This window comes from Cydia splendana, chromosome 27 (genome assembly GCF_910591565.1).
Source record: "Cydia splendana chromosome 27, ilCydSple1.2, whole genome shotgun sequence".
NCBI lineage: Eukaryota > Metazoa > Arthropoda > Insecta > Lepidoptera > Tortricidae > Cydia > Cydia splendana.
In genome coordinates this window covers 192,057-443,690 of record NC_085986.1, presented here as the reverse complement: position 1 = coordinate 443,690, position 251,634 = coordinate 192,057, and the positions used below count along the sequence as shown (strand labels likewise).

Below are 251,634 nucleotides of genomic sequence, written 5' to 3'. Positions count from 1 at the left end.
CGTACCAGTACACAATGTTGTATAGAAATTGGTACAAGGTATTCTAGATTATGAACGTAGCTTCAGGAGGTTGTTCAAAGGGATGTTCTCTTGGGGTGGAATATCGATAGGGAATATTACGCGAAACTCTGCGTAGGGGGCGCTACTACCACAGTCCATCACAATCTGGCTGTAGACCGCGGAACAAGAAAAGCTAAATTTCGTTAAGTATCTAACCTACCACTCTTGCATATTCGAGCGATATAAAGAGGCAGATAACTAAATTTCGATTTTCGCGTTTCCCGGTAGGCCCTTGTTACCAAACCGCCTTGATGCATCAATGGCATATTTTTTCATTTCTCATGTTCTGAAAGAGGGTCATTGTTGTTCTAAAAGGTGTGCAGAAAATGATACGTTTCTGCACTAGAGCATTTTAGGTTCCAAGTACGATTTTATTAATTATATTTACGATAATCAATTAAAATTTGGGTATAAATGGATTTGTTATATAATTTTCATTCTGATATTTGACTCCCCATTTTCCATAAATAACGATACTTTTGCCTAAATTGTTAATTGAAAGTACCTTCAAAAAATAGTATAAATATGTATAGGTACCTACTTAAGTCATGTTTTAAAAAAGACACATACTTTCCTCGTATTCGAAATGAAAACTAGAGTGTTTAACTCGGGTGAAAGGCATCATTTCAGCCTCGGACTATTGGCGCTCTTACTGCGTTCGAGCGCCAAACTACCTCGGCAGAAATGAGTGCCTTTCATCCCTTGGTTAACAATCTACTATATTGTCTGTGAAAACTAGTCAAAAAACAGTTTAAGGCACAGTATGTACAGTGTGTCACTCTATGGTTTACTAGCTAGCTTAGTGCTGCACTCTGGCGGCAGAACATTGCAGTAATACCCCCTATTCACTCTTCTCTCCCGTACCTGTTCTGTTGTAGTTGTGTGTTGTTATTCTGTCAATCGGAATCAGGTTAAATAAAAACAAATATCGTTATAATTAAATATATTTGATCACATATCACATCATTATTATGTACATAAAATGTAATAAAGTATGTATGTACACTACTTACTTAATATAACTGAGTGTTTTAGGAACTACCTTTGTGAAATCGTAAAAAAAATATTACATTTTCTGTATTCGAATCCCGGAAAGAGCATTTATTTAAAACGCTGGGTGTACCCTTCATGTACTCGTATATATACCCAGGTACAGTGCGACATAAAATAGTAGAAATTAAGTAAAATGGAACTAAAAAAACCATACTAAATTGTTCCCGTGTCAAGCATTTTACGTCAAAAATGTGACACATAGGGATAGAAATGTGATAGACGGTGCGAGAACTCGCATTTGAGCGTTTATTTGATCGGTCGGCTGATTTGATGTGACTTTTAGTCCGCAATGTAACTAAAATCGCATGCAAGTTCGCGCGCCGTCTAAATGAGCCGTTACGTAGAAAGTGGCGCCCTCATTTAATTTCTACTATTTTATGTCGCACTATATATTGCAATATCTTCGATAATATTTATATTTAATCTCCAAAATGTTCCATAACTAATTTCACGTTGACGATGGACAGATGATAATTAATTATGTACAAAGGTAGTTCTTAAACTGATTGTATTTACTATAAATAACAAAAACAACACTGAACAATAAACATTCCATATTGACAATGACAACCTGACAATTGACAAATGAGAGGGATGCAGAATGTGATTACTGATTACATACAGAGTGTTTATTTAGCCACCTGCAATAATTTACGGGGTGAATATTTTAGAGGAACGTGTGGCCGGGTGAGTAAAAGGTACCGTCACCGGGTATACTTAGACTGATTTATTCAAACAATCCTAGGCTACTTATAGCTAAATCATAACTGCTAACGAACGTCTAATCTAGCGTCCTAATCTGAATCAGTGCATTTGATATGTCACGAAGAACGCTGTCACTTTATCGGCACGATTCAGATAAGGTCCGGAATAGGGCTCCCCCTTTAAAAAAACCGCCTGTTGCCGACTGTCCAGGCGGCTTAGCACGGTCGCGTTTTTATCCCTTGTCACCATGCCTGTCACGTTCTAACAAGTATGTAAGTGCGAAAGGGACGCGCATAGTGATAGTCGATAAAAATGGAACCGTGCTGAGCCCGCAGTGTCCACCACAGCCTTAACTCTTCTATCCAGTAGCTTCAGGCCCATTATGATCAACACAGTGGCGGATTTGCAGTCCCTGTTGTAATCTCTTTCTCAGCACTCATCTATAGACTGCCGCCTTACTGCCGCCCCTAATATTTTGCTGCTCTAGGCCCGGGCCTACTGGGCTTTAGGGCAAATCCGCCACTGAATCAACAGTATAACAATTGTCAGTATGACTTGAAAGTGGACGAGCTGACGATTGGCTCGTAAATCCTCGAGTAGTAATTGATTAATCTCGTTCATCTCTTGTTGTTGTAACCCGTTGTCGTTGTTGTAGTTGAGCTGATCCTTTGAGCTGTGAATGCCCATCCTGTCGGCGTGTGGCGGCGGTCGAGCGGCTGTCGTGGCGAGAGTGAACGCCTGCTGCGGCGGGGTGAGCGCTGTTGGCGCGGCGGGGTGAGCGCTGTTGGCGCGGCGGGGTGAGCGCTGTTGGCGCGGCGGGGTGAGCGCTGTTGGCGCGGCGGGGTGAGCGCTGTTGGCGCGGCGGGGTGAGCGCTGTTGGCGCGGCGGGGTGAGCGCTGTTGGCGCGGCGGGGTGAGCGCTGTTGGCGCGGCGGGGTGAGCGCTGTTGGCACAGCGGTGAATGGCTATCACAATGGTGCTGGAGTGGCCAACGGCGACGGCGAGTGACGTTAAACGAGCAAATTCAGATAAGGTCCAAAATAATTATATAGGTAATACTGAGCAACTTTTATGGTACAGTCCCGAAATTGCGAAAAAAATTTACTCTCCAACAGAAAATGTCAAGTTCAGACAGCCAAAACTTATGAATCAGACAATTTTTTTTGTGATTTCGGGGTTTGTCCTATAGTAACAGTTGCTCAGTATGACCTACATATACATATATTCACCCCATTCATTATTACAAGTGACTAAATAAACACCCTGTACATATACCCTGTATGAGATCGTTTTGAGAATCATAGATACAGTTCATTTCGATTTTATATATTAAAAATAATTTAAAAATTATGATCTTGTCACGCATTGATTAGTAGTTATAAGGCCTGTTTTGTATAGGTAGGTAATAGGGAGTGTTTTGCGAAATTTCTTCTTAAAAAACTGTGTTGTCTCTTGGGTAACGGGACAGATTATCAAAAAGTATATGATTCACCCAACCGCATCCCTCTTGCTGTGACAATTTGTACGTATCTTAATCTCTCGCGTCGAATGATGGCCATATGACAGTTGCTTCATGTGTCTTTGGGCTTAATTAAAAAATAAATATAATGAGCTAAACTTTCAAAAAATGTCTACAAACTTTTTACGAAACACGCTCCATATAAAAATGAACTGTAACACTAACAGGGACCATCATTAGACGCGAGAGTTATATTGGAAATCGTATTTCAAAATACGCAACATGACAATACGTGGATAATTCGTAAATAACATCAAAACATGTACACTTTTTCATTACATACATTGCCTTAAGATGTATTGGAGCGACCAAGGTGTTACAATGCATGTTCAGATATTTTTGAGCACCGGGGCCGCTCCCATATATCAGATAGCGATTTATTTAACCAATAGACCTAGCACAGGAGCGGCGCGACAGGATCTTGCCCACGAGATAACTAACTGTGCCTCTCCAATTAATACAGTTAGAAAAAGACGGGTAGTTTAGGTATCTCACGGACGATGTACTGTCGCGCTACTCCTGTGCTAGGCCGGCAGGAGAGCTAAGTGTTTCTTCTCCGTTGGATTAAAAAAATAAAAAGTGTACTTATTGTAATAATTTAAAGGTGTATGTTTCAATAAATTTTCAACCTAAGCCTCATCTCATAACTTTGTTTCACGTCTATTACATTTAAAATCTACTCCAAAATGGCAGTTTGACATAAGAAATCCATCGATATTTTAACAGAGAATAAAGTTATAACAAAGTGCTAAAGTCGCAATAAAGGAAAAAAGCGTGCCATTAGGAAACCAAGATATTAATACGTGACTGAAAATTTTATTTATTTTTGCTGTCTCCTGGCTTACGTGATAGAACTCTTTAGCACTGTATTAAACTTTCTTCTGTCCTATTAAAAAGTATATTCGATTGGGTACTTTCTGGACAATCTCACATAATATTTATTACTTAAATTATTAATAAAGCTAAATGCGACTTAAATACGACTCCTATTTTCAACAAATTGAATGTTTTTCTTCAACGCTATAGTATTTATAGCTTTTGTTACAAATGCAAAAAAAAATTAAAAAAAACTTGTTTACTGCTCGTTGCTGTGATCATGTCTCCTGGGTAACTCTTAAATATATTTGTAAAACATCATATATAAAATTGTAACTGTAACAAATTCAAATGAAATCCTATAAGGACTGTATTTTCTAAGTTACATATCCCTAAATATTGTGGATAATTATCGGTATTATTGTTCCTTAAATCAGACCAAAAAAAAGTTGATTGAAATCTGCCAAATCTCAGGCAAATGATTTCATCAGTTCCTTGATCTGTTTTATACAGAAATATTTGTACAAAACAGAGCCCATTTATATAAAAAAACAGTATCTAATAATACCAAATAAGAATCTATTTCCGTTTTAAGTTGTAGAAATATTATACAAGGTACAAACATATACACTCTTAACTGTACACCGGTGGACCTTATGCATTTTGTAATAAGGTCCACGCAACAGTGTGGGCGTTGGTATTACATAGCCGATTGCTGTTTTGAATGAGATATGAACCTCTCCCGATATTTCGACGCAGTTATTATGCATCACGGGTAACTGATGATAGCGAGTGGGTGTCAAAGTTGTGTAGACCGCGCTGGTCTACCCTCATTCGTGCACGTCGGCTGCGTTCGCTTTCAACGTTACCACCGTCCGGTGTAAATATCGGGAGCTCGAAAACAATACAAAAGGTAATCACGGTTCATATCCCGATCGATGTAAGTCTAGTAAAGCCGATTGAGCTCTACGATCAAAAAGGGTGACCGAAAGAAAAGTCAAACTAGAGGATTACATCTCTTTTGATTACTGCATCAACGGCGTCATTTGAAAATAACGTCAACGTTACAAAAAGCTATATGTTCTAATAAATAATAAAAAATCTCTAATGATGTCGCTTCTTTGAGCCTCAATACGTGATAAAATCCTTTAGATTGTTTTCGATCACCCTGTTTATTACCTAATGAATGTATTTTATATACAGTCGTATTATAATTTTGCTGGAGCAAATGTTGAAGGCATCATTTTAAATACGCGCCAGGAATTGTTTCAGTTAATTAAAAATATGACTGTAATTATAATACCCAATTATCATTTTGTCTTTTCCATTTCTTCGCGCACGATAGAATATAATGTTTGCAATATACGTATAATTACATTACTTAGTAATTAATAAGACATACAATTTTGGTGTCACATTCAATATTTATTAGTCATAGTTTTGCCTAACAATTATAGTTTAATATCTATAGCTTTGTAAAATTTTGAGAATGTATTAATTATGATAGATATTCATATTACACTACTCGATGCAATAACATGTGTAGGTAATGTAATATCGACTAACATTTTTGGTTAGACAATTAAGTAAAACTTCATAGTCCAAGTTTACAGTAAGTTTCACTTTAAATTATAGACAAAGTAATGTAAAATACGCGTAATATAGTGCAAATTATTGCAGCTGAAGTAGATAGCGCTTTCATAACACCGGCTCAAGATCCACCCTAAATACGAATGTGCGCGTGTGACTTTTTTATAGTAGGGCTTTTGACTTTTGTCTATTGTTAAAACGTATTTAACTAAGAGGGACTCAGCTATGAGAGGAGATGGGATAATCACATCAGGGAACCTGACCTACTGCTCGCAGAAGTGCAAGATGCCATAAAAAGACTGAAGCACAAAGCTGTGGGTCCTGATGGCGTTTCCGCGGCTATTTTGCAGAATATGGGCAGCGAGGGTACGAAGATCATGTACCAAATCTGCAACAAGATCTGGAGAAGTGGTCAATGGTCAAAGGAATGGACACAATCGGCGGTGGTGCCCCTGCATAAAAAAGGATCCACAAGGAAATGCGAAAACTACCGAACACTGTCACTGATGTCGCATGCCAGCAAAGTACTCCTGCGCATTATCAACGCTAGACTCTCCCCCTTCGTGGATCACCAGATACCCAGTGAACAGGCGGGTTTCGTTGCTGGTAAGGGTACTCGCGAACAAATACTGAACGTCCGAATTCTTATCGAAAAGTGTCGCGAGTATAAGAAGCCAATGGCCTTATGCTTCATTGACTACGCTAAAGCGTTTGACTGTGTGCAATGGAGAATCATGTTTAATGTGCTGGTGGAGATGGGCGTGCCTGAACATCTCGCTTACCTAATACAGAATTTGTACCTGGAGGGTTCATGCTTCGTGAAGCTGGAGAATCACAAATCAAGTGATTTCCACACAGAACGGGGCGTCCGTCAGGGCTGCATTCTGTCACCCAAGCTTTTTAACCTGTACGGCGAATACATTATGAGGAAGGCACTTGACGGCTGGGAAGGAGGTGTTGCAGTTGGAGGTCGATTGGTCAGTAACCTCAGGTATGCAGATACAGTACAGCTACAGTAGTTGCGTCTAGTGAAGTAGAAATGGCGGCTCTTTTGAAGCGAATTGAGGATGTGAGCGCTAAGCTGGGCCTTAAGATAAACCATTCTAAAACTAATATAATGGTAGTGGATAGGGCAAATATACTTCCAGTTACCGACGTACTCCGCCAGTACGAAAAAGTCAGCGAGTTTGTGTATCTTGGGTCGTTAATAACCTGCGACGGTGGCAGCACTGACGAAATACGCCGTAGAGCTGGTATGGCTAAGAGTGCTATGGCTAACCTTGACAAGATCTAGAGGAACAGAGGTATTCGACGTACGACTAAGGTGCGATTGGTGCGAGCTCTTGTCTTCTCGATATTTATGTACGGTGCCGAAACTTGGAGCCTGAAAAGCTGTGATGTGGCTAAGATTGACGCTTTTGAAATGTGGTGTTGGCGAAGACTGCTGCGTATACCTTGGACAGCTAGAAGAACTAACATCTCTATTTTGGAAGAACTCAGTATTACCACACGGCTCTCCGAAGCATGCCATGAACGAATCCTTAGATTTTTCGGACACATTATGAGATCATCAATGCATGATATGGAGAAGTGTATCATCTTGGGGCGAATGAATGGTAAACGCGCTCAGGGTGGGGCTCGTAAGAGATGGTCTGACGCCATGAAGAAGGCGAGTGGCGGCAGCCTGCACCGTGCAGTTCACTTGGCTTATGACCGCAAACAGTGGGGACATGTTGCATGTGGTCGCGATCCTCAGCATTGAGGGAACGAGGAAAAAGATTTAACTAATTGGATGTCCCCTGAGTCACGATACTTAATTGAACTCAGGAAATGTTATATAAGCATATGCCACTAACAACCACTTTTTATTTGTTTTTTATAATAAGTGGGTCACTTTTCCCCTGGGTTACGGGGCAGAATTATACATTAAGTTGATTGAGTCACAGTTCACACACATTATTTCGTACACCATGAAAATATACTTAAAATGGAAGGCTAAATTTACGAGTCATAAGGAATTTTAGGTACCTAAATTAGATTGTATTAGGTTTTAGTTTTAAGATAATTAGAAAAGAGATGACCATAATTTAAGATATTTTGGGGCATTCCACGAGACTGTCGCTTACATAACGCAATTCTTCTAATACTTCTGGAAATGCTGAGTAAGCGATATTGGGTCAGGTAATATTTCATGACTTGGCTAACAAATTGGCAGTATATTCTCGAGATTCACGTATTTTATTGAGGTAGCTGCCATACAAGGCAAAAGCGTTATGTAAGCGACAGTCTCGTGGAATGCCCCTTTTACAGTACATCTGGTGCTCCATTACGACACCCTATGCTATAATAAGCACATTACGTAGTTACGTCCAAAATTTAAAGGGCCACATGTACTGTAAAATGTTGTACGATACACGTGCGAATAGGTGATACGCACGTGTATCGTAAATAACTATTATGATACTCGAGCAGCGTGAATAAAGGCCTTACTCGATGGGTTCCAATTCTAAAACCCCGCAGTGTTCGGCCAAGAAGTCCAGAAACAATGTAAACTTGCCGCTACAGTCGGTGTGCGAGAGGGACACCACTATACACGCGTATAGCGCTGTCTCGCTCACTCGATGGGTTCAAATTCTAAATCCCCGCAAAATTCAGCCAAGAAGTCCAGAAACAGGGTGAATTTTCCGCTGGAGCGCGTCCAACGAGACGATACTGACTTCATACACGTTGAGAGGCTCTCCAGAACGCTCTGAAAAAAATATGATTAGTTTAAAGATACAAATGTAAATGCAGTGTATTTTTCGTTAAAGTTGCTTCTGTAGATGTTATGGAGTGATTATTGAGAAAATTCCTAGTAGTGTTATTTACTCTAGAGTTTTTTTTATAGTTTTACAGCGGTGATAGTTATTGCAATATTTCGGCTGTAACAATTCAAAAACAGTACAGTAATGTTGTACTGTGACCTAGTAGTCAAGTAGTTCAAATTGGTCATTAAACTTTATGTTGTTTATTAATTTTATATTTTACTATACAACAATAAAAACTTTATATACAAGATCAGGACTTAATACTATCCGGCATTTTTGTTGTTGTGTTGTGACCCAGGAGACAAACAAAATGTAAACAAACGACTTATAATCGTGAAAAAACACGATTCCAGAAAATATATTATTTAAATGTGACCCTTTGGACATCAAATTTCTACGGCCTTAGCGGGAAAAAAGTTGAATATCCCAAATAGTAGAAAAATTCTGAATCCCTTCCAAAAACAGCTTTTCGTTATTACCAAAATATGCCTAAAAATAATTTACAAAGACATAAACATAAACAAACCTGGGGCCAATCCTGCCTGTAAACAGCCAAGCATTGCTCTGTCAGTGAATCCTCACTGAGGTAGTCAAACTTCAGCAAAAACACCAGCACAGTCGCCAGCGCTTCCCAAACCTCAGCACTCTTACACTTCGACGTATTTAACAACACTATGTTCCTCGGACACAATATTCTATCAAAAAATTCCAACATTTCTGTACTATCAGTATCAACTACGCTTAAAATTGAGCTATTATTTATTGATTTCACACTAGAATTTGCTCTCGGCTTCGGGCTTAAAGCTCTTGGACTCCGGACGTTTGGACTTTTTGGACTTTTTAAAGAATTTGGACTTTTTAAGTTCGGGCTAGTTGGACTTTTCAAGTTTGGACTTAGCGGACTCTTGAGACTCATAGGACTGATCGGGCTGAGAGTCGGGCTGGGGATTTTGATGCTTATGCTGTTGGTGTTTGGGGCAATTATGAGGTTTTTGACGTTACGACTGGCTTTGATTGGTGCGTCTTCTTCGTCGCTTGTGATGGGTGTTGGGGCTCTGTCGTCTTCAAAGTTCCTGTAAAGATAAGTTTGTTTTAAATTTTCATATTTTATACTAAGTTTTAGTACTTTAAGGTGTGGTGGATTCTCCAGATAGGGCAAATAGAAAGAAATATATAAATAATACATCACACGAGTGTTTTAATGCATTATTATGTACAGTTACATACACCGTTTTATCTACACAACACAGACAGTCAGAGACATTTTATCAAACATGAAAACCACCGCAAAGAAACTAGCTTTCACGTAAGAAAAACCGCATCAAATCGGTCCATTTAACAACCTTATGTAAGATGAAATACAGATGTAGTGCATAATTAATTATTTTCCATCGTATTTTCACGGAAACTTACGAACATGTCTTGCTACATTTTAGTCAGTCTCGGTACAAAAGTACTGAGGTTGATTGTCGTAGCATGACTAATACGAACGTTTCCGAGAAATTACGATGGAAAACAATTATGCACTACATTTGTAATAGCAATACCTTAGTTCTGGCGACAGGTCCCGTCTCTCAGGTAGATCTAGTTCTTGCGGCTCGTTCTTATTTATTTAATTATTTAAACTTTATTGCACAAAATATATACAACAATGTACAAATGGCGGACTTAATGCCAAATGGCATTCTCTACCAATCAACCATAGGGCCAAACAGAGATACCTACAATTGATCATTCTTCTTCCTGTTCAGCAGACGTTCCAGATCGAGTGTAAATGGTTCAGGATACCCTGATCAGATGGACCCGCGATCTAGTGAAGATTGCAAGGATGGGCCTGTCGCTGTGGAGATCCTGGGGAAGACATGATAGTGATACCTTAGTTCTGGAGACAGGTCCCGTCTCTCAGGTAGATCTAGTTCTTGATGGACCGGCGATCTAGTGAAGGTTGCAAGGATGGGTGACCTGTCGCCGTGGAGATCCTGGGGAAGACATGATAGCGATACCTTAGTTCTGGAGACAGGTCCCGTCTCTCAGGTAGATCTAGTTCTTGCGGCTCGTTTTTCTTCCTGTCGGGGCAGCATACGTTCCAGATCGAGTGCAGTTGGTTCAGGAACGCTTCGTTCACGTCTTTCGGTTTGCGGCTCACTGGGGACAAACGGGAATGGATTATTATCTTGATAATTATCACTACCGATTTGATAACCTTAGATATACATATATATGTAAAAATATCTGATACTATAGCACAGTACAAGAACAGTAGTGAATCTTCATAGAAATGAGCCGCTGCCGGCTTGAATGTGTGCGTGCGCGCCGGGCGCCCTGTACGCACGCGCTGCCACGCACACATTAGCATAATATACGGGGGAATACGGTGGCGGCAGTGTGGGCTGTACCGCGACTGTGATCGCGCGCATTCGAGTACGCTGCCCGCCCGCTCGCATTTGTCTGCTCTGACAGTAGGCCTTCATTTTTTTGATCATGACTTCGAACAGAGACAATAGTATAAGTAAGGTACGAGATTCAAAAGCTTGATTATATCACTATTGTATACAATACTTTTTCTACGAATCAACAAAAATAATACTTTAAACTAGTAGAATCATACAAACGAACCAAACCAAAAGTATACAGTTAATTGTAAGATACGCGAGCAACCGCGATACCTTCATACTGGTACGCGCCTCGGCCGCCGCGCCCGGCACGTTAGTCAACGACACCTTCTCGTAACTCATGAGCCCCTGGTACTTGCTCCGCGCTAAATTAAATTTTTAGACCGTTGTTTTCTCGATTTTTGCCACCGTAGCCTATGGAGACTAATAAGCAACACTAAGTGGTTTTCGTAGTCTATGGATGTTGCTATATTAAATATAATATAAATATAAATTCATTTATTTCAGATACATGATCCATAATTACACAAATAACACATAAAACACACTCAATATGTACATTAAAATTAAAATTAGAATCAATAAAAAATAATAACATAAAGGTGTCACATGCGCGTTTCTGACTTATGAACCAATTGTTTCTACTATACAAACTAAAATTAATAATTAATTTGAGCTATGGTTTTATTTCGTCCTCTTGACCACGGCGAGCTGTGATTGGTCAATTTCATTATAGTTGACTAAACTGTATCGAAATGAATATTATAGTTGAGTTGGGAGCTCATACATTAAAAATACCTATTTGCAGTTTGGTATAAGAAATGTTAATTCAAAATGGTTTTATTTCGTCCTCTTGACCGCGGCGAGCTGTGATTGGTCAATTTCATTATAGTTGACAAAACTGTATCGAAATGAATATTATAGTTGAGTTGGGAGCTCATACATTAAAAATACCCATTTGCAGTTTGGTATAAGAAATGTTAATTCAAAAATTACAGTCGACGAGTAGAAAAAAAATTGATAGTGTCTCAATAACGACTCCTCAAACCCGGACTTGTCATTTTTCATAATACCTACTTGCCCATGCTTCCCTAAAACCTTTTTACTAAAGTTATACGTAAGGATGAGAATTTACTTTACTTTAACCGCTAACAATAAAGCGTTCCGAACATGCAGAAACCGGAGGATTTTTTTTCTGTATTGAATTTATAATTTTTTTAATAAATGCCATTTCCTAATGTAAATATTTAAAAAGCGTTTTATTTATACTTAATTTATGAATTGATAGAACATTTCATTATATTATAATAAATAGAAACGTAGTGCTACTCATAATACGCAAATAATATTTAACTAAAAATAAAAGTGACAACCCTAAGCGCCAACGCAAGAGTAGGCAAATAACTTGCCGAGCGGCCTTAGATTCACTACTGTTCTTAGTGTACTGTGACTATAGTCTGTATTTTTAGGTATTTAAATAAAAGTATACAAACAATTTGTACATTTTCGGGTAGTTATAACATTTATTGGTTAACCATCCAAATAAAAAACCGCCGGGATATGTCACTGAACGACCTGACTTTAACCTACGTTATTTGATCGTGTAATGTTTTCATCTACCCTCAAATGGCTCCTTAACCTGTTGGTTACGTCCAATTCAAACGACCTATCAATAACCGCAATGTAATGAAACTCGCAAGCGATCGTCTAAATGAGCCCTAACTATGATGTTTTGCAAAAAAAGGGCAGAGCAAACGTACCATAGACAACGCACGCGTCCACACTGAGCTGCAGTATAGCTCGAGCGCCGCGCCCGAACAGGTTGCTCGGCGAACATGCTAGCGAGCATGTCGCGAGCGCCGCGCTCAAACCTGTAGGCTCTTCGTAGTCTAAGAGGAGACATACTTGCTCCTGAGGAAAAAAATGTTAAATCTCGTGAAAATTTACATAAGTTTACTAAATACACACAGACGCACGAGAGATCCTATAAGGGTTCCATTTTTCCTTTTGAGGTACGGAACCCTAACAAGGAGTATTAGTAAAAACCTGACAGATTCAAAATGTCCTTCAAAATGTTTAAGATATTAAAAAGACGGTTTACCTCTATTTTGCCGGCAATTTTTCTGCAGATTTTCGTTTCACAGAAAATTATTTCAAGTAATTTCAAATCGCAAAATAATCTTTACATAGAATATTTACTTCAAATAATTTTAGTTCGGATTAGTTATGTTTCACCAAATATTTAAAACATTAGTTTTGTTTCAAGAACAATTTGTTCATGTAATTTCATTTCACAGAATCATCGATCTGTAGAGAAGTCACTTCTTATAAATACGGTTCACCAAAATATACAGAATAGTCATTTAGTCGAATTTTATTTATTGAGTCGTTAATTTAACGCAATCTGCTTCTCTGGAAGGAATTCGGTTTTAGGGGTTGCCGTTCTAACCTAACCCACTTTTCTGGCAACAGTTCGTTTTCTTGGGGGTCGCAGTTCTAACCTAACCTAACCCACTTTTCTGGCAACAGTTCGTTTTCTTAGGGGTCGCCGTTCTAACCTAACCCACTTTTATGGAAAAAGTTCGTTTATTTGGGGGTCGCAGTTCTAACCTAACCCACTTTTCTGGCAACAGTTCGTTTTCTTGGGGGTCGCAGTTCTAACCTAACCTAACCCACTTTTTTGGCAACAGTTCGTTTTCTTGGGGGTCACAGTTCTAACCTAACCTAACCCACTTTTCCAGCAACGGTTCGTTTTATTAGGGGTTGCAGCTTTAAAGTAACCGAAACTCCTTTTTTTTAGCAATTTCAATGAATACTACGAGTATGTGAAAGGTAATTTAGTAAAATAATAATTGTTGAAATTAATATTCTGTGAACTGTAGTGTCGCACAAATAATATTCAATGAATAATAATTCTACAGTCAGTCTTTTATTTTATTTAAAAATCTTTGAATAAATATTCTGTATTTTAATCAAGTTTTACAAAATATGTTTCTTTGAAATGAATAATCGAAGAAATAGAATTAATTCTATTTGACGACCGGTCTGGCCTAGTGGGTAGTGACCCTGCCTATGAAGCCGATGGTCCCGGGTTCCAATCCTGGTAAGGGCATTTATTTGTATGATGATACAGATATTTGTTCCTGAGTCATGGTTGTTTTCTATGTATTTAAGTATTTATATATATCGTTGTCTGAGTACCCACAACACAAGCCTTCTTGAGCTTACCGTGGGGCTTAGTCAATTTGTGTAAGAAATGTCCTATAATATTTATTTATTTATTTATTCTAACAAAAATGTGCGATTCGATTATTCTATGAATAATTTTCTGTATAACAAAATTCTGCAAAAAATTTGACGGTAAAATAAGGGTACACCTAAAAAGACATACTCGTATATACCATCGCACACACTGGTAACTCCATCGGTGGACCTTATTACAAAAGGCATAAGGTCTACTGATAAATAGTTACAGAGTGTTGCTGTTTGTACCTTAAGATGAATAATAGCGGCCGCCACACTGACGGCCGTGGTGAAGTTCTCGAGTGCCTCGCTCGGCTTTGGTTCCGGTTTGTGCTCCGGCTTGACTGCGTCGCCGAGGGTGATGAGGTTGTGCATCTCCGCTTCTATGTCTTTACATAAGACGGCTGTGGGAGACACACATTCACGTTGGCAATGTTATGATAAACACATTTATATTCGTTAATATAACACCATATAATTACCTACATCACCTTTAGATGCCCACTTTTTTGCCTAACCTCTTTTAAATCTGCCCACTTTTGCCCACTTTTTCAATACAGTTACAACTAGTGCACATCATCTCTTAGTTGACCACTTTTTTCCCTAGACCATTTTAAATCTGCCCACTCACCCGTGCTAGTCCAATGGTCCCTCGCCCAGCGCAGCACAGCCGCCTTGCTTGCCCTAGCGGCCGCGTAATGTAAAGCTTTAGGCGCATGTGGCAGTAAAGACGTTAGGGCGCCGCTGACTCGGGATAATGTGTCTATGTTTTGAGCTGATTCTCGCAGTTGGGCGAGGTGGGAGGCGTAGATGGCTTGTAGGGTTTTGAGGAGAGCTTGCTGTGGACAAAGATTAGTTTTTGAACGAATGACAAACATTAACACTTTGTCTGGTGCCTGTGGTGTTGTCTGGTGGTGTGTGTATAAGATTCGAAATTTCTGTTATGTGTTGAGCAAACCAGGGTTTTATAAATATGTAATAACCCCACATTACATAAACAATCCTTCTATCTACAGTTAGACACCAAAAAATACTGCATTAATATTCATTCTGTATTAATCCCACTCTGCCCACTTTCATTAAGAACAGTCCCACTCATGTCCACAATCCAACCCTAAATCCCAAACACTCCTTGTATAGCTTCTTGGCACTCCCACACTTGCCCACTCTGCCCACTTCTGCCCACTCTTACCAGATCTTCTCCCCGCTCCGCCACAGCCTTCCTGGCACCGTCCCTCGCCGTAGTCCTGGCCGCGTTGACAGAAGCTGTCAAGTCTCGTACACAGGCCGCTGTCACCCGTTCTATGGTCAGTTCTAGGACTCGCCGGGTCGATGACGGCTGGGATTTGATGAGCTCTTCTTCTAGACGCATCTACAAGTAAAATACATCTATGAGACGAATAGAATATGGGTGTCATTTAATCGACCTGCAAAATATTCCTATTTTGATGAACAAAAATATGTATTTGGTCAGCCGACATTGATACTTGGTCAGCAACTTAAGGTTAGCAAGTATTTCTAAACCAGTTGGCAATTAACGTCATACCACAGAATAAATAATAGTACTAGGTACAGAAGACTCACTCTCTAACAAAACGCGTCTGTTACGATCAGGACAGATATGACCGCTAGGTGGCGACAGCACCACGCGCGGCTTATGGCTAGCCACCAAAATTGGTGTGGAACGGATGTACTTTTACCTACCTGTAGCAAAGCGACGAAATCGCGGAGTGAGCCACGCCTGGTCATACTGAGCTGCCCTAAATTGAATTGGTTGGCAAATTAATTATTTGAGCGGCGGTAATTGATCCACTATTAATCAAATTTTGTGAAGCAATCAGTGGGCAAGCGAATTATTTCATTATGGATTCCAATTTAACTGAACCGCAAAAATCAGTCGATCAGCAAATTTCTAACCAACCTAACTTACCCTTTGCTCTTCGGCTGATTTTTTAACTGACTGATGGTAACTTCAGGTTTGCCCGCAGAACCGATGGCCGTTGGGGCGGAAAGGTTCTCGAGTGGCGACCACGTACCGGAGGGCGCAACGTGGGTAGAGTAGACCCCACAAGGTGGACTGACGACCTGGTTAAGGTCGCAGGAGTCCGCTGGATGCGGGTGGCGCAAGACCGGTCATTGTGGCACTCTTTGGGGGAGGCCTATGTCCAGCAGTGGACATCCTCTGGCTGATATGATGAACTTCAGGTTTAACCGGTTAACCCTGGGTTAGTGAATGGTGCAAGAGGCCCTTATAAACGGCAAGTTAAATAAAAGCTCGTAAAATACCTGCAGTTCCTTTTCCTTGGTCCTCACACGGTCCTCGCTGTTCACGCTCAAGCTGACCGGCGTGATGTGCCGATAGGTCTCCCTTCTGTCAACCTTACACGTGGACAACAGGACGTTGACCTCGCGGAGGTAGGGACAGAGCTCAAACAGCATCGCGTCGGTGATGAGGTCGAGGGTGTCGACGCTGTCCGCGGCGGTGGGGGTTGGGGGGTCCGCGGTGGGGGGTGTGTCGTAGGCGACCGGGGGGAGGTGGGGCAGGTCGAAGAGCCAGCCTGGAACAAAATGTATGAAATAAGTAAAAAAAACGGCCAAGTGCGAGTCGGACTCGCGCAAGAAGGGTTCCGTACCATTACGCAAAAACCCGACAAGTGCGAGTCGGACTCGCCCATCGAGGGTTCTGTATTTTTTAGTATTTGTTGCTATAGCGGAGCGGCAACATAAATACAACATCTGTGAAAATTTAAACTGTCTATCACGGTTCATGAGATACAGCTTGGTGACAGACGGACATTGGAGTCTTAGTAGGTAATAGAGAGTCCCGTTTTTACCCTTTTGTACCCTAAAAATGGAGTATTCTCGCTATACAAGAGGAGGGGAGAAATGGGAATGTTTTATATGAAAACACCTATTCCCATCTGTACCCGACGGCACAAATGTTTCTTTTGTTATGTTACCTCAGAACTCCGTCATTTGTAAACCGATTTGGAAAATTATTTTTTTTTGTTCAAAGTTGGTCCCATTTTTGTCAAAATAGTTCTGATGATGGGATCCATACCATGAGGAATTGAGGGAACTTCTATAGATATTTTAGTATTTTGGCGAAATGGAACTGCTGATGAACACCAGAACTGAACCGACATGTAGTGCGCGAGCCAGGGCACGGTGACGGTGGTGTCTGGGGCCACTCACCCTTGACCGCGTCCAGGAGTATCCCCGGCCGCTTGCCGGTCGGCCGCCGCACGGCCGCCCCGGTGGCGAGCAGCCGCCGGTAGTACGGCAGGCGGCAGCTCACGGGGTCCAGCGTCGACATGTAGTGCGCGAGCCAGGGCACGGTGACGGTGGTGTCTGGGGCCACTCACCCTTGACCGCGTCCAGGAGTATCCCCGGCCGCTTGCCGGTCGGCCGCCGCACGGCCGCCACGGTGGCGAGCAGCCGCCGGTAGTACGGCAGGCGGCAGCTCACGGGGTCCAGCGTCGACATGTAGTGCGCGAGCCAGGGCACGGTGACGGTGGTGTCTGGGGCCACTCACCCTTGACCGCGTCCAGGAGTATCCCCGGCCGCTTGCCGGTCGGCCGCCGCACGGCCGCCACGGTGGCGAGCAGCCGCCGGTAGTACGGCAGGCGGCAGCTCACGGGGTCCAGCGTCGACATGTAGTGCGCGAGCCAGGGCACGGTGACGGTGGTGTCTGGGGCCACTCACCCTTGACCGCGTCCAGGAGTATCCCCGGCCGCTTGCCGGTCGGCCGCCGCACGGCCGCCACGGTGGCGAGCAGCCGCCGGTAGTACGGCAGGCGGCAGCTCACGGGGTCCAGCGTCGACATGTAGTGCGCGAGCCAGGGCACGGTGACGGTGGTGTCTGGGGCCACTCACCCTTGACCGCGTCCAGGAGTATCCCCGGCCGCTTGCCGGTCGGCCGCCGCACGGCCGCCACGGTGGCGAGCAGCCGCCGGTAGTACGGCAGGCGGCAGCTCACGGGGTCCAGCGTCGACATGTAGTGCGCGAGCCAGGGCACGGTGACGGTGGTGTCTGGGGCCACTCACCCTTGACCGCGTCCAGGAGTATCCCCGGCCGCTTGCCGGTCGGCCGCCGCACGGCCGCCACGGTGGCGAGCAGCCGCCGGTAGTACGGCAGGCGGCAGCTCACGGGGTCCAGCGTCGACATGTAGTGCGCGAGCCAGGGCACGGTGACGGTGGTGTCTGGGGCCACTCACCCTTGACCGCGTCCAGGAGTATCCCCGGCCGCTTGCCGGTCGGCCGCCGCACGGCCGCCACGGTGGCGAGCAGCCGCCGGTAGTACGGCAGGCGGCAGCTCACGGGGTCCAGCGTCGACATGTAGTGCGCGAGCCAGGGCACGGTGACGGTGGTGTCTGGGGCCACTCACCCTTGACCGCGTCCAGGAGTATCCCCGGCCGCTTGCCGGTCGGCCGCCGCACGGCCGCCACGGTGGCGAGCAGCCGCCGGTAGTACGGCAGGCGGCAGCTCACGGGGTCCAGCGTCGACATGTAGTGCGCGAGCCAGGGCACGGTGACGGTGGTGTCTGGGGCCACTCACCCTTGACCGCGTCCAGGAGTATCCCCGGCCGCTTGCCGGTCGGCCGCCGCACGGCCGCCACGGTGGCGAGCAGCCGCCGGTAGTACGGCAGGCGGCAGCTCACGGGGTCCAGCGTCGACATGTAGTGCGCGAGCCAGGGCACGGTGACGGTGGTGTCTGGGGCCACTCACCCTTGACCGCGTCCAGGAGTATCCCCGGCCGCTTGCCGGTCGGCCGCCGCACGGCCGCCACGGTGGCGAGCAGCCGCCGGTAGTACGGCAGGCGGCAGCTCACGGGGTCCAGCGTCGACATGTAGTGCGCGAGCCAGGGCACGGTGACGGTGGTGCGGCCGGCGGCCACGGCGGCCTCGAGGAGGCCCTGCAGGTCGAGCGCTGGTTGGCTCTGGAATAATGTTTCCAGTTATTTTTATTTTCAAAATAAAAGAAAATTGACTAGAAATACAAATACTCTTTATTGCACACCTCGCCACTAGACTAGTTTAGATACAGGCTTTTATTTGTTTGTGCATGCATGCGCGCGTGTGTGTATGTATGTGTGTGCGTAATGTGTACGCGGGTGCGTGTGTGTTCCGTGTGTATGTGCGAGCGTACGTGTGTGTATTGAGTGCGCGCCTCGCGCGCGCGCCAGTGTTTATTGCGTGCGTGTTTGTGCGCGTGTGTTGCTTGTGTGCATGGTTGTGAGTGTCGTGTGCGTGTGTGCATGCGTATATGTGTATTGTATATGCATGTGTGTTGTGTGTGCGTTTTTTTTTGTGTTTGTATTTATGAGAGCGATATAACAATTAAATGCCCAACTTACATAGCTCCTAGCTTTCAAGCTGCAGCAGCCGTTCCCTCGGCTCGCCCGGCGCGACCTGACTGACAGACTTACAGTCCACTGGCAGTGTTATGTACGGCAGCGACGCCAGGAAGCCGAGGAACTTGGCCAGGAGACCTAGCTTGCGCTGGAGCTGGAGGAACTCGCGCGCGCGCACACACACACACACACACACACACACACACACACACACACACACACACACACACACACACACACACACACACACACACACGCGTGTTTTGATACGTGCGTGTTTGTGTGCGTGTGTTGCTTGTGTGTATGTGTTTGTGAGTGTTGTGAGCGTGTGTATGTGTTATGTGTGCCTGTCCGTTTGTGTGTTTGCGTATGTGTAAGTGACTTTGTGTATGTGTGTGTTTGTATCTGTGAGATAGATATAACAATTAAATGCCCAACTCACATAGCTCCTAGCTTTCAAGCTGCTCTGCAGCACCCTTTCCCTCGGCTCGCCCGGCGCGACCTGACTGACAGACTTGCAGTCCGCCGGCAGTGTTACGTACGGCAGCGAGGCCAGGAAGCCGAGGAACTTGGCCAGGAGGCCTAGCTTGCGCTGGAGCTGGAGGAACTCGCGACATATGTCGCTGCTATTGGCTGAAATACAAAGAATAATTAATTTAAATACTTAAACCTCCTTTTTAATATTGATTATTTAATTAGTAGCATGTTTTGTATTATTTCTTAAAAGCTGTATTATGAAAGTATTCGTTATGTATTTGAGAGTTAAAGTATAGTCCGACATAAAACCACCATGATTATAAAGCTGCGTTTCCACCAGAGCTGTGCGAGGACGAGTGGCGAGGGATTTGTTTGTTAAGATCCAATAGAATCACTTCACGCTGAGCGAGGATAGGTAAATGGAGTGATTTTATTGGTTCTTAATAAACAAATCCCTGGCTACGCGTCCTCGCACAGCTCTGGTGGATATATAGCCTAAATGTAAGTATAAAACTAGAAATAATTACCGTTCTGTAAGGGCGTACTGTCAAGAGCGATAAGTTCGGACGCCAGCGCGTCTCTGACGTGAGCGCGGAACGACTCGCTACCCGCGTTTACGAGGACATCCCTGAAATATATTTATTAATAAATAAATAAACCGGACAAGTGCGAGTCAGACTCGCGCACGGAGGGTTCCCTACCATTATCAAAAAATCACGTTTGTTTGGCAAATCACGGCAGGTCAGGCGGCGCTGCAGCTTGCTCTAATACCCTATTATACTGACTTGTAGAAGGTCTCCTTCTCCGTGAAGTGTGGTAGCCGCGAGTCGCCGGCGGGGCAGGTCAGGCGGCGCTGCAGCTTGCTCAGCTTCGATTCCTGACAACACACATTATATACATTTTAATCGATTGATCAAACACTATGTATCAATACGCACGACATATACTCTACTTCCGTGCTCGACAACGCCACATTTAACCCCTTATTGCATGCAATAAAAAACCGGCTAGGTGCGGGTCGGACTCGCGCACAAAGGGTTCTGTACCATTACGCAAAAAACGGCAAAAAAATCACGTTTGTTGTATGGGAGCCCCACTTAAATATTTATTTTATCCTGGTTTTATTATTTGTTGTTATAGCGGCAACACAAATACATCATGTGTGAAAATTTCAACTGTCTAGCTATCACGTTTCATGAGATACAGCCTGACAGACAGACGGACAGCGGAGTCTTAGTAATAGGGTCCCGTTTTTACCCTTTGGGTACGGAACCCTAAAAAATTTTTGTTTAAATTGTCAGTAGAGTTGAATATCATATCCGCCATATATGGCATTGTATATTAAGTAGTGTTACCTGTTCAGTATGGAGACACTCCGCCAACATGTGTGCGACCAGCAGCGCGGCGAGGTGGTGGTGGTTGGCCGGGGAATGTCCGGCGCCCACTAGTAGTGTCACCTGTTCAGTATGGAGACACTCCGCCAACATGTGTGCGACCAGCAGCGCGGCGAGGTGGTGGTGGTTGGCCGGGGAGTGGCCAGCGCCCACTAGTAGTGTCACCTGTTCAGTATGGAGACACTCCGCCAACATGTGTGCGACCAGCAGCGCGGCGAGGTGGTGGTGGTTGGCCGGGGAGTGGCCAGCGCCCACTAGTAGTGTCACCTGTTCAGTATGGAGACACTCCGCCAACATGTGTGCGACCAGCAGCGCGGCGAGGTGGTGGTGGTTGGCCGGGGAGTGGCCAGCGCCCACTAGTAGTGTCACCTGTTCAGTATGGAGACACTCCGCCAACATGTGTGCGACCAGCAGCGCGGCGAGGTGGTGGTGGTTGGCCGGGGAGTGGCCAGCGCCCACTAGTAGTGTCACCTGTTCAGTATGGAGACACTCCGCCAACATGTGTGCGACCAGCAGCGCGGCGAGGTGGTGGTGGTTGGCCGGGGAGTGGCCAGCGCCCACTAGTAGTGTCACCTGTTCAGTATGGAGACACTCCGCCAACATGTGTGCGACCAGCAGCGCGGCGAGGTGGTGGTGGTTGGCCGGGGAGTGGCCAGCGCCCACTAGTAGTGTCACCTGTTCAGTATGGAGACACTCCGCCAACATGTGTGCGACCAGCAGCGCGGCGAGGTGGTGGTGGTTGGCCGGGGAGTGGCCAGCGCCCACTAGTAGTGTCACCTGTTCAGTATGGAGACACTCCGCCAACATGTGTGCGACCAGCAGCGCGGCGAGGTGGTGGTGGTTGGCCAGGGAGTGGCCAGCGCCCACTAGTAGTGTCACCTGTTCAGTATGGAGACACTCCGCCAACATGTGTGCGACCAGCAGCGCGGCGAGGTGGTGGTGGTTGGCCGGGGAGTGTCCGGCGCCCACTAGTAGTGTCACCTGTTCAGTATGGAGACACTCCGCCAACATGTGTGCGACCAGCAGCGCGGCGAGGTGGTGGTGGTTGGCCGGGGAGTGGCCAGCGCCCACTAGTAGTGTCACCTGTTCAGTATGGAGACACTCCGCCAACATGTGTGCGACCAGCAGCGCGGCGAGGTGGTGGTGGTTGGCCGGGGAGTGGCCAGCGCCCACTAGTAGTGTCACCTGTTCAGTATGGAGACACTCCGCCAACATGTGTGCGACCAGCAGCGCGGCGAGGTGGTGGTGGTTGGCCGGGGAGTGGCCAGCGCCCACTAGTAGTGTCACCTGTTCAGTATGGAGACACTCCGCCAACATGTGTGCGACCAGCAGCGCGGCGAGGTGGTGGTGGTTGGCCGGGGAGTGGCCAGCGCCCACTAGTAGTGTCACCTGTTCAGTATGGAGACACTCCGCCAACATGTGTGCGACCAGCAGCGCGGCGAGGTGGTGGTGGTTGGCCGGGGAGTGGCCAGCGCCCACTAGTAGTGTCACCTGTTCAGTATGGAGACACTCCGCCAACATGTGTGCGACCAGCAGCGCGGCGAGGTGGTGGTGGTTGGCCGGGGAGTGGCCAGCGCCCACTAGTAGTGTCACCTGTTCAGTATGGAGACACTCCGCCAACATGTGTGCGACCAGCAGCGCGGCGAGGTGGTGGTGGTTGGCCGGGGAGTGGCCAGCGCCCACTAGTAGTGTCACCTGTTCAGTATGGAGACACTCCGCCAACATGTGTGCGACCAGCAGCGCGGCGAGGTGGTGGTGGTTGGCCGGGGAGTGGCCAGCGCCCACTAGTAGTGTCACCTGTTCAGTATGGAGACACTCCGCCAACATGTGTGCGACCAGCAGCGCGGCGAGGTGGTGGTGGTTGGCCGGGGAGTGGCCAGCGCCCACTAGTAGTGTCACCTGTTCAGTATGGAGACACTCCGCCAACATGTGTGCGACCAGCAGCGCGGCGAGGTGGTGGTGGTTGGCCGGGGAGTGGCCAGCGCCGACCAACGTCTTGACGCGCGCGCGCAGCGTGGAGCGCGGGACGCCGGTAGCCGAGCTCTCCGTGTACCATCTGCAATGGCATATTTATTAGAATAATGGCTAGAGTTAGGCCAAGAAAAGTCTGCAGCTATTTTGATAGCCCACGCAGTGCAAGTCATTTTTCATTCATTTCATTTATTTATTTCTATAACAATATGATATTGTGTTAGAAAAATCTTACAAACTAATACATGCACATAATTAAAATTATACAATAACAGCGGGACCGGACATGTCAATAATTAAAATTCCAAAAACACACTTAAACCAACAAAAAAAAAAAAAGTACAGATAAAGTAATAAAAATGTCATTATTAAAAGTGTAAAGTTACATGCATGATAATTTTGTAAAAATCTGTTTAATTTGCAAAGATCTCGTCAATACTGTAAAAACACCCCCTCAATAAAAATATCTTCAAGTGCTTACTAAATATCTTATAATCTGTAATGGCTTTTAGATTTGTAGGTAGTTGGTTAAAAATCCGGATAGCTTGATACCTTACACAATGCCTTGCTACTTGTTGTTTAGGGCAGAAAGAGTGCTTTATGTTTTTTGTTCGTGATTGAAGGCGCAACTCCTGCTCCGCAGAAGACTCAAAGTTAGCGATATTTTTCACAAAGTCAGTTAATAAAACGAGCACGTATAACGAAGGAGCTGTCAGGATAACTAAACTTGAGAAGTGATCACGGCAAGATACCCATTGTGGTATGCGCATTATTGTTCGAATTGCTCTTTTTTGTACTACAATGGCTTTATTCATATTGTATTTGAAGCTGTTTCCCCAAAGTTTGATGCTGTACCTCAGCCTGGACTCCACTAGCGCATAGTACACTACTTTTAGCTGTTCAATCGAGAGTTCTTCCCTTAGACTTCTAAGCGCGTAGCAAGCTGATAGGATTGTGTTTTCTACAACCTCTAACTCCGGTTTCCAGTTTAGTTCAGCATCAATACGAATACCAAGAAATTTAACAACATCCACAATATCTACTGGTATTCCATCTATGATCACCTCTAGCTTGTCAGTTTTTTTTGTGTTGTTTTTGAACAGCATTACATTTGTTTTCCTAGTGTTAAGACTTAAATTATTTACATTGAACCAGTACTGGAATGCCGCAAACGTCTCATTTATTAATTCGCTAAGCTCATTCATACTATCGGAAGATATAACTCCACTAGTGTCATCGGCAAATAAAGTTAATTTGCAAGTATTATTTATAATTCATAATTTCATAGAAGTTGCACTGCGTGGGGTATCCAAATCGTTGCAGACTTTTCTTGGTCTAACTTTATACTCTGGCACAGCGACCTTGTCAATAGAAAAAGGCGACAAATTTAAAAAATGTAGGCGCAAAGAGTTGACTCCTCATGGAAAATTAGAATTTCACGCCTTATTCAAAAATTCAAAATATATTTATTTCATACCTTGATAAATTTTGAACTTTTTAGTATTAGACTCACTAATCTAACAACAACAACTAGGGGTCATCCATTAATTACGTCACACGAATTTCTAGGTTTTTTTACCCCTCCTTGTCACACTTAGTCACATTTGGCTAACCCCTCCCCCCTCGTGTGACGTCACATTTCTTCAACGAAATCAGCAAATATTTATTTAATATTTTATCAAAATATTTTTGACAAATGAAATATTAGTAATTTTATAACCCAAAACTGATTAAGAAATTAAATTAAACGAATGAAAACGATTATCGTTTCAAAACCTTGTTATTTAAATGATAATTAGCGTATAAAATAATTCAAATACATTTTCGGTCACTGATGAAGTTAAAGTGACGTCACAAAGTTTATGACTCCCCCCTCCCCCTTGTCACAGCATGTCACATTTTCTTTACCTCCTCCCTCCCCCTAACCGTATGATGTAATTAATGGATGACCCCCTAGTTGCAATAGAAGTTTTTGAACTTTCTACTCAACTGGTTGCATGCAAAGAATTGTTTTGCCGCCATGGCAACTGAGTATCACAACCTGTTGTGGAAAATTATTATTCTTGGTATGCATCTAGTAGGATCGTCATAGGCACGCAATTATATCTTTTCAACAAACCAGCTGATACTTTCTTGATTGTTCGAAAACTGATAAAAAAGTTGCATTTTATTCACATGTGAGGCAAAGTAATCAAATGCAAATTTTTTGTTGTTTTCTTATGTTTGCTGGTAGAATTGACTTTTAAATGATGATTTTGAATGATAAATATTTAATAACATTAATTTTGAATCGATTTGCTTTGATTTTTTACAGTTAGTCTTAGTGTTGGTGTGGTGAAAATTTTTGGGTTTCACTTGGAGGCAAAATATGTTTAGCACTGGTACCTTGAAACCCTCACAATGCTCAACATTGCATTTTCTTAACCACTTGCTACATTTGCCATTCAATTTTGACATCTTTCGCTTGCTCGGGTCTCAATATTAGCACAAGAGGTTAAACAACAACTGTGCCTCTTTGTAAAACAAATAACTATTGAGTATAGAATACAAAAAACACTTACCTCAATATCTCATAGAACATATCCCTTTGCTTTTTAAAATTCTGAAAGCTAAGTAACGACGGAAAGTTCTCCGCATTATCTGTCTCTAAATTAAAACACACAATCCCATTTGATGTCCTCTTGTCTATGGTACGTGGCTTCTCCAGACTCTCCGCTTCACACTTCAACCCATAACAGTTGAGTAGAAACTTGGCCAAGTCTGCGGAATAGCTGCGCACCTTCTTGTTCTCGCCAAGTATTTTCAACGAATTCTTGTCAAGAATCACTTCAAGTATCGACCGTAAGTTCCAGAGGGATTTTATTGCGAAATACATGCAATTATGTATAGATTGCAGCAAATAATTGGTTAGGTTTTTCTCTGTTAATTTTGTTTCAATCTCCAAATAATCTTCCTCAACTTGTTTTGACAGTAAAATTGATATTAGGAAATAGATTTCCGAATTTATACTTAAGATTAAGTTATTTTTTAATAGAACATCATATAATTCGATCAGTAAGTCGATTTTCTCCTTAAAAACAACCTTGGATGATTCAGCGTTGACGTAATTCGATGTTTGTTCGATACAGTCTTTTTTGATTATTTTTATTTGTGGTGTTACAGGGATAGACGTAGCTGATGTGTTTAAATTAAATTTCTCCATCAATTTTTGTCTCTCCAGTTTCAGGATATTGCGTTCTGCTTCGAACGTATTTGCTAATTCTTTCGGTTGTAACTTCTGGTTTTTAAATACATTGTTTTCTTCCAATGCTAGGGGAGACGGCTGCTGAAAGCACTCAGAATTAAAACTGTTCAATGAAAAGCTTTTTTGAGACATAGAACCGTCTAGATTTGTAGGTTTTATCCTCCGTTTCTCAGATCGTAGCGAGCTGGCTTTTCTAGAAATCTCCGGAAACACTTCAGTGTTACTGATATCTAAGTCTACTTTACTCTCATTCTCTTCTGATGCATTTCTACGTTTACGTTTCTTAATTTTTTGAGCAGACGTAATAAAATCTCCTAAGCTTACAGACTTATCCTTCCTATGGGCTAAGCGAGGAGTATCACAACGGTCATAAGTAAACCGCTGCGGGGTCACCGGGCTTGCAGTGGTCACAGGAGACTCGGACAGCCTTAAGCCGTTCTTCATAGGTGTACTCGACACTACCATTCGTTCAATACCTAAACTCAACCTGGATTCATCTGAAGACACAGATGCTTCCTTACGATCTTCATGAAACAGTTTAGTCTTGACTTTTCGCCCTCGTTTACGATCTTTACTTGGAGATTCATGGCTACGCCGGTCTGGTTTGACACTCAGTGAATCTGTCCTATCGTCACTCGTAGGGTCGCTTATCGACCTGCGATGCTTTCGTCTTGAGCTAAGCACCTTATCTGGCGTCCGCTGACGTATTTGCAAGGCACTGTTATTCGTCTGCAATATGCTGAAAGCAAAAATCTGGGTCAAAACTGATTATTCGAACGTTAAAGTTCCGCATGTTTACAACTCACCTGTCAGTTTGAATCCGTAAATAAGAAAGAAAACAAGCCACGAATTCGCTTCTACTGTTGCACAGTAACACACAGTCCTCAGGCACATCCTAAAACAACACGAAATCTTTTAAAAACAGTGAATTCGACCGAAAAATAAAGGTTTTAAAGCACGGTAGGTTAGTACCTCAAGTGATTCATTGTTTAACCACCGAACCACCAGTTGAGAATCCAATTTTCCGGTAAGTATGCTATCTATGATTGCTTCGGGCATTTTTACTTATTCTTAAAGTATTTTTTTGGCGATCGATTTGATGATTACTCGAGAAAAAGCTGCGCGGTAATATAGTTCGCCATCATTACATCTTGTTGCCATGTAAATAAATAATGATGCGATGACGTTTACATCGAGTGACGAGTTGTAAGTAATCGAAATCCAAATCGATTTTAAAGTGGTAAAGAAAATCTAAATAAATTATACAAGACCTCTGTTGAACTTGAACACATGTTAACTAAAACCATAGTATTTTTTTTAATATAGCAAAAATACGGATTCTAAATGTTTTCCAACAAAATCGAATGCAAGTAATCGAGCCTTTACTTTAAATTACTTTTACATTTGTCTATGGTTTTTCATAATCTGTGCCTTGATGTACTGTCAGTTGTCACATTAGTGACGTCTGTCAGTAGAGCCGAGCAAGTGTCGTACGACAGCCAAAATGGCTCAAATAATGAATGTTTTGTTGCGAAAATCAGCAAATTTAGGGCCAGCCAAGGCTCTATTGAATGCCGCACCGGCCCTTCTTAATGCAAAGTAAGTGTTTCAGTTATTACTATGTCTACAAGTGCTTGAACTTTCAATATTTTGGCTTCACAAAATTATGTAACATTGGGGTTAAGATTTTAGCATTTTATACGCGTATATTTCTATCGATAAGCGAGCATAATTGTGTTAATACCTGCACACAATTGAGTAGCTAGAGAGTAGAGAAGTCATGTATTTTTATTTTATTTTAGTTGAAATATTCAACTTACTATCTTGCAGATTTTGAAGTAAGTATCCCGTAGTTATCAAAAGAATCGATTCTTACGGTTCTTCATGAGGTTATTACTTGTTTATTATTTATAATAAAGTAAAAACAATTTTCATTGCTTGTAACTCGAATAGTGCCATTTACATTGAACCTAATTTCGGTGTGTAAACGTGGTGTAAAGTTGTAAACGTGGTGTAAAGTTGTAAACATCAATTAATTTATGTAAAAGCATAAGCAATGGTAACCTTCTATCAATGAATTAGTTATATTTTATGATTGTATATTTATGTTCCAAGATATCAGGGAACAAATTTCTGATATTAAACCACTTAGAATAATAAAATGATGGGTCTGGCCTAGTGGGTAGTGACCCTGCCTGTGACGCCGATGGTCCTGGCTTTGAATACCTGTAAAGCCATTTCTGTGATGAACACAAATATTTGTTCCTGAGTCATGGGTGTTCTGTAGAGATGCAACGGATAGTTGTTTGGCCGGATACCGGATACTGGATATCCGGCCTGCCCATCGGCAGAATATCCGGTATCCGGCCGCCGAATATTCGGCCGGCCGAACTATACCTACATTTCGGTATTTCAAGTGCGCATTGTGCAGGTTTTGATATTTAATTTTAATTTGACCTGATTCCTAGTGAACGTTCACACGACTCATTTCGATGTTCGAAATGAGTGCACGTGCAAGTCCGTGGAATGTTTAAATTGTTTAATAATATTAAACGAGTACGATTATGACCGTGACTGTGTCTTAAATCCAATTATGTTTACTCCGATATCAAGCAATATTACTATATATAAGGCTGGATATTAAAATAGCGGCCGGATAGGCCAGATACCGCATAGTAACCAAATATCCGGTGCATCTCTAGTGTTCTGTATGTTTAAAAGTATGTATTTATCTATATAAGTAATATAAGTATGGATATCGTCACCTAGCACCCATAGTACAAGCTTGGCTTAGTTTGGGGCTAGGTTGATTTCCTTTCATTATACATAAAGTTTGTTAAATATAATTTTGTTAATTTAATTTGTAGGAACCCGTTAGGTGAAGGCCTGTAAGTTGTCTTATAATATAAAAAATAAATAAATAATCATCCATTCTTTTTGTAGCCAAAACCGAGCAGCGCACAGATGGTTCCCTGATGAGGAGTATGTGAAGCAGTTCGAGGGAGCTGTCATGTACCCGGATGAGGTCACCTCGTTACTGAAGCACCCGCCCTACTCAGGTAAGATATGAATAGTTCAAAGCTATACCATAGATGAAAAAACTAAAGAAATAAACTAAAGTGGAAGTGGACCAGCCACATGCTCCAAGACAAAAGAGAAAAATGGTCAAAAGACATCACAACAAGGTACCCAAGAGACGGAAACAGGAATGATGGTGGACAAAAAATGAGATGGGAAGACAAGTTAAGACAGGTGGCTGGAGCCTTGTGAAGAAGACAGGCTCTGGACAGGGACACGTGGAGGAATATGGGTGAGGCCTAGGCCAAGCACAACTAGACAAAACGTCTGCAGAGAAAGGCTAGCAGTAAGTAAGAGTCCAGAGCTCTCTAAGGGCCACTTGTACCATTCACTAACCCGGGGTTAACCAGTTAAACCCTGAAATTACCATGGTTACCAGTACAATTTGTCACTGGATGAATGGTTTAACCAGTTAACCCCGGGTTAGTGGGTTTGTTGCACCATGCAAGTGGCGCTAATAGAGCTCTCTTGAGTTTGAGCTCAACATTGCCACTCGGGTCTCCACAACATGCCATGAGTGAGCCATAAGATTCTCCGGACGTAGGTATTATGCGGTCTCCAATGCATGATGTGAAGAAACATATGATTTTATTTATAGCGAAAGCGCTGGTGGCCTAACGGCGAGAGCGTACGACTTGCATCCGGAGGTCGCAGATTCAAACCCCGGCTCGTACCAATGAGTTTTTTGGAACTTATGTACGAAATATCATTTGATATTTACCAGTCGCTTTTCGGTGAAGGAAAACATCGTGAGGAAACCGGACTAATCCCATAAGGCCTAGTTTCCCCTCTGGGTTGGAAGATCAGATGGCAGTCGCTTTCGTAAAAACTAGTGCCTACGTCAATTCTTGGGATTAGTTGTCAAGCGGACCCCAGGCTCCCATGAGCCGTGGCAAAATGCCGGGATAACGCGAGGAAGAAGAAGAAGATAATTTTATTTATATAAAATTTGAGTCAGGCAACATGGCCCATATTACAAATACCTTACAGACTTATTTTTTTTTTTTTTTTTATAGTGCAGATAATAGTAGATTGTGGCATAAGGGAGCAAAATGACATATTTATAGCGAGGACATACATTGAATCCTGAACGAAGCGGGTTCTAAAATAGAATCCCGAGCGTAGTGACGGACTCAAGTGTTAACGCCCAAGGTGGAAATAATTTTGCTACCATGTACTGATTTTCACATCACCTATAAGGAAATCATTTTCTTTACGCAAAGAAAAAACAATAGTGTCCTAGAACAGAAAAGAGGCACTTTGATCCCTCCTACTAGGAAGAAAAGTGCCACTTTGATCCCTCCTAGCAGAGAAGAAAAAGCCCTTTTCGAATAGGTGATGTGAAATAGTTATTTGTTTTACAAGGGGGCAAAGTTGTTGTTTAACCGCTCGTGCTAATATTGATACCCGAGCAAGCGAAAGATTGCAAAATTGAACCACCAGCGTAGCGAGTGGTTCGTAAAATGGAATCTTGAGCGTTGCGAGGGTTTCAAAGCACGAGTGTTAAACAAAATTTGCCCCCGAGTGAAACACAAAATTTTTCACCACACCAACCCGAAGCAAATATTAAATGTAAAATATCAAACAAAATCAAATCCAAATGAATGTTATTAAATATTTATTATCCAAAATCATCATTTAAAAGTCAATTCTACCAGCAAACATAAGAAAACAACTCAAAATTTGCATTTGATTACTTTGCCTCACATGTGAATTACTGATAGCAAAGTGCAACTTTGCTATCAGTAATTCACAACAAAGTGCAACTTTGCTATCCGTTTTTGAAGTGCAAAGTAAGCCTTTCCGAGATGGTGTGGTGAAAAGAATATTTACTTACTGTGATCGTGCAGGTATCGTGGCGCCGGCGGAGAAGCAGGTCCGCAACATGGTGCTCAACTTCGGGCCGCAGCACCCCGCCGCCCACGGAGTACTGCGACTTGTACTTGAACTCGACGGCGAGGTGAGCTCATCGTCCCTACTATAATGTTCGGCATTTAAAAAAAAACTTCCCTGCTAGGAGGAATCAAAGTGCCACTTTTCTGTTCCAGGACACTTTTCTGCATAATGAATGATTTCCTCGTAGGTGATGTGAAAAGCAGTATTGTGTCGCATGGTAGCAAATTTATTTTCACCTTGGGCGTTAACACTTGCTCGCCGTAAATATATCATTTTGCTCTCTTGTGACACAATCTACTATTTTACAGACCGTCCGCGCCGCAGACCCACACATAGGGCTCCTGCACCGCGGCACAGAGAAGCTCATCGAATACAAGACGTACACGCAGGCGCTGCCCTACTTCGATCGCCTCGACTACGTCTCTATGATGTGCAACGAACAGTGCTACTCGCTGGCCGTTGAGAAACTTCTCAACATCGATATACCCATCCGGGCCAAGTATATTCGTAGTAAGTACCAAAAACAACTTACGAATGAATGAATGATTGTATGTGATGTATGAATGAATGACACAAATGGTTGAATGAATGGATGAATGTGATGTATGAATGCCATGAATGAATGGATGAATGTGATGTATGAATGAATGGATGAATGTGATGTGTCGAATGAAATAAAGAATGAATGAAAGCATGAAAGGAATGAATGAAATGAATAAATGATTGATTGAAATGGAGTGAACGAATGAATGAATGACTTACATTACTGGGGGTTAGGTCAACAACTTATGCAGGCAGAGCTGGTGATCGAATACAAGACGTACACGCAGGCGCTGCCCTATTTCGATCGTCTCGACTACGTCTCCATGATGTGCAACGAACAGTGCTACTCGCTGGCCGTTGAGAAACTTCTCAACATCGATATACCCATCCGCGCCAAGTATATTCGTATTAAGTACCAAAAACAAATTACGAATGAATGACCTGAATGGGTGAATGAAATGGATGAATGTGATGAATGGATGAATGTGATCTATGAATGATTATGATGAATGAAAGAAAGTGATGAATGAATGAAATAAATGAAAGGATTGAATGAAATGAGTAAATCATTGAACGAATGATTGAAATGAATCTTAGATCAACAACTGCTAAAACGGCTGAACGGATTTAGATGAATTTTCCACTTGAATTTTGGCACTTGGATAGTTTATAATCTAGAGTGGAACATGGAATACTTTTTATCTTATAATTTATCTGTTGAAGGGGTGAAATTGGGGTAGAAAGTTAGTATGCGAAGTAATACTTAGGACAATTTTCATCCCGATATTCATTCCCTAAAGAGTTGAAATTGGAGTAGTATCATTGCTGTCTCAGGCAAACGAAATTCATCCTAATTTACTATAAAAAAATAAAAAGCATTTATTTCAGACGAATAAGTGTCCATAGTTTGTTAGTAATTTCTTTAAATAACTACATTAGTACCTAAATACCACTATACAGATACTGCAAGGCTCTAATTTAAATAAGACAATTTTAATATGGTGAGATAAAATTCAACTTTATTTCTATCAAGTTCCAGAATACATTGAATACTTGTTCCAGCGCTCTTCGCCGAGATCACTCGTATCTTGAACCACATAATGGCGGTGGGCACGCACGCGCTCGACGTGGGCGCACTCACCCCCTTCTTCTGGCTGTTCGAGGAGAGAGAGAAGATGATGGAGTTCTACGAGAGAGCAAGCGGGGCGAGAATGCACGCGGCTTACATCAGGCCTGGCGGGGTTGCATTGGTAAGATAATATAATGGCGGTGGCGTACTCACCCCTCTATTTAATAAATCGGATAGAAATATAAAAAGTAGGTGAGTTGACTGATGTCACTATACTCAGGGGCGTATTTTGAAATTTGGCGCCCGGGGCCAATACGTTTCGCCTCCCCAGAAGTCAAGGAAGAAAAATAAAATGCAATCGGCCAGGGGCGGCATATGCCGCCCCTGGGGGTTGGCGCCCCGGGCCATGGCCAGGATGGCCCTAGGGTAAATACGCCCCTGACTATACTCGTTTTCATATAAATTCCATATTAACAAATCGTTTTGACAGTTCTTAAAAAGAAGCTGATTTGACTAGTAGGAGTAGTAGGAAAGTAGCCTATTATAACAATGAATTAACTTAATTTCAGGACATGCCCCTCGGCCTTATGGATGATATATATGAGTTCGCGAGCAAGTTCGCCGAGCGTATCGACGAGGTTGAAGACGTGCTCACCACCAACAGGATCTGGGTGCAGCGCACCAAGGACATTGGCATCGTGAGCGCTCAGGACGCGCTCAACTATGGATTCAGGTAACTAGGGTTTTACAGTTGGTGCCTATGACCAGGATACTTCATATGAGAGAGACAGACATGGACGACGTAGAAGGCGTCGTCACCACCAACAGGATCTGGGTGCAGCGCACCAAGGACATTGGCATCGTAAGCGCTCAGGACGTGCTCAACTATGGATTCAGGTAACTTTAGGGTGTTACAGTTGGTACCTATGACCAGGATACTTCATATGGAAGCAACATATATTTGTTAACAGTATGGGCGATGGTACAGTCGCTATCAGATATATCGGAGCGGTCAAGGCGCTTACAAATATCTGAACACGCCTTTATTGTCAAGGCGTTAGGGTGCGTGTTCAGATATTGTGAACACCTTGGCCGTTCCAATATCTGATGGTGGCTGTACGAGTACTTAACGGATCAAAACAGTTCGGTTTTATATTCGATTTCAACGTGATTGATAATAGTTCCTATTTATTCCAGCGGTGTAATGCTCCGTGGGTCCGGTATCAAATGGGATCTGCGCAAGTCTCAGCCTTACGACGCGTACCACCTTGTCGACTTCGATGTACCGCTTGGAACCAACGGTGACTGCTACGATCGGTGAGTTTATATAACTTTAGAGACCAACGGGTACAGTCAGAGGCTCCGGTATCAAATAGGATCTACTCACGGCTCAGCCTTACGACGCGTACCACCTTGTTGACTTCGATGTAGGTACCACTTGGCGATTGCTACGATCGGTAAGTATTTTAAATAGTAAACAAACATACGTTATGCTTGTGACTTTTATCACTTTATAACGTCGGTGTACAGTCACCCGCAATAATATGTTCCTCTTTGAAGGCGGCAAAAATATGTGACACGCTCTTATTGCTCTACAAATAAGATCGTGTCAGATATTTTTGCGGCCTTTGTTGTGTAACATATTATTGCAGGTGACTGTACGAGTATCATTTCCCATTATTCAACTGAGCTGAAACTTCACATTTACAAACATAATGTAAGTCGGGTGACAATGCAATATTATGGTACAAAAAGCAACACTCTTAACTGTACATTGGTGGACCTTATTACAAAAGGCATAAGCTCTACCGATGGACAGTTAACAGTGTGTGCGATGGTATCATCGAGCTGATCTGATGACGGAGACAGGAGGTGGCCATGGGAAGTCTGTGATAAAACGTGTTTGGTTTTTAGTATTGTCTCGATGAGCATTAGTTGCCTCTTGAAAGAAAGTACAGTCAGCGATATAAGCTTGTCTCAATAATGTAATTTTTGACAAAATGTCTTATTTAATACCGTTTTCAGTTACCTGTGCCGTGTGGAAGAGATGCGTCAGTCTCTCCGCATTATTGATCAGTGCTTGAACCAAATGCCGCCCGGCGAGATCAAAACTGATGACGCCAAACTTACACCTCCCTCTAGAGAAGAGATGAAGGTAATGCTGTCAATTATTATATTCATTATTATGTATAAATACATCATTACATCAATATTTATGCTCCCAAGTCCCAAGGTCCTACCTATAGTACATCTTTTGTTAGTTATAGCAAAAAGAATAGATAGTATAGAGGGGTCCTGTCATTGTAAATTTTGTAGTCACTGTAAATTTACTGCCATCTATCGACACACGACTAAAACTCAAAATGAAAACGTATAAAGTTATCAAAAAATTTATATATACTTATGGATAAATGATTTTATTATTTTTATATCATTTTGATCCATGTTCATTCACTGATATCTATGTGTTAAAATTGTTAAATATGAAACGGTGTCGTCACGCCATCTAGCCGAGGATAGGCTAAAGGTGTGTGCGCCATCTATTCGAGAATGACTTTTGCTTCAATTCCGAGGCAAGTTTCTTCCTTAGACTTTATTCGTCTTATACGAAGTTACATATGTCTTTGGTTATAGCAATAACAATAATAGCAACGGTCATGGTACAGTCAAAATGCCGCATTATAGGTGGGTCGTATCGGCCCGTTACAGTGGCCAGGATGGGGTTGGATCTATTTTAGTATATATTTATGTAGTATTAGTGTTTCTACTTGAAATACAGATGTAGTGCATAATTATTTTCCATCGTATTTTTACGAAACCGTATGAACGTGTCTTGCCATTCCAGTCAGTCTCGATACAAAAAGTACTGACGTAGCATGACAAATACGAACGTTTCCGAGAAAGTACGAAGGAAAACAATAACTTGTATGCACCACATCTGTAACACAAATTAAATTATTTTAGAAGTTTTTTTTCCGAGGTTTATATATGATATTATTATATGTATTTATATTCGCAGACCTCCATGGAAGCCCTGATCCACCACTTCAAGCTGTTCACGCAGGGCTACCAGGTGCCGCCCGGCGCCACCTACACCGCCATCGAGGCCCCCAAGGGCGAGTTCGGCGTCTACCTCGTGTCCGACGGCGGCTCCAAGCCTTACAGGTATTGTAGCCTTATAGGAACTCCAAGCCTTACAGGTATTGTAGCCTTACAGGTATTGTAGTCTTATAGGAACTCCGAGCCTTACAGGTATTGTAGCCTTATAGGAACTCCAAGCCTTACAGGTATTGTAGCCTTATAGGAACTCCAAGCCTTACAGGTATTGTAGCCTTATAGGAACTCGCAAGCCAGTATAATAAAGCCTATTAGGTAATATACAGCCTTATAGAAACCTCCAAGCCTTACACTTAATATTTATTTATTTATTTAAACTTTATTGCACAAATTTACATAAAAAGAGTACAAATGGCGGACTTAACGCCTTGAGGCATTCTCTACCAGTCAACCATTGGACATTGGTTAATATCTAATAGCTTATTAGAAATCTTCAAGCCTTACAGGTAATATATAATAAATTTGAGCCTTACAGGCTTACAGGAAATATATTGAGCGAGTGCAAATCTCCTTTTCAACTTGATCAAAAGTGTTTTTGTAACAATATTGCGAGTTCGCTATGATGATGATTCAACAAAGTAGTATTTTAGGGTTCCGTACTACTAAGACTCCACTGTCCGTCTGCCTGTCTGTCACCAGGCTGTATCGCAAGAACCGTGAAAGCTAGACAGTTGAAATTTTCAAGGGTTTTGAGTGATATGAATGTTATTTCCCCCCAGATGCAAGATAAAGGCGCCCGGGTTCGCGCACCTGGCGGCGCTGGAGAAGGTGGGCCGCAACTCCATGCTGGCCGACATCGTGGCCATCATCGGCACGCTCGACGTCGTCTTCGGCGAGATCGACCGGTAGAGGGCGCGCACCACGTCGACGAGGGATTAGGTGCCAACGTTGGCAAGTTTCTAATGTGGTCATTGGCATCTATTCTAGGGAAATGTGCTAAATTGGCAAGATTTTTAGGAACATTGGCAACTTTTTAAAGAAATAGTGCGAAATTGGCAACTTTTCAAAGAAATAGTGCGATATTGGCAACTTTTCAATGGAATGGTGCTAATTTAGCAATTTTTCTTCGGAAATGTGCTAAATTGGTAACTTTTGTTGAGGAAAGTGCGAAACTGGCAGTTTTGGGCGTCCATTAATTGTGCGGTGTTCACCCAAATATCACGTGGGGAGAGGGGTCTTACCAAATATTACGTAATCTTTTTCTAGTAAAAATACTGTAAAAATGCAAGTAAATAACATAAATATGTTTCTAGACTAACATGGCTAAACTGATATTTATACTCAAAATATATTTTTTTTGATCTAACGTGAGATTAGGGTAGGGGGGTCGAGGTAAACCTTACATCTCATAAGAGGGGGAGGGTGGGTCAAAAAATCCGCGCCTCGCGCAATTAATGGACCTTTAGAAACGAGACATGCTAATTTAGCAACTTTTCTAACAAAAATGCTACTTGGCAACCTTGCTGCGCTTGGCATCTTCTGAAATTTCGAGTTGGCAAAATGTACAATCGTAATATTTAGTGTTTTTACTATTTATTGAGAAAAATTTTAAAACCCCTCCCCATACAAAAAAGAACCCTGTTCAAGACTAATACGATTACGTTATAATTTATAAATTAAGACCTATTTTAGTTTTATCTACACTAATAAAAGTAAAACACTAATTATTGCATTAATAATACGTAAGAACTAGGGAGAATAAGTTGTAACTGCCCTCAATATAGAATGAAAATCAGTGAAAATGTAATAAATATGTCATCAATAAAATCTAAATAAGTAAGTATTTATATATTTTTCACTTGTTACTTTGTCTATTGACTTTATTTTTCCCAAAAAAATGGGCTAATATCCATAAATGTGGTTCGTGTATTAGCTCTTAAGAGATGCCTGTCTTGAAAATAGATCATTTTTACGTTTTAAGTAAATAAATTATTAGAAATAAACTGTTTTGTTTATTATAAATAAATGCAGAGATCACTAGGACTAGGTGTTTCCTTGTAAAAGTAACCTCACCTTTTATTGATCGAGCGAAACGAAGGTCTCCGTTCCAGCTTTCGAATGTTACCTTCTACAGGTCGCATTTCTTAACTGAGTCTCGCGAAAATTTTTGAGCAATTTGGATAAGTAATGCATCAAAATTAAAATTATAAAGTACAGTCAACTGTAAAAATATGGGTGTGGACAATTAACTTACTCAAAAATATGTCCCATAGTTCTTAATTCACTGACATAAGAGTTATGGGACATATTTTTGAGATGATTTGTACACCCATATTTTTACAGTTGACTGTACCTGTTCTACATCTTGTATTTGTCCTACAGAACCCGCAAGTATGTAGGTACAGTCATCATCCAATTTAGCGGATCAGACCACACGATAAGTAATTAAATATTTGTCTAACCAGTTTATGTAAATGTTTAAATAGCGAGTTTGCGAGATCTACAGCTCATAGTCACTAGTTGTCAAATGTTACTCCCTAATGGGCACAGAGGATATACTAAAGCTAACCTTTTATATTTATTTTGATATTTCCTCGTATTAGTATCGTAACATCTCTGGAGTTGCAGGCGTCCATATGCTACGGAGACTGCTTACCATCAGGCTGGTATGCTTGTTTGCCAGCGTCGTAGTATAAAAAATAATTACAGCAGGTTTCGCATGTATATGATTTCTCACCTCTATACTTCTGCTAGAGAGCGTATGTGGGGCACCCGGGAGGAACACGTCCGTCTGGCCGCCCCAGATACCGCTGGAGTGACGAAGCCCTGTCCCACAGACAAGACATCCTCCAGACTGAGCATAGTAGTTCTACCCCCTCTGCCACGCATACGGTAGTTTTACTCCATTTTGGAGTCAAAAGTGTCTTTGTGTGACGTCCGTGTCTTTGAACGGACCAATCACGGCACGGGACCTCGCTCACCTCGTCCCCCGCACCCCCGTATTTTTGGCAGCATCGGTTTCATGGACTAATTGCTCTAAACTCGGTCTAGAGGGTTCCTGGTCTATGACCTATCCGCCTCGGAATACCCAACTGGCGTGAAGTGGCGCCGAATAGGGCAGAGTGGCGCTCTCTTGTGTCAGAGGCCAAGATTCTCTGGGTCACTGAGCCAGTGATGTGTGTATACTTCTGATATTCATATCATACTACAGGCAAACCTTCAAAAATTAGTGACTGTCTATGGCTTTTCACCATCGTGTACAGTCGAGTGCATAAATATGTATACATTTCTTCACCTTAACCCGTTGCAAGAAGGTGGAAAAATTTATAAATATTTATCCAATCGACTGTACCTATTCCATCACTGACCGGGAGTTAGCGAAGGTCTCCGTTTCAGTTTGGGCATAGAAATATAAGTAAAGAAAGAGCGGTAACCCCATACATCAGTTTTCTTACCAATGTTTGGAATGTGGCAGTCTTTGTTAGAGTAAATAAGCTATTTTTGTATTATTATTATTATTTGTCGTTTTATGTGTACATACTAAGTAACATTAGCATATATTAAGATTAATTCTATTGTATTACTAACAAATGATATATGGGCTTATAATCGCTGCTTATAACACTTTAAACTCTCGCGTTTTGTACACATATTTAATTACACAAATGGGTCTACCGCGATATAATTTCATTGTAAAAACAATGCAATGGGCTTATGTCTGAAATAAATGATGATTGGTAAGAAATCTGATGTATGTAGTTACCACTCTTTTTTTACTTATATTTCTCTATGGTTTAGGCAAAAATGCTTTCGTATGTCCGGATGTTGTCCTCTACAGGTCGCAATTCTCAACCGATTATTGTAAAATTTTTTGGGACGGCATATTTTTTTTGTCGATTCAGGTTTTGGAATGTCTTCAAAAGACGGAGCCATACATTTATTTAGCTTTAAGCAATACTCGCGAGGTCTACAGTTCACAGAGCTACTAGACCGCGTGTATTTAAATCAGTTACATATGTATTTGCAAATGTCAGGTAATGAGTTTGACGGAATGCCTATTGGACGACACGTGTTGGACTATAATAAATACATGTTGGACGAAATACGTGCTGACTTCATCATCATCTCAGCCGAAAGTCGTCCACTGCTGGACAAAGGCCTCCCCCAAGGATCTCCACAGCGAACGGTCATTCGCTGCCCTCAACCAACGGTTTCCCGCGACTTTAACCAGATCGTCGGTCCATCTAGTCTGGGGCCTAGACTAGATGGACCGACTGATCTAATCACGCTGCGTCTTCCGGTACGTGGTCGCCACTCGAGAACCTTTCTGCCCCATCGGCCATCGGTTCTGCGAGCAATGTGGCCCGCCCACTGCCACTTAAGTCTGGCAATTCTCTGAGCTATGTCGACAACTTTGGTTCTCCTGCGGATCTCCTCATTTCTGATTCGATCACGCAGGGAAACTCCGAGCATAGCTCGCTCGTGTTGACATGATACTATAGATAGTATACGTGTTGGACGAAATACGAATTGAAATATCATATATGGACGAACTGCGTAGGTATTGGACGTACAGCTAACAAATCGTACTTATTCATTGCTGCACACTGTGCTGAAAAGAAAACAGGAAACGATTTAGGATGAAAAATGAAACTAAAATGTCTAATAACATTTACTTTTTTACACATTGTAAAAATATAATTACTTACACAAGATCGCTTTTCCAAATAAATAATCTTTTCGATTTTATTATAAAATTAACACTTTGAATGCGAATGAATTACTTTATCAATGAGTTCAGTGTGACAATTATTTACATGCATTTTTTGCCCTTGGCTTGTGATACTATTTAGATTAGACCAAAAATAGTAGATTGTGTCACAAGGGAGCAAAATGACATATTTACGGCGAGGGCGTATGAATCCTGAACGAAGAGAAGGATTATTTATATAATTGAATCCTGAGCGAAGTGAAGGATTCAAGTGTTAATGCCTAAAAATAATTTTGCTACCATGTGACACATTGCTTTTCACATCACATGTAAATTAATATGTTCCAACACATTTTATAAGCAAAAAAAAAAGTATGCCAAAAAGACAAAAATATCGTGTCCTAGAACAGAAAAGTTTCACTTTAATCCCTCCCAGCAGAGAAGAAAAGTGCCACTTTGATCCCTCCAAGCAGGGAATAAAAAGCCCTTTTCCGGATAGGTGAGGTGAAAAGTGTTAAGTATACTTAAAAAAATCGGAAATACAAGGCTTTGTGTAATACTAAAACAAAATTTATAAAAATACTTTGTTTACCGTTCATAATCTATAGAACTTTGGATAAACATTATAGAATTATTCCATTACAAACCAAATTAAGCGCCACATCATATTAGATTTAATAAGTTTTTTGTCAAAAATATCAATTTTAATACAAGTTTTTATGGCTGACTGTATTATTCTTTCAACAGGCAACTAATACTCGTCGAGACAAGTCTAGCAAACTCAAACACAATTAGCTGTTTTATCACAGAGTTCCTATTAGGCAATGCCGGGAGGTTTAGATATTGTCGAAGGTAAAACCAACCAACCATCGTTAGGTAGATACCTACACTTTCATACCCTAAATCGAATATTTTTTCGAAAATTTTCGGTTAAACGACTACAATCCGAAAAAAGTTTCACTTGCAATAATTTTTTCCACTCTTGTGAATAAAATGCAACTTTCTCATCAGTTTTTGAACAATTGTTACGAGCTGGTGCGGTGAAAATTAAAATTTGATTTGATATGGAACAACACTATTATGATTACATCTAAATTAACACATATTTACATTAAGTATTCATACATACTATTTCTTCATCTTTATTTGCAGTTTGTCAATTCACTGGAAATATATAATATTCATATATTCACATGATTTACAGATACCGTCAACCGGGGTGAGTAGGGATGGCTGGGGTGAATAGGGATAGTACTTTAAATGTGATTTACCTGACAATTTCGTAAAAAATACCCACAAAAATTATTTTTGATTGAAAATAATAGCAGATTTTGTATTGATACAATTTGTGAGGGTAGTTATTAAGAAATTGTCAGGTAAATCATATTTTATGTTTGGTCCGTTTTCACCCCAACTATCGCTATTAACCACCACGTATTTTTAAGGTTATTTACCAAAATGGTAAAGTAAACGGAATAGTAAACAAATAAATATTATGTAGTAAAATAATTATTCAATTATTTCTTACTGTTAGTGCAGAAATGGTCAGCAATTACATTTGTACTAAGTATATTACATATGATAACATTGAAAACATATATATTCCACAGGTTTTAATTCTACCCTTTGACCGCGACAACCAAACGACCAATATACATAAACAATATTCTTTAATAGGTACGTATATCCAATATTCGATTAAATATATTTTAAAAATTAATGCTTAAAATTGTAGGACGACCTTGACACATTGTGTAAAGAGTGGCGGAAGTGTGCATCGGATAGGACCAAATGGCGGGAAAGAGGGGAGGCCTCAGCCCAGCAGTGGGACACTCATATAAGCTAATAAATTTAAAAAAAAAATGCTTCAAATTGAAGTCATTATCTTATCTGTGCTCGTGCACGTAAATAGACGTCAAGTGGTGCCAACCCTAATAATTGCTCGGAGCAATGCTGAGCCGAACGGAGCCGAGAATGCCCGAAAGGAGGAGTGTCGCCACTGTTATTGGTTTAATGTGACTACCGTCAAAACATTACACAGAAACTTTACGATCGGTCGCCGACATATAGACATTTTTAGCGGTCAAAGGGTTGAACAAATTTGATCTCTTTGATTTCAAGTCTTTAAGACATTTTTTACAAAATTGATCTATCTTAATACAAAACATCAGTAACATTTGTTTTGATTAATTCTTAAAGGCTTATTTAAGGCTTCAAACTCCATAGGCCTAAGCCTCAAAATTATTGCTACCGCAACGCGATTTGAAATTGAGCCTTAAATGTCTTCAGATCAGAGCTTTAAGAACCTTAGAGCCGTAACCCTTAATTAGGCAATGTCCAAAATACTGTACACATCTTATACCCTCTTTTTGTATTTTATATCAATGATACCTTCCGTGATTTTTGCCAAATTAAGGGTTTAGCTTAACACATTCAGCGCCAAGAACCCGACTGTCGGGTACACTGTTCGTAGCGACTACGCGCTCAATGCGGCAAAGACGTGGCTACGCGCTACGAGCGTAACCCGTAGCACGGGCCCCACTGATTAACAGTCCGCCGGACAGTATCGGCGTTGTCAGTTAGACAAAATTTTGACAGTTCCGAACCGATACCGTGCGGCGGACTGTTAATCAGTGGGCCCCTTTAGTGGCAATGAATGTGTTAAGCCTTAACGGGACTCAATCATACTTTACGACCCAACACACCCTATTTTTCACTAACGCCATTACAATTCTCAGTCAACATTTTCCTCTCATACTTCAACGCGGCAGAAATAATCTCACTTTTCGCCAAATTTAAAAAAACGGGCGACAAACTTTTCAAAATAGGCGCCACCCCCGCCAGGAACGCGTCCACCGCGTGAGGCTCGGGGTTCTTCACTAAAACGTATTTCATCTTCTTATTACTCTTATTCTTTTTACGGTTTTTCCTCTTTTTGGAAGAGGGCGAGGATTTGGGGGAGGTGGGGGTTGAAGAGGGGGAGGAGATGGATATGGGGGTTGGGGAGGGGGGGAATATCACGTCGTCCTCGGACGTCGACGCGTTGCCTTTTACGTTGATCGGGGTTTCTGGAAATATTTTTTAAATTGAATCGTCTTCCTCGCGTTTGTCCCGGCTTGAGGGAGCCTGGGGTCCGCTTGGCTAATCCCAAGAATTGACGTAGGCACTTGTTTTTACGTAAGCGACTGCCACCTGACCTTCCAACCCAGAGGGTAAACTAGGCCTTATCGGGATTAGTCCGGTTTCCTCACGATGTTTTCCTTCACCGAAAAGCAACTGGTAAATATCAAATGATATATCGTACATAAGTTCTGAAAAACTCATTGGTACGAGCCGGGGTTTGAACAAGCGACCTCCGAATTTAAAGTCGCACGCTCTTACCGCTAGGCCACCAGCGCTTACGCGCCAAAGTATACGTAAGAGGGGTATTCCATCTATTCAATATCGTTGTCCAATGTGTATTGCGTCTCACATTTTGCTTATGAGAGAGTGAGACGCAATGACATTGGATAAAGATATTGGTCAAGTGAAATACCACCCTAAGGTCCACTAGAGTTGTTACCTGATCTCGAGGCCGGGTCCGTGCGTGTGGCCGCTCTAGGTGACAGCTGATCCGGATGTGTGGGGTCACTGTAATAATACGTCATATTCTTTGTTATTAAGATACATAAATTCCTATTATCATAATTTGACACATAATGTTGGTTAGACTTAGCCCCGACATCTTTAAAGCGCGTTTTTTTATTAGCGATAAAAATTACCAGGTACGCAAAATATGTACAAAACTTAAAAACTATCATGCTATCTATTATACTAAACCGATCTCGTCTGAGTTGACTGATCTGTCGCGTTCACTGCTACTCCTCAACCCCCCCACCCGCCGGGCGTCCAGCGCGTCCAGCTCGTCGGCGAGCACCATCCCGAACAGCGACCGCAGCGCCGCCACGGAGCGCCGCGTCAACGCGCGCGGCACGAGGGTTACTCTCTCCACACTGACCTGTCGCTTTCACTGCTACTCCTCAACCCCCCCACCCGCCGGGCGTCCAGCGCGTCCAGCTCGTCGGCGAGCACCATCCCGAACAGCGACCGCAGCGCCGCCACGGAGCGCCGCGTCAACGCGCGCGGCACGAGGGTTACTCTCTCCACACTGACCTGTCGCGTTCACTGCTACTCCTCAACCCCCCCAACCGCCGGGCGTCCAGCGCGTCCAGCTCGTCGAGGACCATCCCAAACAGCGACCGCAGCGCCGCCACGGAGCGCCGCGTCAACGCGCGCGGCACGAGGGTTACTCTCTCCACACTGACCTGTCGCGTTCACTGCTACTCCTCAACCCCCCCAACCGCCGGGCGTCCAGCGCGTCCAGCTCGTCGAGCACCATCCCGAACAGCGACCGCAGCGCCGCCACGGAGCGTCGCGTCAACGCGCGCGGCACGAGGGTTATTCTCTTGTGTTCGTCGATCGCTGACGATGGTTCGAAGTATGTGCCTGAAACATTTAGGATGTTAATTCATTTTTAACGAACACCTCCTATAATATTTTTCTAACTCGAAGGGTAGGATGACACCTGTCATTTCAATACAATTCTGCAAGATTTGGCGTTTTTAGGTTATAAATTATATGGCCGGCCGACCGTATCGAAATCGGTCCATCCCTTTGAAAGCTACGATGCCACGGTGCATGTCCAGCGCGCTCCTCACATACTCCCTGGTCTTGGCCTCAGTGTACAGCAGTATGGCGGGCCACTCCTCGGCCCTCGCCAGGACGTGTCGACGCTCTTCAGCGGGATATGGTAAGTAGCGCCATCTCTCGGTCGATTGGATAACCTACCTGACTCTAGGTGCATGTCCAGCGCGCTCCGCACATACTCCCCAGTCTTGGCCTCAGTGTACAGCAGTATGGCCGGCCGCTCCTCGGCCCTGGCCAGGACGTGTACGACGCTCTTCAGCGGGATGTGCAGTATGATGTCGTCGCTAGCGCGCCGTCTGAGCCCCGGGGCCACTATCGTCACGCCTTCCGATGATATGCGGACCTGATAATAAAATATTAACTATTATCATACGAACCATCTCAAACGTCAGACTATGGCAGATGACGGAACAGAAACCCATAAGAAGGGAAATCCTCGAAAGGAAATGGTGCTGGATCGGACACGTACTCCGTAGGCCGGACATCCATCTGGCCAAGCAGGGTCTCTGCTGGCATGCGGCCGGCAGTAGGCGGTCGGGGAGGCCTTGTACTACATGGAGGCGATCAGTTGAGAAAGAGGCTGGCTCAACTGGACTCGGCTGGAAAGAGCTGGAAGAAGCCGCTCAAGATCATGACAAATGGAGGATTCTTCTGCGAGCCCTATGTACCTAATGAGGGATAACAGGAATGCAGGAATTTATTAGTATTTATTTATTTATTTGTACTACACACATCAGTTTTCTTACCTAAACGCGAGATATTTCGTAGTCGACATCTGATGTATGAAGGAACCACTCTTTCTTTACTTATATTTCTCTATGCTATTATTGTCTATACCAGGGGTCTCCAAACCCCGGCCCGCAACGCGTTCCAATCCGGCCCGCCGACACCCAATCCGTTGGAGAGCTACAATGCCACAGACAGACAAGACATTGGCGTTCAAACATAAATATAACACCCCTCTATTTGCGTCAGGGGTTCAAAACTAGTAAAATTTGTAGTCGGGCTGCCCCACCATACCATGTCATCTGATCAATAATATCTCAACATACCTTGCTGTGTGGCTTGTACGAATAGGATCCAATGCAGATCGTCCGGCAGCTCAGCTTTATCTCGGTGTCACTGCCAGGCTGCTCCGCCATGTTATCATCTAAAAATCATGATAAATTAGTGATTTTAAATATCTGCCAACTCCTATAAAAGGATAGCAAATTTGCCATCCTTTGCAAAATCAGCCTGTGCAAAATTGCAGGGAGTAAAAGACACAGGGTATTTTGAAATTTTGCGCCCCGGGCATTGGCACGTTTCGCCGCCCCAGAAGTCAAGGAAGAAAACAAAATGCAATACGCCAGGGGCGGCATATGCCGCCCCCGGGGGTTGGCGCCCCGGGCCATGGCCCGGATGGCCCTAGGATAAATACGCCCCTGAAAAGACACAATATAAAAAAAGGATAGCAAAAGATTGAAAGGTTTTGCCAAAAAAGAGAAAAAACTGAAAATTTTAAAAATCAAACCTCAAACAGTCATTTAGCAAATAGGGCACAAGGGTAAATACTTTTAAAGGTCAAGATGCAATTTACATACAAACAGCAACACAAATAGTCTGTATTTTAGGTATTTAAGCAAAAGTACATTTTCGGGTAGTTATAACATTTATTGGTTAACCAACCAATTACAAAACTGCCTGGATCAGTCACTGAAAGACCTGACTTTCACCTACATTATTTGATTGTGTAATGTACAGTATGTACAGAGTATAACTGTTGTACATCAGTGGACCTTATTACCAAAGGCATAAGCTCCACCGATGGACAGTTAACAGTGTTGCTGTTTGTACTAATAGGACAAACAGGTTGATGTACAGCCTAACGACTTTTAGGCGGATGAAGTCGCGGGGATAAGCTACTTAACTAATAAGTTACATTCTAATGTCTTCTTAGAGTATTTTTTTCGTTTGTAAAAATCAACATTATAACAGTACATTTGTGCCATAAAACTACTAATTTCAATAACACATTAATACTATTGAGAGGCGCTAAAAATAAACCTAACAACAAACAGATATAGTTGCCGGAAATAACAAAATGTATTTACCAATTCCATCCATGTGTAGATCGAAATTAGATGAAAACATTCTAACATTGCCCGCCAGTTTGACGACAAATACATCAAATTGCTGCCGGAGAATATATATTAACACTGAAACTTCAAGTAAATGATCGATTAGGCACGTAACTGAGTGTATTTTATAGGGTTTTTAGTATATTTGCAAGCACAATCACAATACGCGATAGCGATAGGAAGTGATAGGCGGTAGAACTGTCAAATTGATGGACGCGTTTAGTTAATGCAGTATGTAAATACTGTCTTTAATAATACATTTTCATAAAACTATGTTTTCTCAAAATTGTTTGTTATTTTCATTAATCAAAATTACTTTCCAATTTTATTAATTATTTTTGTTTTAATTTAGACATGACTCATATTTAAAATATATAACAAGTAAAAAACATCCACGGTGCCCCAAGCGTGTAACATGCGTGTAACGGAGTACTATTCATGTGTCAATGTCATTTTAGCAATTGTCAATAGTGGCGTTATTGGGTTATTGAGCATCGTTTCGTGATCTTTCGTCGTTCGTTTTATTTTAATTGCGACGCCTAAAACTCCTAAATTCTGACAAAATTACCATAAAAACCATTCTAAATTCCAAACTACATCTTTTAATCTGTGTAACGTCATATTTACAATACCGCGCAAAGCAAGTTTCTACCTTTCTATGTCTGAATAAATCCATCGATGTCGCTATATCATATATCGGTAAAAGCAGAGCCTGATTGGGCAATACCCGCTGTAGGAAGTCATAATTTGGATCAAAATGAAAGCCGAAACAGTACAGATGATAGCGCCCATGATTCTGACCAAAGAATTAAAAAAGAGAGTGAAAACTCCAGCAATGTTGATATGAAGCTAGCTGCCGTAGAGTCCAGCTCAAATGGTTAGTAGATATGAGTAATAAGAGTCTAACATTGTTATAATTGAAGTAATTGCAGCATTCCATGTTTGTCCTGTTAAGCCCCGTCTCCATATCGCGCGGCAAACTATCGAACATTGGCTCGCGCGGCAGCTGCGCGCAATGGATACCGGGCTGGCTCGCGAGCCAACTCTATCATTGGCTCGCTCGAACGCGGCGTGCGACGAACCAATCATTGTCGGTGTTTCGACGCGCGGTAAAGGAATGTTCGCGCGCAGTTGGGACGGGTGTGAATATATTTCAGTTGGCTCGCGCGGCAGCATACATGGATAATGAAAAGTGTCGTACTTTAATTAAATTATACGGCACTAAACAGTTTCTATGGAACAGTAAATGTAGTGATTATCGCAACAGATCATTTTTCTATTTGGCTATATTTCGTTCTGAATAATTAATTTTTGTGATATAATGTGGTCAATCGTCGGATCGCCTGCCGTGCGCGGCCGCCGCGCGTAAGTTCAAGATGGTGCCGAAATGGGGTCGCGAGCCAAAATATAGGTTTGCCGCGGTCGAACATTGCTCGCGCGGCCGCCACGCGATATCGAGACGGGCCTTTACAATTGTTGTTTGGGTTTATTAATTTGCTTGTAAATGTGGCTTTCTTGGTACAGTCAAGTGAATAAATATGGGTGCACTACATAGGGTAATATGCCAGTAACTGGCCACTTTTAGTAACTGGCCCCCCGAAACTAAAAATGAATTCTATTCACCTATAAATAGAATTCATTTTAGTATAAGGTGTCCAGTTATTGAAACCTTATATTAAAATGAATTCTGTTTATAGGTGAATAGAATTCATTTATAGTTTAGGGCGGCCAGTCAGTTACTAACACCGGCCAGTTACTGGCAAATTACCCTACAACACTCTCATACTACTCATCATACTCAAAAAAATGCCCCATATTTGAGATCTTTTCGCTGATGGAGCTATGGGACATGTTATTGAGTATGACGCGTGCAGTCGTGCACCCATATTATTGAGTATGACGCGTGCACCCATATTATTGAGTATGACGCGTGCACCCATATTTTTACACTTGACTGTACAAACCTAATTAATTAGGCAGTAAGTAACTTTTTAAAAGAAGTTTTACCACTTGATGTAAAAGCTAACATTGTATATAGGTATATGCGTTTGCACCAGTCTTTTTATGAACATTTAAAAGGGTAAGGGTAAAGGTAGGGTGGGTAAGGGCAAAGTATAATTACATTACTGTCCTGCCGCTGATGCTGGCGGTCAACGCCACTGTGCGAGACAGCAATGTGCGATAGAGATAGGAAATGGGGGGTCAATGTAAGATATTCTTTGTACTTAGTGTACTTTTTGTACTTAGTGTACTTTAGTTAAATATGAAATATTCTGGTTTAGAATCAGTGGCAGCCGAAGTGCCCGGAGACCCTCTCCGAGTAGCCACACCCGGCTATCACCGCAGGTATGTAACATTCTATCTATTATTTGAGTCTCACAGATAATGGTGTCTATAACAATATTCTGGTTGGCTGCTGTTGTACCGATAATATTTGTTTGTATGGGTATGTGTAAGCATAATGTTTATTGTAGTGTGTGTGATGGCTAAAGCCTGCGCCCGGGCGCGCCCCCGCGCGGCCTGACTACGGGGACTGATATCGGATCGGACAATGTGAAAACGCTCTTAGATATCATAAAAAAATTAAAAAATTGACTTTTTAATAATATTTCATTATCCAAATAAGTGAAGAGGTGGTTTTGCAACCTAATTACAACACTGAAAAAAAAAGTTTAATACTTTTTTAACTAAAAATGATGCCGAGTGCTTGTCAGGAAACTTCATAGCAAGATAAGTGAAACAGCCATATATTTGTGATTTTAAATTTTTAATAATCAAATAATTTAATTTCACAATATCCTTACCACTCTTACTACTTTTTGATTGGAACCTACCACTTACAAATATGGTCACGGAATTTAAATTCAGTACCATTTTCTACCTTGTCACAAGTCACAATGCCAATATTAGTACCTTTTTTTTATTTATGTGATAGTCAGCAAACGAGCAGACGAGCCGCCTGATGGGAAGCGGTCATCGTCGCCCATGGACATGAGATGAGGATTGAGGTAACGTCGCACACACTGTTAACTGTACATCGGTGGACCTTATTTCAAAAGGCATTCGGTCCACAGAAGTACAGTTACCAGTGTGGGCGGTGTTACCTAGTGACTTTCATATTGATTGTCACTGTGACAAGGTAGGTACAGTCAACTGTAAAAATATGGGTGCACAAATCATCTCAAAAATATGTCCCATAGCTCTTATGTCAGCGAATTAAGAACTATGGGACATATTTTTGAATAAGTTGGCTACACCCATATTTTTACAGTTGACTGTACGAAACGGTACGGAAATTAAATTCTTTGACTGTACAGTACAGTCAGCAGCAGAAGTTGCTAAGCGGGCGAGGTGTTCAAAATTACCTTGACATGCTCTTATTCTCTTACAATAATAAATAAATAATAATAAAAAGCCTTTTATTTCCTGCTATTTGATAGGTACATGATTTGTTTGGTTAGTTAGATTTGGTTAGTATTTATTTGTTTTTTAGTTAAATTGATTTTTGTTAGTAATTTTACTCTTAGTCTAATAAGCAGGAACCCCTCCGGTGAAGGCCTCTTCCAAAGCTAGCCATTTTTCTCGGTCCTGAGCAGTTTTTTGCCAGTTCTGCCGGCAATTTTTTTAATGTCGTCATCCTAGCGTGCAGTTGGTTTTCCTTTTCGGCGTTTGCCATCAGGCCCTTTCCATGACGTGACTGTTTTTGTCCATCTGCGGTCCTTCAGACGCGCGACGTGTGCTCTTACAATAAAGTCGCGTCAAAATCATTTGAGCACCTCGCCCGCTTAGCAACTTCTGCTGCTGACTGTACATATGTTATTATTCTTTACAACATATGTACAGTCTTATTTATCTTTATTCTCTAATCTGTGTTGTGTTTACATCCCAGTTACCAAAATCACAACTCCTGACTAATGTTATCTAAGTACCCACAACACAAGCTTTCTTGAGCTTACCGTGGGACTTAGTCAAATTGTGTAAGAATGTCTCTATAATATTTATATATTTTATTTTATTATTGAAGGACCAACTGGTGCTCTAAAGAGCGATCAAGCAATTTCTCCAAACAAGAATGCCAGTTATTACACGGCATAATCGACAAATACAGTGAGATATTGTTCAACAAGAAGACAGATACAGCGACTAATTTGAAGAAAAAAGCGACTTGGGTTAACATTGAGACGGAGTTTAATGCGGCGTCGACGAATAAAAGGACATTGAGGCAGTTACAGGCGAAGCTGGATAATATGAAAAGGAATAGGAGAAAGGTTAGTTACTAGTTAGCGCTACTTGCACCATCCCGCTAACCCGGGGTTAACCGGTTAAAGCGTTAATCCACAAATTGTACTGGTAATAGTGGTAATAGACCAGTGGTTGAATAAAATTTGGTTTTGATTACATTATTTTTTTTCTTTTTGATATGTTGTTGGAGGCATGTTGAAAATACTTATGTAAAAAGTTAGAAAATTTTAGGTAGCGGTTTAGGCTATATTGAAATATTTAAATTTTTGCCAAGAACTATGTAAATATAGAACTAGAGTTACAAAAATAACTCCAGGTTTAACTGGTTAACCCCGGGTTAGTAAATGGTGCAAGTGGCCCTTAATAATTTTTACAAGCTTTTTTAAGAGGATAGTGGACACTGCTTCTCCGTACAAACATAGTCCCCATTTTCCTCCCTGGATAATGACATCTATAGTATATTCCCACTATTTGATGTACATTAACATTAGTTATGCCCTCTCCTATGTTTTTTTTTATTATTATAAGAATTAGGAGCGAAAAACAATTTCCATACAACTTTTTAATTATCTACCATCAACAATATGCCGCAGTAAAAAGGATTGCCAACGTATTTTTGGACCACCATAAAGTATAGTTGTCTCAGCCATTTGGTTAAATTAGCCAACTAATTGGACGCTTAGGCCGTTCATTAAGCGCCCGCATCAATTTGAATGGCAGAAGAACAACCAGCGAAGTTATCGGGTTATCTGGCATCCAGTTAGCTGGTTAATTTAACCAGCTGCGACATAGCTAACATCATATCATAATTCCAGAAAGAACGATCAGAAGCAAACAGCCTGACCAAAGTCGTCGTTATACCTCGCTTAGCGACGCCGACGACGAACAACGACAGCGAGAGCCGTGTCTCGCTTAACACGACGGCGAACGACTGTGTCTCGCTGAACACGACGGCGAACGACTGTGCCTCGCCAGATGGGTTCGCTGATGTAGACGAACAGGCTTTTAACGTGGTGAGTAGAGACTAGCGAGGAGGGCCTAATAGATATTCAAAGCCATGATACTATTATCGCCCAAGCTCGCTCGCTCGGTGTCGCCAGCGAATACCGGCTCTCGCGGAATGTATGAAACAGCCAAAATTTTTTTTGCGGCGTTGGTCCCATAATAAAACTATTCAGTATGACCTAAAATAGATTAATCGATTTTTATCTAAAACACAACACAAGCCTTATTGAGCCTACTGAGGGAGTAAAGTAAAATAAAATAAAATAAAAATTGTATGGGTAACCATGGCAACTCCAGGTTTAGCTGGTTAACCCCGGGTTAGAGGAATGGTGCAAGTGGGCCTAAGTCAATTTGTGTAATAATTAATAATGTCATATAATATTTATAATTTATTAACATTTCAGGAACCGCATTCAACAGCCACCGTGATTGATCCAATACCAGTGGAATGTTCAGAGGTAGTTATACACTTGAATACAATGAAAACGGGACTCTGTTTAAAAATAAATTATAAAATACTCGCATTTAACGTATTACAGTTAAATAAATTTATTTAAAAAAGCACCTCATAGAAATCTGTCAAGTTTATGAACTACATATAATTTTACTTCTAATTTTGTATACAATTTCATATTTTTAATTGTAGATATTATATTCAAGACCAAAAAAGTAACCCTCACATTTAGTTTAGTATTTGTACCAGTTACTGTAATACCTCTATACTAGGATATATCTATTATGTACTTAAATAAATGAAACTCTCACTCACTTAAGTTTCTTCACTTATTTGCGTAAATAAGTTACTTAAATTAGGTAAGTAATTTGTTTATAATCATCAGAAGATTTAAATACGAATAAATTAACCATCTCAAAATGGTTTTGTTTTTTTAACACATAAATACAGTAGGAAAATTAAGCGAGTCAAGTGGCTGAGGTTAGCATTTTAGATCTGAGTAAAAGCTGTATTCTATACTTTCTATAGTATGCATTTAGTGGTAAAATTTTTATACAATTGTGTGTGCCACGGGCGGTATCGGTACAGGAATTTCGAACTCGTGTTAAGTGATCCCTCCCCTTCGGCTTCGCGCTTCAATTCACACTCTAATATTTAAAAATTTCGCGTTTTGAACACATATTAACTCACATTTATAGACGGGTCGGGTGGTGAGTTAGCCGCGACCACGACCAGTGAAACCTGTGTCGAAACGTCGGTAAATAAAGGTAATAAATAAATAAATGTGAGTTAATATCAATTCACACTCGTTCATAAATTCTTGTTTACCGCCCTTAATACACAATGTACTATTTTGTGTCATCAGATCCATTCCGCCCCGAGTATCCCGCCGTCTCTGCCCAGGACTCGTGCCTCCCGAGCAGCACGGCACACCGCCTCACAGCCCCGTAAGTAGTAGTGTTAGCCCAGGCTAAGTTGGCATTTTGATAGCCCAGAGATGCAAGTGTTATTTTAAACGCCAAACACAATACATTCAGATCCTTTTATGTATATTTATTTCAGGTTTCCGAAAACGAGTCAAACCAGCAGACACGGAATATGAAAGAAATCAAAAATTACGACAAACAAAATTAGAAGCTATACACTGTACGAGAGAATACGATAGGATATTATTCGAAACTAAACTACAGCATTTAGAAGAGAAGAGGAGAGAAGATAGAAAAATTTATGAATTGAAGAAGAGAAAATTAGAATTAGAAATTAGCGTATTGGAAAACCAAAATAAAAATTAAATTAGTACAAAGTTCTCTGTTTTTTTTATTTGTGTATTCCAAGGATGAAAGCAGCATATTAACAGTTTAACTGTCATTTGTCATGTCGAAAATCACGCACACGCCAACGGCATTTATACGATTTAGCCACTCAATGGAAGCATCCAATATTGGATAGTGGTAAATCAGTCAATTCAACTGTTCCTAGCCTATTTGAATGTCCCACTGCTGGGCAAAGGCCTCTCCCCTTAATTTCCACGACTCCCGATTTGGTGCTTCCTCTGGCCAGTTGTTCAGGAAGCTGTCCAGGTCATCTCGCCATCTCCGTTTTGGCCTACCGCGGCCACGTCCCTCTACCGGCATCCACTTACATTACAAAATCAAATCACATACATACACATGTATGTATTACATTACATTAAAAAACAACGGGTTGCACTCCGGGAGTGCCGACAGAAGTGAAAATTCAATAACTAGTCCAAAATGTTTGCAGCACTATGTATAATTGACCCATAATCCTCCTTTCTATTGAAAAACTTTAGATCCGAAATTGCTGGCCAGTAAACTTAAATTTGTAGCGTTAATTGTTTAAAATTCGAATAGAAATTGTAAAGTTACCTTGCAGACCTCGCATCTAAATATATTTGGTCATGATATTTTGAGTTTTATTCACCAGTACTAGAGTTCACTTTTATTAGCGATTTCATCAAGATGAGACTTTATTGAATTATATTGGAGTGATATAAAGTTAGAATGTAACTGTGAGATCCTCGTATTTCAGCCCGTACAAGATTAGAACATTGAGCTTTATTGCTTAATATAAAAGTCCAGTTTTAAATAATTGACCTGATTATGATACGTTATGACTAAAGTTCTTTGGTGAATAACATTGTCCGTCACACATGACATAAGTCACGCAAGCGCCTGCGCCGCCTACATGAAACAGCCGGCTCAGGCATACATTTTCGCCGTGCGGTAGAAAGAAAGGAGAGACGCCTTCGCGTTACGCGTTACGCTGTCCCGAGTTTATCATTTTTTCCCCACCTCAAAAAGTGCTCAGCGCCGCTAAAGAAGTTTTCACTTCAAAAAATCTTTTTGACGGTAAATTAATTAAATTATCGATGAAAACAGTTATTAGTTATTATTGTTATTAATGTTTTGTTGCACATATACAATTCATTAGAATAATCTTATAATGTATAGATTGGTTTTGTCTCCGTCTCCTGCTGTATAATTTTTAGGGTTCCGTGTACCCAAAGGGTAACAACTGGACCCTATTACTAAAATTCCACTGTCCATCTGTCTGTCTGTTACCAGGCTGTATCTCATGAACCGTGGTATCTATTGTCAACTAGTAGTACTGATGTCGATGATGTCGACTACGAAATAATTCGCGTTTCTTAAGAAAACTGAGGTATGGAGTTACTACTCTTTCCCTACTTATATCTCTGTGGTTAGGAGTGTTGTCGAATAAGTTGACAAAGACCTTTACGAGTACCTATGTGTAGTGAAAACGATGGTTACCACAGATGGGCCTGCCCGGAATGCGGCAAAGTCTCCTGGTCGCCGGCCCACCTCCGCATCCACATGCGAGTCCACACCGGCGAGCGGCCCGCGTGCTGCCATATATGCGGCGCACAGTTCCGCACACACGGCAACTTGGCGCGCCATCTGAGAGCTCACAGCGGGGAGAAGCCGTTCGCCTGCGAGCACTGTAGCAGAAGGTAGGCTACTTTATACACATCTGCATGCTGCCACGTATGCGGCGCACGGTTACGTATACGCGGCGACTTAGCGCGCCATCTGATAGATCACAGTGGGGAGAAGCCGTTCGCCTGCCAGCGCTGTAACAGAAGGTAAATATCACAGATGTCACCAATTGTAACTGGAGGTGGGCTAGAATGCAGTTCCACAGTGAGAGACACATGTGTACTCCGTACTGTCAAAAATCTATCAAGCCACATACACACGCTTGCGTTACACAGAAACCATTCCTCTGCAAGCACTTTAATCGGAGGTAATAAATAAAACTAACCCAACTTTGAATCAGAGTAAGAAATGTAAGAATTACTTAACCGTCACAAATGGTACCTAGCTATAAAAGCCCGAAAATGTACACATAGCCTGGTCTGGTTAATAGTTTTGAACCGAAACACACAATCATTGATCAGACCATCTCTATGCTTTGTCATTCAAAGATTTCAAAGTTATTTTCCCTTTCAGGTTCACCCAAAAGTCTGTGCTAATCAAGCACGTTCGTATCCACACAGGAGAGACTCCATATTCCTGTAACATCTGCCACAAACAGTTCTCCCGTAGCTTCACACTTGCTTGCCATCGTCGCGTCCACGGAGACGTTAAAGAAGAGCCTCCTGTAGCACAAATACCACCACCTCCAGAAAAGTGGACATGTGATATGTGCCATAAAACGTTTAAAAACAAATCTTATAAACACGCACACATGCTAATACATACAAGGACTAAAGAATTTCAATGTCATGTTTGCGAGAAAAAGTTTACAAGTGAAAGTAGTTTAGAAAAACATCTGACAGTACATAACCAGGTTAAGTGTAGTGTTTGCGAGAAAGAATTGAAAAGTCAAGCTAATTTAGCGAGGCATATGTTAGTGCACACTGGTGAACGACCGTTTCCTTGTAGTTTTTGTAGTAAAAGATTTACGCAAAAGTCGGTATTGATTAAACATGAGAGGATACACACGGGTGAGATGCCATACGAATGTGAAATGTGTTCGAAGAAGTTTTCTAGAAGCTTTACTTTGGAGAATCATTTGAAGCGAATTCATAAGAAAGAAAAGGTTGAGAAGATTGAAAATGGAATTACCTCGTCTGAGAAAGAAACTGCTGAGCCTAAAAAAGAAAATACTGAAAGTGAAAAGAAAAAGTCTCAACCTGAGAAGTCGGAGTGCGATATGAAGCCATTTTGGTGTGTAAACTGTGATAATTGGTACAATAATAAAGAATTCTATATACATGAATGTGTACAAATAAACAAATTGGAAATGAGTGATGTATGTGAGGATAATGTGCCAGAAATCGATTATAACGATCACGAAGATAGTGAAAGCAGTCACAGTCCATATTTAGATGTAAAAGAAGAAGTCAGAATAGAACAGACAAAACCCAATAATACAAGTGATAAATTTAAACATGAAAATGGTTTTGACACTTTACCAACAAACACTGCAAATATAGAAGAAAACAATCCAACAATAAATACTGATACAGATATTTTGATAGAAAACGATAAGAAATACCAACCAATAGAAAGCAATGAAAAAATAGCAAAAGTTCGCAAAAAATGGACATGTAAGCTTTGTAAAACAACATTTAAGAAACAAACGCAGTACCGGAAGCATTTAAAAGCTCACAACACTAAAGGTTACTGCGAAATATGTAAAAAGCATTTTAATAGCAACGGCAATCTAATCAGACATATGGTGAAGCATTCTGGCGAGAAGCCTTTCCAATGCGAGTTCTGTAAGAAAAGATTTACTCAAAAGAGTGTTTTAATTAAGCACCAAAGAATACACACGGGAGAGATGCCTTATACCTGCGATATTTGTAACAAAAAATTCGCCAGAAGCTTCACTCTGCTTAACCATAAGAAAGTTCACAGCACAGTAAAACCGTATTCCTGCCAATATTGCCCTAAAACATTTACGCAGCGAAGCGCTATGATGATCCATGAACGAAATCACACAGGAGAAAAACCTTTCTCCTGTAAACTCTGTAACAAACAGTTTACAAGCAACAGCACTTTGACAAATCATAATAAAATTCATAATGGAATCAAACCGTTTTTGTGTGAGATTTGTAATAAGCAGTTTACTACTAGCAGTAATTTCTATAGCCACATGAGAATACATAGAGGCGATAAGAGGCATACCTGTGAAGTGTGTCAGAAGAAGTTTTACACTAATAGCAGTTTAACGAAGCATAAGCGGGTTCATACTAATAAGGTTAGTAGTTATATTAGGTCCTTACCTATGAAATTGGCGTTTTTGTTCATAGATATAAGTCTGATCCTAGTTTTTTTTTTTTACAAAAGTACATACACAATTACAATAAAACTACAGTGCACTCAATAAACAACGATTTTACATACAATTAATTGTTATTTTTTATTGTTAAGTGTTCAGAATTAAGCCTTGAAAATAGGTCTTTTCATGTGCTGTCGGTTCGAGTATTAAAATTACTTATATTTTTCTAATGGTACCAATTTTCAAGAAATGGAGATATTGAAAACATACCTTAAAGGTGTCAAAAATTACTGGAAAAATTTTGTTTGGTTTGAATTAGCCATCAAAAAAATATCCGCAAAATTAATTGTATGGAAATTCGTGTTTCGTTGAAATTCTCCGAACAAAACGCCAATTTCATAGGTAATGACCTAATATATGTGGCTTTTGCAACAAACGCAGGTCCTTTTCCAGAATCAATAAAATATACATTTTAACATTGATTTGATGATTAGGTACTTAATACCAGCGCTGCAAAGAGGATTAGGTTGCATTTTTCGCGGCAATTGACACTTTTACTGCAATATTCTTCTACATTTACTTACTTTTTTCTTAAAAGTGACCCCTATTTTAACTAAGCTATTATATTATCAGGTATGTAAAGTGGAAGTAATACCAGAAGACCCGAGTAAACCATACGCCTGCAATATATGTCGGCGGCGTTTCGCTAACGTGTACCTGTTGGAGCGACACGCACGCGGTCACAGCGGAGAGAAACCGTACGAGTGCGAAGAGTGTCATAAGAAGTATGTGTTTATTCTGTTTATTAAACTACAACAGAATAAAAATCGACCCATTTTGTTTGATCTCTTATGGTGTTATTCATAAACGCGTCACTGGTCTGAATTAGCTATGAATCGTTTGTCTTTATCTGTCATTTTGACTTATGTATTTGTAAGAAAGGGATAAAACATAATTTAACTGGATCAGGTCCGTAAAGTTTTATGAATAAGGGGGTTACAATGTACACTCAACTTTATTTTTCTTTTGATGTTTTTGTGTTATTTCTACTCCAAACTCAACAGCTCTTTTCATCATTATATTTTAGACAAAAGTCTAAACATATAACAACAAAAGTCAAATTAAAAGTTCAAAAGTCAAGTCAAAAGTTAAATTATGTTTTATCCCTTTCTTACAAATACAAAAAAAGCTACTGCTAATAACCAGCTGTATTAAGATGTCTTAAACATTAAATATTCCTGTATTAAGATGTCTTAAACATTAAATATTCCTGTTATACTCCTATAGGTTCGCTCTCAGCGGTGACCTGAACAGGCATCGGCGGTCGCACAGCGGGGAGAAACGCTACTCCTGCGATGTATGCAACAAGCAGTTCACTAGGAGTGGCACGCTGAAGCACCATTACAAGTTACATGAAACATCTATTAGACCCGAGTGAACCGCACTATAACCAAATTATTTTTTTATGTGTAATACTGTATTTTTAATTTTTAACAAGCAGAAACGTGTGCGAACGATGCTATTAACCTTAGAATAAATTTAAAAGTGGAAAAATTACTTTCTTGGGTGAGACTTGAACTCACGGCCTCTGGATCGATACTCCAGCGCTCTCTGCCATCTGAGCCACCAAGACCTCATCCATAGCCAGCAAATCTTTCCACCATATTACGGGTCAAGGGGACCCCAGCGACATCTACCTTAAGAGTGTTACACTTCTTAAACGGCTACCGGAGTTCCAAGTTACATTGGAAATTCACCAGTTACGATGTGCTACCCATACTAAATTTAATTTTTAACAAGCAGAAACGTCTGTACTGTATTTTGTTTCAAAATTCAATATTCTGTAAGTAGACCTCAACCTAGGCCTTCTGTAGGTGAAGGAAAACATCGTGAGGAAACCGGACTAAACCCAGTAACGCCTATAGTTTACCCTCTGGGTTGGAAGATCAGTTGGCAGTCGCTTTCGTAAAAACTAGTGCCTACGCCAATTCTCGCGATTACTTGCCAAGCGGACCCCAGGCTCCCGTGAGCCATGGCAAACAGGCCAACGCGAGGAAGATGAGGCCTCAGGGGCTCTTTCACAAGTCAATACAACCTCTACATCTCTCTACAGTGACGTCATAATTATATGGATCTGTAAATAAAATTTAAGGTACAAGGAAGAATAAGGATACCTAATCATTTACATTGTTTCATTGCCCGTGTTTTATTACCATTATCGTGTGTTTTTAGTTTTAAGATATATTTTATAATAATATATATATGTTCCGTAAAATCAGGTAACTTTAGTCCACAGCTTATAACTGTGGTCCAAATTCAAGTTCCAGTAAAACATGTATAACTTGTAGGTATAGGTAAGTATTATTCAAATTAAGCTCCCAAATACATGTAACGAGTACAAATCATAAAGGCTCGTTAAGAATCAACGTTAAAAACTGAACCATATACCATATAGTTACCATGGGCCAATAGCTCGGGCCAATAGTTGTCCGAAAATAAAGATTTTCATTCATTAATTACCTAGGTAAACAAAAAAAAAGTAATGTACGTAACTTATATTAGTGTTACTTCGCTCAATTATTTTTTAATTATTAAGGTAATTTCATCCTTTAGTTTAATATTAAATGATATTCTTTATTTATAAGGTAGATACAAACATTAAAAAGAAAAATAAACTAACTTATCTATAAAATAAAACTAAAAACTAATACTAAATAAAATAAAATTAAAACACGTCCAAGAAATTGGGCCCCTTTGGCATGGTGCCGAGGACGCTGGTAGCATTTCCCCGCTGTATTGCGAAGCTAATACGTTGAGCGAGAAAGCTGCCAGCTCTTCGGTCACCAGTGAAGTCGATAAGCCTTTTAGAAAGCTCTTTAAAAAATTGTAGGGCATTAGGACCTCACGGGCCAAGGGTCTCAACCCCAAATGGCATAAAAATATACTCGAGGCCGAGACCCCTGTACTTCTGGAATTTGAGCTTTTCGGCCGCTTTAGCCGCCGCACCTGCTTGGTTACTGGTTCCCGTGAGGTGGGAAGGGGCCAGAGTGTCTACGCAGGTAATTACAACAACAATATCTAAACTCAATTAAATTTGATGAAATATAAAATGAGCCGATCTTGTTCTAGATATCGGCTCACTTTATTATATTTCGTCAACTTTGTCTCTATTTTCCATCCCGCAGTACTCAAAGTAGATTGTACCAAAAGCCGCAACAGACTACCGCACCGGACCGCGACCTTGGTGTGGTCAAAATATCTCTTTCTCGCTCTATCTTATAGTTGTGTCCTTAACGCACGTACGGCGACCACCTAATGCCTCCTCTACACTATCGGCGATGATCGATGATAGTATCATCGTGCAAGCATCCACATCAAAGAATATAATACTCACTAATCCACATCAAAGAATATAATACTCACTAGGATCCACATGATCGCCTGTACAACGCAACCATCCGGCGATTCCCTTAATTCCCCTTGATGCGTGCCCAAAAAACCGATGACTCGCGGGTCGCAGGCGATGATAGACGATGACTGGCGGAGACTACCAAAAGTACCAAATGTCGTCCCCGCCAGTCATCATTATCATTGCGGATAGTGTAGCTAGTCATTAGGGTTGTTCTAGCTAATATTATAACCGCGTTACATTATGCTAGCCAGTATGCTAGTTTACCATTTGCATTAAAAAAATAAAAACATTTTGACAGTGACAGCTTGCTAAACAAAAGTGGAGTGGGCGATCGAAGTCACCGACTGGATTTTAATTTTTCCGAAAAATTATAATAGTTTCACTGGAAATACATTACTTATAACTAAATAAGCAAAGATTTTAGTGATATACACCTATAACGGCAATAGAGTATGTGAACTATTCTTGTTTTGAATGAATATTGCAATTTATTTTCATGAATTAAATCATGGAAGAATATATCCCTCTAAGTCAGGAGCCACTCGATGTTTGCGCCGTTTTTATGAAAGAGGAGCAAGACGAGGGTTTGGACACAGTAGACACCTTACATAAATATGACATCAAGATTGAAAGGGATTATTTTGTGGACAATGAAGATGGAGGACCAACTTCTCTTGGTGAGTATAGGGTCATTGCGCTAGTTTCCGTCCATGCTCTAGTTTTCATCTACTTGACAGATCAGATTCACTAATAATATATTTGATTTTTATTTTTTCTAAATGCGAAATATCATGTTTCTGTAGACAGATATATTGTTTTGACATTAAGGATTGCAATACGTACAAAGTTGTGCACTAATGTAGGTTTATATTCAAATTTCGTCAAGTGGACAATAGCTAGAGCAAAACTTAACACCTACCCTATATTTTATAAAATACTAGCTTAAGCCCGCAACTTTGTCTGCGTGGAATTAGTAACAGTAGCTAAAGTAGGTATGGCGCCTGGATAATGCTAATAGCAATCATTCAATTCGCGCATTGCTTACTTCAATTATTAGGCAATTCATTAATTCTTTCAATTACACCCCCCTTTGCACTCTCTTCAGGGATGATTTGCGACAAAAACTATCCTACATCCTTCCCCGGGACTCAAACTATCTCTATACTATACCAAATTTCAACAAAATCGGTTTAGCATGAAAGAGGTAACAGACAGACAGATAGACACACTTTCGCCTATATAATATTAGTATGGATGTTTAGCAAATAAATAGTTAGGAAGTTGGCATGTATCATGCAAAGGATTCATTGTTAAAGAGATATTTGTATAATCTGCTATTGTGCATCCAGGTAATTGCCAAATGTGAGGGACATCCACAAAATCATTTCATTTCATTTATTCATGCTAAATAACATAAGTATACAAAAATGTACACGTCATATTATTAAACCCCGGTGGGGCAATATTTCCATATAATGAAAAGATCTTCTAAATACCAATAGCCTAACATGTTAAAGGTCTAACATGTGTGCTGTGATTCTGCCGCGCTAAGCATAACAGCAGTCACTCATTTTGAAATGTCTTACAATTGTATACTTTGTACTTGTATGATATTGTCTACAATTGAAAGAGATTTCAAAATGAGTTACTGCTTTTATGCTTAGCTTAATGTCAAACCTAGTAACAAATGTAAAGCACAGTTAGCAGCAGAGGTAGCATAGCATGTCAGGTGGTTGACATTAAATAATTTTGAATACTTAGTACAGTCACCGGCAATAATATGTTACTCTTCGATGGCCGCAAAAATATGTGACATGCTCTTACAGCTCTACAAATAAGATTGTGTCAGATATGTTTGTGGCCTTTGTTGTGTAACATATTATTGCAGGTGATTGTACTCTACTGTTGACTGTACCTTAATCTCTAGTGTCCCATGGTACTAATACTATACTGCAAAACGTAATTCAAGACTAAAAAAAGTAAGAAAATGTTGCCACTTTTTACTAGCGCGTCTTGTATTTATTTTATTTATTTATTTATTTAAACTTTATTGCACGATAACAAAATGTACAAATGGCGGACTTAATGCCTTGAGGCATTCTCTACCAGTCAACCATTGAGTCAAACAGAAAACTTGTACTTAGTGCAGGATTGTAGACAACGAGAAGAATTATGAATCACAAATCAGGTTATTCTAAACAATATTCTAATTATAAACTACACATATAAAGATAATAGCAATAGAAACCTACATATATACAAACATGCATACATACATATATAAATAAATATGTTATATTATGTTATGTACCCAAGAATACAAGTAAAATGCGGATCATTTATCTTTAAGCGAGGTAGAGGTGTTTACGTAACTTGCTTTATTTATGTAAAAATAAGTAAATAAAAGTACTTTTTTAAATCGTAGGAGTAAATTTACTAATAAATAAATTATCTTAGCGTGATTATTTATCAAAAGGAATTTACTATTTTACAAACAAATTATTGCAGTGGCAACATAGTCTCACTTTTTTTGGTATTGAATTACGTTTTGCAGTTTAGTACAAATTCAATTGTAATTTCTAGTAACATTGTGGCACCAGTGTGAGCAGCTACTGGACAGTGTTGCCACATTAAGAAATCGGCTACCTGTCCTTATTACCTTGGATAAAAATTTAAGTGTCGTATTACTGGTTCCCTGTCGGTCACTGGCGCCACTCTGCCACTACATCCTTTGATTTAAATTTGACTGCCTATTATTTTTGTATCGTGGGCTGCTAGAGCTGTGATTATGAAGTGAAATTAAAAACTTTTTTCTCAACAGACTCAAACCCACCGCCTGACTATCCAAAAACATACACCTGCGAAATCTGCACCAAACAGTTCTCCCAGAAACGCTACATGACCGCGCACCGCCAACGACACCCGGAATATAAAGACCTAGCCCTCAAACTCCAACAAGAGAAGCTACGACTCGAGCGAGCCAAGAAAGAACAGCAATTCATCTGTCTATACTGTCAGAAGGAGTTCTGCAATCGTTCCACAGTCAACCGTCACATGAAAATACATACAAATGACAAACCAGTGTCAAAAGACTATATTTGTGACATTTGTCAAAAAGCATTTGCACATAAAAGAGATGTTAGAGTCCATTTACGTGTACACACGGGAGAGAAACCGTACGAGTGCAAAACATGCAATAAAAGGTTCTCCCAACTGGCCAGTTTGCAGTACCACGCCCAAGGTCATACGAAAATCAAACCATATCCATGCGAGATGTGCAATAAGCAGTTCTTAAGGCGCATCAGTTTAGAACGTCACACGAGAATTCATTCTGGAATAAGACCCTTCGAATGCCAGTTGTGTGAAAAAGCGTTTACGCAGAAGCGACATCTAGTGCAGCATAATCGGTTACACACAAAGTATAAGCACAGAAAAGGTTCTAAGTTCGGTCGACATAAGGGCGCTTTTGCTGTTAACCCTATTGCCACTTGAAGATTTGTTTTAGATAAAGTTTGTGAAATCGCTAGTTAGTATGAAGACGCTTACGCATCGGAACGCTAAAAGCATGCGTAGTAGAGATGCAATGGATAGTTGTTTGGCCAGATACCGAATATCCGGCCTGCCCATCGGCCGAATATCTGGTATCCGGCCGGCGGAACTATACCTACCTACATTTCGGTATTTCAGGTGCGCATTGTGCAGGTTTTGATATTTAATTTGACCTGTTACCTAGTGAACATTCGCGCGGACTCATTTCTAGATTCGAAATCACTGCGCACTGCGTGCAAGTCAGTGTCAATGTTTAAATTGTTTTATAATAATAAACGAGTACGATTATGACATTTATGACTGACTGTTTCTTGAATCCAATTTTGTTTACTCCGAAATTAAGCAATGTTACTATCCGGTATCCGGTCGGATAGTAGGTCATTATCCGTTCACAGGCCGGATATTAAATATTGGCCGGATACCGGATAGTAACCGAATATCCGGTGCATCTCTAACGCGCAGGCGCATCTTCATACTAACGAGCAATTTCTCATGTGTATAAAATGCAGCTCGATGCTGATAGCTGTGATTCCACCCTTAATTGGGGCATTATCTATGAAAAGGGACCTTATTGTCGATGGCGCTTACGCCGCACAGCGTCGCGCGGCATTGTTTATATCGGAGCATCGTTGACAATGGCGTAAGCGCCATCTACAATAAGGTCCCTTTTCATAGACAACGTCACAATTATAATCATAGCCAGAGGGCCTACCTATGGTCGTGTTTTAATCTATCGCCACTCATTGCCAATTTCCTACTTTCCGCACTTGTATCGTAAATAACTATTGAAATGTTTCTTTTGTATATACGTCATTGAGTAGATCAGGGGTCTCCAAACTTTTTTACCTGAGGGCCAAATTGCGCCTCAGAAACTTTCGCGCGGGCCACCGTTGGTTTTTGCGCCGGGAGGTGTCTGGTTGCTGCTGTTAGGAACAGTTCCACTCTCAATGAATGCTGAACCCCTGGAGCCTGGCTCCCGCGGGCCTGACAGTGGGCACTCGCTTTGGGTGTCGGCGGGCCGGATTGGAACGCGTCGCGGGCGGGATTTGGCCCGCGGGCCGGTGTTTGGAGACCTCTGGAGTAGATAGTTGTTGAGTGTGAAATAAATGATATAGTCAACTACATATCTAGCTTGTTTTATTGGATACAAATGATTATTATCTATTTACATCTCAAAAGCATGCTAATAAATAAAAATGAATATTTTTTTTATACTTAAATTAATTAATACCTAATTAATTGTGGCTACTTAATACTTAATATCAGCGTTTTCACACTGTCCGATCCGATATAAGTATAAAAATGTATAACAATGTTTTTCTGTATTTATTTATTCAGAGAACAGAGATCCGCATGGCATGGCATTAACCCAAAAACGGTGGCCATCGTGCTATAAGATACTCTCTAACATTATATCATATGTCTTTCTCATAGGGGCTATCCGATATCGGATTGGCACTTCCGATAATTTCAGACATATCGGATCCCCTGTCAGCTGTCGGACCGATATTTCTAGTTTGTATGGGCATAACGTTTGCTGTAGTGTGCGTGATCGCTGAAGCAGGCGCGGCGCCGACGATGCGAGGGCGCCCCCGGCCCGACTTTATTGACGTAGTGACTACATCCGACATCGGATCGGACAATATGAAAACGCTCTAAGCTCTCGCAAAACAGAATCGCCCTTTTCATGCTTAATATCTAAAATGGTGTTCAACATTTCATAAAATAACATTGGTTTAAAATAATACATTGTAATATTTTACACAGTTGCGCGCGGGCGCTAGTGAGCGACGGACGCGGCGAATTATTATTTCTCGAATTCGTACGGTTCAAGGTCACACGCGCGCAGTTTGTACACAAGCAATGATTTCAAGATTGTGCCTGTATTTAAATGGATAAGATGGATAAAGATAATCTTTCGGAAAGTGATCAGTGTGATGACAGGGAGAAGAATAACGACGTGGTTTGTGACGAAAGTGAGGTTATGGTGTTTGGCGGTGGTGAAAACATGGAAAGCGAGCATTACTTAGAGTTAGATCGGCCCTCTAAAAGAGGTAGGGAGATAAATGGAGAGGAGCAGTGGACTAGAGTGGGCCGAAGGGCAAAAAGATTCAACAGAAGGGGAGTTAATAATGTCGCGACGGGAACTGCGGAAGAAATAACTTTTATGACCGAAGTTTGTATTACGTGTACAGAAAAACTACCGAAGCAATTTGGATTAGCGAAACTATTAAAAGCCGAAGGGATACAGGGCATAACACGAATAAAATACGTTAATGAGTACAAAGTGTTGATCCACTGTAGTAGTGATACCAGTGCTGAGTCGCTAATTCAATCAAAGCGCTTTAACGAGGGTGGCTTTAAATGTCATAGAACGCTTGAAAAGAATCAGTCGTATGGTGTTATTTTTGATGTTGACCTTGAGATGACTGAGGAGGAGATATTACAAGTTCTTGTAAGTGAGACGGCGATTTTGGCAGTGAAACGTTTGAAACGCAGGAATACGGCTGACGGAAAGTGGGTAACAAGTGAAGCTGTTAGAATTACCTTTAAGGGTGCATCTCTGCCGACATATGTTTATATTTATGATACTAGAACCAAGGTCGCTCCATATAACTATCCTGTAACACAGTGTGCACGGTGCTGGCGGTATGGCCACACGGTTAAAATGTGCCCTTCTAGTAAAATTGTGTGCCCTAAATGCTCAGAGAATCATCCTAATTGCACGACGACAATCTTTCAGTGCAACAACTGCTCGGGTCGTCATATGGCAATGGCGAAAGTATGCCCAGTGTATGTGAAAGAACGGAAAATAAGAGACCTGATGACAAAATTTAATTGTTCATATAAAAGGGCGCTTGCTATGTACACTATTCATATTCCGTCCCCAATGTTTACACCTGAGATATTGCCACAAGAACCGTCTCAACCAGTTGAGTCACAAGCTCTATTTGAACAATCTCAGGATACTCGGGAACCTCCTACAGAGAAAGATGAGCTTGAGAAGTCTAGCTACGCTGGGTCGGTTAAAACAAGTAAAGTCAACTCTAATAGGATAGTGAATGCAAACAAGAAGAAAAGTGTGAAAAATAGGAAAGATCAAGCGGAGATTTTATTTGATGACAACATGTCGGTTAAGAGTGTCAGTGAAGGTGGTCCCAAGAGCCAAGAAGAACGATCGGAGCACAAAGAAAAAATTACCTGGCAGCTGTTGTTGGCTAAACTTAAGAGGAAACTGTTTGAAGAGGAAGGTGTTGCATGGAGAGATAAGATCAAAAGTTGTGTGAGTACCTTTTTAGAGGGGATAATATCAATAGTTTTACAGTATATGAAGGATCTGCCAGGCTTAAGCTTTATAAAAGAATTATGGACCGTAACAACTCACACATCACCCTAAATGTAATACAATGGAATGCCCAAAGCATTCGCCCTAAACGACTAGAATTTGAATCGCTATTACATCAAGAAAAGATACACCTTGCTTTAATAAGTGAGACATGGCTTGACCCGGCTAGCCAATTCAAGATAAGTGGTTACAACATATTCAGATCTGATCGTGGCGATGGATATGGGGGTGTGGCAGTGTTAGCCCACAAATCAGTTAAAGCACAACAATGTAATTCTCAACTAACCAACACACATATTGAATTGATCCATATGAAGATACTAAACTGTAGTTTCTTAGAAAATGTAATATCAATATATTGTCCACCGACGGCTTATACTACACAGAGGGACTGGGACCAGATATTTACACTAGCTGACGGGAAATGCCTTGTAGCAGGGGATTTAAATGGCCACCACACTAATTGGTCAATAAAAATGGATGTGAGAGGGGAACAGATTCATGATTCTAGTGTTGAAAAGGGTCTTGTTACCCTGAACAATGGTACTCACACGAGAATGAAATTGGTGAACGGCGCAGTACAGAAATCTTCCCCTGACGTTACTCTAGCTTCTGCAGATATAGCTTTAAAGTTCAATTGGTCAGTACTTAACGAAAATCTTGGCAGCGATCACTTAATGATTAAATTAAATACCGATATTAATAAGTCTGATAGACATAAAAACAGACGTAACTTTAGAAAAGCCGACTGGGCAAAGTATAGAGCCACTGCACAAGAAGAATTCACGGACTTCATCCTGCCAGAGAACCCACAAATGGCATATGACAAGTTCATTGATGCTATGGACAGAGCTGCGAATGCCTCAATTCCTATAATTAAAATATGTGAGAATCCTCTTCGTCACCAAAAATTTACTCCAAGACCCTACTGGAATCAAGATATATCTAAGGCCGTTGCAGAGAGACGTCGAGCGTTGGCAATCTTCAGACGGAACCCTACACCGGATAATTTATCTGTTTTACAAAATAAAGTTAGTGTTGCTCAGCGGCTGATTCGACAAGGAAGCGCTAAGGCGTGGCAAAAGTTTTGTGATAGTGTTGATAGTGCTACATCCTCTAGTGAAATGTGGAACAAAATGAAATGGCTGAAGGGCTACAAAGCACCTAGAACAACAATAAGCCGCGAGAAGGCTGAGCATCTGTTAGGCAGTTTAGCACCAGATTATGTAACACCCGCAGCCCCTACCTTTGCTAGCAATAGCATATGTTTGTCGTCGCCGATTTCGGTACATGAATTAAAGAACGCTATCAAACAATCTGATACAGCACCGGGCATGGATGATATATCCTTTTCTATGATTAGGCATCTTCCAGATGTAGCCAAACATGTACTGGTAAATATATTTAATATATTTTTATTTAGCAGCTTTGTCCCGATACAGTGGCGCAGCGTTCAAATAGTTCCTATACCGAAACTCGGTGCAGACACAAGGCAAGATGTGACCTTTAGACCAATTTCTCTGCTGTCCTGTCCATGCAAGATATTTCACACAATTCTTACACGTAGACTAGAATGGTATATCGAAAAGGGAAACCATTTTTCAGATGAGACTATAGGTTTTAGGAGATTCAGATCTTGCATGGACAATTTAACTAGGCTAGTTTCACGAATCCAGACTGGGTATACCAACGGGCTTGCCACGGTGGGCTGTTTCGTTGATATAGACAGTGCTTACAATAATGTTAGTTTAACTTGTCTCCTGAAAACACTAGACCACCTTGGTGTGGACAATGTTATCTGTAAATATCTTTGGCAGTTTTTACATTCACGACAACTGGCTATAGACTTGTCGGCAGGGGCGTATTTACCATAGGGCCAAGGGGGCCATGGCCCGGGGCGGCAGGCCGCAGGGGGGCGGCGAAGCCGCCCCCTTGCGGCTTTTTCTGGGCGCCTTTTATAATCAAACTTAGCTATATTTTTTATTATATTTTAATTGACATTTAAATTAATAAACAAACGAACGCTTCAAACCCCACCAATTGCTAAAAATATCTACCAACAAGTACCTAAATTAAGCAACATTTTCGTTCAAGAAGTATTAGTACGGCGCAGTGCCGGATTTACCACTAGGCTGAGTAGGCTGAAGCCTATGGCGGCAGATTTTAGGGGGCGGCAAATTTGGGTCAAAAAAATATTTTATTAGCTGTTCAGATAGGGTCGACCAGAATTTTGTCGCTCCCCTATTTATTTGTAAAATTTAAATAACAAGCCTTGTCGATTTTGCCGCCCTCTGTCATGTCAAGACCCTTTATATTGAGACAGACAGACGGCCGGACGGACAACAAAGTGATCTTATATGGGTTCCGTTTTTTTCCTTTTAAAGTACGAAACCCTAAAAATGTACCTACTATTTTCTCGAAAAAATTTCGCGCTCGCTACGCTCGCGTTTTCACGTACGTACCTAACATTATTTGTTACCCATCTGACTATATACATACGGGCGGTTCTTGTGTCTTCGTGGTATTGAATCTCACTAAATTGTTCCGATCCCATGCCGAAACTCAGTACAGATAGAGTGCTCTCGATATCAGGTACAAATACAATACTTTTCATGACTTTCCAGCACCACAGAATGAGGGATAATGGTACGGCCTGTGTAATACGCATCCCTACTACTGTCGTCTGCATAGCAATGATTATCATTGATATGCAGCAATGACAGCACAGAACCTAGTGCAACGCCAGCGGTAATGTCCACACTATCGGAGCAGCTTCCGTCTACTATACGGCTCATGTGAAAGCTAGCGATCCATTTGTATAACATATAGTCCCTCGAGCAGACTCGATGCCAGACCCGACCGAACTCCTTAGCTATATCCAGCCTGACTGCCATATCTCACCTTGATTCTCAATGGCCAAAACCCAGCAGTACCCACCGGTCACCGATCAGATCAGGCAAATATAACGAGGTCGCATCGTCATTGAGTGACAAAAACGGCCCATATAAATCTGTATCTAGAATAGTGACATTAGTGACGTCACCTTTCTGCACTCAAAAGAATAAAAAAATATCTACGTTCCACTATCAGCGGAGAGCGCCTGAATAGCTTAGCTCTTCTTAATATAGAAGCTGAGCTGACAAACGTTTTAAATTACGACAGCGTTATTGATGATTTTGTCAACCAATTTGTACATAGGAAAACAATGTAAATGCCTATGTGAGTAAATGGTAAATGTTTAGTTTTTTTTTATTTCACACCCCAAAGGTACTTGTTGCAGGTTTTTTTTGATGAAGGGGGGCGGCAAATCAAAATGGCCCGGGGCGCCAAATTTGTAAATACGCCTCTGCTTGTCGGGTCATGAATCCTTAGTTCGAGTTACGGGAATGGGTTTAGCACAGGGGGACCCCTTATCTCCTTTACTATTTAACATAGCGACTCTAGATATTTGTAAACAGCTGGGAGATATATTTGTATCACAATATGCAGATGATTTTGTACTTTATGCCAGCCGCAAACACCTCTCGGATGCAGTTAATGCAGTACAGGATTCCTTAAATATTCTTAATAGCACAGTAGAAGGAATGGGTCTTAATGTATCACATAAAAAAACTAAAGTCTGTGTATTTGAGGTCTGAGGTCATCCTAGGAATGTAAACAAATATAGAGTAAATTTACAGATAGGCAGCAATAAGGTGCAACAGGTGGATTGTGTGAAATATCTAGGTATGTGGTTAGATAGAAGCCTAAAATGGGGAAGACACATAAATGAAACCCGTGAGAAAACATTGAAATTTCTAAATGTATTTAAGGTTCTAGCTGGAGCAAAGTGGGGTGTCCATCCAACCCATCTTAGGCGCCTATATATCTCTATCCTACGTAGTAGACTGGATTATGGTTGTTTTTTGTACGATATTAGTGTTAAAAACCATTTATGCAAACTGGACAAAGTGCAAAACCAAGCTATGCGGGTTATTGGCGGATTTATAAGAAGTACCCCAATACATGTCATGGAAAGTGAGCTGTGCATACAGCCCCTCTTTGTAAGGAGGAAATACCTGGCGGCTAAGTTTTATTTAAGAGGCAAATGCTTGGAACATAATGCTACAATACATGTGTTAAAAGAACTAAATAGGGCATGTGAAAATAGGTATTGGAGGACAAAGAAAAAGCCGCTACTCATTGAAAATTATAACCAATTCTGTAACCTCCCAGTACAATCACATGAGCAATTACCTATGTACTCAATGAATAGTTGGATAAGTAGCTACGATTTATCAAATAATATATATGTTTTTATAGAGGGTTTAGAGACTGCCAAAAAACATGTGAACCAAATAGATTTATATAGGTTATGTAATGATCTCTTAGAAAGTAAGTATAGCTCATTTTATAAGCTGTTTACTGATGGGTCCAAGGAGAAACAAGGATGTGGGGCGGCTTTTTTTGACCCTCAGGTGGATTTCCGGGGAAAGTTTAACATACAAGCTGATATATCTATTATGCACTGTGAACTTATTGCCATAGCCGAAGCGTTGTCATATGTAGAGTCTATAGACCATAACAAATGTGTAATTTTGTCAGACGCAAGGAGTGCCCTTTCACATTTGGCTCGGTTACCCTCGAGCAGTCGAGGGCATCCGATAGCCTACACCATCCTTGAATCCATCAACAAACTTCGTACACTAAATAGGGAAGTGATTGTACAGTGGATACCTTCTCATGTTGGCATCATGAGTAACGAGGAGGCTGACCGAGCAGCAAAACTTGCAATAACCGACGGTATTCCATACCGTTGTATACCAGTACACAGCGAAGTACTAGGTAAAGTTAGGATTAGTTGCAGGCAGATGTGGAGGGAATACTTTGATAAGCGGTCTCTCACTAAAGGAATCTGGTACCGAACAGTTCAATGTCAGCCCCCTCAGGTCCCCTGGTTTGACAAAAAGCTTAGCAGGAAACAGGTAGTATCACTCCTCAGACTTCGTTCCGGGCACATTCCGTCAAACAAATTCAAGCACCTGATGAAACTAGCGGCTTCACCAAATTGCCAAGAGTGCGATAAAATAGAAGATGTTCACCATGTGTTGATGGAATGTGTCCGTAATGAGGCGCTGAGGAATGACATGACATTTATTAAATCTACCAACATAGGTAGTTGCAACATCGTCCTGGCTTCGCCACTATCAGACGAGGCCAGGTTGATGTGCAAACTATACTTATATGTGATGTAGTGGTGTAGGTAATACTTCACTAATACATCATTATTACTATTAGATCTCATTACGGGGGTGACATTGTCACTGCGTGACAAAACCCCTTAAAAAAAAAAAGGATAAAAAAAAAAAAAATATTTTACACCAGTGGTTCCACTGAGCTCCGACCCACCTGACAAAAACTGCCATTTCTGGAGCCCAACTCTTAGCCGCTTTAAAAGGCGGCATAAAATATTATTGGTAACCCTCAGGTTTCCTATTAATTTCAGGGCCCACCGTGGGTCGCGACCCATTGTTTGAAAAATGCTGTTTTACACTGTTTCTGCTTTTAGAGCTTTCTTAACATCATTATGAACATTACCCATATGAGTATTTAAATTAGATCTAGATTTAAAGCTTTTGTCGCAATACTGACAACCGTACGGTCGTTCCCCGGTGTGTGTTCTCATGTGCTTCACCAGGAGGTGCTTGATCAGGAACCCCTTGTCGCAGACACTGCACTTATGCGGCCTCTCGTCGGAATGTTGCATCATATGATACTTCCAAGCCTTTTTCGTTTTGAACTTGACGTTACAGCTGTCGCATGAGAATGGTGTCTCTGTACTGTGGACAGCCATATAATGGTTCTTGAGTTGAGTTTTTAAACCGAACGCCGATTCGCAATCCGGACATTTAAAAGGCCTCGGTTTATTCTTATCATGTATTTTCCTGTGAGACGTTAAATCTGAGTTAGTGTAGAAAGCTTTCTCGCATATATCACAAACGAAGTTTTTCATTCCTGTATGTAAACGCATGTGTACTTTTAAGTTGGATTCTCTCGAGAAACGCTTGTAGCAAACTTTGCACTCGAACGGTTTCTCACCAGTGTGCGTCTTTAGATGCATGTCGAGCTTGCTTTGAGAAATGAAATGTTTATCGCAGAACGTACAAGGCAAGCTGTCTCCGGTATGCAGTTTCATGTGTTCCGTCAACCTCCATTGCGCTGGGAAAAGCTTCCCGCAGACTTCACAAGAAAACGGTTGAACAGAGAGATGTTTAGCGCTCATATGAATTTTTAAACTGTACTTTGCTTTTAATTTCACTCCGCAGATTTCACATGGGATGCCTTCGCTGTTGTCTTTATGGGCATCTTTGTGTGCTTCTAGTAATTCTTGGCTCGGGAATTTCTCTTGACAGACATCGCAGTTGAATAACTGTTCCCCGAGTGTATGTATAAGCAGATGAGTGTCCAAGTCCGACTCATAGTTAAATATGCAGCTGCAGTGGTTGCATGGAAAGGTTCGCCGAACATGTTCGTTGAGGTGTCGGGTGACTTGGAAGAGCTGATCGAAGACTGCACCGCATATGTGGCATGGGAAGTGCCCAGGAGCTTCTGATACAGTACTTGTTGCTGAAAAATTAGAGACACTGAAAGTTTATAAAAGTGGTAACATAAACACATATTGGGATATCAATTCCGCACTATGCCGGCTTTAGATTTTGCAAACTTATTACTTGTCTCTTTCTCTCCATAAAGTCTCCTTATAATAGGCAAAATTACTTCTAAACTTAGTTGTGTCATGTGTTATTAAACAATAATCACGAAAGTTTAAAGCAGTGAGTAAAACCAAGGAGGAGTTTTGGCCGAAGGGTGTCAAGTTCCGGCGGTTCCGCGGCCGTCTCCCTGACACTGCGGGGTTGCGAACTGCATCGCAGCCATAATTGTGTTTTTAGTTTTAAGGATATATTTTGTAATAATATGTATGCTAGTTTTAAGGTATTTATCTATGGGCCAATAGTTGCCTGAAAATAAATGTTTTCATTCATTCATAACATAAACTTGCCAAGTCGCACTATTGAGTACAGTAGCCAACATAACAAATAATTTTAAGCAATTGAAGAATATTACACACAACAGAAGCAGAGTTAAGTATATTGCTATTGCTGTAAGGGTTACAGGGTTCATGTGGAACTGTACTAGATAGTTTTTTAAGAACGGTATACTAATATGAGTGCAATAAACAATTCTGATTCTGGAGCTGTGGACAGGTGGTGTGGTTTTTAACACATTCAGTGCCGAAAACCCGACTATCGGATATCTTATGATTTCGTTCCCAGGCCGGACGACCCAATAGTCGGGATCGTGGTACTACTACTTTATATGACGAAATTGTTGTGGCCTGGCGTGGACGTCTTGTTTGGCTAGGTGGCAATGAATGTGTTAAGTAACTTTATTTCCAATCAGATCTCTCTTCTATTTATATAAGCGAAACAGTAGTACTATTTGCTCTAAGCACGGGCATACCTAATAGATATTAATATTTAGATTTTTATTTATAGATATTATTATTTGTTTTTTTGTATTCTTATTTTGTAGTTTCACAGTGCCTTAGTTTTTAATGTAATGCTGTGTCACTTATTTGAGTAATAAATAAATAAATAATATTAGGAACCGCAGTCTATATGATGGGTGCTGAGACAAAGGGGTGGCTAGTGTTTACTACAGGGCTTGGGGTCTAGGGTGGCCAACACTGCAAATCCGCCACTGAGTACAGTCTCCTGCAATAATAATTATTACTCTTCAAAAGCCGCAATATGTGACACGCTCTTATAGCTCTACAAATAAGATCGTGTCAGATATTGCAGCCTTCATTGTGTAACATTGCAGGTGATTGAGCAGTCAATGTCAAATATATGTTTACATTATTCGCCTTATTACAAAGGGGCTGTCCATAAATTACGTCATCGATTTTTGACGATTTTGGACCCCCCCCCCCTATAATCATCCAAAAATCATGCTTCAAATGACCCCATTTCCTCCTACTTCATGCTACCGTCATCCGATGTCCAGACCCCCCCCCCCTAATTTGAAATGACGTAATTTATGAATAGCCCCAAAGGAGTAAGGTGCAAAAGTGGAGATGGGCCGGCCACATAGGAAATTGACAGATGACAGATGGACCAACAAAGTCACAAAGTGGCCAGGACCCCATGGCAAAAGGAAGGCGGGAAAACCCATAAGGTCCAGGGATATCATAGCCACAGCTGGAGAAAATTGGCTAATCAAGGCTAAAGACCGAGAAAGGTGGAGAGACATGGAGGAGGCCCATACCCGACAGGGGTCCTTAATATAGTAAAATGAACAACAATATTATTAGAAAACTTTTATTATGTAAAACTATTTAAGGAAAAATAAAGGCATAAAATAAAATAAACAAAATAAAAATAAAGGTGCAAAAGTGTAAACATATCTTTGATGTTGACTGTGCCTATGAAAATTATACATTAACATGATGATTAGTGATCCAAAAGACTCGAGCCCTGTTAGCTCTTTTTTTAGGGCTCGCCTCATCTCTTGCTATAAGGCTAAAAGCCTATTTTACTAATGAAATAAAAAAGGCTTTTAGCCTTTTAGGCATCAAGAAATGAGGCGAGCCGTAAAAAAAGGCTCACAGGGCTCGAGTCTTTTGGATCACTATAGATGATATATGATAACTGGCCTCAATGACAAATGGAAGCAATCTTGATGTTTAGTCCTCCAATTTAGGCTTGTGTCGGTCATGAACTAAGAACTGTTAAAAATGAAATCCCGCCAAGGACTGAAAGGAACTAAATCTTTTTGCACGCTCTTAATTGGTCTTTAGGTCCTTTAGTTCAGTGGGATTGATGAGCGCTTGACATGAGTGAAACAGAAAATAGACTGAACGAAATGGTTCACAATGACGTTGGCACGAGTGACAACGAGATAAAAGAGTTACAAACAGTCCTAAACCTGAAAAATATGATAAAAAAAATGAAATATTTTTTCTATTTTTTTATTTTATTTTATTGTGTCTAGCTTTTTGATGTTTAACCGTCATATAGTATCGTACAACTTGAATCGTAATTCAGTTGCCAAAAATTTAGAAAAAAAAACTAAGGTAAAATCGATTCATACATTCCCAGCCGGCCTAGCCAAGGTTACAATTGCTATCGCTTCGACAACGAAAAGCATTATGTCTCTCTATCACTCTTCCATATTAGTGCAACAGTGACAGTTGCGTTTCGATCGCTACGGAGCGTAAGCGATCGGCATCTTGGCTACGCGGCCTGCTCTCAAAGACCAAACTGAACTAAAGGAACTAAAAGACCAAACTAGTTCGTCTGACCGATTGACCGAGAGTGGAGCGCTCTCTGTATAGTGACCGAGCAGGCACAAGCCTAGTCCAATTGTTTTTCTCTAAACAAGATACCATTGGCCTAATGCATAGCTTAAAAAACCGAATAAGTGCGAGTTGGACTCGCCCACCGAGGGTTCCGTACTTTTTAGTATTTGTTGTTATAGCGGCATCAGAAATACATCATCATTTCAACTGTCTAGCTATCGCGCCTGGTGACAGACAGACGGACAGTGGAGTCTTAGTAATAGAGTCCCGTTTGTACCCTTTGGGTACGGAACCCTGAAAACGTATATATTATTTACCATTGCTGCTCGTTGTTTGTCCTTTATTGTAGTTATCGTAAACTTCTTTCAGTTTATTAATATTGTTGTCGCAAACATTCTCAATTCGTTCTTCTTTCACTTTCATATCGTCATTGCAGATGATTTCTTCATGTTGGCTTTCGGCGTACTGTACCTCGACTTCTGGATATACATCGTATTCTGTTTTTATAGTTGCTTGTTCCATTTCTGATATGATTTTAATTAAAACAATTGAAATAATTCTATTACATTTTTATTTTTTTGACATTTCGTTTCGCGTATGTGTTCCGTGCCACAGACTCAGTATTACTTTAAGGCCAGTCCAGACGGGACAATCAACCGGACCGATTTATTCATCACCAATTTTAGATTTATGGTGATATTTGAGCGCTCTAAGTAATTAAATACTTAATGCCCCAGAACATGCCCAGAACGCGAATACTAGCGTCACAAATTGATATTCTTTCGTCCGAACCTCTATGTTATCGGTAATATTGGTCATAATCGGTGTTGAAATCGGTAAGCCTATTTTTATTAGCGTTTGTGTCCGCACACCTGTTTTTATCAGACAAATTAATCAGATTTCCGAAAAATTGTTCCCGCCTGGACTGGCCTCTTACGTCAAACTCGTGTGTGAAACTTCCTTATAGTGTAAATAACATTATTTGCGGTATTTGACACATTATGACTGACGTATATAGAGATGTAACTAACGCAAATCGATTGTCACAGCAAGCGATTACGATTGGATGGCAAGTAGACTGAGGTATCGAATTGTGACGTATAATGAATTTTTATTTGAGATTTAAATAAAGCTAGAATTATATGGTTTTCCCGCAAGCTACCGGTCGCACCCATTGTCAAAATTGAAACTAACTGGGGATCTATTTTAAAGTTTATTTATGTTATTTCTGTGTCAAATTTGTTGTCTGTTAAGTGACGATAAATATATCCATATTTACAGTTAATTATCCACCTTTTCCTTATTTTTATTAAAAGAAAAATGAAAAATTCATATCGATTTACTTAGACGACTACCGATTCATAACGGTGGTGTCCGGCCAACCCTAAAATTTAAAAACAAAAGACGTAGAACGTAAACGTTCGCAGTGCAGTTGTTTTCCTTTGTGATTTCGATGTGCAAAACATTTTACGTAGTATTGCTGTTGTGAGTGACAGACGTCAAATACCGCAAATAATGTTATTTACACTATAGAGCATTTAGTACTGAACTGGAGATGTCATCGCTGTCATTTTCTTTACGAAAAAATAGTCTGTTTGCGGGGGAGGGGACGTCAAATGTATTGCTATTTCTACATGATTTGTACGTAACGTATAAACAGCCATATCAGTCCATACAAAAGTTTGCACAATTGTACAAGTTTTTCGGCAGAGGGGTAAGCTCTTAATGGCCACTCCAGTTATTAAATGCTCTAAGGAAACTTCGATAGGAATAATTATACCCGTAACAGACTACCGCACCGCACCGCGACCTTGGTGAGCCCAACCCATAAGTGAGAGCGAGAAAGAGGTATTTCTCCGTAACCTTGGTGCGGTGCAGTAGTCTGTTATGGTTATTTTTGGCCAACGTTGAAAACATTATAATCAATGTGTAAACAGACCCTACAGCAAAGAGTACAGTAAGATTAGATTAGTAAGTATCTCTACATCAGCAAAGAGTAGTATAATTTGGCACGAGGTTTCCACGTGCTTCTATATATCTATATCTATCTATCTAATACCTTTAAACGAGCAATTCTTCTTTATTTATATAATATACAATATACTAGCTTTTGCCCGCGATTTCGTCTGCGTGGAATTAGTGACAGCAGCTAAAGTAGGTATAGCGCCTGGATAATGCTAATAGCAATCATTCAATTCGCGCATTGCTTACTTCTATTATTAGGCAATTCATTAACTCTTTCAATTTCACCCCCTTCAGGGATGATTTGCGACATAAAAACTATCCAATGTCCTTCCCCGGGACTCAAATTATCTCTATACCAAATTTCAACTAAATCGGTTCAGCGGCTTAAGCGTGGAGAGGTAACAGACAGACAGTCAGTCACACTTTCTCCTTTATAATATTATATATATATATATATATAAATATAAATATAAGTATGGATTTTGGGGATCTCGGAAACGGCTCTAACGATTTCGATGAAATTTGCTATATGGGGGTTTTCGGGGGCAAAAAATCGATCTAGCTAGGTCTTATCTCTGTGAAAACGCGCATTTTTGAGTTTTTATATGTTTTCCGAGCATTTTTATTTCCGATCCTTGGATACAACACAACGGTTATTAAATTGAAGACCTGTCGTCATGTATGGATCAGAGTGTTGGGCCCTAAAGGTGACGGATGAAAAGAGATTGCAGGTAGCGGAGATGAGAATGTTAAGATGGATGCGTGGCGTAACAGAAAAAGTAAGGGCAAATCGCCTAGTGTGGTACGGGCATGTGATGCGGAGGGATGAAAGTCATGTGACGAGAAAGGTATTACGAATGAATGTGGAGGGAAGTACGAGGAAAGGAAAACCGAGGAAAAGGTGGATGGACTGTGTGAGAGATGATATGAAACGAACGCAAGTGAATGATGAAATGACGGGCGACAGAGAGGTGTGGAAGAGAAAGACGTGCTGCGCCGACCCCAACGTGTGCCTCTTGGCATACCTAGGCCTCCTCCAACCTTCTCCACTGCATGTACTCTGTCCTCTGCAACTCTGGACCAGTAAGGTGGTGGTACTAGTGTTCGACATGCTAATGCCCAGTAGATGACACCCTGCTGTCACCTCTATTGACAATGACTTAAGTTTCAAGATGTCATGTACTGGGACCGCTTCAAGCACCAGTACCTACCACCACCTTAAGTGCTTACATTTAATTAAAATGATCTCGTAAGCACGGTAAGAGCGTGCGTAAAAACTAGTGCCTTCGTCAATTCTTGGGATTAGTTTTTTTTTTTTTAATCTACGTTTTTAAAAGGAACCTTTGTCAAACGGGACATGTCGGCTCCGTTGGGCCTCTACATTATATGAGTTTCAATAAATGTTATACTAGTTATCAAAAAAATGGTACACTAATTTTGCAGTTTTAGACAGGGGTTCCGCCAAAATCGACTGAAAAACCCCAACATCAATTTCTTTATAGTCCCCAGCTTCAAATAATTGTGCCCTCTTGACTCGAGTCCGGACACATTCCATTAAGAAGTGCTGTACATCTTCGACGGAGCCGCAGATATCGCAGTTGGGCGACTCTGCTTTCCCCATCAGATGAGCAAACTTATTTAATGGAATGTGACCGGACCGAAGCCTGTGGGCACGTACAATATTCGCCCGGTTTAAGTCAGTTAGTTCCCACTAGGGCTTGCATTCCGGAATTCCGGAATTTCGAAATTCCGGAATCTCGGACAAATTTTCCGATATTACAATTCCGGAACTGAGACCACTGAATATCGAAACATCCGGAATTGGATTTAAGTACTTTTATTAGATTTTAATACGTATACTACTGAACATTTCCAAGAAAACTACACTATGCTCGTGTTATTAGCCGTCACTGATAAAAGTCTGAAGTCTAGCAGCATGCATTAACATGCCCCGTTAACGTAACCATATTTTTTTTACTTTTGATACTTGCTTAAGCAAAGCCATATATTTTATTTGCCCAGAATCCTACCAACGCGAAACTTTTGATTTAAAATTTATAAACATTTGGATATTTTATTCTCAATTCAGAAAGAAGTCTCCTCGATGGAAATTTCGGAACCTGCATGTAGAAGCTTATATTCTGAATTAGGAATTTAGGAACTAGTAAGGGAAAACAAAACTTAAAAAGCGTAATCTCAACAAGGCTTGCTAGTCGGCAATGCATAAAGGTAATATGTGACGTCCCACGGTCAAAGGTACCTTATGGCGGGTATGGAGTTATGCATACCCCAGTAATCTACAATAAATAAGCTATCGATAACACAAAAGATCAACCTTCTAGGTTGCGTAGTTACAGAGATATGATTTTTTGAAAATAATGTTGTGAAATGAGCAACTTTACGATAGAGAAGTTTTAAGTTTAGCCGCCTAAAAAACTATGTTCCTGAAGTAAGTTACATAGTTGACTACAAATAATAATACCGTATATATCTGAGATTAAAAAAATATTGCGACTTGTTCTGTAATGCAAATAGAAACTTTTGATATCGACTGATTTATGTGTATACTAACCAATCTCTTGAAAATAAAGTTTTATTTCATTTTCACGATTGATTGCAATGAGCTCTCAAGATTTAAATTTTATCTATTAGAAAACGACACTGACAGACAGTTTAAGCAAAAAACAATACCGATTTAGAGGTGAAAATGTATTTTCTGACTTTTTCATATAAAATCACAAAATTGAATATTTTTACTTTTAATGTGACACACAATCAATTTTTCTGAGCACATATGAAAGAAATTCTGTCATTCAAATGAAATAAATCCTAAAACCCCAACTAAATACTATATTTAACCCCTTATGCCACTTTAAACTTACATAACAATAACAGTATTTGCTCCATACATTTACGAAAAGGTACCTTATGGAAATAAATCTAATAATACATCACTACAAAATATCAATCATATTATAGTTTATCTTTTATGAATAGAAAATATTAATTTACATTAAACTGCCCCCAATTTAATTAATTCTTCGTCATAATAATCTTAAAAAAGACCAATAATTTGTATGTAATGAAAAGGTACCTTGTGGTCAAGTTACATGATGAGGCATGATGATGATGGAACAGTTAGGATAAACTAATAATATTTTGGGGTTAAGATGGTATAACTCGTCTATTTCTTATCAATAATATATTTCGGTTGCTATTGAAGATAAGCGGCATTGAGGTTCAATGACCTCAGATATTCCATAAGGTAATGCGTCGGGTATTGGCATTTTTCAGCAAACCAATGGCTGATTTACTGCATGCGACCAAACCAAATGAAGATTATTCTAGTTAAGAAAGACTTGACGAGAGTAACTTTGGTATAATAGCAGTCTACTTGGATTTGTGATGTCGGTCTATGTACGGTTATAATATTTGCGAGGCGCCCCAACCAGAACTGAAATTATCAAATTAGTTTTGCAGAATGCTAATACAGTTCTCTACCAAACTTCTTTTCCCGTATTGACTAGTTTTTTTGGGAATTTTCAATCTTTTTTCCATAAGGTACCTTTTCTACTAAACTCTGAGACGACATTACTAGGCTTATAACTAACTTATAACAAAAATAAAAACAGGTAAACAAACGTTAGGCATTAAGGTTTCAGATGACACAATAAAAAAAAATTGAGCATTTTTTCACCTCTTTACAAAACATTTAATATCTCCGAAACTAGAAACCCTCATAAGGTACCTTTTCCCGTGGAACGTCACATATGTACCTATAGCTGAATACCTACTTTAACGCATAGAAAACAAACTCTACTCAGAAACGAGTAATCGTCATAACACAATAAATGACCTTACCGAGATCGGAACCCCGGGACCTTCATCTTCATAAACAGGGCCACTTCCTACTAGGCTACGAAGCCGTTATATTTAGACATTATATAAAATTGGGCATGTAACCGATTTCTAGCATCCGTAGTTTCCCCAAATAAATACACCGTATCATTGAAGTGAATAAAAGTGACCATAGTAATAAGGTGCAAAGACGGCACTATACTCAATTTATTGATATTTTTTGATTAATAATAATTCAGATTAAATTTCTCTAAAACAATACTTTCTTTAATAAACGTAAAGTGTCAGTATTTCATATTTTTTGTTGTTTTTGATACAAAAATAACATAAACCCTAATTCCGGAACCAGTTCCGGAATTCCGGAATTGGGACCCAATATCGAAAACCAGTTCCGGAATTGGAAACCGTCCGATATTGCAAACCCTAGTTCCCACCAGGGTATCCGAGGAGGCTCACATTGAATGGTCTTGTACCAGATTCCTTTTTCTTTCGATCTTTCATCAAAGAACTCCTTCCAGTGACCATACATTTTACTTTTATACTTTGCGACTATTTCTGAGAAGTCTAGAGCGACATCAATCTCAGTTCCCCCAGAAGCAGCCGCTGCCGCCAACCGGTCAGCCTCCTCGTTTCCCACCAGGCCGATATGTGACGGAACCCACTGTATTTTCAAACACCTTCCGCAATTTCGGAGCTTAAAAATTTTCATTAGGATTTTGTACGCCAGTGAAAAGCACCGTTCGCCTGAGGCACACCGGCTCAAATGCTGAATGGAGCTTTTACTGTCCGTGAAAATTGCCACATTGGGATAATTTTGATTTTCAACAAACACTAAAGCCTGATAAATCGCACTGAGTTCCGCGGTCATTATAGAAACTCCAGTCGAAATTTTGTATTGTGCTCTTGTGGCACTAAAAGGATCAAAAAAGGCAGCCCCTATTTTTTTATCGCACTTCGACGCATCAGTGAATATTCTATAGAAATTGATATATTTTCTATTCAGTTCTTGAACCATATCAATCCGCAGAGCATCGGCGTTGTGTTTGTGTTTTGCACCAACAACAGATTCTAAACCGTTGTACAAGACTTCATGTAATTCAATTTTTGACACCCAAACATCTAATTGAAACATTGGTAATGGGAATGACGACTGAATATGCTCTTCAGAGATTTCCTCATTTACGACAGCTAGCAAAGGTCTTTTCCTTGTCTTAGTCCAGTACCCTCTTTGGCATGAGGCCCGCAACTCCAGAACGTCATCAACCGTGGCGCTATTTGACCAGGTAAGTGATTTCAAGCAAAACCTAGTGGCCAGGAACCATCTACGGAGATGCAGTGGCACAAGACATAGTTCACTTTGCATAACATGAATCGGTGTAGACCTAATAAACCCTCCGATTACCCTTAGACCTTGGTTTTGAATTTTTTCAAGCTTATAGATGTGTCTGTTGGCGCTATTGTGAAAAAGTGCACTCGCGTAATCCAGTCTACTTCTAATCAAGGAGATGTACAACCTTCGTAGGTGCTTAGGATGTATTCCCCAAGACGCGCCAGCTAAAGTTTTCAAAATGCTGAGGTATTTTTGGGTTTTTTCGACTACATAGTTAATATGCTCTCCCCATCGTAGGTGTTGGTCTAGCAATACACCTAAGTATTTAATAGATTTATCAGAGCAAAGCGGTTGTCCTCGAATTAATAGGTTTACTTGTTGTTTTTTATCACCTTTGCTGAAAATACAAAACTTTGACTTACTAGCTGAAACCTCAAGTCCTAAACTGTCCAAAATTTTTAACATTGAGTTTAAACTGTCTTGCATTAAGCAGACACTGTCATGTAAATTCTTTTGCCTGACATACAGCACGAAGTCATCAGCATATTGGGAAATTGAGACATTGACTATGTCGTTACAAATCTGGTATGTAGCAATGTTAAACAGAAGACGGGAGAGTGGATCCCCTAGAGCTAGGCCCTTGTCTGTCCTCCGCACCATAGACAAACCGACATCAGGGTCTTTTAGCAGAAGGTGCCTCTCACTCAAGAAGGCCCATAAATATCTACAAAAATGTCCCCCAACTCCTAAGGTATCTAGAATAGAAACGACTTTAGAGACCGAAACATTGTTATATGCACCTTCAATGTCTAAAAAACAAGCTAGAGTGCAAGTGTTTTTGGCAAAACCCACTTGTATGTGGGATATTAAGCGAGTTAGGCAGTCCATACAGGATAGACCTTTCCTAAAGCCCACGGTATTTCGAGATAGAATCTGGTTGTGTTCTATAAACCATTCCAGGGGTCTCGTAAGCATTGTGTGGAATATCTTAGATACACAGGACATCAAAGAAATCGGCCTTAGCTTCGAAGTGTTATCTTGACTTGACTTAGGAATAGGTACGACCTGGATAACTCTCCACTGCCTGGGCACCTCGCCTGACACAAAAATCAAGTTATACAGCTTTAGTAGAAATAACAATGCTTGTGATGGCAAATTGCATAATACAGCATACGTTATTCCGTCTACCCCTGGAGAAGATTTCTTATTTTTTAAACACCTTGTCAATTCTTCTAGTGAAAATTCTACCTCTAATTGTGGGTTCACAGATGTAAACGTCGGTGACTCCTGTCGCACGAAATCAGGCGTGAGAGAACGCAACAGTTCGACTTTTTTCTCTTCAGATGCAACAACCCTAGAACGCTTATGACCTTTTACCCACCTCATACGATTCCACATGTCAGACGCGGAAATAGTTTGATCTATACTTTGGCAGAACTCCCGCCAACTAGACGCCTTAGCATTACGAATGAGGCGTTGTGCTTCTGCAACCTTTTCTTGCAACAGTTTTAGATTAGAAGGGGTCGGATTCCGTCTGAATTTTGCTAGTGCTAGTCGCCTTTGAGCTACAGCCAAAGATAACGAGCCATTCCAATAGCTTTTGGGTTTGAAATTCCTTGTAGGATCAGTACACGTTTTAATTACAGGGATATTAATCGCTAAGGACTTATTGATACCAGTCTCAAAGATGTCATAAGTAACTTGAATATCGTTTTGCGTGGGGATTGGCTGTTTAGAGAAGTATTCTTTTAGGAAATCGCGAAAGCCGGGCCAAATGGCTTTTTTTTAATTTAATCTTTGCTCAAAATGCCTGATGTCTCGATAATCTAAACTAAACTTCACAATTAGATGATCACTCCCTAAATTTTCATTGGTGACCTGCCAGGTAAAATCAACAGCAATATCAGACGAGCAAAAGGAGATATCTGGAGCGCTTTCCTGGAGTGACCCATTTACGAGTTTAACCCTTGTCGCATTTCCATTATTAAGAGACACAAAACCATGCTCAAGTGCCGAATCAAACAGCTGATTATCCTCTACCGTCACATTTATATGACCAATTAGTATGATGGGCATTGAAGTCCCCTGCTACTAATGATTTACTCGAAAGAGCCGTGAAAATTGAATCCCAGTCGAGTTGAGTTGTTCGCACTGATGAAGGGCAGTACAGTGATATAATATTATTTAAAGAGGTACAGTTTAAAAGCTTAATAAAATTTCAATACCAGGGTTATTTAAGGCAATGTGAAACGACTGGGCCTTGATGGAGTTATGTATAATGACCGCGACACCCCCATACGAGTCGGATCTATCGTTACGAAATATAGTGTAAGAGTTTATGTTTAGTGTAGAATTGCCATCAAGCCATGTTTCACTAACTAAAGCAATGTGGACCTTTTCGCTATTCAATAGGGCTTCAAATTCAGTTAACTTAGGCCTAATACTTTGCGAATTCCATTGCATGAGATTCAATTTTGATTTTTTAAAGGAACTAGTCATTTACATTAGGAGAAAGCAACTTAAAGAAATCTACGGAGTTGAAAATCCCCATTAGCAGTACAACAAATTCCTTAATTAAAATATTAACTATGAGGCTTAGCTTATTGGTCAAGTTATCTTTAGACATAAGAATGTTTTCCACACTTTCAATCACTCGTGTAAAAACCGTAGAGCCCTCGTTGCTATCCCTAGCGGTAGAATCTTCGGTGTCAGGGGTGTTCAGAAAGTGTGATGAGGGTATCGTTTGTATTGGTTGTTCGGCCTCTTTGTGACTTTTTGCATTCTCGTTCTGTGTAATGTCTTGATCTCTCATCTCTTGTTGCAGTGGCGTATTATTCCTCAACTCTTGGGCCGCGCATGGTTTGATGACTTTAACGGTGTCGTTGGAATCTTTATTTACTTTTTGTGATAGGACGGCGTCTCTATATGATTTTCCCAAAATAACTGGTTTGGAAATAGGTGGTATTTCATAAGTCCTGGACTCTATAGCTGGCATTTTCTTGTTCTCATTATAGATCCATATTGCTTTTTTATAAGTACAGCCCTCGGATGCCATTATTAGTTCTCCGAATGTCTTTCTCTTTTAAGAAGACCGGACACAATTTGTTTAAGGCCATGTGGGGTCCTTTGCAGTTGATACATTTAAAGTTAGTTGTCATACAATTGGCGTGCCCGCCTCCACATTTCGGACAGATAATTTTGCTTGTGGGACAGGATTTGCTTAGATGATTGTACTTCCAACATCGAGAGCATTGGCTGACAGGGAAATTATATGGCCTCACCTGAAACCGGCATCCGTAAGCGTAGATGTATGGCGGTAGGGCAGCTCCTTTAAAACATAAACGTATGACTTCAGACTTCGTCCACTTACCATCAGTACCTAGTCGATTTAATCTTCGTACTGCTAAAATTTCCTGCTGACATTTAATATTTTTTGTAAAGTCTTCTTCATCAACTTCCAACTCAACTTGTTTCACAACTCCATAAGAACAGCTTGTTTCGTTTGTCCAATATGTGTGTTTATCGTTATTATTAAATTCTTTCAAGGTCAGGAGCTTTTCAGCCTCTTCTCTCGTATTTAGCTGTATTAGGACTTTATAAGAACTCAGATATTTGATCCTCAAAACTCCTTTGATATCATTATGTTGTAGTAATTTGGCTAAACTAAATTGTTTTGGGAGTCCCGACTTCGAAGCCACATACACTTCGAATTCTTTTTCAGATATCGAAATCCTCTCAGCCTCTATTTTACTACTTGTCCTCATGCGTAAACCCTTTGGTTTCTTCCCCACAGTGCAAAAACTAGCATCCGACGTACAGCTATCATCACTCAGGTCACCATCAGCCGATGACTTTTCCAAATATTGTAGCACATCCGACTTGGTATAGACGTCCAGCAGGGACTCCGCTTGGCTAAACCCACTTAAATTCAAAAAACTCCCACCACGGCTTCTCGTCGAAACCCACGACGGCAACTCTTTTGACCGCTGGCCACACTCGATGTTGGTGGAGTCGAGGGACTCCGCCCCTTGACTTTTTTCACTCATTCCCGTTCCCAAGTCACAAAAATTTACAATAAATGAAATTAAAATTAAATAAGTAAATATTTTCCTCCCGTCACACTTGACACACGTCAACTCCTATGTTGTACAGCGGACCCCAGGCTCCCATGAGCCGTGGCAAAATGCCGGGATAACGCGACGAAGAAGGAAGGATCTCGTATGCATTTTGCTCTAGTTAACATTATTCAAATAAGTTACACAGCATAACAGAATACACCAACGGCGCGATTCGGAAAATGAATTAGAGATTTACTAGATATGAAATAGTAAAGATATGTGACATTCCACGGCAAAAGGTATCTTATGGCGGTTGGCGCTTACGTCGCATAGCGCCGCAATAATATTGGAGTGGCGTTAATAGCGTAAGCGCCAACCATAAGGTACCCGTGGGACGTCACATATCTTTACTATTTCATATCTAGTGAATCTGTAATTCATTTCCCGAATCGCGCCGCAAGTCACTTCAAGTTGATTAAGTTATTAAATTTATAATTAAATTTTGAGTTTAATCATAATAAAAACGTTATTGTTGTAATAATTTCATACCATTCAAGATGCTGCTGGTGATCGTGTATATCTGCTCTGCGTGTAAGTATAAATATAATAAGCTAACAATTACAAATATTATACAGGATGGCCGCCGGAGGACGCTGGATGCGGGTCGCTTCCAACCGGTACGAATGTAGGTCCAAGGGGGAGGCCTATGTTCAGCAGTGGACGTCTTATGGCTGAGATGATGATGATGATGATGATGATGATGATACTGGATGGAAAAATGTATTTTATGGGCCCTGGAGAGAAAGAACCTTAAAACCAAAAGTTAGCTCATTTTACTTAAAGGAAACATTCTTTTGTTTTTAAACCTACCTTTACCTAATGGTCAAATCTAAGATCTGGCTACGGCATATTTACATGAGAAATCCCTTCAAACTCTATGCTGTCCCGCACGACATCCCGTTGGCTCCACGAAAATCCGGACAAGTGCGAGTCGGACTCGCCCACCGAGGGCTCCGTACTTTTTAGTAAGTGTTGTTATATCGGCAAAGAAATACATCATCTCTGAAAATTTCAACTGTCTTGCTATCACGGTTCATGAGATACAGCCTGGTGACAGACAGACGGACAAAGGAGTCTTATTATACGGTCCCGTTTTTACCCTTTGGGTACGGAACCCTAAAAACCAGCGCCATTAACCGCACTCGTCTTTTCTACTCCATCATGCTAAATATAAGGACATATGTGACGTCCCACGGGTAAAGGTACCTTATGGCGGTTGGCGCTTACGCTATTATTAACGTCGCTCCAATATTATTGAGGCGCTATGCGACGTAAGCGCCAGCCGCTATAATGCTGTGCAACGTCACATATAATATCGTATATATTGCAGACGGTCGAGCGCTACCGGGTGAGTTGACACGTGCACGCTTCGGAGCAACTACCGATACGATACCGGCTGGCCATAATGAAGCTACCTACCAGGGATGTTGCGAACATCCGCATCCGCATCCGCATCCGCGGATGTGAGGCTTTAGAGGCGGATGTCAAAAAATCTGCATCCGCAATATCCCTGCTTCGGAGCAACTACCGATACCGGCTGGCCATAAAGAAGCTACCTACCAGGGATGTTGCGAACATTCGCATCCGCATCCGCATCCGCGGATGTGAGGCTTTAGAGGCGGATGTCAAAAAATCTGCATCCGCAATATCCCTGCTTCGGAGCAACTACAGATACCGGCTGGCCATAAAGAAGCTACCTACCAGGGATGTTGCGAACATCCGCATCCGCATCCGCATCCGCGGATGTGAGGGTTTAGAGGCGGATGTCAAAAAATCTGCATCCGCAACATCCCTGCTTCGGAGCAACTACCGATACCGGCTGGCCATAAAGAAGCTACCTACCAGGGATGTTGCGAACATCCGCATCCGCAACCGCCACCGCGGATGTGAGGGTTTAGAGGCGGATGTCAAAAAACCTGCATCCGCAACATCCCTGCTTCGGAGCAACTACCGATACCGGCTGGCCATAAAGAAGCTACCTACCAGGGATGTTGCGAACATCCGCATCCGCATCCGCATCCGCGGATGTGAGGGTTTAGAGGCGGATGTCAAAAAATCTGCATCCGCAACATCCCTGCTTCGGAGCAACTACCGATACCGGCTGGCCATAAAGAAGCTACCTACAGTATGCGTCCGAACTCCGACAATTTTCAATTTGTCAGAGATCGCGCGCGAATTGATTAAGTATTGGAATAATTCATCGCATCGCATTATGCCTCCATAAACGATTTTTTATTGATTTTTTTATTTCCATGTGTGCATGAATTTACTGATATACAAATATTGTATTTTATAGATGTTTTCGCTTTCTATTCGAAATAATCACTGCCTTTAAAGATCGTAATTTTTGTATTTTTATAGATATTAATTACTTAGTTCCTATAATTATCAAAAATCTGTATGAATTCCTTTTTATTTATAATATGACATGTGAAATTATATACACACAAAATGGACAAAAGTCCCAATACAATTTACGTATGTACATATATTTTATCTATAATATTGGATAAATATGGCCAAACGGGGACTGCTCCGTAGCCCCTCAACTCAGTGTACCTGCGACACAGCAACGCAAACCATCCATGGCACATCTACTGGTGTGCCCCGCATGCCCGCATCACTGCTCGGAGCTGGATCTGAGGGACGCGACAGCCGGGGCTTTCTACACCGCTGCCTACTGACGGACGCGACAGCCAGGGCTGTCAACACCGCTGCCTACTGAGGGACGCGACAGCCAGGGCTGTCAACACCGCTGCCTACTGAGGGCCGCGACAGCCAGGGCTGTCAACACCGCTGCCTACTGAGGGCCGCGACAGCCAGGGCTGTCAACACCGCTGCCTACTGAGGGCCGCGACAGCCAGGGCTGTCAACACCGCTGCCTACTGAGGGCCGCGACAGCCAGGGCTGTCAACACCGCTGCCTACTGAGGGCCGCGACAGCCAGGGCTGTCAACACCGCTGCCTACTGAGGGACGCGACAGCCAGGGCTGTCAACACCGCTGCCTACTGAGGGACGCGACAGCCAGGGCTGTCAACACCGCTGCCTACTGAGGGACGCGACAGCCAGGGCTGTCAACACCGCTGCCTACTAAGGGACGCGACAGCCAGGGCTGTCAACACTGCTGCCTACTGGGCATCCATCGTATAAAAAAGGAACCTCGACACGAAAAACTTCTTTAAAAAAATCATTAGAAAATAATTAGAAATAATCAATTATCATAGCCTGTATTTGCGGCAGAAGATGCCGCTTTATTACCAGCACTGGAGCCTAACCAATATGATAACCATAGATCGATAAAAGCCAAACGAAAAATAAAAATGTGTCGGGATGACAAATGGTAGGAGAAGTCACGTGACTGAGTAAGGTAACGGGCCCCAAGTTCGTGTTAGTACGTTATTTCGTTAGTTTTGTTTCTGGCGCAAATAATAAGGAATTCAAATATTTTTTATTCAAATTATACATATGAAAAAAATCTGTATTATTTAATCTCTTCAATAAAATAATAACCAATATTTTAGTGATTAAACTGAGAGTAATACGACGGTCGAAACTGTCAGACGGCCGCGAACAGCTGTGTTGTATGCGTGCACTTTTTTTAGGCGTAAGGTGCGCGCTCTCACTTGTTAAGCTTATAGGAAGGAATAAAAGTTTTTGGGAGTGTTTCTGTAGGTTGCTTAGGAATTGATTTGATAAGAAAAAAGATTGAATATATGCATAGAAATACCTTAAAATTGCAATAAATCGACTCACGAAATAGCGGTCATATTATTTTACGTGTGTCTCCTATTTCGTGCCACTAACGAATCAAGGAGATAGATTTTCTAGATACATTTTGAGTGCTTGTTTTTAAATATAACAACGAAGATAATTAAAAAAATAAATTAGAAAATAATTAATGTATTTCATGTTTGCTTGTATGTAAATTCAATGTTGACGTTAAAAGTGCCCTTGTGGCCTATTTGCTGAATAAATGTTGATGTTTGATGTCATGAAGTTTCGTATGAGCGAAATTCGGTAGGTATATGTTTTTTTCACTAGAATTCTCATAAAACGAGTTTGAATCTGACCCGAGTTAAAATTTTAAAGGTATATTCCACGTATATTCTCATATTAAATACTAGCACAATTTTAAATATAATTCAATTTATTTGATTTATTTTTGTGTATGTTTATATTTAACGTATAAGATAGTTAAATTTCTTTTTGTAATTTTTTTTTTTTTTTTTATATAGTTCGTCTACTAATCAAGAATTAAAGTTGTAATTCTTGAACCCATATGGTTTACAAAGTCTTAATTCAACCATTAAAGTCGACGAGTACAAAAAACTTTAAGCTAGCTCTCAATTTAACATTTTTTAAAAATATTATTTTTAATTTGACCTTATAATTACTCGTAAGTAGGTAAGACCGTTAAATATTTAAAATGATTAAAAGCAAATTATCACCAATTACTCTAAGAAAATTTATTCCGAAACAGGGGACTCGAATTTACGAACTTAGGAACTGAGCTAAATTTGTATCACGAAATGGGAGCCAAATAAGAGGTTCATGAAAAAATTCATATAAATAAAAGTTTCAACTAAAACCCTGTAGTTTATACATTAAATTATTAACAAAGAACTTATATAACTTACTCAAAAGCTTTCAAGGTATTGATATGCTTAGTAATATTTAAAAAAATATATACAAACTCTCAAGAGCCTTAACCTGCCGAAACAGGGGCCCTTTACCTTATTTGCATACATTATTAAGTTTCAAAAATGACCTTTTTCTCGCAACCTGTATGATTTTTCCAAAATCTGTAAACGCCAATCATCATAAATTTTAAATTGAGGGAAGGTATTCTAAGACCATTTCCACGTAGCAGCACGGGATCTGGTAGCCCTCACTGACCCAAAAAGAAAATTCCATCCTGTATAGTGTTGGTATATGATTCCATAATTATATCAAATGGACATTATTGCGATTATTGTTGTAGCCAAAAAATTTTAGCTATCGTTACGCACACACATAAAACCAATCAATGAAATTATAGGCTACAAAAATACTTATTATATTTTAATATTTTAATTTGTTTTTATTTCACTACTATATAAATTATAAACTGAAATAAATGTCATATATTAAGAAAAAGTGGCCAAGGCCTCCAGTGCCCCAGGCTGGAATCGAACCAGCGTCCTCTGCTATCGCGGCAATTGCCTGTGCTAGGTCTATATGCGTGGCTATGAGGTTCAGGCTAATCGGCCACCGGGCCACAGCGGCATAAGTCGAATTTTTCCACGTATATGCCCCATACAACCATTTCCAGTCGCCGTTACGACGCGGTGTAGACACATCTTGTGTCGACACCGTCTGTTTCGGTCACAATTCCAGTCGCAGAGTCGTCGCCGTGTCGACACAGTTACCAGAAATGGGGAAGGGTCGACACATGACACAAAGTGACATAAAGTGTGGTCGCCGTGTGCACACATTGTTACGAGTTTGCGACTACTTTATGCCAAAATCATTCGTTCATTCGTTCATTTTGTTCCTGTCAAATGGAAACTGTCAGATGGAAAAATAGTTAAATAAAAATAAGTGACATTAATACGCCATCTCTAAAACGGATTACAAGACGTAATTATATATTGTTTGCATTTATATTACAATAGGACTTCAATTATTATGGGGAATTAAACTGCTGGAGTGATTTGATAAACTAAGTGTAATATAATTTAATCAACGCGCCACCACATTGTTTTAGTTTAGCCGGAAATGAAATTGTTTACTTCTCAGTGCCTGTGTTCATAATTATATTATTTGAAGCATTTTTAGTACTTCGATGCGTATACTATACTTAAATAACAGAAATAACGCTTTACATACTACGAAACTTGTTAATTATGATGTATAAATATGGTTTAAGGCTGAGAAATAATGCAGTCACAAAGTAGTCGCAATGTTTCGACTTTGTGTCGACTCTGTGTTGACACATGACATGCGATTTAGAAAATGATGACCATTTTGACATCCAAAATGGCGGCCATGCACTATGTCATAAACGTCGTCATGGGTGTCGTTTTATAGGTTTTGGGGGGCGCAGATTTAGAAAATGATGACCATTTTGGATTCCAAAATGGCGGCCATGCACTTTGGCATTAAAGTCGTCATGGGTGTCGTTTTATAGGTTTTAGGGGCGCAGATTTCGAAAATGATGACCATTTTGGATTCCAAGATGGCGGCCATGCAGTATGTCATAAAAGTCGTCATGGCTGTCGTTTTATAGGTTTTAGGGAGCGCAGATTTCGAAAATAATAACTATTTTGGAATGCAAGATGGCCGCCATGCACTATGTTAAAAGTCGTCATGGATGTCGTTTTATTGGTCATGGTCATCAATTTCGAAATCTGCACACCTGTTTCAAATAAGGTATCGGTAGATGCATCCTAGTAAGTCAACAACATCTATATCTACTATCGAAATGTACTTTTGATAGTACTTATGTAGTAGTACGAAATGTAATCTGAAAGGAATCAAGTAATATATATTCCTGTACCTAATGAATTGACATTGATTTCTATTACTAGTAATTGTAGTATTCGAAAAATTGATTCCTGATTCCTCAAATGGAATTGTACTTAGTAATTCGGTATTGTTAGATTACAAAGTAATCTAGGAATCGGTAATCAGATTACAAAGTAATTTCAAGTAATCGTGGAATCAGGAATCAATTACGAAATGCCCATCTCAGACTAAGTAGCACTGCATTCAATTGATCTGTTTGGCGAACCGCGAGTTCACAGTTCGGTGCGAACTACTATATGTATAGGTTTTAGGGTGTGCAGAATTCGAAAATGATGACCATTTTGGAAACCAAGATGTCTACCGTACACTTTGTCATAAAAGTCGTCATGGATCTCGATTTATAAGTATTAGGGAGTGGAGAATTCGAAAATTATGACCGTTTAGAATCTAAGATGTCTGCCGTGCACGTTGGTCATGGTCATCATTTTCGAATTCTACTCTTCTTAACACCTATAAATCAATATCCATGACGGCTCATATGACAAAGTGCACGGCAGACATCTTGGAATCCAAAATGGTCATCATTTTCGAATTCTGCACTCCCTTAAACCTATAAAACGATATCCATGACGACTTTTATGACAAAGTGCACGGCAGTTATCTTGGATTCCAAACTGGTCATCATTTTCGAAATCGGCACTTCCTAAAACCTATAAAACGATATTCATGACAACTTTTATGACAAAATACGTAGCCGCCATCTTGGATTATAAAATCATCATCGTTTTCGAATTCTGCACTCCCTAAAACCTATAAATCGACATCCGTGACGACGCAAGTTATCTTTATTTTCAGATCTAACAAATTGCTACAGAATACAAAGGACAAAAAAGAAGCGAGGAGGTAATGAAACAAGCAAAAATACAGATGATTCCTCGACGTAATTGGGTGATTCTTAAATTGTGTCCAGATTTTTTTGGTCATAAAAGTTTTTATTTTTCACATATTACTCTCACAAGTTCCGTGACATTTCGACCTTGTAATTTTTTAAGTAAATGTTTTTGTTTATCTATGAGGATCTCACTAGAATAATATAATCAAGGTATGTTTATATTTGATGATTGAAATAGTAACGCAAAAAAGAAATATATTTGTGTCTTATATTCCTGCCGAAGACTTTTATTTTACCTTTTCCTTCTACACAAGTTTGGCCAAGTAATAAGAATTTAGGGCTCTCAATTTTATTTTGACTTATACAACAGTAAAGCTACGAGGCCATGTTTGGTATCGTTTTCGTATAAATTCGCAGTACCAAATTTAGTTAAGGTATCACATTGACACCATTCCGAAGTAAAAACATATAAACTTATTAAAATACTTTCTTTTAAACTCCTCTTCACGCTTAAACTGCTGAACAGTTTTAATTTAAATTTGGTACACATATATTTTGAGTCCCGAGACAGGACATAATAAGTTATCTCAAAAATCATCCTTTAAAGGTGTGAAATGAGGTGTAGGGGGGAATTCAGAATTGACTTCTTGAAGTTAATACTGTTTAAGTTTAGGTTTGAAGTCATGTTTTTTTATCATTTTTAACTAAATCAAAGATGTAGACCATCCCAAATTTCATATAAATCGGTTCAGCGGTTATTGATTTCCCGTACAAATTTCCACGCCACTTTTCACACCTTCAAAAGATGATTTTGGTTATAAGATCTATCCTATGTCCTGTTCCGGGACGCAAACTATTTCTATACCAAATTTCAACGAAATCGGTTCAGCGGTTAAGCGTCAAGAGGAGTTTCAAAAAAACCGGCCAAGTGCGAGTCGGACTCGCGTATTAAGGGTTCCGTACATTAAGTCCGACTAGCGCTTGACTGCACATTTCTAATAGGTTTTCCTGTCATCTATAGGTAAAGAACTATTTTGTGTATTCAGACGGACATACATACAGACACACAGAAACTAAAAGATTTTTTTTTATTTTGTGGAATGTGATACCTAAAAAGGATTCATTCAGCACCCCAGATTTATACGAAAACGATACCAAACATGGCCTAGCACCTTCACTGATATAGATATATCAAGATAAAATTGAGAGCCCTAAATAAACTTTCAAGAGCGGATATCTCAAAAACTATTCAACATATCGAAAAAATTGACTGACTGAATAAACTTGTAACAAATTAAATTAACTTTCATTTTGTATAAGTGGCCATGTCGCTGAGATGCATAGTTTCCGAGATATAATCGAAAAACCGGAAAATGGGACCTTCAAAGCCCCCTCTCTCCCCCCCGCTCAAGGGCAACGGCCGGGGACTTTTGATATGTTCACCTCCTAACTTGTCAAACCGAGTTACGGAGTCAAAAATTGTGTTCCGAGCATTTCCCTCTACAACTTTTGGAGCATTCGTTGCCTGACCTAAGTAGCTTATTGCATTTCTTTAAAAACTTTTCTGTAAAAGGTTGACGGGTGTTGGGTGTTTATATGGTTTCGGTCGATTATTATCATTTGCATTGCCCATGATGACTTACTAGAATTACGAGCACACGAGACACTAATAGTAGTTTGACAAACCTTGGTTTTCAAGAGGTATTTTATATTGACATTTGCTGTCAGATTTAGTCGCAAACCGCACGCAAAGTGCACACAAATGTGTCGACACCTTGTTACGGAAAAGTGTAAACACGGCGACGACACTTTGTTCCGAAACAATTCTAGACACATTGTGTGGACTCTGTTACGACACATCTGACATTTAGTTACCACTTTGATGATTCTGCGACTGGAATGGTTGTATGGGGCACTTCTTACTGAAGGCTTAGGACGCTGATTCGATTCCAGCCTGGGGCACTGGATGCCTTGGTCACTTTTTCTTAGCATATGACATTTATTTCAGTTTATCTTGTTACGTTTTATATAAATTAAAATTTCATTAAAATTGTTTTTTTATTTATTTTGTGGTAGATATTACATAAAGCGGGTTCCCCGTAGAAAAATATAACTTCGACGAAATAAGGACCACCCTAAATACTTTGTTTAGCATTGAATAGCTCCTTTTAACTTTATTTTCGAGTATAAATAACACATACCTACATTTTTTTATAAGTATACGAGAACTAAGTGTTTTTATGATGTGTTACATACTTGTATTTTGTTAATAAAGTACCATTTACGGGTACGAAGGAAGTTGATATTTTCTTAGTTTGGGTTAACACTTAGTTTAGAATTTTGTTTAGACAAATCAATATATTAACCCATAAAAAGACGCTTTTGCTTATAAATTAAATAAATACCTACTTGGTAAAACAAAGTGACTTCTGGAACAAACCTAATTATTTGTGTTTATTGTACAAGGTCGTCCGCAACCGTATAAGAATGAAACGCTGCTGGAAGATACAAGTAGCGCAAACCATACGAACATGACGGGCTCTGTGTCCGTTGCAAAGATTGACGGGTAATTTTGTTATTCATGTCATGTTACACATATAAATAAAGCGGGGCATAGTAAATTAACACTGTGATTATTAGATACCTACCAGATGCTAGAAAACAATATGCAAAGTTACAGTTACTGCGCGCAATATGTCTGTGTGACGTGTCACGCTCGCGGTTTCCTCCAACACATGTAGCAAAACTCCACATCTGTATGTCCTACATTAAACTACACACTATGACTAAACGTGTGACAAAGACCAAATGACCAACCAGCGTTAAAATGAAGTATTGTTTGCAATAAATAATTGATTATTTTAAGCAAAATTTAAGTATCGTTTCAATGATGCATAGTAGTTTAATGTAGGTCTGTAGGACATACAGATGTGGAGTTATGCTACATGTGTTGGAGGAAACCGCGAGCGTGACACGTCACACAGACATATTGCGCGCAGTAACTGTAACTTTGCATATTGTTTTCTAGCATCTGGTAGGTATCTAATAATCACAGTGTTAATTTACTATGCCTCGCATTATTTATATAATAATGTGTAACATGACATGAATAACTAAATTACCCGTCAATCTTTGGAACGGACACAGAGTCCGTCATGTTCGTATGGTTTGCGCTACTTGTATCTTCCAGCAGCGTTTCATTCTTATACGGTTGCGGACGACCTTGTACAATAAACACAAATAATTAGGTTTATTCCAGAAGTCACTTTGTTTTACCAAGTAGGTATTTATTTAATTTATAAGCAAAAGCGTCTTTTTATGGGTTAATATATTGATTTGTCTAAACAAAATTCTAAACTAAGTGTTAACCCAAACTAAGCAAATATCAACTTCCTTCGTACCCGTAAGAGGTAGAGGAGACCGAGGTGAGTTGTGACAGAGGAGAGTTGTGACATTGTTGATTTTTTGGAATCTAATAACTGTTAGCGAGCTCGCAACAGTGTACGTTTGTTAGCTCGTAACTTGAACTAACAAACGCGCGCTATTGCGACCTAGTTTTTAGTTAATAGATGCCAAAAGATCGACTATGTCACAACTCTCCTCTGTTAAAAGTCACCTCGGTCTCCTCTACTTTATTAACACAACAAAATACAAGTATGTAAAACATCATAAAAACACTTAATTCGCGTAAACTTATAAAAAAATGTTGGTATGTGTTATATAACTGAAATAAATGTCATATGCTAAGAAAAAGTGACCAAGGCCTCCAGTGCCCCAGGCTGGAATCGAATCAGCGTCCTAAGCCTTCACAGTAAGAAGTGCATATACATACTTGGAAAAATTCGACCTATGCCGCTGTGGCCCGGTGGCCGATTGGCACAGGCAATTGCCGCGATAGCAGAGGACGCTGGTTCGATTCCAGCCTGGGGCACTAGAGGCCTTGGCCACTTTTTCTTAGTATATGACATTTATTTCAGTTTATAATTTATATAGTAGTGTGTCTACTTGAAATAAAAACAAATTAAAATATTTTCTGAAAATAATTTAATTTGTTTATTTTATTTTATTTAAACTTTATTGCACAAAGTATATACAAAAATGTACAAATGGCGGACTTAATGCCAAATGGCATTCTCTACTCTAATTTGTTCTAATACGTACCGTGATGTCGTAATTACTTTAGATGCACCGGATATCCAGTTACTATCCTGTATCCGGCCTATCCGGCCTTTATTTTAGAATCCATCCGGATACCGGATAGTGTCCTACTATCCGGCCGGATACCGGATAGTAACTTTGATGATTTCGGAGTAGGTAAACAAATTGGACTTAAGAAACTCCTATACGAATATTCCTCTCACTTGCACGCGCACTCATTTCGAACCTAGAAAAAGAGTCAGCGCGAACGTTCACTACGGAACAGGTTAAAACCTGCACAACGTGCACCTGAAGAACCGAAATGTAGGTATAGTTCCGGCGGCCGAATATTCGGCAGTCGGATACCGAATATTCGGCCGATGGTCAGGCCAAACATCCGGTATCCGGCCAAACAACTATCCCTTGTATCTCTAGTAATTACATCTTTGGCCATGGGTGTTTATCAACTAAGACCCTGACCATTCCTCCGGCGCTCTGGACTCTACGAAATGAAAAAGTTTTTTTGGGAACCTATAAATTCATTGATTGGTTTTATGTGTGTGCGTAATGATGGCTACAACATAAAATAATCCATTATTTACTGCAAAAAATACTTAATTTTAACTCTGGTTGGTCATTTGGTCTTTGTTACACGTTTAGTCATAATATGACCTCTCACATACCTATTAATATTTAATTGGTCGAAGGTACTAACGCCACTTTTGAGACATTATGGTTAAGTGCGTTAGTTGTGTTTAGGCAGAAAAATATGTGGAAGTACATTTATAAAGTGTTAAGCCGTTTAAGAGGTGTGACAATCACGTGTATGTTTCGTTATAAAACGTCCTTTAGAAGGACTTTATTATCAATATGGATACTTTTAAGGTAGATCCTTATTTCATCGAAGTTATATTTTGCTACGACCCGCTTAATATAAAATCTACCTTTAAAAAACCAATGTTTTTTTTTTAAATTATTGTATACAATTAAGGGGTCACTGCCGCACTGAAAATTTGGTCCTTCTATACGAAATATTTTTTTTCGAGTTTTTATTGTAGGGCGATAAGTCAGGGTGTATTAATGTGCAATTTAACATAAAATTACGCCGGTGATTTTTATAAATTATTATATTATTAATAATTTAGGGGTTCTCAGTATTGATTTATAGGTGCGTCCATATTTTCCGTTCCTATAAACACAAATAAAAAAAGTTAACAATGATATTATATAACGTCGTTCCACAATGAAAAATCGAAAAAATAAAAAACATCTTGTATGGATGGTTCTAATTTTCAAAGGGCGGTAGCGCCCCTAAATGTCTTTAAAAATTCTGAAAAAAAAATTAAATAGGTTCATAGTGGTATAGTAGTATACCCTATAATGGACACGGAACCAGTAATGGGACAAAAAAACACAATTCCTCTAAAATAAGTATATAAAAGTAGTTTATAAACACTGGATATATTTTTATCATAAATAAGAGTCCTAGAGCTGATTATGTTTGAATTTTTATTAAATTCGGTTATTTTTTTAAGAAATGTGCGTCAACCCAAAAGTTGTCGTGCCACTGAAAAAAATATCACTAAAAATTCTTAACAACTTCGCTAAGAGAGGTGAGTTAATTTATTAAATTTTGATTAATTAATACTTGATGAAAACTAGAATGTGTTTTGTTAATTGCATTTACCATGAGATAAGGTATACAACACATTATGTTGTGACTCCACAGATGTAAAAAAATAGTGGTATTTGGCCCAATCCCATTATAGGAGCTGTAAAACTGCATACCTCCTATGATGGGACAATTGACATAATGATGCTTGCCATGCCATAATTTCATATTTTAAACAATACACAAGTAAAATGTAGTTACGAAATATGTCAACCAGGAGGTATTCTCGGACTTAGGATAAATTAATATCGTTTTTCCAAACTTTTATTTAACTTGCCTTGTTATTTAGTGTGGGTCAAATCTTGGTAGCTGAATTTGACCCACTTTTCGATTTCTGATTCAGTTGAAATTTTGTGTAAGTACGTAATTAAGTATGCATATCGGATGATAATGCAATATTATGATAACATGGACTTGATCTGATGATGGAGACAGGAGGTGGCCATGGGAACTTTATCGCAATAAACCCTAACTAATTGTGTTTGGGTAAGTATATTAAAATTGTCTCGATGAATCTAATACAATAATAATTGGCTGTGGAAAGAAAAATACATTCAGCGATAAAAGCTTATACCAAAAATTGATTTTTTTGCCATAACTTATTCCCCATTTCAAAATTTTATACTGATAGAGCAATGTCCATTATAGGGGGCCCATTACTGGATCCACGTCCATTACCGGGGGCCCATTACTGGAGCTTTGGTGTCCATGACTGGAGAAAAAAAGCATAGTTTTAATTTGTTAATTATGTGGAAACTCATTGCAGTATCTTTGATACAACACGCCTAAAACATGAAAGGCGGATAGGACTTTTATCTTTTAACACGCTAAGCGGAAGACCATTTACATGTACAAGGGAAATATCATAAATACTCCAAATTTCCTCTTAAAAGTCCCATGACTGGTGCTGTTACTAGATTTTACAATTTTTACACTAAGCGGGTTCCCCGTTGAAAAATATAGGTATATTCGATGAAATAAGAACCACCCTAATACTTTATTTATCATTAAATCCTTTTATCCTTACTTTCGAGTATAGATATAGAGTATAGATAACACATATATTTATTTTATAAGTTTACGAGAATTAAGTGTTTTTATTATGTTTTACATATTTGTATTTTGTTGTGTCAATAAAGTACCTATTACTCGTACGAAGTAAGTTGATTTTTGATCTGATGATGCTCCACTGCTTAGTTTGTTATTACCACTTAGGTTACAAAATTATTTAGACAAATAATGCTCAAAAAGCCTTTTGTGCATATAAATTAAATAAATACTTAAAGCTTTAAAGGTAAATAAGCGGTTTGACTTATTTGCAAAGTTAGTGGTTGTAATTGCTATAACTATTCCAAATTATACATAGGTATTACGTCAAACGGTCTCTGATAAAAACGCATTTAACTGATTTGCAAGACCGAAGTGATCCCATAACTGTTCCGTGATGAACAACGTTTTGTACGGAACACTAAAAAGGTACCTAGTGACTGGAATAAACCTAATTATTTGTGTTTTTGTATTTTAAAGGTCGTCCGCAACAGCTACAGAATGAGTCACTTGTCGACAATACAAATAACGCTGAACATACGACCATGACGGACTCTGTGTCCGTTCTAAAGATTGACGGGTAATTTTGTTATTCATGTCATGTTACACATTATTATATAAATAAAGCGGGGCATAGTAAAACTAACACTGTGATTATTAGATCCTACCAGATGCTAGAAAACAATATGCAAAGTTACAGTTACTGCGCGCAATATGTCTGTGTGACGTGTCACACTCGCGGTTTCCTCCAACACATGTAGCATAACTCCACATCTGTATGTCCTAATTAAACTATGTATTAGAGTCAGATCAAGAAAAGTTTACAGAGATTTTGTTAGCCCACGCAGTCTAAGTGTTATTTTAAACGTCACACTTCTATGAAATGATGACGTATAAATAACACTTGCACTGCGTGGGCTATCAAAATCGCTGCAGATTTTTCTTGGTCTAACTCTATGCATCATTGGAACGAGAATTAAATTTTGCATAGAATAATCCATTATTTAGTGATTTTAGTGCAAACAAACGCTGCTTTGACATTTGGTCTCTGTCACACGTTTATATAGTCATGGATGGTTCTAATTTTCAAAGTGCGGTAGCGCCCCTTTAAATGTCTTTAAAAATTCTGAAAAAAAAAAACAGGTTTTTAGTGGTAGATTTACATAAAGTGGGTTCTACGTTGAAATAAAATTAAGTTAAAAAAGTTTTAAGTCATTACATAAAGAATATTGACCAGTGGGCGCAGCACGGTTCCAGTTTTATCGTCTATCACTATGCTCGTCCCTTTCACACTTACGTAGGTACTTGTTAGAACATGACAGGCATGGTGACAAGGGATAAAAACGCGACCGTGCTAAGCTGCCAGGTTCGATTCCCGGTTATGTATAAGAGTTTAAAAAAAAGTTTGAATGTCTTTATTATTAAATCTAAAATCGACGCCATGGTTCCTAAGAACAGATTTCGCTATCTCTCATAGTTTCGGACTTCTCCATACTGACCCATTTGGATTGATCACCCTGTATATTACCTATGTTCCTTTCTGGACAGTAATCATACAAGACGGGTAGCAATGTAGTCTTCTCGAGTCGGATTCTAAATGCCACTTTTCGACACTATATCAGTGGATTAAGTATTAATCTGATTTTTTTCTCAAGCTAAAATATAGACTTGGGGCGTTAAAATAAAAAACCGGGCAAGTGCGAGTCAGACTCGCGCACGATGGGTTCCGTACCATAATGCAAAAAAAAAAAACGAAAAAAAAGCAAAAAAAATCGGTCACCCATCCAAGTACTGACCACTCCCGACGTTGCTTAACTTTGGTCAAAAATCACGTTTGTTGTATGGGAGCCATTTAAATCTTTATTTTATTCTTTTTTCGTTTTTAGTATTTGTTATTATAGCGGCAACAGAAATACATCATCTGTAAAAATTTCAACTGTGACAGCCTGGTGACAGACAGACGGACGGACGGACGGACGGACGGACGGACGGACGGACGGACGGAAGGACGGAAGGACGGACGGACGGACGGACGGACGGACAGCGAAGTCTTAGTAATAGGGTCCCGTTTTACCCTTTGGGTACGGAACCCTAAAAATAGTTGGAAAATATAATACATTGATATAAGTATTTGGAAAAAAAAAAAAAGAAAAACATAGTAAACCTAACTACAAAACATTATACTTAATATAATTTTACCTACGTTATACCTACCTCAGAAAGCTCTACATTGCATTGTATATTCTTATATTTTTAGATCTTTCTCAACATTTTTAAATACTAACGCCCCACGTTCTTATTTAAGTCTGAGAAAAAAATCCGATTAATACTTATAATACAGTAAAATTATACATTTTGCGTTTGCGTCAAATCCGGTAGTTCTGATTTTTTGCAGGCTTGTTTATGATGTTGGCCCAATGAATAATCCAAGTTTGTGACCTCGAGCGCCGAACGCAACTTTGTCAAAAATCTAATAAACCGCATTTTTTTTTAGATTTGGGCGATTATAACCCTAAAGTACTAGTTTTTGATAGTAACTTCCTAGCGCGGTTTTAAAGTAGACTAAATTTGCTACAATAAGACACTAGAATTGTCTCTGTACATCTAATATTTTCCGAGATAAAGCCTTTCAAAATTTTATAATTTTACATCAGTTCTTAGGTATAATATAAGGGTTAGGTAGGTAATTTATATGGAATTCATCACGTCCAAGTTCTACAAAATATATATTTTCCATAAAAAATATTTTTTTTCAAAATAGGCACTCATACATTTTTTTATGGAAAATAAATATTTTGTAGAACATGCCGGTGATGAATTCCATATAAAGGAAGTTACTACCAAAAACTAGTACTTTAGGGTTATAATAACCCAAATCTAAAAAAAATTGCGGTTTATTCGATTTTTGACAAAGTTGCGTTCGGCGCTCGAAGTCACAAACTTGGATTATTCATTGGGCCAACATCATAAACAAGTCTGCAAAAAATCAGAACTACCGGATTTGACGCAAAAGAGCCAGGTTATAAAATTCGACAAAGTTACTGGATTATTAATCCACTGACAGTGTCGAGAAGTGGCGTTTAGAATCTGACTCGAGGAGACTACATTGCTACCCGTCTTGCATGATTACTGTACAGAAAGGAACATAGGTAATATATAGGACTCCGATTAGTATAATAATTTTTATTTTCTAGTTTTTGGTACACATTCTGATTAAAAATAATTCGTTTAACTAAAAACTTTTTTAACTTAATTTTATTTTTAAGTTTTTAGTAGCATTGCGAGTAAATAAACATATTAGATGGCGCCGCCGCTGCAAGATGACAATAGTTATTTATCTCACTAGGGGGCAAAATTTTATTTACGGCTAGTATTTTCTTGGCGTTGGTGTGGTGAAAAATGGGGTTAGGCTGTATCAGGGACACAGCCGCAATGGTTTACTTACTTTACGTGAACGTGGTGAGAACAGCTATTATTATATTATAGCACTTCCGCTAGGGCCGAAGGCCCGAAGCGTCCGGGAGGTTAGTGCTCAAACACAGAACAATTGTAAAAGTGTCTTAATTGCGAAGGCCGAGCTCCGGGTAGGACTGAAGGCACGAAGCGTCCGGAAGGTTAGTGCTCAAGCATAGAATAATAGAGTGTCTGAAGACCGAAGGCCTAAAGCGTCCGGGAGGTTAATACTCAAACACGGAACTATAGTATAAGTGTCTAAATGCGAAGGCCGAAGGCCGAAATCCGCGTAGGGCCGAAGGCCCGAAGCGTCCGGGAGGTTAGTGTCCAAACATAGAACAATAGAGTGTCTGAAGGCCGAAGGCCCGAAGCGTCCGGAAGGTTAGTGCTCAAACAACGAACAATGGTACAGTACAAGTATCTTCATTGCGAAGGCCGGTCTCCGCGTAGGGCCAAAGGCCCGAAGCGTCCGGAAGGTTAGTATTCAAACAGAGAACAATTGTACAAGCGTCTTTATTGCGAAGGTCGAAGACCGAGCTGCGCGTAGGGCCGATGCCCCGAAGCGTCCGGGAGATTATTACTCAAACACAGAACTAAAGTATTAGTGTCTAAATGCGAAGACCGAAGGCCGAGCTCCGCGTAGGGCTGAAGGCCAGAAGCGTCCGGAAGGTTAGTAATCAAACATAAAACAATGGTACGTGTGTTAATTGCGAAGGCCGAAGGCCGAGTTCTGCGTAGTGCCGAAGGCCCGAAGCGTCCGGAACGTTAGTGCTCCAACATAGAACAATGGTACGTGTCTTCATTTCGAAGGCCGAAAGCCGAGCTCCGAGGGCCGAAGACCCGAAGCGTCCGGAAGGTTAGTGTGCCAACACAGAACATTAGTACATGTGTCTTGATGCGAAGGCCAAAGGCCGATCTCCACGTAGGGCCGAAGGCCCGAAGCGTCCGGGAGCTTAATGCTCAAACACAGAACAATAGTACAAGTGTCTCAATGCGAAAGCCGAAAGCCGAGCTCCGCGTAAGGTCGAAGGCCCGAAGGTCCGGAAGGTTAGTGTTTAAACACAGAACTTATGTTTCTTCGGCACCCTCATACTAAAATTATTACTTGGAACTTCGCAAATTTTCCAAGTTACGGGTTAGTGTGGGCAGGCCACCTTGCATCATCACGACTGAGGAGTTGGAGGTTGGAGGTCATTTTTAAATGCAAATACCCCGGCCCAATACTTCGTCAAATCCTACTTTGAAATCAGAACTTTATCAATTACGGTCGTTAAGACAGGCAGTAACCTTGCAGCATCAGAACTGATGAGTTGGAGGTCATTATGCAACGTAAACGTCACTACCTAAAACTTACAGCACTACTTTAAAATTTACATAATCAAATTACCAACCGGTCAATTATGGTAGGCATTTACCTTGCGTCAATACGACAGAGGAGTTCAAGGTAAATATTAAATGCAAATGCCACTGCCCAATTGGTAGTGCCTTTAAACCAATATTTATGCGGAAATAAAAAAACGCGGAGCAATATGTATGGGAGCCCTCAATACACCACGAGGGAATATAATGGACTGTATATTAGGGAAATTAAAAATAAGAAAGTACTTGTTTGACGCCTAGATTTAAAGAATTAGGAGAAATGCCTGCGCACATACCTGGTGGTCTCGTTGTATGGTTCACTAGCTGGCCAGCACTTCTTAAACTTTCCCCAACCTTCAGCGTCAATACACGAATGTCACTTTCACTCTGTTCAACAGCTTTTACAAGTTTACATCACATTTTGATTAATTTCGATTTAAAGGATGCGTAGAATAGAATAGAATAGAATAGAATAGAATAAAACTTTATTTTATATAATTTAAGTTACAGAATTATGGCCCGCCAAGTGCAAGCAGTATTATTTTACATATATATGTCTTAGGTATCAAAAAGATCTAATGTAAAGTAAATGGGGCTCAGTTCAGACATGAACTGGCTCACGCTAAAGCTATGTATACATTTAAATGACAGGGATACGAGGTGGGACCGTTCGCTTGGAGAGTGGTTTTCCTCTTTCGTGTCTACACACATAGTCAATTTCACCAGTACGCAGACCAGTTTAGGTCTGCATCGATTCGGGAACTGAACTCGCCAATATGGCGCCTTATACAGTTGCCGTCAAGCGAGACAGCAATACGGCTTTGTGCGCGTTGGCAAGGGATAGGTAACTTGGAAGGGTTAAGAGCGTTTTCACAAGTACCTACATTTAAAATATTAAGCAAAAAGTACCGTAAAACGGGGTCAACAGAAATCGCGGGGTGAATAGAGAAATTTTGAACTTTTTCTTTCAAGTTGTTATATTTAAAAACGTACATCTCTAAAATTAGATTTTTTAGAATGCGTATAAAGTAGACTATTTATTCTCTACATTGATACCAAAAGAACTTAATCAAACTGCCTAAAAGTTAGATTTTTTTACCCGACTACGGCAACGCAAAAGGAGGGTTATGATTTTGACCGGTATGTTTGTGGGTATGTATGTATGTATGTATGTATGTATGTATGTATGTATGTATGTATGTATGTTCATCTGTTCCCTCATAACTTCTAAAGTACTCATTGAAATTTGACAAACGACATGTCATTCGAATCGTCTTAATCGTCCGCTGGTTATAGGCTATATGACGTCACAAAAAAATGAACACGGCGCCCTCTAGAGGTCATAAAGTCACGAACCAAAAAAATAAAAATAAGTAATGATGACGTGTTGCATATCAGTTGAAAGAGCTCAATTAGCACATTTCAAATATATACATATTGTTAGCTTTTACACCCGGCTTTGCTTGCATGCACCCGATAAAACATTAATTTATCTGGTAGGTAAGGGGTCATCCATTAATTACGTCACACGTTTAGGGGAGGGAGGGGTCAAGAAAATGTGACATGTTGTGACATGGGGGAGGGGGGAGTCACAAACATTGTGACGTCACTTTAACTTAATCAGTAACCGAAATTAATTTTTTTTTTTTATTCGCTGTACAGTTAAATAATGAGTTTATGGAAGTAATTTTCGTTCCTAATTGGTTTTGTGTTATAAAATTACTAATATTTCTTTTACCAAAAATATTTTTTCATTAAAAAGAATAATGCCGAGTTACTATTACTGATTTCGTTGCAAACAAAATTGCCTAAAATGTGACGTCACACCAGGTGGGGAGGGATTTGCAAAATGTGACCAAGTGTGACAAGGAGGGGGGGAGGGGTAAAAAAACCTAGAAATTCGTGTGACGTAATTAATGGATGATCCCTAATTCGAACTACGAATCTACAATCGCTCTGGATTCTATCTATCCGCGTGTCACGCGACTATGGCGATACAAGTAGGATTTTTCAAAAGAAATTTGTTTGGCCGCTATATACATGGTGTTTTTTAAAATGACCTGCAATATTTTATAACGTGAATAGGTATAGAAGTCCAGATCAGCAAATTTTTTTACGAGATCGGGTTTGGTCCCGTGGTAAAAGTTGCTTAGTAATCTTAGTATATTCACCTCGTTAAAATTCGCAGTCGTCAAGCGAAGCATACTGAAACGTACCTATGTGACGCACCGGACTCGGTCCAAAAGGCGACACTAAAAGGGCCAGGCGTAGCCCGATGTACGTGGCGCGTTGTGCGCGGTCCAAAGCCGGGCGCCTTCGGCACCCTCATACTAAAAGAGTCGGGCGTAGCCCAACGTACGAGGCCTGATGTACGCGTTCCAAAGCCGGGCGCCTTCGGCGCCCTCATACTAAACGAGTCGGGCGTAGCCCGACGTACGAGGCACGATGTACGCCTTCCAAAGCCGGGCGCCGAAGGCGCCCTCATACTAAAAGAGTCGGGCGTAGCCCGACGTTCGAGGCTCGCTGTACGCGTTCCAAAGCCGGGCGCCTTCGGCGCCCTCATACTAAAAGAGTCGGCCGTAGCCCGACGTACGAAGCACAATGTACGCGTTCCAAAGCCGGGCGCCTTCGGCGCCCTCATACTAAAAGAGTCGGGCGTAGCCCGACGTACGAAGCACGATGTACGCGTTCCAAAGCCAGGTGCCTTCGGCGCCCTCATACTAAAAGAGTCGGGCGTAGCCCGACGTACGAAGCACGATGTACGCGTTCCAAAGCCGGGCGCCTTCGGCGCCCTCATACTAAAAGAGTCGGGCGTAGCCCGACGTACGAGGCTCGCTGTACGCGTTCCAAAGCCGGGCGCCTTCGGCGCACTCATACTTAAAGAATCGGGCATAGCCCGACGTACGAAGCACGATGTACGCGTTCCAAAGCCGGGCGCCTTCGGCGCCCTCATACTAAAAGAGTCGGGTGTAGCCCGACGTACGAGGCTCGCTGTACGCGTTCTAAAGCCAGGCGCCGAAGGTGACTTCAAATATTATTGTAAGTAACGAAATCCTGACCCCAAAATTAATTAAATAAAAAATAAGTTCAAAAACTAAAACCCGACTACTGCAAATCGCACTAAGGAAAATTATAAGAATTATCATTTTTTTATATATTTACAGATATTCAAAGGATCGCCGTGGACGTATGCCACGATTATAAACTTTAAGGAAAAGTGGCATACGACCACGGCTATCCTCTGAATCTCTGTAAATATATAAAAAAATGATAACTCTTATAATTTTCCTATATGATAATTTCAGATAAGAATTCTATCTTGTTTCATACTTTTTAGAGCGCGATTTGCAGTAGTCGGGTTTTAGTTTTTGAACTTATTTTTTATTGACTCTAAAGTAAGGTCTCGCCGAGGTAAGAAATGAAGCCTGTCGGAACTTTGTTCTAGCGGTAAATGTTTTGACATACAAAAGTAAAAGTTAGCTAACCTGGTAATATATAGTATCTGTAGTACCTAAATAATAAATAATATCACTAATTTTCTCTATAATAAAAAAGCTTTTTTTTGCAAAAAACCAATAACAAGCAAATTTACGTGATAAAGGGGTCAGTGGACACGCATATGGGGTGAACAGTTACGCCATAGGGGGTGATTAGATACAACAAAGGGGTGTAAAGACACGCCTTGGGGGTTAAAAGACATGAGAAAATAATTTTGTGTCAATTAGCTGTTTAACAGATATATATACCATTTGCCAATAGAGTATCCACATAATAATGACCAAATTCGATGCCTATGACAGCTAAAACTTAATATTTCTATTCACCCCTTTCTTGTGTCTATCGACCCCGTTTTAAGGATATGGAGAAAACAGGTAGTTTTCTTTGATTTTCTCTGAATTGGGTAGGTAAAAATTTATTTCACAAATGCAAAATTGAAGAACTAACCAAGACTCAAAAAATGATATCAAAATTATTAGTTTTATCATTTGGATTATTGGCGAAAATCGTCCTTGAAGTTGAAAATCGTGTCTTTTCACCCCGTTTTACGGTACCTTAAATAAAAATATCAAATTTAAAACTCAACACCAATACTTTAATTTAAATCCTACTTTGAAATCAGAACTTTATCTATCCTGGGGTTTGAGGCAGGCACCCTGCAGCATCAGAACTGACGAGTTGGAAGGTCAATATGAAACGTAAATGCCTCTACCTAAAACTTAGCGCACTACTTTAAAATTGACAAATTCACCAACCGGTCGGTTATGGCAGGCAGTAATCTTGCATCATCACGACTGAGGAGTACGAGGTCAGTATTAAGTCACTAAGGATTTGTTTCACAGCAACAATAGATAGATAGATAGATAGATAGATAGATAGATAGATAGATAGATAGATAGATAGATAGATAGATAGATAGATAGATAGATAGATAGATAGATAGATAGATAGATAGATAGATAGATAGATAGATAGATAGATAGATAGATAGATAGATAGATAGATAGATAGATAGATAGATAGATAGATAGATAGATAGATAGATAGATAGATAGATAGATAGATAGATAGATAGATAGATAGATAGATAGATAGATAGATAGATAGATAGATAGATAGATAGATAGATAGATAGATAGATAGATAGATAGATAGATAGATAGATAGATAGATAGATAGATAGATAGATAGATAGATAGATAGATAGATAGATAGATAGATAGATAGATAGATAGATAGATAGATAGATAGATAGATAGATAGATAGATAGATAGATAGATAGATAGATAGATAGATAGATAGATAGATAGATAGATAGATAGATAGATAGATAGATAGATAGATAGATAGATAGATAGATAGATAGATAGATAGATAGATAGATAGATAGATAGATAGATAGATAGATAGATAGATAGATAGATAGATAGATAGATAGATAGATAGATAGATAGATAGATAGATAGATAGATAGATAGATAGATAGATAGATAGATAGATAGATAGATAGATAGATAGATAGATAGATAGATAGATAGATAGATAGATAGATAGATAGATAGATAGATAGATAGATAGATAGATAGATAGATAGATAGATAGATAGATAGATAGATAGATAGATAGATAGATAGATAGATAGATAGATAGATAGATAGATAGATAGATAGATAGATAGATAGATAGATAGATAGATAGATAGATAGATAGATAGATAGATAGATAGATAGATAGATAGATAGATAGATAGATAGATAGATAGATAGATAGATAGATAGATAGATAGATAGATAGATAGATAGATAGATAGATAGATAGATAGATAGATAGATAGATAGATAGATAGATAGATAGATAGATAGATAGATAGATAGATAGATAGATAGATAGATAGATAGATAGATAGATAGATAGATAGATAGATAGATAGATAGATAGATAGATAGATAGATAGATAGATAGATAGATAGATAGATAGATAGATAGATAGATAGATAGATAGATAGATAGATAGATAGATAGATAGATAGATAGATAGATAGATAGATAGATAGATAGATAGATAGATAGATAGATAGATAGATAGATAGATAGATAGATAGATAGATAGATAGATAGATAGATAGATAGATAGATAGATAGATAGATAGATAGATAGATAGATAGATAGATAGATAGATAGATAGATAGATAGATAGATAGATAGATAGATAGATAGATAGATAGATAGATAGATAGATAGATAGATAGATAGATAGATAGATAGATAGATAGATAGATAGATAGATAGATAGATAGATAGATAGATAGATAGATAGATAGATAGATAGATAGATAGATAGATAGATAGATAGATAGATAGATAGATAGATAGATAGATAGATAGATAGATAGATAGATAGATAGATAGATAGATAGATAGATAGATAGATAGATAGATAGATAGATAGATAGATAGATAGATAGATAGATAGATAGATAGATAGATAGATAGATAGATAGATAGATAGATAGATAGATAGATAGATAGATAGATAGATAGATAGATAGATAGATAGATAGATAGATAGATAGATAGATAGATAGATAGATAGATAGATAGATAGATAGATAGATAGATAGATAGATAGATAGATAGATAGATAGATAGATAGATAGATAGATAGATAGATAGATAGATAGATAGATAGATAGATAGATAGATAGATAGATAGATAGATAGATAGATAGATAGATAGATAGATAGATAGATAGATAGATAGATAGATAGATAGATAGATAGATAGATAGATAGATAGATAGATAGATAGATAGATAGATAGATAGATAGATAGATAGATAGATAGATAGATAGATAGATAGATAGATAGATAGATAGATAGATAGATAGATAGATAGATAGATAGACACACACACATGGTAATTACAAAGAGAGATTTATCAACGCTTTATGATGTACCTTATGTTTATGTAGTATTTGTGTAAGTGTTGTGTTAGTGTGATTTAGTATGTGTAATTGTGTATATATGCGAGTCGCGGCAATATCTTTTAAATTGTGTGATCTGGTTTTTTTTACGTGAAAGTAACATAGTGACATATATATAAGTACATTTAAAGAAATATCAAAAAATGAATGAATGAAGACAAGGGAGTTTCAGCCTTTTTCTTTTTGTTCTTTTAAAAGGTGTAGACGATAGTTGTTTTTGAAACTAAGTTTATTTCGTAAGCGACGGATCGGTGGAGGAATATTGTTCCAGCATTTACTAGCACGGTACCGAAAACTCCCCCTAAAAGCAGCGGAGCTGTGCCTGGGAACCAGTAAAACGACCGCTCGTGACATTCTAGGTCGGTGGTGGGTATTAGAGAGCCATGCGAGTTTTTTAAAGAGATAAGAGGGCTGTTTCGTTTAGATAGTGTCAAATAGCAGGCATGCAAACATAAGTTCTTGTCGAGCGGCCATTTTTAACGTATCCGAGTTATTTAGGTATGGTGTGATGTGTGTCCTAGGAGGTATTTTGAAACAATATCTCGCGCAAGCATTTTGTACTCTTTGAATGAGACGCTGTGAACGAGCCAGAAGGCATGGGCCATATGCAGTGAGACAATAATTCAATTTGGATAAAACCAAGGATTCACAGAGTCTCAATCGAAGGTTGACACTGAGAAAGTTTCGGATGTTATATAAAAGTTTTAAGCGATATAAACAGTTGCGAGCGGTTTCTACCACGTGATTTTCAAACCGCAGATTAGTATCAAACAAAAGTCCTAGATTTCTTGCTTCATCGACACGAGCTACCCTTACATCATTAACCAGTATAATTGGATCTTTATTAATAATAGCATTTGCCTGTTTTTGAGACCCGAGCACCATGTATTTCGACTTTGTTGGATTTAATACGAGACAATTTGTAGAGGACCATCCTGATAATCGTTTTAAGTCATCATTTACCTTTTCTACTGCCGAAGCGATATCACTGGGGTGGAAAGACAAAAATATTTGTAAATCATCAGCATATAGCTGGTATTTACAATGCTTTATACAATTTATAATGTCACTGCTATATAGGATAAACAAAAGGGGACCTAGAATGGATCCCTGAGGGACTCCTCTATTTACCGGACATGGATTGGACGCCGAACAAGAACCATCTCCACCCGTCAATTTAACGATTTGCTTACGGTCTTTGAAGTAACTTTCGAACCAGCGTACTGAATGATCATCAAAACCATAATAGCGTAATTTAGAAAGCAGAAGCGAAATGTTGATACAATCAAATGCCCTCGAAAAATCTAATAACACCATTATCGTACCCTTTCCCATATCCTGCGCCGCCAGGACCTCATCAATGACATCAAGGAGGGCTGTGGAGGTACCTCGTTTCTTCCTAAAGCCTGATTGGTTTTCGGGTAAAATATTATTAGATTCTAAATATTTTGACACTTGATCATACACTACCTTTTCTATTATTTTCGATAGATAAGGTAAGATACTAATAGGGCGCAAATCTTTTAGGTCCCTTGGGTCGTTTACTTTTGGTATTGGGCGAACTATGGCTGTCTTCCAGACTAAAGGTACTTCGGCTGTTAGTATGGAAGTGTTTATCAAGTCCGTTATTGTTGGTAAAGTCAGTGGAAGTGTCATTAATATCATGTCGAATGTAATCTCATCATACCCCATAGCGTTAGATTTGGTATTAAGTAACAATTTTGTTACGAACGTGTCGTCGACAGTACTGAGACTAAAAGTGAAAGAGCCATATCGTAGGGTATCAAAGTACGTTAAAGTGACAGCATCAACCACGTCACTGCCTGGAACCTTTATAAAATGATTATTTATAACTGTGGGATCGTTGAATATATGTGGCAAGCTCGATTTATTCTTAATATTAGGAATTCTTAATAATTCTTAATATTAGCATAGCATAGTTAAATTAGCAGGTCTGTACGACTCTCGGGTAAGATAAGCAGTCATTCTGCAGGATCGGGATTTGATGATCCAAGGTTAAAAATATTATAAAAAGTCATTGTCACGGGAACTTGATACGCATGCCATTTTTTTCAACGAGATCAGTTAAGTAGAAGTAGTCGAAAAATCGATTGCAAGATTTGAAGCACATATAGGTATGTACTAGGGATGTTGCGGATATTCTCATCCGCATCCGCATCCGCGGAACATCCGCATGATTTTCAACATCCGCATCTGCATCCGCATCCGCATAAAATCGATGCGGAGCATCCGCATGATGCGGATGTCGACCAAGTCGGTAACAGGAACGTATTAGCAGCGGCGCCGGCGGCGTAAGTGCTAGGTAATTTCTTCATTATATATAACGAAATCGTCTAGATCCCGAAAAGTCGGTCAAGTTACTGTTTATTAAATAAAACGCACCTATGTATATTCTTGCTCAAATACTAAACGTTTCGTTTTATTTTAAAAATAAAAAATGTTAAAAATGTAATATTTGACGTTTTTTAAGTACCAAATCTTGACATCCGCATCCGCATCCGCATCCGCGGATGTGAGACTTTAAATATCCGCATCCGCATCCGCATCCGCGGATGTCAAAAAATCTGCATCCGCAACATCCCTAATATGTACAAAGAAGATACGGGGTCAAGCTAAATAAAACCGTTTAAAAATACTTCATTTTAACTCTTGTTGGTCATTTCGTCTTTGTTACACGTTTAGTCATAATATGACCTCTCACATACCTGTTAATATTTAATTGGTCGAAGGTACTAACGCCACTTTTGAGACATGGTTCAGTACGTTAGTTGTGTTTAGGCAGAAAAAATGGAAGTAGGCTGTATCAGGGACACAGCCGCTATGGTCGACGCGAAACGTGGTGTGGACAGCTAATGAGAAGGCCGAAGGCCAACCTCCGCGTAGGGACGAAAGCCCGATGCGACCAAGATGTCAGTGCTTAAACACAGAACAATAGTACAAGTGTCTAAATGCGAAGGCCGAAGGCCGAGCTCCGCGTAGGGCCGAAGGCCCGAAGCTTCCACGATGTTAGTGCTTTAACACAGAACAATAGTACAAGTGTCTAAATGCGAAGGCCGAAGGCCGAGCTCCGCGTAGGGCCGAAGGCCCGAAGCGTCCAGGATGTTAGTGCTTAAACACATAACAATAGTATAAGTGTCTAAATGCGAAGGCCGATGCCGAGCTCCGCGTAGGGCCGAAGGCCCGAAGCGTCCAGAATGTCAGTGCTTTAGCACAAAGCAATAGTACAAGTGTCTAACTGCGAAGGCCGAAGGCCGAGCTCCGCGTAGGGCCGAAGGCCCGAAGCATCCAGGATGTTAGTGCTTTAACTCAGAACAATAGTACAAGTGTCTAAATGCGAAGGCCGAAGGCCGAACTCCGCGTAGGGCTGAAGGCCGAAGCATCCAGAATGTCAGGGTTTTAGCACAGAGAAATAGTACAAGTATCTAATTGCGATGGCCGAAGGCCGAGCTCCGCGTAGGGCCGAAGGCCCGAAGCGTCCTGGATGTTAGTGCTTAAACACAACAATAGTATAAATGTCTAAATGCGAAGGCCGAAGGCCGAGCTTCGCGTAGGGCCGAAGGCCCGAAGCGTCCAGAATGTCAGTGCTTTAGCACAGAGCAATAGTACAAGTGTCTAATTGCGAAGGCCGAAGGCCGAGCTCCGCGTAGGGCCGAAGGCCCGAAGCGTCCAGGATGTTAGTGCTTTAGCACAGAGCAATATTACAAGTGTCTAAATGCGAAGGCCGAAGGCCGAGCTTCGCGTAGGGCCGAAGGCCCGAAGCGTCCAGGCTATCAGTTTTGTGTTTAACCACTGACATCCTGGATGCTTCGGGCCTTCAGCCCTACGCGGAGCTCGGCCTTCGGCCTTCGCATTTAGTTAGACTCTTGAATACCGAAGTCGCGCATCTCGCGAATGCTTGGTGTATTATAATAATTTTGAGTAATTATCTTAAATTTTATCAGTAGGTATAAATTATTTGGAGTCATAATGATTCACGTATCTAAATGAACTTGATTACAGCATTTGATGGGTAATTTTAAAATAATTATTACAGCGTCACACCTAATTTAATTATATGATCAATTCGTTTTGGAGTAATGAATGTAACGATTACCTAGGTACTATTTTTTTGTAAATAACACACCAAAATTGCGAGAATAGATATTTTATACGGGTAATACACGTTTTATAGCAAACTCGTTCGTGTCTTTCCTGTAGCCATCGCAAATTTAAGGGAATCTAAAAGCATTTTTTACAGGCGGAATATTTATTTTCAGTACTTGAGACTCAAATGAGAAAAAACGGGATATACGAGTATATTATGTACCAGAGTCGTTACCTTTTATAGTATAGTCCACAGAAGTGACCTTTTCTAAAATATGTTTTACCAATAGGTACATCAGAAAGTACCCAACTTAAGATAGTTATTAGCAATAGGAACTTCTGTAAAAACTGTCACATTTTTATTTTTTAGCAGCTTATTATAATTCCGCGTGCTTTATTTTACTCATATTCCATTAAAATAAAATAAGATCTATTAAATGACACCAATTTTACCGAAATCGGTTAATGGGCTGAGGCATTACTAAATGAACACGGAAAATACGGGTCATTTTAGCTCGGAATACGTCGTGTCTAGCGCAGAATCAGCGCCATCTATGCCAGCGGCATGTGCTGTTCCGAGTAATGGTTACTTTCTTCTATATATCTGTATCAAAACTATGTTTATAGGTATTATAGTTTCGGAGATATAAGCCGCCGCTCCATAACACTTTTTCGTTACATCGGTTTTTGATCCGAGCACCTCTACGGGTTTTTAATGGCTACAAATATAATGACCACCAAAAAATACTTTGGTACCCTAAATAAAAAAATCATGCTTACCAAAAAAAAAAATACTGAACACCAAAAAAATAAGGCCTAAAAATACAAAACTACCACCATTTTAATTACGACTGCACTTCAAATTGTATTCAAATACCAAATATATTGAATGATCACCAAAAATCATTAATGATATCAGATTCTTTTTTTTATCTCTATGTAACTTAGTAATACATAATATGTATGTTCAATTATAAAGATAAGTGTGTAATACAATAAGTGTACCTACTAATTTTATGATACTGACTGATACTGACAACATATATGTACCTAATTAACAGTATAAGTGCCTTGGCTTGAGCTGTAAACTTATACATAGTGTTTGAATAAAGAATAAAGAATAAAGAATAAAGAATGATCACCAAATCTTGAAGACCAAATTAATGCGATATTTTCACCTAAATAAACCACTATGATTACCAAAAAATTTATACATATTACCAAATAAAGTAAACTGATGCCAAAATTACTAGCCCCTCCCGCTCAACCCCCCGTACCCCGCACCGCATACCTACCTTACCTAATCTACTTTTCTAGTAGCATTTCGTTATGCTACTAGAAAAGTAAGTCAAACTGCTATCAGTTAAGTGGGTTAGGTTAGCACTGCGACCCTTACAGAAACGAAATGGTACTAGAAAAGTAGGTTAGGTTAGGTTTGAACTGCGACCTTTACAGAAACGAAATGCTACTATAAAAGTGGGTTAGGTTAGGTTAGAACTGCGATCCTCACAGAACCGAAATGCTACTAAAAAGTGGGCTAGGTTAAGTTTCAACTGCTACCCATACAGATACGAAATGCTACTAGAAAAGTGGGTTAGGTTAGGTTTGAACTGCGACCCATACAGAAACGAAATGCTATCAGAAAAGTGGGTTAGGTTAGGTTTGAACTGCGACCCTTACAGAAACCAAATGTTACTAGAAAAATGGGTTAGGTTAGGTTTGAACTGCGACCCTTACAGAAAAGAAATGCTACTAGAAAAGTGGGTTAGGTTAGGTTTGAACTGCGACCCTTACAGAAAAGAACTGCTACTACAAAAGTGGGATAGGTTAGGTTTGAACTGCGACCCTTACAGAAAAGAAATGCTACTAGAAAAGTGGGTTAGGTTAAGTTTGAACTGCGACCCTTGCAGAAAAGAAATGCTACTAGAAAAGTGGGTTAGGTTAGGTTTGAACTGCGACCCTTACAAAAAAGAAATGCTACTAGAAAAGTGGGTCAGGTTAGGTTTGAACTGCGACCCTTACAGAAAAAAAATGCTACTAGAGAAGTGGGTTAGGTTAGGTTTGAAATGCGACCCATACAGAAACGAAATACTACTAGAATAGTGGGTTAGGTTAGGTTTGAACTGCAAACCTTGCAGAAAAGAAATGCTACTAGAAAAATGGGTTACGTTAGGTTTGAACTGCGACCCTTGCAGAAAAGAAATGCTACTAGAAAAGTGGATTAGGTTAGGTTAGGTTTGAACTGCGACCCTTACAGAAACGAAATGCTACTAGAAAAGTGGTTTAGGTTAGGTTAGAACTGCGACTGTTACAGAAATAAAATGCTACTAGAAAAGGGTGACGAAGTGGACTAATTAATTTAATAGGATAACGGTAATTATATTAAATATTTGCACATTTTTAATTAAAATGTGGTTACAATTTTGGTGGTCATTTACTATTTTTGGGTTTACAATGATTATTTTGGAGTCATTTGCTTTAATATGATATCAGGATTTAAAAATTTGGTTATAATTTTACATTAAAATGGAGTTCTAATTTTGGTGGTCATTTACTATTTTTGGGTTTACAATGATTATTTTGGTGTCATTTTTTTTAATAGGATAGCAAGATAAAAAAATTTGGTTATCATTTCACATTAAAATGGGGTTTCAAATTTGGTAATCATTTAGTATTTTTGGGTTAATAATGATTAGGTTGGTGTCATTTCCTTTAAAAGGATAGTAAAGTGTAATAAAATTGATAATCATTTCACATTAAAATGGTGTTATAATTTTGGTGATCATTCATTATTTTAGGGTGGTAAAATAGACTTTTTTGGTATTAAATTTTACTAAATCTGGTGATCAGTTAAATAGCAGCCGTTTTTAATTGGTTTTTAAAGACGTTCACCTATGTTTCACGTCAAAATAAGTAAAGGGCGCCGCAAATAAATAAAACGTCATTTAGAAGGACTTTATTATGGTGGTTGATAGAATTGTCTCGATAAGTTGTCGATTGCCTGTGGAAAGAAAATTACAGTCAGCGATAAAAGCTTATACCAAACAATTCAATTATGGCCAAAATATTTTTCATATCATATCATATTTTATTTAATGTTAATTTTAAATACCTCCGAGAGTCGCAAGAAGTGTGAAATATCTGTTTATTTTTACAGCCGAAGATATATAGAAAATACGCAGCCGACCGCGGCCGTCCACCACCAGACTAACCCGCCCACGAGATATGTACCACTGTTGCCGACGCGCGCAGCACTGGTAATACTCCTCGTCTTAAACAGTATACGCAGCTGACCGCGGCCGTCCACCACCAGACTAACCCGCCCACGAGATATGTACCACTGTTGCAGACGCGCGAAACACTGGTAATACTCCTCGTCTTAAACAGTATACGTAGCCGACCGCGGCGTTCCACCACCAGACTAACCCGCCCACGAGATATGTACCACTGTTGCAGACGCGCGAAACACTGGTAATACTCCTCGTCTTAAACAGTATAAGCAGCCGACCGCGGCCGTCCACCACCAGACTAACCCGCCTGTAGCCGACGATTGCAGCCACGGGTGGAGAGGAGCAGAAATAAGAACAACTAGGGATACTTTTTGAGGCAAGTGCACATGGACATGCGTGTGTCGCTCGGTGGCGTATAGGGAACTGACGTTGATTGGCCGATAGCCGATGCTCGTTGCACACATATACATGCTCTCGCGCACACTTTATTAACACATAGAAAACAACAGTGGTAAGCAAGGTAAGTACCTACATATGATTTTATAATATTAAACTAAAATGTATATTAATTACTAAGTTTTATGTTTCAGGTTATTTATTTCAGGTCCAGTATATTGCGTCGTCTACATTCTCGGCCCCATTGTCCGTCAAGGACAATCATCATCAGCTGTGGGGAGCAACGCTAAACGCGCCACTGGTCTGGTAAGCATTCCGGATTGTGTTTTTATATCGACGATTCGAATGCGCCCGTCGGCGCCAGCGTGAACTTCATGGACCCGTCCTTTGGGCCAGACATTTATAGGCATCGCTGGGTCTACGATTACCACGACATCGCCCTTTTTCAGCTGTTTGCCCTCTTGGCACCATTTTTGTCGTGGTAGAAGATTTGGTAGTACCTCGCGCATCCAACGCCGCCAGAATCCATCGGAAACGGGCGTTGATGATGAGCGAGTCGCGCCGCCGGTAAGTCTTCCATGCGTGGGTTACTAGGTCTTGCTTTTTTTATTCGGCAATACAAACATCGTGCGGCAACTGTACGTACTGTAGGGCGTAAGTTGACAATCCAATATTTTTGACGAATATCGTTGACTACAGTTTCATTATTACCGTGCGCAGCCATCACGTGATAACGCTTGATTATCAATCTCGTTATATAATCACGCCCGTCAAGTATAACGGGACGTTTCAGGTCGTAATCAATATACGAAGCAGCGTCGATCCTCCCGCCGACGCGTAGCAATCCGTGTTCATCTAATATTGGCGTTAATTTGCGCAATCGGCTGCTTGGTTCGATTGCCTTATTATTTTTCAGTGCATAAATCTCTTCTGGAAACGATTTTATCTGTGAGTAACGCAATAATTCAGTTTCAGCGCGTTGCATCGTGTCGGCATCAATCTGCGCGTTACCAGGTCTTCGGCACCTCGTAATAAACAACAAAACATTTGCCATACATCTCCATAGCCTGGTCCACGAAGAGAATTTATTCAAATCAGGAACAACAGGTAAGTCTTCATCCTTTATTTCATATAGCATGTTTACTTGCAACAGCTGATCTTTGTTTATCTTTTGTTTTGCAGCGTCATACTTCCGCCACGTGTCCCGCGGCGAGTACAGGAATGCAGGGCCACGGAGCCAGTCGCAGTCGTTATTCAACTCGTAAGTATTTAATTTAGTCGCTTTGTCAGCTATATTCAAGTCGGTAGGTACATAATTCCATTCACAGGATTGAGATAATTCATCAATTTCGCCAAGTCTGTTAGCGACAAAAACTTTATAGTTGCGCGTATCGTTTTTTATTTGATGCAAAACGATTAAAGAATCGGTCCAGAAGTACCGTGTGCAGGCGCTCAACCTGTGTTCGCGCGCTATTGTGTCAGCGAGTCTGCAGGCGATAACAGCTGATTCCATCTCAAGTTTAGGTATAGTTATATATTTCTTCACAGGTGACGAACGACATTTACTCGCGATGAATGAAACTTGTACTGCATTGATGCTACATATTTTGCGCCAATAAGCGACGGCAGCGTATGCAGTAGGAGCAGCATCGCAAAAAATGTGAAGTTCGAGTTCTATGGTCGTCTCATTCTGGCGCAAGGTGTGGCGGCGAGCGTTATCAGTTTATCGCGCTCGCTCATAACCTGTTCGCCGTGAAAATAAAATCTTGGAATGCGCAAATCTTTCAAAGATTGTAATTCCGTTATCCAGTTGCGAAATACTGTATATTCATTCGTAGGAATCTCATCATCCCATTTAGTATCCGTTCTCCAGATATTTCGTAGCATTATTTTTGCTTTGACAGTAAATGGTGCAAGGAAGCCAAAAATGTCAAATATTGACATATAGATGCGCAGGAGTTCCCGCTTCGTGGGTTTTCGTTGCAAGTTAATTATCTCCGTCGGAATGCGTTTAAGTGATAAATCAAAGCCGAATGTGTCGCTGGCCGGGTACCATAGCAACCCGAGCGTTCTCTCAGGTACGTCGTCGCATCCGGTTTTGAACCTTATTGCCTTGTCACTTAAGGTTTCTTTTGGCGTGCATTCCAAAACTTCAGGTTTGTTAGATATCCAATTTCTTATTTCGAAGCCACCTTGTTTGTGGATTTCGGCAACTTCTTTTATCATCTTGATAGCTAACTGCTCGTTGTCCACACTCTCGATGTAGTCGTCCATATAATGTGACTTCAGGATGGCTTCGACCGCTTCAGGCATTTCGTTTTGGAATCGCATTGCATTTTTATTTTTAATATGTTGTGCAATGAATGGAGAACAATTGGTTCCAAATAATAATGACGTCATAACGTAGGTTTTTAATTCGCTGTTTACGTTCTCGCGTCATAAAAATCGTAATGCGTGCTGGTCTTCTTTCGTTATCTTGATGCGAAGGAGGAATTCTTTTATATCGCCCATAATTGCGACTGGTTTTTCTCGAAAGCGTAGCATGATGCCCAGTAAAGACTGAAGTAGGTCAGGACCCTGGAGTAGGTAGTCGTTCAGGGAGCGACCGGCGGTGGCGGCTGAAGCGTCATGCACTAGTCTCAATTTTTTCTTGTTTTTGTTGTCAACTCCAAAATGGGCTAAATAAAATACGCGCATATGTGGCGCTAACAATTCTTCGTCTGATAATAATCGGGCGTAATTGTTTTCAAGTAAATGATTAATACGCTCCGTATACCTGGAGGCGTATCCTTCATCTGACAGCATTCTTCTTTCCACAGCGAGGAATCTCTTATAAGCATTTGGGTAAGAGTCAGGCAGTTTAGCATCGTTTTTCCATGGTAAACTAATTTCATAACTCCCGTTAATTAATCTTGCAGAGTTATCAATGATGTTGACTGCACGAATGTCGTCCTTATTTACGCGTGGCTTAGAGTTCACTCCTATTGATTCGAGCGCAAACGATCGACGAACCAGTTCATGAAGTTGTTTATCTGCGCTGTCGCTAAGTGCATCGCTTGACCATTGTGGTGATGAGTGTGTGTCTGCGTCTGTGCATGTGTGCATCTCCCGCCGCGCGGTAAGTATGTCCGCGGGGGTGGCGGTGGAGGGCGGAGTGCATGCGTTGCAGATTTCGGCGGCTGATTTAGCGCGCTCGTACAGCACTGTTGTCAAGGCATGCTCGGCGGTCGAAGGTCGACCGAATATAGCTGCAGGTAAGGATCCGTGTAAACACCAACCGAGTTTTGTTAATGTGGCACAAGGTTCAAAATCGCCCCGATAAACAGTCTTTAGCGGCATTAACAAATGGTAATAGTCCTGTCCGATTAATAACTTCGGTTCCATATTACAGCAGGGTATAACACTTTTTAGGTCACGTAAATAATCGTAGGAGTCTAAGTTCACGTTAGATAGGTCCAGCGTTGGTAAGTCTAGCTCACTCATTTTTCGCGCACGTAAATCGTACATTTCACCACTTGAGTTCGAGATTTTAAAGTTCACAGTTTCAATTGTACACTCGAATTTAGATTTCCATGCACATTTCATACTTATTGTCTTTGGCTGACCTTGAAGGTTGACACAGTTAGCAAGATCAGCTGATATCAGACTCACTGCGGCCCCATCATCTAAAAGGGCATAAGTAGCAATAGTGCCGCTAGGTCCATGGAGGTTCACTCGTACAGACTTTAGGTAAACACTGTCACTAGGTTCCACGACAGTATTGGTTACGATTGCGGTCGTGGGATTGTTGTTGGCAGGTTCATCTGTCGCACTTAATGTTGGCGTATTATTTATGTCTTCGTTGGTGCTGCTATTGCGGGGCGCTGCGCTGGCTGCGTTAGGTTTGTTCGGCCAGTGAAGGAGGCGGTGGTGGGGCAGCCCGCAGCCGTCAATATCGCACGATGCGGCCGGGCAGGTTTCTTTCCCGTGGCCTAGCAACAGGCATTTATGGCATATTCTGTTTATTTTAACAAAGCGCCATTTATCCCTGCGTAGCGCGCGTTTAAATTTGATGCAATTAGTCAGCGGATGATAAGACATCTTACAAAACTTGCACTTCGTGTTAGTATCATTATCATTGTTTAAAATGGGGTGAACTTGAAGTTTTCGGTCTTCCATCTTTTTTGGAAACTTATGTTCATTTTGAGAATGGATATGAGTTACACCAGCGGCGGCGATCTTCGTAGCTTCTTTGTGCAGGAACTCGGAGAATAACTGTAATTTAGCTTTGTTTGTATCGCTATGTTCGTATATATAGTCTGCCCACTTGTTGATAAGCGCACTGGGACACTTTGATATAACGATGCTTAGTAACTCAGGGCTTCGAAGATGATCGGTCTGATTAATAGACTCTGCAGCTGCCACGTAATTCTTCACTTTGACGGCGAAGTTCACCAACTCCATATGATACGCTTGCGGTAAAGGTTGCAATTTCTTAAATTGTGTTAAGATTTTATTTATGATTAGGTCAGGTCTTCCGAATCGTAGCTCTAGTGCGTCTAGGATGGCGCGTGGTGGGGTGTCAGTCGTAAATAAAGATGAGACCGTTTCTTTAGCTTCACCACGGAGACATTTGTCTAATCTTGCGATATTTTCAGAATCACTATAGTTGCATAACTTGGTGGATTGTTCGTATGATTTTTTAAATTGTATCCACTCGAGCGATTCACCAGAAAATAACGGTAAGTCCTTAGACGTGGCTAATCGAGATAAAAGACGAGTATTAGCACTTTGAGTTGTAGTAGCTAGTTTTTCCATTGCTTGTGCTAGGGTTTGAAGTGAGCTGGGTCCGGGGTTCGGTTCTTGCCCAGGGGTCGCGAGAACGCGTTCGTTTTGATCGTCTTGGCGACTTCTCTCGAGCCACTGTTCCACTTTTTGAGATGTTTCGGACAAAATAGATCGTTGTTCTTCACTGCAACGGGACTTCTGAGAATATTCTTCATACAGCTTAGCGAGTGCAGCGTCTAGCTTTTTATCTATTAACTCCTTCTCGATCCTAGCTTTAGCTTCGGCGGCGTCTAACTCTAATTGCTTTCTTTTTGCTTGTAGTGAAGACATCGAAGTCTTATTCGAAGTATTGGATCGGTGATATCCATGTTCAGTTTCAGTTTTGATGCTACCCTCTTTTGCGGTGGGCTGAATCTGCAAACTGAGCGCCTTCGCGTTGAACTGGCTTGCGTGATCCGTAAATTCTTCTTCTTTGGAGTTCTTTGGGCCTGGCACTTCACTCTGAGCATCCGTGGCATGTTTCAACTTTTCTCTTTCGAGAGCACCCCGCGTTTTAACCATGGTGTGCGGAGGCGTGTGGAACATTCCTTTGCGTCCCGACATCCGTGCTCCTCAGGATCCGGTTTGATAGGACCATGTGTAGCCGACGATTGCAGCCACGGGTGGAGAGGAGCAGAAATTAGAACAACTAGGGATACTTTTTGAGGTAAGTGTTAGAGCGCATGGACATGCGTGTGTCGCTCGGTGGCGTATAGGGAACTGACGTTGATTGGCCGATAGCCGATGCTCGTTGCACACATATACATGCTCTCGCGCACACTTTATTAACACATAGAAAACAACAGTGGTAAGCAAGGTAAGTACCTACATATGATTTTATAATATTAAACTAAAATGTATATTAATTACTAAGTTTTATGTTTCAGGTTATTTATTTCAGGTCCAGTATATTGCGTCGTCTACACCGCCCACGAGATATGTACCACTGTTGCAGACGCGCGAAACATTGGTAATACTCCTCGTCTTAAACAGTATACGCAGCCGACCGCGGCGTTCCACCACCAGACTAACCCGCCCACGAGATATACACCACTATTGCAGACGTGCGAAACGGGATCCTTTTAATTTACCGAAACTTTTTTGACCAAATTTTGTTTCCCAACCAAATTTTACCAACTGCACGTTTGTCAACTCAATCTTTCCCATATGAACATTTAACAAACTTAAATTCCGACAAATGATCATTTCCCAAACTATTACTTTGCAACTTTTATTAAGACCAACTGTTTTTTTTCCAAATGTTTTACTTAGACTATAAATGTTCGCTCAAATTTATTTTCGTCAAATGAATCACTGGACAAAATTATTTTTACCAAAAATATCTTTACTTAAAAAATGTTTGTTCAAACAAATGTATTGCAAAACCACTACTGGACAAATTATGTCTATCCAAAACATTAGGTTATTAAAAATGTGTTACGGCTAGGTTAGGTAAAGTAGGTGCTTAGTTTGGTTTGGGAAACTAAACAGCCCGAAAGCTGCCCAAAAAACCACTATTACCTAGGTAGGTTCGTGAGTTACCTTGTGTTCCTTAGAGCGGTTGCCAAGTCTCACTTGCTTTAAAAAAAGGGATTGTAATATGCAACAATTGTTTTTTTATTAATTAAGTCATACTTTAGAATATGTTGCGTTAGTCTAAACCACGCGAAAGCTACCAAAAGGGGGGACGGGGGGGCGAAGCCCCCCGAAAGGGGGGCCCGGGGGGCGAAGCCCCCCGCATTGAAAAAACACTACAGTATTACGTATATTTCCACCTAGATAGGTTCGTTAGTTACCTTGTGTTCCTTAGAGCAGAAAATAGAAGCCCCGCGAAGCGGGGCTTCGTCGACCGGCTGCCGGGTCTCACTTACTTTAAAAAAAGGGATTGTTATCGGAGCCCCCCGCATTGTAAAAACACTACAGTATTACCTGTATTTTTACCTAGATAGGTTCGTTAGTTACCTTGTGTTCCTCAGAGCAGAAAATAGAAGCCCCGCGAAGCGAGAAGCGGGGCTTCGTCGACCGGCTGCCGAGTCTCACTTGCTTTAAAAAAGGGGATTGTAATATGCAACAATTGTTTTTTTATTAATTAAGTCATACTTTAGAATATGTTGCGTTAGTCTAAACCACGCGAAAGCTACCAAAAGGGGGGACGGGGGGGCGAAGCCCCCCGAAAGGGGGGCCCGGGGGGCGAAGCCCCCCGCATTGAAAAAACACTACAGTATTACGTATATTTCCACCTAGATAGGTTCGTTAGTTACCTTGTGTTCCTTAGAGCAGAAAATAGAAGCCCCGCGAAGCGGGGCTTCGTCGACCGGCTGCCGGGTCTCACTTACTTTAAAAAAAGGGATTGTTATCGGAGCCCCCCGCATTGTAAAAACACTACAGTATTACCTGTATTTTTACCTAGATAGGTTCGTTAGTTACCTTGTGTTCCTCAGAGCAGAAAATAGAAGCCCCGCGAAGCGAGAAGCGGGGCTTCGTCGACCGGCTGCCGAGTCTCACTTGTTAACGATTATTAATTAAGTCATACTTTAGAATATGCTGCGTTAGTCTAAACCACGCGAAAGCTACCAAAAGGGGGGACGGGGGGGCGAAGCCCAAGCCCCCCGCATTAAAAAACACTACAGTATTACGTATATTTCCACCTAGATAGGTTCGTTAGTTACCTTGTGTTCCTTAGAGCAGAAAATAGAAGCCCCGCGAAGCGGGGCTTCGTCGACCGGCTGCCGGGTCTCACTTACTTTAAAAAAAAGGATTGTTATCGGAGCCCCCCGCATTGTAAAAACACTACAGTATTACCTGTATTTTTACCTAGATAGGTTCGTTAGTTACCTTGTGTTCCTCAGAGCAGAAAATAGAAGCCCCGCGAAGCGAGAAGCGGGGCTTCGTCGACCGGCTGCCGAGTCTCACTTGTTAACGATTATTAATTAAGTCATACTTTAGAATATGTTGCGTTAGTCTAAACCACGCGAAAGTTACCAAAAGGGGGGACGGGGGGGCGAAGCCCCCCGAAAGGGGGAGTCGGGGGGCGAAGCCCCCTGCATTAAAAAACACTACAGTATTACGTATATTTCCACCTAGATAGGTTCGTTAGTTACCTTGTGTTCCTCAGAGCAGAAAATAGAAGCCCCGCGAAGCGGGGCTTCGTCGACCGGCTGCCGGGTCTCACTTACTTTAAAAAAAGGGATTGTTATCGGAGCCCCCCGCATTGTAAAAACACTACAGTATTACCTGTATTTTTACCTAGATAGGTTCGTTAGTTACCTTGTGTTCCTCAGAGCAGAAAATAGAAGCCCCGCGAAGCGAGAAGCGGGGCTTCGTCGACCGGCTGCCGAGTCTCACTTGTTAACGATTATTAATTAAGTCATACTTTAGAATATGTTGCGTTAGTCTAAACCACGCGAAAGCTACCAAAAGGGGGGACGGGGGGGCGAAGCCCCCCGAAAGGGGGGCTCGGGGGGCGAAGCCCCCCGCATTAAAAAACACTACAGTATTACGTATATTTCCACCTAGATAGGTTCGTTAGTTACCTTGTGTTCCTCAGAGCAGAAAATAGAAGCCCCGCGAAGCGGGGCTTCGTCGACCGGCTGCCGGGTCTCACTTACTTTAAAAAAAAGGATTGTTATCGGAGCCCCCCGCATTGTAAAAACACTACAGTATTACCTGTATTTTTACCTAGATAGGTTCGTTAGTTACCTTGTGTTCCTCAGAGCAGAAAATAGAAGCCCCGCGAAGCGAGAAGCGGGGCTTCGTCGACCGGCTGCCGAGTCTCACTTGTTAACGATTATTAATTAAGTCATACTTTAGAATATGTTGCGTTAGTCTAAACCACGCGAAAGCTACCAAAAGGGGGGACGGGGGAGCGAAGCCCCCCGAAAGGGGGGCTCGGGGGGCGAAGCCCCCCGCATTAAAAAACACTACAGTATTACGTATATTTCCACCTAGATAGGTTCGTTAGTTACCTTGTGTTCCTTAGAGCAGAAAATAGAAGCCCCGCGAAGCGGGGCTTCGTCGACCGGCTGCCGGGTCTCACTTACTTTAAAAAAAGGGATTGTTATCGGAGCCCCCCGCATTGTAAAAACACTACAGTATTACCTGTATTTTTACCTAGATAGGTTCGTTAGTTACCTTGTGTTCCTCAGAGCAGAAAATAGAAGCCACGCGAAGCGAGAAGCGGGGCTTCGTCGACCGGCTGCCGAGTTGCCGAGAAAAAGTCAGTTGAATAAGTTAATAATAAATATCGACGGTATTCAGACGCTTATACGGATACTTCAATCTCCTACCCACTTATTAAAATATTAGTGAAATGCAATTCGTACCACCCTACAGATAATAATGTTTGACATTTGTTCTGTAATATTTGCCATTACTAAATTTGGAATTATTTAAAGTATTTATTAAATAAATAACAAAATGTGAAATAATAATTGTCAAAATAAGAAAATGACAAAATACAATAGTTTGTCACGTTTAGTTTTGGTTTTTGTATTCTTTGGTAAGTACTCATTTGGACAAATTAAAATTTGTTCAAATAAAAATTGGCAATTTCTTTTTTTGATAACTGTTACATTTGTCATGTTTTGTTATGGTTTTTGTATTCTTTGCCAACTAATACTTTCGAGTAATTAAAATTTGGTAAAATAAATGTTGCCAAAGTAAGGAAATGTCAAAATATTTTTTTGCATATCGTTCTCTTGGAAAATATTTTTTTTCGACTTGTTTAGTTGGGAAATGATTAGTTGGATTTTATATTTTTGGGATAAATTGTTTGGGATATGAAAATCTGGCAAAAATATTTCGGTAATCCATTAGTAACCCGGTCCCAGGTTCAAATCCTGGTAAGGGCAAGATAGGCGCATTTGTTTGATGATTTGATTTGATTTGAATTCATTTATTATGAAATATTAAATTACAGCATGTTCATTTTTCTACAGTAGTTCGAGGCTGACAGTTAGAGACCGGTTCATGGGTGTTTAAAATTGTTGTGCCTGTGAACGGGTTCCAGGAGGCGCTACATGACATTAAAGCTCTCCAAAGGGACTCTACGTGTTGAATCTATTTCCCCACGCAAGTCTTACAAACGACCGGGATATATAGGCCCGTGAAATCCAAAATTACAGTCTTACGAGGGTACTTATAAGACAGTCGGTGAAGGAGCGCTTTGTCAGTCGGCTCACAAAAGTCCTTAACAGTCTTTTGTCAACAAAGTGCGTGCCTTCATCACCTGGGTAATTATTATTTATTTTATTCATATAACAATACAAAGATTGTGTTCGATGTACAATAAAATCAATAAAATAACTAGAATTAAAATAGCAATAAAATACATGTCAAAAAAATAACTTAACTTACATAATAATTATAAGTACATTACAATTAACAAAGGCGCTCTTCTTACACAAATTCAGGACGCCACCCCCCTGATCTACAAATACCTATGGCAGTGCTATCACCAGCCCTCGCACCTACTCTTTAAAACAAATCGCTTGTCGTCAGCGGTGGGCTGTCAGCAGGGTGACCCTTTGGGACCCGCCATTTTCAGCCTCGCCATCCATCCAGTCATTTCCGACCTAAAGTCAAAATTCAACTCCTGGTACCTCGACGATGGGACTCTAGGGGGAGACTGGAAAACCGTTTTAGATGACTTGAAAAACCTAACTGACTCCTTTAGCGCAATAGGTCTGGAGCTAAACTTCTCTAAATGCGAGCTCTTCATCAACAAGCCCCTTCCTGCTGTTGACTTGAAAAACATAACCTCATGCTTTCAATATTCTGGCTCCCAATATCAAAATTATCGACAGACAATCCCTCCGACTCCTAGGTGCTCCCATCTTCCCGGAATCATTTCCACCGCTCATCAACGAACATCTCAGTATCCATCAAGCCTATTCGGACCGCCTTTTAAAAATCAGTTCACACATGGCATTAGTCATCATAAAGTTTTGCTTGTTCGTTCCCAAATTCACATATATACTCAGATGCAGCCCCATCTGGAAACATCCCCATCTTATCGAGCCTTTAGATTCCGTACTCAAAACTACTCTCTCATCAATCCTTAACATCCACCTCGATAACCGCGCCTGGACTCAGGCCTCCCTGCCAATCCGTCATGGCGGCCTGGGCATACGCCAAGTGGTCAGTGTGGCCCTCCCTGCGTTATTGGCCTCTTTCCATAGTACACAGAACCTTGCGGCTAAGATTTTTTGCCCAGCTGCTGGAAACGAGTGCACCACCACTCTGAATGAGGCCCAAGACGTCTGGCTGCAGTCCTGCCCAGGCAGCCCGCTTCCAGTTTCCCTTAAATCACAAAAACAGTGGGACGAGCCGCTCTGCCGATCAACCTTAAAAGAACTCACGGACTCTGCTCAGAGTTCAGCAGAGCGCGCTCGTCTGCTGGCAGTGGCGGAACCGGAAGCTGGTTACTGGCTTCACGCATTACCATCAGCCAATATTGGCACCCTGCTCGACAAGACGACCCTCACTCTTGCCACCTGCTTACGACTGGGCACCAAAACTAACGAGCCCCACCGCTGCCGCTGTGGCACCATGGTAGACGATCTGGGTCACCACGGCTTGTCTTGCCAGAGGAGGGTATACACCCACTTGCCAGAATTTCATTTGCCATAATAGTCAACAGCCATTATATTGTTTCCCATAATTACATATGCAATACTTATTGTTTACTATATTAGTCACGTGCCAGAAACTTTGTTTCCCATAAAATCAATTTCAATAATATCATTTGTCATCATCATTGTAAGCCATAATTATCACTAGCCATAATATATTTTTTTTACAGAAACCAAATGCTACTAGAAAAATGGGTTAGGTTAGGTTTGAACTGCGACCCTTACAGAAAAGTAATGCTACTGGAAAAGTGGGTTAGGTTAGGTTTGAACCGCGACCCTTACAGAAAAGAAATGCGATTGGAAAAGTGGGTTAGGTTAGGTTTGAACTGCACCCTACACAGAAAATAAATGCTACTAGAAAAGTAGGTTAGGTTAGGTTTGAACTGCGACCCTTACAGAAAAGAAATACTATCAGAAAAGTGGGTTAGGTTAGGTTTGAATTGCTACCCTTACAGAAACCAAATGCTACTAGAAAAATGGGTTAGGTTAGGTTTGAACTGCGACCCTTACAGAAAAGAAATACTACTGGAAAAGTGGGTTAGGTGAGGTTAAATATTCTATTAAATAATATTATTACAATTAATAATATGGACAACAACACGTATGGCACTCGTACGTTCTGGAATCTAATAATCGGGTAAACAAAGAGTATGTCACATCATTTTTATGGTAAACAAACAATTCGGGCAAATGAAATTCGGGCAAATAAAATTCGGGCATATGAGTATTATTTTATATAATTTTCGGACAAACAATAGACAACCCCAGAGGAGCGCCGGCCGTATCACCCGCCACGCATCCTTGAATGATGTCATCCGTAGGGCGCTTGCTTCCGTCAGCGTGCCGGCCATACTTGAGCCGAACGGTATCGCACGCGACGACGGCAAGCGGCCCGACGAGATGTCACTCATTCCGTGGAAGCTGGGGAGGACGCTTGTGTGGGACGCCACCTGCGTTGACACGCTCGCGCCGTCCCACCTACAGGCGACCTCCGTCAAGGCGGGGGCTGCGGCCACAACAGCGGAACTAAACAAGCGGCGCAAATATGCTGTCCTCGGCGAGGGCTAATTATTTGCACCGTTCGGAGTCGAAACTCTGGGTCCGTGGGGGCGCAGTGCGAAGTCTTTATATAAAGAAATTTCCGAGCGCCTTATAGATGCGTCTGGTGACCAGAGGGCTGGCTACTTCGGCCAGAGACTAAGTCTGGCCATCCAACGAGGTAACGCTGCCAGCCTACTGGGCACCATAACTCATGACAGCGACCTAGGGAGCATTTTTTATTTATAAGTTTATTTATAAGTCTATTTATATGATTATTTTAAGTTTTATATTCCATGTAGTTTAGTTTTATTATTGTTTAGTTTGTATTTTTTGTCTCGATAAAGTCCCTATTCCCACAAACAGTCTATATTGTCTATAACATTGAATTTAAAGATATCAATTAGATAATCAGGGTGAGAGAAATCAATAAAAGAAATAGTCCTATTATGTATAAATAATGCCCCTATTACTCATATACCTACTCCTCCACATCAGGGATGTTGCGGATGCAGATTTTTTGCGGATATGCGGATATTTAAAGGCTCACATCCGCGGATGTGGATGCGGATGTCAAGATTAGGTACTTAAAAAACGTCAAATATTTTAATATTTTTTTTTTGCGAAACGTTTAGTATTTGAGCAAGAATATAGGTGCGTTATATTTAATAAACAGTAACTTGGCCGACTTTTCTGGATCTAGACGTTTTCGTTATAGGTAATGACGAAATTACCTAGCACTTAAGCCGCTAAGACGTTCCTGTACCGACTTGTTTGACATCCGCATCCGCATAAGCTCCGCATTGATTTTATGCGGATGCGGATGCAGATGAGGATGTTGAAAATAATGCGGATGTTCCGCGGATGCGGATGCGAATATTCGCAACATCCCTGCTCCACATACTAACTATACTAAGGTGACCTCAGACCGAGCTTGTAGTGGGGGGTGCATCGTGATGTGGTGGCAGTAGACAGGAACCTTAACAACGAGTGGGGGATGCATCGTGATGTGGCGGCAGTAGACAGGAACCTTAACAACGAGTGGGGGGTACATCGTGATGTGGCGGCAGTAGACAGGAACCTTAACAACGAGTTGGGGATGAATCGTGATGTGGCGGCAATAGACAGGAACCTTACCAACGAGTGGCGGGTGCATCGTGATGTGGCGACAGTAGACAGGAACCTTAACAACGAGTTGGGGATGAATCGTGATGTGGCGGCAGTAGACAGGAACCTTAACAACGAGTGGCGGGTGCATCGTGATGTGGCGACAGTAGACAGGAACCTTAACAACGAGTTGGGGATGAATCGTGATGTGGCGGCAGTAGACAGGAACCTTAACAACGAGTGGGGGGTGCATCGTGATGTGGCGGCAGTAGACAGGAACCTTACCAACGAGTGGCGGGTGCATCGTGATGTGGCGACAGTAGACAGGAACCTTAACAACGAGTTGGGGATGAATCGTGATGTGGCGGCAGTAGACAGGAACCTTAACAACGAGTGGGGGGTGCATCGTGATGTGGCGGCAGTAGACAGGAACCTTAACAACGAGTGGGGGATGCATCGTGATGTGGCGGCAGTAGACAGGAACCACACGCCGCTGTTCACGGGTTATATAATCAACATATTTTTTTATTTCATGATAGCATCTAAACTATCATTAGACAAAGTATCAGCCGGGAGGCGATGATCAGGGCCATCTTCAACTATGCTGGGGCCCTTGGGCACATAAGAATTTGGAGCCCTTTTGGAAAGTAAAGAAGGCTAATTTTGTTAAACTAACGTTTTTCTACTATGATCTTCTATTTGGTATTCAAATATACTGAACTACTGTGTGTCCTTCGGGGCCCCCCGAGGATGGGGGCCCTGGGCACGGGCCCCGTGGGCCCTTATGGTAAAGACGGTACTGGCGTTGACTGACGATGTAGTAGCCCGGCCGAACAGGCTTTAGGTTAGTTTTCGTTCAAATGTCGTCTCATAGGCGGTTTACATTCCTGAGCCCCCCGCTTTAGGTTTCCATACTAATCCAGGCTCAGGGCGCTTTCTGTCTGGTCTGGGCGTTCTTTGTTCCGTGGTAGTAGCTGTCGGCGCTTGTTGACAATTACGTACCTACCTGCCATAAAAAGCTCCTATTTAAGAATTTGGCGTTGCGTTTGGTGGATGCCACGCTACGGGAGACCATCGCCATACAACGGGGAAACTGGGCACACTGCCTGCTGGCGGCGAGTTAGAGGTAACTCGCCGCCAGCAGGCAGTGTGTAAGTTGTAAGAGTAAGTTTTAGAGTAAGTTGGCGAAGCTAGCGCTGGTGGCCTAGCAGTAAGAGAGCGCTGGTGGCCTAGCGGTAAGAGCGTGCGACTTTCAATCCAGAGGTCGCGGGTTCAAACCCCGGCTCGTACCAATGAGTTTTTCGGAACTTATGTACCAAATACCATTTGATATTGACCAGTTGCTTTTCGGTGAAGGAAAACATCGTGAGGAAACCGGACTAATCCCAATAAGGCCTAGTTTCCCCTCTAGGTTGGAAGGTCAGATGGCAGTCGCTTTCGTAAAAACTAGTACCTACGTCAAATCATGGGATTAGTTGTCTTGCGGACCCCAGGATCCCATGAGCCGTGGCAAAATGCCGGGACAACGCGAGGAAGAAAAAGAGTAAGTTGACGAAGCCTGTTGCAGTTTTTTCCGCTGTAGATATAGTTTTGTGACGAAGCCTGTTGCTGATTGTGACTTGTGAGTTTGTGTTCACCTGACGACGCGCGACGCGCGACGTAGCCTGCGTTGCGGATATACCTAAAATTATGGTCCCTGAATAAGCTCGTATTATCGTACCTAATGTCACGTCATGTCATGTAATGTCTCGTAAACATTATAATTTTTCGCCTTATTACAAAGGAGTAAGGTGCCAAAGTCAAAGTAAACATAATTATATTTGACGTCGACTGTATATTGCTGCACGAAAAATTTTCAAAAATTAACTACGGGGTCATATTTAAGCAGGAAGAATAGCTTTGCGATCCTAACGAAATACGGTAGGTATAGCGCGACTGACAATACATACTTTTTGATGAAATTTCCATTTCGGGATAAAACGGTTTCCACTAACTAAATCTTAATTATTCACTTTGATTTTAATATTCTAGGTTTATAGGTTTCGCTTTAAAAAAAAGATATAATTTTTTTTTTAAATAAACAGTTTACTTCGACCAAGTTTTAATAACAAAAATTAAGTTTTTGAGGCACCCTTATAGGCATAAGGGTGAATCTATTGCAAATATTGAAAAAAGGAAAACCTTTAAACATAGTCTTTCATTGTGTCAACAACTTACTAAAAAATGGAGAATGGAAAACATTTAAAAGTGGAAAAACATTTTCTCTTTTTGTATGGACGAGAACTTAAAAAAACTTCTTAGTTCATGATGGATAAATGTCTGGTTTGATTTATTGCCAGTATTGGATTTACACACTGTATAAGTTCCACGGTTAATAGATAATTACTTACTTAATTAGATTGGATTTGGAACGATCTGGCAAGTCTGCTTTGTACCTCTATGTATAGTATGTGCCACCGCAGCCGAACGTTATAATGGCTCCTCTACACGATGGGCCAGCGCCGGCCACTCCAAGGGACGCATTTATGCGTTAGATTAGAGGGAGCAAGTGATATTGCTATCTCATTCTATCGCATGGCTGCATCCCTTGCAGTGGCCGGCGCTGGCCCATCGTCTAGAGGAGCCATAACTCTGATTGTGGGACTTACCTAATGTTATTATTGTTCCAGTATGTCGACGACTTCTTCCTGCCGTACATGGGAGCCTCCGAGGGCTCCTCTAAGGGCGACTGGGTTTTGAACGATAAAGAGTACGTATTGTGATAAGCCAATTTACACTGTCTTCAGTCCTGTTCATTAGAGTTAGACCAAGAAGAGATTTTGATAGCCCACGCAGTGCAAGTGTTATTTTCAAACTTCTGTGAAATTATGACGTATAAATAACACTTGCATTGCGTGGGTTATTAAAATCGCTGCAGACTTATCTTGGTCTAACTTTAGGTAATGATACGGTTTAACTCATGTATATTCGCCATCAGATATATCAGAGCGGCCCCTTAAGCCCCTTCCACACTGTTCCCGTTCATATTTTGAATTACTACTTATTATCGCGAAACGCCGTTACCCGTTTGTGTGGCCCTGGCATAAAGGCCGTAACACACTATCGCACCGCACCGCGACCTTGGTGCGTCGCACCCATAAGTGAGAGCGAGAAACAAATATCTCTTTCTCGCTCTCACTTATGGGTGCGACGCATTTACTTTCATGGGAACTTTTTGAAGATTCTCTGCGGCACATTATTATTTATATGTTTTTTTTTTAATAATTTTAATAACTAAACTTTCGTGAGACTGTCATATTAAATCCATACTAATATTATAAATGCGAAAGTGTGTCCGTCTGTTTATCTGCTATCTTTTCGCCTTCACCAATGAACCGATTAAGTTGAAATTTGGCATACTTAGAGATTTAAATCCCGGGGAAGAACATACAGGGTGTAATCATTAAGTGTAGCCAGGCGATAATTCCGTAAATATAACAGATATCAGAAAACTACAAATTGATATCGAAAGTGCGTTACCCAATGAGTAAAATTACATGAATAACTTTTTTTAAATAAAAGCCGAAATATCCTAAACATTAACTTTAACCCTCCCATACATTTAGTATGACGACTCACCCCTCAAAGAAAGTCGGTGTAGTAAGAAATAAAACTGCTCGAGATTCATTATTTGCGATAGTAAACTGTAATAAAACTAGCAAAAAGCAGAGCTTTGTAAGGGCTCGTGGAGTTTTTCTACCTAAACGTACCGGACCGCGACTTTGATCCAATTCAAGGCTTGTTTCATGTTCGATCGAGTGGGTACGTAATAAAATAAGTCTGTTAAGAACGCAGCTATAAGTGAGAGCAAGAAAGAAATATACTAACCGGACCCCGGTTGCTGTCCGGTACGCCTATCTGTTAGGTACAGCTTTTACTTTGTCCATTAAAAACGTGTCCAGACGAGAAAATCAAATTGCCAATATCATCCACACGTAATATACAATTTCATAGGCGCTTATTACATCCTACGCGGTCGCCCAGTACTTTTTGTAAGGAAGCCAACTGGCTTTCCTACATAATGTTGGATCAGCGAGCCAATGTCCTTGAATTTATTTTTGCGTCCACACCACACAATTGACCGAAAAACTATCCTGACTGGACACCTACTGGCGGTAATCACGCTGCTCCGCACATAAACACACACACACAGTTCCACTAGGTACAGCCAGGGTTCAGCATCAGCTATCTTGGGTACTGCTCTTCTAAGTGTTCATTAAGACGTGTCAGATGACCAAAACAGCGTGTGCCTATGTTGCAACAAACCTGAGTTTCACTAGGTACTGCCAGGGTTCAGCATCAGCTCTATCTTGGGTACTGCTATCTTAAGTGCTCATCATGACGAGTCGGATGACCAAAACAGCGTGTGTCTATTTTGCATCAAACCTGAGTTCCACTAGGTACAGCCAAGGTTCAGCATTAGCTCTATATATCTTCTGTACTGCTCTTCCAAGTGCTCATCAAGACGTGTCGATTGACTAAAACAGCGTGTGCCTGTGTTGCACCAAACCTGAGTTCCACTAATAGGGACAGCCAAAGTTCAGCATCAGCTCTATCTTGGATACTACTTTCCTAAGTACTCATCAAAACGAATTGCATGACCAAAACAGCGTGTGCCTATGTTGTATAAAACCTGAGCTCCACTAGGTACTGTCAGGGTTCAGCATCAGCTATCTTGGGTACTGATCTATGACGAGTCGGATATCCAAAACAGCGTGTGTCTATATATGTCCCACCAAACCCGAGCTCCACTAGGTACTGCCAGGTTTCAGCATCAGCTCTATCTTGGTTACTACTCTCCTAAGTGCTCATCAAGATGAGTCGGATGACTAAAACATAATGTGCCTTTGTTGCACCAAACCTGAGTTCCACTAGGAACTGCCAGGGTTCTGGGTCATTTTGTTGAGCTCCACGCCGACGTTGCAATTGGCGTGCAGTCGGCGTGCAGTTCCCATACAAGTTGCAGTCGTGTATCGGCCCTAGTCACTGAAGTTTGTATTAATATGCTTATCTTTATTTATAATTTTAGCAGTTCCAAGCAATAGTAACACTAAAGGCGCCATTCATTAATTGCGTAAGACAATTTTTGGCAGTTTTTGACCCCCTCCACCCCCTATGTAAGAAATAATAAGAATAGGCTGACACCCTCCCCCTCCCACCCCCCTATATGACCATTTATTACGTATGAATCTAAAGGAAAAAATGAGTACACGTTTGGTTTGTTCTAGTGTTTATTTAAAAAAAAAATATTTTTTGAATGTTTATTTGTACCTGTACAAAGGTACTTGAGCTCATTTAAGCTAACTCTGCACCGTGTTTGATAGCATAGAGTGTGGAAGTATTATTATTACTTTAAATGTTATAACTTCATAGAAATTAAAAATTATCGCATCTTTGTGATCTTACGTTAGAACTATAAAAACTCCCTCCCTCTCACTTGTAAGAAAAAATAAGATATGTTCGATCCCCCTCCACCCCAAAATCGTCTTACGTAATAAATGAATGGCGCCAAAACCGTTTCTCGAACTGAAAATACCCGATTTAAGTTTGCTAACACAACATGACTGATCAGTTCATCAGCTTCACAAAATATACGAGTAAATTGACCTCCGCAGTGAATATACAGCAAGATTGATTGTTCTACTAGGTATTCACAGAAACTTAAAAATTGGGAATCAAACTAAGCGAAGCGAGGTGGGACTGAATCCAAAAGGGTCTAGCAGGCTAAGCGAACAAGAAATGCCCCCAACGACGGATTTGGTCATTCTTTCAGGTGGTGTACTGGCAGGTCCTAAGAACTCTCTATGCTTAATATCAGTCCTCGATCTTCTTTTGTTTTCGAGTTATTCAGGATAATGTAAAATCATCAGTGTATCATTGAAAGTGTCATATTTTGTAAACTGTTCAAGTTAGAGTAACCAAACAAAATTATATTTGACAACAATAAAATAGTCTGAGTACCCACAACACCATAAGCCTTCTTGAGCTTACTGTGGGGCTTAGTCAATTTGTATAACAATGTCCAATATGTATCTATTTATTTACTACTAACGCCATTTGTTAGAGAAATAAATAATTAACATTAGCACCAATGTTAATTCATTATTTTGCCAACAGATGGGGCTAGTAGTAATACAAAAGTGTTATTACTTTATTTTATTTTTTTAGGTTTATTTAATGATATTTTTATTTATTTTTATTTTATTTAAACTTTATTGCACAAAGTATATACAAAATGTACAAATGGCGGACTTAATGCCAAATGGCATTCTCTACCAGTCAACCATAGGGCCAAACAGACATCTACAATTGGTGCAGAGAGAGAAATATACCTATTCAGTGAATATAAAAAAAGCAAACTATACATATAAACTACATAAATAAATAAAATATATATAAACTACTACATATTTATACAATACATACTATAAATATAATAATGATGGATATTATTCGAACTCTTGTTTTAGCAAATGCTTACGCAACAACCGCTTAAAAGAAAACTTACTTGGAGCTTGTCTAATATTTAGAGGGAGTGAATTCCAAAGACGACTAGCCTGGACGGCGAAAGAATTAGTCATAAAACCAGTACGGTGAGAAGGTATGGTCAGTTTGAGAACGCGGGAGGTACGCAGCTCACATCCTGGACGAGGAGTATCGAAGACGAATTTACTTTTGAGATATCCAGGAGCAGAAGGCTCAAACAGGATCGAAAATAGGATACAAAGGATCCGAAAGGACCTACGACGACGGATGGAGAGCCAGTTGAGCTGCCGGCGGTAAAAGGAGACATGATCGTATTTACGAAGTCCAAATATAAATCTAATACAGTTATTGAGTAGACGGTCTAGTTTATTGAGTGATTCCTGAGTGGCATTAGTAGTACACACATCCCCGTAATCAATTATTGGTAACACTAAGGACTGCACTAACATTTTTTTCGTGCTTACAGGCAGAAAGTTTTTAAATTTATATAGAGTTCTAAGTGTACCTGTGACCTTCCGACTTGTCTCCGAGAGCTGACCAGACCAGGAAAGGTTGGAATCTAAAACTAATCCGAGATTCTTAACCCGACTGCTCACCGGAATTACAGTATCCTCAAAAAGGATCGGAGCAACAGGTACTGTACTCAACCTAGACATTTGCCACTGGCTACCTAAAATTATGGCTTGGCATTTAGCTGGATTTACACAAATGCCAAAGCTAGCAGACCACTCGGCGATGTAATCCAAGTCAGCATTTATGGATGAGATAGCCGTGTTTATATCTTCCACGTCAACTTGCGCGTACAGCTGAAGATCGTCTGCGTACAAATGGTAAGAGCATCGAATCTTGGCGGTAATAAGATTAATAAAAATTGAAAAGAGAAAAGGAGAGAGAATACCGCCTTGAGGTACTCCAGTACTCAGTTCAGACCAATCAGATAACGAGCGGCTGGCACGGACTGCCTGGGCTCTATCGGAAAGATATGAAAAGAACCACTTTGTGGCATCTGAAGAAACCTGCAAATGAGTAAGAGTAGCCAAAAGTAGGTCATGGTCTACCGCATTAAAGGCGTTGGAGAAATCTATCAGCACTAACACCGTAACTTTGGAAGATTCCATACCGAGTCTTATGTCCTCTGTAACTTTAAGTAGAGCGGTGGTGGTGCTGTGTCCAGACCGGAAACCAGACTGCAGCGGTGAAAGGAGACTGTTGCTATGAACAAAGTGTGAGATCTGTTTGTGGGCCGCGGCCTCCAGTATTTTGGACAGAAACGGGAGAATAGATATGGGACGAAAGTGGCTAAGTGAGCTCGGATTATTAATTTTGGGGAGTGGGATGACAAACGCCTTACGCCAGCATGATGGGAAAACGCCAGTGAGTAGAGAAGTATTGACTATGTGAGCAATAACTGGCAAGACGCTGTCCAGAATGTGAATAATCATAAGACGACTGACATTATCATGGCCAACGGCCTTAGATTTAATTGATACTATAATTTTGCGGATTTCTTCAATGGCGACAGGAGAAAAAGTAAAAGGAACGATGTCTGGAGAAGTAAAAGAGGCAATGAGAGATAAAGTTTTGAATTTAATTAATGGATTGAGAGTTGATGTTTTAGAAAAATGCGAATTTAACTGGTTTAATGTAAAAGAAGAAGAATCTATATCAGGTTTACCTTTACCAATGCCAAGCGATCTCAAAAATTTCCAGGTGTCAGCAAGGGATGAGTTCAAGACATTTTCGTGGATATGCCGACGCTTTGCTGCCCTTACCGTTTGGTTACAGCGGTTTCTAGCAGCTTTAAAAAGACCCCAGTTACCCTCACTCGGATCCTTCTTGTATTTACGAAACGCTTTATCCCGTTTAGCCATCGCCATCCGAACATCCCTTGTGATCCAAGGAGCAGGCGGTCGCCTCAGTCTCACTGCGCGAACCGGCGCGTGTGCATCAAATAACTTTAAGAGAGAGGAGTTAAAATTGGCTACTTTCTCATCTACAGTTGATGCACCCAACGCGGCAGCCCAATCAGCCGAAGCGGCGTCCCGCTTCAAAAGATTTATATCAAGTCGGGCAAAGCTCCGCAAATGTACGACTACCGGTTTTGGTTTGGGTGGCTTGACTTTATATGTTAAGAAAATCAAATCGTGGCGTGAGAAGCCCGGTGCCAGAAACTGGCCAGAGTTAATAACGTTATCTAACGACGATGTCAGAATCACGTCCAGCCATGTATCAGGGGAGTCAGAATTGCGGTGCGTAGCCTGCAAGGGCACTAAGGAAAAATCTGCCGCTTCAACAATAGATCTTAGATGCCGTGATCTGGATGTGTCCCTCAGCAAGTCTGTGTTAAGGTCGCCCATAATTATGTGATGTGTGCACTCTGAACCTACATCCGACAGAAGGTCTTCAAATGCTGCAAAATAGTCAATAGTGGGTGGACAGTATATCACGCCCAGAATTATGCTCACACCGTGCAACTTTATTTCAAGTATTAGATTTTCCATTGTACTGGAGTGGAGAGAGGGAGAAGACTTAATAACTTTGTACGGAATGTCTGCGCGCAAATATATGGCCACTCCACCACCCCGCTTACCGGTACGGTCATTTCGCAACAGGACAAACCCGGGAAGGCTGCAAGAAGTCGAAAGGACATTGGGTTTAAGCCAACTTTCACTAATGAGAATCGCATGAGCATCGCATGAAGAAAAGGTATCAAAGAAATCTGAAAAGTGACTGCAAATGCTCTGTGCATTAATGTGGCAAACGTTAAAGAAATTAGGATATTTTTGGAATTCACACCTCATCAATGAACCAAGAGTACACGGCTCAATTAGCTCATCGGTCGAGTGAAAAGAAGTAGATGAGTCGCAAGCAGAGTAAAAAGATTCATCGGATCCATCAATAGACATATGTATATACTAGCTTTTGCCCGCGGCTTCGCACGCGCAGGAGAGTTTTTTTAATTTTGTTTTTTTTTTACGGACTAAACAGTGACTGACCTTAGTCTCACCTGCTGGAAAGTGATGGCAAGGCCGAAGGTGTAGCTCACTATTTCAGTAAAAGCTTATTCACAGTATTCACTCTTGAATTGAAGACACCAGGCCCCAATTTCACCACGGTGACAGGTGCGACAATTGTAAAATCACTGTTTGTGACGTCACAGGCATCCATGGGCTACGGTTACCACTTACCATCGGGCGGGCCGTATTCCTGTTTGCCACCATCATTGTTTTATTTAAAAAAACTTTATTATATCGGAAAAAAACAGATATTTCTTTTGCGAAGTTTCTGACAATTGTCAAGATTTAAAAGAATTGTAGGTAATTCTTGACAGGTAATGAGTTATATGTCGGAATTTCGTGACAATTGTAGTGTTTCTTGTGACAATTGTCATAAACTTAGCAAGAGAAATATCTGTTTTTTTCCGATATAATAAAGTTTTTTTAAATAAAACAATGATGCTGGCAAACAGGAATACGGCCCGCCCGATGGTAAGCGGTAACCGTAGCCCATGGATGCCTGTGACGTCAGCAACAGTGATGTTTTACAATTGTCGCACCTGTCATCGTAGTGAAATTGGAGCCAGTACGGTTACCATCAGTTTGTCACTGACATAAACGCCGTCGAGAACGTAATTTACTTTCTATACATCTCGCTCGCACTCGCATATTAGTGCAAACGGGATGTATGGAAAGTAAATTACGTTCTCGACGGCGTTTATGTCAGTGACAAACTGATGGTAACCGTACTGAATTGTAATTATATCGATTAATCGAGCTCGACTTATTTAATATAATCTAATGTACGTTTTGTAGCTAACACCTTTTAATTTTTTATTTTTATTTATGTAGTTGTAGCCTTTTGTACCTATAGCACCTCCTTATACACTACATTAGTGGTTCTCCCTTGGATTGCTAGAGGACGATAAACATTGGGACTCAACTTTAGAGGAAGCTGCGTTGTGCGATTCTCCCTTCAAGCTGCGTGAACTTTTCATAATAATGTTAGTTTTTTGTCAACTTACTGACCCGTTAAGTCTCTGGGAAAAATATAAGGACAGTTTTTCGGACGACATTAAACGGCAACTTGAGAGAGAATTGCAAAATGGTGCGGAGTTTTACATGGATGAAGTGTATCAGTGTGTGTGATTTGCTGATACCTAGCGGAGGTGTCACGGTTTACCTCGGGGTGGGTTTGCTGATACCTAGCGGAGGTGTCACGGTTTACCTCGGGGTGGGCTTGCTGATACCTAGCTACTGCTTCTCTGTGTACATCAGGGTTCATTTTTTGGTAATTGCTTACGGCAGCTTGGTGATCTGATGATTTGTTTTGCATATATTTATTTGCGGCAGCTTTTAGTTGTTTGTTCCGTGTAGTATTAGTGAACCTGGCACGGCGTTTTTTAGTAACTGTTTTGGTAGTGGTAAGAGATAATGATGAGTCTGATTCTAAATGGGGTGGTGGGGTGGTAATCTCTTCATTCCTTCTCGTGGTAATCTTCTTGGCAACCACAGAGAGGAGTGAAGAAGGGGGCTCTGATATTGTGGGTCTTACGAGTAATTCACTGCGAATATATACGTCAAAATGACCGCTAGACAAATCACTTGAAAATTGCCCCACCGGATTACCCACAGTACCAACTCTCATATATAGCTCATTGTTGCGGTAAACTTCGAAAACCCACGGAAACAGTTGTCCTGCCGCTACCAACTCGCAGAGACTACCGTAAGTAAACGGGCGCGACATTTCAAGGCAGTATTCAACGGAGCTGGAGTAATTATCACCGTTACTGTTATGAGACATAATAACAAACTCCTCCCAGTTGGCCACCACGTGACTAACGATTTGCTCGCGCACCTCCCTGGCCATCACCTGCGTATCATACAGAAGATAGGAGATGGCGCGAAATAGCCGGCCTAGCCAAGGTTACAATCGCTATCGCTTCGACAACGAAAAGCATTATGTCTCTCTATCACTCTTCCATATTAGCGCGATAGTGACAGTTGCGTTTCGATCGCTACGGAGAGTAAGCGATTGGCATCTTGGCTACGCGGCCTGACAGGCTCCATCTCCAATTATAGGTACTACGGTGTGAGCCAACATGGTCCCATCAATATTCAACGATTCAACAGCCATTGTAGGTATTAGTGAAATTTTCCCTGAGCTAATAGCTAAAAAAATTTACTTTAAGGCATTGCATTCTCAAAAGTCTGGATCACGTGTGGCTGTAAATCAGCGTGTATGTTACAACCGTCTATGCTATCTTCGTAATTAGCATTCCCCACCAGGGGCCATAGTTCACGTCGGCTACGTTATATTTTAATTTTGATCCCATTTTTGTAATTAGCGTCCCACAAAACCATGGAAATGATACCCATATTGATATTTTGAAATTTCAACCCCATTGCACCCCCACCAGGGGGATGATTGTTCACTTCGGCTACGTTAATTTTAATTTTGATGCCATTTTTGTTATTAGCGTCTCAAAATACTATGAAAACGATACCCATATTGATATTTTGAGATATCAACCCTATTGGGGACTTTTCCCCCTCTTAGGGGTTTAATTTTCAAAAAACCTGAAACACGTGTTTACTCATTTATCTTTAGGAATACTCCTGTGAAATTTGGAATAAAATAGTCTAACTAATCTTGTTTCCCCATACAAACTTTGGACCCCCATTTCACTCCTTTAGGGGATGAATTTTGAAAAATCCTTTCTTAGTGGACCCCTAGACCTTATAAGGAATCTAGTTGCCAAATTTGGACTTTCTAGTCTCAGCGGTTTGGGCTGTGCGTTGATTTAAGTCAGTCAGTCAGTCAGGTCTTTCACGTTTATATATTTAGATATATTTATATATAAATATAATATAATAGTGTATATAAAATAATAATAATAACTAATACTAAACTAGAATACGGGCCCGTTTAGCCCGCCGGTCGACCAAACATAACACATACAACAATGTATAAACAAAACACCAGATTTTATACAAAGTTATAACTTATAACAGCAGTAAGCATAAAAAAAGGAATATATAAAACTACAGTGATACATTTAAAGAATAAACAAACATTACGAAATGATTAACTGAACTACGTGAAACGGAATGTGCGGCACTATTTGACATTTGTGGCTTGACACTGTCACTGTCAATAAATTGTAGCTGTCATTAGGTTCGAAATTGATAATAAATAGTGATGTCGGTAGATAAGGAAACAGTGAAAACACTTTGAAAATTACGGGTACACAGTAATAAAAACAATTATTCATGCAAAGTTGTAACAAGAACTACCGGAGATTCTCATTTCATCCTCCTCGGGTAACGTGACGATGACTCCGCCGGCTTGTTGGTTGCCTTGGTCTTATCACCGCTAGTCCCCGCGCCAACCTCCGAGACCGATGCTTCCGCGGAATGTCCTCCTGTCGAAGCCGGGCCCGAAGATGGGTGCTCGTTAATCAGCTTCTGAAGCTGCTCAGCCGTAATCACGCGATGAGTCTTACCACTAGACAGCTTAACGAATATGGTACCATCCAATGTCCAGACGGAGCGCATACCGAAATGTTTACGGGCATCGAGGAAGACTGCTTGGCGTTGCCGGGTTAAAAACTCAGACATGACAATACGGGACCCCTTCAGCGCAGTCTTCTTCCTCCAGAGAACATCTTTGAACGCTGCATCAGAACAGCGAACCAGAATAGAGCGCGAACGGCCCGCAACTGCCGGTCCAAGCCTATGACAAACTGTAAATGACGAAGAGGATGTCTCGGCAAGCCGCAGCTGATCCCGGCAGACAGCAGCAACCACCTCGGCAACATTTTCTTCTCCAGACTCTGAAATGCCTGCCAGTAGTAGATATTTTCGACGGTGCCGCATCTCTAGATTGTCCACAGTGTTGCTGATTGCTGCTATCTGCTGCCTGATGGCACTGAGCACCAATGAAGTCGCCTCTTTAAATGTTTGCAGTTCGGCTTTTAAGGTTGCAATAGTGTCAGTACCTGGAGAAGAAGCAGCCTGTAGTGTTGCTTCAAATTGAGCAAACTTTTGTGACATTGAAGCCTCCAGGGAGCTCTGCGCCTTCGAAATAGCCTCCAGTGAAGTCATCCTTTGTTTTGTGTTACCAAAGTGCAAAGTCCAAAATGTTGTGTAGTAAGGTCGCCGGCAGGTACTAGATTTTTCTATTTATATGTTCATCAATGAAACTTGCCCACAATATATGTTTTTAGCTTCACTAATTACTCAACTTTAAGCCTAAAATTTTTGATATTTGTATAAAAATACTAATAAATATTTAGTTAATTAAAACAGCTGCTTGTCACTTTTTCTAGCACCTACCCTCGAAAAAAGTTTTTATGTTTGATAACACATCTAGACATGAATATAAATTACTATGTTAAATCTCAAGCCTAACAGTGCAGTAGTTTTTCCGTAAAGTGTACCACAAGAATGCATAGTTTGTCGAATAGTGATAGGGCTCGCTTCGCTCGCCCTAATAATTGAACTACCGTTTAAGAAGTAATAAATCTAACATTTATTTTTTAAGGAAGTACATTTTTTGTTTACAGTTCTTTAAGTAGTTGCTCGAAGTGACGCCCTTCTTGTGCGATACATTGACGGGCCCTCTTAAATGTTTCTAAATTAACTTTTCTTAAAATTTGCGGTGTAATTAAAAAATAAATGTTAGGATTTATTATTTCATAAACGGTAGTTTTATTATTTTATTAAAGTGTATTATCGCAAATAATGAATCTCAAGCAGTTTTATCTCTTACGACACCGACGTTCTTTGAGGGGTGAGTCGTCGTGGTCGTACTAAATGTATGGGAGGGTTTGAAGTTAATGTTTGGGATATTTCGGCTTTTATTAAAAAAAAGTTATTAATGTAATTTTACTCATTGGATAACGCACTTTCGATATCAATTTGCAGTTTTCTGATATGTGTTATATTTACGGAATTATCGCCTGGCTACACTTAACGATTACACCCTGTATACAGCAATTTTTATTCATCGTCATCATCATCGTCAGGAATATTCGATGTAATCGGATGGGTCTCGGTAGCTCGGTTGGCAGAGCAATATTGGGCTGGTGATCCCGAGGCGCGAGTTCAAGTCTCGATCGAGACGGTGAATTTTCCACTTTTGAGCCGAGTTTGTTGCCGGTCCCATATTGGGATACCCTCCTCCGGTTGAGGGGGGATTTAAATCTTCTCGAGGCAGAGGTGTAGGGTTGGAGCCGGTATAGCTTTATTTGACGTTCATAAGCGCAAAGCGCATTGTAATATGCCTACTTGAATAAACTATTTTTTATCTTTTATCTTATCTTTTATCTTTATTTCTAAGCCACTACTACTACATTACAACTACTACACTACTATACTACTTACTATAGTTAAGATTTTAAGCGTTTTTATAATGTTTAATTGTATGTTACTTATAGGCCAATCAAATTAGATCTAAAAAAAAGCGTTTTGAGGAATTAATTCCCAGCAAGCTAGAAATCATTTTAATACCTTCATTAGGTCCTAAATTCATATAATCCGAGTTTGCTCCATCCCAGGAGGTGTGGATAAATTTTGGGGGCCTTGAGAGATACATTTTGCCTTGGATTGATAAAACCACTCGATGTAGAAGGAACCCACCATCAATTACAATGTCACTGGCAAGGTTGTTGTGGATCAGACACTGGTGAAAAAAAACAGATTTTAACACGATTATACAAAAAAAAAAAGAAATTGAAAAAACAAAGTGGCGGCTTTTTTTTACAATCTTTGACTACGAACTCATATTAATGTATCTTTTCGATCCACATGTTAATTTTTATTAGAGCAAATTTTCCGTCGGACGTACCGTTTTTGAACTACCTACAGCCAAAAAACTGAAAAAGGCAATATTTTTTCAGCAACTCCTAGAATGGAGCAAACTCGGATTACGCTAATTTAGAGCCAAATTAAGGTATTAAGACAATTTCCAGCTTGCTGGGAATTAATTCATGGAAAAAATCTAATTTCATTGGGCTATTATGCCAAACAGCTCGGACATTGCATGGTCGATTATGCCGTGGAAGAACTGGGGGGCTACTAACAGCGGACCCCCAGACACGCTGCATAGATGGTGCGGTAACTTCCACGATAGGTAAGAATTAGGTTAGTGATCGGCTATTATACCGGGTGTGACCTGTACCGTAAAATGGGGTGAGTTGGGTGAAATTAGACTTTCATACCTCGATATAATTTTTTTTTACATGTGAAAACTGAATGGTGTATATAATAAGTGGTTCGGACGTTTGTATTTTAGTTTGTATTTTATTTTGGGTAGTACCATTTCATAACTTTGACGATAAAGAGGAAAACCCACCTCACCCCGGGTGTCATTCTGAATCCCTAACAACGTTTGTCCTAAAGTCACTTACCCTAACTGGTTTGTCCTAATGGGCACATGCCCTAACGATCAATTGTCATAACGATTATTTTCCGTAATGTAAGGTTCTGAAAAACGGTTAGGTTTTAGAACTTGCTGCCACAAAAGTAGGTTAGGTTAGGGTTAGAACTGCGACCCTCGCAAAAAAGTAAATATGCTTAATAACATTAGAATAAGTAATCAATAATTAGGGAAACAAGAATTAGGGTTTTTAGTGTTAGAACAACTGATCATTATGACAAGCAATATTAGGGAATGCAAAGATAGGAGAAAATACTTTAGGGATTCAGATATAGATCCGGTTATGAATGGGGAGAGAAGGTTTGAGAGGGGAGTGAGAAGAGATTTTAAGGCTTCTGCTACAAAAATAATGTATTCCAATTTAAAATGGGGCTATTATAGTAATACGCATGTTGCGAACTCTTTAGATTTTTGACAAATATTCAAATTTCTATTTTTTATGATTCTTTACATCATCATATGTCACTCTAAAATAAATGGCTAAACGTTTCGTGCATATTTTCTTTCGGGCTATATTTTCTCTTATTTCCTACATCTGGCGACCATTAAATATAATGGAAATGTTGCATAAAGAACGAAGTATAGCCAGGAGGCTATTCACAACCGCAAAAAACGATACTGAGGCTAAATTAGAGTCAACCAACATCGACGAAATCACCGCGGCCTTTAACAATCTCCAGCTTCGAGCCGATTCCTTGTTCAACGTCGACCAATGGCTAAAAACGGACGAGATGTCTGAAGATGAAATTTACGAAGACTGCATGACCAGCGATAAGTATGAAAGCGACTGGGAGCGTATAAAAGTCATGTACGACAACGTTTCCCGGAAGAACGAACGCAAGAAGAGGTCTCGCAAGTCTAGCGGCAGCGATGAGTCGAATAATACATACAAATCTCATCAATGTTGTGAGAAGTCGGCATGCAGTTCTGCATGTCATTCAAGACGATTCCGTCTACCGAAATTTGAGTTACGGAAGTTTGACGGCAATACGAAAAACTGGATTGGTTTTTGGTGTCAATTTCAGAAAATCGACGACGACGAATCTATAGACGACGGAGATAAGTTTCAGTATTTATACCAGTGCACTGTTCCAGATACTCCGGCGCGAGAGATCGTCGAGAGCTTTCCGCCGTCAGGAGCTAACTATAAGAAGGCTGTTGAGCAATTGAAGTCCAGGTTTGCACGTGACGAAATGTTGATCGACATTTATGTGCGTGAACTGCTTAATCTTGTATTAGCACAAGCAAAAGGTAATACTTCCTATAAATTAGGCCACCTATGCGATAAATTAAATACGCAATTACAAGCACTACAAAGCTTAGGTGTCACTATAGATAAATACGCTGCTTTACTTTTCCCTTTAGTTGAGTCCGCCTTGCCCGAATCTGTTTTACGAGCATGGCAGAGGTCCCACGTACTCGAGGAGAAGAGCGACGATCATCTGAACCGGCTTATGCAGTTCCTGAAACGCGAAGTGGAGTCGGAGGAGCGGATCCAGCTTGCGCGTAGCGGGATAGCATCGGGTGACAGTTTGCATAGCGTTTCTACTAAACCTACCGCGGCATGCTTAGTGTCAACGGAAGACGCAGGTAAGAAGATTTGTTGCGTTTGGTGTGAAAAGGCATCGCATACCAGCTTCGAGTGCTACAAAGCTAACAAGATGTCGTATGAAGCTAGGAAGGATGTGCTAAATAAAAAAGGAGCATGCCATATTTGTTTAAAAACGGGACATAATTATGAAAAACCCTCTCACCCCAAATACGAGGCACTACGGGGTGAGGGGATCTATATCTGAATCCCTAAAGTATTTTCTCTATAGCCCCATTTTAAATTGGAATACATTATTTTTGTAGCAGAAGCCTTAAAATCCCTTCTCATCCCCCTCTCAAACCTTCTCTCCCCATTCATAACCCAACTCTCCCCGCGAAACCTACTCACCCCGTTTTACGGTAAGTCCTTTTTCTAAAATGTAAAACGATATTCCTAAAGATAAGAAGACGGTTTAACTGGAACAAGTACTTATTGTTTCTAATAATGAGCGTAAAGTCCTGAATTTCATCGAGTAATATCATCAATTTTGCATTATTTCGACTTTTCTTGTAAGAGCGCTCTTAAGGTTAATATTAAGGTAATTAACGCTAATTAATCATTAGGGTTGAAATTATTTATACTTACCAATTCCGTTAACACCACTCCGCTGCACCAAAAATGCTGGAAAATGTACGATCACTGGTTACTAACAAGTTGTTACCTTTGGTGTTGGTGTTGGTGGTAGCGGACACTTTGGAAGAAAACTTACGACTACTTTTGAGGATTGAAAAAAATCTAATCTTAAAAAAAAATGGAGTGTAGTTTGAATCTCTATGTTATGTGTGTGAATGTGTTGTGTGTGTATTGTGTTTGTGTTGTTATGTAAATGGATATGTCACTGTGTTTCAGATTCAATGGCGAGGTAGTGTGTGGGTACCGATTGAACCAGAGCACGTGGAAATACGTGTTCAAGACGTTCAATAATTGGTGCGATATGGAAAAGGAAAACAAACTGAATTATTGGGAGCGTATGTATGAACCCTGAACTCCCTGAAGGGCTTGTTATTCCACCATGTTTCATAAATGGGTCGAAAATATTTGTAGTATGGAGGTTTATAATTTTTATTAGGTAGCATTGCTACCGTAAAACGGAGTGAGTAGGTTTCGCGGGGAGAGTTGGGTTATGAATGGGGAGAGAAGGTTTGAGAGGGGGGTGAGAAGGGATTTTAAGGCTACTGCTACAAAAATAATGTATTCCAATTTAAAATGGGGCTATAGTAATACGCATAAAAAAAAATCGATCCAACAATCTTCCAAAATCACATTTGTATGAAAAACCCTCTCACCCCAAATACGAGGCACTACGGGGTGAGGTGGGTTTTCCTCTTTATCGTCAAAGTTATGAAATGGAACTTCCCAAAATAAAATACAAACTAAAATACAAACGTCCGAACCACTTATTAGTATATACACCATTCAGTTTTCACATGTAAAAATAAAATTTTATCGAGGTTTGAAAGTCAAATTTCACCCAACTCACCCCATTTTACGGTAGCATTGCTATTTTAAATTCCAAGTCGGGTGTTCCAAAAATATAAAAATAATATATACATATTCCTTTTCAATACACGAGCACGTAAAGACTCTCTTGATGTTTCAAAAACTGATAAGAAAGCTGCATATCCCGCACGAGTGGCAAAGTTATTGGTTTTGCAAAGTTTTAATTGTTTCCTTGCGTTGGCTGGTAGAGGCCTATGTCCAGCAGTGGACTGAAACGGGCTGATGATGATGATGATGTTGGCTGGTAGAATTCACTTTTAAACTATGATTTTGAATGATAAATATTTATAAACGTTCATTTGGATTTTATTTGAGGTTTGCCAGTTAGTATTTTCCTCGTGTTGGTGAAAAACTTTGTGTTCACTCCACTCACTTGGTGGCAAAATTAATTTAACCCTCCGGCCGTGAAACCTTCGCAACGCTCTAGATCGTTAGCTTTTGTTATATCCGCAGAAAAGACACAAGGTTTTCCGACCGTTTTAGACCCAAAGAGACATTGAACGATTTTCGACTATAAGAATTAAAATGGTTTCATGACACCAGCTTTTAAATGCTCTCTTTATTCTCTGACAACTGATGAGAAAGTTGCATTTTATCCACACAAGTGGCAAATTTTATTGATTTGATGCAAATGCAAATTTTGAGCTAAAAGTGCATCCGTTCGGCCCCAATTTTGAGGTTTGCCATAAGCCGCGCGTGGCGCTGTCGCCACCTAGCGGCCATATCTGTGCTGATCGTAACAGACGCGTTTTGTTAGAGAGTGTGTCTTCTGTACTTAGTACTATTATTTATTCTATGGTATGACATATGAAGATAATTTCTACATTTACTCATGTCATGACCCGTCTACTCTGAAAGTCTACAAAATTGTGAAATTGCGTGATTGCGAATGTTTGGAAACTAATCACAGCTTGTACCCTCTCCCTTGTTGGTCGGTCCCTCATCAATGATCATCATTCATTACTGAGGATTGTGACCACTCGGTTTCGCAGTCTGTCTGTCTCCATCTCCCGTGCTTCTCTCGCCTTTGCTGATTGGATATCTCCGTGTAAACAAAATTTTAATGAGAAAATCGTATTTCGAGATTTTCGAGTGCATGTTTGTATGGAGTACCAACTTTATGCGTTTTTTGGGAAATTTCAAATGTTTTATTGATAGCCAAAACGCGCAACAATATTTTTCTTTTCATACAGTGTCTTTTGTGATGTTTGACCATAGTAACTCTGAGGGGTGAATTATATAGGTCATACTGAACAGCTTTTACTGTGGAGTGTGGTGTAGAGCCAACTCCGAATTTGCTAAAAACAAATCTGCTTTTTACATAGAAAACATTGACGTATTATAACTCTTCGAAATTTATGACAACCTACCTACCTACCATGGAGTAGGTAAAAGTTCTTTTGTATGGCCTACATATGTATTCACGCCTTTTTGTAGTTATGTATATCAGATATCACAGAAACACCGTGTAGGTATATTACTTACATGTTGTCATTTCCCGGCAACTTATTTTTTCTTAAAAGCAACGTCATGTTATTTCAGCCAAGAGCCAATATTAAAATACATACTCGTAAATGCAACTTAAAATATATTAAAATTAAAAATAATGTGAGAAACAATAAATATTTATTAAGAATATTGACAGTAGGTATTATAGTGAAAAGATTGGTAACTAATCACTAAAGTTATTTTTTATTTATTACTATTATTTGTATGTCTTTCCCATCACGGAACAATGGTGTTCCGGACCTTTGGAAGGCGTGCGCGGAGCCGAAGCCAACACGTAGAGGCCCTTTTGACACTTTAATGAAATGTAAGGGGTACACCGAGCGGAGGTTGCCCTTGCCCGTGTCATGGGACGCACGCAGAGGCAGCACCCGCCAGGGTGTAAGGACTATTGAGAGTTGATGGAATCTAAAATGAACTAGGTTATTGGGTGAAAGCGATGGACTAAGAACTGAGCTATGGGGTAAAAAACCGGACGCCTGCCTAATAAAACGGTATGCAATTTTATTTCCGGCAGACGGTGACTCGCCCTCACAAGATGGGCCCCCACAAAAAGCGACATCTAGGATGGCTCAAGGGCAACACCGGTGTGAGCGGCTCAGGGGTGTCGAGAGGTGTGCGCCGCTTTCTACCCAGTGGCTGTTAACAGCCACTGTGCCAACTCGCGTCTTATGCATATTTCACTTCCACCCCTGGAGCTTATACTCTAACGACTCCACTCTGGCCGGCCGGCTATTATAGCTCTAACGACTCCACTCTGGCCGGCCGGCTAAGGCAAGCCAGAGGCAGAGAATCCTGTCCCACCCACCCGCCTTGCGGGTAACAGAACTCTCCAGGATCACTCGGGTACGTGAGGTCGCTAAAGAGCCGGCCGCAAAATTTTTAACCGACTTGATACCACGATGAAATGCACAATGGTTTCCCAGAAAAGTTATGCTAAGTCCGAATTCGATAGTCTGCCACGGCGGAACTTGCCGAAAGTACGAAAAAGAAGGCCACTTCCGGTGCGAAAAAAGGGGCTGATTTAACCCATCTGATACCGAGATAGTAGTTATGGCAGCAGTTAGAAATTTACATGTAGACACAGAAAAGCGAAGTCTGCCACTATTTTTTTTGCCGGAAGTGCTTGGCAGACGCTCTCAAAGGTGACCATCGGGACCCCTAAATTAACCCATCTGATACCACCATGAAACCAATGCCAGTCGGTAGGTATGAACTCTCATGTCAGGAATATATAAGTCTGCCAAGGCTTTTCCTGCCGAAACACCATGGCAGACGAGATTATGTAAGCAAGGTCGCCATCGATTACCCTACACTAACCCATCTGATACCACCATGAATCCAATTCCATTCGGTAGGTATGAACCCCCATTTTAGGAATATATAAGTCTGCCAAGGTTTTTCCTGCCGAAACACCTTGCCAGACGAGATTATAAGCAAGATGACCATCGGTTACCGTACACTAACCCATCTGATACCGCCATGAAACCAATTCCAATCGGTAGGTATGAGCCCTCATTTCATGAATATATAAGTCTGCCAAGGCCTTTCCTGCCGAAACTCCTTGACAGACGAGATTATGTAAGCAACATCCGCATCCGTGGGACCGGTATACGTGATTACTGTAGGCTTATTTATTACTTTATGCTTTTACATATTTGTATATTATTATGTTATTAATGAAATATATTTATAATTTATTAAACCTATACCTAATACATTGGGAATTCATTACCTGCTTACGGCAGTAGTAGGGAGTAGTGGGTGAGTTCTGGCTCACTTAGCCAGGCCATCAGTCCCTCCCCCTTTTTTTCCCTTGTTGAGGCCCTGCAACCTTACCTTGAACCCAACCTAATGTCATTGTAGCTCGAATCTAACCTAATCTATTTTTATTGCTTTTAGAAAATATTCTAATAACAATTATCTAGTTTTGCAAAGTTAAATGTTGAATTCTTTATTTCGCAAAATGGAATTTTAATGTGACTATAATGTATGTGCAATCTACTTAGAAACTGGGTTTAGAAATATAAAAACACACATTTTATATAGGATAATAAGTTTATTCAAGTAATATTCTGAACATATGAGATATAGTAACATCATTACTTATTCTGTGTACAGTGGAGAAAACATGCAAGTTGACATTTTTCGTTTTAAAATAAAGATAAACTAAACAGTATTTGCCACAAACCGATGTTAAAAAACTTTGCAGTTGTTGGTTGGCATAATACCATCTCTTACAATTTCTCTTCATTAACATTTTATGATACCTTCCTGTTTTTATTTACTTAATTTAATTTTTTACTTTTTATGTGATCGGTACTTCATTTATTTTAGATTTTGGGCTAATATTAGTTTGTTAACCGACTTCCAAATCTCAAAGAAGGAGGTTATCAATTCGGTTGTATGTTTTTTTTATTTTTTATTTTTTTTTATGTTTGTTACTCTATATCTCCGTCATTCCTGGACCGATTTTGAAAATTAGTTTTTTGATCGTATGTATATGCATACAGATTGGTTCCGTTTTTGTCAAAACCCAGTTCTGATGATGGGATCCATGAGGAATCGAGGGAACTCCTCAAATTTTAAACGCATACATATAGTGATTTTTGGGTTTTTATCATCAAATTAAGCATACACATTCAAAAAAGTGACATTTGATGAAGTGCAACTGCTGATGATGATCAGAACGGAACTCTTCAACGACGCATAGTTCACGTTTGGCGATTTGTCGTCTTCGTTATGTTTGTTAAGCAAGTCAAGTTTTTAAGCCACATTTTTATCAAGCTCGAGTTCTGATGATGGGATCCATGAGGAATCGAGGGAACTCCTCAAATCTTAAAGGCATGCGTATAGACATTTTTGTATTTTCATCAGAAAATCAAGGATTTTTATTAAAAACTGGCGCATTTGATGAAGTGGAACTGCTGATGATGACCAGAACAGAACTCTTCAACCACGCATAGTTCACGTTTGGCGATTTTTCCTCTTCGTTATGTTTGTTAAGCAAGTCAAGTTTTAAAGCCACATTTTTGTCAAGCTCGAGTTCTAATGATGGGATCCATAAGGAATCGAGGGAACTCCTCAAATATCAAAGGCATAAGTATAGATTTTTTTTGTATTTTCATCATAAAATCAAGCATTTACATTAAAAACTGTCGCATTTGATGAAGTGGAACTGCTGATGATGACCAGAACAAAACTCTTCAACGACGCATAGTACACGTTTGGTGATTTCTAATTTTGATTTTGACTTGGACTGCGACCCGGACTCGGACCCAGAACCGGACTCATACCCGGATCCGGTTCGGACCCGGACTCGGACCCGGACTTGGAATCGAACTCGGACCCGGACTCGGACTCGGACACGGACTCGGACTAGGACCCGGACTCGGACTCGGACCCGGACTCGGAACCGGACTCGGAACCGGACTCGGAACCGGACTAACACTCGGACCCGGACACGGACTCGGACACGGATTCGGACCCGGACTCGGACTCAGACTCGGACCCGGACTCGGACCCGGACCTTGACCCGGAAAACCACTATAATATATATTATATTATAATTATTATTATTACACGTAAATTTGTTCACGAAGAAACCGTGTACCGACTCTTCATGCCATTATATTTTTAATTTGCTGTTATTCTCTACAAATCGACACTAAAAGTATCAAAATATCAAAATATGGAGTTCCGTTTGAGAAAGAAGCAAAACAATTTTGTCTTTGACAGTAATTGAATTATTGTGTGATTTTGAAAGCTAGACAATTCAAGATTTATATTTTTACTCACAAAGACAACACAGAAATTCAATCTCAAATGTAAACCTTCGAACAATTTCCATACATTGACGACATTACTCAAAATTCTTCTTCAAGTCAGATGCCCGCTGGGGCTGCACCGGAGCACACGTATAATTCTTCAAATAAAAATGACAGCTTGATTTGACATTAAATCATATACGCACACGAGAAAGTATACCAGTAGATAAATTGTATTTCAAAAAATAGGGTACATAAATATCAGCTCGCGTCTCCTTTAAATTTGATTTGCTGTTATTTACGGGTCATAATGGTTGAAAACCTCAGTAAACTATCTTAAAACAATACGATTACAGTCGAATTTAAGTATTATGTTCCTTCAAATCAAAACTCGCTTAAAATGAAAAAAGTTTAAAGACTCATCCTTTACTGATTGGGATTAATTTTCATTTAGCGTCATTTTAAAAACGTATTTGACTTCTGTACGTCAATTAATTTTGATGACAATTGTAATCTTGTAATATATTATAGAACTTTTATCTTAAAATATTGCCTATTAACAGGAAGCGTTATGTAATTCGTATAAGTAATACCTGAAAGTCTTGTACCTAGATCTGTAATACCATGGATTGCGACGAATAAATGATTATGATTATGCCGTTCGTTCCGTCTATATGTATAATGCGTGTACGTGCTGTTCTCTGAAAATCTTCAAGAAAAAATAACGGCTAGACCAGCACGAAGTACTAGCGAGTTTTTGCGGCTTTGGAGACCGAGATAAAGCTTACAGGCCAATACCGCTGTGGCCTGGTTATTGTTATGTATACCTATGTATCGAATGTTTAAAAAAAAAAAATACTATAAAAAGCAATGTTTTATTTCGATTAGGTCTACATTTTGTGCATATTGTATATCTGAAGTATTTTCGTACTAAACTTGAAACTTTCGTTGAAACTAAATAAAATAATTATTCCTAATATACAGTCACCTGCAATTTATGTTACACAACACACAACGAAGGCCGCAAAAATATCTGACACGATCTTATTTGTAGAACCATAAGAGCATGTCATATATTTTTGCGGCCTTCGAAGAGTAGGTACCGGTCATTATCACCAACTTTGCCCGCATTTAAAAAAAAACACGAATTTATCAAAAAAAAAACAAATCGTAATTACTTTTTTTGCTCAGCACGTCCATTGTGATCAAACGCATCAGTTTATTTGAAGAAAAAATATTTTTATCGTGTTTTTACCCATTTTTTTGCGTTTTAGAGGGTGGGCAAAGATATCCGGAGTTTTCGCCAACATTGCCCACGTCAATTTGGTATTCAAATACAGCTCGTATGATGATGATGTCTAAGGATCACTGGTTTTGGGCAATTCTACCATTCCCTGTTAATAACTTAGCGATAAGTGTAAAAACTTTTAAATAAATTTGCTGGGCAATGTTGCCTACCCGTTTTTGCTCATTTCCATATAAGGCTCGCCTAAGCATTTTACAAAGGCTAGGGTTGTCACTTTTGAGAAAATCTGTTACAATAGTTTAATGGCCAAAAATATGATTTTTGCTGTGTTTTTCATTAGTTAACGGGATAAAACATCTAAGTAAAGGATAATAAGACAAATTAAATACAGTATATATTTATAAACTTACTTTAGTGTACAAACATAACCTTATTTTACATGCGCAGTTGGGTAAATTAGATGAAAGTGACAACCCTAATCCGTTTTTGGTGGTGGGCAATGTTGGTATGGATGCCAAATCACCGGATTACTTTGCCCACCGCTAAAACTCGCTAAAAATTACAAATTAGAGATATCTTATTGATACTGTTTTAACACCCCCTGGCACTGATTAAAATAACCGACTTGGTTTCACATTACATCTCAAAACTTTTTGAAGTGAAAATTTCTTTAGCGGCGTGTAATAGTGCCCTTGCGGCCTATTTGCTGAATAAATGTTGAAGTTTGAAGTTTGCATGCCAAGTTTCGTGCTTTCTGCCGGATGGGACAGGATTTAGGATGGGTCAGACCAGGACCGCATTTTTGCAGGTTCATCTTTTATTAGCCAGACTCTACCTCCATACTAAATTGAGCTAAGGAGTCGCACTATAAAGAAATATTGAACATTTTCTTTCAAGTTGATATACAGGGTGTCCATGCATTAGGGTATTTATATTCAATATTCAATAATTTATTCATAAAATCAATACAATTTTACACGTCAATGGTATTTAGAACCAGTATACAAAGTATCATAACAAATTACGATTTTTTTACTTTGGAGCAACCTGTATGTGTTAGTAGCTCCTGAGGTAATAAATAGTATGACTAGATTTTGCCCTGTGCGCGGGGCCCGAGGGCCCCGCGGTCTTCTTGTAGTTTGTTGTTGGTGCTGTTGTTTTTGTTGTAGTAGTAGTAGTAGTAGTTTGTTTTCCAAAGGGAAAAAGAAATAAAGTTGTACTTTTGCTAGGACGAAAAGATCCGCGTGAAAGCACTACATTCCCGCAGCTCGGCCTGGCCTCGCGTGCTTGGGAACTCGTAAGGGACGCTCCGGGCCTTCGGCCCTACGCGGAGCTCGGCCTTCGTCCTTCGCTGGGTTTCGAAGCTCAGCGTCGGGCCTTCGGCCCGCCGCTTCGCTTATTAAAACAGTTGGGAGGGTTGGTTTTGCTTCGGGGCTTAAGCGGGAAGTTGGAGCTTAAACACGACCCAATAGGAAAAGTGTCTTAGACAAGCGAAACGGCGGGCCGAAGGCCGAAGGCCGTAGGCCAACTTCCCCCTCTCGTGTGACGCTTCGGGCCTTCGGCCCTACGCGGAGCTCGGCCTTTGGCCTTCGCGAGTCTCGACGCTTCGCCGTCGGGCCTTCGGCCCGCCGGCTTCGCTTATCAAGACAGTTGACTTTGTAGAACGCTTGGGGGAACTGCATTCACGCAGCTCGGCCTTCGGCCTCGCGTTTTGGGAGTCGGGGTGGAGGCTCCGGGCCTTCGGCCCTCCGCCGGGGTCAGCCTTCGGCCTCCCGGCCTGAAGCTCGCCCTTCGGGCTCGCTTAACACACTTTTTGTATAGGATTTTGCTTTGTTCGTCATTCCCGCAGCTCGGCCTTCGGCCTCGCCCAAAATTACTGGGGGCGGGGCACGCTTGGATATTCAGGGTGAAGCTCCGGGCCTGACGGCCCTACGCGGGGTCGGCCTTCGGCCTCCCGGCCTGAAGCTCGCCCTTCGGGCTCGCTTAACCTACTTGGAAATTTTAATTTTGCCCTTGTCGCCCGCCATTTTGGATTTTTCCAAAAATTTTTTTTACATGGTAATGCTGGGCCCCCTAGCTCGCCGCATGCCAAATCTCAGCGCACTCGGACCAACTTGAAAAATTAAAAAAAAAAGTCGGCCATTTTGAAATTTTTTAAATGAAGTTTGCTTTGTTTCGGGGCCCTCTATGACATTTGGTCGAGCACCCCCCACCTACCTCGCACCGTTTAAAAGTTGCCATACAAAATTAAAATGACCATTATTTCCGCCATCTTGGATTTTTTCCAAAAATTTTTTTTTCATAGGAATCTAGAGGTTTCTATCTCTCGCCATGCCAAATCTCAGCGCGCTCGGACCAACTTGAAAAAAAAAAAAAAAAAAAGTCGGCCCGTTTGAAAATTTTTAAATGCAGTTTATTTTGTCTCGGGGCCCTCTATGACATTTGGTCGAGCACCCCCCACCTATCTCGCACCGTTTAAAAGTTGCCATACAAAATAAAAGGGGCCATTTTTTCCGCCATCTTGGATTTTTTCGAATTTTTTTTTCCCATACGAATCTAGAGGACCCCGAGATTCCGTGACCAAAATTTCAGCGCGCTAGGACAAACTTGAAAAAATTAAAAAAAAAAGTCAGCCATTTTGAAAAAAAAATGGCGGCGTCAAAAACTGCCAGGGTCCCTCTATGACATTTGGTCGAGCACCCCCCACCTACCTCCCACCGTTTGGCCGGGCCGTCGAACATTTTTCTGACCGGAAGCGGTAGGCCAAAAGTCGGAATTTTCTGAAGTCACGAGACCGCCCTCTATACGACCGTACCAAAGTCTAACACCCCACGAACCTCCTTCTGGGAGAACAATCATGTCAATTAATCAGTCGTGTTGCAGCTTTAAATAAGATTACTAGTATTTGCCCTGTGCGCGGGGCCCGAGGGCCCCGCGGTGCGCGTGTTGTTGTTTGTGCTGTTGTTGGTATTGTTGTTTATGTGTTGTTGTTGTTGGTGCTGTTGTTGGTGCCGTAGTTTTGTTTTCCAAAGGGAAAGAGAAATGAATTTCTACTTTTGTTAGGACGGAAAGATCCGCGTGCGAGCACTTCATTCCCGCAGCTCGGCCTTCGGCCTCGCGTGCATGGGAAATCTAAAGGGACGCTCCGGGCCTTCGGCCCTACGCGGAGCTCGGCCTTCGGCCTTCGCTGGGTTCCGAAGCTCAGCGTCGGGCCTTCGGCCCGCCGCTTCGCTTATTAAAACACTTGGAGGGTTGGTTTTGCTTTGGGGGGTAAGCGGGAAGTTGGAGCTTAAACACGACCCAATAGTAAAAGTGTCTTGACAACCTCACGTCGGGCCTACGGCCTTCGGCCTTCGGCCCGCCGTTTCGCTTGTCTAAGACACTTTTCCTATTGGGTCGTGTTTAAGCTCCAACTTCCCCCTTTCGTGTGACGCTTCGGGCCTTCGGCCCTACGCGGAGCTCGGCCTTCGGCCTTCGCGAGCCTCGACGCTTCGCCGTCGGGCCTTCGGCCCGCCGGCTTCGCTTATCAAGACAGTTGACTTTGTAGACCGCTTGGAGGAACTGCATTCACGCAGCTCGGCCTTCGGCCTCGCGTTTTGGGAGTCGGGGTGGTGGCTCCGGGCCTTCGGCCCTCCGCCGGGGTCGGCCTTCGGCCTCCCGGCCTGAAGCTCGCCCTTCGGGCTCGCTTAACACACTTTTTGTATAGGATTTTGCTTTGTTCGTCATTCCCGCAGCTCGGCCTTCGGCCTCGCCCAAAATTACTGGGGTTGGGGCACGCTTGGACATTCGGGGTGAAGCTCCGGGCCTAACGGCCCTCCGCGGGGTCGGCCTTCGGCCTCCCGGCCTGAAGCTCGCCCTTCGGGCTCGCTTAACCCACTTGGAAATTTTAATTTTGCCCGTGTCCGCCGCCGTTTTGGATTTTTCCAAAAATTTTTTTTCACATGGTAATCTTGGGTCCCCTAACTCACCGCATGCCAAATCTCAGCGCGCTCGGACCAACTTGAAAAAAAAAAAAAAAAGTCGACCATTTTGAAATTTTTTAAATGCAGTTTGTTTTGTCTCGGGGCCCTCTATGACATTTGGTCGAGCACCCCCCACCTACCTCGCACCGTTTAAAAGTTGCCATACAAAATTAAAATGACTATTATTTCCGCCATCGTGGATTTTTTCCAAAAATTTTTTTTTTCATAGGAATCTAGACGCCTCTATCTTTCGCCATGCCAAATCTCAGCGCGCTCGGACCAACTTGAAAAAATTTAAAAAAAAAAGTCGGCCCGTTTGAAAATTTTTAAATGCAGTTTGTTTAGTCTCGGGGCCCTCTATGACATTCGGTCGAGCACCCCCCCCCTATCTCGCACCGTTTAAAAGTTGCCATACAAAATAAAAGTGGCCAGTTTTTCCGCACGTGTAGCATTTTTCCAAAAATTTTTCGTTCATAGGAATCTAGGGGACCCGGAGATTCCGTGAGCAAAATTTCAACGCGCTAGGACAAACTTGAAAAAATTAAAAAAAAAAAGTCGGCCATTTTGAAAAAAAAATAGCGGCGTCAAAAACTGCCAGGGTCCCTCTATGACATTTGGTCGAGCACCCCCCACCTAGGTTTCACCGTTACGCCAGGCCGTTGAACATTTTTCTGACCGGAAGCGGTAGACCAAAAGTCGGATTTTTCTGGAGGTCACCAGACCGCCCTCTATACGACCGTACCAAACTCAAATACCCCACGAACCCCCTTCTGGGAGAACAATCGTGTCAATCAGTCAGTCGGATTGCGGCTTTAAATAAGATTAATTAATTATTAATTATTAAATTAAATTAAATTAATTAAAACTTTCTTCGACCGTTTTGATTATCTTTTTTATTTATGCCATTAATAAGATTCTGACTTTTGACAAATGTCATCATTGCCGCACATTTTCAAACAAATTGTCAATAGCACTGCCAATGATTAATACAGTATGTTTCTTTTTGTTGTCGATTATTGGAATTAACTTTTGTTTGATAATTTAATGTTTTATCTTTTGTTCTAATTAAAAAGAAATTACCGTTAGAGCATTTCTGAGAAGTAACCCTATGTGGGATTTCAGGGTTTGTCCAATGGCTAAGGTCACCCTGTATTTAAAAACGTAAACGTTAAAGTTTTTGGGATATATGTATAGTAGACTATTTATACTCCACATTGATACCATAAGAAGTTAATAAAACTGCCTGAAAGTTAGAGAGGACTATGGAGGAGATTACTGTTTACTAGCTTTTGACTTAACTCCTGGCCCCTGTTTCACCAACGTGACAGGTGCGACGAATTGTAAAATCACTGTTGCTGACGTCACAGGCATCCATGAACTACGGTTACCGCTTACCATCGGGCGGGCCGTATTCCTGTTTGCCACCATCATTGTATTATTAAAAAAAAACTTTATGATATCGGAAAAAAAACAGATATTTCTCTTGCTAAGTTTATGACAATTGTCACAGAAACACTGCAATTGTCACGAAATTCCGACATATAACTCATTACCTGTCAAGAATTACCTACAATTCTTCTAGATCTTTGACAATTGTCAGAAACTTCACAGGAGAAATATATGTTTTTTCCGATATAATAAAGTTTTTTTTTAATAATACAATGATGGTGGCAAACAGGAATACGGCCCGCCCGATGGTAAGTGGTAATCGTAGCCCATGGATGCCTGTGACGTCAGCGATAGTGATTTTACAATTCGTCGCACCTGTCACCGATGTGAAATTGGGGCCTGGCCTCTATTTCACTACGGTGGCAGGTGCGACACTTGTCGACATCACAGTTGGTACTGACGTTACAGGCCTCCATAGGCTACGGTAACCGCTTACCATCAGACGGGCGGTGTGCTTGTTTGCCACCAACATGTTAATAAAATAAAAACTCCATTATATCGCCAAATACTAAGTACTTATTTTGCGAAGCTAATGACAATTGTCACAAGAAACGCGACAATTGTCGGTAATTCTTGACAGCAAATGAGTTCTGTGTAACACTATATGAGTAAAATGAATATAGGCGTGGAATCGAATGTATTTGCAGCCAACAAAATGCCAATGTTTGTTCAGCTACCTGTTCACCTGTTTAAATTGCTTATTATCAATTTAGATCCGGATTTTAAACCTGGCTGACATCGGATAGCCATTTATATTGATGTCAATGGTGTTGGTGAATATTTTAATTCATTCGGGCGAAAACCGGAAGGTTGGTTGGGTATCATAAAATGTTCATGGAGAGAAATTGTAAAGGCCCCAGTACACAATGGGCCATTGCCGGCCACTCCAAGGGACGCAGCCATGCGGTAGAATGAGATAGCAATATCATTTGCTCCCTCTAACGCATAAATGCGTCCCTTGGAATGGCCGGCGATGGCCCATTGTGTACTGGGGCCTTAAGATATGGTATTGTAATCAACAACTGCAAAGTTTTTTTTACATCGGTTTGTGGCAAATACTGTTTAGTTTATCTTTATTTTAAAACGAAAAATGTCAACTTGCATGTTTTCTCCACTGTACACAGAATAAGTAATGATGTTACTATATCTCATATGTTCAGAATATTACTTGAATAAACTTATTATCCTACTTATATAAAATGTGTGTTTTTATATTTCTAAACCCAGTTTCTAAGTAGATTGCACATACATTATAGTCACATTAAAATTCCATTTTGCGAAATAAAGAATTCAACATTTAACTTTGCAAAAGTAGATAATTGTTATTAGAATATTTTCTAAAAGCAATAAAAATAGATTAGGTTAGATTCGAGCTACAATGACATTAGGTTGGGTTCAAGGTAAGGTTGCAGGGCCTCAACAAGGGAAAAAAAGGGGGAGGGACTGTTGGCCTGGCTAAGTGCGCCAGAACTCACCCACTACTCCCTACTACTGCCGTAAGCAGGTAATGAATTCCCAATGTATTAGGTATAGGTTTAATAAATTATAAATATATTTCATTAATAACATAATAATATACAAATATGTAAAAGCATAAAGTAATAAATAAGCCTACAGTAATCACGTATACCGGTCCCACGGATGCGGATGTTGCTTACATAATCTCGTCTGTCAAGGAGTTTCGGCAGGAAAGGCCTTGGCAGACTTAAAAATTTCCGAAATGAGGGTTCATACCTACCGACTGGAATTGGTTTCATGGAGGTATCAGATGGGTTAATGTAGGGTAACTGATGTACACCTTGCTAACATAATCTCGTCTGCCAAGGTGTTTCGGCAGGAAAAGCCTTGGCAGACTTATATATTCATGAAATGAGGGTTCATACCTACCGACTGGAATTGGTTTCATGGCGGTATCAGATGGGTTAGTGTACGGTAACCGATGGTCATCTTGCTTATAATCTCGTCTGCCAAGGTGTTTCGGCAGGAAAAACCTTGGCAGACTTATATATTCCTAAAATGGGGGTTCATACCTACCGAATGGAATTGGTTTCATGGTGGTATCAGATGGGTTAGTGTAGGGTAACCGATGGCGACCTTGCTTACATAATCTCGTCTGCCATGGTGTTTCGGCAGGAAAAGCCTTGGCAGACTTATATATTCCTGACATGAGAGTTCATACCTACCGACTGGCATTGGTTTCATGGTGGTATCAGATGGGTTAATTTAGGGGTCCCGATGGTCACCTTTGAGAGCGTCTGCCAAGCACTTCCGGCAAAAAAAATAGTGGCAGACTTCGCTTTTCTGTGTCTACATGTAAATTTCTAACTGCTGCCATAACTACTATCTCGGTATCAGATGGGTTAAATCAGCCCCTTTTTTCGCACCGGAAGTGGCCTTCTTTTTCGTACTTTCGGCAAGTTCCGCCGTGGCAGACTATCGAATTCGGACTTAGCATAACTTTTCTGGGAAACCATTGTGCATTTCATCGTGGTATCAAGTCGGTTAGAAATTTTGCAGCCGGCTCTTCTACCCAACAGCTCGCCACAAGCTGCCCTGCGTTGACTATTATTAATACAAGAAATAACCTTACGATCTAATTCAGTTCCCTGCAAAACTGTTTACACAGTTTGTCTGCAGGTGCGAGTCTTTTATATAATTACTTACATACGTAATCAATGTAAAATATTATAAAAACTAACATCATACACTTAACTAATATAATCAGGTATACCTTACTTTACAGGGTGACATTTGCAGGCACAGGCATACAATTGTCACCCAAGCATTTTTAATAGGTGCTGCTTGATTGCTGTTTTAAATTTAGTTTTATTGGGCTCGAGCCTGATATTTTCTGGAAGACTGTTTAAAAAATATGGCAACCTTTTTTTTAGAGTTCGGTCTCCGTAACTTAATTGGTGACGCGGGGTATTTCATATTTTCGCACAGCCGCTGATCTTGTATTATGTTTATGTTCTACTCGTGTCGAGGTATGCTCCTTATTGCTGTGGTTGTTAATTGCTAAGAGGTATTTGTGTTTTAAGCTGACCGGGAGTATTTTACAAATTTTAAATAGTTTATTACTATTACCTTTACAACTGTTTCTAGTTTTTTTATTGACGAGTAACTTTAAGAATCTAATTTGTAGCGCTTCTACTTTATCTATATACGATTTAAAAGTGAGACCATAGCAATCAAGGGCATAGCTTAACACGGAATCAACTATTGCAAAGTATAAGCACTTTAATACATTAATTGGTACTTTAAAGCTAAGGTGGTAAAATTTACCTAATAAAATTCTAAGTTTGCTACAGATATAATTTATATGTTGTTGCCAAGAAAATGCGGAATCTACTTTAACACCTAAATATGTAACACAATCAACTTTTTCTATTGGTCTACAATGGCAATCGTGTAAGTTATTATGAAGGCAAGTAAAGCTATGGGTATACATAGGGAGTGGCATTTCTGTTGGGCTTAGATATGGCGATTGTATAATTAGGAGCTTAGTTTTATCTGAATTCAATATAATGCCATTGTCATGTGACCACAAAAGTTGACAGGTAAAACTCGTACGAAAATCGGTTCGCACTGATTCGTGCGATACTCGCACGTAATACGTGAAAAAAATGTCATACGAGAACCAGTTTAGACGAGTCGAGAAATCGTATGCAAATAATATAATGCAGCTCCCAGTGTAAACTATTTCGCAGGCGAGTTTTTATTTCTCGCATGAGTGTAAACATTTTTATACGATAATCGCCTGACGATTATTGCATACGATAATGTCATACGATTTCTCGCCCCAAAACGTGCGAGAAACTCGCACCATGTAAATGGGCCTTAAGCAGGATTCGAATTTAGACTTGCTTGGTAGGTATTAGTATGTTTTTATACCTATGTTAATTTATGAATGTTTTTCTTTTTTCAGGCTACGGTAAGTACATTTAGCCTGTTGCCCGTGTAGGCTGTATGTATGTATGTATGGGGTGTGTAATGATCGATATAAAAATAATTAATATATTTTCTGTAGATATAACAACATTTAATATAATTTCAGAAAATATAATAACTCATATTGTATAATATACATTTGGTATATTATTAAAATGTTTAATATCATTTTATATAATTATCTTTTTTATATAACACTCATTTATTATAAGGATCATGTGATATAATGCTCATTTATTATACAAGTATTATTAATTTATTATATAAGCATTATTCGGTTAAATATAGGTATTTTTATGACGACATATGTAAATGTTTAACGCCTGATACTTTTTTACAGCAAACACGTACATACTAACAAGTATCGTGAGGCTTCCAATTTGAATCTAAAAAACATCCAATGTTTAATTTAAATACCTATATATATATATATATATATATATATATATATATATATATATATATATATATATATATATATATATATATATAAAATTGATGTATATATATATATATATATATATACATCAATTTTTCTTTGCAAATTGGGTTATCTTTACCTAATCTAAACTTTTTTCCTTATATAGGGGTCATAATTCCAACCTAACCTAACCTACTATTCTGTTAGCGGTTCGTTTTGTGTAGGAGTCGCAGTTCTTAACCTAACCTAACCATTCTGGTAGCGGTTGGTTTTGTGTAGGGGTCGCAGTTCTTAACCTAACCTAACCATTCTGGTAGCGGTTGGTTTTGTGTAGGGGTCGCAGTTCTTAACCTTGCCTACTACTGCTATAAATAGCAGTTCGTTATACGTAGAAAGAGTATCGTTTTTTGTAGTGTGTAATAGTAACTGTGGAATTATATATTTAATACATTATATCAACAAAGGTTATAACAATTCTACTTTAGATGAAATAACTTTATATCATAAATTCGGTATAGGAAATATGCATTATACTTCAAGAATGTTATGCTAAATGTTATTAGATCAATTAATCATTATATAAAATGATAATATATATCATATGAAAATATATTAAGTGTTGTTATATCATTTAATAATTATACTAAATAAGCGTTATTACAACTGATATTATAATAAAAATGTTTATAGCCATCGATACGCACCCGTATGTATGTATGTATGATTAGGATCTTGACCGAATGAACCGCTGGAATGAACGGAGACGAATGAAATGAGACTACAATCGGTCGCAGAGAAACGAAACGGAAGTAACGAAACGCTATCTGTCTCGCGTCTCTATTGTTTCCCATAAAGTTTTACTTAAGTCATAATGTTGTCCGCATTTTCGTTACTAATTTGACTTTTCTCAGAAACGCGTAACTTTTCAGGATTTCGATAAAACTACCCCAACCTGACCTAACCTGATCTTTACGATAACCTTACGAAAATCCTGAAAAGTTGACGGTTTCAGAATTAGGACTAATTAATGATAATCTTACAATCATTTACATTATGACTTTCAATAATTATGTCAAACAAAGGGATCCGATCCGTCTCTATCGCACTAATATGGAAGAGTGATAGGGAGGACAATAGTTCTCTGATTACGGTTGTCATCTTGCCTAAGCCCCCAGGCCGGTACACGCCTCCTTAGGGGGCGTCCATTAATTACGCTAGGGTTTGTGAGGATTATTTGACCCCCCAACCCCCCTGGTGAGATACCGTGAGATTAGTCACGACCCCTCCCACCCCCGTAACACGACGAATCTTTAATAGCTAGGTACGAGTATTTCAATATTAAAATACGCAACGTAATACGTTACGCAAACGAATGTAATGTGAATTAGGTATAACCATTAAAATAGTATCTTCAATAAACATTTTAGAATCTAGACACGCGGCAGCGTATCAAGCCAAGTTCAAGCAAAGGAACTGGCTAGCCAGCGCCGAGTGTATTATTACACGAACCACTTGGTGCCACTGTTGACCCTTCTATAACTCAAAACCTCATTAACGTAAACACATAAAACTACGTGTGTTTAATTATATCCATAAGAACATCCAGAAGCCCAAATTTCATGAAGCTAGCTCAAACGGTTATAAAGATATGAAGGTCAAAAAGTCGTAAATTTTAAGACAGACTGACTGACTTATAGTACCTAAACCTAACCTACTTCCAGATGACCTAGAAGGATGAAATTTGGAATCCAGCTCAGTTATTATGTGAAAGCGTAGGAAAAAATCTAAAAATAAAAAAAAGTTAAAAAATAGGGGGGTCCCCATACAAAAAAAACATTTTTTATTGTGACTGACATATGTATAAGTACCTAAACCTAACCTACTTCCAGATGACCTAGAAGGATGACATTTGGAATCCAGGTCGGTTATTGTGTGTAAGCGTAGGAAAAAATCTAAAAATAAAAAAAGTTAAAAAATAGGGGGGGTCCCCATACAAAAAAACCATTTTTTATTGTGACTGACATATGTATAAGTACCTAAACCTAACCTACTTCCAGATGACCTAGAAGGATGACATTTGGAATCCAGGTCGGTTATTGTGTGTAAGCGTAGGAAAAAATCTAAAAATAAAAAAGTTAATAAATAGGGGGGGTCCCCATACAATTTTTTTTTTATTGTGACTGACATATAGTACCTAAACCTAATCTACTTCCAGATGACCTAGAAGGATGAAATTTGGAATCCAGCTCGGTAATTGTGTGTAAGCGTAGGAAAAAAATCTAAAAATAAAAAAAAGGTGAAAAATAGGGCCGGTTTGACGACATGTCTGGCCTAGTGGGTAGTGACCCTGTCTGCGAAGCCGATGGTCCTGGGTTCGAATCCCAGTAAGGGCATTTATTTGTATGATGATACAGATATTTGTTCCTGAGTCATGGGTGTTTTCTATGTATTTAAGTATTTGTATATTATATATATCGTTGTCTGAGTACCCACAACACAAGCCTTCTTGAGCTTACTGTGGGACTTAGTCAATCTGTGTAAGAATGTCCTATAATAATATTTATTATTTATTTATTTATTTATAGGCGGGGTCCCCATACAAAAAAATATTTTTTAATTGTAGCGTTGGAACCGTTACAAGCAGATATTTGAAACTATCCCAATATATGTATTGTTATATTTGCTATATAAAAGAAATATAAAAATAAAGTTAAGTCAAAAAATAAGTGGTGTCCCCATACAAAAAACTTGTAATACGCGCTAAACAACCGGCCAACGGTGTGTCGTTGGCGGCGCGCGGCACCACATAATTAATACAAAGAACAGAAGTAAAAAACATGCAGCGGAAACACAAGAAAAAACATTAAATCTCAATACCTGCCTAGTTTTCTTTACAAAAAGTATTGATATCCCATCAAAAACATAAATGTAAAAAAGGAGAGCCAAGTTTAATACAAAAATTATGCTTGGCTGTGGGGTTCGCCGCAAAAAGAATGGAGATCTAAATGAGTACCAAGTTCTATGCAAAATCCAAATATGTATTTATAAGAACAAAATAACATTATAAACAAGTATTAAACTCTATTTCTTTGCTTTATTGGATACCTATAACAATTGCTGTTATTTAAAAAAAATGTGAGATCTTAAAGTAGGTTAGATTTGGCTTGGCTAGTTTTTATCAGAATTACAAGGTTATATATATGTTGAATAACTTTATAAAATGACTGATGTAATGAAAACTGGCCAAGTCAAATCTAACCTGCTTTAAGATCTCACATTTTTTTAAAATAACAGCAATTGTTATAGGTATCCAATAAAGCAAAGAAATAGAGTTTAATACTTGTTTATAATGTTATTTTGTTCTTATAAATACATATTTGGATTTTGCATAGAACTTGGCACTCATTTAGATTTCCATTCTTTTTGCGGCGAACCCCACAGCCAAGCATAATTTTTGTATTGAACTTGGCTCTCCTTTTTTACATTTATGTTTTTGATGGGATTACCTATACAGGATGATTCAGGAGACGTGAACAGGACTAACACTGCGTATTTAGTAAATTATAACCAACTGCTTCGTATCATTATCAGTGAGGTTAACGTTAATTTTGTAGTCGTGTTGAAAAAAAAGTTATTAATTTATTTATGATATGCATGGTCACGCTAAAATTAGAATACTAAACTCGGTACCGATATTCTTTGTCAAATTGAATGTCATCACTGTCATCACGGTCTGGTTAGTTTTGAAAACTCGTATCTCACTCAAGTTTGACAGTTTATTTTCTTCGTAATTAAAATGCTGTCATTACGGTTGAAGAGGTTTTATATATATATGTTTATTAATTAGGAAAAAGTGTGGTTGTTTCACCTAAATACGACGGTGATCGATCAATTATCAGTTACTGAGTGTGCAGGATTAGTCCTGCTCACGTCTCATGAATCATTCTGTATAAGGAAGACATAAAATAAAGATTCAGCAATTAAGATTCAGTGATGAATGGAGTGGTGTGACCGGTAAACTTTGCTGTATGTCAGTTAGGTAAATTATTAGATAGGATGCTAGTTAGGAAGACTGAATTAAGTAAGGCGTGGAAAGCGTTTTAAGCACTTTACGCATTTGTTTTAAACCAGGCTCCCATGAGGCGTGGCAGGATGCCGGGGTAGCGCGAGGAAGAAAAAGACACATTTGTTGTAAACCAGGCTCCCATGAGGCGTGGCAGGATGCCGGGTAGCGCGAGGAAGAAGAAGAAGACACATTTGTTGTAAACCAGGCTCCCATGAGGCGTGGCAGGATGCCGGGGTAGCGCGAGGAAGAAGAAGACACATTTGTTGTAAACCAGGCTCCCATGAGGCGTGGCAGGATGCCGGGGTAGCGCGAGGAAGAAGAAGACACATTTGTTGTAAACCAGGCTCCCATGAGGCGTGGCAGGATGCCGGGTAGCGCGAGGAAGAAGAAGAAGACATATTTGTTGTAAACCAGGCTCCCATGAGGCGTGGCAGGATGCCGGGGTAGCGCGAGGAAGAAGAAGACACATTTGTTGTAAACCAGGCTCCCATGAGGCGTGGCAGGATGCGGGGTAGCGCGAGGAAGAAGAAGAAGACACATTTGTTGTAAACCAGGCTCCCATGAGGCGTGGCAGGATGCCGGGGTAGCGCGAGGAAGAAGAAGACACATTTGTTGTAAACCAGGCTCCCATGAGGCGTGGCAGGATGCCGGGGTAGCGCGAGGAAGAAGAAGACACATTTGTTGTAAACCAGGCTCCCATGAGGCGTGGCAGGATCGGCGGGTAGCGCGAGGAAGAAGAAGAAGACACATTTGTTGTAAACCAGGCTCCCATGAGGCGTGGCAGGATGCCGGGGTAGCGCGAGGAAGAAGAAGACACATTTGTTGTAAACCAAGCTCCCATGAGGCGTGGCAGGATGCCGGGTAGCGCGAGGAAGAAGAAGAAGACACATTTGTTGTAAACCAGGCTCCCATGAGGCGTGGCAGGATGCCGGGGTAGCGCGAGGAAGAAGAAGACACATTTGTTGTAAACCAGGCTCCTATGAGGCGTGGCAGGATGCCGGGTAGCGCGAGGAAGAAGAAGAAGATACATTTGTTGTAAACCAGGCTCCCATGAGGCGTGGCAGGATGCCGGGGTAGCGCGAGGAAGAAGAAGAAGACACATTTGTCGTAAACCAGGCTCCCATGAGGCGTGGCAGGATGCCGGGGTAGCGCGAGGAAGAAGAAGAAGACACATTTGTTGTAAACCAGGCTCCCATGAGCCGTGGCAGGATGCCGGGGTAGCGCGAGGAAGAAGAAGAAGACACATTTGTTGTAAACCAGGCTCCCATGAGGATCCCGTACACATTCGTCACTTTTCGACTAAGTTCCTAAAAACCCGTTTATGTATTTTTAGTGCACTTTCGTCAGCAGTGACGAATCTGTACTCAAGTTTAATTTCTGTATGTTTTTGACACTAGTGACCAAAACGAACTTACAATAAATTTGGGTACATTTTCGTGTGCAACAGACAGTCGTTTTATAAAGTGACGAATCTGTACTTAAGTTTTCATTTCTGTTTGTTTTTGACACTAACTTAGAATATATTTTCGTCTGCAAAAAAAAACATTTTAGCCTTTTTGCCGTCAGTTCTAAAAATAAAGAGCATGCCACCTACACCAAGCAACCTTTTTGGTTAGATATTTTACAATCTATTATCGTTGTTTTCTATGACAGTGACGCATCAGCTTAGGCAGAATACACGATTTTCTTACAAAAATTAATTCAGTATGAATAGGTTTAGCGGATCCCTTAGGCGTGCATATGACGATTCAAGTAGATGCGTTTTCAGTGGATGTCATGTAAACGAAAATTTAATTGAAATACCCGACATGACAAAAATGGAAATTCTTTTGGAACATCATTTTTATCTTCCCCCTAAAAGTCGGGTATGCTTTCAACATTATACAGAAGGAAATTGGATCAATTTAGTGGAGTCTGCAGATAACCTTCACGACTTTAATCAAGTGTATACAGAAGATATTCTACGTATTTTTCGAATTGTACTGCAAACTTTGAACTCTACGGTGCAATCAATGGTGAATCAGTTACAAAATTTGTAACTGATTTACCAAGCTTTGTTTATGGGACTCACAGGGACCTCAACTCAACAAGTCTACTTCCCTGCGAGAAACTAAAGTCCAGTCCAGTCACTAAAGTGCGACTTTCCTCACTCCAGGGAATGATGAAAGTCGCACTTTCGTCACTCCCTAGAGTTATTTTCTGTTTTGTGTGTTTTTCCAAATGATATTCTTGAATGTAAATAAATGTGGTTAACTTTACTTGATTTTGTTTTTTAACCTTTAATATGTTCTTACTACTGAAGTGAAAAGTTACATATTGTGATAGATGTCATATTCAACCTTACTCCACTTCACTTCCACAGTCATGGCTGGAAATAGATTTATTATCTTGCTATCTAGGTACTTCTTGTTTATGATTATGATTAATGATGACATAGAATTGTCATATTTTCATTGCTCGTTTTTACAATATCGGTTACTGTTGCGAATGCAAAATAATAATTATAGTTGTAAGAAATGGATTGTGCGGAAATTTTTATAACGCCTGGTAAAAGAAACAAAGATTCTGTTTTTACTAATGGATGCAGATATACTTACTATATCAAGAAAAAATCTAGACGGTACGACAAGATGGAGATGCGAAAAGCGAAATTTGTGTAATGCATCTATTACTTTAAATACAAATCGAGATTCAATCATAAGACAGTCTGAGCATTCAAAACATTGCACCGCCAATTTTGAGAATGTTGAATTCGTAAAACAATTTGAAATCTGTAAAAAAAGACTAATGGAAGAATTTACGCCCATACAGCAAATTTTTGAAGACTGCATGCTACCACTTCTCGACAAGGGAACACAATTTGTGCAGAATATACGGTGTTTTGAAGAAAAAAAGACAGGATTATATAATTTAAGAAAACGTCATAACAAAATAAAAAAACTTAAATTTACGTCTCGGAAAGAAGTGGAAATACCGGAAAAATTTAAACTAAATCTATTAAATGAGGTTGATGACGGAATGTTGATCTTTGTGAGCCGTAATACGAGAGGAATATTTCAAAGGGCAAAAATAATTCTAGGCGATGGAACATTCAAAATTGTACGGCACCCCTTCAAACAACTTTACACATTCCACGCAGACCTGGGTAGTACTTCAGAAAAAAATGTTATAGTGCCCCTTGTTTATGCAATCTTGCCAGACAAGAAACAAAAAACATACGAAAAATTATTGATGATTTTAAAAAAAAAATTTACCTCTGTGGAACCCATCAATTTTTAAACTCGATTTTGAGATCGCGATGTCTAACGCTATAAACAAAATTTATCCAGATAGTAAAACATCCGGCTGCTTCTTTCATTTTACGAAAGCGATTAAAAAGAAAGCTAAAAAATTAAAAATTAATAAAACCAAAACGGGAAAAACATTTATAAAATGCTGTCAATCTCTATGTCACCTACCCGAGGACTTGATCGGAGAAGGATGGTTGTCCATAGTCGATATGCTGCCGAATAATATGAAAACAAACAAGTTTATGGATTATTTTCTGGATCAGTGGCTATTTAACGACTCAATAAAAACATTCAGTTGTTTTAATGAACGCCATATTACAACCAACTCAATCGAGGGTTTCCATAGCCGGCTTAATAAAAAGATCCCAAAAAAAGCAAGTTTATTAAGACTTATGCATGGCATAAATAACGAAATTAGGATAAACGATATCAAAATTATAAAAATACAATCAGGCACACTTAAGACCGAGAACCGCAGAAAAGTCGATGTAGAAACAACAAAACAAAGAAAACATTTAGTTGACATGTTGCTGAAAGGTAAAATTAATGTAAAAACATGCTTGACACGCTTAAGTCGGGTGTGGCGTGGAGCAAAATGATTGTTATATTTTTATACTCCTTACCTACCTATAAATTTATGACAGAGTTTGAAGTAATTTAGTTTAATGAAAAGTAATGTTTATTTTTATTAATTATATAATAAGGGTTAATTTTAAAAGTGTTTTATTGCAATAACCACATTTGCTAGTATCTACCTACCTAAAATACTTTAACCCTTTCGCCGCCAATGGCTTGATATGAAGTCACAGCATTTCGTGCCCCACACGCTACTACTTGATATCAAGTCACTAAATTCAAAATAAATTGAAGGGTTAAATAAATAAATTGTAAAAATACCTAATGAATTTTATTCTAAGTTCGTTTTGGTCACTAGTGTCAAAAACAAACAGAAATGAAAACTTAAGTACAGATTCGTCACTTTATAAAACGACTGTCTGTTGCACACGAAAATGTACCCAAATTTATTGTAAGTTCGTTTTGGTCACTAGTGTCAAAAACATACAGAAATTAAACTTGAGTACAGATTCGTCACTGCTGACGAAAGTGCACTAAAAATACATAAACGCGTTTTTAGGAACTTAGTCGAAAAGTGACGAATGTGTACGGGATCCCCATGAGGCGTGGCAGGATGCGGGGTAGCGCGAGGAAGAAGAAGAAGATACATTTGTTGTAAACCAGGCTCCCATGAGTCGTGGCAGGATGCCGGGGTAGCGCGAGGAAGAAGAAGATACATTTGTTGTAAACGCTTTACACACCTTACTTAATTCAGTGATCAGTTGTCCTAACTGGTATCCTAACTACATATTAGGATCCGTAACTAAATGGACCAAAAAAATTGGGACTATTTGTCTCAGTAAAAATGGAAAAAGCTCGTGATTCTGAGTAGAAACGATACAAAAATTCAAAATTAAATTCAAAAACACAGTAAAAATATTTGGTACAAATTTAAATTGAGATGCCTCTAGATATTTGCCTCTACACAATGGGTGGGATGTGTTAATTTGGTTTAATTACTCTTTTACTTATATTCGGTACTAAGAAGTTTCCGGTGGAATCTAATATATGTATGAGATAGTAAGAAATATGATTAAATCTATCGTATACAGGGTGATCAATCCAAATGGGTCAGTATGGAGAAGTCCGAAACTATGAGAGATAGTGAAATCTGTTCTTAGGAACAATGGCGTCGATTTTAGATTTAATAATAATGACATTCAAACTTTTTTTAAACTCTCATACATAACCGGGAATCGAACCTGGTCAATATTCTTTATGTAATCGCGTGTATTGACTCGCATGTATGACTATTACTGAATAAATGATATGATATGATATGTAGTATTTGTTTGTATAATTGATCCTGAAAGTATAAGGACCAACGGCTCGATTCGGAAAATGAATTAGAGATTAACTAAATACGATATAGTAAAGATATGTGCTGTTCCATGGCAAAAGGTACCTTATGCCGGCTGGTGCCGCGATTCGGGAAATGAATTAGAGATTCACTAGATATGAAATAGTAAAAATATGTGACGTTCCACGGCAAAACGTACCTCATGGTGGCTGGCGCTTACGTCGCATAGCGCCGCAATAATATTGGAGCGGCGTTAATAATAGCGTAAGCGCCAACCGCCATAAGGTACCGTTTGCCGTGGAACGTCGCATATCTTTACTATATCGTGTCTAGTTAATCTCTAATTCATTTCCCGAATCGAGCCGTTGGTCCTTATACTTTCAGGATCAATTATACAAACAAATACTACACGCGATTACATAAAGAATATTGACCAGGTTCGATTCCCGGTTATGTATCATATGAAAATTTAAAAAAAGTTTGAATGACATTATTATTAAATCTAAAATCGACGCCATGGTTCCTAAGAACAGATTTCGCTATCTCTCATAGTTTCTGACTTCCCCATACTGACTCATTTGGATTGATCACCCTGTATATGGAATCCTTATCGAATCGTAAGCCAAATTCGGCATGATCTTTTGCTAAAGATTCATTTGGGAAATGAAACTACTGCGATAAGTTTGTAGAGAAGTGAAATTTGGCGAAGAGTATTTGGCCCAAAGGGAAGTAGGTACATACATACATACACCGGCAGTATGAGATGTATTTACGGATGTTGGCATCATGTGTTGCCTGCTGAAGCTCACAGTGGGGCCCTCGGTTAATTTCTACAATTTAAAGTAGGTACCAGCACTGATTTCACAATACATATTTGTTTATTTATTTGCAGGTTGGTCTATTATGCATATAGGAGAATGTAATATAGAGACGCGTAAGTCCAATTAATGATAGTGCTTATTATAGGTACATCTATATATGGTCGCCGGGCGCTTGATTCGGTTAAGTTGTGTTCTAATGTATGGGGAAGACAAACAAATTATAGCCAGCCTTTTATGAATGTAGTATGACATCTTTGGGTATGGTGCTTTACCCACGCTAGCGTCCCCTTCCCTCCCCCTGCCGCAACCCCCCGTTTTTCATGAAATACTAAAGTAAAGCACCACACCCAAAGGTATCATACTACATTCATAAAAGGGTGGCTATAATTAGTTTTTCAAAAAACACAATTTGACCGAATCAACTTGCGGAATGCCGAAAACGAGGGTAGTTATAGCGGAGGGCCCGCGCCCGCGCGAAGTCGCCTCTTCACACAAACGTATAGTCCTGACATTTTCTTCTCTGGATATTAACATTATTGACAATATTTTGATACAATTCGTTGTAGTTGTATGTCAACATTGTCAACCACAGCTCTATGCCCCTACGTTTGAATTTTTAATTATAATAAGAGTTAGGGGCATTTAAAAAAACCGGCCAAGTGCGAGTCATACTCGCGTTTCAAGGGTTCCGTACATTAAGTCCGACTCACGCTTGACTGCACATTTCTTATAGGTTTTCAAAATGTTAGACCCAGTAGTTTCGGTGATAAAGGGGGCGGGGGATGGTCATTTTTTGGCTATTTTCTTAAAAAAACTTCTAATTTATGTATTCTAAAATTATAAAAAATATATATTTGAAATTCTAAAGATTAGGTCTTTCATTTGATATATAACACGATTATAGTTTGAAAAACTTTCTTATTAACCCCCCCAAAAGTGCCCCCCATGTTTAAAAGTCATTTGTTTACGTTACATATATATATGGACATATGTCCATGTTTGGGTCACTAATTTAAATATGTGTACTTACCAAATTTCAACTTAATTTGTCCAGTAGTTTCCGAGAAAATACGGAACCCTAAAAATAGATCCTGATGTTTAGTGCAGTCAACTCTCACTCATTTTATGGATTTAGAATAAAAGCAGCGAACACCGATTCATCCCTCATTGCGTTGGGGTTTATTTTATTTATTTATTGCGTTTCTGGTAATTCAGGTTACAATATTGCATTAGTTTTAAATTTTTAGTGACTTAATTAAACGACTGTTTTCAGCATTATTTCGTACTTGGGCCAGTCAAGACGGTTTCTATTCCTCGCTGTCTATGTATCAAATAGTCAGCGAGGCCAAATATTTCGATGATGTAATGAAACAGATCAAGAAAGAGGAACAATATTATGGATAATTGAACACGAAACAGTTACCTACGTTAGTTAGACAAGAATTTAAAATTACTGTTGTAGTAATCGGGTTTCACAAATAATTCCCTTTTCGTAGCCAACTCACTATTTTTTGTGATTAGGTACCTACCTACCTAATCACAAAAAAATCTTACATCGGAGTTACCTACGTTAGTGAGTTGGCTACGAAAAGGGAATTATTTGTGAAACCCGATTACTAAAACAGTAATTTTAAATTCTTGTTTGATAATTAATGTGTCGGCAAAATAAGATAAGATGGTCTATTGACTAAATTGAGGCCCAGGTGCGCTTCAGACCAGATGGCGCCACCTAACGGAACTTCGGAGCGGTGCGGCGACAAGTAGTGGGAAGGCATAAAAACCGGTCCACTGCACCCGCGCCGGCATTCTGTTGCGAACCTCCGACGGATCGTTGTGCCTCTAGTGATTTACTTAGAATATTTCTAGTTAATTATTGTTGTTGTTAATTATTGAAAGTAATTAACGTGTTATTTGTTTTGATAAATACACCGCATATTAAAAGTGTTCCTGTGTTTTACTTACTACTGCCGAAATAGTCGTCTTACACGCCCACATGTTAGATCTTGAGCAACCCAAAGAGCCTAGCAACGGTCGCAAGCCGTCAAATGTTTTGTTGTAATACTAATATAAGTAGTATGTAATATGTGTGTTTGTGTTTAATAGTTTCCATATTTCGCTCCGTGCACTACCTGTTGACTTTTGTTTGAGTTCTACATTTCCTGCTACCCAAAGGTTGTCTGGAAGAGATCGCTTTTTAGCGATAAGACCGCCTGTTGTTACCGGGTTCTATTTTTCCGTTAAAATTTCTTTGTAGTTTTACATGTATGTAAAATGTATAATTATTGGTGCAATAAAGAATATTTACTTACTTACTTAATGACCAAGCAGAGAAAAATAATTCACGTTTCGTAACCAATTCACTACGAACACGGAATAAATTCTTATTTCGTAGTTAACTACGAAACTCGGTTACGAAAACAGCAAATAAATTCTTCTTTGATAATTTCGGTTTAAAGAATATTTATTGTCTAAAGAAATTACAAAATTTCACTTATAAGACAACAATTATATAACTATACATTAACAATACATATATTAGCAGTAAGCAAGTATGCAGACTTATTTGATAAGTTAGTTTAGTGTAGTAAATGAAGCAAGTTGTTGTATGGAGACCCATGCATTAATTTCTCAGTCGATGAAATTTTGCTTGGTTATTGTATAGTATGAGCCGAAACTAACATATAAATATCAAAAAAAAAAAACCGGCCAAGTGCGAGTCTGACTCGCGTTTCTAGGGTTCCGTACATAATTCCGACTCACGCTTGACTGCACATTTCTAATAGGTTTTCCTGTCATCTATAGGTAAAGAACTATTTTGTGTATTTTTTTCAAAATTTTAGACCCAGTAGTTTCGGAGATACAGGGGGAATGGTAATTTTTTGGCCATTTGTATTTTCTTAATTTTTTAGTTATTTATTAAAACTAAATTAAATAAACAAAAACCAACATAATAAAACTTAATACTAAGTACTTAACCTAACTACAGGTAAAAAATTTGCCCTAAATCGCCGTTAACGGGCAAGGTGCCTAGAAGGCTGGCCGCATTTCCTCGCTGTATAGCTAAGCTAATGCGCTGTGCGAAATACTGGCCAGCCCTCTGGTCACCCGAGGCCTCTATTAGGCGCGTCGATAGATCTTTATATAGCCGACGCGCACTTGGCCCCCACGGCCCCAATGTTTCCACGCCAAACGCCGCAAACATGTAGCTGGTTCCTAGGGCGGCATATTTGCGGCGTTTGAGGCTTTCGGCCGAGGATGCCGCAGCGCCAGCAGCAGCGCTGGTGCTTGGAACATGGGACGGTGCCAGGGTGTCAACGCAAGTAGCATCCCAAACTAGCGGCCGACCCATGCTCCAAGGCACCAGCGTCATTCCGTCAGGTCTCTTGCCGTCGTCCCGGGCCAGCCCGCTGGGCTCGAGGATTGCCGGCACTTTCGCACTAACAAGGGCCCGACGGATGACATCGTTTATACTGGCGTGGCGGGAGAGTCTACCAGCGCTGCGGACACATGAGAGGCCATGGTGCCGCATTGACAGCGATGTGCCTGGTTTGTTGATGCCCCCAAACGTAAGCTAGCTGCCAGGCGGAAGGTGGTGTTATCAAGGAAGGTACCAATGTTTGGAGAGGGTAGCGCCTGCAGCCACAGACCCGACTCCCACTCCACAGTCGCAAGGAGACGAGCTCGGTCTGCCGAACTAGTTGACGTATTTAAAAGGTTTTTCCGTACTAGTTGACAGAGCGGCTCGTCCCATTGCCTCTGCGAACGGGGATTGGCAGGCGGGTCCGTGTTGGGGCAGGTTATAGACCAAACATTCTTGGCCTCAGAGCAGTGTGCAGCCTCCATAGATCCAATGGAAGGATCTAATATTTTCTCTATAAGGCTTTGCGCACCGTGCACCGAGGACAAGAACGCAGGTAGAGCAACACAAGAAATTTTGCGGATACCCAGGCCGCCGAACCTAATGGGTAGGCTAGCCTGGGTCCAAGATCTATCGTCAAAAGGAATATAGAGAGGGTAGTTTGGAATTCGAACTAACAACACGCGAAAATAACAGCTCCGCATTAATTAAATCGAAACGGTGGAAATAAGCCCCCGGGAATCCGGAAGCGGGCATATTTTTTAGTTTAAGGTGCATGTGAATCGATAGTGACGATATTTATACATAAAAGTGCTGTTTGAAGTGAAAAATAAGTGCAACAAACGTTAACGGCTGTGATCTAAGTCGACTCATCGTTCATGCCGGCATCTCTGTCTCGCGCGTGGACTTGCATATAGGACTCGCCGCTCGCACTCGCTGACATCGACAACTACGCATGAACCAACCGACTGCACAGCAAGTAAAATTAGAGATTAAGAACACCAGATACAGTATAAACATTTAAAAATGAAGTGCTTTGGTTGCGAATTAGTTATAAATGTTCGCTTAGAGCTATTGACTTGCGTCACCTGTCGGGCAACGTATCACTATTCATGTACTAGTATGACTTCAGCTTATTATAGGGAACACGGAAAGGATCTTAAGCTATACTGGACCTGCCAAAATTGCAATAACATCACACGCAGGAAAAGAGACGATAATACCCCCGTACGAAACCGGTACTTACCCCCAGCACCGCCATGGCCCCGTGCCTTGACGACACCACCATGTCGGTCGACGATCTTCTAAACTTAGATGAAGATACACATTCTCAAATATATAATAAAACAGAAACAATAAACAATATCACAACACAAAATTCATCTACAAATATCGCATCACCAACAACTACAAACGACCGGCCACTCACACTAGATCAACTTAGCGCCCTTTTAGACAATAAATTAGATAGATATATATCAATCATGTTGGCTGAAATGAAAACTACAATCCAACAAGAAATAAATACAAGTATACACCAACTAAAACAAGATATAACTCAAGAAATCAGTACACTAACATCACAACACGAAATCCAAAAAAGTGAACTACAGAAAACTAAGGCAAAAATAGAACAATTAGAGAAGGAAACCCACCAATTAAAGACAGAATTGCACCAGCTAAAACATCAACTAGGGACAGAAACAAACACAACTAAAAATATCGAACAAAACAAAACAATAATCCTGTATGGCCTGGACGAGTATGAATTGGAAACGGAATCAGATCTATGTCGCCGTGTTGATAACATGTTCGCCGATATTATGAATATAAATATCAACGGATTTATAGATCAAGCCACCCGCATAGGTAAAAGAGGGTACCGGCGCCCTTTACGGTTAGACCTCTTAAGTAGACGAATGACCAACTACGTACTTCAAAACGCACACTATTTTAAAAACACAGGCTACGCAATTTCACCCTTCTTAGATCAAAAAGCATTAGAAGAAAGAACGTTACTTAGAGAAAGAATGAGAAAAGCACGCCAAGAGGGAAAACATGCCATCATTAGGAACAACAAGCTTTTTATAAGTGGTGTAGAATACGTCGATAGCGAAAATAGGTCACGACTGTCACGAGAAGTGCAAGCGCAGCATTTAGATACAAAACAAAGCGCACCGATCACGTCATCTTGCACACTTCAACAAACAACCTCGAACGCACCAAATGAAAAAATACTCATAAGTACACAAACAGATAACTCTCACAATAAAACTGATTCCTTTCGTGAATGAACTTACCATTCTAGTTCAAAACGCTCAAAGCCTAAAAAACAAGATCGACATTATGGAGACGCTTCTACTAGACCAAAATATCCCAGTAGTATGTGTAAGTGAAACTTGGATATCCGAAAACCAAAAGGAATTAGTTACACTTAACAACTATGATTTCGCTGCCTCATTTAATAGGAGTCAACGCCAAGGAGGAGGTGTGGCAATTCTGTTACAACAAAACATCGAATTTACGGAAAGAACAGACATATCTAAACTATCAATAGAGTTCATTTTTGAGTGCTGTGCTGTAGAAATTCCTAAAGAAAATATACTTTTAATAAACATTTACAGACCAGGCGGCTTAGCACGGTCGCGTTTTTATCCCTTGTCACCATGCCTGTCACGTTCTAACAAGTATGTAAGTGCGAAAGGGACGCGCATAGTGATAGTCGATAAAAATGGAACCGTGCTGAGCCCGCAGATCGCGACATTGAAACCTTTTTTGACTGTTTAAGTAGATTACTTTGTAAAATACAGCAAATAGAAAAATATAGGCAGACTTTTATAGTCGGTGACTTTAATATAAACATGTTGGGTAATTCTCCTATTAAAAACAGATTAATTGACACTATGTTATGTTATAATTTCAAACAAATTGTAAAACAACCTACAAGGGAAATAAATAACTCATCTACATGTATCGACCTAATTTTTACGAATCAGACAAAATGTAATGTTAAGGTAGAAGATAACGGCATATCGGACCATTAAAGCGTTTTGCTGACACTCCAAAGACAAGATAATACACAAAAAACTCAAAACCCGTGGTATACATATAGTAGAATCTTTAGCGAAAAAAACATGCTACTATTTAAACAGGAATTAGCCAAAATAAATTGGAACAACGTGCTACTGCAAACAAATAACTTAAACCAAAACTTTGAGGCATTCCACAATACATTACAAGATATTTTAAATACCTATTTACCGAAGAGACGTATTAAACTATTACCAACATCCAATAATAAAACATGGCTAACAAAAGGCCTAAAACTCGCTTGCCGACATAAACGACAACTGAAAAGCTTCGTTAATACTACAAATAATTTAATAATTCATGACCACTATAAAAAATACGAGAAAATTCTCAAAAAATGCATAAAAAAATCAAAGAAATTAAATCATATTAATCAATTAAAAAGATCTAATAATAAAGTAAAGACTATGTGGACACTTATAAATAACATAACCCGCAGAAACAAAAAAAATATCCACAAAAATATTACATTAAAAACAGACAATATTATTTTAGAATCGACCCTACAAATAGCAAACCTGTTTAACGAGCACTTCGCATCGGTGGGTGAATCATCGGCTCCCGCGCCGTGTTCTCCGGCCCCAGGAGCGACAACACCGCGCATCGGACGGCCTACTGTTATATATCCTACTACCAATTCAATCTATATTAGTCCAGTCAATGAAGACGAAATAACTAAATTGATACGTAAATAAAAAAATAAAAAAAGCTATGGTATTGACGAACTGCCACCCACTTTAATGAAGAAATGCGATGTTGAACTAGCAGCCCCATTGACTAGACTGATAAACCAATCTTTTGACGAAGGCGCTTTCCCGGAACTACTAAAAATAGCTAAAATTAAACCAATCTTAAAACCAGGCGGTACTGCAAATAACCCAAATCAATACCGACCTATTGCTCTGCTACCATCTGTCAAAAATTTTTGAAAAATCTATGTCAAACCGATTGTATAATTTTCTCGAAAAATATAATATCTTAGACTCAAATCAACATGGATTTCGAAAATGCCATTCAACAGCTTTAGCAGTGTACAAATATATAACACATATCTTAGACCACTTAAATATAAAACAATATAGTATAGGGCTACTCTTAGACATGACTAAGGCATACGACAAAGTATCCCATGAGATTCTACTGGCCAAATTATACGGCATGGGAGTACGTGGCATGGCCCACAAATGGTTCAAATCATACCTACAAAATCGGAAACAATACGTCCAAATAGATTATTACGACCACCAGAGCCGAGAGATAACGAGCGTAAACTCTCAACTACGCCAGACCACTTGCTCCCTCCCACAAGGAAGTATTTTAGCCTGCACCCTATTCTTAGCGTATATCAACGATCTGCCTAAAATTATAGACAAAAGTACAAAATGCGTCATGTTTGCAGACGATGTCTCTTTGCTATTTAGCGCTACGGACAGTACCGAAGCTAACCAAAAACTCTCGACCCTTTTACACACTGTCAAGAAATGGCTTGCCGAACATAATTTAGATATAAACCTACAGAAAACAAAAATAATTCAATTTAAACCGACACAGAAAAAACCATTAGAACTAGAACTACAAATAAACAACAGTACAATAGAAGAGGTAAATGACTTCAAACTATTAGGTATAACTATAGATTCAGGGCTAAACTGGAAAGCGCACATTCAAATCCTCAAAACAAAAATAATCAAATTTATTTACGCTCTTGGCATATTAAAAGCAAACACGGATTTTGAGTCAGCTTTATCGGTCTATTTTGCATATATTTATTCTGGGCTCCGATATGGCGTACTTCTCTGGGTAGATAGCACAGATGCCAATGAAATATTCGTCTTGCAAAAAAAGTGTATAAGTACGAATCTTAGCGAATGTACACATCCCTAACAGCTGCCCCCTCATTTTATCAAATAATAACTGTTGACACTACCCTCAATATACATAATGGAGGCTGCACTTTTTGTCAGACAACATACAGAACTATTCCCACCGAAAATCGATACGTATAAAACTAGAAGCCAATATAGAAATAAGCTGTTATTGCCAATATCTACGTTAGCTATGTATAAAAAAGGGCCACAGTACAAATGTATACAAATTTTTTATAATATCCCTAATGCTATCAAAGCCGAACCAGATGATAAAATGTTTAACAATAAACTGAAAACCCTATTAATAGAAAATTGTTATTACACAGTAGAATCGTTTCTCAAAGATAATACGCTAGTTAAGTATGACATTGAATTAATTTAGGATTTTTTTAAATTATAACTTGACCTATTCGTACCACTAATAAAACTTATTACCTATAATATTAGAATTAAGACATTCGTAAAATATACTATAAAATAAGTTGACCAAATAATTTAATTAACTATTTATTATTTCAATATATTTTTTGACATTACAATCCTGAATTAATTTATGTGACTAGCTGACATTTTATTGATTAATTGATAAGTTTAAATAATTATTATATTACCTTCTAGACTTAAATCGTTAAATTAAAACGTATAAAACTGTAAATAAGCATGTATCTACTATTGTGTGCCCTTACAGGGTGTCATGAACTGGCCTTTTAAATTGTAACACCTTATTATGTACATGACAATGCAATATTGAATAAATGACTAAAAAAATATTGAAGATGGATGTGAGAGTTTCTGCGACTAATGTATCTAATTTTGAGACCAAAGTGGGGTGTTTCCAAAAATGGGTTCCGCGAAGTATATATGTAAATTTTGGGACGAAAAGACAATGCTTAATGATTGAATAGGCTGAATGAAGATTAATTTTGGCCAAACTGTTGCTTTGAAATTTTGAATTTTTGAGTCGACGAAGTTTTCAAATGATTGGTCTAAGACGGGACAACCAAGGAGGTGAAGCGAATCTTCGTTTATAATTTTGACACCCGGGGCGAGTTGTGTAAAAAGGTCGATTGTATTTACCTTGTCCGGACAGGTATCGGTGATAAAAAGTTCGCACTTGGAAAAATTTAGCGATAGGCCAATTTTTTCCATGTCTGTGTTAATTTTATTTAGGTCTTCGAGAACGGAAATCGCTTCTCCGCCGAGGGTCCCGTCATCTAAATACCATACGTTTAATTTTGAATTTAGTTCCTTAATGATGGGATGTATCGCAAGGCTGAAGATGGCTGGACCGAGCGGGTCGCCTTGTTGACATCCTACAGAAGAAGCCAGAACGTTGCTTTTATACAATAATTTGGAAGGAGAACTATAACATTGCCAAAGAAATTTATATACCAGAGGAATTTTGTCTTTTATTTGGGTCAACAAGGCGCCTCTGTCTACGGAATTGAAGGCATTGCAAACATCCACCTTAAGCAGGACCTCCCCTGCCTTATGCTCGAGGAATGTTCGCACGGCGTGCACGGCAGCTACACATCCACTTTTGGAGCCAAACTCCAGTTGGACAGGGTGAAGTTCTGGGGTGAGCTTCGAAAGGATGGAGCGGCAGGCGATCTTGGCGGCAAGACGTCGGAGTGTGGTGCCAACTGCAATGGGGCGGCGACAAAGGTTGGCTCCATACAGGACGTTTTTGATGCCGTCTGGGACCTGGCCGGCCAGCATGATATTTACCAGTGCCGTCAGGTCCTTTAAGATTATTTCCCCGGTTTCACCACAGCCGCTGCACAGGAGATCTTTCAGGTGTTGAGGTGTCAGACCATCCAGACCTCCCGCAGAGCCATTGGGGAAAGACATTACGGCTCCAAGGACATCCCGTGTGGTAGCAATAAGATTTGGATCACCAGGTAGTGGGGGATCAGGCAGGCAAAGGTTTGTAGCTGGAGGTGGATGCTTGCTGTGTAGAGCTGTGAGGGTGTCAGAGTTAGATGGGGCTACTGCATCGTCAGAAAAAAGCAAGCGGGCGGCACCTTTTATGTCGCCATCAAAAATTTTAGACTCTACTTTTTGAAATAAATTGTTGTTGGTGTTCCTAAAATTGTGAGAAGAGGGTTGAAATTAAATATCGCTGCAGCAGTTGGCTTTAACCGTTTTCGTGAGTGATTTTGAATTTTCATCGGAATTTATATGAAGAACTTTAAAGGTGAACATTATCAAACTGCACAACGGGACTTAATCGCGTATTTAAGTTTTAAGATTTACCTCCGACGTTTCGAGGACGGCGTTGTCCCCGTGGTCTCGGAGAAGACTGGCTCAAGTTGACATCAACATCTTCTAGCCGCGCGAGTTTTTCGAACTACCCGCACTTGGTCTTGTTTATCAGTTTGAACGTTTTGCGCACTAGGGATGTCACTCTGTCGACACACAACACTAACGATATTCGATTTATCGACTGTCGATATTCGTTTCCGCTTACATTTACTAATGACTGGACTCGAAACGTCGGAGGTAAATCTTAAAACTTAAATACGCGATTAAGTCCCGTTGTGCAGTTTGATAATGTTTAATAATCGTGAAAGTTTAAATCAGTGTTTTAAAGGTGAAAGTAAGTAAGTGTTCCCAATTGCGTATGGAGTTATCTGAGAGGACTGTTTTGATTGTGTGGCTCAAGGATTTGGCAACAGATACTCGGGCACCACGTGGTATCCGTTTCAATACCGGGCGCGAATTTTTTAAATCACTCAGAGTTTGGTGAAATGGTACATCCGATCTAGTGTGGTCTGATGACTGTGAAGGCGCTAAAACGTTTGGCTGGGACAGTACGGTAGATGAGGGTTGAGTATGGCTTTGTCGGTGTTTTTTGGTGATATGTATGTTAAGGCCTCTAGGGCCTTTATAATAACTTGGTTTGGGACATTCCGGGCAACGAAGGAGATTTTCTGGCGATGCAGTAGTTCGTGTGGGGCAGGAAAGGCTTACGAGGGGCATCTACAATAAAAAAAATACAGTACTTAAATTAAACCTAAAATAAAAATTATTTAAAAATTAAAAATTAAACCTAAAGTATAAAAGACACCAATAGTAAAACTAAAGACTTAAGTAAATAAGTAAAGTAAATAAAAACTAAATTATGTATCTTCAACCGCAGGAGGTACAAACTCTGCTAGAGTGTCCTGTGAGAACGAAATTCCTGTGCGTGGAAACGGGTAGAGCCTCTGCGGCTCTGCTTTTCAGGCAGTAATGGCAGCTTATGCCCTTCAGCTGTGAATTTATGGGGCCTCTGAATAGTTGAAGGATAAAATCAGAAGTATTCACGTAATAAACAAACAAAATTGTACACAAGGCGATGTGGTGCTGTCAGTCGTATATTATATCATATTTTCCTTGTGATAACCGCAAAACATTGGTATATGTTACCGGAGCCGAAAATAGCAGTGTTCAATCGTTTATAGGAGCTTAAAACATGGTTTATTTCAAAAAGAGAAATAAAACGGATTTAATATTGCAGAGAATAAACAACTGTGACAGTTGACGTTGACAGTTTTGACCTACCCACCTTATACTTTTCTTAATTAACTTCGAACCTATGTGTTTTAAAATTATAAAAAAATATGTCCATCTTTGGGTTACTAATTTACATATGTGTACCATATTTCAACTTAATTCGTCCAGTAGTTTCCGAGAAAATAGGCTGTGACAAACAGACAGACAGACGCACGAGTGATCCTATAAGGGTTCTGTTTGTTTCCTTTTGAGATACGGAACCCTAAAAACACTCCTAAGTTAGGTATGTATACGTAAAAATACAAATCTGTTTATATATTTAACCGGGTAATTCCTCCGTCCAATTTTTTTTTACCAAATAAGTTATTGGTATTTCTGCTGGGATATTTTTTTTTATATTTCATATATTGTTGCAATACTTTACATGATAGTCCTGTAGCGCTGGCTATATTTGGAGCCCTAACTTAAAGTAATATTAAAGTCAATAATTTTTTCGCTTACGAATACTGTTTTAAGATGTTAATCTTACATTTTGTTTTGTGTCACAGATATTACTTGCTTCTTAAGTAATTTAATAATTTGTGGTAATTATTTATATTTTGAATTATTTTGGAGAAAAGAATATTCGAGAGAAAACATGTAACTGTGTCGCATTTAGGATAGTGTTTTTAATGTGAAAACATAGTTTGTGTCAATTACGTCCATTGCAATCGGATACTATGTCATACTATTCAAAATGACTCAAAAAATAATTAAAGTTGAAAAGAATTGCTGACGTGGCATTTAATCGTGTCAATATGTACATTACATGTTTTTGTGTCTTATTAAGGCATAGCTTCATAAGATTTGTGATAATTTTGTTCTAATAGGCTATTACCATAACAAAAGAATATTAAAGTTAATAGAGTTCACATCTAACCAATTCGGATTCCGAAATGGTAAGTCGACGGAGGACGCAGTAATGTCTCTGACGGAAGTGATTATCAAACACTTAGAGAATAAGCAAAAGACCATAGGCGTCTTTTTAGACCTATCCAAAGCGTTTGATACCGTCTCAGTCCCTATTCTACTACACAAAATGAAAGCTCTTGGCATCAGAGGGGTTGCATTGAACATATTTGAAAGCTATCTATCGGAGCGAACGCAATGCGTGACTATAGATCAAACACAAAGTGCTGAAGCAAATATTAATTACGGAGTACCACAGGGAAGTGTCCTAGGGCCTACCCTATTTTTAATATATATCAATGACCTGTGTTCTTTGAAACTTAACAATAGTCACATTATCACATATGCTGATGATACTGCACTAATTGTGAGCGGTAAAAGCTGGGATATTGCCATAAAAACAGCTGAAAATTCCCTGCAAATCATTTCTGAATGGCTCACTGCTAATTTACTAACTTTAAACGTAGAAAAATCAAAATTTTTAACATTTTCACCTACTTCAGCTACCCAGCCTAACACCAATGTCCTCAAAATCGTCGCCCATAGTTGCCTCGATTTCACCGGGAATGCCACTTCTATACACATAACAATGACGAAATAGTATTTAGTCATGGTCATAATGACTAGTACCGTATACTGGGCTGAACGTTCATGTTTGTAACAGATTGTAAAATGGAAGTTGTCAATTTAAAGTGTATTCATCCTACTTGTCCTTAAAAAAATGCCAGGAGTTATTGGTCGTAATTTATATAATAAATGTATTATCTAACTATCTAGTAACTAGTTTTTTTTTAATACGAAATAAATCGTAAACCGCAATTTTATTATGTTACTACTCGCACTTGGCCGCTTTTTTTTGCGCGATCGGTGTTGATCCCGTAGTAAAAGTTGTTACTGATATATTCACACGGTAAATTATTGCAGGTGATTAAAAAACAGCCTGTATTAAATTAAGGGTATAATATAAATATATTCACAATAAATAGGTACCTACCTACCTTCTGTTGCAGTTCGAGAAGATATATTTATAATATTATAATTATATTGGGAACACCCAAATATTCCGAAATATGTTTTTCCGACTTTCATAACCTCGATTTTCATAATCACGATTTTTTATACGTCCGAAATATCCAAATCACGACTTTGAAAACCACGAAAGAAGAAAATCACGACTGCGCTATTTCCGAATACTTAAAATCCGATTGTCATATGAACGAAAGCTTAAAGTTCCGATTTTTAAAAAATCCGAATTTTTTTTCCGAATTTGTCTATTCCGAAAAATCATTGACCGATCGGAAATAAAATAATTCGGAATTCAGAAGTTCGATCTTTTGTAAACTCGGAATAATGAAATTCGTGATTTTCAAAAGGAAATAATTAAAGGGTCAGCCGTTTTTAAAATTGATCTGCAAAAACAAAATGCATTTTAATCATTTGGACAATCAATTCCAGGCCTGGTTCTGTTGCATGCAAATGCCCGTCCCTTATCCATTCTCAAACCATCAAATACCTAGGTATTACAGTTGACTCTAATTTACGCTGGCAGAATCATATAAACAATTTAACTGCAAAAATCCGTAAACTTATATACGTGTTTAAAAATATAAGATCTGTGGTCGGACAAAACACAATTAAAACCATATACTTCGCACTTGCGCAATCCGTCCTAACGTATTGTGTTGGAGTCTGGGGCGGTGCACATAAGACGTCACTCCTACGCCTAGAACGTGCACAACGAGCGGTTTTAAAAGTGATGACCAAAAAACCTTTTTTGTTCCCAACGGTTCAACTTTACCATGACTGTAAAGTGCTAACTGTACGAGGCTTATTTATACGACAGGTGATAAGTAGAAAGCACATAACATTGTCATTTAACCCAGAACTAACACGTAATAGGAGACGTTCGAACCATGTCTGTGCAGTGCATAATTATCGAATGAAACACTCTGGTCATCATTTCCACTACCTGAGCCCTAAATTATATAATCGAATTAATAAAATTACTGATATTTATAAATTAACACTCAAAGATTGTAAGTCAAAACTTACTACCTGGCTGATGACTTTAACTTACGAGGAATTGGAGGATCTTGTAAAATGAAACTAAGTGCCATATTTACCATCTTGTAACAAACAAATACTTTTATATCCCCGCCTTTTCATACATACACACACACACACACACACACACACACACATGTTGGAAAGTGTCTTCGTAAACTTAAAGAATCTTGTTTTATAGGTAACTGCATAAACGCACGTGGAACAAGTTTAAATGTTTGAATAAATATACAGCTTTTGTTCGCGTGCGTGATGCCGTCACATTCGTTTCGACCTTGCTGCTAATCAGACTAAATTTGTATCAGTGCCTATTTCCTCGACAATATACTCTTCATATGGACTCATCATAGTTTCCTTTACGCCAGATTTAACAGGTTATGGGCCTGCGCGTTTTCAATAAAAATCAAAACGGATTTCGAGCGTAAAAAGCGAAAATAGTAAATACGGTCGCCGGCAGTAATGGCGTCCAGTACAAATTCCTCATCTCCACTCGTGATGGAAAAACTAAAAGGAATGGAAAACTATTCATCGTGGAAATTTATGATGAAGATGGTGCTAGTTCATGAAGATCTTTGGGATTTTGTGGAAAAAGAGGTTGACGATAAAATACCGGAAGATGTGAAAAAGGGCCAGAAAGCGCTCGCACGCATTGCATTGTCCGTGCAATCGACGGCCTTCGTACACATAAGGAACGTGACCTCGGCACGCAAAGCATGGACGAGTCTTCAGAAAGCATATGAAGATAAGGGATTATGTCGGAGATTAGGCCTGTTGCGAACTTTGTTTAGCACAAAGTTAACGGATTGTCAGAGTATGGAGAAATACATAAACAAAATCACGGATGTCGCACAACAACTTCAGGATATTGGTGCTGGGTTGGAGGAGGATGGCGGTCATCATGCTGAGCGGACTTCCTGAGGACTACGACCCGCTAATCATGGCTATTGAGAACTCGTCAACTGCCAAATTATCTAGCGAAGTTGTATCGGCGAAGCTGCTACAGGAGAGGATGCGACGTGAGGACAGCAAGCGCGACGGAGACGGAGTTACGGCTCTGGCGGCCGCGAGAAAGCTGCCCAGGTGTTATGTATGTAAGAGGACCGGATATTTCAAGAAAGATTGTCCGATGTTGAACAAAAAGAAAAGTAGCAAAGAAACGTCGTCGGCAAAGGCTCTACTCACGGCGCTGTCGGTGAACGTGGAAAGTGATCTTTGGTACGTGGATAGTGGATCGGCGAGTCATCTTTGTCGAGATGTGAACATGATGAGTGACATGAAGTCAGAGAAATCGTTGCAAGTGACTGTAGCTAACGGAGATAAACTATTTACGGCCGGGCGAGGTAATGTTCAAGTGGAACAACGTAATGGCACTGTAAAGACTATAAGTGATGTGTATTATGTACCTAATTTAGTAGCTAACTTATTGTCGGTAAGCGCCATGGCAAAGAAAGGCTTTAAGATAGTATTCGAATCCGATAGTTGCGAAATATTAGATAATGGGGTTATTGCAGCGACAGCTACTTTGAAAAATGATGTTTATGTCCTTGACACTGTGGGGGCGTGTTCTAATGTTCCTTTACAGAACAAACAGATGGCCAATGCAGCAGTGGAGGAGAAGCGTGCGGTTACTAGCGACGAAACTGTATCTGTGGCTTCAGAGAAGGTTTGGCATCGTCGTCTATCGCATCTCAACAGAAGAAGCATGGAACTTTTGAAAAAAGGTATGGCTTCTGGTATATCATATGATAGTAGAGATTTTGAAACGTGTGTAGCGTGTGTACAAGGTAAGGCAAGTAGGGTCCCCTTTCCTAAGAAATCTCACAACAGGGCTAAAGAGGTCCTGGGTTTAGTACATACAGACGTCTGTGGGCCGCTACCATCTCCCTCATTCAGCGGTGCAAGGTATTTCTTGCTTTTCATAGATGACTATTCTAGAAAGACGTTTGTGTACTTTTTAACTAAAAAAGGTGAAGTATTTGATAGGTTCAAAGAATTTAAGGCTTTAGTGGAGAACCAGACAGGTAAAAAGATAAAATCGCTACGTAGCGACAACGGAGGAGAATACACCAGTTCTGCTTTTCAGGCGTATCTCAAGAGCAATGGCATCGTGCATCAAACCACTGTTCCTGGCTCCGCTGCTCAGAACGGGGTCGCAGAGCGCGCGAACAGGACCGTGATGCAGGCTGCAAGATGCATGCTGCAAGATGCGGGCCTAAGCAACGAATTCTGGGCGGAGGCTGTTAACACGGCCGTCTACGTCAAAAACCGCTGTCCTACGAAAGCTGTACTGGGGAGCACTCCTGAAGAAAAGTGGAGTGGCAAAAAGGTATCTCTAAGTCATTTACGTATCTTTGGTTCTGTGGCTTATGCGATGACTTTGAAGCGTTCGAAATTAGATCCGAAATGCAAAAAGTACATTTTTGTTGGGTATTGTGAGCATACAAAGGGTTGTAGACTCTTGGACCCGGAACAACCAACAAAATGCATCAAAGCCAGGGATGTAACCTTCTTAGAAAATACGTTAATTAAAAAAGTATCAAATGATGACATTGACAATGTCATTGAGTCAATTGAAATATTTCCACAAATTGAAAATAATGGAAATAAAAATGTTGTAATCGAATTGTCGAACCCAACTTCTGTACAACCAGTGATATCGGTAGTGAGCGGTACGTCTGATGATGCCAATTTAACACAAAATTCTCAGAGTACGAGCGATCGAACGAGTACGATCACAATAAATGATTCGTCTAGCTCTAGTGAATGTGATGATCCGGCCGATGCAACTTATATTCCAGAGGAGGAGAGTACGGATATTTCGGAATATGACAGTTCATCGGGTTCACCACATTTTGGATTCCTAGCGGGCACGTGCGATCCAGATGCTCCACGGACTGTACGAGAAGCACTGAGTGGTCCAGATGCTGACAATTGGAGGGAAGCAATGTCTTGTGAGTACAACTCATTTATTAAGAACGAGTGTTGGACACTGACAGATCGACGAGAGTCACAAAAACCTGTCAAATGCAAGTGGGTGTTCAAAGTGAAACGTGGATTGAACGGTGAAATACTCAAATATAGGGCACGCCTGGTAGCTAAAGGCTTCACGCAGCAATATGGAATAGACTATGAGGAGACGTATACACCGGTTGTCAGATATTCCACTATACGTACTTTGTTAGCCTTGGCGGTTGAGTACGGTATGAAGATTGAACATCTTGATGTAAAAACAGCATTTCTCAACGGTGACTTGAAGGAAACTGTGTTCATGGAACAACCGGAAGGCTTTATAGTTAAAGGTCAAGAAAGTAAGGTCTACAAATTAAATAAAGCTATTTACGGGTTGAAACAAGCCTCAAAGGCATGGTACGAGAAGATAGATCATGTTCTATGCAGTAAGTTGAAGTTCAATAAGTCATCATCTGAGCCTTGTGTTTATTTTCAGCGACTGAAGGGGTCGTTTATGATTATTGCTCTGTATGTTGATGATATAATATTGTTTTCGACAGGTGATGAACGTGATAAGCTAGATGTCAAAGTCAAATTAATGAAGGAATTTGATATGACAGATCTAGGGCCAGCTCATCAGGTGTTAGGTATGAGATTGTGTAGAGATGAAAACAAAATTACTCTCGATCAATCGAGTTATATCGCGATGGTGCTGAAGAAATATAAAATGGAAGAGTCTAAGTGTTCGCCTACTCCCATGGAAACTGGACTTAAGTTACCTAGGGGCAATCAAAGAGATGATACCTATGATTATAGAGGTCTTGTAGGTTCTCTTATGTATATTGCTATCTGTACCCGACCAGACATCGCATACGCAGTTAGTTACTTGAGTCAATTTAATGAATCATTTACAGAGACCCACTGGAAAGCAGCCAAAAGAGTCCTGCGCTACTTGAAAGGTACTTTGGATCTCCGTTTGACTTTTAAGAAAGGCAAGCAGCAGCTGGACATCAACGGATATGCGGATGCAGACTGGGGCAGTGACGACGTAGACCGCCGGTCGTACACGGGCTATGTTTTTAAAATAGGTGAGTCAGTAGTTACTTGGGAAAGTCGCAAGCAAAAAACAGTTAGCCTTAGCTCTACCGAAGCCGAATACTACTCTTTGTCTAATTCTTGTAAAGAGGGTTTGTTTATTAGTACATTTCTGAAAGAAATTATAAATAAAGAAATTGTACCGACAATTTTCAATGACAATCAGTCAGCGCTAAAATTGTGTAGGAGCTCTTTACATCATGCTAGGACCAAACATATCGATATACGGCATCATTTTATTAGAGAACTTGTAAATAGTAATAAGATTACTATTGAGTATCTAAATACTAATGATATGTTGGCAGATATACTGACGAAAGCGTTGTGTAAAGTTAAACACAGTAAGTTTGTGAGACAGCTCACATTACTGTCATAGGTAAATACATTTAACTATGTATTCTATGTAATAATTGTGTTCTTAATGTAATTACCATCATGGTTATTTGTTGGTTTAGTCAAACATGATAGTGATTACATGAAATTAAAAGACTTGTTTATTTTATAAACATTTATTGAATAACAATTCATAATGTGAATAACTGAACTTTGTTAATAAGGTGTAGCGAAAGTTCAGTGCATATGTTTTTGTTAATTTAATGTTATAGTGAAGTGTAAGTCACTATTTAAGTTTTGTGTTTGTGTGTTTAAACAAGATTGCTTTGGTTTAAGGGCCAGTGTTGGAAAGTGTCTTCGTAAACTTAAAGAATCTTGTTTTATAGGTAACTGCATAAACGCACGTGGAACAAGTTTAAATGTTTGAATAAATATACAGCTTTTGTTCGCGTGCGTGATGCCGTCACATTCGTTTCGACCTTGCTGCTAACCAGACTAAATTTGTATCAGTGCCTAATTCCTCGACAATATACTCTTCATATGGACTCATCATAGTTTCCTTTACGCCCGATTTAACACACACACACACACACACACATACACACTCACAGCATGCAATTTTAAACTCCTTTTAGTTTAATTTTTCTTCTACTTCTCTTATATTGAATATTTTGTTGTTTTGATATGTACCTCATTAATGTAATTTTACTACATTGCAACTTATGTTTTAAGAGTAAATCTTACTCTTCGTCTTCCGGGGTGAGGGCCTGGAGATCTGTAATACAGGTTTACGCCTAGTTCAGACTCCAGTCTCTCACAAAGGATATAAATCTAAGTTGTCCTTTACTCTGTCAATAGTTTAATATTGTTAAATGTATCCTTTGTGAGGTGGAAATAAATACATTTTTATTTATTTATTTATTTATTTATCTTATTAATATAAAAGGCGGGATTAATAAGAAACATGAATTTGTGTCAGTTTCATCCATTGCATAAACAGATAATACAAAAATAATGTTTGCGTTCATACGACGCTAGCGGGTGGCTCTTAACGGGCAACGCGGGCCGTGCAGGGGGACGGGCGCGGCGGGCACGGCGCGACCTTGGCGTGGCGGCGGCGGGTAAGGGCCTCTCTCTAAAAACCACACGTTGCGTACGCAACGCATGTTTACTTCGCCTGCGCGCCAAATTAACGCAACTTATGCAAAGTTATACTTACTACTACAAAGAGAACTTATACACGGAGAAAAAAATATTTTACAATATTACCAGATTGTATAGTAGTTATGATTCTAGTGTAGGAAAACAGATTTCAGCCATGTTTAATAGACTCGTATTTTGGACAATATTAGAATATTCTAGTTAAAATATTCTAGTACACTAAAACTCTGATATCGTTTTGGTAACAATCTAATAGTAACAGAGTAAAATATGCATTTAGCATACAACACTTTACAATAATTGCGATGTTTACAATATTTATTAATTCGGTTCACCATCATCTAGTTTAACACAGCAATAATAAAAGTGTGTATTACAAAATCTTTGTTTAGGGTCCACCTTATGTAATTCATTTATAGGTACTAGATTTTCTCGTACCTGTTAGCGGATTTTTAATACTTATTACTTACTCGAAATTTCTTGATTACTATGAATATTTTTACACATAACTAGATACGTTCTCTGTTGTCTAACATACTCTTTTTAATGATAACAATAAAGAGTGGTTCCAGCAACAATAAAAATTGTTGGCATTACAATATTCTTGCACACTAAACAAAATATTATTTGCCTGTAACGAAAAACTGTTCAGTCCACGATATGAGCTAACTGCGGCCCCCCGCACCCCTGCGCCGCCGCCCGCAGCGCCCAGAACATTCTGTCATTTTCACCGAAGTCCGGACAGAGTTCATTTCAAGTGTCGCCAATAATAAATTAATCAGGTTGCATTCCTGTTTAGATCACCGGTTTTAGCAAATAAAAGTGTCTGTGTGTAGTGAACAAAGGCGGACGAAGCGGATAGCGGTTTAATTGAAAATTTATACATATGTTGCTAATAGTGATAAGGTTATATTGGAGTGTTGTGTTTGCTACCAAAATTATCTCTGTGTTATATTTGCCATACGCTCACTAAAATTGCGGCCGATAATTTATGTTATGTACTACTAAAATTAAAACGATATGAAAAAAAAAGTTTGTTTTTACTTTACTCATAGTAATTATTTAGGATTGAGATTTTTCTGTTTATGTTTCAGGCCATCACACCTATACCACAAACATCATTATTGCGGACTAAGCCAATGTAGGTACTTACTGCCGAGTTAAACAGAATAATGTTAAACACCTTAGGTAAGTCTTCGTCGCAACAAAAGCATGTTAAAGCGAAGACTCACCTAAGATATTTAACCTAACTCTGTTTCACTCGACAGTATATTACAATTTCAGTCCGCAATAATGATTTACTGAACACAAATATAAAACCCGTTACCCTCTACAATATATATAGTAAACAGAACATACTGTTTATTTCATGCCACAACAATTATATTTAACACAAACATAAATCTGGTATTCTCCAATACTGCATATAGTAAACAGAAATTGTTGATTATTTCAGTCAGCTAAAATTATACTTAAAACTAATAAAAAATCTGGTGAACACTAATGAAATATCTGATAAACTCTACCCTGTCCTATAATGATGGCTACATATAGGTTTTGTATACTACACAAAATTTATTTTCTACGATACTAGGTATGTGGGTAATAGGAACTAGAAATGATGTTTTAAAGAACTAGAATCTTCTATTAATGTGTAAAAAAAGTCTAGTTGTCACATATAATACAATAAAATCAAGTTAAATTTACAATATTCTGGTAAAGAACACTAGATTTTTTTCTCCGTGTAGATATTGTACAATATCACCATGTACCAAAAGAACTGTAAGTAAGTACATCTTATTGCGAGAATTAAGGTCTGTTTATATCTATACACATTGAGAATGTGAAATTCCTATTTGACGTTCGTTACGTAATGTTGATTAACAAATATGCGGCAGATCCATCCTAAGGGCCTCCCGCGAACATCGCAATTCGCAAATTGCGGACATCTTTCTCTGTCACTTTTATTACGTCTACTTGGAGTAAAAGAGAAAGAGTCCGCAATTTGCAAACTTCAGTCTTCACGGTCACGCATCATATATTTGTGACAGTGACAGGGAAAAGGTACCACTTTAGTAAAATTTGGTTATTAATACCGTGACTTGACTAATAAATTTTAATATAAACATCAAATTTTTTTTTTCGTTATAGCATAAACCAGTCTTTCCATACTTAACATAAATTATGCACATTATTTTTTTTATAATAGGTATTATTAATTGTGTAATTAATAATACCTATTTTAAAAAAATGCTACGACCAAAAAAAATTGAGGTTATTTAATGCCTGTTTATTCTGATGTTTTGAATATATTTACCTTAAATGATAATTACCAACACTTTTGATAGTTCAAGCTTCTTGGATAATAATTACCTTTGGGTTCAATTGGCGTAAAGGACATTTTGGCGAAAATGAGTTATATCCACTACCGTAGGCTCAAAGGGCTTAACTGACAAAACGCGATTTTTCAGGAGAGCCAAAAAACAGTTTTGTTTTGAGAAAAAAAATCAGACCTTTTTTGTTTGTTGGAATTAACTGATGCCTGTATGTAGCTTATGCCTAACTTTTTGAGGTCTTTTAAACTGATTTCTTGAACTTATAATACAATGCTTATTTACGAAAACAGCATGGCCAAAAAACACGACTGTTTTAAGAAGGGCGTCCCTTATGCCTCTTTTTTATTGTTTATCTTATTAGAAAAAGGGCGTAATGTTCTAAAAATTTAACTGTTTTAGTACCATTTGGCGTAAATCCAACAACTTCGTTGCAATATTGGCAACTTGCATTTAGGGAACACTATACTTCTAAGTACTATAATTTACATTTTTTTTCCGAAAAATTATAGAGATGTATTCACTGTTAAGTTTTTCCCCATTTTTGTTATTTTGGATACTTAAACGTGGAAAAGGTCGTTTCCTTAGCCACAAAAACAATGTTTTTTTTATTTGTTTATATTACTTCAACAGAATCACTGCTGTCCTACCATTTATGTATAATAATAATAATAATAATATAGCCTTTTATTCAGATCCGCTTAACCTAATAACATTAAACTGATTCAAACAAAAGATAATATAAACATAAAAACTTATTCTAGTATTTGCTTCTTGCTTATTCTTTGTAGATCTGTTTGCCAATCGGCAAAGGCCTCCTCCAACCTTTTCCATTCCGATCTATCTTGAGCCACTCTGTTCCATGTTACTCCTGCCACTTTTCTAATATCATCGTCCCACCTTTTCCGTGGTCTACATCTCTTCCTTTTGCTTTTCCTGGGGTACCATCCTGTCACTTTCTTACTCCATTTATCATTACCTCTAATCATGTGCCCTGCCCATTTCCATTTGAGTCTTGTAGTGAATAAAAATGAGATTTGAAGCTAGATAGAATATAAGACAGGAAAGGTGATGTTTTTGACTGACTTCGCTAATTAATGGAGATAATGTCACGGGTAGGATCTGCCGTAGAACGTTGAACTTCTGGAGTACAAGGGTCCTCTTGTTATCTTAACCTGGTTAATGGGGACTTGGTAGGATACCGAAAAGACAAAACCAGATATATGGCATGCGTTTTTAATAGTACATATTGGATGGATTACAAGGCACTCCGCCTCAGAGCGGGCGCTGTCCGGAATACAATTTGTGTGCACAAGCCGCCAGCGGCTGTGGGCCGACACTATAGTAAGTCCTATCCTACGATCGCGAGACGGGCGGAACGCGGGGTTTTGGCCAAAACCTAAGGTAAAAGTCTAGTGCACTCACGGGTACCAAACGTAGCTATCATCCGCAGGTCTACTGGTCTTTGACGCAGCAGGCGGATCACTATCGGTGGGCGGCAGGCGTCCCTCAAGCTCCGGCTTTGGCAAGCCAGGGCGAGAACAACCCGCGGCGCTCGGAGTTCCACAAGAAGGACCCGCGCGATGACGCCTTGGGGTCGCCGGACCGCGGCAAGGCTGTCCGACACGCGGCTCGCGGGTCAAGGCCGTGCCCTACGGCTCGGTGGCAGCACCAACATGTCGCGCCATGGAGTTGACAGGCCACACCAGTGGGGGAGAGACCTGTGTGAAGCACCTCGGGATCGCCGAGCGGCACGCCGTACCGCTCGACACGCAGCCCACAGGCTTAGAAAACTACGCCCTTTTCGCGCACAACACTCACACACGGCGATACACGCACTTTACATCTAGATCTTCCACCGGCCGGGCCAGGCGGCCGAAGGGGGCGAAAATGGTTTATTCCAATACTTAATTAGGAACTATCTAAATGCTAGCCAAACCCAATTCCGACTGACACCTCTGTCATCCAATCCCAACTACCCCCAGCGCTCCGTTTCGATCCATATCAACGCATCAAACGTCAAACCAACTTAACTCTTTTCTAAATCATGTGATTCTCGAAAATATACTGGTGCTCATTAATACTTGTAGTATTTTAAGTGGTCAATAATAATTATGGACAATTACATCTTCTATTGCTGTTTTCTACATTGTTTCATTCAGAATATCTTCCTTCCGATGCAGTAACTAAACACGTAACTTTTTTTTGACAGCTCATCTGTCAAGAATCTTTACCCCTAGACACCTTCGAAATCGCGATTTGTGTTTCATAAAAATTCCGAAAATGATTCCAAAATACGGATTAAATTAGGATGTGACCTACTTGGGCAGCTAGGGTGGATCACGAGGATCATTTTGATATGCGTGAAGCCAGGTTTGGTTCAGCAACTTCAGTACAACCTGGGTGACAAGTTCCGTTCAAGTGGCATGCTCTTCAGACTTGTTCCTTCGAAACCAGTCAGCCAGGAGGCAGGATATGTTAATCAACCTGCAGCTAAGAAGGTACGTTATCGTTTTACATAAGTGTCACACTGCGGTGTATGTTATTTTGTTGGAAATGCGACAGTCATGTTGTACAGGTTATCTTGTATGGGAAAGTATGTATCTATCATAGGCAAATGTGTAGCATCGCTACAATATCCCCCCTCTCGGCAAAGAGGTTAAGCACCGCTTAACCGAGGCAGCCGGGGTAACCGGAGAAAAAAAAATCTTTTCTCAAAAAAAATCATGGAGTCCATTAGGGCGTTAACTATGCATGCAGATATATACATGCCTTTAATATTTATTATTGTTTGACACTAAGCCTAGTTTGTATTTATTTAGTATTCTAATTATTTATATTTAATTTACCTATGTAAGTTTAATTTTACTTCTCTAAACCTACAATTTACACTTTTACCTTTTAACACTATGTTGTGGTTAGACCCTAACTATCATGTGTTACATGTTAGAAATCACAGTGTGTGGCCACCCCACTGTGGTTTCTGCTACTTAACTAAAAAATTATACCCTAGATTTCCTTTGAACTGGTTTTAAGTTGTGTAATCTAGTCGCTATAGCTAATAATAAGCTAACTCCCCTTTTAAGGTTAATTAATACATTTTAATGTCAACAAAAAAATATTAGTTATCTTTGGCTAAGCTAATTTATTCTAATTGTTTAGTATATTACATGTGTTTCTATACCTAATGTAATGCTACCTATTGTTGCTATTGTTGTATTGCTTGACACGCGGCTCGCGGGTCAAGGCCGTGCCCTACGGCTCGGTGGCAGCACCAACATGTCGCGCCATGGAGTTGACAGGCCACACCAGTGGGGGAGAGACCTGTGTGAAGCACCTCGGGATCGCCGAGCGGCACGCCGTACCGCTCGACACGCAACCCACAGGCTTAGAAAACTACGCCCTTTTCGCGCACAACACTCACACACGGCGATACACGCACTTTACATCTAGATCTTCCACCGGCCGGGCCAGGCGGCGGAAGGGGGCGAAAATGGTTTATTCCAATACTTAATTAGGAACTATCTAAATGCTAGCCAAACCCAATTCCGACTGACACCTCTGTCATCCAATCCCAACTACCCCCAGCGCTCCGTTTCGATCCATATCAACGCATCAAACGTCAAACCAACTTAACTCTTTTCTAAATCATGTGATTCTCGAAAATATACTGGTGCTCATTAATACTTGTAGTATTTTAAGTGGTCAATAATAATTATGGACAATTACATCTTCTATTGCTGTTTTCTACATTGTTTCATTCAGAATATCTTCCTTCCGATGCAGTAACTAAACACGTAACTTTTTTTTGACAGCTCATCTGTCAAGAATCTTTACCCCTAGACACCTTCAAAATCGCGATTTGTGTTTCATAAAAATTCCGAAAATGATTCCAAAATACGGATTAAATTAGGATGTGACCTACTTGGGCAGCTAGGGTGGATCACGAGGATCATTTTGATATGCGTGAAGCCAGGTTTGGTTCAGCAACTTCAGTACAACCTGGGTGACAAGTTCCGTTCAAGTGGCATGCTCTTCAGACTTGTTCCTTCGAAACCAGTCAGCCAGGAGGCAGGATATGTTAATCAACCTGCAGCTAAGAAGGTACGTTATCGTTTTACATAAGTGTCACACTGCGGTGTATGTTATTTTGTTGGAAATGCGACAGTCATGTTGTACAGGTTATCTTGTATGGGAAAGTATGTATCTATCATAGGCAAATGTGTAGCATCGCTACAGTCTTCTCATTTTCCGTGTTACATCTATGGTTTTTGTTTTATTTCTGATGACATGATTTCCCAGTCTATCTGATTTCTTGACACTTAGCATACTCCTTTCCATAGCGTATTGGCAGGTAGCGAGTTTTCTGGTCATTTCCTGATTTAAATTCCATGATTGGCAGCCATATATAAGGACGGGTAGTATACACGTGTTAAATAGTTGACTTTTGATGTTTATGTGCAAATTTTTGTCTTTCATAGCCTCTTTTAAGCTCCAGTATCTTTTCCAGGCGTTCGTCACTCTTCGCTCTACTTCTTTTCGCATAGGTTCTTCTTGTGTTATGAGCTGCCCCAGATATATGTATTCATCGGTGTACTTGATTTCGGTGTTGTCTAACTATATCGTAATTTTGTTTCCGTTTGTCATCATCTTAGTCTTTTCGGGATTTAGCTTTAACCCTACTTTTCCACTTTCTAACGTAAGATCTTTTATCATTCGATTGATGACGTCAGGTGTTTCCGCGAATATCACTATGTCGTCAGCAAATCTTAAATGCGTCAGCAATGCACCATTCACATTATTCCCGAGATTTTGCCAATTAAGTCGTCTGAAAATTGATTCTAGTACCGCCGAGAATAGTTTTGGAGATAGGGGGTCTCCCTGTCTGACACCTTTTCCTATTTTGAATGGATTGCCTTTCTTTTCTAGTTGGATTCTAGCTGTACTATTCCTATATACGTTCCTGATCAGTCGAATGTATTTATGTTCAATCCCTTGATCTACTAATGCTTCCCAGATGTTATTATGTAGTAGAGAATCGAACCATTTATGTATATTGATATACAACAATTTGTACAAATTAATTTTACTATAGAAAGTATTATGCGTTATTTCTGTTTGTAATGTTAATTGGATTATAAATTTTACCTTTACATACTAAAATACTATTAGGTATAATAGTAGTTTTGAAATTTCGTATGTCTATTCAGTAAACCTTAATGAATATGATCACGAATCCTGTAAATTAGGGTTTAAACAAAAAAGTATTAATATTATGTCTTAATCAATATTACCAATGACCCAGTCACAAACAAAACTAATAGTTATCAGTCTAACCTTAATTAAACGCCATAATTATCATTTGAATATAGTCATGTTTTATTATTTTCATAAAACTGATGAAAAAGTACCCACTAGTTCAGTTTAAATTGTCAAAATTTAGTAACCCTATAAATAATGTTGGAAAGTGTCTTCGTAAACTTAAAGAATCTTGTTTTATAGGTAACTGCATAAACGCACGTGGAACAAGTTTAAATGTTTGAATAAATATACAGCTTTTGTTCGCGTGCGTGATGCCGTCACATTCGTTTCGACCTTGCTGCTAACCAGACTAAATTTGTATCAGTGCCTAATCCTCGACAATATATTCTTCATATGGACTCATCATAGTTTCCTTTACGCCAGATTTAACAGGTCATGGGCCTGCGCGTTTTCAATAAAAATCAAAACGGATTTCGAGCGTAAAAAAGCGAAAATAGTTAATACGGTTGCCGGCAGTAATGGCGTCCAGTACAAGTTCCTCATCTCCACTCGTGATGGAAAAACTAAAAGGAATGGAAAACTATTCATCGTGGAAATTTATGATGAAGATGGTGTTAGTTCATGAAGATCTTTGGGATTTTGTGGAAAAAGAGGTTGACGATAAAAATCCGGAAGATGTGAAAAAGGGCCAGAAAGCGCTCGCACGCATTGCATTGTCCGTGCAATCGACGGCCTTTGTACACATAAGGAACGTGACCTCCGCACACAAAGCATGGACGAGTCTTCAGAAAGCTTATGAAGATAAGGGATTATGTCGGAGACTAGGCCTGTTGCGAACTTTGTTTAGCACAAAGTTGACGGATTGTCAGAGTATGGAGAAATACATAAACAAAATCACGGATGTCGCACAACAACTGCAGGATATTGGTGCTGGGTTGGAGGATGACTTTGTTGCGGTCATCATGCTGAGTGGACTTCCTGAGGACTACGACCCGCTAATCATGGCTATTGAGAACTCGTCAACTGCCAAATTATCTAGCGAAGTTGTATCGGCGAAGCTGCTACAGGAGAGGATGCGACGTGAGGACAGCAAGCGCGACGGAGACGGAGTTACGGCTCTGGCGGCCGCGAGAAAGCTGCCCAGGTGTTATGTATGTAAGAGGACCGGACATTTCAAGAAAGATTGTCCGATGTTGAACAAAAAGAAAAGTAGCAAGGAAACGTCGTCGGCAAAGGCTCTACTCACGGCGCTGTCGGTGAACGTGGAAAGTGATCTTTGGTACGTGGACAGTGGATCGGCGAGTCATCTTTGTCGAGATGTGAACATGGTGAGTGACATGAAGTCAGAGAAATCGTTGCAAGTGACTGTAGCTAACGGAGACAAACTATTTACGGCCGGGCGAGGTAATGTTCAAGTGGAACAACGTAATGGCACTGTAAAGACTATAAGTGATGTGTATTATGTACCTAATTTAGTAGCTAACTTATTGTCGGTAAGCGCCATGGCAAAGAAAGGCTTTAAGATAGTATTCGAATCCGATAGTTGCGAAATATTAGATAATGGGGTTATTGCAGCGACAGCTACTTTGAAAAATGATGTTTATGTCCTTGACACTGTGGGGGCGTGTTCTAATGTTCCTTTACAGAACAAACAGATGGCCAATGCAGCAGTGGAGGAGAAGCGTGCGGCTACTAGCGACGAAACTGTATCTGTAGCTTCAGAGAAGGTTTGGCATCGTCGTCTATCGCATCTCAACAGAAGAAGCATGGAACTTTTGAAAAAAGGTATGGCTTCTGGTATATCATATGATAGTAGAGATTTTGAAACGTGTGTAGCGTGTGTACAAGGTAAGGCAAGTAGGGTCCCCTTTCCTAAGAAATCTCACAACAGGGCTAAAGAGGTCCTGGGTTTAGTACATACAGACGTCTGTGGGCCGCTACCATCTCCCTCATTCAGCGGTGCGAGGTATTTCTTGCTTTTCATAGATGACTATTCTAGAAAGACGTTTGTGTACTTTTTAACTAAAAAAGGTGAAGTATTTGATAGGTTCAAAGAATTTAAGGCTTTAGTGGAGAACCAGACAGGTAAAAAGATAAAATCGCTACGTAGCGACAACGGAGGAGAATACACCAGTTCTGCTTTTCAGGCGTATCTCAAGAGCAATGGCATCGTGCATCAAACCACTGTTCCTGGCTCCGCTGCTCAGAACGGGGTCGCAGAACGCGCGAACAGGACCGTGATGCAGGCTGCAAGATGCATGCTGCAAGATGCGGGCCTAAGCAACGAATTCTGGGCGGAGGCCGTTAACACGGCAGTCTACGTAAAAAACCGCTGTCCTACGAAAGCTGTACTGGGGAGCACTCCTGAGGAAAAGTGGAGTGGCAAAAAGGTATCTCTAAGTCATTTACGTATCTTTGGTTCTGTGGCTTATGCGATGACTTTGAAGCGTTCGAAATTAGATCCGAAATGCAAAAAGTACATTTTTGTTGGGTATTGTGAGCATACAAAGGGTTATAGACTCTTGGACCCGGAACAACCAACAAAATGCATCAAAGCCAGGGATGTAACCTTCTTAGAAAATACGTTCATTAAAAATGTATCAAATGATGACTTTGACAATGTCATTGAGTCAATTGAAATATTTCCACAAATTGAAAATAATGGAAATAAAAATGTTGTAATCGAATTGTCGAACCCAACTTCTGTACAACCAGAGATATCGGTAGTGAGCGGTACGTCTGATGATGCCAATTTGACACAAAATTCTCAGAGTACGAGCGATCGAACGAGTACGATCACAATAAATGATTCGTCTAGCTCTAGTGAATGTGATGATCCGGCCGATGCAACTTATATTCCAGAGGAGGAGAGTACGGATACTTCGGAATATGACAGTTCATCGGGTTCACCACATTTTGGATTCCTAGCGGGCACGTGCGATCCAGATGCTCCACGGACTGTACGAGAAGCACTGAGTGGTCCAGATGCTGACAATTGGAGGGAAGCAATGTCTTGTGAGTACAACTCATTTATTAAGAACGAGTGTTGGACACTGACAGATCGACGAGAGTCACAAAAACCTGTCAAATGCAAGTGGGTGTTCAAAGTGAAACGTGGATTGAACGGTGAACTACTCAAATATAGGGCACGCCTGGTAGCTAAAGGCTTCACGCAGCAATATGGAATAGACTATGAGGAGACGTATTCACCGGTTGTCAGATATTCCACTATACGTACTTTGTTAGCCTTAGCGGTTGAGTACGGTATGAAGATTGAACATCTTGATGTAAAAACAGCATTTCTCAACGGTGACTTGAAGGAAACTGTGTTCATGGAACAACCGGAAGGCTTTATAGTTAAAGGTCAAGAAAGTAAGGTCTACAAATTAAATAAAGCTATTTACGGGTTGAAACAAGCCTCAAAGGCATGGTACGAGAAGATAGATCATGTTCTATGCAGTAAGTTGAAGTTCAATAAGTCATCATCTGAGCCTTGTGTTTATTTTCAGCGACTGAAGGGGTCGTTTATGATTATTGCTCTGTATGTTGATGATATAATATTGTTTTCGACAGGTGATGAACGTGATAAGCTAGATATCAAAGTCAAATTAATGAAGGAATTTGATATGACAGATCTAGGGCCAGCTCATCAGGTGTTAGGTATGAGATTGTGTAGAGATGAAAACAAAATTACTCTCGATCAATCGAGTTATATCGCGATGGTGCTGAAGAAATATAAAATGGAAGAGTGTAAGTGTTCGCCTACTCCCATGGAAACTGGACTTAAGTTACCTAGGGGCAATCAAAGAGATGATACCTATGATTATAGAGGTCTTGTAGGTTCTCTTATGTATATTGCTATCTGTACCCGACCAGACATCGCATACGCAGTTAGTTACTTGAGTCAATTTAATGAATCATTTACAGAGACCCACTGGAAAGCAGCCAAAAGAGTCCTGCGCTACTTGAAAGGTACCTTGGATCTCCGTTTGACTTTTAAGAAAGGCAAGCAGCAGCTGGTTATCACCGGATATGCGGATGCAGACTGGGGCAGTGACGACGTAGACCGCCGGTCGTACACGGGCTATGTTTTTAAAATAGGTGAGTCAGTAGTTACTTGGGAAAGTCGCAAGCAAAAAACAGTTAGCCTTAGCTCTACCGAAGCCGAATACTACTCTTTGTCTAATTCTTGTAAAGAGGGTTTGTTTATTAGTACATTTCTGAAAGAAATTATAAATAAAGAAATTGTACCGACAATTTTCAATGACAATCAGTCAGCGCTAAAATTGTGTAGGAGCTCTTTACATCATGCTAGGACCAAACATATCGATATACGGCATCATTTTATTAGAGAACTTGTAAATAGTAATAAGATTACTATTGAGTATCTAAATACTAATGATATGTTGGCAGATATACTGACGAAAGCGTTGTGTAAAGTTAAACACAGTAAGTTTGTGAGACAGCTCACATTACTGTCATAGGTAAATACATTTAACTATGTATTCTATGTAATAATTGTGTTCTTAATGTAATTACCATCATGGTTATTTGTTGGTTTAGTCAAACATGATAGTGATTACATGAAATTAAAAGACTTGTTTATTTCATAAACATTTATTGAATAACAATTCATAATGTGAATAACTGAACTTTGTTAATAAGGTGTAGCGAAAGTTCAGTGCATATGTTTTTGTTAATTTAATGTTATAGTGAAGTGTAAGTCACTATTTAAGTTTTGTGTTTGTGTGTTTAAACAAGATTGCTTTGGTTTAAGGGCCAGTGTTGGAAAGTGTCTTCGTAAACTTAAAGAATCTTGTTTTATAGGTAACTGCATAAACGCACGTGGAACAAGTTTAAATGTTTGAATAAATATACAGCTTTTGTTCGCGTGCGTGATGCCGTCACATTCGTTTCGACCTTGCTGCTAACCAGACTAAATTTGTATCAGTGCCTAATCCTCGACAATATACTCTTCATATGGACTCATCATAGTTTCCTTTACGCCAGATTTAACAATGAGCACATGAGCAGGTAATGCAAGTGCCTATTTAATAAAAAAATTGACAAGGAAAGTATAACTAGGTCATCCACTTAAACAAAGCAACAATTATAAACCCGAAACTATACATAGTATGGGGGCGTATCTCTTACATTGAATTATCTAACACTCGTATAAATATCCATTAGTTGTGGACGTAACGTACATTTAGCACTCAAAAAGCTACTGCAAAGAGGCGTAACGGACAAAAAATTACAACATATTTAATAAAATTTCCGATGCAAAAGGGCGTATCGTACACAAAGTTGGGAGTTACGCCAAAATGTCTCACAACATTTTTTTGAATTGGCAGATACGGCCAAATGCGTTGGAAAATTGTGTTTAATCATTGATTTTTCATAGGGCTTAACGGACATTTTTTTCAAGTTAGGGGTCATCCATTAATTACGTCACACGAATTTCTAGGTTTTTTTACCCCTCCCCCCCTCCTTGTCACACTTGGTCACATTTGGCAAACCCCTCCCCCCTGGTGTGACGTCACATTTCTTCAACGAAATCGGCAAATATTTATTTAATATTTTATCAAAATATTTTTGACAAAAGAAATATTAGTAATTTTATAACCCAAAACTAATTAAGAAATAAAATTAAACGAATAAAAACGATTATCGTTTCAAAACCTTGTTATTTAAATGATAATTAGCGTATAAAATAATTTAAATACATTTTCGGTTACTGATGAAGTTAAAGTGACGTCACAAAGCTTATGACTCCCCCCTCCCCCTTGTCACAACATGTCACATTTTCTTGACCCCCTCCCTCCCCCTAAACGTGTGATGTAATTAATGGATAACCCTTTATCGAGACGTTAAATATACTATTCGATAGAGAAAAAAATACTGAGTATAACTGCATTTTCGCAATTTTGTCCCTTACGCTCTGTAAAATCTTCGCTGGTCTCAGGTGTTGTTAAGGTGGTGAAATAATAAGTGGACTGTAGTTTAACGCTGGTTTACTTCCAAAAATACGAGAAATACAAAAAGTGGCAAAGTGGATTGTCGTTGGGATTCAAGATGACAAAGTAAGTTTTTGAAAGCTCTATAACTGTCAAAGCTTTGAATACAAAATTGCCATAGTTAAATTTGAAACATAGAGATTTGAATGATGATCGAATTTATACATTTAATTGAATATTTTAATTAAAAAATATGCAATTTGAATTAAGTTAATTATAAGAACATATTATACATATTATACTGATACATAAAATTAGATTATCTTAAAAATTGTGAAGTTGATTTTTATTGCCGACATTAAAATTGAGCTTAAGAAAAAGGATCAAAATTTTATCCATTTTGAACGTTTCTGAACATGCTCCCGGCCTTGAAGTCTGGATCTTCAATTATTTGTCGACAGGGAGAGAGCAGATGTTTGTTGTAGGCTCGTCGGATGGCCCTTCTCTTTGTCTGTATATTCTTGTTCCGCTTGCGACGCCGTCGCTGCCACGAATGCTTCGGACGACTCGACCGAGTTGCCAGAAGAGAAGAGGAGGCAGTTTTGTCCTTCACGCCAATCAGAACGCCTTCCTGGAGTTTAGGGTGGTCCACATATGTATGGAAAAAAAATTATATTGATTTTTACCCTCTCCACAATACTCTTTTTGTTTGTATGACTGTAAATAATGTCTGTACCAAAAATCAGCCAATTCCAAGCATGTTTAGGGGTCGCGACAAATTAAACGATTGAAATAAATAGCAAAATTACCAAATACTCGATTATTTATTTGTTGTATTCATACAACGTTGTCAGTTTATAACAAAATTTGACACATTTATGTAAGATAAATGTGTACCTATCACTAACTCACAACGCACCGCTTTTATGATTTGAAGGGTAGGTATATACTATTATACTTGTTAATATAGTCGTCATCTCAGTGGGTAGTTGTATTCTCGTATGCCAATAGAACTGATTGTAGTTAATACGAGTATATTGTTTTTCGCGATTGATTAAGTACTGTTAATTGTGTTGTGTTATGAGTACCTAAACTATGTCTTCTACCAGTGGTTCTATGTGTACTAGGACATCTGCTGCAGTTTGGATACTTGGAAAACCTATAGATTTTTTTTCATATGCAAGGCTTCCTTCAAACGGTGATGTACTGCGGAAATATTACTTTCACCACATAGAACAAAATAAAAATGTGAAACAAAGTGTCAACGTAACCGCTAAATCAATATTAGAGATTTGGGAGAGAGCCAGGATTCCTACTCAAAGAGTTGACGCAGTCGAACGAAAACTAACCAAACTGTTAGATAAATATATTGCCTTAAAAAAGAGTCGTACCAAAAACATCGCGAAATGTCACATGAATCAGGCGATGTTTAAATCAGATCTTCTCGATTTGTTTGATGTAGCTGCTAGGAATGCATTGAATGTAATGAAAAATGAAGAGGATAAAAAATTCCTTATGATGCAAAGAGAAGATACATTTAGTTGCAGTATGGCTGGCGTAGACAAGTTACTTAGTGAGCAGGAATCCCGAAAACGGCAGCGAGAAAGTAAAGCTGAAAACAGAAAACTGCGAATGCAAACAGAACAAGTAGCTAGTAAAGAGGCTTTGTTACCATCTGATAATTCAAGTTCGTGTGGCTATGAATCTTCTTCAAGTGAAGAGTTTGTCGGTCCCTTAAGGTCAAAAGTTATAAACGAGGAGAAGCCTAAAAAAACATCTAAATTACTCTCTGAAAAGGTACTGACAACTCTTGACCGAGTTAATATATCTGATCGGAAAGCTATGTTTGTGATCGGTACGGTGGCACAGTCATTAGGCTCTCAAGTGGCAGATATCTCTCTATCACGCAGCACAATACGCCGGAGAAGAAACGAAACGCGTAAACACGTCACAGAATCAGATAAGTCATTATTTTCCCCACAAGATCCTCTTGTTTTGCACTGGGATAGTAAATTATTGCCTAATATTGTTGGTGGTGTTGAGAAAGTAGATCGAGTAGCTGTGCTTGTCACTGGTGGTGGCACTGAAAAACTACTAGAAGTACCTAAAGCCAAAAGAAGTACCGGGCAAGAACAAGCGGACGCTTGCTTGAAAGTTCTTGATGACTGGAAATTAAAGAGTCACGTGAATGGTATATGTTTTGACACGACTGCGTCTAACACAGGGTTGAATTTGGGAGCCTGTACTTTGATTGAAAAGTCTCTAGACAAAGATCTTATTTGGATTGCTTGTAGGCACCATATTTTTGAAGTCATACTCTCAGACGTTTTTAAATCATTGTTTGTACCAAGCAGCGGACCTGACATTAAACGTTTTCAAAACAAATGGCCAGAAATAAATCAACAGATTTATATCACTGCCGACGACGATTTGTTTGAAACCACATATCTCCGTACGCTACGCCAAGACATGAAGGCATACTACAACAATGCAGTCGAAATTCAGCAGCCAAGAGACGACTACCTTGAACTGCTGAATCTTTGTCACATTTTCCTTGGAGTGACAGACAGCACCGCTGAAATTAAGTTTCGTGCTCCTGGTGCCCTTCATCAAGCTCGGTGGATGGCCAAAGCAATCTATTGCCTGAAAATATACCTTTTTCACGGTCAATTCACTCTCACTGCAGCGGAAAAACGATCCATAACAGAATTGTGCTTATTTGTAAGTCTCGTTTATGGCCGATTTGGAATGAGGCTCCAATGGCAGAAAGAGCTCCTTTGAATGACGCAAAACTTCTAGCACTAATCAAAGATTACCCAAATCGCAAGATTAGTGACACTGCGATGAAAGCCTTTCGTCGCCATTTGTGGTATTTTTCGGAACATCTAATAGGACTTTCCCTATTTGATCCCAGGGTAAGTATTGAGTCTAAAAGAGAAATGGTTAAAAATATGCAAAAACCACCTAGACGAAAGGCTTTGAAAAGACTAGATGGCAAAACTTTTGACCCAGAACAGCCTTTACAGACTTTTTTTACACAGCGGACTGCGACCTTGTTTGACTTATTAATTTTTGAGGGACGCGAGAAATCAGTAGGTTTTTTGGAAAAAGATCCTTCACAATGGGCCACTGATGAAATTTACACCCAAATGGCGGAGAAAGCTAGGCAAACAAAGGTCGTAAATGACTGTGCAGAGCGTGGAATAGCATTAATTACACAATTCAATTCTTCTATCACAAAAGATGAACAGCAGAAACAATTTCTCTTGCATGTGGTTGATCTTCACAGAAAAAAGTTTCCTGTGGCTTCAAAATCCAATGTTATGTCAATGTCTTGTCTGAAGATAGTGATTGAAAATATATATACTGGCTATAATTTTGTTACATTGTAATACGATTTATAAGTTACTTAAATAAATATAAAAAACTACATTACTTACTTCAATAATAAATATATATACATATAATAGCCAAAGTTGCATTTTTTTCCCTAGTATTGTCCCTTTAACAGAAGTAGCAAATCGTCGCGACCTCTAAATATTACTTGTTTTTGCTGAAAATGGGCTCGAGTGTTCCTGGGACCTTAAGGAACAAGAAGAAGCTTGTGGAAGACCAACTTTATAAACTTTTTTTTTTTGGACCACCCTACTGGAGTTCTCCTGTTGATGAGTGCCACGAACGTTGAATTGACGAAGTCCTGGAGGCAGTAGTCTGTGGGTGTGGCATGAAATTTGTGGATCGCCCTATAAGGAAGTGGGAAGGAATTAAGGGACTGAAGTTATTTGTGTCGTCTGACATTGAAATCAGCGGCCTTGAGATATAAATTGCCCTAATTTGAATCAGTAGTGCAGACATCCCTTCGTATGTTATGCGCTGTGAAACCGGTGTGAAAGAAGACTGGATGCCTTCGGTTACCTCCGATGACGTCGATGCATTATTAGATAATATTGTCTGCTTTTTACCCTGGCGCGCAATGAAGGCTGCACCGAACGCGTGTCTATTCGAATCTGGATATAGTTCGAGGGGCACTGCTCCCTTTGCAAGGCACACACATGTACAAAGGTTACCTGTTTGGTTGAATATCAAGACTGGACCAGCATAATCGCCACCAGCCTCAAGAAATGGATATTGTGAATCAGTACATTTTTTGAATGTGCCGTGATGAAACCTGAATGTTGAACTGAGCAACACTGGATGTCTGAGGTCGTAGCTGGAGTTGCTCAGTCTTCCCCCCACACAAATGAGTTCGCTATCACTGTGAAATGGAGGAGAACGTGTAGAAAAAGAGTCTCCATGAGCCCTACGCATCAGTAATAAATTATTAGAACGCTCGCGCTCTTTGTATGTAATATAGCCTTTTTGTTCGGCTTCTGAGCGACGCTCCACTGAAAGAGACGTGGCTGAAGCATGCTGACATGAGTGCCCCGGGACTGCAGGCGACTCCTTCAGCTGAATGAATACTTTGAATTGATCACCAGAATGAGTCTTTAAAGACTGCTCTTCACAAACGTTTCGTTCTGAATGAATTGCATCAGACTCCCACGAACTCGGGAAGTCAATCTTGGAATATTTTGAATCTGACGGTATTTCGTGTGAACTTATTTTTGGTAAATTGATTGAATCTGAATTGTGCGCCTTGACAACGGTATTAGCAGCGCTTACCTCCGACTCATTGACGACAGAACTACGCCGCGAATGCTTTTGGATCAGCACTTGCGCAGACGACATGCTCGCGAAGTAGGTATCTTCGAAGAGAGACCACTCCTCTCCGATATCCCCTTCGCTTGTAGACGCAGACAACATCTCGATATCCGTCTGTAATGCATCGAATTCATCGTATATAGGCACTGTATTGTCGAATCTTAATTGTAACTCGGCAAACTGCAAATCACTTAATTGCGGTTCGGCTGCTAGATTCGAAACGAACTTTTGAAATGTAGTAAGTTTGCCTTTGATAGCCCCACGCTTGTAATTGAGTTTCTTTAAATCCTGTTCCGTAGACATTGTGAATAAAGGTATAAAGTAACAACCCTACTCAAATAAAATAGCAATAATATGAATTTAAACAAAATTTGCTCTGCGAAATTGCCAGGCGTTTAATTTAAATGCAATATGGATCGGAGGTGCAATAAAATTATGTAATCACTTAATTACCTTGTTTACTTCCTCCCGGCACAATGCAGTTGGCTATAAAAATCGATTGACTAACGCGTTCACGTGCGGTTATTTTAGTTTTAAATTGAAATTAAGCTAGTGAAATGTTTAATTAATTACTATTTTGATTAATGTACAGTTAGGTATCAAGTTTGAAGTGAAATTGTGAAATTAAGTCTTATGTATTGCTATAAACTGTGTTATGAGGTTATATCTGCCTACAATTATGAATACTGTTAATGAATACTATTGAATATCTACTTCTACTGAATCAATTCGATGGCAATGAAAACAATGAATGTACTTTCTGCACTAAATGGAAAAGTAGTGAATATGGATAAGAAAAGTATGGGTGGTGCAGCTACAAAAGAACAAAGGAAAAGTGAATGGAATGGAATTGGAACAATCTCACTTTTTCGTGCTTCCTCCTTCTGTGCTGACTGCTTCTTGACTTAAAAGAGAACTGCTGTCCCAATCAATCGGAATGTTGCTTGATTCTGATCCCCGTGTTTGCTCCTGGACTGGTCTAGTTGGTGCTGGATGGGCTGGATCCCGTAACTGACTCCTGGTTACGGCTGGATTCCCTCTGAAATGGGATGCTCCGTGTGTCCGTCGCTGCTTTGTCCTGACTGATGGGACGCGATGAATACCAGCTCTGGACTTGCACGTAGCTGGATGTGCCCTGCGCCAACCTGGATGACCCACGGCTTCACTGGAGAAGGTCCGTTGAATAGGTGGAGCTCGACTCGATGCCACAATCTTGCCTTCACGTAATTCAGAGGCTTCGTAAGGACCATGTAAAATCTTCGCTGGTCTCAGGTGTTGTTAAGGTGGTGAAATAATAAGTGGACTGTAGTTTAACGCTGGTTTACTTCCAAAAATACGAGATATACAAAAAGTGGCAAAGTGGATTGTCGTTGGGATTCAAGATGACAAAGTAAGTTTTTGAAAGCTCTATAACTGTCAAAGCTTTGATTACAAAATTGCCATAGTTAAATTTGAAACATAGAGATTTGAATGATGATCGAATTTATACATTTAATTGAATATTTTAATTAAAAAATATGCAATTTGAATTAAGTTAATTATAAGAACATATTATACATATTATACTGATACATAAAATTAGATTATCTTAAAAATTGTGAAGTTGATTTTTATTGCCGACATTAAAATTGATCTTAAGAAAAAGGATCAAAATTTTATCCATTTTGAACGTTTCTGAACAGCTCTTTGAGCCTACGGTAATCGTTATATACAGTTTTGTTCAGAATTCCAAGCGCTTTCGTTCTGTATAGTGAAAATTTCGATATCTCTTAAAAAGTTGCCTTTACGACCCAATTTTTGCACTATGAGCTTGCAAAAACAGCTTATCTCAAGGGGCGTAAATGACCAGTTATAAATTAGAAATTCATAGATATTATCGTAAAGGTTACCGCTAAATATAAATATTGTAGTAAATGACTTACATGTCTTTTGTCGTCCTTTAAGCCCTTCATTTGTCTTGATGATTTTTCATATCGTATCTCGTATGGTCAATATGGTCGTAAAGGACATATATTACTATTGATATTATTTTACTTGCCCTTTATGATCCGCCCTAAAATAATTTTACCATAAGTATATGAAGCGAACAAGGTTGTAAAGGACTTTTCTAATATTTGTATCGTTTACTACCACGAATTAGTTTCTAAACTCTAAATTTAAAACAAATAACATGGACGTAGCGGTGTATAATAACAAATAAATAGTTTTCTGGAACCTATATTACTACATTGTAATGTTTGCCCTTAAATTTGAAAGCATTCACGCTAAGAGTTTTTTCGGCAGTTATCTTTGTTCATGGGCGTAAAGGTCTAGAATGCCTAGTATATAAATAGTTGTATGGGTCCTTTATTACTAAAATGTAATGTTTGCTCTTCAAATGAAAAAGCTCAGCTCGGTGTTTTTCAGCAACTATCATCGTTTTACTCGCAGTGGAATTTCTTATAGTATATTATTATACATCCAATCTGTGTAAGAATGTCCTATAAAATCATTCATTCATTCAATTGTTTCATAATCGTTCTAACAGAAAATATTTTTAAGCGTTTGAAATTATAAATTACTAGCTTTTGCCCGCGGCTTCGCACGCGCAGGAGAGTTTTTTTAATTTTGTTTTTTTTTTTACGGACTGAACAGTGACTGACCTTAGTCTCACCTGCTGGAAAGTGATGGCAAGGCCGAAGGTGTAGCTCACTATTTCAGTAAAAGCTTATTCACAGTATTCACTCTTGACTTGAAGACACCAGGCCCCAATTTCACCACGGTGACAGGTGCGACGATTGTAAAATCACTGTTTGTGACGTCACAGGCATCCATGGGCTACGGTTACCACTTACCATCGGGCGGGCCGTATTCCTGTTTGCCACCATCATTGTTTTATTAAAAAAAACTTTATTATTGTGACGTCTAGGTTCTGTTGTATTACAAGGTGATAAATAAAACTCAGTTGGTCAGTCAGGTGTGCTCCGCGACCCGCCTGTACGTCATGACAGTTGACAACAGAATGTCGACTTGCAGGTAGTTCGCATTGCACTTTTATTGTATAAACGTCACATCTCTTCCTTTTTATAATGATTTATTTATTTTATTTTATGCGTTAGCCATGCAACAATAGTTCAGTCATCTCACATCTGTTTATCTTATAACTGCTAGGTTAATTTAGATTCTAATTCCGACATACTACCACCGGTTCGGAAAACCAGCGTTAACCTCAGACCCGAGAAGAACCGGCGGAAGAAACTCGGCGAGGTGTGGATATATTCATTTCTCAACAGTTCAACAATAAACATTTTTTAACAATATAACCTTGGAATATTTACACTATTTCTAGTATCTCTCTCAGTTGCTTAGCGGTCAGCTGGAAGAGATCCTTTAAAGGGATGAGTTCGCCTTTGTACACATTTATTCTATTCTCTTATTGTTATGTACTTGTTTAGCGTAATAAAGTGTTTTAATACAATTATGGTTTTACTTTTACAATATCAGTCTCTCTCCTTCTCCTTTTTTCAGTTTTGAATTTTGAGTCTGCTTTCTTCTATTCAAAATGATAATAACTCGAGGTTTAAATATCTTACGAGTTTAACCTTAATTGATACATATTTTCTTTGGATGCTTACACTTTTCTAGGTATTTTCATTAGCGTTCAAGCTATATACACGTTTCACACAATTAATACCTATTTCGTGAATTTCCAATAAAATTGTAACATACAGGTCGCTTTCCAATAACATCTCGTACATGTACATTATTTATTGGCAACAACTGATTTCCTCAGTTTTACTTGGCTGTTTGATAGGTAATATAGTATAATATATAGATATAATGCAATTTATAATATACGTAAATGGTCCAATGTTAAGTAAGGTAAAAAGTCATACCAGATATCACAACCTATTTAGTTTTACTTGTGTACTGGTATGTTATTTACGCAAACCATGATCTATACAAATAGATTTCTATTACTCGGGTAAAATGATGTAGGTACCTACATATTTGACCGTTATTATTATAAATTGCATTGGATACATTATTTTATTACCGTTTTTTAATTATAATACTTGCTGAATACAGTATTGACCTCAATTATATTCAAGTATGGTATATCGACTGTACTGTTAATCTAGCAACTTAATGTTACTTATACAATGAATGATAAGTATTATTTATGTTATGAAAACAACTTTAATCCCTGCTTACAATTGGAAGTTGATTTTAGCCTTGACTATAGTCTACAGTAGCCCTTGACTACAATATACACAGCCTTAATTTGACCATGGTTACAGTCACATTAATAATTTTTTTTTTTATAGACATTTTGCTTCCTTTAGGTTCAATTACTTACAGATATATTATAGAGCAAAACTAGCACCTGTGTATGTTCATTTTGATGGTGGCATATATTGTTCAACTCTAATTATGTATATTTTGCAAGGAACCAATGGAATTTCATTACCATGAATACGGTTTCAACGAGTACATTGTTCGAAGATTTACTTTATTATTATTCCGTTGCTTTAATAACTAGGGTTTTATTTCATACTTGGTACTTAGTACCTGTACGATAATTAAACAACGACTTAAGTAAATAACTCTTTGATAATATATATGTACTCTTGCAAATATAGAGGCTCGATCTGCAACCTCAATTTACAAGGTTTGTTTGATTTTGTTAGTTTCAACCTCAACTAGGCAAACTGCAATTTGGTGCAATCAAGATCACGTCTGGTCCTTACGTTTTTATATGTACACATTATAAATTTCCCACTAACGTGCCTTTTTATTACACTTAATTAAAACTCATCTCTATTTGGGTAACTGTCCGATATTGACGCCATCGCTTGGCCGTCCATTTTACGGAATTGGTTACTATGTTCGTATGTGTATGTTTTCACTATTAGGAACAAGTCATATATAAAGTAGCGCAGTGGGAGTGCAAGGTTTCACGCATCGTCACTGATTGGTACTTTGTATTTTTTTCAGCATTTACTTTAGATACCTACACAATGTGTGGCATTGTGACGGACCCAGCGTCTATTTATTTACCTTAAATTGACCTTTGACCTGATTGTAAATTTATAGAATTACTATTGTGTTCTTTTGGCACTAAAATTAGTTGATTGGCTTTAGGTAATTTTTTTTTTTAATTATTGTGTTCTTTTGGCACTAAAATTAGTTGATTGGCTTTAGGTAATTTATTTATTTTTGGACTTTAATTTAGTCGGCCCGTCGACTTTTATCGGTACTCATTTAGTCCTAGTGCAGCTTTGCATTTTGAATTGGCCTTTGTAGGCACATTTATCACATGCCGGCACATTTTATCTTTTAGGGGGAAGGCGGCGCCATTATCGCAATCCTGTCTACCTGTTTGTTATGTTTGCCCAAAAACTCTTTCAGTTGCCTCCTAACATTTTATCAAATTTGTTCCCATAATCACTTGTTTATTGTAACTGAAACCCCTAGATTCAATATTTACCTTTAGATCGGCGGAGGCTCAATTTTCCGCATTGAAATCACATTTAGAATCATTAGGAATAGATTAGATTAGAAATTTCCAAAGTACAATTCTTGTTGCATCAGTCGAAACACGAATCGTTCATACAAACTCTGTTTTTGCGAAAAGTATTCTTATAATTTGTCGACAGCAACTTTAAAAATGTCCATTACGCTAGCTTCTGAAACGTGCGTACTTGGAAGAGTGCTCGCAGTTAGCAGGCACACGACACTCAGGCACATTCTAAAGCGGACAATTAAGACATCATTGTAATACTATCCGTAAGTAAGCACGGAACATGTGCGTTAGGTAAGTACCTTCTAACTACCGAGTTTCTGTACTTAAGGAGTTATCGAAGTAACCTAACGTGTAACAAACAGAACAGGTAGACACATATACATAGGATTGGACCCCAAGACATACATTAAAGTTCAACGAGTCTTTGTGACAATAACCTGAGTTTCACTCCTTAACGTTAATTATAGTCACATATTACTAACAATTTAAATTTTATGGAATTTTTCCTGAGCTATATTTATTTTTAATTCTGAAGAACTTATCATTTGCACTACATGGGCCGATATCCCATGCAGCACTCGCGGAGCTTTTCACTCCAATGGTATTTCCTTATTCGGACTTAGGTTCCACTCACGGAGTCTTCACTCCAATTGTAGGTATTTATTTATACGGAACTCGTATCTTGCATAAACTATACATTAATACCATTGTCTTTTCAGCCTATGAAACTCGACTTTTCTAGTTTTCATATTTATAGGCAAGGTTGTGTCAATGTCTAGTTAGTTATTTTAAATACACCATAGTCGGCATCAGCAACCCCGCCCCACCACCATAAACGCGGTACTTGCATTTGAAAACTCGTTTAAATAATTAAATAAAGAACTTATTTAAGGAGGACAAGGTAAGCATTTCATGAGTTTCCAAATGTAATCGATCACCGCGCAATCATTGCTGGCGCGGCAGAATTATTAAGCATAGCCATACCTTCCCAAGGCCCACGGTCCTACCAGCTGTAGTAGGTACTTTCTAAGTTCGGTGGAAGAATGTTTTACATTTATTCGGAATATGGTTTTTTTTATTATAATTATTTTCAACAAAATCTGTTTACTGCACACATGTACGACTCTAGATTCTTCAGACTCTCAAGACTCTTAGACCCTTTAGACTTCTTTAGACTATTTAAACTCTTACAATCTTTAGACTCTAACTTAGATTCTGTAGTCTCCTTAGACTCTTTAGACTATTTAGACTATTTAGACTCTTTACTTTTTAGACTATTTAGACTCTACTCTTTAATCTCTTGAAACTCTTTAGACTCTTTAGACTTTTTAGACTATTTAGACTCTTTAAACGCTTTAGACTCTTTAGACTATTTAGACTCTTTCGACTCTTTAGACTCTTTAGACTCTTTAGACTCTTTAGACTCTTTAGACTCTTTAGACTATTTAGACTCTTTAGACTCTTTAGACTTTTCAGACTCTTTTCACTCTTTAACTCTTTAAACTCTTAAGACTCTTTAGGTTTAAACTCTTAAGACGTTAGGTTCTTTAATCTAACTTATTTTTATTTTTTATTTCCTTATACATATATTATGTGATGTGAAAAGCAGTATGGGTCACATGGTAGCAAAATTATTTTCACTTTGGGCGTTAACACTTGAATCCCTCACTACGCTCAGTATTCCATTTTAATACCTCGCTTCGTTCAGGATTCAATGTTCGCCGTCGCCGTAACCATGACATTTTGCTCCTTAGCGACACAACCTAATGTTTAATTGAAGCAGAGTTGCATCTGTTTTGCTTCGTTCCATTTTAAACAAAACAAAATCAACCCTGAATCCTACACTATAGATTCAAATTTCAATAGCAAATTTCAGACTTTTTCCTTGTATGGCTGGGCCCCAGGAGGGTGAGTGCAATATTAACACAACAACATTTACAACCATAAAAGTATTCCATTTTTGGAGAATACTCGTATTAAGCTTAAGCTTTACGACAAATTTCACCGACAATATCAGTTTGTTTACTTATTTTTCCTTTTGCATTATAGAAACAAGACCCAGATAATATTATGCTGATTTGGTTAAATAATTTAAATGCATATCTAACTAGCACACGTAAGCTAAGTAACACCATGTTGTATAGCAGATGATCTGTTGATTTTTATTGAGTCTGACGCCAATAAAGCGTACACTTATTATTTATTTAGGTATATAACTTCTGGTTAAAAGTGTTAACCCTATTATGTGAACTATTATTAAGCATTTGTCGTTAATTTGATACATTTGTGAGCTAATAATAAACTACAGCGCACCCAGATACTGTTTCAACAACCGTTAACGCAGACAGCACCACGTTGGTATACTTAGTTACCTGTAGTAAATTACCGGTGAACAGACATATTCAGCACTACACAGCAATATGCGCGACAGTTTATTTATTATACGTATAACTTAATTATAGTTTTACACGCTTCCTTAAATACACAGTCGCTATAAAAGTTTTATTTCTATTTTATAATAACTTATTTTACTGTATTTGGCTTAATTTCTGTTCACCGACCCATTTTTTGGAAAGGTAAAAGCATTAAATAGTATTTAAACTGAATAAGACGTTGAAATGTGCCCTATAGTAATAATATTAGCGTAAAAATAGTTCTTTTCTCGATCAAAATATAGTTTAAATACCAGAAGTGTACCTTATAAAGATGTTTATGTGCTCAGAGCTATAAATTAAGTCCACAATGGGTCCATCATACCTGTGCTATTTGGGTCATTCGTCTCCCTCCCTTTTATTGAAAAAATAATTTCAAACTGATAACTTTTTGTCGGTTATTTAGCAACTACATCGATTTTTTGTTTTTTCTTACGTTCTTTATCCTCGTCGCCATTGTGACGTCTAGGTTCTGTTGTATTACAAGGTGATAAATAAAACTCAGTTGGTCAGTCAGGTGTGCTCCGCGACCCGCCTGTACGTCATGACAGTTGACAACAGAATGTCGACTTGCAGGTAGTTCGCATTGCACTTTTATTGTATAAACGTCACAATTATATCGGAAAAAAACAGATATTTCTTTTGCGAAGTTTCTGACAATTGTCAAGATTTAAAAGAATTGTAGGTAATTCTTGACAGGTAATGAGTTATATGTCGGAATTTCGTGACAATTGTAGTGTTTCTTGTGACAATTGTCATAAACTTAGCAAGAGAAATATCTGTTTTTTTCCGATATAATAAAGTTTTTTTAAATAAAACAATGATGCTGGCAAACAGGAATACGGCCCGCCCGATGGTAAGCGGTAACCGTAGCCCATGGATGCCTGTGACGTCAGCAACAGTGATGTTTTACAATTGTCGCACCTGTCATCGTAGTGAAATTGGAGCCAGTACGGTTACCATCAGTTTGTCACTGACATAAACGCCGTCGAGAACGTAATTTACTTTCTATACATCTCGCTCGCACTCGCATATTAGTGCAAACGGGATGTATGGAAAGTAAATTACGTTCTCGACGGCGTTTATGTCAGTGACAAACTGATGGTAACCGTACTGAATTGTAATTATATCGATTAATCGAGCTCGACTTATTTAATATAATCTAATGTACGTTTTGTACCTAACACCTTTTAATTTTTTTTTTTATTTATGTAGTTGTAGCCTTTTGTACCTATAGCACCTCCTTATACACTACATTAGTGGTTCTCCCTTGGATTGCTAGAGGACGATAAACATTGGGACTCAACTTTAGAGGAAGCTGCGTTGTGCGATTCTCCCTTCAAGCTGCGTGAACTTTTCATAATAATGTTAGTTTTTTGTCAACTTACTGACCCGTTAAGTCTCTGGGAAAAATATAAGGACAGTTTTTCGGACGACATTAAACGGCAACTTGAGAGAGAATTGCAAAATGGTGCGGAGTTTTACATGGATGAAGTGTATCAGTGTGTGTGATTTGCTGATACCTAGCGGAGGTGTCACGGTTTACCTCGGGGTGGGTTTGCTGATACCTAGCGGAGGTGTCACGGTTTACCTCGGGGTGGGCTTGCTGATACCTAGCTACTGCTTCTCTGTGTACATCAGGGTTCATTTTTTGGTAATTGCTTACGGCAGCTTGGTGATCTGATGATTTGTTTTGCATATATTTATTTGCGGCAGCTTTTAGTTGTTTGTTCCGTGTAGTATTCGTGAACCTGGCACGGCGTTTTTTAGTAACTGTTTTGGTAGCGGTAAGAGATAATGATGAGTCTGATTCTAAATGGGGTGGTGGGGTGGTAATCTCTTCATTCCTTCTCGTGGTAATCTTCTTGGCAACCACAGAGAGGAGTGAAGAAGGGGGCTCTGATATTGTGGGTCTTACGAGTAATTCACTGCGAATATATACGTCAAAATGACCGCTAGACAAATCACTTGAAAATTGCCCCACCGGATTACCCACAGTACCAACTCTCATATATAGCTCATTGTTGCGGTAAACTTCGAAAACCCACGGAAACAGTTGTCCAGCCGCTACCAACTCGCAGAGACTACCGTAAGTAAGCGGGCGCGACATTTCAAGGCAGTATTCAACGGAGCTCGAGTAATTATCACCGTTACTGTTAATGAGACATAATAACAAACTCCTCCCAGTTGGCCACCACGTGACTAACGATTTGCTCGCGCACCTCCCTGGCCATCACCTGCGTATCATACAGAAGATAGGAGATGGCGCGAAATAGCCGGCCTAGCCAAGGTTACAATCGCTATCGCTTCGACAACGAAAAGCATTATGTCTCTCTATCACTCTTCCATATTAGCGCGATAGTGACAGTTGCGTTTCGATCGCTACGGAGAGTAAGCGATTGGCATCTTGGCTACGCGGCCTGACAGGCTCCATCTCCAATTATAGGTACTACGGTGTGAGCCAACATGGTCCCATCAATATTCAACGATTCAACAGCCATTGTAGGTATTAGTGAAATTTTCCCTGAGCTAATAGCTAAAAAAATTTACTTTAAGGCATTGCATTCTCAAAAGTCTGGATCACGTGTGGCTGTAAATCAGCGTGTATGTTACAACCGTCTATGCTATCTTCGTAATTAGCATTCCCCACCAGGGGCCATAGTTCACGTCGGCTACGTTATATTTTAATTTTGATCCCATTTTTGTAATTAGCGTCCCACAAAACCATGGAAATGATACCCATATTGATATTTTGAAATTTCAACCCCATTGCACCCCCACCAGGGGGATGATTGTTCACTTCGGCTACGTTAATTTTAATTTTGATGCCATTTTTGTTATTAGCGTCTCAAAATACTATGAAAACGATACCCATATTGATATTTTGAGATAATTGAGTATGAAATAATTCCAAAAATAGTTTTATAATAAATAAAATAAATATAATAAATAAATTTCATTTATTCAAGTAACATATGACTCATACAATTTGTTAGTATACAGATATTATAAATTCTTATGTCTAATCTAAATATATAAACGTGAAAGACCTGACTGACTGACTGACTGACTGACTGACTTAAATCAACGCACAGCCCAAACCGCTGGGACTAGAAAGTCCAAATTTGGCAACTAGATTCCTTATAAGGTCTAGCGGTCCACTAAGAAAGGATTTTTCAAAATTCATCCCCTAAAGGAGTGAAATGGGGGTCCAAAGTTTGTATGGGGAAACAAGATTAGTTAGACTATTTTATTCCAAATTTCACAGGAGTATTCCTAAAGATAAATGAGTAAATACGTGTTTCAGGTTTTTTGAAAATTGAACCCCTAAGAGGGGGAAAAGTCCCCAATAGGGTTGATATCTCAAAATATCAATATGGGTATCGTTTTCATAGTATTTTGAGACGCTAATAACAAAAATGGCATCAAAATTAAAATTAACGTAGCCGAAGTGAACAATCATCCCCCTGGTGGGGGTGCAATGGGGTTGAAATTTCAAAATATCAATATGGGTATCATTTCCATGGTTTTGTGGGACGCTAATTACAAAAATGGGATCAAAATTAAAATATAACGTAGCCGACGTGAACTATGGCCCCTGGTGGGGAATGCTAATTACGAAGATAGCATAGACGGTTGTAACATACACGCTGATTTACAGCCACACGTGATCCAGACTTTTGAGAATGCAATGCCTTAAAGTAAATTTTTTAACTATTAGCTCAGGGAAAATTTCACTAATACCTACAATGGCTGTTGAATTGTTGGATATTGATGGGACCATGTTGGCTCACACCGTAGTACCTATAATTGGAGATGGAGCCTGTCAGGCCGCGTAGCCAAGATGCCAATCGCTTACGCTCCGTAGCGATCGAAACGCAACTGTCACTGTCGCGCTAATATGGAAGAGTGATAGAGAGACATAATGCTTTTCGTTGTCGAAGCGATAGCGATTGTAACCTTGGCTAGGCCGGCTGTTTCGCGCCATCTCCTATCTTCTGTATGATACGCAGGTGATGGCCAGGGAGGTGTGCGAGCAAATCGTTAGTCGCGTGGTGGCCAACTGGGAGGAGTTTGTTATTATGTCTCATAACAGTAACGGTGATAATTACTCCAGCTCCGTTGAATACTGCCTTGAAATGTCGCACCCGTTTACTTACGGTAGTCTCTGCGAGTTGGTAGCGGTCTCTCAAGTTGCCGTTTAATGTCGTCCGAAAAACTGTCCTTATATTTTTCCCAGAGACTTAACGGGTCACTCGGGTCAGTAAGTTGACAAAAAACTAACATTATTATGAAAAGTTCACGCAGCTTGAAGGGAGAATCGCACAACGCAGCTTCCTCTAAAGTTGAGTCCCAATGTTTATCGTCCTCTAGCAATCCAAGGGAGAACCACTAATGTAGTGTATAAGGAGGTGCTATAGGTACAAAAGGCTACAACTACATAAATAAAAAATATAAATTAAAAGGTGTTTGGTACAAAACGTACATTAGATTAAGTCTATTAAATAAGTCGAGCTCGATTAATCGATATAATTACAATTCAGGTGTCTTCAAGTCAAGAGTGAATACTGTGAATAAGCTTTTACTGAAATAGTGAGCTACACCTTCGGCCTTGTCATCACTTTCCAGCAGGTGAGACTAAAGCCGCGTATCCATTAGAGGCAGCCTCGGGTCGAGCAGCCTCAACTTGAAGCAAACAGCCTCAGTTTGAGGCTGCTCGCTCTGAGGCAAAGGCTCGAGGCACGTTGTGATCAGCTCGAGACGAATCGCCTCAGCTTGATCCGCAACGCAAGTTTAAAGCCAAAACGCGTCGATCGTCTCCATCAAATGCACGGCTCGGACTGAGGCTCCTTTGAGCACGGTAAAAAAACCGACAAAATATGGCTCGGCTCGCGGCCACGAATTTGCTTCGTGTCGCGGCGAGCCTCAGGTTGAGCAAGCGTCTCACCTTGCGCGGCCTCGGGGCGAGGCAGCCGCTCGACCCGAGGCTGCCTCTAATGGATACGCGGCTTAAGGTCAGTCACTGTTCAGCCCGTAAAAAAAAATAACAAAATTAAAAAAACTCTCCTGCGCGTGCGAAGCCGCGGGCAAAAGCTAGTGTTAGTACAAACTTAATTATTTACACAAATTAAATATAGTACAGGCTGCAAGAAACATGCTTCTCACAGCAGTGCCTCAAGTATGGACAGTCGAACCTGTCCGCGATAGAACGCAGGATGGGGTTGGGGCTGGCCCGCACCCGGCGCACCAGGGATGAGCATCGCTTGCGTATGGTCGCATAAAAGCAATCCATACGCGCCTCTGCAAACATCCCAGATGCGCTACAGAAGCGGGGCAGCCCCACCAGCACCCGGAACGCGTTGTTATATTGGACCCGGAGGGCTCCATATGCTCTCTGCGTATAATACTCCCATAAGCTGCATGTGTATAAGGATGTAAAAAAGGCTCTAAACAATGTGACTTTAACTTCTCTTGTACATCGAGCAAACTTACGGGCGATCATGTTAGCCCTCACAGATAGAGCCCTCCGTTCCCGCTCTATATCCATATTATCCCTCATATCGGATGTCACAATATGGCCTAAATATTTAAAACTATTCACCCTCTCCAGTGGTGTGCCATTTAATTGTATTGAAGGTACCTCCCCTATCCTGTATCCTCTCGGCTCAAACACCATGTACTGCGTTTTGGTGACATTGTATCTAAGGCCATGCGCAGTCGCATACTTCTCACATACTAGAAGTAATTTACGTAGTCCGCAAGCCGACGCGCTGAGCAGAACCATGTCGTCTGCATAGCTTATGTTATTCACACATACTGAGTCAATATGACAGCCGACACGCATTCCGCCCAGCGCCTCCAGAAGCCCATTTATATACAAGTTAAAGAGTGTGGGCGAGGACAACCCTCCCTGCCTCACTCCACACTCCAACCTATACGGACTAGAGAGAATACCTGACCACCTAACGCGGTTGACCTGGTTTCCATACCAGTACCTTAGAATACGAACGGTTTCGGGTGGTATATTCGTCGCTCCTAATTTTTCCCACAAGATATTGTAGGAAACCAGGTCAAACGCCTTAGATAAATCTAAAAAGCAAGCGTAAACCGGGGTTCTCCTATCTACATAGTACCTGACAGTATGCTTAAGGCACAGTATGGCGCTTTCAGTGGATAACCCAGGTCGAAAACCAAACTCGTTATGATTAATACACACATACCTATTTAACTGCGCATTAAGGACACTGTCAAGAACCTTCGCCACTATAGTCGCAAGAGAGATGGGCCTATAGTTGCTAGAGTCCGATAGGTCTCCCGTTTTACTCTTGACTACAGGTATAACAATGGTTTTCATTAAGTCTTCGGGCAAATAACAATGTCTAACACATAGTGTATAGAACATTGCTAGCACCCTGAAGATGCTCAATGCTGAGACCATCATGCCCCGGTGACTTGCCTATCGACATAGACCGTATAGTAGAGGTTATTTGCTTAGCCGTGTATCCAGGCTCCACCAGGTCATTTTTGATCTCAGCATTGCTCACCTCAGCCTGCGATGGTCCTAGAGGGGACTTCACAAAGAAATGGTCTTTGAAGTGGTTAGCTATTTCGTACACATCACTCTTGCCATCAACGCTCACTGGGTTGCCAGGTTTAAGATTCATGTTATTGGTAGATTTTATGTTTATATAATCTATATACATACATATAATAAAGCTGAAGAGGGTCGAAAGTCTGTACATGGAAGATATTTGAAAAAAAGTTGGCTGGGGATACTTAGAATAGATAACAGAACACGTTTCAACAGTTTTTAGAATTTTTGTCTGTTTGTCTGTTTATCTGTTTGTCTGTTTATTTGAACGCGCATCACGTGAAAACGGGTGAACGGATTTTGATGAAAACTTTGCTAATCTGTCGAGAAAATCCCTGGCCAGGTTATAGGCCTTAAAAATTCAACCCATAAAAGGGGGGGTAGCCACGATACTCGATTGACTTAAGTTTGCCCCTGAATCGTATGGCTGACACTATAGAGTGCCCTGGTAAACTAACAGATGGCGCTGAATTTAATACGATGTGACATAAATAAGCCACCGAGGAAGGATTTTGCCAAATTAACTCTAAGTTTAGAAGACCCCTCTTCTAAAATTTCAATCAATCGTACGGATATCAACAAATTTAATTGAATAATTGTGTTGATTTAATAATACAACAAAATTAAACGACAGTAAATTAATTGCCCCTCATTGCACAGTGCCATCTTTTGGAGAGCTGAGTAAACATTAAATAACCAAGAAAACTAAAAATGGGTTTACATAGTTACGTAGTGGTAAAATAAACACACATATCAACACGCGTATAATTGCATAAAATCATTTAAAATTATTTATTTTCTCCGTCATGACTTGTTAAAATTAGATTTCAATGTAATGTGTATATACTTATATTCATGAACTAGTTTTGTACTGGCTCATTATGATGTAAGTATGTCTATGATAATTTTATTTGAATTTTGTATTTCGCCTATGTTCTAATTTTTGTCTGCTTGACATTATCATGTCACTCGATCTAGTTGTTTACATTGAGATGTACGTTCTTTAATATTATAATTCTAATATACCTAAAATTGCGCGCTCAGGGAGCTCCGCTACAATGGTTATGGGCCCAGAGAGCCCAAGGTATATTTAAAATTGCAGTCGAGTCTGTTTTAGCTACGCTTGATTTGAGGTACGTGTGTTTGATGAAGAAGTAGTGTTGGCGTAGGGAGGCTAACAAAATGAATACTACTATCAGAATAGAACCGCTTACACAAGAAAATTATGAGACATGGAAAATTCAAGCTGAAGCGGTTCTTGTAAAAAACGATGCTTGGAGCTACGTGGATGGGAGTAGCTTGCAGCCGGAAGCCGAAGACGAGCCGGAAGAAGCGCTCAAGTGGAGCGTCGGAGATGCAAAGGCTAAGTCGGACCTCATACTTGCTATCAGTCCTAGCGAATTGCGGCATTTGCGTGACTGCAAGACATCGCGAGATGTGTGGCTGAAGCTAGAAAGCGTGCATGCGTCCAAAGGACCCGCTAAAAAGGCGACTTTGTTGAAACAATTGTTGCTCCACAAGATGAAAGAAGATGGTGACATCCGGGAGCACGTCATGCATTTCTTTGACGTAAGGAATAAACTAGCCGACATGAAGGTTGAGATGAACAACGATTTAATCTCCATAATGCTCCTCTACAGTCTCCCACCAAGTTTCGAAAATTTTAGGTGCGCCATCGAGTCCAGAGATGAATTACCAGATCCAGAGGCTCTAAAGGTAAAAATCATCGAAGAGTTTTGTTCGAGGAAGCAGAAAGGCGTAGATGATGGAGCTTTTATTGCATAAATGAAAACTTTTAAGCCAGTGAGTGGTGCCAGCAAAACTGACTTCAGAGGTAGATGCTGGAAATGTCAAGGTTATGGCCATAAAGCCTTCGAATGCAAAATGAATGACAATAAGGAACGGTACAAAGACAGTTCTGATAAGTATGTGTCAAAGTCCGACCGCGATACGCAACATCATAATTTTGGTCTTGTAACTTTTAATTGTATTTCAGATAATAAGGCTGCTGCGTGCAACGGGAATGAGGGCTGGATCATGGATAGCGGGTGCACTTCGCACCTTTGCAATGAGGCTCCTAAATTTGGCAATTCTCTGATACCTGTATCCGGTAAGCTAAGCTTAGCTACAAATACGTCTGCGAATGTAGAAGGTAAGGGCACAGTAAGGTTACTTTCATGCAACGACAAATTAAAAACATTAGTGGAATTGCAAGATACTTTATTTGTTCCGGATCTAAGATGCAATTTGATTTCAGTTGCAAGAATTACAGATAGGGGCTATCGTGTTATATTCGATAAATACTCAGCTCATGTTCTGGATGACAGTGGCAATACTGTTATGGTCGCAAATCGTTCAGGTAACCTTTATCAAATGGAAGAACGACTTGGGACTGCTTCAGTAATTATTGGAAAGAATGATGACGTAAGGTCGTGGCATGAGCGCTTTGGGCATTTAAATGGAAGAGATTTGGCAAAGCTATTGAACAAAGCTGGCGTGAAATTTGCAATGACTGATTTAAATCAATTGTATGATTGTAGTATTTGTGCAAGTGGGAAAATGATTGCGTCTCCATTCCCGAGAGGTAGTGGACCGTGTGAGGAAAAATTGAGGATTGTATATTCGGATATTGTAGGTCCTATGCGTCATGAGGCCCTCGGTGGAGGAAAATACTTTATCACGTTCATTGATGATTCGTCTAGATGGTGTGAAGTGTATTTGCTCAATAAGAAGAGTGAAGCGTTAAATTTCTTTAAGATTTATAAGAATCATGTTGAGAATTTGACTGGTAAGAAAATTATATACCTTCACACAGATAATGCTGGAGAGTATTGCAGTAGAGAGTTTGATGAATATTTGCAGAATGAAGGTATAAGAAGAAGGTTGACTATCCCTAGTACACATCAGCAAAACCCAGTTGCAGAGAGGATGAACAGGACATTAACGGAAATGGCTAGATGCATGTTACTTTCATCAGGCCTCTCACCAGGATTTTGGGGTGATGCTGTATTGACTTCATGTCATATCCGAAATCGATGTCCCACAAGTACCTTAGCAGGTGAAACACCGTATGAGAAATGGTATGGTCGACCTGCTAAGATAGATTATCTGCAACCCTTCGGATCTAGGGTCCACATCTTGAATAAAGAAGAGAACAGGGACAAATTTGCTCCACGTGGCATGGATGGTATTTTCGTAGGTTACCCCAGTGACAGAAAGGGATATAGGATTTGGTTGCCGAAAGAACGAAAATTTGTTGTATCTCGAGATGTCAGATTTCAAAAATTCATTGAGCGGAGAAACGAGTGTGAGTATCCTAAGTTAGATCCACTGGAAGTCAGAAATGATGAGGTACAGACCGATGTAAATAAGAGTCCACAACCCAACTTAGTGGAAATAAATTTTACCCCCAAAGGTAATATCACGCAACCAGTCACCTGCATTCCTCAAAGTGAACAAACGGAAACACAAACAGAGAGGGTTCAGGAAGTTGGAAGTCATTTGGAGCAACTAGAACCACACGCAGAAAACATCCAAGTATCAACAGTAGATTTCGTACCGATTGCAGGGCCATCTCATACTCCTGAGCAAGATGTTGGCTCTCATAGTGAAGAAAGTAAGATTATGAAGAGAGGACCTGGTAGGCCGCGCTTAGAAAGAGGACATATTGGAAGACCAAGAAAAAATTATCAAATGGTTGAAGTGAAACAAAGAGTTGAAGCAGAACGTGATGTACAGGAATCATCTGACTGCCAAGATTTCACGGATGCAGCTAAAGAGGTGGAACCAGAGATTGAAGTAGAAAGTAGCATAGAAGAATATTCTGATTGCCAAGACTTCGCTGGTGCTGCAGAAATAACTTTAAAACAAGCATTGTCAAGTGAAGAAAAACAGAAATGGGATGAAGCAATTTTATCGGAGATAAAAAGCCTAGTAAAGAATGACACCTGGGAAGTTGCAAGAAGACCGGTCGGCCGTGCCATTGTAGGTTGCCGCTACGTTTTAACAACTAAACTGAACGTCGACAAGACAGAAAAGAAAAAGGCGAGACTCGTAGCGAAAGGATACAGCCAAAAATACGGTGTTGATTATCATGATACTTTTGCTCCGGTAGTTAGGTTAGATACCATACGATTGTTAACAGCACTCGCAGTTGAACTCGATATGGAAATTCACCAAGTGGATATTAATACCGCCTATCTAAATGGCACATTGGACGAAGAGATATATATGGAGATACCAGAACTACTTAAGGAGAGTCTACAGAAGCTCTTGGAGTTAGAAGAAGAAGGATCCGTCATACATGAACGGGCTAAGAAAATGTTAACCGATATTAGCGCAGGAGGTAATGCATGCAAACTTAAGAGGTCATTATATGGGTTGAAACAGGCTGGACGTCAATGGAATGCCAGGTTGGACGAACAGCTTCAACGCATGGGACTAAGGCCATCGTTAAATGAACCATGCCTATACTTTGAAAATATAGACATAAATACCAAACTTTTTGTTGCGGTGTACGTTGACGACATCTTGATAGCCTCACAAAATAAGGTTTGTATAGAAAGGTTTAAAAAGGAACTGGCCAGCGAGTTCGAACTCAAAGATTACGGAATTGCGAAATATATTTTGGGTATTGACATTGAAAGAAATGTCAATGGCAAAATTAAGTTGTCACAACAAAAATATGTTGAAAATCTTTTACAGAGATTTGGTTTTGAGAACTGTAAGGGATCCGTATCGACTCCAATGGAAGTGAACTTGAAGTTTGAACCGTTACAGTGTGATGTAAAATCAAAAGAGCGATATCCATACCGGGAATTGATCGGAAGTTTGATGTATTTATCCGTGGGGACAAGGCCCGACATTTCAAATACCGTCTCAAAGTTAGCACAATTTGTGGAATCTCCGCATAAAGAAGCATGGGTTGCTGCAAAACGCGTATTGCGTTACTTAAAAGGGACGAAGGGGTACGGTCTCATGTTTACAAAAACGGGTAAGTCGTTAGAGGGATATTCCGATTCAGATTGGGGAGGTTGTGCATTGGATAGGCGTTCATATTCTGGTTATGCTTTTGTCTTAGGTGGTGCATGTGTGTCATGGAAGTCTCAAAAACAGAAGTGTGTCGCGACGAGCACTTGTGAATCAGAATACGTTAGTTTAGCGTCATCGATGAAGGAAGCGATGTATTTGAACAGCTTGCTAACTGAAATCGGATTGGGTAAGTTTGCACAAGTAACCTTAAATGCGGACAATCAGGGAGCAATCTGCCTAGCCAATGATCCAGTGTTTCATTCCCGAAGCAAGCACATTGATATAAGATGTCATTTTATTAGAAATGCTTTAAAGGAGAATAGGGACATTAAGTTAGTTTATTTGCCAACGGATTTCATGTTGGCGGACATATTAACTAAGGCTTTGCCGAAGGTAAAGCACTACGCTTGTATGTCTGGATTAGGCATTATTTAGTTCTTTGTCTTAAATATTATTGTGTTTTAGTTATTAGTTTATTCTCAAGCCTGGGGTTATCCAGTATATACACATTAAGAGGGCGTGTTAAAATTAGATTTCAATGTAATGTGTATATACTTATATTCATGAACTAGTTTTGTACTGGCTCATTATGATGTAAGTATGTCTATGATAATTTTATTTGAATTTTGTATTTCGCCTATGTTCTAATTTTTGTCTGCTTGACATTATCATGTCACTCGATCTAGTTGTTTACATTGAGATGTACGTTCTTTAATATTATAATTCTAATATACCTAAATAGCGTTCTTATTTAACCATTGCGCGCTCAGGGAGCTCCGCTACATGACTTATACCTAATCGTAATTATATCGCATCCATATCAAATCCATATTCATACGTATCGCCTTAATAATGGCCACGAAGGTGGGTACTTTGAAAAAAAAACATTGACCTCTGTCATTTGCAGTGCCGGATTAACCCTTTTAAGCAAAATAAGCACTTGCTTAGGGCACCATGTCTAGGGGGCACCAAAAATTATCGAAAAATTTTCGCGCTCGCTTCGCTCGCGTTTTCAATAACATTCTAAGATGTTTATGATAAAGGTGACATTCGGGTGGCGCCTGCAGCAGCATTAGGTACTCTGTTGCAACGTTAGGAACGTTACTGCTGCAGCACTGTCAATTTTCGTGATAAAATGATGTGACTGATTTCCACACTGAAAGTAAAAATGTACAATTGTCTATCAAATTGCGTTTTTTTATATCGAGAAATTTTCGCGCTCGTTTCGCTCGCGTTTTCAATAGCTTTCTAAGATATGATAAAGGTGACATTCGGGTGGGGACGTGTGTGTTGTGCCTATTTTCGACAAAGGGGAACGCCTAACATGACCACTCCGTTTGGTTATATTCTCTAAGTTTAAATCACGTGTAAAATTTGAATAATGTTGTTGTCCTACGGCACCCCAGAGGTGCAAAGGGCCTTCACAAGCTCGCGCCACTCCTTCCTATCTTCAGCGACCCCTCTGGCCTCGCTCCAGCTCAACCCGACCGCTCGTAGTTCATTTGTGACGGACTGCTGCCAAGAGTGTATAGGGCGCCCGAGGCCACGGCTTCCGTCCGGCGGTTTCCAACCGAAAGCGATGGTTGCGTTATTAGTTTCCCCTCTTCGAATAGTATGTCCTATCCATCTCCATTTCCGTGTCGCGATTTCTTCGCCAATGGGTGTTTGCCGGCATATACGCCATAGGACTTCATTACGAATGATTTTTGGCCAGAAAACGCGAAGGATCGACCTGAGGGGCTTGTTGACGAAGACTTGAAGTTTATTCGTTAGGCCCTTAGTCACTCTCCACGTTTCGCAGCCAAAAAGCAACACAGATTTTACAATTGATTCGAAGAGGGAAAGTTTAACACGTCGCGTGAGCACAGTCGACTCCCAAACAGCCTTTAACTGGGCGAACGCAGCTTTCGCCTAAAAAGGCGCCGGATTAAGATATCCGGTTGTCGATGTCTTCATCCGCTCCACCTTTGCAGGATAATACGCTCCCTAGGTACACAAACTTGGACACCGAGTCTAGGCTCTCGCCCCCCAGTGATAGCGGATCCGTTGTCCTTGATTTAACTCGCATGCTGACTGTCTTGCGTCTGTTGATTCGCAGGCCCATTCTATCAGCCTCTTCTTTAAGTCTTTCAAGTTTGGCTTCTAGATAGGCAAGAGTAGGCGAAATCAACACGTTGTCATCTGCGTAGTCCAAGTCCTCCAAAACGTTCGTGTCCCATGTTATACCTCTCGGTGTCGATACCACATTTCGCATGATGTCGTCCAGGAGAATCACAAATAGAAGCGACGATAGTAGGCACCCCTGCCTTACTCCGGCTGATATCTTTATCGGCGCACCAAGCTCCCTCTCATGGACCACCCTGCAAGTGCCACCTTCGTATAAGGAGCGTATTATGCGGACGATACAGGTGGGAATACCCCTCCTGCTAAGGCTTGACCACAACGCGCTCCATTTCACAGTGTCGAAGGCCTTTTCGAAGTCGACGAAAGCCAAGAACAGTTCCGATTGCCATTCGACACACTGTTCTATAAGGATACGTAGGGTGTTGGTGTGGTCAGCGCAGGAGCGACCCGGGCGAAAACCCGCCTGTTCCTCGCGCAGAGTGTCAGCTACTTTTGGGGTGCGATGCGATTAAGCAGAACTTTTGCCAAGACTTTGGCAGCAGCTGGAAGTAGAGTGATGCCGCGCCAGTTATCGCACCGCGATAGATCACCCTTCTTTGGGACTTTAACCAAGAGTCCTTGTTTCCACTCGGCGGGTACTTGTCCAGCTTCCCATATACGGGTTATTAGGGGATACAGTAGCGTTGAAGATGTGGCTATATCAGCCTTCAGCATATCGACATGCACATTATCGATTCCTGGCGACTTTCCCGGCTTTATGGATTTTAGAGCCGTGACTACCTCATTAAATAATGGCGGCATAGTCGAAATGTTCAGCTTCCAGGCTGGTTCACTAAAGGTGCTGCATTCCGGGTCTGGTGCCTGGGACTGATCTAATATGCGAGTAAAGTGATCCGTCCATCGCTGCAGCTGTTCGCTCGCTGTACATATCAGGCTACCGTCGCTACCCTTCAGCGGTTTCCTAGCTGCACGAGCACCACGCCCACTGAGCGAGCGCGTGATGTCGTACAACTCGCGCATGTCCTTGCGTTTAGCGGCGGTGTTGGCGCGGTCTGCCAGCTCGTCAGCGGCTCTCCGGCGGTCCCGACGTGCCATTCTCTTTATTAGAGAGCGAAAAGTGCCGTACTCTTCCTTTAAACGGGCTGTCTGAGGCTCTGTAGAGAATAGTAATTGGATCTTGATGTTATGCCTAGCTTCAATAGTCTGCCACAGCTCTTGCGACATCCAGACCTTCCTCCATCCCAGCACCTTTTCGCCTGCGCTTGTAAAGGCAGTGCGAATGCGGGTCCAGGTCTCCTCCAACTGCTCGTCCTCGAGTTCCTCCAGAAGCTCGTACTGATTCCGAAGACATATGCGGAAGTTTTCACGACACTCGGGGTCCCGGAGTTTCTGCACATCAAATCTGAAATTTGAATAAGGGCGAATAAAACTATTTTGGAGTGTAGTTTTATTTAGTGGTACCTAATTGTAAAATATTTTTTCTGGACTTCAGTCCTCTAGCACATCCATATGTCAACTTTACTTCAATATAAAAAATAATTTATTGACCCAAAAAAGAAAAACATAATAATAACAGCATAGGTACCTTCAGATCCACAGCGCAGGCTTCGTCATCATACAGATAGCTCATCCACCTCAGGTTTCGTCAAAATAAAATGTATACTTCATGTTCCGCCTCCAGGGGAGAGGGAGAGAAATTAGGATTAGAAATTAGCCGCTTACTGACACAGACCGAATTACACGCGGGCGGAGCCGCGGGCACAGCTAGTGTTATAATATGATCAATGAATAAGGTAAGGTGGGGCAAGACTAACAGTACGAGGATTCCATACAAGTGATAGTCTTACCCCGGTGTCGTCTTACCCCACCTTACCTTACGTATTAAAATTGCCCGGGTTATTCGGGTTCACCCTGTATGTACTATAGTACTTATACTAAAAAACCGTACACAGATTTTTGTGCATTCTTTAAGATTTCCTTAAATGTAAAATAGAAAGATAAGATATACGTCATATTATTATTACATATAATATAAATTCAATGCCAATATATACACGATGATTTTTAATCGGTGATCAGGAGTAGAAAAATATTAATATCTAGCCCAAATTAAACTAATTAGGCTAGGTCTTCCGCAATTATCTCATTGATTAATTAATTAAAGATAAAGATAAAGATAAAAAATAGTTTATTCAAGTAGGCATATTACAATGCGCTTATGAACGTCAAATAAACCTTTACCGGCTCCAACCGTATACCTCTGCCCCGAGAAGACTTAAATCCCCCCTCAATTGGAGGAGGGTATCCCAATATGGGACCGGCAACAAACTCGGCGGGACACATCTTTTCAAAAAATTATAATTAACATGCATTACGAGTAATTAAGAAAAATACAATTTAAATTACTAAAATAATATTTAAAGTAAAAACTAATAACCACTAATCTAAAACTAAATCTAAAACATGGTTATCCTACATGAAGTAACTACGATACGTCAAGTGCCATCGATATGGCGGGAAATTTGACAGATCTATGACTTTGTTTATGCATATGACAATGACAATGACAACTTATTACTCATAAATTACCAATTGTCATTAAGTTTGTAAAGAGGCTATAACTCATAGATACCGATTAGTAGAGTGACAAGGATTTTAGAATAAAATTGATCTCAAAATTCAAATTATGATAAAAAAAAAACAAGTTTATTTCCATGTAATTACGACTTCAACGTGATCTACATCAATTACTGAGTTAGAAAAAAATGTTCCTGATCACCGATTAAAAATCATCGTGTATATATGTGTCGGACCCTGACACCAGAAAGACGTATTGCAGCGTTATAGTTCATTATTTTAGACGCCTGTATAAAATCGATTAGCAATGTTGAGCTACGTATTATTTGGTTGTAACGAAATAAATAAAGTTGCGTAGAGAGTAACGCCGTCTATTGGCGCATTGTTGAAATAAAGTTGCGTAGAGAGTAACGCCACCTATTGGCGTGTTGTTGAACTGAGATGACAGGTAGAAGGCTTTGGAACGTCCAGAGGTTTCTCTCGAGTGAGCGTAGGCACGAGTTGGCGTTTTTGTCGGTATGTTGGTAGACTAGTCGAGCAGGTTTGCCAACTTGACTGAGGCGGGAGCGGAGAGGCTCCGCCGCTGGTAGTTTTTCTTGATCGGACCGCGCTAGAGATCGGACGTACTCGTTAGCCAACCTCGTGCCTAACTCGCTACGTTCCTGAAGGTTTATACCTGAAGGATTATTCTGATAGCTTATAGAATCCCGCGTTCTTTAACCATTTAGCTAAGTGTTTTATTTCAAGTGTTATTTTGATTTCTTATGTTTCATTAGAAGCTTACTTTTGTGAAATAAAGAAATGATGTGTTATGTGTTGTTTTAACTTGTTTTGAAAAGATTTGTCCCTCTGAATTTGTTGCCGGTCCCATATAGGGCTAAATCTTCTCATGTTAGAGGCGTAGGGTTGGAGCCGGCCTAGTTTGACTTGAATAAAGATTTAAACAGTTTCTTTTTACTTTCATATCGCTCCCTTGAGTTAAAAATAGCAATTAGTTCTTTTAAACATTTAGTACTGAAGTATAGTAGGCACTAGTATGGTTAACGAGTCCTAATGTTTATTTCATGCACTGGTAGCAATGGTAGCATACTGGTTTAGCTGTGAAGTAATACATTATCGTACTACCCCCACGCGCCCACCGCTTTTAGGACCATCGGTACTCGACATATGTAATAATTATATGACGTAAACATTGCCAATTAACTTACAGTGCCCCCAATAAAAGATTTGTTGACAATATATGTAATACTTTCTAATTCCCGTGCCATGCCACTTAATCAGCTGTTTTAGGTAAATATTCCATGGGAATTAGGGCACGGATATTAGAATTCGTAATAAAAAAATTCGCCAAAAATTTAAATCGTATTTGACCAAACTGTTATGTTATCGCTTACATAAAGATACATAAAGGGCTCCTAAATATGACAATTGTTATTGAAAAGCTACGTGGGAAATAAAATTTATAAGGGGCATCGAAATTAGAAAAAAATGTCGCCCACCCGGATTCCGAAATACTTACGCGATTTGCTCGAACACGCCGCGGCTTGACGTACATCCGCTTGCTTTGAGAGACAGCCGAATACTGCCAGTACAGGTGAGGCGGGACACGAGGCGGTTCAAATACAGACGTCGGCTGTCAGAGCCCTTTGAGTTTTGCCAACAAAATTGTACTCGCGCGCTCGGACAAAATTTAAGCATCGATCACGAGTTATTTTCCACAATGAAGTTAATAATGTATGTGCTCAGCAGTGATCGGAATAGGCAGAGTATATGTAGCCGCCGTGCAGGTCAGGATCTCGACGACTCAAAATAAAAAGCTTCGATTCGTAGTAATTTTCCAAAGTACTGCTTTACAAGGGTTCCTTGACTAAACGGTTAGATGTAGAAGTGGTGTGGTTATTGTATGGAGGCTGATGAAAGAGTGATTTGCATAATTTGAATGTACAAAAATGGTGGTTTAGATTTAGGTGCATCTAATTGGCCGCGATACAGGGTATATGGAGCGCTCCTATTGGTGCTTTCGAAATGCTTCCAAATACTAGCCGAGCCCGACGGCTGCGTTTAGCCACTGGATTAGGATTTTATACAAATAAAGGTTGCGTTCGCAACATACTCCCGGGCGTTGAGAGACTCAACAAAAAAAAAATGGAAGTTATGAGATTAAATTAAGTAATAGGGAGGGGGCACAAGTTGTTATACGCCCTACGGATGACTCCTTTCTTCGTGCGTATGTCGGCGACTCTGGTGACGTTGTCCGTGCCCGGGTACAGTTTCGTGACGCGTCCCAGCAGCCACAGGAGAGGAGGAAGTGCGCAGTCCTTGACTAAGACCATAGTCCCAACTTGCAGCTGGTCCGTTGAGGTGTGCCACTTCGTCTTCTGCTGGAGGAGAGTAACATACTCATTAGAAAAGCGGCTCCAAAATGCTGCTTGAGTTTTTCAACTCTCTGGAACCGTTCAAGCCGCGAGATGTTTTCTTCAGTCAGAGTTTCTTGTGGGACTGACAGAAGAGAACGTCCAATAAGGAAATGAGAGGGCGATAGGTAGGTCAGATCAGATGGATCAGAAGATAAGGGGGTTAGGGGCCTAGAATTTAAAATAGCTTCTATCTGAATCAGGCAACAATTTAATTCTTCATACGTTAAGTGTGTAAGAGATAGAATGCGTTTGAGGTGATATTTGGTTGATTTTACTGCGGCTTCCCAAAGTCCGCCGAAGTGTGGTGAGTAAGCCGGGCTAAATTTAAAGTTAATAAGATTTTCTGCCATACCTGACTGCAGCTTATCATGGTTATTTTTTAAGAAATTACTGCATGAGCTCGTTTGATGCCCCGACAAACGAAGTCCCATTGTCGCAATACAGAGTTTGAGGCTTTCCCCGACGACTCATGAAGCGGCGGAGAGCAGCAAGGAACGACTCTGTCGTTAGACTTGTGACAAGTTCCAAGTGAAGAGCCTTGACTGAAAGACAGACAAAAACTAAAATATATGATTTAATTGTTTTGCTACCCCTACCCTTTCGATCAGCTATCAGCACTGGTCCGGCAAAATCCATTCCCGTATGTAAAAAGGGATATTCTAATTGTGTTCTATCGGTAGGTAAGTTGCCCATAGACATTTGAAGAGGCCTAGCCTTGAATCTGATGCAGCGAACGCATTTATGAACTAAGTGGCGCGCCAGGTTTCTTCCACCGAGCGGATAATATATTTGCCGAATGCTTGCTAGCAAGTGCTGAGGCGGGGCGTGCAATAATGGCATATGTTGCATATCAAAGAGCAGTTTGGTAAGGTGATGCCTGCTGCACAATAAGATTGGGTGCTTAATGTCGTAACTATAGTACGCATTATTAAGACGACCACCGACACGTATTAATTTCTGATCGTCTAAGAAGGGCGTTAACGAAAGTAGCCCACTTTTCGGCTGCAAGGGCTTGCCCAAAGATAAGAGTTTGTACTCTTCAGGAAATGATTCCTGCTGTGCGAGTTGTAGAAGTTTAGTTTTACTTGATTTTATTTCTGTATATGTTAGATTTGATGTAGTTTTGTTATTTTTATTTTTGCAATTATGTATACTCGTAAATCTGTAAATATATGCTACGATTCTTATTCATTTTGTAAGTTTTGAATTGTTAGTGATAAGTTTAGTTATAAGATTGTTGTTTTCGTTTATGTTTGTTTGTACGTTTATATGAAATGACACTTCTGGCAGATTATCTGCGTTTGTATTAGGCGTTGTAGGAAATTGAATGACGGAATGATGCAAAAAGTCTGGACCGGTCCACCATAATGTGGACATGCTGAGGTCATCAGCCTTCATTCCTCGTGACACTTGATCTGCCGGGTTCAGCTTTGAGGGTACATAGCTCCATGTTTGTTCGCGTGTACTCTCTTGAATCTCATTCACACGATTGCGAACGAACGGTTTAAGTCGATTAGATGGCCCTGCGAGCCAGCCCAGCACGATCATAGAGTCAGACCAAAAGTAACTTGTACCTCCCCCCTTTCTTACTTACCTAACCTACCTTAATATAACATTCCCTTTAGATTTCCCCTTAAAATATGGCCATGTGATCGTCTAGCTAGTGGTTAGGACCTCTTGAAGTGAACCGCAGCAACCTCAAATTCTTTAATGAGTATCAGCTAAATTTTGGACTCTGACTTTATTTATTATTAGTTATTACCTAGATTTTTGAGAACAGATATTTATGGTAATAAAATAATTATTTATAGAAGTAAGAAATAATCTAAAGAAAATTATTCAGTGAAATAGAAAATTATTCAGAATTTATTAGTGCAACGTAAATGATGGTGTAAAATTTACTATAATTTATTTAAGTATTGCAGCATATATGATGATATAAAATATATAAAAATGTTGTTGGTAAAATCCTGCCACACCTATTAAGCTTCCGGGATAACATAGAAGCAGCACTCCTGAGATAAGCTCTTTTACACCCTAGCATTTCAAGGTTAATTATAATTAACTATCATCTTCTAAACGATGTGTGATTTAATCACACGTGCTGCTCCGTACGCCCGATGCAGGTCTGGAAGCTCTTAGTCCGATTTGCAAGTGTTAATCGGAACACCTACCCTACCAGTTTAGCCAGACGGGCTATGACCAACACTTCGTAACCTATACGCACCTAGATGATGATGAAAAGAAGTGTCAAAGTATCCATCAATCATCATAATTACTTATCTTTTTTATATTCAAAAGCGAGGGATGCTAATCCCTTAATCCCATTCCCCAGAACTGATAATCTAGACAGAATTCCTAGTTCTCTAGATGTATAAACGAAGCACCGAGTTTATTTGTTAACTATTATGTTTAGTAGAGGTCGAAATTGAGTATTCACTCAATAAATGCTTTGTACTGCTCTTGCCTGACAAAGGTTCCCTAAAGCAAACCGTTCTTCAATCCCAGAATAGTCTGCGTTCCTAAATCCAGATTGATAATTAAGAGATTATGTTGTATGTTGTTGTATGTATTACCTGATTATATTACTCAGTACCTCGTCCCTACACCAGACAACCAGAAATGAAAAATAGAAATAAAATTATATAGAAACATTAGTTCTTTCCCCATATAAATTAGAAATTAGGAAGATTTAGGCAGTTGAACCTTTACCTTTTAAACACGCATATTTTAGGATAAAGAAACCATATTTTTAAACCCTCAAAGAGAAATATATATCAATCATATCAATTTTATAGACCCTAACTAAAAAGAACATTAATAGACAACAAAAGAGTGTGTGATTCTACCCTAATCCTACCCTTTGTCCCTAATCTAGTACATTCAAAGCATAGTTCGTTCTTACCATCGACCTAATGCTTTGTAATATACGCAAGTGTTGCCCCTACGAGAAGCTGTAAAGTTCGGCAGGCGAAACCGAGAAGGCAACCTACAGGCCAGTGTATTTGACTCCCTCCTTATCGCCCGCGGGCATGGTGGATAAGAATAAGTCGCCCTATTCCGTGTATATAAGTGGACCAGTACCCTAGCACATACACGCACTAATCACGAGGGAAACTCTGCCGCAACAAAGACTAAGTGTAATATCAGTCACGACAGAAGTCTGTCCCCGCAACCAGCACTAGCATGAACCGGAGCACCGAAATATATAAATAAATTTAATAGAAGACCTAGTCTCAATTACTGTCGACTTCAGTGGGCCCAGATTACTCCGGATGACGCGCACGTGACGTCCCCACATCCATCTAAACAGCTGGGCCTTGAGACTAGTGAGATAATTCGTCTCTTATGTTGATATAAAAGAGACGCCAAGTCCTCTCAAACTTGGAGCAATAGACTCCTAACCATCCAATCCTTTGGCACCGTTAGGCGGAGTGAATGTTTAGCTGGACAAACTGTCAGTTCAAACAATGATCTGGCTTTTAAAATAGCAAAAATACCCCATAGAAAAACACTAAAATAACTAAGTTATCACTAAATTTAACTAACTCAACAGAAAAGTGAAATTCCCTTAAACACTGTCATCTATATTTAACGTTACGAGAATTTCTTCCCGCAAAACCAAACACAGACACAAATTCTAAGTTTAAATTCACTAGGATAATTCCAAGTAAAAACAAACACAGAAAAAGTCGCGGAGAAACTTCACTTCCCCGCACTACGTTACACCCGAAAACCAGAGTCACTGCTAACCCGGTCGAAGAATGAATGAATCTCCCAACGCTCCGCACCGGCCTTTTATACCTTTTTACTATGGCGACATAACGGCGACATAACGGCGACATATTGGCGACATAACGGCGACTTAATGGCGACATAATAGCGACATAACGGCGACATAATAGCGACATAACGGCGACATAATGGCGATATAACGGCGACATATTGGCGACATAACGGCGACATATTGGCGACATAACGGCGACATAATGGCTACATATTGGCGACACAATAGCGACATAACGGCGACATAATGGCGACATAATAGCGACATAACGGCGACATTAGCTAGAAAGACTTAATGGCGACATAACGGCGACATAACAGCGACATATTGGCGACATGAATCAAAACAAAGACAACTGGCGACATAACAGCGACATAACAGCGACATATTGGCGACATAATGGCGACATAATAGCGACATAACGGCGACATAATAGCGACATCACAGCGACATAACGGCGACATAATAGCGACATAATGGCGACATATCGACGACATATTGGCGACATATTGGCGACATATTGGCGACATTAGCTAGAAAGACTTAATGGCGACATAACGACGACAT

At 40.0% G+C, this 251,634-nt stretch overlaps 8 protein-coding genes and 1 long non-coding RNA gene across 9 annotated transcripts; 6 read left to right on the top strand and 3 right to left on the bottom strand.

Annotated features, from left to right (window-relative positions):
- Positions 1-8,105: 8,105 nt before the first annotated feature.
- LOC134803885 (codanin-1) lies at positions 8,106-27,769 on the bottom strand. Its single transcript, XM_063776706.1, has 16 exons — positions 27,594-27,769; positions 27,428-27,516; positions 25,939-27,360; positions 23,306-23,462; positions 20,798-20,889; positions 20,540-20,640; positions 19,978-20,168; positions 18,911-19,121; positions 16,472-16,743; positions 15,378-15,557; positions 14,817-15,024; positions 14,435-14,589; positions 12,703-12,853; positions 10,553-10,694; positions 9,076-9,622; positions 8,106-8,491 (listed from the first exon to the last, which is right to left on the bottom strand). Exons 1-16 carry the CDS (start codon positions 27,678-27,680, stop codon positions 8,357-8,359), a joined length of 4,140 nt encoding a protein of 1,379 aa, XP_063632776.1. The 5' UTR covers positions 27,681-27,769; the 3' UTR covers positions 8,106-8,356.
- Positions 27,770-28,071: 302 nt separating this feature from the next.
- LOC134803876 (NADH-ubiquinone oxidoreductase 49 kDa subunit) lies at positions 28,072-37,315 on the top strand. The gene is made up of 10 exons (XM_063776701.1): positions 28,072-28,220; positions 29,565-29,680; positions 31,550-31,659; positions 31,904-32,105; positions 33,201-33,388; positions 33,777-33,940; positions 34,405-34,524; positions 35,233-35,362; positions 36,227-36,372; positions 37,044-37,315. The coding sequence occupies exons 1-10, from the start codon at positions 28,126-28,128 to the stop codon at positions 37,171-37,173; spliced, it is 1,401 nt and encodes a 466-aa protein (XP_063632771.1). The 5' UTR covers positions 28,072-28,125; the 3' UTR covers positions 37,174-37,315.
- A 7,199-nt stretch (positions 37,316-44,514) lies between these two features.
- LOC134803660 (uncharacterized) lies at positions 44,515-47,948 on the bottom strand. The gene is made up of 6 exons (XM_063776448.1): positions 47,755-47,948; positions 46,714-46,811; positions 45,803-46,004; positions 45,280-45,460; positions 44,973-45,122; positions 44,515-44,605 (listed from the first exon to the last, which is right to left on the bottom strand). Exons 1-6 carry the CDS (start codon positions 47,792-47,794, stop codon positions 44,515-44,517), a joined length of 762 nt encoding a protein of 253 aa, XP_063632518.1. The 5' UTR covers positions 47,795-47,948.
- Positions 47,949-48,273: 325 nt separating this feature from the next.
- On the top strand, positions 48,274-60,772 carry LOC134803627 (zinc finger protein 271-like). The gene is made up of 6 exons (XM_063776411.1): positions 48,274-48,658; positions 50,064-50,127; positions 56,283-56,477; positions 56,977-58,732; positions 59,387-59,538; positions 60,041-60,772. Exons 1-6 carry the CDS (start codon positions 48,460-48,462, stop codon positions 60,189-60,191), a joined length of 2,517 nt encoding a protein of 838 aa, XP_063632481.1. The 5' UTR covers positions 48,274-48,459; the 3' UTR covers positions 60,192-60,772.
- A 1,778-nt stretch (positions 60,773-62,550) lies between these two features.
- On the top strand, positions 62,551-65,725 carry LOC134803684 (zinc finger protein 550-like). The gene is made up of 2 exons (XM_063776475.1): positions 62,551-62,842; positions 64,987-65,725. The coding sequence occupies exons 1-2, from the start codon at positions 62,674-62,676 to the stop codon at positions 65,655-65,657; spliced, it is 840 nt and encodes a 279-aa protein (XP_063632545.1). The 5' UTR covers positions 62,551-62,673; the 3' UTR covers positions 65,658-65,725.
- An 8,716-nt stretch (positions 65,726-74,441) lies between these two features.
- LOC134803680 (zinc finger protein 501-like) lies at positions 74,442-78,993 on the bottom strand. The gene is made up of 2 exons (XM_063776469.1): positions 78,718-78,993; positions 74,442-75,666 (listed from the first exon to the last, which is right to left on the bottom strand). Exons 1-2 carry the CDS (start codon positions 78,920-78,922, stop codon positions 74,588-74,590), a joined length of 1,284 nt encoding a protein of 427 aa, XP_063632539.1. The 5' UTR covers positions 78,923-78,993; the 3' UTR covers positions 74,442-74,587.
- Positions 78,994-90,151: 11,158 nt separating this feature from the next.
- On the top strand, positions 90,152-155,075 carry LOC134803659 (uncharacterized). Its single transcript, XM_063776447.1, has 7 exons — positions 90,152-90,202; positions 91,002-91,019; positions 104,407-104,506; positions 122,485-122,584; positions 139,206-139,285; positions 152,092-152,193; positions 154,940-155,075. The coding sequence occupies exons 1-7, from the start codon at positions 90,169-90,171 to the stop codon at positions 155,073-155,075; spliced, it is 570 nt and encodes a 189-aa protein (XP_063632517.1). The 5' UTR covers positions 90,152-90,168.
- On the top strand, positions 152,899-154,295 carry LOC134803881 (uncharacterized). The gene is made up of 2 exons (XM_063776703.1): positions 152,899-153,750; positions 153,865-154,295. Exons 1-2 carry the CDS (start codon positions 152,976-152,978, stop codon positions 154,293-154,295), a joined length of 1,206 nt encoding a protein of 401 aa, XP_063632773.1. The 5' UTR covers positions 152,899-152,975.
- A 26,401-nt stretch (positions 155,076-181,476) lies between the features above and the next one.
- On the top strand, positions 181,477-183,928 carry LOC134803875 (uncharacterized). The gene is made up of 2 exons (XR_010146045.1): positions 181,477-182,097; positions 183,258-183,928. It is a non-coding gene; the product is annotated as an uncharacterized LOC134803875 (long non-coding RNA).
- Positions 183,929-251,634: the final 67,706 nt, after the last annotated feature.

Bases quoted from the DNA above. Each gene is read 5' to 3' on its own strand.
- LOC134803876 (XM_063776701.1), top strand. From the start codon at position 28,126: ATGGCTCAAATAATGAATGTTTTGTTGCGAAAATCAGCAAATTTAGGG. The intron at 35,363-36,226 runs GTAATGCTGTCA...TTATATTCGCAG, and splicing joins CCTCTAGAGAAGAGATGAAG to ACCTCCATGGAAGCCCTGAT. The intron at 36,373-37,043 runs GTATTGTAGCCT...ATTTCCCCCCAG, and splicing joins GGCGGCTCCAAGCCTTACAG to ATGCAAGATAAAGGCGCCCG.
- LOC134803680 (XM_063776469.1), bottom strand. From the start codon at position 78,922: ATGGAACAAGCAACTATAAAAACAGAATACGATGTATATCCAGAAGTC. The intron at 75,667-78,717 runs GTAAATAATATA...CTAATTTTTCAG, and splicing joins ACAAACAACGAGCAGCAATG to CAACAAGTACTGTATCAGAA.
- LOC134803660 (XM_063776448.1), bottom strand. From the start codon at position 47,794: ATGTTTTCATCTAATTTCGATCTACACATGGATGGAATTG. The intron at 45,461-45,802 runs GTAGGTTATCCA...TAAATGTTTCAG, and splicing joins GGACATGCACCTAGAGTCAG to GCACATACTTCGAACCATCG. The intron at 45,123-45,279 runs GTCAGTGTGGAG...GCGACAGGTCAG, and splicing joins AGTAGCAGTGAACGCGACAG to TGTGGAGAGAGTAACCCTCG.
- LOC134803627 (XM_063776411.1), top strand. From the start codon at position 48,460: ATGTCGCTATATCATATATCGGTAAAAGCAGAGCCTGATTGGGCAATA. The intron at 56,478-56,976 runs GTAGGCTACTTT...TTTCCCTTTCAG, and splicing joins TGCGAGCACTGTAGCAGAAG to GTTCACCCAAAAGTCTGTGC. The intron at 59,539-60,040 runs GTATGTGTTTAT...ATACTCCTATAG, and splicing joins TGCGAAGAGTGTCATAAGAA to GTTCGCTCTCAGCGGTGACC.
- LOC134803885 (XM_063776706.1), bottom strand. From the start codon at position 27,680: ATGCCCGAAGCAATCATAGATAGCATACTTACCGGAAAATTGGATTCT. The intron at 15,558-16,471 runs GTATTTTACGAG...TTTTACTTGTAG, and splicing joins CCAAGGAAAAGGAACTGCAG to ATGCGTCTAGAAGAAGAGCT. The intron at 10,695-12,702 runs GTACGTTTGCTC...GTTTGTCCCCAG, and splicing joins GGACGCGTGCGTTGTCTATG to TGAGCCGCAAACCGAAAGAC.
- LOC134803684 (XM_063776475.1), top strand. From the start codon at position 62,674: ATGGAAGAATATATCCCTCTAAGTCAGGAGCCACTCGATGTTTGCGCC. The intron at 62,843-64,986 runs GTGAGTATAGGG...TTTTCTCAACAG, and splicing joins TGGAGGACCAACTTCTCTTG to ACTCAAACCCACCGCCTGAC.
- LOC134803881 (XM_063776703.1), top strand. From the start codon at position 152,976: ATGGCTAAACGTTTCGTGCATATTTTCTTTCGGGCTATATTTTCTCTT. The intron at 153,751-153,864 runs GTAATACTTCCT...TTTTCCCTTTAG, and splicing joins TGTATTAGCACAAGCAAAAG to TTGAGTCCGCCTTGCCCGAA.
- LOC134803659 (XM_063776447.1), top strand. From the start codon at position 90,169: ATGCTGCTGGTGATCGTGTATATCTGCTCTGCGT. The intron at 122,585-139,205 runs GTAATACTCCTC...TTATTGTTCCAG, and splicing joins TGCCGACGCGCGCAGCACTG to TATGTCGACGACTTCTTCCT. The intron at 152,194-154,939 runs GTAAGAATTAGG...ACTGTGTTTCAG, and splicing joins TGCGGTAACTTCCACGATAG to ATTCAATGGCGAGGTAGTGT.